General features: G+C 41.8%; 1 protein-coding gene across 8 annotated transcripts; it reads left to right on the top strand.

Annotated features, from left to right (window-relative positions):
• The first annotated feature begins 48,371 nt into the window (after nt 1-48,371).
• On the top strand, nt 48,372-286,314 carry BIRC6 (baculoviral IAP repeat containing 6). Of its 8 annotated transcripts, none has more exons than XM_075862828.1 (74): nt 48,372-48,840; nt 82,820-83,001; nt 83,851-83,988; nt 91,499-91,692; nt 93,783-93,894; nt 93,998-94,080; nt 95,132-95,354; nt 95,445-95,608; nt 96,786-96,844; nt 97,684-99,078; nt 104,342-104,491; nt 104,649-104,874; nt 106,853-107,013; nt 109,272-109,403; nt 109,880-110,011; nt 110,153-110,331; nt 110,436-110,566; nt 111,122-111,283; nt 114,040-114,171; nt 114,893-114,990; nt 115,091-115,238; nt 115,841-115,974; nt 117,151-117,297; nt 119,924-120,111; nt 128,508-128,822; nt 129,192-129,291; nt 129,453-129,667; nt 130,561-130,769; nt 130,873-131,219; nt 131,848-132,067; nt 132,653-132,786; nt 134,019-134,156; nt 134,741-134,868; nt 135,197-135,328; nt 138,301-138,516; nt 139,276-139,459; nt 140,132-140,290; nt 140,752-140,885; nt 141,698-141,851; nt 142,287-142,403; nt 147,807-147,961; nt 153,194-153,320; nt 154,277-154,387; nt 156,789-156,922; nt 162,061-162,188; nt 163,363-163,925; nt 164,491-164,666; nt 164,927-165,023; nt 165,738-165,932; nt 168,590-168,790; nt 168,890-169,169; nt 169,664-169,920; nt 170,011-170,119; nt 172,594-172,815; nt 173,992-174,772; nt 180,293-180,436; nt 182,799-182,928; nt 187,517-187,648; nt 189,218-189,382; nt 189,486-189,659; nt 194,537-194,733; nt 195,600-195,900; nt 196,493-196,710; nt 199,212-199,376; nt 217,396-217,561; nt 243,247-243,457; nt 254,271-254,416; nt 255,384-255,494; nt 258,788-259,005; nt 260,774-260,935; nt 263,782-263,859; nt 270,395-270,583; nt 284,752-284,886; nt 285,468-286,314. In XM_075862828.1, the coding sequence occupies exons 1-74, from the start codon at nt 48,426-48,428 to the stop codon at nt 285,645-285,647; spliced, it is 14,745 nt and encodes a 4,914-aa protein (XP_075718943.1). In that variant the 5' UTR covers nt 48,372-48,425; the 3' UTR covers nt 285,648-286,314. The 8 variants fall into 8 exon arrangements, with proteins under 8 accessions (XP_075718943.1, XP_075718942.1, XP_075718940.1 ...); XM_075862827.1 differs by having other exon boundaries at nt 109,257-109,403; nt 117,151-117,285; XM_075862825.1 differs by having other exon boundaries at nt 109,257-109,403; nt 128,511-128,822.
• Nucleotides 286,315-288,358: the final 2,044 nt, after the last annotated feature.

Here is a 288,358-nt window from a genome sequence, read left to right as displayed (position 1 = left end):
AGGGGATGGGAATTGTGGGTTATGTTTTGAATGCAGAAATTGTGCCATTAGACAGAAGAAAGTAGATCAAATCTTTAAGTCCTGGGGGCAAACAAGTACTTGTGCACAATCAGAGCTCTATGAGAAATGTTGGCTCCTATAGGTGAAAACAACGGAAATGAGTATACTCCTATTTTTTCTGACCACTGACTCTTCTTATTTGTTTTTTTTTTAGCGTTTATTTTATGAAAGGTTAATAATAGAGGAAGAGATATGTAGCATGGGGAGTTCTTTGTAAAAGGGAATATTTTGTTATATAGGAAATATGGAAAATAAATATTATGTTTGATAGGACAAAATATAAATTCACAGATATTCTATAGGCTAAGCATGACGTTGGGGAGGTCGGAATTTCTGGGGGATGGATGAGGTATTGAGTGTGATGTTTTAAATGTAGAAATTGTGTCATTAGTCAGAAAAAAGTAAATCAAATCTTTAAAGGGAATGTGTTGCCAGAAAAACATGTTGTTTTTTTTTAAATTAAACATTTAGTGTGTGGGTGATTAAACATTGTTCAAATTTTTTTTATTTTTTTCACGAGTCAGGAAATATTATAAATTAATTCTAATTTATAATACTACCCATTTTTGGTCACTAGATGGAGCTATTCCCAAAATTGCAGCATTGCAAAATTGGGTAAAAAGCCCTCGCTCTAGTGAGCTCTCAGCATCCCCCCCTCCTTTATCCTGGCTAGTGCCGGGATAAACGAGGGGTTTGAACGGTGTAACCTCCTACACTGTGTGTCGCCATTTTTTGAGCTAACACACAGTGTAGTAGGTTTACATACAGTAGTAAACACACACAAACACGAACATACATTGAAATCTCTTACCTGCTCCTGCCGCCGCGGCTCCCTCCGGCCCGTCCGCTCCGTTTGCTGCCGCTGGTCCAAGTGCACAAATCCGGAAGCCGCGACCGGAAGTAGTAATATTACTGTCCGGCCGCGACTTCCGGTCCACAGGAAAATGGCGCCGGACGGCGCCAATTTCGAATTGGACTGTGTGGGAGCGGCGCATGCGCAGTTCCCACACAGACGCCGTACACTGAAGTCAATGGGACGGGAGCCGTTCGCAGTCCCTATGGGACTGTGGCTGCCGTATTCCATGTCTGTATGTGTCGTTAATCGACACATACAGAAATGGAACAAAAAATGGCAGCCCCCATAGGGAAGAAAAAGTGTAAAAATAAGAAAAAGTAAAACACAAACACACAAATGAATATAAACGTTTTTAATAAAGCACTAACATCTTTAACATATAAAAAAATAATTTGTGATGACACTGTTCCTTTAAGTCCTGGGGGCAATCAAGTACTTGTGCACAATCAGAGCTCTATGGGAAATGGTGGCGCCTATAGGTGAAAACAACGGAATTGAGTATACTCCTATTTTTTCTGACCACTGACTGTTATGTTTTTTTAGAGGGCTTCTTTATGAAAGGTTATTAATAGAGGAAGAGATATGTAGCGTTGGGAGATCATTGTAAGTGCAGATATTTTGCAATATAGGAAACATGGGAATAACTACTATGTTTGATAGGACAAAATATGGACTAACAAATATTATATCAGCTAAATATGATGTTGTAAAGGGTGTAATTTCTGGGGGTGGATGGGGAATGGTGTGTGTTGTTTTGAATGTAGAAATTGTGTCATTAGTCAGAAGAAAGTAGATCATACCTTTATGTCTTTGGGGCAACCAAGTACCTGTGGGCAATCAGAGCTCTATGGAAAATGGTGGCTCCTGTAGGTGAAAGCAACGGATGTGTGTAAATTACTATTTTTTCTGACCACTGACTGTTTTTAATGTTTTTATTTGTACAGGGGGTGTTATGTTTCATAGGACAAATTAGGATGAGACAAATATTCTATAGATTATGTGTAATAATGATGTGGAGGGTGTAATTTCTGGGGGGATGGATTGGGAATAGTGGGTTATGTTAGGAATTTAGAAATTGTGTCATTAGTCAGAAAAAAGTAGATCAAATCTTTAAGTCCTGGGGGCAACCAAGTACTTGTGCACAATCAGAGCTCTATGAGAAATGGTGGCTCCTGTAGGTGAAAGCAACGGATGTGTATAAATTACTATTTTTTCTGACCACTGACTGTTTTTAATGTTTTTATTTGTACAGGGGGTGTTATGTTTCATAGGACAAATTAGGATGAGAAAAATATTCTATAGGTTATGAGTAATGATGTGGAGGGTGTAATTTCTGGGGGGATGGATTGGGAATAGTGGGTTATGTTAGGAATTTAGAAATTGTGTCATTAGTCAGAAAAAAGTAGATCAAATCTTTAAGTCCTGGGGGCAACCAAGTACTTGTGCACAATCAGAGCTCTATGGGAAATGGTGGCTCCTATAGGTGAAAACAACGGAAATGAGTATACTCCTATTTTTTCTGACCACTGACTCTTCTTATTTGTTTTTTTTTTAGAGTTTATTTTATGAAAGGTTAATAATAGAGGAAGAGATATGTAGCATGGGGAGTTCATTGTAAAAGGGAATATTTTGTTATATAGGAAATATGGAAAATAAATATTATGTTTGATAGGACAAAATATAAATTCACAGATATTCTATAGGTTAAGCATGATGTTGGGGATGGCGGAATTTCTGGGGGATGGATGAGGTATTGAGTGTGATGTTTTAAATGTAGAAATTGTGTCATTAGTCAGAAAAAAGTCAATCAAATCTTTAAGTCCTGGGGGCAACCAAGTACTTGTGCACATTCAGAGCTCTATGAGAAATGGTGGCTCCTATAAGTGAAAACAACGGAATTGAGTATACTCCCATTTTTTTTGACCACTGACTGTTATGTTTTTTAGAGGGCTTCCTTATGAAAGGTTATTAATAGAGGAAGAGATATGTAGCATTGGGAGATCATTGTAAGTGCAGATATTTTGCAATATAGGAAACATGGGAATAACTACTATGTTTGATAGGACAAAATATGGACTAACAAATATTATATCAGCTAAATATGATGTTATAAAGGGTGTAATTTCTGGGGGTGGATGGGGAATGGTGTGTGTTGTTTTGAATGTAGAAATTGTGTCATTAGTCAGAAAAAAGTACATCAAATCTTTAAGTCCTGGGGCAACCAAGTACCTGTGGGCAATCAGAGCTCTATGGGAAATGGTGGCTCCTATAAGTGAAAGCAACAGATGTGTGTATCTTCCTACTCTTTCTGACCACTGACTGTCTCTAATGTTTTTATTTGTACAGGGGGTGTTATGTTTCATAGGACAAATTAGGATGAGACAAATATTCTATAGGTTATGAGTAATGATGTGGAGGGTGTAATATCTGGGGGGATGGATTGGGAATAGTGGGCTATGTTAGGAGTATAGAAATTGTGTAATTAGTCAGAAAAAAGTAGATCAAATCTTTAAGTCCTGGGGCAACCAAGTGCTTGTGCACAATCAGAGCTCTATGAGAAATGGTGGCTCCTATAGGTGAAAACAACGGAAATGAGTATACTCCTATTTTTTCTGACCACTGACTCTTCTTATTTGGTTTTTTTTTAGAGTTTATTTTATGAAAGGTTAATAATAGAGGAAGAGATATGTAGCATGGGGAGTTCATTGTAAAAGGGAATATTTTGTTATATAGGAAATATGGAAAATAAATATTATGTTTGATAGGACAAAATATAAATTCACAGATATTCTATAGGTTAAGCATGATGTTGGGGATGGCGGAATTTCTGGGGGATGGATGAGGTATTGAGTGTGATGTTTTAAATGTAGAAATTGTGTCATTAGTCAGAAAAAAGTCAATCAAATCTTTAAGTCCTGGGGGCAACCAAGTACTTGTGCACATTCAGAGCTCTATGAGAAATGGTGGTTCCTATAAGTGAAAACAACGGAATTGAGTATAGTCCTATTTTTTCTGACCACTGACTGTTATGTTTTTTTAGAGGGCTTCCTTATGAAAGGTTATTAATAGAGGAAGAGATATGTAGCGTTGGGAGATCATTGTAAGTGCGGATATTTTGCAATATAGGAAACATGGGAATAACTACTATGTTTGATAGGACAAAATATGGACTAACAAATATTATATCAGCTAAATATGATGTTGTAAAGGGTGTAATTTCTGGGGGTGGATGGGGAATGGTGTGTGTTGTTTTGAATGTAGAAATTGTGTCATTAGTCAGAAAAAAGTAGATCAAATCTTTAAGTCCTGGGGCAACCAAGTACCTGTGGGCAATCAGAGCTCTATGGGAAATGGTGGCTCCTGTAGGTGAAAGCAACGGATGTGTATAAATTACTATTTTTTCTGACCACTGACTGTTTTTAATGTTTTTATTTGTACAGGGGGTGTTATGTTTAATAGGACAAATTAGGATGAGACAAATATTCTATAGGTTATGAGTAATGATGTGGAGGGTGTAATATCTGGGGGGATGGATTGGGAATAGTGGGCTATGTTAGGAGTATAGAAATTGTGTCATTAGTCAGAAAAAAGTAGATCAAATCTTTAAGTCCTGGGGGCAACCAAGTGCTTGTGCACAATCAGAGCTCTATGAGAAATGGTGGCTCCTATAGGTGAAAACAACAGAAATGAGTATACTCCTATTTTTTCTGACCACTGACTCTTCTTATTTGTTTTTTTTTTAGATTTTATTTTATGAAAGGTTAATAATAGAGGAAGAGATATGTAGCATGGGGAGTTCACTGTAAAAGGGAATATTTTGTTATATAGGAAATATGGAAAATAAATATTATGTTTGATAGGACAAAATATAAATTCACAGATATTCTATAGGTTAAGCATGATGTTGGGGAGGGCGGAATTTCTGGGGGATGGATGAGGTATTGAGTGTGATGTTTTAAATGTAGAAATTGTGTCATTAGTCAGAAAAAAGTAGATCAAATCTTTAAGTCCTGGGGGCAATCAAGTACCTGTGGGCAATCAGAGCTCTATGGGAAATGGTGGCTCCTGTAGGTGAAAGCAACGGATGTGTGTAAATTACTATTTTTTCTGACCACTGACTGTTTTTAATGTTTTTATTTGTACAGGGGGTGTTATGTTTCATAGGACAAATTAGGATGAGACAAATATTCTATAGATTATGTGTAATAATGATGTGGAGGGTGTAATTTCTGGGGGGATGGATTGGGAATAGTGGGTTATGTTAGGAATTTAGAAATTGTGTCATTAGTCAGAAAAAAGTAGATCAAATCTTTAAGTCCTGGGGGCAACCAAGTACTTGTGCACAATCAGAGCTCTATGGGAAATGGTGGCTCCTATAGGTGAAAACAACTAAATTGAGCATACTCCTATTTTTTCTGACCACTGACTGGTATATTTTTTTTAGAGGGCTTCTTTATGAAAGGTTATTAATAGAGGAAGAGATATGTAGCGTTGGGAGATCATTGTAAGTGCAGATATTTTGCAATATAGGAAATATGGGAATAACTACTATGTTTGATAGGACAAAATACGGACTAACAAATATTATTCTGGTTAAACATGATGTTGTAAAGGGTGTCATTTCTGGGGGGGGGTGGATGGGGAATGGTGTGTGTTGTTTTGAAAATAGAAATTGTGTCATTAGTCAGAAAAAAGTAGATCAAATCTTTAAGTCCTGGGGGCAATCAAGTACTTGTGCACAATCAGAGCTCTATGGGAAATGGTGGCTCCTATAGGTGAAAACAACGGAATTGAGTATACTCCTATTTTTTCTGACCACTGACTGTTATGTTTTTTTAGAGGGCTTCTTTATGAAAGGTTATTAATAGAGGAAGAGATATGTAGCGTTGGGAGATCATTGTAAGTGCAGATATTTTGCAATATAGGAAACATGGGAATAACTACTATGTTTGATAGGACAAACTATGGACTAACAAATATTATATCAGCTAAACATGATGTTGTAAAGGGTGTAATTTCTGGGGGGTGGATGGGGAATGGTGTGTGTTGTTTTGAACGTAGAAATTGTGTCATTAGTCAGAAAAAAGTAGATCAAATCTTTAAGTCCTGGGGCAACCATGTACCTGTGGGCAATCAGAGCTCTATGGGAAATGGTGGCTCCTTTAGGTAAGCAACAGATGTGTGTATCTTCCTACTTTTTCTGAACACTGACTGTCTTTATTGTTTTTATTTGTACAGGAGGTGTTATGTTTAATAGGACAAATTAGGATGCGACAAATATTCTATAGGTTATGAGTAATGATGTGGAGTGTGTAATTTCTGGGGGGATGGATTGGGAATAGTGGGTTATGTTAGGAATTTAGAAATTGTGTCATTGGTCAGAAAAATGTAGATCAAATCTTTATGTCCTGCGGCAACCAAGTACCTGTGGGCAATCAGAGCTCTATGGGAAATGTTGGCTTCTATAGGTGAAAACGACGGACGTGTGTATCTTCCTATTTTTCTGACCACTGACTGTTTTTAATGTTTTTATTTCGATAGGGGTGTAATGTTTAATAGGACAAATTAAGATGTGACAAATATTCTATAGGTTATGAGTAATGATGTGGAGGGTGTCATTTCTGGTGGAATGAATGGAGAATTGAGTGTGATGTTTTAAATGTAGAAATTGTGTCAGTCAGAAAAAAGTAGATCAAATCTTTAAGTCCTGGGGCAATCAGGTGAAAACGGCAATCGTGTGTATCTTCCTATTTTTTCTGACCACTGACACTCATTAGGTGTTTTTTTTAAATAAAAGGTTATTAATAGAGGAAGAGATAATTAGCATGGGGAGATCATTGTAAATGGGGATATTTTGTATTATAGGAAATATAAGAATACATATTATGATTTATAGGACAAATATAAATTAACAGATATTCTATAGGTTAAAATAATGTTGGTGAGGGTATTGCACATGATTATGGCCCAATTTGGAGGAGCAGAGATTTTGTTGGCTTATCAGGTAAACCTGTGAAAAATAGTGAAGATTTAGCATCCCTATTCAGAGCCCTAAAAGCTACCTAAAAAGGCAGCCATTATAAAAGTCCAGGCGCACACAATGAAACAGTCACCTGAGGTCGTAGGTAACCGAATGGCAGATGAGGTTGCCAGAAAGCTTCAGATTATCTAGATTGTAACATGCCATAATCAAAAGACTGTTTGGGCCTCTATGTGCCTGATCCAGTTGGAGATGGGCGTCAAATTTCACGAAAGGAGAAAATACCACCTGTACCCAAAGGGGAGCTATTCCTAATCTTGGAGATAATTATAATCAAAGTGATCCTTCTATATACAGACAGGAAAGATATCATTGCCCCATGGGTAACAAGACTAGTGAACCATGGTGCCTTTTCAATAATTCCCTAAGGTTTGGGGAACTAGCAGATATGATGAAACATCATATGAGTGGCGCCTTTATGTTTCCAAATGATATCTATATATTCTGTGGTCAAATTGCTTATAAATGGATACCCATAGGAGTAGAAGGAACCTGTACATTAGCTAGACTCCAGCTACCCACATGGTTATGCGAAAATAATGATTTTCCTTACAGTAACATACCAAATCATATGTTGTTAAAGAGGGAAGCCAACCCAAGTAAGGCTAAGTCCCTAGTAAATGTTTCCTGGCAAGAAAAGTTAGGCCTATCACTTACACTAGTAGGCACATAATATTGAAAATCTTGCTGACATATTGCAGAATATGTTTATGATGCTTTAAATATAACTAGCACACTTATAGGTGAAAACGACAGACATGTGTATCTTCCTATTTTTTCTGACCACTGACTGTTTTTAATGTTTTTATTTGTACAGGGGTGTTATGTTTAATAGGACAAATAAGGATGAGACAAATATTCTATAGGTTATGAGTAATGATGTGGAGGGTGTAATTTCTGGGGGGATGGATTGGAAAATGGTAGCTCCTGTAGGTGAAAACGTTGGTCGTATGTATCTTCCTATTTTTTCTGACCACTGACAGTTTGAAAGGTTATTAATAGAGGAAGAGATATGTAGCATGGGGATATCATTGTAAGTGCGTATATTTTTCAATATAGGAAATATGGGAATAAATACTATGTTTGATATCACAAAAGATGGATTAACAAATATTCTATAGGTTAAACATGATTTTGCGGAGGGTGTCATTTCTGGTGGGATAGATGAGGAATTGTATGTGATATTTTGAATGTGGAAATTGTGTCATTAGTCAGAAAAAAGTAGATCAAATCTTTAAGTGTTGGGGGAATCAAGTACCTGTGGGCAATCAGAGCTCTATAGGAAATTGTGGCTCCTATAGGTGAAAACGACGGACGTGTGTATCTTCCTATTTTTTCTGACCACTGACACTTATTAGGTGTTTGTTTTTTTTAGAGTTTTTTTTATAAAAGGTTATTAACAAAGGAAGAGATATGTAGCATGGGGAGATCCTTGTAAATGGTGATATTTTGTAATATAGGAAATATAAAAATACATATGATTGATAGGACAAATATAAATTAACAGATATTCTATAGGTTAAAATGAGTGGTGAGGGCGTTGCACATGATTATGGCCCAATTTGGAGGAGCAGAGATTTTGTTGGTTTATCAGGTAAACCTTTGAAAAACAGTGAAACATTAGCAAACCTATTCAGAGCCTAACAGCTACCTAAAAAGGCAGCCATTATAAAAGTCCAGGCGCACACAATGAAACAGTCACCTGAGGTCGTAGGTAACCGAATGGCAGATGAGGTGGCCAGAAGGCTTCAGACTATCTAGGCTGTAACATGCCATATTCAAAAGAATGTTTGGGCCGGTATGTGCATGATCCAGTTGGAGATGTGCGTTAAATTTCACGAAAGGAGAAAATACCACCTATACCCAAAAGGGAGCTATTCCTAATCTTGGGGATAATTATTATCAAAGTGATCCTTCTATATACCGACAGGAAAGATACCATTGCCCCATGGGTAACAAGACTAGTGAACCATGGTGCCTTTTCCATAATTCCCTAAGGTTTGGGGAACTGGCAGATTTGATGATACATCATATAAGTGGCGTCTATATGCTTCCAAATTATATCTATGTATTCTGTGGTCATATTGCCTATAAATGGATACCTATGGGAGCAAAACGAACATGTACAATTGCTAGACTCCAGCTTCCCACATGGGTATGCGAAAATAATGATTTTCCTTACAGTGACATACCAAATCATATGTGGTTTATGAGGGAAGCCAACCCAAGTAAGGCTAAATCCCTAGTACATGTTTCCTGGCAAGAAAGGTTAGGCCTATCACTCATAATATTGAAAAGCTTGCTGACATATTGCAGAATATGTTTATGATGCTTTAAATATAACTAGCACACTTACCAGTCAGCTTATCTTAGTAACTAATCAGCATGCTTTGGTCCTGGACTATCGGATAACATCCCAAGGCGGTACGTGTCAGATAGTAGGCCCTGCCTGCTGCCATTATATAGAACCCTCTGGACTGTTGCAAGTCAAATGTGATATCAAGGCGAAGAGGGTTAAGGAAGAGTTCAAGAAAGTTAACTCTCAGGGTGACTGGAATTTCATATTGCCCGATTGGCTTAGTTGGCTAACAGCTAACTGGTTTAAGGGAATAGGTGCTTGGTTTTACGGAATATTACATGTAGCTTTGCAGCTATTTATTATAAGAATACCGATTTATCTTATTGTCAAACAAATTTTTATACTGATGACGAAGTCTTGTAATTGTTAGAAAAACCCAACACAGATTAAAGTTCCATGTGTAGAAAAAGGAGTAACATTGGGACATAAAATAACTTCTACATCCTTTCTCCCAGTAGCAGTTCCCATGCCTCGATGGATATGCGTCTACTGTGATGAATGGAACCCCTCTCAAGTTGACATATGTGTCCATTGTGGTGTTGTGAGGAAGGAATCAGATCATTAGGGATAAATTTGTGTGGCCAGGAACACTCCACTCTTAGGTAAATGATTTATAGATGATCTGTGGGAAAGGATCTCAAGGCAAGTTTGATGATCCCACTGTTTATATGGCTACCCGTATAATCCGTGATATACCACAGTTTCGACTATAACTCATGATAGGTAGATTCCCCAACTTAATGGCCACTATACTAGTTTAGGAAGGGATAGGAGGATCCAAGTTTTCACCTTCAGAGAATATCGGGTCCCATAGGGATAGAGTAGTTGGATGCAGTAAATTATTAAAATGATTTGTATAAATTGTTTAAATGATCAAAATAACTGCATTATATTCAATTAGATATGTATGAGATATGTATAAAAAAATGTTTGAACATTTCCATTCCCTTTCCCCATCATTTGAATACATGGAATTAAGATGACGTCATCTAGCAATCAAAACTAATAAATACAGGATGTGTTTGAAAGGATTCTAGGAAGAAAGTCATTACCTTATATAGAAGTATTTTTGAATGCATGCATTTGTATACATGGCATTGGTTAATGTGTGTTAAGTGAAAGCGTGAACCTATAAATAAAGGATCCGTTCACAGCCATTTCAGATTTCTGTACATCAAACCATTGTATGTGAAATCTCTCTCGATCTGTCATTTTTGTGAATTTGAATGAATCCTGGACAAATTCTGTTATCTAGAAAAGGAACTCAAGATTGATGGAGATCACTCTAACACTTCCTATTTCTTCTGACCACTGACTGTCTCTAATGTTTTTATTTGTACAGGGGGTGTTATGTTTAATAGGACAAATTAGGATGTGACAAATATTCTATAGGTTATGAGTAATGATATGGAGGGTGTAATTTCTGGGAGGATGGATTGGGAATTGTGGGCTATGTTTTGAATGTAGAAATTGTGTCATTAGCCAGAAGATAAGTAGATCAAATCTTTAAGTCCTGGGGGCATCCAAGTACCTGTGGGCAATCAGAGCTATATGGAAAATGGTTGCTCCTATAGGTAAAAACGACGGACATGTGTATCTTCCTATTTTTTCTGACCACTGACTGTTATTATGGTTTTTTTTAGAGGTTTTTTTGTTATGAAAGGTTAGTTATTAATAGAGGAAGAGATATGTAGCATGGGGAGATCATTGTAAGTGCGGATATTTCGCAATATAGGAAATATGGGAATAAGTACTATGTTTGATATGACAAAATATGGATTAACAATTATTCTATAGGTTAAACATGATGTTGGGGAGGGCGTCATTTCTGGGGGGATGGATGGGGAATTGTATGTAATGTTTTGAATGTTGAAATTGTGTCATTAGTCAGAAAAAGTAGTTCAAACTGGCGGCAACCAAGTACATATGACAAAATATGGTTTAACAAATATTCTATAGGTTAAACATGATGTTTCGGAGGGTGTCATTTCTGGTGGGATGGATAGGGAATTATATGTGATGTTTTGAATGTAGAAATTGTGTCATTACTCAGAAAAAAGTAGATCAAATCTTTAAGTCCTGGGGGGAACCAAGTACCTGTGGGCAATCAGAGCTCTATGGGAAATGGCGGCTCCTATATGTGAAAACGACGGACGTGAGTATCTTCCTATTTTTTCTGACCACTGACTGTTTTTAATGTTTTTATTTGTACAGGGGTGTTATGTTTAATAGGACAAATTAGGATGAGACAAATATTCTATAGGTTATGAGTAATGATGTGGAGGGTGTAATTTCTGGGGGGATGGATTGGGAATAGTGGGTTATGTTAGGAATTTAGAAATTGTGTCATTAGTCCGAAAAAAGTAGATCAAATTTTTAAGTTCTGGGGCAACCAAGTACCTGTGGGCAATCAGAGCTCTATGGGAAATGGTGGCTCCTGTAGGTGAAAAAGATGGACATGTGTATCTTCCTATTTTTTATGACCACTGATTGTTATTATGGTTTTTTTTTAGTTTGTTTTTTTTATGACAGGAAATTAATAGAGGAAGAGATATGTAGCATGGGGAGTACATTGTAAGTGCGGATATTTAGCAATATAGGAAATGTAGGAATAAATACTATGTTTAATATGACAAAATATTCTATAGGTTGGACATGATGTTGCGGATGGTGTCGTTTCTAGTGGTATGGATGGGGAATTGTATGTGATGTTTTGAGTGTAAAAATTGTGTCATTAGTCAAAAAAAAGTACATCAAATCTTTAAGTCCTGAGGGCAACCAAGTACCTGTGGGTAATCAGAGCTATATGGAAAATGGTGGCTCCTGTAGGTGAAAACGTTGGTCGTTTGTTATCTTCCTATTTTTTCTGACGACTGACTGTTAATACCGTGTTTCCCCGAAAATAAGACAGTGTCTTACTTTCTTTTTATCCCCAAAAGCCCCACTATGTCTTACTTTCGGGGTATGTCTTATATTGTAAAAAAATTGTCGAATTATTATTTTTTTTTTTTTTCACAAACTTTATTTAACTGTTTTACATTTTTTTTTTTAGTCCCACCAGGGGACTTCACTATGCGATGTGTCAATCGCATATATAATGCTTTGGTATACTTAGTATACCGAAGCATTATTGCCTGTCAGTGTAAAACTGACAGGCAACCTATTAGGTCATGCCTCCGGCATCGCCTAACAGGCAGATGCTGAAGGCAGACCTGGGGGTCTTTGTTAGACCCCCGGCTGTCATGGAAACCCGACGGCGACCCGCGATTTGTTTGCGGGGGCGCCGATCGGGTGACAGAGGGAGCTCCCCCCTCTGTCAAACACATTAAATGCCGCTGTCACTATTGACAGCGGCATTTAATGGGTTAAACTGCCGGAATCGGCGCGCGCTTCGATTCCGGCAGTTGCAGCAGGAGCAAGTGCAGGGGACGGCGCGGTGACGTATGGAGAGGGGGGCGGCGCGGAAGTGGGCAGGAGGCGGCAATACCCCCTTGTTTCCCCGAAAGTAAGACATATGTCTTACTTTCGGGGTACGGCTTATATTAGCCGACCCCCCTGAAACCCCCGATACGTCTTACAATCGGGGGTGTCTTACTATCGGGGAAACACGGTAGGTGTTTATTTAGAGTTTTTTTTTTATGAAAGGTTATTAAAGGAGAAAGAGATATGTAGCATGGGGAGATCATTGTAAGTGCGGATATTTTGTAATATAGGAAATATAAGAATACATATTATGTTTGGTAGGACAAAATATAAATTAACAAAAATTCTATAGGTTAAACATGATGTTGGAGAGTTTGTCATTTCAGGGGGGATGGATGGGGAATTGTGGGTTATGTTTTGAAGGTACAAATTTTGTCATTAGTCAGAAAATAAGTAGATCAAATCCTAGGGGCAACCAAGTACCTGTGGGCAATCAGAGTTCTATGGGAAATGGTGGCCCCTATAGGTGAAAACGACAGACGTGTGTATCTCCTTATTTTTTCTGACCACTGACTGTTTTAATGTTTTTATTTGTATAGTGTATTATGTTTAATAGGATAAATTAGGATGTTACAAATATTCTAATGGTTATGAGTAATGATGTGGGGGGCATCATTTCTTGGGGGATGGATGGAGAATTGGGGGTTATGTTTTCAATGTAGAAATTGTCATTAGTCAGAAAAAAGTGGATCAAATCTTTAAGTCCTGGGGCAATCAGAGCTCTATGGGAAATGGTGGCTCCTATAGGTGAAAACAACGGAATTGAGTATCCTCCTATTTTTTTTACCACTGACTCTTAGTTGCTGTTTTTTTAGAGTTTCTTTTATGAAAGGTTATTAATAGAGGAATACATATGTAGCATGGGGAGTTCATTGTAAAGGGAAATATTTTGTAATATAGTAAATATGGAGATAAATATGTTTGATAGGACAAAATATAAATTCACAGATATTCTGTAGGTTAAACATGATGTTGGGGAAGGTGGAATTTCTGAGGGTTGTATGGGGAATTGTGTGATGTTTTGAATGTGGAAATTGTGTCATTAGTCAGAGGAAAAATAGATCAAATCTTTAAGTGCTGGGGGCAAACAAGTACCTGTGGGAAATAAGAGCTATATGGAAAATTGTAGCTCCTATAGGTGAAAACAACAGACGTGTGTATATTTCTATTTTTTCTGACCACTGACTGTTGTTATTTATTTTTCTAGAGGTTTTTTTTATGAAATGTTAATAATAGAGGAAGAGATATGTAGCATGGGGAGATCTTTGTAAATGGGGATATTTAGCAATATAGGAAATATGAGAATAAATATTATGTTTGCATAAATATTATGGAAATTGTGTCATTAGTCAGAAAAAGTAAATTAAATCTTTAAGTCCTGGGGCAACCAAGTACCTGTGGCAATCAGAGCTCTATGTGAAATTGTGGATCCTATAGGTGAAAACGACGGACATGTGTATCTTCCTATTTTTCTGACCACTAACTGTTAATAGTTGTATTTTTGAGAGTTTATTTTATGAAAGGTTATTAATAGAGGAAGAGATATTTACAATATAGGAAATATGGGAATAAATATTATGTTTGATATGACAAAATATGGAATAACAGTGTTATAATGTTGTTGGGGAGGGTGTCATTTTTGGGGGGATGGATGGGAAATTGTGTGTGATGTTTTGAATGTGAAAATTGTGTCATTAGAAAAAAGTCGATCAAATCTTTACGTCCTGCGGGTAACCGAGTACCTGTCGAAAAACAGAGCACTATGGGAAATGGTGACCCCTATAGGTGAAAACGACGGTTGTGTGTATCTGCTTATTTTTTCTGACCACTGACTCTTATTATTATTATTATATATTGTTTTTTATATTTGTGTGTTTTCTTTAATAAGAGATTCTTAATGGATAGTGTCATTTCTGTCAGTGAATGGGGAATTGTGTGTAAGCTTAAAATTTGGGAATTGCATCTTTGGTCAGAAAACATAGGTTAAATTTTTTAAGCCTAGGGGACGAAAAAGTACCTGCAAATATAGTTTTACAATGAAGTGTGCTCCTATAAAGTAAAACAATAGCCTTGTTTTTCTGCTAATGTCCTCTGACAACAGATTGCTATTGTCTTTTATTTAAGTGATGTTGTCCATGTTTTAATCTTGTGGTTGTCTCTAAAAACATCTTATTTTGTTACGCTGTTATGTTTATATGATTATGTATGTTTGAACAATATTTTTCGTATCTCTTTTTTTGCGAGCTCTTCCTACGTATGATAGAAGCTGCCACTTGAATCATCTGTTGTTTCAATGAGAGCTGTCAATTGAATTTGAGAGGAGGATAGCGTGGAACAGATCTAAATTCGGATAGTCAAGCAACTGAATGTACATTCAGAAGTATTCGCCGTGTCAAGTTTGCAACTCTTCATAAATACTTTTAGCCAGAGTCGCTATAAAAATATTCCTCAACATGTGCTGTCTACTGGAATAAAGATGATCATAATTTTAAATCTAGAAATGCATATGGCTTACTCTTGTATAACTGGTTAGTATTGCCTTTATTGGCATTAATTGCTATGGTACAATCTTCATATTTTGTAAGTACAATAAAGAAGAAGAAGTGGGGTTTGGTATTTTTAATCTGGTCTTTTTTTCCGTGGTTCTTTACCTGAAGGTTGCACCAAATTCAGAGATGGGATTTTCTGAAAGGATTATGACTTCCAAGGAATTTCGTTCACTGTGGGCAGTCGTAGCTATCAGTGTGAGGAGAACAAGTGCCTTTGAGAAGGACGCCAAGACGGAGCAATGGAGCACTGTGTACTAAGTGTGGAGGAGACCCTGGATATACTAGTCCTTCTCAATGAATTATAATATAATCAAAAAGTTAATTTATTTCAGTAATTCAATTCAAAAAGTGAAACTCATATATTATATAGATTTATTACACACAGAGTGATCTTTTTCCAGCAATTTTTTTATTTTAATGTTGAAGGTTATGGCTAACAGTTAGGGTATGTTCACACAGCTTATTTTCTGACGTTTTTCGGGCCGTAAATGGCCGAAAAACAGCAGAGAGATCGGAAGCAGAACGCCTCCAAACATCCGCCCATTGATTTCAATGGGAAATACAGCGTTCTGTTCCGACGGGGCGTATTTTTACGCTACTGTTTTTAAAAATGGCCGCGTAAAAAAACGCCCACGAAAAAGAAGTGCTTGTCACTTCTTGAGCCATTTTTAGAGCCATTTTTCACTGACTCTATAGAAAAACAGCTCCAAAAACGTCCGTAAAAAACGCAGCAAAAAACGCGAGTTGCTAAAAAAAGTCTGAAAATCAGGAGCTGTTTTCCCCTGAAAACAGCGCCGTATTTTCAGATGTTTTTTTACTAAACGTGTGCACATACCCTTAATGAAAACCTAAAATGTAATGTCTCAGAAAATTAGAATATTATATAAGCCCAATTTAAAAATGATTTTAATACCGAAATGTTGGCCTACTGAAAAGTATGTACAGTATATGCACTCAATACTTGGTCGGGGCTCCTTTTACATTAATTACTGCATCAATGCAGCGTGACATGGAGGCGATCAGCCTGTGGCACTGCTGAGGTGTTATGGAAGCCCAGATTGCTTTGATAGCGGCCTTCAGCTCGTCTGCATTGTTGGCAGTGTTCCCTAGAAGGTGCTCCTTCCACGATCCGCCCGCTCACTAAACTTTAAAGCCTGCGCACTGTCACGAGCGGCGGGCGGATGCAGTGGCGTCGCTAGTACCGGAGGGGGCTCTGGTGCTAGTGACAGCCACATTCACTTGTATGTGCGACCAACACCAGCAGATGACATAGCTCCCCAAACCTTCAGTGACTGTGGAAACTTAACACTGGACCGGAAGCAACTTGGATTGATGCCTCTCCACTCTTCCTCCAGACTCTGGGGCCTTGAATTCCAAATGAAACGCAAAATTTACTTTCCTCTGATAACAGGACTTTAGACCACGGAGCAACAGTATCTACCAGGAAATTTTAGAGCACTTCATGCTTCCCTCTGCTGACAAGCTTTATGGAGATGCTGATTTCATTTTCCAGCAGGACTTGGCACCTGCACACACTGCCAAAAATACTAATACCTGGTTTAATAACCACAGTTTCACTGTGCTTGATTGGCCAGCAAACTCGCCCGACCTAAACCCATAGAGAATTTATGGGGTATCGTCAAGAGGAAGATGAGAGACACCAGACGCAACAATGCAGACGAGCTGAAGGCCGCTATCAAAGCAACCTGGGCTTCCATTATACCTCAGCAGTGCAACAGGCTGATCGCCTCCATGCCACGCCGCATTGATGCAGTAATTCATGCAAAAGGAGCCCCGACCAAGTATTGAGTGCATATACTGTGCATAGTTTTCAGTAGGCCAACATTTCGGTCTTAAAAATAATTTTTGAAATTGGGCTTATATAATATTCACATTTTCTGAGACACAAAATTTTTGGTTTTTATTAACCAAAACATAATCATCAACATTAAAAGAAAAAAAAATGCTGGAAATAGATCACTCTGTGTGTTATGAATCTATATAATATATGAGTTTCACTTTTTGAATTGAATTACTGAAATAAATTAACTTTTTGATGATATTCTAATTAATTGAGAAGGACTAGTATATGACTAGGATCTAATGCAGGGGCTGTTCCAAGTTGCCCGGATATCCACCTGTGACTAGGACTGGAAGGCCCTTACATACTAGTGGTGTCATTAGCACTGAGCATTGGCCTGATGGCCCGGGTGACTGCCACATTCATTTGTATCTGTGTCCTCAGGAAGCAGATACAAGCCTCATGGGCTGTGGAGCTCCTTTCTGCACGGAACGGGGCTAGGTGGATATACATTTTTTTATTTGTTTTGGGGGCACCCAGGCACTATCTACAGCGGGACTGTGTGGCACTATCTATATAGGGGGGGTGTGGCACTATCTACAAGGGTGGGCTGTTTGGTGCTATCAACAAGGGGGCTGTGGCTGACACTATCTACAAGGCGCTGTGTGGCACTCTCTACAGGGATTTGTGCAGTGGCGTAACTATAGGGGTCGCAGCAGTCGCAATTCCGACCGGGCCCCGAAGCCAGAAGAGCCCGCGGCCCCCCGCACCATATTAATAAAAAGTTACTATAGTAACTGGGGCCCATGTAATATACTAAACGGGCCCCTGTTACTATAGTAACTGACAGTACTTACCCTCCTCGTTCCGATGCGCACCAAAGGTCCTGACGTTACAACGCTGTACGCAGTGCATGACATCACAACGCTATGCGCCGCTCACAACATCCCGACCCTGGATGGAGTCAGGACCTCCGCTGCAGCCGGGGAGGTGGGTAAGTTTAATATCATTGTCTGCTGGAGCTGATAGATCGGAGTCCGACTCCCGGGACCCCCGCCGATCAGCTTTTTTGAAGGGGCCGCAGCGCTCGTACGAGCGCTACTTCCCCTTCATTTCGGTCACTTGCCCACAATGTGAATCCCCGACACGGACCTGTTGGCGATTCACAGTGAGCAAGTAAGGGAAATGAAGGGGAAGTACGAGCGCTGCACCCCGTTCAAAACAGCCAATTGGCGGGGGTCCCGGGAGTCGGACCCCAACCCATCAGCTATTAATGGCCTATCCTGAGGATAGACCATCAATGTTTAAGGACTGGACAACCCCTTTAAGCCTACTATGTGGTAGGCTTAGATACAGGGCCCATGAGACAGGATCACACAGTGTCTGATCCTGTCTGCTGAGCCCTGTATCTAAGCCAACCACATGGTAGGCTTAGATACAGGGCCCATGTGTGATCCTGTCTGATGAGCCCTGTATTTAAGCCTACCACATGGGAGTGGCCCTTCCCATCCTGGTAATGCTAGCCTGCTGCTATGTTGTATCTGGCTGGTTATAAAAAATCGGGGGAGCCCACGTCAGTATTTTAAAAAGAAAAAAATTATTGGAAAGAACGATGTGGGGTTCCCCCATTTTTCATAACCAGCCAGATACAACACAGCTACAGCAGGCTAGCATTACCAGGGTGGGAAGGGCCACTGTTTCTGGCCTTTCCCAGCCTAATAATATTAGCATGCGGCCACCCCAGGGCCTGAACATCCCTACAGATGGTCGGGTACTGGGTCCTACCCGGCACTTTCCTGCACCCCTGTGGCGGTGGGTACCGGGGTAATAATGGGGGTTAGTGTTAGCCTCTTCACCGGCTAACATTAAGCCCCGCCTTAGTCATGGACGATGTCAATCAGCCAGCGGCCATTACTATGGAGGTAGTAATAACGTTTAAAAAACAATACAACGACATAGAAAAAATATTTTATTGAAATAAAAAAAAAACACAACCATTTTATTGAGAATAAAAAAACGCTGTCATCGAAGTAGTCCCAGAATCTGATGTAGTCCAACAACTGAGCCTATAAAAAAATACAAACACACAAAAATAATTAGTAACATATAAAAAAGCAAAACAATTATTATTCTTACCAGTCCCGGTCCAGCGCTGGACCCGCAATGTCAGCGAGCTGGAACCTATATCTAAACACATCATATGTGATACTGTCTGCTGAGCCACTGTATCTAATCCTATCCATAGCTATGGGGTCGTAGATCTATAGATATGCTGTCTCATATATATTCACACTCACATGTATACATACACATATACATACACATATACAAACATGCACACACTTTTTTGGGGGGGACATATGTATAGGGGCTATTTCTCCTGACGTTTTAAGACCTTAGTGACGCCCCTGGCTGCTAGTGCTGCATTGTTGGGTTACTTAGGAGACCCAGTGATGCAGCTGAAAGATGCGGGCCATCGACCAGGAGAACATTGGGGGGGGGGCCCAAGAAGAACTTTTGCATCGGGGGCCCATGAGCCTTTAGCTACGTCCCTGGTTGTGTGGCACTATCTACAAAGGCGGGAGTGTGGCGCTATCTACAAATGGGGAGTTTAGCAATATCTACAAAGTGTGGCACTATCTATAAAGGGGGTTTGTGAAACTACATTTATATTGCTGATGATACAAATTGGCACATGTGATAACCCTGTGGACATGTTATATTCAGGTTTTTGCACTTAATGATTAATCATTAATTGGTTATAGAACATGGTCTCAAACTCGGCCGGGTAAGTGGGCCACATATAGAAAAAATTTGAAGTTGACGGGCCACATTACTTCACAAATTTGATACAAAATTATCTTTAATCAATTAGTTATTTGAACTATAATAACAATACTACATTACTATAATAATAATAATAATAATAATAATAATACCGCTATGTTTAAACTTAACGGAAATTTGCCCGGTTTCTCCACATGCTTATTTTAATATTCCAGTTTTGCCGTTTAAGTGTCCCTAAATGCAGTCCGGCGGCTCAGTTGGCAGACACATGAATGTCAAGATTGGGCAGCCCCTTTTTAGATAGTGCCACAGTTCCCTCTGTAGATAATGTCACAGTGCCCTCTGTAGATAATGCCACCCCCTAAATAATGCCACAGTGCCATCTGTGGATGCCACCCCCCAAGGTAATGCCACAGTGCCCTCTGTAGATAATGCCACAGTGCCCTCTGTAGATACTGCCACACTGCTCTCTGTATATACTGCCACAGTGACCTCTGTAGATAATGCCACACACAATCCTTGTAGATAGTGCCACACACGCCGATAGATAGCTCCATTGGGGCTCCCTCTAGGAGGGGAATCCCCAGTCAGAACGTTGCCGAAGCATTGACGGAGGATTCCTCTGCTGCTGGAGCCCCTGACGTCACTGTCCATAGACAGATAGATAGACTGTCCTCCTGGACTGGATTGTGATGTCTGGGGCAACCCCAGAGCCGGTGTCCCAGAGCAGAGCAGGCTCTGCTCTGGAACTCTGGAGAAGTCACTGACATCAGTGTCCATATATGGACAGTGATATCAGGGGCTTGCCCAGAGCTGGAGTCCCAGAGCAGAGCCACTTCGAGCACTTTGCCTGGGATTCCAGCTCTGTTCCTGACATCACTGTTCATATATGGACAGAGATGTCAGGAGCAACCCCAGAGCTGGAGTTCCGGGTAGAGCACTAGTAGCGCTCTTCCTGGGTCTCCAGCTCTGCTCCTGACATCACTGTCCAAATATGGACAGTTATGTCAGGGCAACCCCAGAGCCGGAGTTCCAGGCAGAGCGCTACTAGCGCTACTCCAGCTCTGCTCTTGACAACACTGTCCATATGTGAACAGCCCAAACAAGAAGGCTGTTTACTGCACTGATGGGAGAATAAATCCACTTTTCTGACGACATCTGTTTGGAGTGCTACCTCTCCTATGAACTTAGATGTGATCGGCAACAGCTTGATCCTGCGTTTTACATGCGTTGGGGGCCCACTGGGTTGTGGCCCACTCAGATATGTTTTGCCCCCCCCCCCTGTGCTAAACCCCTAACTACACCTCTGTGCTGCAGATTTGTTTTTAATTTGCTTCGGAACGTGTGGACTTTAACACGAATTTGGATAGGCAAATCTGTTAGTCTGAATAAGAGGTCTATTGACATCTCCCAGTCATAAAATAGCTAGGCCTAATGCACATGACCATAGTGATTTTGCGGTCCGCAAACCCCGGATCCGTTGTAGTCCATTTATCTTCAAAAAACCTTCAGTAGTGCAACCTTCAAAAAATGCAGGGATGTCATGAACGATGAGCGAGTCCATGCCACAAATACGGATAGTAAAATTACCTGAGTTTTCGCGGCCCATATTTGCAGTCCCCATATCAGTTCTGTGAACATCACGGTCGTGTGCATGGGGCCTGGCCATATAAATGAACAGTCGTGTGCATTATGCTTTAAGCAAAAAATAAATTTGGTTGAAGCACTCTGATATTCTGGTGGTATCCTTTTCAAGGTGACATAAAAAGCAGACAGCTTGTAGTCATGTTTTGGGTTACGATGCCCCCATTTAAAATATATTGTTACTGCTCTAGGCATTTCATTACCATGAATCTGTGAATTTGTGCAGACACACCATATGTTCTACTGTGCAGTTCAACAGGCCCCGTAGGTAAGGGTGCACACTGCCCCCTTAGGGTATGTTCACACGTGCACGTCTGGTACGGCTGAAATTACGGAGCTGTTTTCAGGCGAAAACAGCTCCTGAATTTCAGACGTAATGGCATGTGCAGGCGTTTTTCGCAGCGTCCATTACGGATGTAATTGGAGCGGTTTTTCTATGGAGTCAATGGAAAACGGCTCCAATTATGTCCCAAGAAGTGATATGCACTTCTCTGATGCGGGCGTCTTTTTTACGCGCCGTCTTTTGACAGCGGCGCGTAAATAAAATGACCGTCTGCACAGTACATCGTAAAACCCATTCAAATGAATGGGCAGATGTTTGCCGACGCTTTCAAGCCGTATTTTTGGGCGTAATTCCAGGCGTAAAACGCCTCAATTACGTCCGTAAATAGTGCGTGTGAACATACCCTAAAGGGTATGTTCACACGCAGTGACCAGAAACGTCTGAAAATACGGAGCTGTTTTCAGGCGAAAACAACTCCTGATTTTCAGAAGTTTTTTTAACAACTCACGTTTTTCGCGGAGTTGTTTACGGCGGTTTTTGGAGCTGTTTTTCAATGGAGTCAATGAAAAACGCCTCCAAAAACGTCCCAAGAAGTGTCCTGCACTTCTTTTGATGAGCCGTCATTTTACGCGCTGTATTTTGACAGCAATGCGTAAAATAAAGGCTCGTGGGAACAGAACATCGTAATTCCCATTGAAAGCAATGGGCAGATGTTTGTAGGAGTATTAGGAGCGTTTTTTCAGATGTAATTCGAGGTGTAAAACGCCTGAATTACATCTGAAACCACTGCGTGTGAACATACCCTAAGGCTGATTTCCCATGTAGCGAAACCGATGCAAAAAATCTGTGTGGAAAATTAGCAGCATTTACAGTAGCAACAAAGTGGATGAGATTTTAACAAATTTCATTTGCACGCTCCAGAAAAAATCTGCTGCAAAAATGTTCAGAAATTGACCTGCGGTGTATTTTTTTTTTAATGTCAATATATGCTGCGGAATCATTGCTCTTTTGTTGCGGGTTTTCCCCATTTAATTCATTGAGAGGTAAAACCTACAACAAAAAGCAAATGTTGCGATTTGCAGCAGAAACACTGTGATTCCGCCGCAAGAATCGCAAATATGAAAAAAACTTTTTCGTTTTTAATTAATGAAAAAAGTCCATATATACGCTGCTGGCGTTTTCATAGTGACACGTAGTTTTTTTTCCCAGGTGTTTTCTATACAACCTGATGACGTTACATCCCATGTGACTGCTGCAACCAATCACAGGCTGTAGTGCTTACATGGACTGCAACGTCATCACAGGATGTTGTAATGCACCTAGAACACAGGGACTCATTGCTATGGTAACCCCCGTGGGTAAATATTGGCTTTTTTTTCAAACTCTAAGAATGTGTTCACACACTTAGCAAAAAATGACTGAAAATACGGAACTGTTTTCAAGGAAAAACAGCTCATGATTTTCAGCTGTTTTTTAATTAACTAGCCTTTTTCATGGCATCTTTTACGCCGTTTTTGGAGCTGTTTTTCTATAGCGTCAATGAAAAACGACTCCAAAAACAGGTCAAGAAGTGAAATGCACTTCTTTTTCTCGGGCGTTTTTTTACGCGGCCGTTTTTAAAAACAGTAGCGTAAAAATATGCCCCATCGGAACAGAACGCTGTAGATATCTGCCATACAGCCCCTTGTAGATAACGTCTTACAGCCCCCTGTAGATAACGACTTACAGCCCCAAATCCCCCTGTAGATAACGCCATACAGCCCCCCTGTAGATAACGCCATACAGCCCCCCTGTAGATAATGCCATACAGCCCCCCTGTAGATAACGTCTTACAGCCCCAAATCCCCCTGTAGATAACGCTATACAGCCCCCCTGTAGATAACGCATATACTGCCCCCCTGTAGATAACGCCATACAGACCCCCCTGTAGATAATGCCATACAGCCCCCCTGTAGATAACGTCATACAGCCCCAAATCCCCCCTGTAGATAAGGCCATACAGCCCCCCTGTAGATAACGCCATACAGCCCCCCCTGTAGATAACGCCATACAGACACCCCCCTGTAGACAACACCATACAGACCCCCCTGTAGATAACGCCATACAGACACCCCCCTGTAGATAACACAATAGAGACCCCACCTGTAGATAATGCCATACAGAGTCCCCCCTGTAGATAACGCCATACAGAGTCCCCCTGTAGATAACGCGATACAGACCCCCTTGTAGATAACGCCATACAGACCCCCCTGTAGATAACGCCATACAGACCCCCCTGTAGATAGTGCCATACAGACCCCCCTGTAGATAACGCCATACAGACCCCCTGTAGATAACGCCATACAGACCCCCCTATAGATAACGCCATACAGAGTCCCCCCCAGTAGATAACGCCATACAGACCCCCCTGTAGATAACGCCATACAGACCCCCCTGTAGATAACGCCATATAGCCCCCCCACAAAAAAAAACGGCCTATAGTTTGTCCTACAAAAGACATGCATCCCTTATCCACAGGACAGGGGATACATGTGTGATCGCTGGGACGCCCAGCGATAAGGAGAACGGGGAACCGAAAGTCCCCCGAAGTTCTCCATGACAAACCTCGGACTTCCAGCGTCTGTGCAGTTCAATAAAAATGAAAGGAGCACTGGTCACGCATGCGCATAAGCGCGACCGGTATGCAAGTCATTTATATGGAGCTGCAGACAGACCCCGGAAGTCCGAGGTTTGTCATGGAGAACTTCGGGGGACTTTCGGTCTCCCGTTCTCCTTATCGCTGGGCGTCCCAGCGATCACACATGTATCCCCTGTACTGTGGATAGGGGATGCATGTCTTTTGTAGGAACAACCCCTTCAGTGGCGTCGCATTGTAGCAGCCATAGGACCTGCTAGCGGAGCCTCCGGCCATGGAGGGAGCCCGTGCCGGCAGGTTGCATGCGGGCCCCATGCTCCTCCCTATTCTGGAATTGCGAGAAAAAGCTTAATTCCCTGAAGGGGGTGTGGAAACTCCTGGAGAAACTGCCTTTCCAAAGGTTGATTTGTTGACAGAAATGCATGCTATTGATAACAATTTTCCATTCCAGGTCTTAGCTGGAGAGGAGGATGATCCTCCTGCTGATCAAAAAGTACTTGATCTAGAGGTGTCCCGAGATAATTTTGGAACTGCAAAATTGAGAGACACTGTTCTTATAAATGCTCGGCAAGATATTACAATCATAAATCGTTTGTCACAGGAACCGGATGCTGACTTCACCATTTTGCAACGAACAATGATCTCTTGTATAGAGTTACCAGTAAAATCTTTGAACAGCTTCTGGAACCTAAGGCCCCATGCACACGAACGTGCTTTTGCGACCGCAATTCCCCCGAAAATCCACGGGAGCATTTCGGCCCCATTCATTCCTATGGGGCCATGCACACGACTAAGGTTTTCACGGTCCGTGCATGGCCCTGGAGCCAACACCACAGAAAGAACGGACATGTCTTATTACGGCCGTGTTCTGCGGTCTGGGCTCATTGAAAATAATGTCCGCGGCCATGTGCACAGCCCGCGATTTGCATGCGGCTCGCGGCTGTCACTCCGTGGCCAGCCGACCCGGAAATCACGGCCGTGCACATGGCTACGGTCGTGTGCATGAGGCCTTAGTCGTACAGATGTATGGTATTTGACATGACTCATAATCATGTACTTGGGGAACATTTGGGGACTTACAAAACACAGGAGAGAATTCTCCAGAAGGTTTTTCTGGCCAGGGGTATATAAGGAAGTAAAGAAATCCTGTGAGTCGTGAACCCCATGTCAAATAAGTGCCCCAAAGTCACACTTTTGGAACTCTTTGGTTCCGCTGTCAATTATTGAGGTACCATTTGAGAGGATTGCTCTAGATTTGGTGGGTCCCATTGTCAAGTAAGTCGGAGGACACCAATATATTTTGGTCATGGTGGCTTGTGCAACTTACTATCCTGAAGCCATGCCCTTAAAAAACACCACCTCTAAAAGTATTGCACAGGAATTGTTTTACATATTTTCTCAGACTGGGATCTCTAAAGAAATCCTCACTGACCAGGGCACCTTCTCTAAGGCAGACAACACCTGTAAAGAGGATGGCAGCACTGTGATAAAGAAGGAACGATCATGGATGAAGGAGTTTCCTTACTAGAAACTCCAAATTAAATCAAGGTAAGACTGTATTCACACGAGCACATTACGTCCGTAATGGACGGACGTATTTCGGCCGGAAGCCCCGGACTGGACACACTGCAGGGAGCCGGGCTCCTAGCATCATAGTTATGTACGATGCTAGGAGTCCCTGCCTCTCCGTGGAACTACTGTCCCGTACTGAAAACATGATTACAGTACGGGACAGTTGTCTGGCAGCGAGGCAGGGACTCCTAGCATCGTACATAACTATGATGCTAGGAGCCCGGCTCCCTGCAGTGTGTTCGGTCCGGGACTTCCGGCCGAAATACGTCCGTACATACGTGTGAATCCAGCCTTAGCATTTTGTGGCGTAGTCAAACTCCTCCAATGCATCAAAAGTCCTCTGCCGCATGAAAGGTCCTCTGGCGCATCAAATATGGCACTGAACATGGAAGTATACTCTTGTTTTATGGAATCTTCTTTTATGGGTTCTTAATGTCATAAACAGATGTATTTATGACATCTGCACCTTTGTCATTACTACAGGAGTTTATTATCGATGCATACCATTACTGATTCATTCATTCATTATGAAGTCATCCACAGTGTTCTGAGGAAGCCAACTTATCTAGATACCTTAAAGTAACACTTCAGGCAAGGCTGATACAGTGGGGGAAATTGACTAAACAAAATACAGCAGAATTCTGGCATAATGTGTGCCAAAAAAAAGTGCAATGCATGACGTGCACAAAATGTATTTTAAACTCTTTCTTGCACTTTCATAGACATTTTTGAAAACTGTCTAAAAAAAAGTGATGTGGCTGAAGGAAGTTGTAAAATGCACCAAATATATTAATGGCGCACAAAATATTGGTGTAAAGTATGCCATCCATGAGATGGTTTAAGGAAGAGGAAACTAGCATGCCTAATACGTTTTGACAAATCATCTTATCATTCCGTCTTCACCATTATCATACATTTGGCGCAATTTGTGCAATTTTCACCGTTAAAGTGATGAATTGTACACCACTATTGATAATGATCACCCATCATACTTTGCTAGTTCAGTGCCTGACTTTTCTCTTTTGAATCCCTGTGTCATGCACCGCCTCGTAAGGCCGTGCAATAGCCATAACACATTTGGGCAGATGTACTAAAACTATCTAAGGGTCTGTTCACACAGAGTTTTTTGGAGCTCATTGTGACGCAGAGTCAATAAATGGTTGAAATCGCCCCACATTGATTACAATGGGAGGCAGAGGCGTTTCTTGGGCAGCTTTTGGACGCTTGTGGGAAAAAAAAGTGGAATGTTTTTTCTTGCCAAGGTTGCTGCCTCTGATCTGCCAATAAAATCAATGAGAGGTAGAAAATACCTGCGGCACTTGTTTCTGAGCGTTTTTTGCTGTGTTTTTTGTCCGCAGTCCTTGCATTATATTCAATGGCCGCAGGCAAAATAAGCAGAAACAATGCAGGCAATTCCTGAAGGAATTTTGAGGCAGATTTTTTCTCCCTACAAAAACACTCTGTGTGAACAGAGCCTAAGTTTTAGATAGTGATAAATTTGGCGCATTTTCTGCCTGGTCTAAGTTTACAAAGTGGTACATGCTGTGTGATAAATTTGGTGCATCCTGCTAGACCTGTTAGACATTTTTCTCTTCTTATACCACCTCTTGGTTGGCTTAGTTTACACCTATATTTTGCCCCCAAATTTTTAACACACTGTTTCACATTTTAAGTCATGCACCTTTCTGCTAGACCATGCCCCTTTTCCACTAAGTCATACCCCCTTATAGAGCGTGTTGAAAAATGCTAATAAATGTGGCGCACAGAAATTCATTTTGAATCGTAAATCTGCCCCAGCACATCAGTTCTGCATGGAGTGTTTATTTATCCCATTAGTGACCACTGATATGCCTTTTCACGGCGGTCACTAATGGACCTTAGGCTAGGTAGCCGTCTTGTCATGGCTGGCTATTTTATGACCTGCACGGGTGTCCCGAGCAGGCTGGAGAGGATGCTCGGCTGTCTCATGACAGCCGGGCTCCTGCTCTAATAGTTGCGATCAAAGTTTGCTTTGATTGCGACTGTGTAACTGCGGTCAATAGCGACCACGGCATCGAAAGGATTTACAGGGGGAGGGGGCGCCCTCTGTCACCCATCGGCAGTTCGCAAATGCGACCGCGAGACACCAATGGGTTGCTATGGCTGCCGGGGACCTAACAAAGGCTCCTAGGCCTGCCTGGCTATATGCCTATTAGGTCATGCCAGAGGCATGGCCTAATAGATGCCTGTCAGTTTTACTAAGTATACCAAAGCATTATATAAGTGATCAAAAGATCGCTTAGTGAAGTCCCTAGTGGGACAAAAAAAGAATTAATTAATGTGAAATAAAAATTAATAAAGGTGCACAGAAAAAAAAAACAAAACATTTTTTTACATAAAAAGTGGTTTTATTTATTAAAAAAAAAAAAAATACACATATATGATATAGTTGCGGTAATGACTCACAAAATAAAGTTCCCTTATGTCCTACAGCAGCTCAATAATGGGGTCTTTTTGCCCCTGTGAACTAGTAGGACAGATGGAATTTTTAATTTAATCAAACTAATTAACTAGAGCCCCTCCCTACATAACTAGCGCCTCCTACCATGTGGTTTTTTTCTGTCCTGTGGACTTGGACAAGAGGGGTTTGCACTGCTTGTTTGCATTGCATTACTGTTTTTATTTGTTATGCTAAACTTCCTAAATTCCTGGGAGGTGTTCTAAGGGTGTTTTTACCCTATACAATCTGGGGATTGCTGCTGCAGCCTGCTATTAATGTTTTAACAGTTTTCAAGGTGGAATGGGTCAAAAGAAGAGAATGCCCCATTTTTGTTGAGATCAGGGCCGTCTTTCTTGACAGAGGAAAAAAAAGAATGGTTGGAATCACCAATCTCCTTGGAGGATTTGGAAAAGGCCTTGGCTGCATCTGGAGTTTGGACTCACTCCCATTTGAGATTTATAACAAATATCGGGAAATCTTGTTTCCGGAACTATTAGTTATATATGAGGAAGTATTTGAGGTTGGTCTTTTACCTGAGTACATGAAGTAAGCGATGATAATACTCATTCTAAAAGAGAGAAAGGATCCATTATCTTTGGACGCATATAGACCAATCTCGTTAATGAATACAGATGCTAAGATCTCGGCTACGGTTCTGGCAACAAGGTTAAAAGAAGTAGTGGGTATCTAATCCACAGTGATCAGGTTGTTTTTTTAATGGCTAGATCTACAATAGATAACCTATCCAGACTATACTGGAATATTCAGCTAATGCCGGACAATCCAGGGGAAAAAGTAATATTGTCGCTGGAGGCAGCCAAGGCCTTTGATTCTATTGAGTGGGATTTTATGTGGGATGTGTTGAGGTATATGGGAATAGGTCCAAAATTCTTAAAGTGGATACAATTTTCATATACTGGAACAATGGTAAGGATATCTATGAATGGGACAATATAGGATCCATTTAAGGTTGACAGAGGAACTAGACCTCGCTGTCCCCTATCCCCCTTGCTCTTTGACCTAGTAATTGAGCCATTGGCAAGTTATATAAGAAAAAGCCCAGAAATGGTGGGTTATAGGTATGTAAGGGAGAAAGAGAAAATAGCATTGTTCACGGGCAATGTTTTATTGTTTTTGGGTACACATGATTCCATTGGAATTATCTTTAATTTATTTGATGAATTTGATAGAATTTCAGGTGTGTGTATTAACTGGGGAAAATCTTCTATCTTACCGATTGATGAAAAGGAACATATTCTGTGAGGGCAGTTCAAAAGAATAGCAAAAAAAGATTACTTTGAATATCTGGAGATTAATGTCTCTAGTGATATAAAGGAGTACGAAAAGTTAAATATAGCCCCACACTTGAAATATATAAGAGAGGAGGTTCAGATATGGAAAAAACGGGATATAGGGTTGGCTGCAAAGGTGGCGCTGATTAAATTGATATTATTATACAAAAATGTTATATGTTTTGATGAATAGTCCAATTTGGTTGGCAGAAGCGATATTCAAAACTTTTGATAGTTTGTATTCAGAGTTGGTTTGGAGGGGGAAACGTCCTAGAAACTTTAACAGCTGAGAAAACCGGTCGATAGGGGTGGTTGGCAATTCCAGCAATGAGAGACTATTTGTTAGCTGCGCAAGTTAATAAGATTATTAATACAAAAATTTATAGTGTTTGGGTTAGGGCCCTATGATCTAGATTCCCAATCTGGCAGAATTATAACATGCTTGAAATTATGGAATCTGGAATGGGGAGAAGATACAGGATTGAGTTTCCCTCTTTGTATATGTACACTATGGTGTGGAAAGTAGTAGCTAAGAGACTGGAAGCGGATGGTTGCTATAGTAGCACACCTACAGTATATGGGGGAATACAAATATGGGAGATGATTATTTTATTGATGAGTATACATTTATTTTGTAAGCAGAAGGGAATGTATTAATTAAAACAGTTCCTTAACCCCTTAAAGAGGCTCTGTCACCAGATTTTGCAACCCCTATCTGCTATTGCAGCAGATAGGCGCTGCAATGTAGATTACAGTAATGTTTTCATTTTTAAAAAACGAGCATTTTTGGCCAAGTTATGACCATTTTTGTATTTATGCAAATGAGGCTTGCAAAAGTCCAAGTGGGTGTGTTTAAAAGTAAAATTCCAAGTGGGCGTGTATTATGTGCGTACATCGGGGCGTTTTTAATACTTTTACTAGCTGGGCGTTCTGATGAGAAGTATCATCCACTTCTCTTCAGAACGCCCAGCTTCTGCCTGATCACGCTGTGACGTCACTCACAGGTCCTGCATCGTGTCAGACGAGCGAGGACACATCGGCACCAGAGGCTACAGTTGATTCTGCAGCAGCATCAGCGTTTGCAGGTAAGTAGCTACATCGACTTACCTGCTAACACCGATGCTGCTGCAGAATCAACTGAAGCCTCTGGTGCCGATGTGTCCGACACGATGCAGGACCTGTGAGTGACGAAACAGATCTGCACTGCCAGAAGCTGGGCGTTCTGAAGAGAAGTGGATGATACTTCTCGTCAGAGCGCCCAGCTAGTAAAAGTATTAAAAACGCCCCGATGTACGCACATAATACACGCCCACTTGGACTTTTACTTTTAAACACCCACTTGGACTTTTGCAAGCCTCATTTGCATAACTACAAAAATGGTCATAACTTGGCCAAAAATGCTCGTTTTTTAAAAATAAAAACGTCACTGTAATCTACATTGCAGCGCCTATCTGCTGCAATAGCAGATAGGGGTTGCAAAATCTGGTGACAGAGCCTCTTTAAGGACGCAGCCTAGTTTGGGCCTTAAGGCTCAGAGCCCGTTTTTGAAATCTGACATATTTCACTTTATGTGGTAATAACGTCGGAATGCTTAAACCTATCCAAGCGATTCTGAGACTGTTTTCTCATGACACATTGGGCTTTATGTTAGTGGTAATATTTGGACGATATATTCAGTGTTTAGTGGTGAAAAATTGCAAAATTTAGAGAAAATTTATAAAAAAAAATAATTTTTCAGAATTTAAATGCATCTGCTTGTAAAACAGATGGTTATACCACCCAAAATAGTTACTAGTTCACATTTCCCATATGTCTACTTTAGATTGGCATCGTTTTTTGAACATTTTTTTATTTTCCTTGGACATTACAAGGCTTAGAACATAAACAGCAATTTCTCTGATTTATAAGAAAATTTTAAAAGCCTTTTTTTAAGGTACCTGTTTGTTTCCAAAGTGGCTTTGAGGGTCCTATGTATTAGAAACCCCCATAAAACACCCCATTTTGAAAACTAGACCCTTCAAAGTATTCAAAGGAGCATTTGGAAAGTTTATTTAACCCTCACAGGAATTAAAGCAAAGTGGGGGTGAAATTTGCAAATTTCATTTTTCTTGCTGAATTTCAATTGTATTCATTTTTTTTCTGTAACACACAAGGTTTTACCAGAGAAACACTACTAAATATGTATTGTCCAGATTCTGCAGTTTTTAGAAATGTCCCACATGTGTCTCTAGTGTGCTCGAGGACTAAAACACAAGCCTCAGAAGCAAAGAAGGACCTAGTACATTTTGAGGCCTCTTTTTTATTAGAATATATTTTAAGCAGCATGCCAGGTTTGAAAAGGTGTTGAAGTGCCAAAACAGTAGGAATCCCCCAAAAGTGACCACATTTTGGAAACTACACCCCTCAAGGAATTAATTTATGGTTGTTGTTACCATTTTGACCCCACAGTTTTTACACAGCACGTATTTGAATTGGGTGTGAAATTTTAAAAATGAAATTTTTCCCAATAAGATGTCATTTTTCATCAAAATTTCTAATTTTCACAGAGAAGAAAATTTGTTGCTCAATTTCTCCTGAGTGCAGCAATACCCCGTTTGTGGCGATAAACTGCCGTTTGGGTCCATGGGAGGCCTCAGAAGGGAAGGAACGCTGTGTGTTCTTTGGAGTGCAGATTTTGCTGGATTGGTTTTCGGGTGCCATGTCGCATTTGCAGAGCCCCAGAGGTATCAAAGCAATGGAAACCCACCAGAAGTGACCCCATTTTGGAAACTACACCCCTCAAGGAATTCATTTATTGGTAATGTGATCATTTAGACTCCATAGTTTCTTCACAGAATTTATTTGAATTGGGCTGGGAATTAAAAAAAAAATAATTTCTTCCAATAATATGTAGTTTTAGCTCAAAATTTCTTATTTTCACATGAAATAAAATACTCCATTTTGTTGCCCAATTTGTCCTGAGTGCAGCAATACCCCATTTGTGGTGATAAACTGCCGTTTGGGCCCATGAGAGGGCTCAGAAGAAAAGGAGCGCTGTGTGTTCTTTGGAGTGCAGATTTTGCTGGATTGGTTTTCGGGTGCCATGTCGCATTTGCAGAGCCCCAGAGGTATCAAAGCAATGGATACCCACCAGAAGTGACCCCATTTTGGAAACTACACCCCTCAAGGAATTCATTTATGGTTAATGTGATCATTTAGACCCCATAGTTTCTTCACAGAATGTATTTGAATTGGGCTGGGAATTAATAAAATAAAAAATTCTTCCAATAATATGTCGTTTTAGCTCAAAATGTCTTATTTTCACAAGAAATAAAATACTCCATTTTGTTGCCCAATTTGTCCTGAGTGCAGCAATACCCCATTTGTGATGATAAACTGCCGTTTGGGCCCATGAGAGTGCTCAGAAGGAAAGGAGCGCTATTTGTTCTTTGGAGTGCAGATTTTGCTGGATTGGTTTTCGGGTGCCATGTCGCATTTGCAGAGCCCCAGAGGTATGAAAGCAATGGAAACCCACCAGAAGTGACCTCATTTTGGAAACTACATCTCTCAAGGAATTCATTTATGGGTGTTGTGACCATTTTGACTCCATAGTTTTTTCACAGAACTTATTTGAATTGGGCTTGGAATTAAAACAAAATAAATTTTTTCCAATAATATGTCGTTTTGGCTGAAAATTTATTATTTTCACAGGGAACAAAATACCCCATTTTGTTGGCCAATTTGTCTTGAGTGCAGCAATAGCCCATTTATGGTGATAAACTGCCGTTTGGGCCCATGGGAGGGCTCAGAAGGAAAGGACCACCATTTGGCCTACTGGGGATTTTCTGGTGCGAAGTCATGTATGCAGAAGCCCCTGAGGTACCAGTACAGTTGAAACCCCCGAGAAGTGACCCCATTTTAAAACGACACCCCTTAAGGCATTCATCTAGAGGTGTAGTGAGCATTTTGACCGGAGACATACACCCCATAAACTGTAATGTGGGTTCTCACGGGTACGGCAACACCCTCCATGTCGCTGTTATCAGCTGCCTGGGCACTTAGCAGGGCTCAGAAGGGAAAGATGAGGGGGATAAGCTGTGCAGAGTGCATCAGGGTAAGTAAAACTGGCGTAGATTAAAAATCAAGGGATGTATGATACATTTTAAAACACTCTTTCATACAGAGCCTTAGTTTTTCAGGAAACTTCTCACATTGATATATTGTGTCCTCCCTTATCCCCCTCTTATAACAGACTTTGCACTTCTTTTGACATTTTCCCTTCTTGCCAGTTTGGGGAACTTCTCCTGGAAAGTGTTGCCCTGGTACGATGCGTGTGGCCTCGCTTCCAGATGTACTGGGAGCCCCCACCCCTTCCTGGTCCCTAAAAATGAGTTTCTTGATAACCACCTCTTGAAATTCCAGGAAAGTTCCCCTCTGGCCTGTACATCGATGTAGCATGTACGCATTGTACAATGCCATCGGTATGATGTGCACGGGCAGCTTCTTATACCACACCGCATGGCGCTGTAGGGCTTCAGGACTTGATCTGACAAGTCCACCCCTCCCATGTACCTATTGTAGTCCAGGATGAGGTCTGGTTTGGGAGTCTCTGTACTGGTACCTCATACAGGTACATGGGTACTGGTGTGGCCATGTATTGTTGTCAATACAAGGACATCTCTCTTGTCTTGTACTTGACACACAATATGTTGCTGCTGGATGGTGCCCTGCTCTCACCCCTTCTGAGTGTTTGCCCAAGCAGTGTCTTAGGGAGGCCTCTCAGATTTCTTCTAGCAGTGCCGCATGCCGCAGGACTTCTGGAAGCGAGGCACTTGAAGAGCGGGACGCTGGCATAAAAATTATCCAGGTAGAGGTGGTAACCCTGGTCCAGCAGTGGGTGCACCAAATCCCACACAATTTTTGCATTAACTCCCAGTAAGGGACGGGGCATTCTGGGGGCTGAATACTGCTGTCCTTCCCTTCATATATCCTAAATCTGTAGGTACACCCTGATGCACTCTCACACAGCTTATACATCTTCACGCCATACCTTGCCCTCTTACTCGGCAGGTACTGGCGGAATTGAAGCCTCCCTTTAAAATGTACCAAGGACACATCAATGGAAATACACTTCTCGGGGGTGAATGCTTGGGAAAACCGGGCACTGAAACGGTCTAATAGGGGTCTCCGTTTATACAAACGGTCAAAACTGGGGTCATCTCAAGGTGGGCACGGCTCATTATCAGTATAATGTAAGAAGCGAAGTATTGCCTCATTTTTATTTTTTTTAGGTTCCAGTTCAGTACTGAAGTTGCTTTGAGGGGCCCATATATTAGAAACCACTATGAAGCACCCCATTTTAGAAACTAGACTCCTCAAAGTATTCACAACAGCATTTATAAAGTTTATGAACCCTTTAGGTGTTTCACTGGAATTTAGAGCAAAGTAGAGGTGAAATTGACATATTTTTTTGTCAGAAAATCCTTTTTATACCATTTTTTTTTATAACACAAAAGGTTTTACCAGAGAAACGCAACTCAATACTTATTGCCCAGATTCTGCAGTTTTGAGAAATATCCCACATGTGGCCCTAGTGCGCTAATGGACTGAAGCACTGGCCTCCGAAGCAAAGGACCACCTTGTGGATTATGAGGCCTCCTTTTTGTTAGGCACCATGTCCGGTATGAGGAGGTCTTGTGGTGCCAAAACAGTGGAAACCCGCCAAAAGTGACCCCATTTTGGAAACTAGACACCTTGAGGAATTCATTGTAGTTTTCATGGAGTGCATGCGACTTTTTGATCCGTTTTTATTCTATTTTTAAGTGGCGTGGTGACAAAAAATTTTTTTTTTACTTACTTTGTCCCACTAGGGGACTTGAGGGCAGGAGGCCCTGACCGCTATACTAATACAATGCACTACATGCGTAGTGCAGTGTATTAGAACTGTCAGATACTCACTGACAGCAAGCACAGTGGGTCCTGACTTTGTCAGGACCCACTAGGCTTCCGTCGATGGCATAGCCGGACGCCATTTTTAGGTGTCCGGTTGCCATAGTCACCATCGCCGGCCGCTATCGTGTAGCAGACCGGCGATTGTATTTTAACCCCTAAAAAGCCGCGTTCGGTATTGAATGCGGCTTTTAAGGGGTTAATCAGCGGGACACAGTGATCGGTCCCCGCTGTAGGAGCTGCGGCAGCTGCTGTACGAGACAGCAGCTGTCACAGCTCCTGCATGTGTCAGGAGGACGGCCGAAATGGACGTTACTCCCGCGACGTACTATTCCGTCGCTGAGCGTGAACGTATTGGTTAGCGCAACGGAATAGTACGTCGCTGAGAGCAAAGGGGTTAATGTTATAAAGGTCTTGGTAATAATCCTGTAAAATCTCTGTATTCTTAGTTGGGTCCTGCTCCTCCATGACCTCGGAAGTTTGGATATGAGGAATGGATGTGTGAGATGTGCGGGGTCGAAGGAGACAAACAATTGGTCGGCCACATTTATTAGAATGTTTATAAAAGGAACGTTTATTTTGGTCATGGAACCTCAGATATTTTTGTTCCAATAAAGTTCTATGTTCCTCTCTGGTGTTGTGCAACTCAATTAGTAGTCTGAGTGCATTTGTGGGTTGTTTCCAGAGAACAAATTCTAGGTAATAATGAGGCGATTTAAAATGAACACTCCTTCTTTAAAAGCGAACCCTGATCGATGAGGTCTTAACAGATTACACTTTAACCCCTAGGTGCACCACGACGCAACTGTACGTCCGGGTGGCCAGTGTCTTAGCGCACCAGGACGTACAGTTACTTCGCAGTTCCCGGTGCACACTGTCGGTGACAGTGTGTACCGGGAATGAGGAGGTCAGCTGTTCCTAACAGCTGACACTCCCCAGTCACCAGCATTGGACCTGTAAAAGCGGTCCAATGCCGGCGATCGATGTAATCGGTGGATCTGTACAGATCCACTGATTAAATAATTTCTGCAGATTAAGTGTTAAAAACCATTCCGGGACTTGTAATTAGTCTCGAAATGGTTACTATAGACCCCCCCCCCCGCCTTATGTGACCGGCAATGGACCAATTCAGTGGTCAATTGCCGGTGATTTGCCTTGATTGTTACGTCTGTTCAGACCCACCAATCACAGTGCACTCTCAGCCGCGGGCGGGTAAAAAATACCCCCCCCCCCGAGAGCTAACACTCCCCAGTCACTGGCATTGGACCCGTAAAAGCGGTCCAATGCCGGCGGTCGATGTAATCGATGGATACGTACAGATCCACCGATTACATCGCTTCTGCAAATAAAGAGTTGAAAACTGTTTCTGGACTTGAAATTAGACCGGAAACAGTTACTATGGACCCCCCCTGCCCCATGTGACCGGCAATGGACCAATAGCAGTGGTCCATTGCCAGCGATTGCTGTGATTGGTGGGTCTGTTCAGACGACACCAGAGTGCGTTTTTCACCCAGGGCGAGTGAAAAATACCGGACACAGGCTCTCATCTCTTTGTTGGTCAAGAGAAGTCGGAGAGATCAGAGCCTGTGTCGTGTTGTGTGCCCCACACAAAGTTAAAATCAGGATTAACCCCTAATTTCCCTCTCCCCTGTTCCTAGTGTGTGACCCCACACACCTCCCAGTGTATAAGGGAGATTTTCTTTTTTTTTTTTCCATCCAAAAATAATTTAGTGTTTAGGTAGTTGTCTAGGTCATCTATGTCAATTTGTCGCATCAGTTAGTCAGCGTCAATCCGTAATGTCAGTTGTCAGCGTCAATCCGTAGCATCAGTTGTCAGTTAGCGTCAATCAGTAGCGGCTGTTGTCAGCATCAATGCGTAGCATTAGTTGTCAGTTAGCATCAATCCGTAGCGTCTGTTGTCAGTTAGCGTCAATCCATAGCGTCAGTTGCGTCACTTGTCAGTTAGTGTCAATCTGTCACTGTTAGTCACGTCACTTGTCAGTAAGGGCCTGTTCATATCAGCATTGGCTTTCCGTTCCGGGGTTCCGTCGGAGGTTTCCGTCGGGTGAACCCCGCAGCGGAAAGTCAAACTGAAACCACAGCTTCCATTTCAGTCCCTATTGATATCAATGGTGACGGAAACTTTGCTAATGGTTTCCGTTCGTCACCATTCCGGCAGGTTTCTGTTTTTCCGACAGAATCAATAGCGCAGTCGACTCCGCTATTGTTTCCGTCGTTAAAACGGAAACCTGCCGGAATGGTGACGAACCATTAGCAATGTTTCCGTCACCATTGATATCAATGGTGACGGAAACGGAAGCTGTGGTTTCAGTTTGACATTCCGTTGCGGGGTTCACCCGATGGAAACCTCCGACGGGACCCCGGACTGGAAAGCCAATGCTGATGTAAACAGGCCCTAAGTGTCAATCCGTCACTGTCAGTCTCGTCACTTGTCAGTTAGTCAGCGTTCGTGTCAGTTAGTAAGTGGTACTAAGTGTTATAAAAAAAAAAAAAAAAAAAAAATTGTTTGTTCGAGGTTGGCCAGGTGTTAAAACCGTACAGTGGCATGTGGAAAAGCAAAATTTGGTAAAAAGAAATTGGCAGTGTACCTTGTATAGATGGCACTGTACAATTCATTTTCAATTTTCCGTAAAGATGCCACCTGGGTACCTACTTGGAATACCAAGAAAAAATTATGAAATTGCTATTGCTTGGAGACGAGGTGGGGGAAACATCTGCTGCTTCAAGTAGTTCTTGCTGTATTGTTCCTGGGCAGAACTTTCCAAGTGAAGTGCCTGCAACAACAAAAAAACGGAGGGCACAAAAAAGGTGCCGTGTCTGTGCAAAAAGGGTATTCCTAAGGATACCATATATCAGTGCGACACCTGTCCATCAAAACCTGGACTCTGCATGAAGGACTGCTTCCGCATCTTCCACACCTCCCTGGATTAAAAAATGTATACTTTTGAAACCCCCACCCCTCCCTTTATCATTCTGTTCTTTTACCCATTTTTAAAATTGGACACTCTAAAAAAAGTATAACAAAACTAAAAACCCTCATTATACCCCTAGATGAATATCTAATACTATAACAAATGTGTATGATCTGCACAATTTTTTAGGCCTATGCTTGTGGCTAAAAATCATCCAAGTAAAAATAAGGCCTCAAAATCCTTGTGGTGCTGACAACATATTTAGACCACTTTGGGGGTATTTCTAAAGTCAGAAGAAATACCCCAATAAACATTGAGGTGCTTTACTTCACTTATATGCTGTGTCTGAAAAATCAGCCCAAAAAAATTTGCGCAATTTTAAAAAATGTAACATTTTATTTTTCAAGCCAGAAAAACTATGGGGGTCATAAAAGTGATCACACTCCTACATAAATTCTTTGAGGGGTGCAGTTTCCAAAATGGGGTCACTTCACTTTACTGATACCTCAGGAGCTCTGCAAACGCGACATGGCACCTGAAGACCTTTCCAGAAAAATCTGTGCTACAAATTGCGCTCCTTCTCTTCTGAGCCCTGCCGTAGGTCCAAACAGCAGTTTATTACCACATATAGGGCATTGCCGTAATCGGGAGAAATTGCTTTACAAATGTTGGGGTGCTTTTTCTCCTTTATTCCTTGTAAAAATTTTACAATTCTAGGTTTTTTCAGGAAAAAAGTAGATTTTCATCTTCATAGCCTATTTCCACTAAATTCTGCAAAAAAAACCCTGTAGGGTCAAAATGCTAACTATACCGCTAGAAATATTCCTTGAGGGGTGTAGTTTCCAAAATGTAGTCACTTTTGGGGGATTTCCACTGTTTTCCTTCCTCCAGGGCGTTGCAAACACGACATGGCACCGACAATCATTCCAGCAAAATCTGCACCCAAAAATCCAAATGGTGCTCCTTCATATCTGAGCCCTGCTGTGGGTCTAAACACCAGTTTATTACCACATGTGGGGTATTGCCGTAATCAGGAGAAATTGCTTTTCAAATGTTGGGGTGCTTTTTCTCCATTATTCCTTGTAATAATTCCATGTTTTTTCAGAAAAAAAGGAGATTTTTATCTTCACAGTCTATTTCCACTAAATTCTGTAAAAAACCTTTGGGGTAAAAATGCTAATTATACCGCTAGAAAATTTCCTTGAGGGGTGTAGTTTCCAAAATGGGGTAACTTTTGGGGGATTTCCACTGTTTTCCTTCCTCCAGGGCGTTGCAAACACGACATGGCACCGACAACTATTCCAGCAAAATTAGCGCCCAAAAATCAAAATGGTGATCCTTTGTTTCTGAGCCCTGCTGTGGGTCTAAACAGCAGTAAATTACCACATATGGGGTATTGCCGTAATCAGGAGAAATTGCTTTACAAATGTTGGGGTGCTTTTTCTCCTTTATTCCTTGTAAAAATTCTATGTTTTTTCATAAAAAGTAGATTTTCATCTTCACAGTCTATTTTCACTAAATTCGGCAAAAAACTTGTGGGGTAAAAATGCTAACTATACCGCTAGAAAAATTCCTTGAGGGGTGTAGTTTCCAAGATGGGGTCACTTTTTGGGGATTTCCACTGTGTTCATCCCTCAAGTGGGTTGCAAACACGACATGGCACCGACAACCATTCCAGCAAAATCTGCGCTCAAAAAAACAAATGGTGCTCCTTTGTCTGAGCCCTGCTGTGGGGTACTGCCGTAATTGGGAGAAATTGCTTTACAAATTTTAGGGTGTTTTCTGCCTTTAGTCCTTGTAAAAGTTAAAAAATTCAATGTTTTTTTCTGAAAAAAAGTAGATTTTCATCTTGACAGATTAATTCAATTTAATTTAGTAAAAAAAAATATAATAAGGGGTCAAAATGCTAACTATACCCCTAGATAAATTCCTTGAGGCGTGTAGTTTCCAAAATGGTGTCAGTTTTGGAGGGTTTCCACTGCTTTGGCACCACAAGATCTCTTCAAATCTGACATGGTGCCTAAAATATAATCTAAAAAAAAGGGGACCCCAAAATCCACTAGGTGCTCATTTGCTTCTGAGGCCAGTGCTTCAGTCCATTAGGAGACTGGGGCCACATGTGGGATATTTCTAAAAACTGCAGAATCTGTGCAATAAATATGGAGTTGCGTTTCTCTGGTAAAACCGTCTGTTTTACAGAAAAAATTTATTACAATTGAATTTCGGCCAAAAAAATGAAATTCTAAAATTTCACTTCTACATTGATTTAATTCCTGTGAAACGCCTAAAGGGTTAAGAGACTTTGAGAATGCTGTTTTGAATACTTTGAGGGGTGCAGTTTTTAAAATGGGGTGATTTATGGTGACTTTTTAATATATAAGGCCCTCAAAGTCACTTCAGAACTGAACTGGTCCCTGAAAAAATTGCCTTTTGTAATTTTCTTGAAAATGTGAGAAATTCCTTTTAAAGTTCTAATCGTTGTTATGTCCTAAGAAATTAAAATATGTTCAAAAAAATTATGCAAACATAAAGTAGACATATTGGAAATGTTAACTAGTAATTATTTCGTGTGGTATTACTATCTGTTTTACAAGCAGATACACTTAAATTTTAAAAAATGCAATTTTTTGCAAATTTTCTCTACATTTTGGTGTTTTTCACAAATAAATATTACATGTGTCGACCAAATGTTTTCATTAACATAAAGTACAATATGTCATGAGAAAACAATCTCAGAATCGCTTGGATAGGTATAAGCGTTCCAAAGTTATTACCACATAAAATAACACGTCAGATTTGAAAAAATGGGCTATGCCACAAGGCCAAAACAGGCTGCGTCCTAAAGGGCTTAAAGTTCCTTCCACTGCAAATGTAGAAAAGTTAGAGAAATGTGTCAATAAAAACTCACTGATGGTAGACCGAGTATCTTCAGAACACACCAAGTCTTTTTACAAGTTATGTTTGAGGTGCCACGTCCACAGTACATCTAGATAGAAAATAACAGGGGCGTCATCAGGCCTCAAAGGGAATGTGTCGCTAGAATATATATATTTTTTTTCAGTTAAACAATTAGTATTTGAGTGATTACGCATTGTTTTAATTTTTTCACAAGTCAGGAAATATTATAAATTAGATTCTAATTTATAACATTTTCATGTGCTGGTCACTAGAGGGAGCAGTTCCCAAGATTGCAGCATGGTCACTGTGGTAAAGTAACCTCATTGATTTATGCTGCAAATTTGGGGTGGACACACTCTCCTCTAGTGTCCTCACACAATCCCCCCTCCCTTCTTCTGGCTAGTGCCAGGAGAAGGAGGGGTTTGAAGGTCTTTAAACCTCCTACACTGTGTGTTGCCATTTTCTGAGCGACTGCACAGTGTAGGAGGATTAGATACAGGGCTCAGCAGACAGTATCACACGAACATACACGAACATAATACACACATCATATACACGAACATAAATTACCTGCTCCTGCCGCCTCCGCTGGTCTATGCTCCTTGCGCCTTCGTTTCGTTGAACATATGGCCGAAAGCCGCGGCCGGAAGTTGTCATCTTACTGTCCGGAAGCGGCTTCCGGTCCACATGAAAATGGCGCCGGATTTCGCTCTATGAACGAGCTTCGTTTTGGTCTGTGTGGGAGCGGCGCATGCGCCGTTCCCACACAGACGGCGTACACTTCTGAGAATGGAATGGCTCCCGTTCGCATTCTCTAGTGGGTTGTATGTGCCGTATTCCATCTCTGTTTGTGTCATTAATCGACACATACAGAGATGAAAAAAAAAATGCCAGCCCCAATAGAGAAGTAAAAGTAAGAACACAGTAAAAAGTTTAAAACACTAATAAATGAAATTTTTGTTTAGATTTTATTAAAAGCAATATAATTAAAAAAAAAAAAAAAATCATGACACCTTCCCTTTAATATGGATCCGATAGAGAAGGAAGGATGCTATGTTACATGTCGATGTGGCTGTATTACTAGTGCGCCGAAGAGAAGTAGGAATAATACTTATCTTGATTGTAGAGTATTCTTCAAATATCTATCATGTATAAATCATGGAAGGTTTGTTTGAGAGTAGTTGGGAGGCAGGAATGTGGCACCCAGTTGGTGTGAAGTCTATAGAGGGATCTAGAGTAAGATTAAAGTGCTCCCCCCAACAAAATTTCTTTAAATCTACCCTCAGGATTAATCATAGTGTCCAGTACCTCATGATGAAGAGATTTGTGCATAGCGATCAAAGTGATCTTGGACTTAGAAGCGGAATTAGTGCAGTGGAACCAAGTAGGGAAGTATCTGTCACAATATGTCCGGTTCGGAAGTGGGTTCCCCCGAAAAAGAACAACATGCACCTTTTTTTATGCATTTATTAAAGAATAGAATTACGTTTCTGTGGGATGTTTATCTCCAGCTTGTTCAGCAAACAAAAATGTATAGGAGCCATAAATAGGAATGGGAAAGGAGGGAAAGATAAAAAAAAATGATGAGGGGACTAGCAAGAAGGGAAAGAGTATGGTCGTACATTATGAGATAGTAACATTAGAGGGGGTCACGAGCAGTGCCTTCGTGGATTCAGGGTCTTCTGCTAATATTATGCCTGTGGAATTTGCTATGTCTTTAGCTATGCCATTGATTGATTTGCCTAAACCAGTCCCGGTAGTGGGTATCGACTCCACTCCTCTTGCTAATGGTTATTATACACAGCATACCCCTGTTTTTGAACTCCTTGTTGGCTCCATGCATTTGGAGCAGTGCTCTGTACTGGTGATGCAGGGATTATCGTCCGATTTGGTTTTAGGCCTTCCCTGGTTGCAGTTGCATAGTCCCACGTTTAACTGGAATACTGGGGATCTTACCAAATGGGGTAATGAATGCATGACGTCATGTTTTTCTGTTAATTCTATTTCTCTCCCTGAGGAGGTGAACACTCTACCTGAGTTTGTTCAGGACTTCGCTGATGTTTTCTCTAAAGAGGCCTCCGAAGTGTTACCTCCTTATAGAGAATACGATTGCGCAATCAATTTGGTACCAGGAGCTAAGCTCCCTAAGGGTAGGATATTCAATCTCTCTTGTCCCGAACGTGAAGCCATGAGAGAGTATATCCAGGAATGCCTGGCCAAGGGTTACATTCGCCCCTCTACTTCTCCGGTAGGTGCTGGCTTCTTCTTCGTAGGGAAGAAGGATGGTGGTCTTAGGCCGTGCATCGACTACCGGAACTTGAATAAGGTCACTGTAAGGAACCAGTACCCCCTTCCTTTGATTCCTGATCTCTTCAATCAGGTTCAGGGGGCCCAATGGTTCTCTACGTTTGATCTACGGGGGGGCTTATAACCTTATCCGCATCAAAGAGGGGATGAGTGGAAGACTGCGTTTAACACGCCCGAAGGTCATTTCGAATACCTCGTCATGCCCTTTGGGTTGTGTAATGCTCCCGCGGTCTTCCAGAATTTCATAAATGAGATTTTAAGAAACTATCTGGGGGTATTTCTTGTAGTGTACCTTGATGACATACTTGTGTTTTCCAAGGACTGGTCCTCCCACATTGAGCATGTCAGGAAGGTGCTCCAGGTCCTTCGGGAAAACAAACTGTTTGCTAAGACCGAAAAATGTGTGTTTGGGGTGCAAGAGATACTATTTTTGGGTCAAATCCTCACTCCTCATGAATTCCGCATGGACCCCGCCAAGGTCCAGGCTGTGGCGGAATGGGTCCAACCTGCCTCCCTGAAGGCGTTACAGTGCTTCCTGGGATTCGCTAATTATTACAGGAGATTTATTGCTAACTTCTCGGTTATCGCTAAGCCTCTTACGGATCTCACTCGCAAAGGTGCTGATCTCCTCCACTGGCCTCCTGAGGCTGTCCAGGCTTTTGAGGTCCTTAAGAAGTGCTTTATCTCGGCCCCAGTGCTGGCTCAGCCCAACCAAATGGAGCCATTCATCGTGGAGGTTGACGCCTCCGAGGTGGGAGTGGGTGCTGTCTTGTCCCAGGGTACCAGGTCCCTCACCCATCTCCGTCCCTGTGCCTACTTCTCCAGGAAGTTTTCGCCCACTGAGAGTAACTATGATATTGGCAACCGCGAACTCTTAGCCATTAAATGGGCATTTGAAGAGTGGCGCCACTTCCTGCAGGGGGCTAGGCACCAGGTAACGGTCCTTGCCGACCACAAGAATCTGGTTTTCTTAGAATCTGCCCGGAAGCTAGACCCGAGACAAGCTCGATGGGTGTTATTTTTTACCAGATTCAACTTTTTGGTCACCTATAGGGATGGGTCTAAAAATATTAAGGCTGACGCACTGTCGCGTAGCTTCATGGCCAGCCCTCCTTCAGAGGAGGATCCTGCTTGTGTTTTGCCTCCAGGTATAATCATTTCCTCTATTGATTCTGATTTAGTCTCCGAAATTGCGGCTGATCAAGGTTCAGCTCCCGGGAACCTTCCTGAGAACAAGCTGTTTGTTCTCCTGCAACTCCGGCTAAGGGTACTTATGGAAAATCATGACTCTGCACTATCTGGCCATCCAGGGTACCAAGCACCTCATTGCCAGAAACTACTGGTGGCCTGGGTTGCTTAAAGACGTTAAGGCCTACGTCGCCGCTTGTGAGGTTTGTGCTAGGTCCCAGACTCCCAGGTCCCGACCAGCGGGCTTACTATGTTCTTTGCCCATTCCCCAGAGACCTTGGACCCATATCTCCATGGATTTTATCACCGATTTGCCTCCATCTCAAGGCAAGTCGGTGGTGTGGGTTGTAGTAGAAACCGCTTCAGTAAGATGTGCCACTTTGTGCCCCTCAAGAAACTACCCAATGCTAAGACGTTAGCTACCTTGTTTGTCAAACATATCCTGCGTCTCCATGGGGTTCCTGTCAATATTGTTTCTGACAGAGGGGTACAATTTGTTTCATTGTTTTGGAGAGCCTTCTGTAAAAAGTTGGAGATTGATCTGTCCTTCTCCTGGGCTGTCCATCCTGAAACTAATGGCCAAACGGAGAGGACTAATCAGTCTCTAGAACAATATTTAAGGTGTTTTATCTCTGACTGTCAACATGATTGGGTCTCATTCATTCCCCTCGCCGAATTTTCCCTTAATAACCAGGTCAGTAACTCATCAGGGGTCTCCCCCTTTTTCTGTAATTTTGGGTTTAATCCACGGTTCTCCTCCGTTTCACCTGGTAGTTCCAACAATCCCGAGGTAGATGTCGTTCATCAGGAACTGTGCACAGTCTGGGCCCAGGTTCAGAAGAACCTAGAGGCGTCCCAGAGCATACAAAAGACTCAGGCAGATAGAAGACGTTCTGCTAACCCCTTGTTTGTGGTCGGGGATCTGGTGTGGCTATCTTCTAAAAATTTGCGCCTTAAAGTCCCGTCTAAGAAGTTTGCTCCCCGGTTTATAGGGCCGTACAAGGTCATTGAAGTCCTTAACCCTGTCTCCTTCCGACTGGAGTTGCCCCCGTCTTTTCGAGTGCACGACGTCTTTCATGCCTCCCTCCTTAAACGCTGCTCCCCGTCCTTGGCTCCCTCGAGGAAACCTCCGGTCCCTGTTCTCACCCCTGAGGGGGTAGAATTCGAGGTGACCAAGATTGTGGACAGCACGATGGTCCAAGGCTCCCTCCAGTACCTGGTCCATTGGAGAGGATACGGGCCTGAGGAGAGGACTTGGGTACCCGCCCGGGATGTTCACGCTGGGGTATTGCTCAGGAGGTTCCACCTTCGTTTCCCCAATAAACCAGGTCCACCTAGAAAGGGTCCGGTGGCCCCTCATAAAAGGGGGGGTACTGTAAAGGATTTGCCAGACACAGCTTCTGTGTCAGTCTGCACCTGCTCCTATGTCTGTGAGACTGACTCCATCTTCCACCACTCAGAATGGCAGGCTTAGGAGTGGGAGAGCCTATCACAGCCTGGCCAGACGGAGCTAGTTCCCGCCCACTGTCTATTTATACCTGCCTTTCCTGTTCCTCCTATGCCTGTGATTCTTCTATGGTTGTTTCCTGGCTTGATGCTGCTTCTTGTACTACTCATCCTCTGCTTGTTATTGACCTTGGCTTTCTGACCACTCTCCTGCTCAGCGTTTTGTACCTCGCTCTCTCCTGGTTTGACTCGGCTCGTTCACTACTCTTGTTGCTCACGGTGTCTCCGTGGGCAGCTGCCCCGTTTCCCTAGCTTCTGTGTACCCTTGTCTGTTTTGTCTGTCTTGCACTTACTGAGCGTAGGGACCGTCGCCCAGTTGTACCCCGTCGCTTAGGACGGGTCGTTGCAAGTAGGCAGGGACTGAGTGGCGGGTAGATTAGAGCTCACCTGTCTGTCTTCCCTACCCTGTCATTACAGTCCATACATGGATAGTGATGTCATAGTGCCAGTAGTGCTCTGCCCGAGACTATGGCTCTGGAGTTGCCCCTGACAACACTGTCCATATATGGACAGTGACGTCAGGGGTTTCACCTGAAGCGGAATCCCCAGCCAGAGAATCAGCAATGCTCTGGCTGGGGATTCCACTCCTAGAGGGACCCCAAAAGGCGCTACCTACAGGGAGGGAGGCTGTGTGGTACTACAAGGGAGGGTGGCTGTGTGGCACTACCAGGGAGGGGGCTGTGTGGCACTACCAGGGAGGATGGCTGTGTGGCACTACCTGGGAAGAGGGGGCTGTGTGGCACTACCTGGGAAGAGGAGGCTGTGTGGCACTACCTGGGGGGGCTGTGTGGCACTACAAGGGAGGGGGGCTGTGTGGCACTACCTGGGAGAGGGGCTGTGTGGAACTATCTACAGAAGACACTAAATTTATGGGGGTATAAACAGGGCCTAACGTCTATATGGGGGCACAAAGTGACGTTTTCTGCCAAAATACAGTTGCCGTGAGTTCCCCCGCAAAGGGGCCCACTAAGTCTGTGTCGCCCAAGGGCCCACATAGACCTGGAGCCGTATATATATATATATATATATATATATATATATATATATATATATATAAAAATATATATATATAGATAAATATGAAAATATAAAATAAATCCCACAGCACTACGATGTAGCAAAAAAAGTGGTTTGTTCAGTCAACACACAGCTGCAACGTCCCATAGTAGTACGGAAACTTTGCAGCTGTGTGTTGACTGAATAAACCACTTTTTTTGCTACATCGGAGTGCTTTGGGATTTCTTCTATATTTATCTACAATCCTTGGATTGGGATTACCCGCTTTCACCCATTACCATTGTGGATTCGGACATGGAGTGCAGTTTATTTCTGTTCATGTATGTATATATATATATATATATATATATATATATATATATATATATATATATATATATATATATATATATATATACATGCATACATATATACATACATACATGTATATATATATACATATTTCTTCCAGCTTGAATGCTTGACCTTGCTATCCAAAATACTTATCTGAGGTTTTGTATGTTTAAAACGAAGAAACATCCAAACAGAACTTTTCCCAATTTGACAGGACCGCACAAGGACATAAATAAACGCTCTTTTACACCAATAAAGTGTGGCAGCTGCGGTTGCCAAACTATATTATCCGAGTCACTGTGCTATTTTCTTTTCAATAAAGTTTCTTAGGCAAGCAAAAAAAAAAAAAGGAAGCGCGGCCTTCCTCCTGTGGCCTGTACGTATACGTACGAGCACGGCCGTCAGGCAAGCGCAGGTGCCGTCACTTCCGGTGTCCCCTCCTCCTATCCGTGCGGCTTCCTGGCTGCTGCCCCGGATGGTGTATAGCGGTAGCGGAGCTGCTGCGGCTGCTGCTCTCCTGTCACCTGACGCAGCGGCCGGCGGCCCTCTTCCTTTCCCTCATTTTCATCTAGCTCCTGTGTTGGATTCATCTTCCTCCTGCCCCCGAAGTTCTAGCTCGTCACCCTCTGTTCCTCGTTCTTCCCCCGGCCTCCCCGCCCCGGTGTCCCGCCCGGAGGGGGCCCGGCTGCCGAAGATGGCGGCGGGGGCTGCGGCGGTATCTTTGGAGTGGTTAGTGCTTAGAGATGGATGTCTGCGTTGTGACGAACATGGTGTGAGCAGTTTGTCCTATCATCCGTCGTTGAACGCCATCCTGGCCGTCACTACTCGGGGCAGCATCAAAGTCATCGATGGCACGTCAGGGGCAATTCTCCAGGCGTCGGCCGTACACGGTGAGTACAGCATTGACTGTGGGTTGTTGTGTGTGGAGAGGGGTGTCACTAGTGATTACGCTGCCGTGTACAGGACACAATGACATCATGTGGTGCTCCTCTCGCCTGACGTCACATATGTGTACATAGATTACTATCATTGGCATTATTTGCTGACAATTAGGATTACTTTTTAATCTCTAAAAACAAGTCAATATAAATCCTTGTCAGTGTTTATAAACCGTCAACGTGGATCCCTGTCAGTGATAATAGCGACGGCAACGTGGATCCCTGCCAGTGATAATAGCGAGGTCAACGTGGATCCCTGTCAGTGTTTATAAACCGTCAACGTGGATCCCTGTCAGTGATAATATTGAGGTCAACGTGGATCCCCGTCAGTGGTAATAGGAAGGTTAACGTGGATCCCTGTCAGTGGTAATACCGAGGTCAACGTGGATCCCTGTCAATGGTAATAGCGAGGTCAACGTGGATCCCTGTCAGTGGTAATAGCGAGGTCAAGGTGGATCCCTGTCAGTGGTAATAGCGAGGTCAACGTGGATCCATGTCAGTCATAATAGAGAGGTTAACGTGGATCCATGTCAGTGATAATAGCGAGGTCAACGTGGATCCATGTCAGTCATAATAGAGAGGTTAACGTGGATCCCTGTCAGTGATAATAGCGACGTCAACGTGGATCCCTGCCAGTGATAATAGAGAGGTTAACGTGGATCCCTGCCAGTGATAATAGCGAGGTTAACGTGGATCCCCGTCAGTGATAATAGAGAGGTTAACGTGGATCCCCGTCAGTGATAATAGAGAGGTTAACGTGGATCCCCGTCAGTGATAATAGAGAGGTTAACGTGGATCCCCGTCAGTGATAATAGAGAGGTTAACGTGGATCCCCGTCAGTGGTAATAGCGAGGTTAACGTGGATCCCCGTCAGTGGTAATAGGGAGGTTAACGTGGATCCCTGTCAGCAACTATAAACTGGTTGGAGTGGATGGTTGTCTCCAGTGATAGACAGGTCAATATGGTTCCCTGTCACTTATAAACCGGCAGGAGTGGGTCCCTGTCAGCCTTTCACCGTGATTTCCTGTTTATAGTGTCCAGCAAATTTGTGCGATAAGTAAATGCAGATTTTAGCACGTGACTAATTTTGCTAAACATTCGGGCACTATGCACACGACCGTAGCTTTCACCCATACGTAAATACTGACCGTAAATACGGATCCGCAGTCATCCGTAAATCATCCGCCTATACGGAAAGGTGTGCGTAATGCATCCGTATTTACAGATCCGCAATAAGAAGAAAACCACAAATGATATGCAACATCTGAAAACCTGGCATCACCTAGCAACGCTTCTGTAATTACGGACGGCTACAGCTTCGCATCCATAGCCATCCGTAATTACGGAAGCGCTCATAGACTTCTATGGGGAGTCCGTGCCGTAATTACGGACAAAAAATAAGACATGTTCTATATTTTTTATGGCATGGACACCCATCCGTATAAATATGGAAAGGTGTCGGTAGCCAATAGAAATGAATGGGTCTGTAATTACGGGCGAAAAATAGACGTGTGCATAGGGCCTCACTGTTGATGGCCAAATGCGGTCTTTGACCGCTGCTGCTTGTCTTGATCGCCCGCTACTGTAAAGTCTCAAAACTGACTAATACTTTTGCTATTTTGTTAACCTTTTCAACCTGACGCACATAACAGTAGACCTGGTGAACATGAAAAAAAAAAACTGGGGTTGTTTGAGATTAAGCGTTGCTGACCCTCAATAAGGAGAATAAAGGAGTACTCGGTGGATCATTTGGCTCCCTTCTTATTTTCCTACATGTTATACCGCTGTAATGCATGTCATGTGCCCAATTATTCTATTCATTTAGATCTCGGGATTTGTAGGTGTCCCAAATATTTGTCACACCTATCATACGTTGAAGGCATCCTAGAGATAATCATTTTAACCTTACGTGGATGCAGCAAGGAAAAGAAAAAAAACCAAAACAACAATGTCCGATCCGGCAATTTATAACATGAACTTTATGGTAAAAATGACTCTGCCCTAAAAATAAAAAATCATGGTGGATCGGAATTTAGACAGATTATTGGGTGTCGTTAGTTTACAAAACCATGGATGATAAAAGGGGGAGATTTTGCATCGCAACTGCTGTTGTCCATTGCAATACATGTCGTGACTTACCCTCTTATTGGTATGGTTGTCCAGTGACCACAGGTCCCGCAACATTTTTCAGTAGAATAAAAATACTTCTCTTAGGCCACATGCACACAGAGTATTACATGTCGATTTTCCATGTTGATTTTCCTGTGGCAATTTAAGTAATCTACACGGTCAGGCTTTTTCCGCACCTAAGTTGACCTGAGTTGCAAATTTTAAAATCTAAAACAGTATCTTGTGCTTTCATCTCGGAATTGTATCTGACAAGTTTTATAGAAAAAAAACTCCCCAAAATCCGCACATGTTTCTGTATCAATGTAAAAATGCATCAAACGCAAATGGTATTTCATATGTGGAATTACCTGCGTTTTATCTGCGGTTTTGACTCTGATTATCCACCTCAAATTGCACAACGTGTGCATGTAGCCTTAGGCCTCATGCACACAGCCGTGCCTGTAATCATGGCCGCAATTGCGGGGTCGGCCACTGACAGCCGTCTGACTTTTTGGCCCGTGCTCCCATTCAAAGTATGGGTACACGGACCATAAAAAGCAAAAAATAGGACGTGTCCTATCTTTTGTGGTACGCTTCTACGGGCTGGGCACCTTCCCATAAATAAACGGAAAGGTGTACGTGAACAATATTAGTGAATGCGTCCATAATTGCGGACCGCATTTACGGACGATTTTACGGTCGTGTGCGTTGGACCTTAGAATTTTTAGCCAAGGAGGAGTGTTTCTTTCATAGTAATTTCACTCAATAAGTAGGCATACGTGATGTTAAAAACTTTTTATCCTGTAAAGCATGGTTATAAAGCTCCTATGCCTAACTAGGGAGTGTTGGACGTTGTATGTCTATTTACCATGATGCACAGGGACCTACAGTCCCTGTAGATCTGCCAAAAATGTATTTGGATGCAATTCCCCTTACAATTAAGATTTGCAGACAAGCTATAGTGAAAGATACTTAAAGAGGCTCTGTCACCAGATTTTGCAACCCCTATCTCCTATTGCAGCAGATCAGCGCTGCAATGTAGATAACCGTAACGTTTTTATTTTTAAAAAACGAGCATTTTTGGCCAAGTTATGACCATTTTTGTATTTATGCAAATGAGGCTTGCAAAAGTCCAACTGGGCGTGTATTATGTGCGTACATCGGGGCGTGTTTACTACTTTTACTAGCTGGGCGTTCTGATGAGAAGTATCATCCACTTCTCTCCACAACGCCCAGCTTCTGGCAGTGCAGACACAGCGTGTTCTCGAGAGATCACGCTGTGACGTCACTCACTTCCTGCCCCAGGTCCTGCATCGTGTCGGCTACATCGGCACCAGAGGCTACAGTTGATTCTGCAGCAGCATCGGCGTTTGCAGGTAAGTAGCTACATCGACTTACCTGCAAACGCCGATGCTGCTGCAGAATCAACTGTAGCCTCTGGTGCCGATGTGTCCTCGCTCGTCCGACACGATGCAGGAACTGGGGCAGGAAGTGAGTGAAGAGAAGTGGATGATACTTCTCGTCAGAACGCCCAGCTAGTAAAATAAGTAAACCTGCCCCGATGTACGCACATAATACACGCCCACTTGGACTTTTACTGTAAACACGCCCAGTTGTACTTTTGCAAGCCTCATTTGCATAAATACAAAAATGGTCATAACTTGGCCAAAAATGCTCGTTTTTAAAAAAATAAAAACGTTACTGTAATCTACATTGCAGCGCCTATCTGCTGCAATAGCAGATAGGGGTTGCAAAATCTGGTGACAGAGCCTCTTTAAAAGAGGCTCTGTCACCACTTTTATAAGTGCCCTATCTCCTACATAATGTGATCGGCACTGTAATGTAGATAACATCATTTTATGAGCAATTTTGGATTTGTTAATGACTTTCTTAATGCCCAACCGGGCGTTTTTACAACGCTCACTTGGTGAAAAGTTAAAAGAGGAGTGTATGACGCTGACCAATCAGCGTCATACACTTCTCTCCATTCATGTCCATTTGTACTCCGCACAACGTGATCTCGCGAGATCACGCTGTGCTGTCACATACACCCACATTAACTTTACTGAAGTGTCTTGACAGTGAATAGACATCCCCTCCAGCCAGGACGCGATGTCTATTCACACTCCGGACATTTTGGTACAGTTTGTGTGGGACTTAATCGCTGCACAGCTTGATCTCGCAATTAATGCAGCGATTAAGTCCCACGCAAATTTAGATCATAGAGCTAAATGCCATCGTGGGGGGGCGGAAAACCAGCAAACTCCGCAGGGCTTCCTAGAACGTCCTACAGAGTGGAGTGCTGACCAACCCGGACATTTATAGTCTATAGATGGTCTGCAACCGGTTAATGCACAGTGGCTCATCTACCCTTCACCGCTATAATGGAGCACGCTCGGCTTGGTCGATCGTGCATGCATGTTTCTTCAATGAGGAGAGGGGGGAAGCCGCTTTCACTTCTAATAGTGGCTTATATTCCACAGGAACAAAGGATAATACATATTGATACCCAACATGTCCACTCCTTTCCCCAGACTGTCAAATCCAGCGAGTAGTTTAACCCCTTAATGACCGCCGATAAGCCTTTTCACGTCAGTCACTAACGGGCTTTATTCTGATGCAATAGCCTTTTTCACGGCGCTGCATCAGAATAAAGTAAGCAGAGCAGGGAGCCGTGAAATCTCCCTGCTTTCAGCTGCCAGAGGTAGCTGAGGGCTGGGAGCGTCCCTGCTCTAACGTGTGAGATCGATATTCGTATCGATCTCACCCATTTAACTCCTCAGATGCGGCGCTCAATTGCGGGAGCCGCATCTGAGTGGTTTTGGAGAGAGGGAGGGAGCTCCCTCTCATCCCACCGGCACCCGGCGATAAGATCGCCAAGTGTCTGTGTCTCCGATGGCAGCCGGGGGCCTAATAAAGGCCCCCAGGTCTGCCTGTAGTGAATGCCTGCTAGGTCATGCCGGAGGCATGTCCTAGCAGATGCCTGTCCGTTTTAAACGGACAGGCAGTAATACACTGCAATACAAAAGTATGATCACATATTAAAGTGGGACTAGTAAAAAAAAAATTGAATGAAGTGTATATAAAAAAAAAATTAAAAATAAAATTTAAAACACACTTTTTCCCCTTACAAAAAGCTTTTACTATTAAAAAAAACACAATAAAGAAAAAAAGTTACACATATTTGGTATCGCCGCGTCCGTAACGACTTCGACTATAAAGGTGTTACATTATTTAAGCCGCACGGTGAACGCCGTAAAAAAAATAAACAGTGGAAAAATTGCTGTTTTCTGTTAATCCTGACTTTAAAAAAAAAATGTGATATGTGATCAAAAAGACGAATCTACTCTAAAATTGTATCAATAAAAACAACTATAAGTCGTCACCCCCCCCCCCCCCCCAAAAAAAAGCCCTCATACAACTGTATCGGCGGAACAATAAAAAAGTTATGGCTCTTCAAATATGGAGACACAAAAACAAATACTTTTGAAAAAAAACAATCTGTTGAATAAAGTTATTTACACCACACGGTAAACTACGTAGATTTAGGACGCAAAAAAAGAGTGGCGATATTTCAGGTTTTCTTCTATTCTCCCCCCCCCCAAAAAAAAGTTAATAAAAGTTAATGGATACATTTATATGTACCCCAAAATGGTGCTTTTAAAAAGTACAACTTGTCCCGCAAAAAACAAGACCTTATACAGCTATGTCGACGCAAAAATAAAAAAAGTTATAGCTCTTCGAATGTGATGATGAAAAAACGTAAAAAATTGCTTGGTCATTAGGGCCCAGAATGCAAGCAGGGGGAAGGGGTTAAGGGTATGTGCACACACAAAATAAAAAACTTCTCAAAATACAAAGCTGTTTTCAAGGGAAAACAGCTCCTGATTTTCAGACGTTTTCTAAGCCACTCGCGATTTTCGCTGCCTTTTTGGAGCTGTTTTTCTAATGTCTATGAAAAACAGCTGAAGAAGTGACATGCACTTCTTTTCGGTGGCCGTTTTTTTTTACGCGACCGTTTTGAAAAACTGCCACGTTAAAAAATGGCTCGTCGGAGCAGGACACCGTTTCTCCTATTGAAATCAATGGGCAGATGTTTGGAGGCATTCTGCTTCCGTTTTGTTAGCCATTTTTCGGCCCGAAAAACGGCTGAAAACACTCCGTGTACATACCCTCACTATGTGTGGTAAGTATTTTAGCACCTCTATTATCTGTGTATATGAATCATTGTAGTTATCAATGTTTTGTTCCCATATTTGTATTCTTAGTCATATACTGTGTGCAGAACATATATATTAGGGTGTATTCACACTAGGGTTGTCACGATACCAGACTTATACCGTTACTTCGTGTAGTATTGCGATTCTCGATCCTATTACGATACTTTGCTTATAATAATAAAAAAGTTCTTCCATTTTCTGGTGAGGCACGTCGTGTGATGAATTTTGAACCTCCATGTTCCTCACATTAAAGAGGCTCTGTCACCAGATTTTGCAACCCCTATCTGCTATTGCAGCAGATCGGCGCTGCAATGTAGATTACAGTAACGTTTTTATTTTTAAAAAACGAGCATTTTTGGCCAAGTTATGACCATTTTTGTATTTATGCAAATGAGGCTTGCAAAAGTCCAAGTGGGCGTGTATTATGTGCGTACATCGGGGCGTTTTTAATACTTTTACTAGCTGGGCATTCTGACGAGCAGTATCATCCACTTCTCTTCACAACGCCCAGCTTCTGGCAGTGCAGACACAGCGTGTTCTCGAGAGATCACGCTGTGACGTCACTCACTTCCTGCCCCAGGTCCTGCATCGTGTCGGCACCAGAGGCTACAGTTGATTCTGCAGCAGCATCAGCGTTTGCAGGTAAGTAGCTACATCGACTTACCTGCAAACGCCGATGCTGCTGCAGAATCAACTGTAGCCTCTGGTGCCGATGTGTCCTCGCTCGTCCGACACGATGCAGGACCTGGGGCAGGAAGTGAGTGACGTCACAGCGTGATCTCTCGAGAACACACTGTGTGTCTGCACTGCCAGAAGCTGGGCGTTCTGAAGAGAAGTGGATGATACTGCTCGTCAGAATGCCCAGCCAGTAAAAGTAGTAAAAACGCCCGATGTACGCACATAATACACGCCCAGTTGGACTTTTGGAAGCCTCATTTGCATAAATACAAAAATGGTCATAACTTGGCCAAAAATGCTCGTTTTTTTTAAAATAAAAACGTTACTGTAATCTACATTGCAGCGCCGATCTGCTGCAATAGGAGATAGGGGTTGCAAAATCTGGTGACAGAGCCTCTTTAAGGCTGGATTCACACGAGCATGTTACGTCCGTAATGGACGGAACGTATTTTGGCCGCAAGTCCCGGACCGAACACACTGCAGAGACCCGGGCTCCTAGCATCATAGTTATGTACGATGCTAGGAGTCCCTGCCTCTCCGTGGAACTACTGTCCCGTACTGAAAACGTGATTACAGTACCGGACAGTTGTCCTGCAGCGAGGCAGGGACTTCTAGCGTCGTACATAACTATGATGCTAGGAGCCCGGCTCCCTGCACTGTGTTCGTTCCAGGACTTGCGGCCGAAATACGTTCCGTCCATTACGGACGTAACATGCTTGTGTGAACCCAGCCTAATAGTAATTAACCCCATCATGTTTCTCAGTCATAATGGACAACATTGGGATAATGTGTGAGGTACATAATGGAGTTAATTACAGAGGCACATAGAGATCCAAAATTCATAATACCTCGTGCCTCACGTTGAGACTTTTATTTTAATCTTTATTGTAAAAAAAATTGGGTATTTTTTTTCATTTTTTTATTTTATTTACCATTACTTTTTATTATTTTTTTTTTAAAATGTCAATGTGCTGGCATATGCCAGTACACTAGCCTGTGTACTGTTAGTAAATAGGCAGTTGTTAGGACATACCTAAGTATGCCCTAACAGGAAATTTGGTCAGACAGCCCTGTGGTCCTTCAATGGACCCTGTGCTGTCTGCCCATGTATGTCCCTGGTTTGTGTCACAGGAATTCCTTGTTACTCAATTCAAGGGGCATCCACCTTCTCATTTTCCCCTTGAATGCTGTGGTCAGCTTTGAACGCAGCATTCAAGGGAATAGCAGCGGAGATCAGAGGTTTGCGCCGTTAGTGCGGGGCTGCGTAATAGTCATTGCCCCGCTCCTTACAAGTGTGCCAATGCGATCAGCATGCGGTGATGTGGGCAGGGGTGTTACGCTGTGCGCCCGCCATTGTCTATTTCTTTAGTGCCGGCGCTCAGTAGTGAAGCGCCGACCGCTTCACCTCATGCTGACCGCACACTTGTATTACACAGCCGTAGCGCTGCTCTATCTAAATTCATTTGTTACTAAACTGTGCGGCTGTTACAGTATTGTATCGAAATACATGAATTAACGGTATTGAACTGTTTCGGGGTGCACGGCATCTAAATAGTATCGATATTTCGATGCATCATGCAACCCTAATTCACATGGTGCGATTTTACTACGTTTTTTGCCGAGTGGCTGAAATGCGCATGCAAAAGTAGGGTCACATGTTCATCGACACTATTTACAGCCCCCCTGAGGATGATGCCGCACAGCCTCCCTGTGGATGATGCCGCACAGCCTCCCTGTGGATGATGCCGCACAGCCTCCCTGTGGATGATGCCGCACAGCCTCCCTGTGGATGATGCCGCACAGCCTCCCTGTGGATGATGCCGCACAGCCTCCCTGTGGATGATGCCGCACAGCCTCCCTGTGGATGATGCCGCACAGCCCCCCTGTGGATGATGCCGCACAGCCCCCCTGTGGATGATGCCGCACAGCCCCGACATTTATTATATAAACAGCTGAATGCCTACACACTCACCGATGAAGCGCCGTCTTCGTCACATGTGGTGTCTCGTCTTCAAGGGATCTACGAAGGCTGCGCGATTATGTCATTGCGTCGCCTTCGCAGAACCCGTGAAGACTAGAGACCACAGCTGAAGAAGCCGCTTCTGCCTCGGTGAGTGTGTAGGGCATTCAGCGTCATCGCGTCCCCGATAGCAAGCAGGGGAACCAATAGTTCCCTTGCCTCTTGAATCCCCATGTCACAGATCAGTTTTTAAAGGTTGTTACATGTATTGATGGCACTTAAAAACGTATCCATTGACTTCTATGGGGGCCGTCTGGCCATGAAAACAGGCAAAAATAGGACATGTCCTATTTTTTGACGGCCAATATTTACGGGCCGGAAAAACGGCCGTGTGAATACGCCCATAGAACATCAATGTTCTGAAAACGGCCATGTGATGGCCGTTCAAAAAACTTCCATCTCACGGCCGTTTTTAACTGTCATGTGAATGTATCCTTACAAAGAGCTTCTCTTGCTCTGAAGAATCCGTCCAGTATTATACAGACAACCACTGATATGAACGGGCACTGTGTAATGCTTAATTTCCCCCGTGGTGGCGATGCAGGGAAATTTAGCACTTGTTGCCACATTGTCCCACAAATTGCAGCTGATCGCTGGAGATCCCAGCAGGGGGGTATTTTGTGATCCGCTTATTTTCAAGGGACTCTTCTAACAAGTAGGGACTGTCCAAAGCTGATAAACCCTTCAATGAGGTTCTGTTAACTCTCCTGATATGCCTTTTTTATTACGTATATTAAAATAACACTGCCAAAGCATCCTTTTGTTACATTCCTGTTGTTTTTCTTCCTCTAAATGTATCAATAAATTGACAATTGGGTGTTACCTTTCCACTTGTCAACGAGGCCCTTAAACATTAACACCTTCCCGACATTTGTCATAAGTATACGTCATGGAAAGCTAGTGCTTCCTAAAATTTTTCGTATAATTCTGACTAGGGATGCACGATGCATCGAAACTTCGATAATGTTTCGATATCGTGCACCCTCAAACGGTTCGATACCGTTACTTCATAGGTTTGTAACACATGAATGTATGAGAGCGGGGCTGCGACCGTGTGATACAGCCATTGCCCCGCTCCTGTGTCCTGAGAAGTGCGCGCTCAGTCAGCATGATGTGATGCGGCCGGCGCTGCACTAATTAGCGGCGGCACCGAAGACAAAAATGGCGGGTGCACTGCAAAACACCCCCGTGTTCTGTACTCCGTGCCTGCCACTCATTAGTGCAGCACCAGCCGCATCACCTCATGCTGACCGCGTGCGTACTTGTTACCATCAGCGGGTCAATGGCTGTTTTACACAGCCGCAGCCCCTTTTTAACGGCGGAGATCAGAGAAACGTAATCTCCGCCGCTATTCGCCTGAATGCTGCAATCAAAGCTGACCGAAGGGGGGATGCCCTTTGGATCTGCCCCATACCATATATGGGCAGACAGCCCAGGGTCCATTGAAGGACCCCAGGGCTGTCTTACCATATTTCCTGTTGGTATGGCATACTTCGGTATGTCCTAACAACTGCCTGTGTATTAGTATATAGATATATGCCAGTACATTGTCAAAATTCTTCAGCGACAACATTAAAGTTTAAAAGTAAAGCAGAAACAAAGTAGTTAAATTAAAAAAAAATACTCATACGCATTTTTTACAATAAACATTAAAATAAGTCTCAATACATAAAAAATACACACATTCGGTATTGGCGCGGCCGTAATAATCTGCACAACAAATTTGTTGCGTCATTTATGATGTATATGCTATAAAAAATAAAATAAAAATGTCTTTCTTTCACTTGTTAATGTGAGGCACGAGGTGTGATGAATTTAACATCCGTGTTCCTCTCATTAATCCGTTAGTGACCGCCCCATAGTGTTTTTATGGCGGCCACTAACAGGCTTTAGTCTGACGCAATAGCCTTTTTACGGCTTCATCGGAATAAATAAACAGAGCAGGGCTCCGTTAAATCTCCCTTCTCTCAGCTACCAGATGTAGCTGAGGGCTGGGGGCATCCCTGCTCTAACGAGTGAGATCGATTATCAGTATCGACCGCCGCATCTGAGTTGTTTTGAATAGAGGGAGGGAGCTCCCTCTCTCATCGCACCGGCAATAAGGTCGCTGGGTGTCGTGTCTTTTATGGCAGCCCTGGACCTAATAAAGGGCCCCAAGTCTGCCTCTAGTGTATGGGTCTTACGATGTTCTGTTCCGACGGTCACTTTTTTTTACGCCCCGCTGTCAAAAGGCGGGGCGTAAATAGACGCCCGCGTCAAAGAAGTGCCTGTCACTTCTTCAGACGTAAATGGAGCCGTTTTCCATTGACTCCATGGAAAATCAGCTCCATTTACGTCCGTAATTCACGCAGCAAAAAAGCGCCTCAACATGCCATTACGCCTGATATTACAGAGCTGTTTTCTCCTGAAAACAGCCCCATAATTTCAGCCGTAACGGACGCTGCCGTGTGCACATACCCTAAGGCGTCATTTACACGAGCGTGTGCGTTTTGCGCGCGCAAAAAAACTCAGCGTTTTGCGTGCGCAAAAGGCACTTGACAGCTCTGTGTGTCATCCGTGTATGATGCGCGGTTTTCGCGCAGCCGCCATCATAGAGATGAGGCTAGTCGACGTCAGTCACTGTCTGAAAGAGTTAACTGATCGGCAGTAACTCTTTCAGCACCCTCGACAGTGCATTCCGATCACCATATTGAGTAACCTGTTTAAAAAAAAAAAAGAGGTTCGTACTTACCGAGAACTTCCCGGCCGTTGCCTTGGTGACGCGTCCTTGGTGACGCGCCTCTCGACATCTGGCCCCACCTCCCTGGATGACGCGGCAGTCCATGTGACCGCTGCAGCCTGTGCTTGGCTTGTGATTGGCTGCAGCTGTCACTTTGACTGAATTGTCATCCCGGGAGGTCAGACTGGAGGAAGAAGCCGGGAGTTATCGGTAAGTCAGGACTTTTTTTTTTTTTTACACGTTCACGTATATTGGAATCGGAAGTCACTGTCCAGGGTGCTGAACCAGTTTAACTCTTTCAGCACTTGCACAGTGACGGTCTACTGCCGGGTTCGGTCAAAACGAGTTCCGCCGAACCCGGTAAAGTTCGGTTCGCTCATGTCTAAGACACTCCGTTCAGATGTTTGTAAACAGAAAAGCACGTGGTGCTTTTCTGTTTACATTCAGTTTGACAGCTCTTGCGCGAATCACGCAGTTCGCACGGAAGTGCTTCCGTGCGGCATGCGTGGTTTTCACGCACCCATTGACTTCAATGGGTGCGTGATGCGCGAAAAACGCACGATTATAGAACATGTCGTGAGTTTTACGCAACGCACTCGCGCTGCGCAAAATTCACGCATCGTCTGCACTGCCCCATAGAGTAATATAGGTGCGTACGACACGCTTGTGTAAATGAGGCCTAAATGTGTGGCACATGCAAAATTCATCACACCACGTGCCCCACATCAGAAAATGGAAGAACTTTTTTTAAAAAAATTTTAATTAATGCTGGCAATGTATTATTTGGGTATCGAAAATCGTAATACTAGACAAAGTATCGATATCAAAGTCCAAATTCTAGTATCGTGACAACCCTACTAATGACAAATGACTGGCACAGGGGCAGAAGCTGAGCCCGTGCCATCAGCTGTGGGTATCAGCTGTAATGGCGGGGAGTAAAGTTCGCTCCGATCCCTGCCATTAACCGCTTAAATGCAGCGGTCAAAAGCTACTTCTCAATTTAAGGGGTTTGTAGCCAATTGACACCCCCGCGATGCAATCGCATCGCGGGGGTGCTGATGGCTGCAATAGCAACTGGAGGCCTAACACTTTCCTCCTGGTCTGCCGAAGCCTTCTAGGCCCCTCCCAGAGGCGGGGCATAAAAGGCTTTCCATGAAGACCGGAAGATGACGCGGGCTCAGAAGCTGAGCCCGCGACATTAGCGGCGGGCTTCAGCTGTTTTACAGTTTACTCTAGTTCCTGGTCTGCCAATTACAGAAGCCGATTAGGCCACGCCCGTAGGTGAAGCCTAATGAGCTTGCTGTCAGTGGAGGACTGACTGTTCTAATGCATTGCACTTCATAGCTAGTGGAATGTATTCGAACAGCAATCAGACATTTGGAGCTTCATGCCCCTGGGAGGGCTAAAAAAAAAAAGTTCCAAGTAATAAAATAAAACATTTGCTCTTTTTCCCTTATCAAGTCGTTTTTATTATTGAAAAAACAAAACAAAAACATACATAATTGGTATCACTATGTCTGTAACGGCCTGATCTATAAAAATATCATTTATCCCGTGCAGTGAACGCCGTAAAAATAACCAATGCCAGAATACAGCTCCATCGGCAAAAAAATTTGAAAGTTATGGTTCTTAGAACGTGGCGACAGAAAAAATGCATTCATTTTACAAAAGTAATTTTATTGTGCAAAAGTTGTAAAACATAAAGTGCTCTAAATGTGGTGTCGCTGAAATCACACTGACATGCATAATAAAGGTTACATGTAATTTATAACGCATGGTGAACGCTGTTTGAAAAAAATAAATCCTAAAATATGGCAGAATCGCTGTTTTTTGGTCACATTGCCTCTTTAAAAAAAAAAAATATAGGATAAAAAGTGATCTAAAAGTCGCATGTACCACAAAATGGTACTCTTAAAAGCTGCAGCTCGTCCCGTAAAAAAAACAGCCCTCGTACCACTACGTCTATGAAAATTTTTTTATAAGTTAAGTCTCCAATAAGTCAGGAAAGAAAACACATGCAGTTGTGCAGGCCCGAGGGGAACATTTATTTTGTTTCGAGAGCCGATTTATCAGGGCCCTAAAATTAGTGTACCAGGAATGGGAGGGCCCAAACATATCTGCTGGAAGCGAGGGTGCCCGTATTATGCCAGGACAACAATTTCCCAATAAAATTCCCCAAACTGCAAAGTTGCAGAGTGTGGACCAAAAGGGGGATAAGAAAGGATATTTATCAGTATGACACTGACCTGTGCATAAAGGATTGTGTCACAGCTTAACACACCTCTATGGATTATTTTTTATTTTTTTTACCCCGCTGTTATACCCTGTTATTATGTCCTGATGTACTCTGCCCAGGTTGCCCATATGACCCCACGTTATAAACTGAAATATCAGTAATACTCCAGACAAAACTATTACCAAGAAAAATCAGCGCTCTAAAAGCCAAATGGTGCTCCCTCCCTTCTGAGCCCTACACTGTGCCCAAACCGCAGTTTACTTCCACATATGTCATTGCCAAACCTGGGAGAACCCTTTTAAGGTGGTCTCCAGTGGCATAAGCTGGGCACAATATATTTGCCACTGAAATGGCATATCTAACGGAAAAAATGTAAATTTTTACTTTTTACCATCCGCTGCGCAATCATTTATGGAAAAGACCTGTGGAGTGAAAATGCTCACTACACCCCTTACACCTTGAGGGGTGTAGTTTCCAAAATCGGGTCACTTCTCAGGGGTTTCTTTTATTTCACTTCAGAGCCTCTGCAATTGTGAACCAATACTTTATAAATAGCCAAAATTAGGCCTTAATTTTACATGGTACACTTTCACTCCTGAGCCCTGTCAAATGTCCAGGCAAAAGATTAGGCCAACATGTAGGGTGTTTCTAAAATACGCAGCATAATAGAGAGCTGTCCTTCCATGGTGGCACAAGCTGGGCACCACATATTGTTATATCTATGGAAAAATTTCCATTTTCACTCTACAGCATCGAGTGCGCTCTAATTTCGGGAAAACACATGTGGGGTTAACAGGCTTATTACAACCCTAGGTAAAATATCTTGAGGAGTATAGTTTCCAAAATGAGGTAACTTTTGGGAAGTCTCTACTGTACTGGGCAGTCATTTGCCTATTGGGCACTAAAGATTATCCAAATTAAGGCCTTATTCATATGAATGTACTTCTGGTCATTGTGCTGTCGGTGTTAAGAACGGACAGCACACACTGACCCATACAAGTAAATTAGGCTCTTCACACACCCTTTGTTTTTCACTGAGTGTGTGTGTCCTTTGTCATCAAACTCACCGCCCTATTATTAGTTTCTGCGGACAAGACTCGCCCATCGAAGTCTGTGCGTGAAGAACAACGGACCGCACACGGATGACCATCGTGTTCTGTCAGTTTTTGACTAATCAGTTGCTAAGAATTGCAGAAAAAAATCTTGCAAAGAAGAAAGACGGATGACACGTGGATGCAAAACTGTAATTTTTTCGCGGATGCAGATTGGACACGCTCATGTGAATAAGGCATGAGTAAAACTACAAATAAAAAGGTCTTTAAAATTGTATTGAACTTTTGTGTATTATGATAGTTTTATAAAGAAACTATGTAAAAAAGATATTTAGATAAGATATTTTTTTGCCTTTACATGATTTCAGTAAAAAGACATCGAGGCCCTGAAATTCCTTTTTTATTTGTGTTTTAAAGCCGGTTATATTTGTCATTTTACTAGCAGTTTATTTTTCATAAGTTATTTTTGGCGCTGCCCTGTTATCCTAGGCTGAGTAGGAGGCTACATAGTACTAAACATATTGCATAACACCTATTATAGTCTGTACTGCAATGAAAGAAAAACATTCTTTAAAGTGCTACTGTCTGAGAGTGGTGCCTTAAATATGGGCATCCTCTCAGATACGACAACACTGAGTGGGGGTGTGCCGCTGGGTGTTGGACAGGGCTTGTTGTCTGAAGCATTACCTGTACGTCCCTTTCAGAAAGGCTACAAAAATGGCAATGAAAATCCTGGACATGTTTAAATTCCGGTATATGCATTTTATAGATGGATTTGTTAAAATGAATTGTCTGCTTTTAGGCCTCGTTCAGATCTGCGTTGAAGGTTCCGTTAGGGGCCTCCGTCCCAGATCTGGCTGAAAATACCGGTGATACCGGTATGCCGCGCTATTTTTTTCTGGTAAAATCACCCCGATGGAACCCATTCAAGTCAATGGGTTCAGTCGACCGCCAGTGGTGTCTGTCGAGCAACGGAACCGGCGCTTCTGGTATTTCCGTTCTTCTCCGACAAAGCAGAACGGAAAGCCGAGCGCAGGAGTGAACCTAGTCTTAGCAAATTCGAATGTGTTTTCTATTAGGGAATTGTGAGTTAACCCCTGTTCAGTACCGACCTTTATTAGCCAGAGCAGACAACTGCTACAAAATGTGTCTTTTGCTTTGAAGGAACTATTTAAAAAGATACTGTGTAATGCTTTATTTTCCCCAGTGGTGGCACTGCAGGGATATTAAGCTATTCTTGCTAAGTTTACTCACCGCTGATCACTGCTAGACTGGGGACACTTTTATCATAAAGGAATTGTCAAACTCTCCCACAGTAAGGGAAGAAAAATAGCATGCATGTAACGGTTTGATGGGGATTCTGTGTTTTTATTTTGTAGCGTTCATTGTGGTTGCATTTTACCTTCTCCCACAGGAAATCTCAGTTCAACAACCACGAAATAGTCTATCTACAGAAACATTATACCAACAGGTTATTAGTAAATGTCAATGAGAGCTGAATGTATTAAAAATAACACAATTATTTCTATTTTGATATTGATATATACATAGTTAGTACGGCTGAAAAAAGACACATGTCCATCAAGTTCAACCAAGGGATGGGAAAAGGGAAGGAAAAATTTCTACACATAGGAGCTAGGAAATGATCTAAGCCTTTTTTAAAGCCATCTACTGTCCCTTCTGTGACCAGCTCCTGCGGTAGACTATTCCATAAATTCACAGTTCTCACAGTAAAGAAGGCTTGTCGCCTCTGCAGGTTGAACCTTTTTTTCTCCAGACGGAGGGAGTGCCCCCTTGTTTTTTGAGGGGGTTTTACATGGAACAGGATTTCACCATATTTCTTGTATGTGCCATTAATATATTTATATAAGTTAATCATGTCCCCCCTTAGTCATCTCTTTTCAAGGCTAAATAGGTTTAGTTCTTTTAATCTTTCCTCATAACTTAAATTCTCCATGCCCCTTATTAGCTTCGTTGCTCTTTGTATTTTTTCCAACTCCAGGGCATCCTTTCTATGAACTGGAGCCCAGAACTGGACTGCATATTCTAGATGAGGCCTCACTAATGCTTTGTAAAGTGGCAATATTACATCCCTGTCCCGTGAGTCCATGCCTCTTTTAATACACGACAATATTTTGCTGGCCTTTGAAGCAGCCGATTGACACTGCATGCTGTTATTTAGTTTATGATTTACAAGTACACCCAGATCCTTCTCAACAAGTGACTCCCCCAGTGTAGCTCCCCCTAGGACATATGATGCATGCCGGTTGTTCGTTCCCGGGTGCATAAACTTTACATTTATCTACATTAAACCTCATTTGCCAAGTGGACGCCCCAAACACTTAGTTTGTTTAAATCTGCTTGCAATTCATGAACATCTTCCATAGTCTGAACTATATTACATAGCTTGGTGTCATCTGCAAAATAGAAATAGTGCTATTAATCCCATCCTCTATATCATTAATAAATAAGTTGAATAATAGTGGTCCTAGCACTGAACCCTGGGGTACACCACTTATTACCAGGGACCATTCAGAGTAGGAATCATTGACCACAACTCTCTGGATACGGTCCTTGAGCCAATTCTTAATCCAATTACAAACTATATTTTCTAAACCTATAGTCCTTAATTTACCCATTAGATGTCTATGAGGGACAGTGTCAAATGCCTTTGCAAAGTCCAAAAACACTAAATCCACAGCGGCCCCTCTGTCTAGGCTTCTGCTCATCTCTTCATAAAAACAGATTAGGTTAGTTTGACAATTTCTGTCCTTGGCAAAACCGTGCTGGCTGTCAGTTATAATGCTATTTATTGTCACATAATCCTGTATATAGTCCCTCAATAGCCCCTCAAACATTTTCCCCACGATGGATGTTAAGCTTACCGGTCTATAATTACCTGGGGAAGACCTAGAGCCCTTTTTGAAAATAGGCACCACATTTGCCCTGCGCCAGTCCCTTGGCACTATACCAGTCACTAGAGATTCTCTGAATATTATGAAGAGGGGGACAGAAATAACTGAACTAAGCTCTTTAAGAATTCTAGGGTGTAACCCATCTGTTCCCGGGACCTTGTGCACATTTATTTTATTTAATTTAGCTTGGACCATATCTACATTCATCCAATTCAGTATATCAACTGATATATTAACAGCACTGGCAGCGGCTACATCAGCTGCTCTTTCGTCATTTGTATATACAGAGCTAAAGAACCCATTTAGTAACTCTGCCTTCTCTTGATCCCCTGTGACCAACTCCCCATTACCATTATCTAGGGGTCCTTCATGTTCAGACCTTGGCTGTTTAGCATTTATATACTTGAAGAATTTTTTGGGATTTGTTTTACTATCCTTGGCCACCTGCCTTTCATTTTGTATTTTTGCTAATTTTATTACATTTTTACAGATTTTATTAAGCTCTTTATATTTTACAAAGGCTACAGCTGTACCCTCAGATTTGTATTTTTGAAATGCCCTTTTTTGTCATGTATTTCCCCTTTCACAGAAGGTGTAAGCCATGTGGGATTTAATTTTAGTTGTTTATACTTGTTACCTATAGGAATAAATTTTGCACTATAATTACCCAAAGTAGATTTGAAAATCTCCCATTTATCATTTGTCCCATTATTTGACATTAGTTCTTCCCAGTCCATATCCTGAATTGCAGCCCTCATCCTGGGGAAATTGGCTTTCTTATAATTAAATGTTTTTGCCCTCCCAGCCTGCGTTAGTTTTTTACAGTATAGGTAAAATATAACTGTATTATGATCACTGTTACCGAGGTTTTCACGAACATTGACATTCCCAAGAAGCTCTGCATTATTAGAAATGACCAGATCCAACAGAGCTTCACCTCTAGTCGGGTCTTCCACAAACTGGCCCAGAAAATTTTCCTGCAACAGGTTGAGGAAATGTCTCCCCTTTGCAGTTGAAGCCGAACCATGACCCCAATTAATATCCCGGAAATTAAAATCTCCCATTATCACTACAGTACCCACCTGTGCAGCCCGCTCCATCTGTTTAGTTTATATAGCTGACCTTCCATCTCCTCAGTTATATTGGGGGGTTTATAGATTACACCAAAAGTAATTTTTTTCAGTGTTTACCTCCCTTTCTAGTTCCACCCACAAGGTTTAACCTCCTCACAGTATTCACCCACTATTGTCTCTTTCACACTCGCCTTCATATCATTTCTCACATACAGACATAAACCACCACCTTTCCTATTTGTCCTGTCTTTCCGAAACAGTGTAAAACCCTGTAGATTTACAGCCCAGTCATGTGAAGAGTCCAGCCATGTTTCAGCAACACCAACTATATCTATATTTTCTTCCAGTATCAAGGCCTCCAGCTCCCCCATTTTGCTTGCTAGACTTCTGTCATTTGTGAACATGCACTTTAACTAGCCTTTCAGTTTTTCGCTTTTATTATCAGAAATGTAATTTGACATTATTTGGGCATTTTTATTTACACTGCTGTTTTTGTTCAAAAGGATCTCCTTATCCTGTTGTCTTGTCCTCTCTCCACATTCTGTTTCTTCCCCCACCAATATAGTCTGACCCCTCTCTAACCTGGCTACCCCTTTTTTTTCTACATTGACCTCCCTCCTCAGCCCTAGTTTAAATACTCCGCCACCCCAGCTAGAATTCTCTCCCCCAGCACAGCGGACCCCCTTCCATTTAGGTGCAAATCATCTGCAGAATACAGTCTGTACCCCAATGAAAAGTCAGCTCAGTGCTCTAGGAACCCAAATCCTTCTCCTCTACACCAAGACTTAAGCCATGCATTTAACTCCCTGAGTTCCCGCTGTCTTTCCTGTGATGCGCATGGCACAGGCAGCATTCCTGAGAATACTACTTTGGAGGTCCTTCCCTTCAGCTTGTAGCCTAGTTCTTTAAAATTATTCTTGGGGCTCCTCCACCTACCATTTATTCTGTCGTTGGTACCGACATGGACCACGACAGCTGGATCATCACCAGCCCCTCCCAGCAATTTGTCCACCCGTTCCACCACATGCCGAACCCTGGCACCAGGGAGACCGCAAACAATTCGTTTGAGGTGGTCTTGGCGACAAATTATTCTATCCGTCTTCCTGATTATAGAATCCCCTACGACTATCAATTGCCTTGGCTTACCTGCATTGCCATCCCGCCGACTACTAGCTGGGCTGTTCTCCCGGCTGTTAGGGAGATCAGTATCCACTAGGGCTGCCATTTCTGAGACCAACACCCTCGCATCATCACCCAACTTGGCAGTTTTGCTTGGAATGTCAGAAACCGGATCGGCCTTCCTTTTCTTTGACCCCTTTCTACTGCCCCTAACTACACTAACCCAGCTACTTGCCTGATCCTGCTCACCCATGTCTTCACCCTCCAGTTCTACTCCACTAACTGCATGCTCCGTGAGCAGCATGCTTCGCTCAAGATTGTCTATTGCCCTCAGTGTTGCATTTTGCTCCTCCAGATCTCTAATGCGAGCTTCCAGGTGACCAACATGCTCACATCTGCCACAGAGATATTCACCCTGGAACTCCGGCTCCAGTCGTGTATACATATGGCAAACTGTGCACTGAAGAAAACCTCCAATCTTGCTGGCCATTATCCCAGTTACAAAAAAACAGCGAACAGTTGTTAATGCAAAAACAATAGAAGAGTACTTACTGGGGCTTCAACTCCTCTTTTTAACTCCGGTTTTTGTAACTCCACTTGATATACAAACCATTTGTTTTTCATGCCCACAGAGCAGGCTCTACAGTGTACTGAGGCCTAATTTATACCACCTGGGACCAGCTAACCCCTCCCCCTAGTCAGCTGCTCAGCAGGAAGTAAGCTGCAAAGAAAAAATGGTTTTAAATTGTCACTTTTGCAAACTTTTTAGCAAGCAAGAAATCAATACATATATCACATACAATGGCCCCCCACTTTGTCACACACAACACAGTAAGTCAATCCGGTTTTTGTAACTCCACTTGATATACAAACCACTTGTTTTACAAGCCCACAGAACAGTGGGTCAACCCCTTAAAATCTGCCTCCTGTGCTGAAGGAAGAGGATGGATGAAAAATGTAGTCATTTAAGGTATCGGTAAGAATGGTACTTTGAGATGGCTTCTTGAAAACCTTTATTGGACAATGCGTTTCTGGACCGGACTAGTCCCTTCATCAGGTGTAACAGACCTGATGAAGGGACCAGTCCGGTCCAGAAACGCGTTGTCATTCCAATGTGAATCTTTTCAAGAAGCCATCTCAAAGTACCATTCTTTCCTGCAAGCCTGGCGCCGATACCTTTTTAAATTACTGCATTTTTCATTCATCCTCCCAGGGATCGCAGTGGGTGGCAGAAAACCCCCAAAAAATAACCCAGGGTCAGGATTTTTGAGAAGGGGTGATAAAATCCTTTTAAATGAGACATTTTGAGCGTGAGTCAAACAAGTTCAGCTTAAAGAATTTGCTCCCTATGTCTGCTATTGTAAGATCTCTACGGGAAAGTGGTTATTTATCCTCTAATTGTAACCACCATATTGTGATCCACAGTTGGCTGACATGGAATTGAATATAATCTTCACAGAATAGATGCCTCCTGAGGAGATCTCTAGCTGTATAGCCAACATTATGCCAGTCATGGAGTTTGAGTTGATTTTGTTAGAGAATTTCTCTTTTATGCGCACATGAAAATGTTCGTTCATACTTTTTTGTATAGTGTGTGTGGGTGTGTATATATATATATATATATATATATATATATATATATATATATATATATATTTATTTGATTTTAAAAGTTTTTTTAAAAAAGACAATAAAATCAAAGAACCGAGAGTCGACTTGTACACAGAACTTCAACTCAATAGAACTTCCACTGGGAGCGCATCGCCGACTGTCAATATACGAGACAGTAGTTAACAATTAGACTCTGACCGTTAACAAGAAAGAACAATAACTATATTCCGCGTAATAAAAACAGCTAGCAATAGCACATAAACAATAATGGACAGAGCGTCCAATAAGACAAAACAGGGAAAACAAACAGTAGGAAAGTGAGTGGGAAGAAGGGGGTGGGAAAACTGTAAGCACAATTGGGTAGTAGAAATTTTGCGACCATCATCATTGGGCCAAAATAAGGTAGAACGGATCCAACATATTAGCGGAGGTTGTAAGGTATGCCGTGCAACAAACTTCTTTGCGAGAGTGGATTTCACCTAGAGCGGGAGCCATCGAAGTCATCCATTGGGAAGAAATTAGAAATTTTTTATTTGTTAAAATATGTAGGAGCAGCCTTGGAGGAACTCCACGTAGATGGCGCGGGAGGTACATTAAGCCGAAATGTGAGCATGTCCAAGGTACGGTAACACCTAGGACTTGATATGGCTGTGACTTGATCTCTGCCCAAAAAGGGACAATAAGTGTATCATCCCACAATATATGGGGGATTAGTTGCCTCATCGCTATGGCATAGCCAGTATAGGTTAGAGACCGAAGGTAAAAGTCAACCAACGCATCATGATCTTGTATTGTTTCTCTTTATATGATACACATAGAGAAGTTTTAGCTGCTCAAGACCAGATAGTTTGCCATAACGACGGAGGAAGCTCCCTGCCCAACTAAGCCTCCCATTTAGACATATAGGGATGCTTAATAGGGGCATCCGTAGTAGGGGGAAGATAAAATCCCATAGATTTCTGTGATCAGGTCTTTTGTAGAAGCGCTCCTCTTGCAAAGGCAGTAGGTATAGAGAATTGAGTATCATTGTGAAGGGCAAGTGCATAATGTCGGATATGTAACTAGTGAAAAGAAGCCGTAAGGGGCAAATTATACTTGGTCTGTAGAGTGTGAAAGAAATTTTCCTAGAGCATGGGTCAGCTATATCTGCAAAGGGAAGGGGGATCACTTAAAACAGCCATATCTCGCTGCGGACCACCTAGAACAGTGGTTCTGGTGTCATATGAAAGATGAGATTCTAGGAACGCTGTTCTAGCTGTGACGCAACCGAAGAGCTCACCAGTTGGGAATGGACGCTGTATACTATATAATCACACTTTGTTGCTGGGCAGGGAAGGGGGAGAAGCTGTGTTCTGATTGGACAGCGTCATACAGAAAACATTACATCGGTCAGAGTGAAAAGAGTTACTTCCCATTTGGCTATTTAGCCAAATTAGCCTATTTAGAAAAATGCTCAACTTCAAATTTTTTTTTTTTTTCTAAAACAAATTACACTAGTTATCAGCATCATAGTGTCTATTAGAATAGTTATGATATAGGGAATTAATAAACTGGTGAAAGAGCTTCTTTAAAGGGAAGGTGTCATGAATTTTTTTTTATCATTGCTTTTAATTATGTTATTAACATAAATTTTATTTATTTATATTCTCGTGTTCTACTTTTTACTTTGTTCTTATTTTTACTTCTCTATGGGGGCTGCCATTTTTTTTTTCATCTTTGTATGTGTCGATTAACGACACATACAGAGATGGAATACGGCACATACAACCCCATAGGGAATGCGGACGGGAGCCGTTTCATTCAATGCAGCGTGTGCCGTCTGTGTGGGAACGGCCCATGCGCCGCTCTTACACAGACCAAAACGAAGCTCGTTCGTCGCTGCTGGACAGTAAGATGACTACTTCCGGCCATATGTCCAAGGAAGCGAAGGCGCAAGGAATAGCAGTGGAGGCGGCAGGAGCAGGTAATTTATGTTTATGTGATGTCTGCATTATGTTCGTGTATGTGCGTATTCTACTGTCTGCTGAGCACTGTATCGAATCCTACACTGCAGTCGCTCAGAAAATGGCGGCACACAGTTTAGGAGGTTTGAAGATTCAAACCCCTCTTTCTCCTGGCACTAGCCAGAATAAGGGAGATCGTGTGAGGACACGAGAGAGTGTGTCTACCCCAAATTTGCAGCATAAAGCAATGAGGTTGCTTTACCACATTGACCATGCTGCAATTTTGGGAACTGCTCCCTCTCGTGGCCAGCACATGGAAATGTTATAAATTAGAATCTAATTTATAATATTTCCTGACTTGTGAAAAAATGTAAAACAATGTGTAATCACACGTAATAATTGTTTAACTAAAAAAAATAAAATAAAAATTCTAGCGACACATTCCCTTTAAGGTGGACTGTTTATTACTAGTTGTCCATATGACTTTAGAAAACAATGTGGGGCCTAGCAGGGGCATTGCGAGAGTGGTCGAAGTACTAGTCCAAAGCAATCCACAGCTTCTCGATCATGGTCCATATGTTATAGGCCTATAATAAAGCCAGAGAGGTGGAAAGGTAAGTATCTCCACCGCTATATATTAATGTTACATGTAAGCGACCACCTTGGCCACCATTCCCTGGTTTGGGAATGGCAGGAGTTGAACATGCTGGAGGAAAAGGGAGAACTGGACATAAAGGAGTTAAACAGTGAAAGCATATGTGGGGATAAAGTTTCCAGACTTTAGAATATAAATAAGTTAAGCCATCAATGCCAGGTGATTTGCCCTGGGGCAGTTCTTTAATGGTGTATGTTAAGTGCTTCCAACTCACTAGGCATAAGAGGAAAGTTGACAAAGTGTAAATAATCTTTAAAGAGGCTCTGTCACCACATTATAAGTGCCCTATCTCCTATCCATAAGGAGATCGGCGCTATAATGTAGATGACAGCAGTGCTTTTTATTTAAAAAAATATCTGTTTTCACCGCTTTATTAGCGTTTTTAGATTTATGCGAATGAGTTGCTTAATGCCCAAGTGGGCGTATTTTCACTTTAGACCACGTGGACATTGTACAGGGGAGTGTATGACGCTGACCAATCAGCATCATGCACTCCTCTCCATTCATTTACACAGCGCATAGGGATCCTGTTAGATCCTTATGTGCTGTCTTATTCTTACACATTAACAATACTGAAGTGTTTAGACAGTGAATAGACATTCCATGGGATGTCTATTCACAATCTCTGCACTTCGTTACTCTGTCTATGGTAGTTACAGCAGAGGACGCGTAATCTCGCAAGATTACGCGGTAAATGACAGGTTACAACGAGATCACGCTTCCTCGCCTGTAACTACCATAGAAATAGTAACGAAGTGCAGAGATTGTGAATAGACATTTTTTGGAATGTCTATTCACGGTCTAAACACTTCAGTAGTGTTAATGTGTAAGTATAAGACAGCACATAAGGATCTAACAGGATCCCTATGCGCTGTGTAAATGAACGGAGAGAAGTGTGTGACGCTGATTGGTCAGCGTCATACACTCCTCTGTACAACGCCCACTTGGTCTAAAGTAAAAATACACCCACTATCGTCAGAAAGACTATATACTGCATTACATTGTTATTGCAGTATATCGTGCAACGATCGCTGGTTAAAGTCCCCTTGGGGGACTAATAAAAAAATAATAATAATTTGTAAAATCAAGACGTTTTTTTTTTAATGTACATTTTTTATTTATTTTGAAAAGTTAAAAAAAAAAACTTTTTTCATTTTCCCCCTAGAGCATAGTACAAAAATAAAGAAATAAACATAATTGATATCGCCGCATCTGTAAAAGTCTGAACTAATACAATATATCATTATTTAACCTGCAAGGTGTACGTCGTAAAAAAAAGTGCCAGAATCACTATTTTTGGGTCATCTCATCTCCCAAAAAAATAGAATAAAAAGTGATCAGAACGTCGCATGAACCCGCAAAATATAAGCCCTCATACCACTTAATCGACGGAAAAATAAAAAAAGTTATGGCTCTCAGAATTTGGCAACACAAAATACATTTCATTTTTTACACTTAGTTTTTTACTTGTAAAAGTAGTAAAATTTAGAAAAAACTATGGGAGCAAGTGAAATATAGGAGCTGCACTGTAGCATAAACCAAAAATTGGTGGGTGCTATCCATGACAAAAAGCCTCAAGCAAGCATCCGACCACAATTCAAAGGAAGAGGCAGCACTCCAGTAGTATAGAAACAGCCAAAAATTTGTTCACTCAAGATACAGGCAACGTTTCCACCTTCCCGCTTGACAATGCCTTCAATAGGAATGTGAAACATTGCCTGTATGTTGGGTGAATACATTTTTGGATTTTTCTTTATTACTGGAGTGCTTCCTCTTCCTTTGAATTGTAGAAAAAACTATATATACTTAGTATCACCGTAATCGTATTGACCCGCAGAATAAAGTTAACATGTTGTTTTAATTGCACAGTGAATTCCGTAAAAACGAAGCGCAGCAAACAATGTAGAAATCGCAGTTTTTTTCATTTTCTACCCCACAAATTTTTTTTCCCCCCCGTTTCCTAGTACATTATGTGGCACAATAAATGGTGCTACGAAAAACTACAACTCGTCCCGCAAATATCAAGCCCTCATAGGACTATATCGACGGAAAAGTAAAAAAGTTATGGCTTTTGGAAAGTGGGGAGGAAAAAACGAAAATTAAAATCTGAAAGTTGTTTACGACGGGAAGGGGTTAATAGTATCGTTTGTTATAAACAGTTTCTCCACTTTATAGACCGGTCTTTCAGCTGCCCTCTAACATCAAAACTGCGCCTAAGAGTACGTTTAGAGGGTTTAACCGGTTAAGGACTAGGCTGTTTTACAGCTAAATGACCAGAGCAAATTTCACAATTTTGCTATGCGCTTCTTTAGATGACTATAACTCAGCAGGTGAATAAAGTTCATCTTTGAATTTTACACTCTTTTTAAAGGACAGATAGGGCTTTGTTTTTGTGGCATTTGTCAGTATATATCATTTTTTTTTTTTTTCTCTAAAGTGGGCAAAATTGGAAAAAAATGCAAGAATTTAGCAATTGCGCCAGTTTATGCTAGCATTTTTCACACACGGTATGGACCACGGACAAAATTAATCTCCTTTCACATTCTTCCACTTCTCCCGTGCATGGGGATACCAAATATGTGTGCCTTATTCACTGTGCGGGCATGTGCCAGGGCTTGGCATAAAAGGAGGCTTTTTGGCCTTTTCGGTCCAGGAATCTTGCATTTGATTTTATAGCCGCATACTGTTTTCTGGGGGTCCTAATGCTGCTGAAACATTAGAAACACCCCATAAATGACTTCATTCACACAAGTAGACCCCACAAGGTTTCCTTCAAGGGGTTTATCATATTTTTAGCAAGTCCAGTTTTCTTCTGAAAGTTTCTTGAATAAGATGGAACAAAATAAAATCAGCACTTTTTTAGCAAATGCGTCAGTTTAGGCTAGTATTTTTCACACACGGTATAGACCACGGCCAAAATTCATCTCCTTTCACGTTCTTCCACTGCTCCCGTGCATGGGGATACCAAATATGTGTGCCTTATTCACTGTGCGGGCATGTGCCAGGGCTTGGCATAAAAGGAGGCTTTTTGGCCTTTTCGGTCCAGGAATTCTGCATTTGATTTTATAGCCGCATACTGTTTTCTGGGGAGCCTAATGCTGCTGAAACATTAGAAACACCCCATAAATGACTTCATTCACACAAGTAGACCCCACAAGGTTTCCTTCAAGGGGTTTATCATATTTTTAGCAAGTCCAGTTTTCTTCTGAAAGTTTCTTGAATAAGATGGAACAAAATAAAATTAGCTTTTTTTTTTAACAAATGCGTCAGTTTATGCTAGCTTTTTCACACACAAAATGGACCACGGCCAAAATTCATCGCATTTCACATTCTTCCTCTTCTCCCGTGCATGGGGATACCAAATATGTGTGCTTTATTCATGGGCATGTGCCAGGGCTTGGCATAAAAAGAGGCTTTTTGGCCTTTTCGGTCCAGGAATTCTGCACTTGATTTTATAGCAGCATACTGTTTTCTTGGGGGCGTAATGCTGCTGAAAGATTAGAAACACCCCATAAATGACTTCATTCACACAAGTAGACCCCACAAGGTTTTCTTCAAGGGGTTTATCATATTTTTAGACAGTCCAGTTTTCTTCTGAAAGTTTCTTGAATAAGATGGATCAAAATAAAATTAGCAATTTTTTAGCAAATGCTTCAGCTTATACCAGCATTTTTCACACACAGCATAGACCACGGTCAAAATTAATCTCCGTTCACATTCTGCCACTTCTCCCGTGCACGGGGATACCAAATATGTGGCCTTATTTATCACATAGAGATGTAGGAGGGCGGAGGATAGAAGAAGATTATTTCACATATCGCTTTTTTTCAAAGCTGGTTTTACAAAACTGAACAGAGTTTCTATAACACTTCCAAAATATCTGCTCTTGAAGCAGAAATCCCAAAATATTCATCTAGGGGTATAATGGGAATTTATTTTTTGGGGTTTTCTAAAATAAGAAATTGCAGGTTAATGCAAATGGAGCTCTCCAGCAGATGAACTTTAGAAAACATCAAACATGACATCCACCCCCCACCCATTCCCTCCCTCACCCTTGGAGTAAAATCATGGGAAAAATAAAAACGTAATGTAGGGCAAATATATTTTCAACAAATTAACTAAAATCTAATAATTCAGAACAGTGTGGTATTTTTTAAAACATGGCTCAATGCACAGGCCTGGTTGCGAGGGACATGAGGGACAGAAATATCGGGAATCTTTGCGGTGCCCGTCTTTTCTGCAGACGCGGCACTTTTTCTGGGGGTTGCTTCTGGTTGCTGTTGGGGGAATCCGACTGATGAAGTGTCTTTCAGTCAGTCGCGTGACATCCTCAGACTGGGGGCATTCTCGGGTGTCCTGAACATCAAAAATGAGGCCTTCAATAATTTTCTCCTGGAAATCCAGGTATGTGTCTCTGCCTCTGTTTTTTTTATAGAGCACAAATGAGTTGTGGATGGCCACCTGTAACAAATAAATGGCCACCTTTTTGTACCAGGTTTTAGTTTTGCGTTTTACTAAATAGGGCTGTAAAACCTGGTCGCTTAAATCCACCCCCCCCCATGTACTTGTTATATTCGGACACGCTCACTGGTTTGTGCTTGTCCGATGTTGCCCCCCTTTCCCTCACTGCCACTGTTCCTGCGGTATGAATCGTGCTTAGCACATACACATCTTTGCGATCCCTGAACTTGACCGCCAGCAATTCTTCAGATGCATAAGCACAGGAGTCCCCCTTTACCATGCGCTTCCCCACTAATTGCTGTGGAAAACCAATTCGGTTTTTGCGCATGGTACCACATGCCCCAGTCCTTGCAGCATGCAAATGCCTAAACAGGGGCACACTAGAATAAAAATTATCACAGTACAGGTGGTACCCCTTGTGAAGCAGAGGCTGCATTATCTCCCACACGATCTTACTGCTGGTGGAAAGATCAGGGGGGCATCCAGGAACATTTATTGAGCGGTCCCGCCCTTCATAAATTCTGAAGGCGGTGGTATATCCTGACCCGCTTTCACACAATTTGTAGAGCTTAACGCCATATCTTGCCCTTTTGGAAGGTAGATATTGGCGAAAGCTAAGTCTGCCATGAAAGTTGAGGAGGGATTCGTCCACACTTACATTCTGCTCAGGGGTGTAGAGTTGCAGAAATTAATTATTCAGGGAATTTATTAGCGGTCTTATTTTGAACAACCGATCCCGGTTTGCATCGGTACTTGGGGGGGCCTGTGCGTTGTCATTGAAGTGGAGGAACCTCATTATTGTCTCATAACGAGACCTGGGCATTACTGCAGAATATACTGGGGTGGCTTGGGCGGGTCTTGTTGACCAGTAAGACCTAATGGAGGGCTTTTTGACAATACCCATATTTAGGGTGAGCCCCAAAATTTTTTTTAATTCCTGCAAATTGGTGGGCGTCCAATCTCTGGCATGGGTGGATGAAGGTTTCTGCCTTATATATTGCGTGGCATATAAATTTGTTTCGTGGACAATCTGATTTAGGATGTCGTCCGTTATAAATAAATGGAAGTAATCCATTTGGACAAAATTTGTATTGTCCACGGTTATGCCAGGAGTGGCCGTAAATCCGTGGATTCTAGGCCCAAAAGATGGGGCAGGTGCCCATACAAGAGCCTGGACTGGAGGGACCAGGCTGTCCCGTGCTACAGCGCTACTTGGCCCTGCGCTTTCATGTTCTGCAGTTTCGACTGCATCAGGGACAACGTCCCCTGAAGATGAACCTGAAGTGACGCTGTCATCGTCACTACCTAAAACAGGTTCCATCTCGGACGCCATCTCTGATGCGGTCTCCGACTCAGACCACAGCATGGCGTATGCCTCCTCGGCGCTAAACAACTTCCTCGCCATAACGTAACTAACACTAACACTAACTAAACAAATTTTTTTTTTTTATTTTTTTTTTATAAAACACACAAACTAACTGCTATATATATCTACACTACCGCTAACAAAAAAATAAACCGCTATTGCTATATATATTATATATATGTGGATATATATATAATTATATACTCCCTACCTGCCTATTCTAATAGAATAAAAGATAGAAAGGTAGATAGATAGAAAAAAAGATAGATGGATAGATAGATTGTATAGATAGATAGAAATCTATCTATACAGAGAATGTTTTATGAGTGTAACTGTATTTTTTCACTGTAATCTTCTGGCAGCAATTCTCCCGAGTCTCTTCTTCTCCTCAAACTGAAACAATGTTTGAGGAGAAGAAAAGAGGCAGGAGATTTACTGCCAGAAAAGTTAAAATAAAACAAATGTGGTCGCTGTGATAGGTTTTCACAGCGACCACATGTTCAGGGACCATCAGATTGGTCCCTGATACTCTGCCCAGTGCCCAGAGCTGTTGGTAACAGCGTGGGCACAGGGCTGTGTGCACGCGATCGCGTGCACACTGTTTTATAAGCAGGAATGCATGTGATAGCTGTGATTGGTTGTCACAGCGACCACATGTTCAGGGACCATCAGATTGGTCCCTGATACTCTGCCCAGTGCCCAGAGCTGTTGGTAACAGCGAGGGCACAGGGCTGTGTGCACGCGATCGCGCGTGCACAGTCTCTGAAGTGCGGCCGTATATATACTATACACCGGACTTCAGAGACCCTGACCGCTGGCCGTATAAATACGGCCAGCGGTCGGGAACCTGTTAAAGAGGCTCTGTCACCAGATTATCAAATCCCTATCTCCTATTGCATGTGATCGGCGCTGCAAAGTAGATAACAGTAACATTTATTTTTTTTTTTAAATTGTAAACGATCATTTTTGGCCAAGTTATGAGCAATTTTATATTTATGCAAATGAGCCTTTCTAATGGACAACTGGGCGTGTATTGTGTTTGTAACATGTGGGCGTGTTTACTTGTTTTACTAGCTGGGCGTTGTGAATAGAAGTGTATGATGCTGACATATGATGATGACAAACACTTCTATTCACAACGCCCAGCTAGTAAAACAAGTAAACACGCCCACATGTTACAAACACAATACACGCCCAGTTGTCCATTAGAAAGGCTCATTTGCATAAATATAAAATTGCTCATAACTTGGCCAAAAATGATCGATTTAAAAAAAACAAAAACGTTACTGTTATCTACATCGCAGCGCCGATCACATGCAATAGGAGATAGGGATTTGATAATCTGGTGACAGCCTCTTTAACCCCTTAATGACCGGGCCATTTTGCACGTTAATGACCAAGGATTATTTTTTGTTTTTTCACGGTTGCATTCCAAGAGTCGTAACTTTTTTTTTATTCCGTCGACATAGCCGTATAAGGGCTTGTTTTTTGCGGGACGAGTTGTATTTTGTAATTGTACCATTTTTAGATGCTTATAACATATTGATTAACTTTTATTAACTTTATTTTAGGAGAGAATTGAAAATAAGCAGCTATTCCAGCATTCATTTTCACGTTATAAATTTACGCCGTTTACTATGCAGCGTAAATAACATGTTAACTTTATTGTATGGGTCGGCACGATTACAGGGATACCAAATATGTAAAGGTTTTATATGTTTTTCCTACGTTTGCACAATAAAAAGCCTTTTAGAAAAAAATTACTTGTTTTTGCATCGCCGCATTCCAAGAGCCGTAACGTTTTTATTTTTCCGTCGATGTGGCCGTATGGGGGCTTGATTTTTGCGGGCCAATGTGTAGTTTTAATTAGTACTATTTTGGGGTACATAGGACTTATAGATTAACTTTTATTTTATTTTTTATGGGGGGAATGGGAGAAAAGAGAGAATTTTGACGTTGTTTTTTGCGTTTTCTTTGGACGCCGTTCATCCGGCGGTTTAATTAATATGTTCATTTTATTGGTCAAGTTGTTACGAACGCGGGGATACCATATATGTGTATGTGTGATTTGTTTTGACCGTTTTACTAAATAAAACCACTTTTTGGGCCAAAAAAGTAGTTTTATTTGACTTTGACTGTAATTATTTTTATTTTTTTTTCACAAACTTTATTTAACTGTTTTACATTTTTTTTTTTAGTCCCACCAGGGGACTTCACTATGCGATGTGCCGATCGCATATATAATGCTTTGGTATACTTAGTATACCAAAGCATTATTGCCTGTCAGTGTAAAACTGACAGGCAACCTATTAGGTCATGCCTCCGGCATCGCCTAACAGGCAGATGCTGAAGGCAGACCTGGGGGTCTTTGTTAGACCCCCGGCTGTCATGGAAACCCGACGGCGACCCGCGATTTGTTTGCGGGGGCTCCGATCGGGTGACAGAGGGAGCTCCCTCCTCTGTCAAACACATTAAATGCCGCTGTCACTATTGACAGCGGCATTTAATGGGTTAAACTGCCGGAATCGGCGCGCGCTTCGATTCCGGCAGTTGCAGTAGGAGCCAGGCTGTGTATAACAGCCGTGCTCCTGCCTCTGATCGCGTGGGTACAGTCTCAGTACCCGCGCCATCACAGGACGGATATATCCGTCCTCCTGCGCGAACTAGCAGCTGCAGAGGATGGATATATCCGTCCTTCGGCGTTAAGGAGTTAAGAACGTTTTTTGCTCAAGAGTTTGTTGGTGTGTCGAAAGGGTAGTAAATTGGGCTGCATTGCATTTCAGATGGGAGGCTAGAGAGTTAGTGGCCTCTCATTACCGACTGACGGGCTCCCCAAAATTGTACTACAATAGTTTTTCATATGCAACACATGCTTTTGTATATAACTTACATCCCTCCTAGTACATCAGCATACTTTTCCTTGGTCTGTAATGAAGACCCCTTCTATATCCCCTGCAGTTCAGTTACGGGATCGACATCATTGCCACAATCTAATGTGTAAGGACAGTAACCTGGATCCCGTAGAGATATTAAGGCCCCATGCACACAAATGAGTTTTTGCGGCCACAATTCACCCGCAAATCTGCGTGTCAATTGCGGTCCCATTCATTTCAATGGGCCCATGCACACGACCGTGGTTTCCACGGTCCATGCATTGCGAGGGAGCCTGGACGGCAAAAAGATAGTACATGTCTTATTACGGATGTATTTTGCGGTCCAGGCTCATCGAAACAAATGCACACTGCCATGTGCACGGCCTGTGATTTGCGGGCGGTCCGCTTATGACACTCCGCGGCCGTCCGAGCTGCAAATCACGGGCCGTGCACACCAATACGGTCGTGTGCATGAGCCCTACTGCTGTACCATTTAAAGTACAGGCTCTGATGTCCCGGGATGCCGGCAGGGCAGAGACTCCCACATTCTCATCAGGAGAAAGGCCTCTTGTTGCTTTTCGTTCCATATTCTCTGTTTATCTGTCCTCCCCACCCCCTTTCCCTCCCCCTTTTTTCCAGATAAATTTTTGTATCCACTGCAGTGCCCTGGATACGTTTTGAGTTGGTCTTTAGTAAACACGTCAGCTAATCATATGATATGATAAATCATCCTTTCTTTTCTTTTTTTTTTACTTGAGTTGTCCCTTTTTTAAATTCTGCCGTAGTTTGGTAACCAATTTTTAAATTTCTGACATAAATATTTAAAATTTAAGTTTTTATTAACATATCTGTAATTCTTCCTTTTTTTGGTGTTTTAACAGCAAAGCCTGGTGGTCGGGTAAAGTGTCAGTATTTTCCAACTGTGGATAAAGTTATCTTCGTGGATGACCATGCGGTGGGCTGTCGGAAGGATCTTAATGGCATTTTATTACTAGACACCGCACTTCAGACTCCGGTCTCAAAACCAGATGATGTAGTGCAGCTTGAATTACCAGTTACTGAGGTAAGCAACTTCTGTTTTCCCCAAAATCTTTCCATTGCACATGACGTCACATTGATTTTCCATTAAATGGGTATTCCCAGAATTGACCATTCTCACCTATCCCAAACACACTCTATTCCTCCCCACTTGAATTTGGCATTGGTCCAGCATGTGCGCTCCCGCACCATGTACAATGTACAGTCCTTGGCAGTTTCCGTCAGTTCCATAAACATTAAATAGAGCGGCGGGCTCATTCTTGACTGCTGTTCCTTTCAGTTTTTTAATGCACGGTTTAGGGCAGGTTCACACCTGAGGTGATTTTTTCGTGTGTTCAGCTACAAAAAACAGTCTAGGTCTAGCCCCAGCCTTACAGCCTCAGCCCATAAATGTCTGAGAGGGAAGGGAAATGAGTGAGCAGCTACAGAGACACGCAGACAGACGCTGCTGCATCTAGTGAGTGTATATGTCTCACGCCGGTGCAGGAGTCACAGGAGCACTGCTCATTACTGCTGTATAAACCCTCCATGCTGCTGGTTTTCGGTGTGTGTGCGCGCGCAATACAGGGAAGCAGGGTCTCCTCTTCTCGCTGTGTACAGGGAACATCATAACAACTAGTCTGCCCCCTCTGGAGCGGAGTTCAGGGACAACTAACAATTAGAAATGGAGCCTACAGAGGGGAAAACGGCTAGAAGATGCAATATACAAGTGATATAATGACCAGAACTACTACTATTCCTTATATACACACATGCCCGCTTATTCTGAAAAGTCACCTGAAACGATAGTTGCACTTTAACCACAAACCCTTTTATGTCTACTTCTTTCATAATGTAACATAATGGCGTGGCTCTTTACATGGCTGAATTACAGGTGCAGCAATTGTTATCGGCTTGCCTGGAGAAGATAGATGTGTCTAGCGCAGAAGGCTATGATTTGTTTATTATGCAGCTCAGAGATGGCTTCAAAAATACCTCACACGAGACCGCAGCAAATCATAAGGTTGCAAAGGTAAGAAAACTTGGATTTTGGATTTATGATCTTGGATGGATTGTATAGAAGAAAACCTTAGTAGCTGATGGGCCATGAAGGTCTTTCCTCATTTCAGTAAATTAGCTGAATATTTTCAGTAAACTCGTCATTTTTTACTCCTGCTTGTAGCTTCTTGAATGTGACAAGCAGGCAATGTCTGACATGTTCAATGTAAGGCTTTGTGTTAACCCCTTCAGGACCAAGCTCATTTTGGCCTTCAGGACCAGACCCATTTTTTCAAATCTGACATATTTCACTTTATGTGGTAATAACTCCGGAATGCTTTTACCTATCAAAGCGATTCTGAGATTGTTTTCTCGTGAGACATTGGACTTTATGTTAGTGGAAAAATTTGGTCGATAAATTCAATATTTATCAGTGAAAAACACCAAAATTTTGTGAAAAATTGCAAAAATTTGCATTTTTCTAAATGTAAATGTATCTGCTTGTAAGACAAGCAGTTATACCACACAAAATTGTTGCTAATTAACATCCCCCATATGTCTACTTTATATTTGCATCGTTTTTTGAACGTCCTTTTATTTTTCTATAACATCACAAGGCTTAGAACTTTAGCAGCAATTTCTCACATTTTCAAGAAAATTTCAAAAGGCTATTTTTACAGGGGCCAGTTCAGTTCTGAAGTGGCTTTGATGGCCTTATATATTAGAAACCCCCAATAAGTCACCCCATTTTAAAAACTTCACCCCTCAAAGTATTCAAAACAGCATTTAGAAAGTTTCTTAACTCTTTAAATGTTTCACAGAAATTAAATCAATGTGGAGGTGAAATTTTAAAATTTCATTTTTTTTTTGCAGAAATTCATTTTTATTCTATTTTTTTTGTAACACAGAAGTTTTTACCAGAGAAACGCAACTCAATATCTATTGCCCAGATTCTGCAGTTTTTAGAAATACCCCACATGTGGCCCTAGTGTGGTAATGGACTGAAGCACAGGCCTCAGAAGCAAAGGAGCACCTAGTGGATTTTGGGCCTCCTTTTTATTAGAAAATATTTTAGGCTCCATGTCAGGTTTGAAGGGCTCTTTCGGTGCCAAAACAGTGGAAATCCACCAAAAGTGACCCCATTTGGGAAACTACACCCCTTGAGGAAATTATCTAGGGGTCTAGTGAGCATTTTGACCCCGCAGGTTTTTTGCATTGGAAGTAGGCCGTGAAAATTAAAATCTACATTCTTTCAAAGAAAATGTAGGTTTAACTAATTTTTTCTAATTTCCACAAGGACTAAAGGAGAAAAAGCACCGCAACATTTGTAAAGCAATTTCTCCCGAGTAAAACAATACCCCACATGTGGTAATAAACAGATGTTTGAACACACGGCAGGGCTTAAAAGGAAAAGAGCGCCATTTGGCTTTTGGAGCTCAAATTTAGCAGGAATGGTTTGTGGAGACCACGTCGCATTTGCAAAGCCCCTGAGGGGACAAAACAGTGAAAACGCCAAAAAAATTACTCCATTGAGAAAACTACACCCCTTGAGGAATCCATCTAGGGGTGTAGTGAGCATTTTGACCCCACAGGTGTTTCATAGATTTTATTAGAATTGGGCAGTGAAAATAAAAAAAATCCTTTTTCGTCAATAAGACGTAGCTTTAGCTCAAAATTTTTAATTTTCTCAACAAATAAAGGAAAAAAAGAACCCCAACATTTGTAAAGCAACTTCTCTGATGTACGGCAATACCCCACACGTGGTCATAGACTGCTGTTTAGACACACAGCAGGGCTCAGAAGGGAAGGAGCACCATTTGCTTTTGGTGTACAGATTTTGCTGCATTTGGTTTCTGGTCGCTATGTTGCATTTGCAAAGTCCCTGTTGAACCAAAACAGTCCCCCCCAGAAGTGACCCCATTTTGGAAACACCCTCAAGGTATTCACCTAGGGGGTGTAGTGAGCATGTTAACCCCACAGGTGTTTTGCAGAAATTCGTGTGCACACGATGTGGGAGAGTGAAATTGGGAATTTTTCCTTAGATACGCCAATATGTGGTGCCCGGCTTGTGCCACCCTAACAAGACAGCTCTCAATTTTTATGCGGTGTTTCCCGGTTTTAGAAGCACCCTACGTGTGGCCCTAATCTTTTGCCTGGACATTCGACAGGGCTCAGGAGTGAAAGAGTACCATGTAAAATTGAGGCCTAATTTGGCGACATATAAAGTATTGGTTCACAATTGCAGAGGCTCAGATGTGAAATAAAAGAAACCCCTGAGAAGTGACCCCATTTTGGAAACTACACCCCTCAAGGCATTTATTAAGGGGTGTAGTGAGCATTTTCACCCCACGTGTCTTTTCCATAAATGATTGCGCTGCCGAAGGTACAAATTAAAATTTTGCCCTAGATATGCCAATTCATTGTCAAATATGTCGTGCCCAGCTTGTGCCACTGGGGACACACACCTCAAAAATTGTTAAAAGGGTTCTCCCGGGTATGGCGATGCCATATATGTGGACATAAACAGCTGTTTGGGCATGCTGTAGGGCTCAGATCGGTGGGAGCGCCATTTGGCTTTTGGAGCGTGGAATTTGCTTGGTAATAGTTTTGTTTGGAGTATCACTGTTGTTTCCGTTTATAATGTGGGGCATATGTGAGCTCGGCAGAGTACATCGGGGCATAGTCAGGTGGTATAATAATAAGGTAAAAAATATAATAAAATTATCCATAGGTGTGTGTTACGCTGTGACACAATCCTTTCTGCACAGGCCGGTGTCGCACTGATAACTGGCGTCCTTCCTTATGCCCCTTTTGGTCCACACTCCGCACCTTTGAAGTTTGGGGAATTTTGCCGGGAAAGTGTTGTCCTGGTATAATATGGGCGCCCTCGCTTCCAGCAGATATATTTGGGCTCTCCCCTTCCTGGTTCCCTAATTTTAGTGCCTTTATACATCGCCTTTTGAAACAGAAGAAATGTTCCCCTCGGGCACAACTGCATATTTTTCTTTCCTGAATTATTGGAGCCTTAACTTATTTTATTTTTTCATAGACGTAGTGGTATGAGGGCAGTTTTTTTACGGGACGAGCTGTAGCTTTTATTGGTACCATATTGGGGTACATGCAACTTTTTGATCACTTGTTATCCTTTTTTGGGAGGCAAGGTGACAAAAAAACAGCAATTCTGCCATAGCTTGTTTTTTTATATACAGCGTTCACCGTATGTTATAAACTACATGTTACCTTTATTCTGCGGGTCAGTACGATTCCGGCGATACCAAATTTATAGAACTTTTTTATAACTTTTTGCACAATAAAATAACTTTTGGAAAGAGAATGTATTTCTTCTGCCGCGATGTTGAGAGCCATAACTTTTAAATTTTTTCGTCGATGGAGCGGTGTGAGGGTTTGTTTTTTGCGAGACGAGGTATAGATTTTATAGGTACCGTTTTTGTATACATGCGACTTTTTGATCACTTTTTATTTAAATTTTTGGAAGACGGTGACCAAAAAAACAGTAATTATGGCAGTGTTTTTGAGGTTTTTTTTTACGGCGTTCACTGCGCTGGATAAATAACATAATATTTTTATAGTTTAGGTCGTTACGGTCGCAGCGATACCAAATATGTATGGCTTTATTATTTTTTTCAATAATAAATGACTTGATAAGGGAAAAAGGGCGATTGTGTTTTGTGTTATTACTTGAAACTTTTATTGTATGTTTTACAACTTTTATTTTTACTTTTTTACACTTTTCTTTAGTCCCACTAGGGGACTTGAATGTCCAACTGTTTGTTTGATGTTCTAATACATTGCACTACCTATGTAGTGCAATGTATTGGAACTGTTAGTTGTTCACTGACAGCAAGCCGATCTGGCTCCGCCTCTGGGCGGGGCCTAATCAGCTTACGTAATGGCAGACAGGAGTCCATTGTTAGGGCTCCTGTTGCCATGGTAGCAGTCGCCAGCCTTGCCATCGCGTGGCAAGGCTGCCGATTTGCTACAAACCTCTAGGATGCAGCGATCACAATGGATCGCTGCATCGAAGGGGTTAATGCCAGGAATCAGAGCTAGCTCCGGTTCCTGGCGATAGATCGGGGTGTCCGCTGTAACATACAGCGGACACCCACTGCTAATGACGCCGACTCAGCTTCTGAGCCGGAAGCTGAGCCGGCGCCATCTTGCCGATGGTACCGGAAGCCTCCTGGGCCCCGCCGACGACGGGGCATAGGAGGATTCCGTTACAGGCTCATCGGGAGGTAAGTATTAGCCCTCCGATCGCCTTTGCAGCCACCGGCAACCCAGCGATCACGTTGCTGGGGTGCCGGTGGCTATAAACTCCTCACATGCTGCGATCTCTATTGAACGCAGCATGTGAGGGGTTAATCGGCCGGATCGGAGGCTAGTTCCGGTCCTGGCCGATACCTCAGGGTGACAGCTGTAACATACAGCTGTCACCCGGCGGTGATGTCGCTGGCTCAGCTCCTGAGCCAGCTTCATCTCCATGACGTACATTTACGTGAAAAGGCGGTAAGCCACCAGCTTTAATCACGTAAATGTACGTGATTGGGCGGGAAGGGGTTAAGGTCACACACTGATGTATTTAGCAGGAGCCGTGCCTTCAAACACCGGCAAATATGGCAATAAAGAAACATCGGAGACCATTGACCAATTCAGGCCCAGGTTATTTGGGGTCTTCAGGTCCAGGCAATAGTTTAGCTGTTTTAAGTATACGTTAGTTTAAAGGGGTTGTACTAGAATTAGACTATTATCACCTATGCACATGATGGGTGATAATTGTCTGATCGCTGGGGGCCCCACCGCTGGGACTCTCACCAATTGCAAGAATTCTGCCCAGAGCCTCCTCATTCAGGAGCTTGAATGAAGCTGCGGTCACGCATGTGCACTTACGCTTCCTTCAAGGTCTATGGGGCCTATGGAAGCCGCCTAATGATGTACTCTGCTATTCCATTCCAGTTGGTCCCATTGACTTTAAATGGACCTCATTGTGCCTACTTGAGTACCTCCCCATTCAGACTCGTCCTCACTGTATATGAGGAGGAACGGGTGATTTGGGACCCTGTTCTCGCAATTGCTGGAGCCCCCAGCTATCAGACCGTTATCACTTATCCTGTGGATAGGTGATAATTTTTGTTTCTGGTAAAATCCCTTTAGCGGCTATGACTTTTATTTGTTAGGTTATTGACATGATTTATTTAGTGACCCATAAAGGTTTGTCACTTTATATACATTTTCTCTTTTTTTTATTTTTATTTTTTGAATTTATTTAATTTTTTTGTTAATTTTTTTTCTCTAGTAATTATAAAGTGTTACCCCCTAGTGTTAGACTTTTTAGGCGTGTTTGTTATTCTATACAGATAATTTTGATATAAACATGTTTTTTTTTAGGGTAATTGGGTCAGAATTGGCTTTGTGACAATGACTGTTGGGGGCTGATCTTTTTTTGTGGTTATTTTACGAATATTATTTTTTTTTTACTTTTTTTTTTTCTATATATTGTTATACATTATAATTTTTTTTAGACTATACTCTTCCTCTATAACTTCACAGGGGAAATCAGCCTTGTTATAGTGACTATTGTCACAAGGCTGCATTAGTTATTGTCTAGTAAATTCTCTGGCACCGCTGCCTCTTTGGCCATATAGTCACTTCTTTGTGCTTTTTGAAAGGTGGTGGGGTTTTTTTTTTGGTTTTTTTTGTATTTAAATGTTTTATGTGATTTTATAATTTTTTTTTAGACTTTTATTAAAATCGATGTGATCGATATTATTGTGATCATGACTGTTCAATACACACAGGACCCGCTATTAGCAGAGCCGTCAGGTAACTTTTACTGATGGATTCGGCTAATGGCAAATGATACATCTATGTCTAGAGGATACATAGAAGCTGTATCGGAAAAACTAAAGAACATTTTTAATAAGTTGAATCAAAAAATGTTTATGATCACATAAAACATTGATTAAATAAAAAAATTATTTCAAAGGTGTACATAGCCTTCAAAAGGCACCTGCTGTTTTTATTATTTTACAATTAAAAGTAGAAAAAAATGTTTTCCTTCATCTATATTAAGATTTTTTTTTTTTTCAATATAGACTACATGCATATAATCTAATTTACATCATAGTTGTTTGGCTGCATTCAAGCTTCCGTATTATGACGCTTTGGAGCTGCTATATATTTTGCAACAAAAATGTGATCCTATTCCTCCAGGGAAAAGCTTTTTCAAAAGAAGCGTTTCCACCCTTATCGCATAAACTTATTTTGTCACAAATTTTAAGGCAATTCGCATCTGCAAAAAAGTGTGTTTTTTTTTGTCCGGTTTTCTCCTCTTCAAGAGCTTTTCTGGTTCCACTTTTTTCTTTTTTCCTGCAACTTTAGCAACTGATTTGTGAAAAACAGACAGCACACGGATGTTGTCCGCGTGTTGTCCGTTTGTTCACGCACTCGTAGAATTTTTTATGGGCGAGTCTGGGACGCAAAAACAGCAGAATAAGGCATGCTGTGAGTTTCTCGCGACGGACACACACGAAAAGGCGGAAAAAAACCCTGATGTGTGAATAGCCCCATTGACTTGTACAAGGTCAGTGTGCAGTCTGTTAAAACGGACAGCACATGGAAGAAAAATACATTTGTGTGAATAAGGTCTTAGGCTTTCACAAGGACCTTGTAAGATAAAATTATGAATGAAGAGTTAGGCCCTGTTCACACTTTTTTTTTTTTTCTGGCCACGTGAATAAACGTCCGAAGTTGCCTGCCATTGTTTTCAAAGGGAGGTGGAGGAAAAAATGCTTGCGGGAAATAAAAGCGGTATGCCCTATCTTGAGGCGTTTTCCCCTCAAAAACCCCATTGAAATCAATGGAAGACGGAAAAAACGCTGTGAACGGTTCACGCGTATTTTTTACGCGTTTTAGGTCAAAAACAACTCACGGTTTTTCCCTTTGCCTGTTGAATAAATGTGCTTTTTTTACCTGTCAAAAAACGCGGCAAAAATTGCATGTAGTTCAAAACCACTTCAACAAAACCGGAGCTGATTTTTTCCAGGCAGAATTTTCTGCCTGCAAAAAAAACTCCTGTATGTTCAATATCCTCAGGGTAAGGTCAGACTTTGTTTTGCTACATTTTATTTAGTGCATACATATGTTTACATGTATGAATTAGCTTTTACATGAATCTCATTCACATTTTGCATTTAAAAAACGGGCGTCTTGTAGGACTCGCTCTGGTTTTCTGAGATCATAGCCTTTTGATGTGGCTTTCCATAGACCGTTCTAGGAACATTTTCGAGAACGGTTTAATTGACCAGAAAGCCAACTGGAGCAAAACGTCATCTCTTTACGTGCTGCTTTCCCCATTTTTCCTAATGCGGTTAAGAAGATGAAATTGATGAATAAAATGCCACAAAAAATGGTCCTGCTGCTGTCTCATATATATTTATGTTATCAGGTGTTTCTTGGTGCCACACCGCAAAATCCAGACTTGAAAGGAACTAAATGAACTGAATTTTGATCTAATTTTTTTTCAGTGGGCAACAGTCACATTTCATCTTCCTCATCATGTGTTAAAGTCGGTGACCGGTGCCATTGTGAACGAGCTGAAGAAGATAAATCAAAACATCGCTGCGCTGCCTGTAGCGTCTTCTATAATGGACAGGCTGTCCTACCTATTACCTAGTGCAAGGCCCGAGCTTGGCGTGGGACCTGGACGATCTGTGGATCGGTATGTTGTAGAAATGCCCTCATAATCTCAGAGAGACGTGTTTTACTGTTAATGTTTATTACCGTATATTTACAGTCAAGATCATCTTTTAGATGCCTTTTACATTTTTTAACGGATTATATAGAAAAAGTAATTGACAACGGTCTTAGTGAGCAAATACATATCACATGCAGAGGAAATGCTTACGGACAGCTTTTCACCCCTATTTTTTATTTTTTTGCTAAACTTTGGGTTCTGCGATAATTTGTGTGAAATTTATGTAGTATTTAAATGCTATTGCAGTTTACATTATCTCTACATTAGACATATGGCGAAGGGGGTTCTTGTGAAGTAGGAATAGTACCGAACCCCTTTTAAGGAGGAATAACACTATTAAAGAGGTCAGAGGACTAGTAATAAGTCATTTGCTCGTATTGGGCTGCAGCACAAAGTATAGCACTGTGTAATGATCTATTGTAATGATACTTCGCTGCCAGCTGTCAATCACAGTTCCTGCTGCGTTACCTCATGAAAGTAACAATCATATTTACTATGGCTAACTGTTATTTCTGTGTGTGTGCTTGTAAAACTATTTGTCCTGAATGATAAATATCTGCTCCATTGCTTGGAGCACTTAGGTATGGCTTTAACATTTTCCTGGTCGTTGGTAAATATTAACATTCAAATAAATCAGCCGTTGTCGCTGCGGTCCTTGGGATGAGCGCTCCGTGGAGAACCCCTTAGTGACCAGCCCATTTTAGGCCCTAATGACCAAGCTATTTTATTCGTTTTTCTATAGTCGCATTCAAAGAGCTATAACTTTTTTATTTTTTCGTCTACATAGCTATATGAGGACTTGTTTTTTGCGGGATTAGTTGTACTTTTTAATAGCACCATTTTTGGGTACATATAATTTTTCTATTCACTTTTATTAACTTTTTGGGGGGGGGATTATAAAAAAAACCTGAAATTCCACCATTGATCTATGCGTTTTTAAATTTACGCCGTTCAGTGCGACGTAAATAACACATTATCTTTATTCTATGGGTCGGTACGATTACGGCGATACCACATATGTAGAGGTTTTTTATGTTTTACGACTTTTGCACAATAAAAACACTTTTGAACTAAAATTATTTGCTTTTGCATCGTCGCTTTCCAAGAGCCGTAACTTTTTTTTATTTTTCCATCAATGTAGTGATTTTTTTTTTGATTTTTTTTTTGCGGCACGAGACGTAGTTTTGATTGGTACGGTTTTGGGGTGCATGGCACTTATTGATTCATTTTTATTATGACTTTTTTGGGGGTCAATGGAAAAAAATTGCAATTTCGCCATTGTTTTTTGCGTTTTTTTTTTTTTTACAGTGTTCACCTTTCGGTTTAAATTACATATTAACTTAATGGAGTCATTACGGTCGCGGCGATACCACATATGTGTACTTTTATTTATTTATTTTTTTACACTTTTACTAAATAATACCACTTTTTATGGAAAAATGTTTTTTTGTTTTTTTTTTACTGTAATTTTTATTATTAATCTTTAGTTCACATTTATTATTTATTTCATTAGTCCCACTAGGGGACTTTACTGTGCGATCTTCCGATCGCTGCTATAATGCTTTGGTGTACTTCGTATACCAGAGCATTATTGCCTGTCAGTGTAAATCTGACAGGCAATCTGTTAGGACGTGCCTCCGGCGCGTCCTAACAGGCATATGTCCAGGGCAGACCTATGGGCTTTTATCAAGCCCCCGGCTGCCATGACACCCCATCAGAGACCCGCGATTGCATTTGCGGGCCGCCGATGGGTGACAGAGGGAGCTCACTCCCTCTGTAAACAAAGTTAAATGCCGCGGTCGCTATTGACGGCGGCATTTAACGGGTTAAACGGCCGCGATCGAAGTAAACTTCGATCGCGGGCGTTGGAGCAGGAGCTCAGCTGTCATCAAACAGCAGAGCCCCGGCTCCATCCTGCACTGCAGACCCGTGCAGGACTTAGACTAGGCTCACGTGAAAAGGCGTCAGCCTAGCCTAAGGCCCCTTAGTGACTCACGTGAAAAGGCGTATTGGTGGTCACTAAGGGGTTAAGTATTTGTTTATCTCTCTGCTAGATCCTTGATGTACAGTGAAGCAAACAGACGGGAGACCTTCACTTCTTGGCCTCATGTTGGTTACAGGTGGGCTCAACCTGACCCTATGGCTCAAGCAGGTTTTTACCATCAGGTGAGATACGTCTTATTAACTGGACAATCGCGCTCTATTTAATCCCTGTATGTATGTGTTTTATATATATATTTTTATGTGATTTATTATTATTTTTTTACAGCCAGCTTCCTCAGGAGATGATCGAGCCATGTGTTTCACATGTAGTGTATGTTTAGTTTGCTGGGAACCTACAGACGAACCATGGCAAGTGAAAATGTTCTTTTAAGACCATAGATGTCTTATTACTGTATCAAATGGATTAATAAATATGATCTCCCCTTCCCTTAGTGACCCCTTTTCCCAATTAATATAGTTATAGCGATTTTGGATTTATAGCCTCTTACCGCTTCTGCTGGTTTTTCCCAATTGGCACTGCTGTAAACTTCTATTTACACTACTTCTAGAAAGGGTTGAATGGGAAACCTTATTCTCTGTTCAGTTGCGTGTCATTGGCCTTGTGTTTAATGATGAATTCTGACAATACAACATGCATGGTCCTAGACATACTTTGTCTCTGCGTTTACTGATTTAGATCGGTACGTGATTTGTGTACATGATTTCTTTACCATTTATACTTTGCACATTTAATGATTTGCTCAGAGTTTTTTTTTTTTTTAGTTTTTTATACTAAATTTAAGGAAATTTGGAAATATAAAACATGCTACTATAAACCACAATATCTTGCTGCATTTCATAACGGTCTTTTTTTTTTCTACGTAATCATTCAATGGGTATTCCCACCTTATACGTTTATGGCATATCCGTTGGATATGCCATAAATATCTGGTCACAACTCTCCATCCAATCCCGACCGAAGTGAGGTGGAGCGGGTGTTCTCGATATGGGTGCGGGTCCCAGAGCTTGGACCTGCATTTATCAGACGTTTATGACATATCCCATGGACATGTCATAAATGTCTCTGGTGTGAATAACCCTTTAAGTTGCAATAAACTAAAAATATCAGTAACTTGCTGTCAAATAGCTTGTCCCGGTATTCATATTTTTGCAATGTATAAAATACATTTCTTTTTCTTTTGATCTATTCATAGACTTCATGTCCAGTATTTCTAGCTGCTCCGCAGTGAGAGTTGCCATCACTTTAACAATAGAATAATCTGGTACGAAAGTGAATAGGAAGTTGGACCTACTTAGAGCCCTTAGTGTACATTTTTTGCGAGTGGTTATGTATAAAAGAAAACACATAAGTGATGGTTATTAAAAACATTTTGAAGAATTGTTCTCTTTTCCCCTCAAGGTCTGAACATGAGAGACATTCCCCAAACTGCCCGTTTGTGAAAGGTGAACATACTCAGAATGTACCCCTCTCGGTTACTCTTGCAACATGTCCTGCCCAGTTCCCCTGCACAGATGGCACAGATAGGATATCCTGTTTTGGGGTGGGGAACTGTCCACACTTTCTAGCTGCTGCAACAAAAAGAGGAAAAATTTGTGTGTGGGATGTATCTAAGCTTATGAAGGTATTCACGCTACAATTTCATGCTCTATCCGTAACCACATGCTAACCTGTGTTTAAGGGTGTGTTTATACGTTCCTGTTTTGTTTTTAAGGTGCACTTAAAATTTGAGGTAAATCCATATGACCCTGCCATAGTGCAGCTCTTGGTTCTCACTGGTGACTCAAGCACAGCCACTGTGGAGCCTCGGAGACCAACGCTTGCTTGGTTAGAAGATTCGTCCAGCTGTTCCGATATCCCAAAGTTAGAGGGAGACAGGTACAACTTTAAATATATATATTTATATTTTTTTTTAATCGATTGCATTATCAAAACATTGCAAGAGATACATCAGTACTGACGATTTTTGCATATAAGATCTGACGTATACCCAATGTCATTGGAATCTTAACACATAAATGGTTTGTCTTCGAGGAGGAAAGAAGAATGTAATATATATGGAGAACATATTTGTGATGTATCTATATCTACATTTTAGTTGATACGGCCAAACCTTCACCAATCCTGTAGGTAAAATACTCCTAAACAGTGTCTTTTGAAGTAAATCGAGCACACATCCTATAGTAAATGCTGTTCTAAAAATGCGGTTTCGATACACGATTTTCCCCAAACATAGCACTTTTGTTATATTCGTGGTGCATGTCCTTTTTCAATTTGGCATAATCAATGAAAGAACAGTTTAATTATTAATGTTATGAGGTTAGCAGTTTAAAGGGTAACTAAACTTTCAAAAGAACTTTTGACATGTCATAGTGTCATGTCAGAAGTTTTGATCAGTGGGGGTCCGAGTACTGGGACCCCCATCGATTGCTAAAACAAAGTGGCAGAAGTGCTCGGGTCAGCGCTGGGCCGCTTCGTGTCTGATCGGCTTTCCTCGAAAAACCGAGCAAGCGGTGTACGGACTTATAGACTTTCTAATGAGCCTGAGCAGAGCCGATCCTAAACCAAGCGGCTCCACGCTCACCCGAGCTCTTCTGCTGCTGCTTTTTAGTGATTGGTGGGGGTCTCAGTGCTCAGAACCCCACTGATGAAAACTTTTGACAAGTCACTATGACATGCAGATTTTGACCTGCATGCACGCTGTTTGCTGTGTTTTTTGGCTGCGGCCATTGAGCGCCGCGGGCAAAAAATGCAGAGAAAAACGCTTTCTCTTCCTCCCATTTATGTCAATGATAGGTCAGATACTGAAACGTCCGAAGATAGGGCATGTCGCTTCTTGTTCCCGCAAGCGTTTTTTTACCGCTCACTGGAAACAAACGCCTCCACCTCCCATTCAAATCAATGGAAACCTATTTCTGGCGTGTTTTGGAGCTGTGTGTCAAAAACAGCACCAAAATACTCTGTGTGAACATACCCTTAGCATGAACTTTTGCTTGCTAATTTTCTTATTTTTGTAACTTTTTTTAAATATATATATCATGTTGATCTATTTTAGTGATGACTTGCTGGATGATTCAGATAGTGAAGAGCGATCAAGATCCGACTCTGTAACAGGTAATTAATACAAAATGTCATTTAAAACTGTTTTTTTTTTTTTCCATAAACGACTTCTGATATATATTTACAAGGAGACTAATAAGACCATGTGGTTGAAATAGAAGGTTGACATAGGTTCACAGCTTGTTAGTTGTATCAGTACTCATGTAATTAATGAGCCATGTACTTATGCCAGTTGGATATGATCGGGACGGGTTTTCATCCTCTGAATGTAAAACAGAATGTTTCCATTCACTGACATTAAAGATCTTAACAATGGTGAGGAAGTAAAAATAAAAACAAAGGGCAGATTTTATGAATGGCTTTACATTAAAAAGTTGCAAATTATGGTTCACACCATATCTGAGCAATAATTAGACCTTTTGACGTTCTATGATGCTCTCGTCGCTTTAAAAACAAAGTGGACGGGGCTTAGCAGAAGAGGGGGGACCGTTCGCAGCCCAACAACACTTACTACAATTTATGCCATAAATTGGTGTAAATTATAACGGTAATCTACGTTCGCTCATAGCTGGCGTAGATTTCACTTTGTGGTGCACGGACCGCACAAGATTCGTCAAATTTATTAATGGATGTGTGTTTTTTAATAAATTTGACGCATCTTACTCCAGCTGGCTAAAGTCGACGACTGGTGTATGAATCACCAGTCTTGGTAAATCTGGGTCAAAGTATTTTAAAAATTTGCCTAACTTTTCATTATACAGCAATTACGCTTTATTTCCTTAAAACCGGGAAGCCCTTTTTAAAAAGATTTATTACTTTGGTTTGCATTTCCTGATTCCGCTATTGCGGGCTTACAATTCATTTGTATTCTTATAATTGCTTGTCTTGAACAGGACACGCTTCTCAGAAGGAAACTCTGGAGATGAGCCTGGATATAACCGCTCTAAGTATACTTCAGCAGCCAGAGAAGCTACAGTGGGAGATTGTGGCTAATGTCCTTGAAGATACTGTAAAGGACCTGGAGGAACTCGGAGCAAATCCTTCTTTAGTTGGTTGTAAAAATGAAAAGACCAAGGAAAAACATTTAGAACAGCACAACATTCCCTTTCCCTGCTTACTGACTGGTGGTTTATTGACCTACAAGTCCCCTGTTTCCTCCCCTACTAGTAGCAATTCTCGCAGGTCACTTGATGCTTTAAACAGGACTCCAGGCGAGAGCTCCTCAGAGCAGGGCTCCACGGACTATGAATCCGGCACAATGTCTGATCTTAACTCTCCTTTGGTGAAAAGGACGCTACCCGTTTTGCTACTGTACAGCATTAAGGAGTCCGATGAAAAAGCAGGGAAACTTTTTTCTCATATGAACAATATTATGAGCAAAAGTATACACGATGATGGATTTACTGTCCCACAGATCATTGAGATGGAGCTTGATAACCAGGAGCAGTTGCTTCTACAAGACCCCCCTGTCACCTATATCCAGCAGTTTGCTGAAGCCACAGCCAGTCTGACGTCTCCTGACACAGACAAGTGGACTTCTATGGTCCCTAAACCTGGGACATTATTTCACTGTTTGCGGCTGCCTAAGTTTGCAGAGGAGGAGAACCTTTGTGTAGATTCCATTATTCCTTGTGCTGATGGTGTCCATCTGTTAATAGGTTTACAGAAATATCCTGCAGAGTCCTTGAGTGCAATAAATCAAGTCGAGGCCTTGAATAATTTAAACAAATTAAATTCGGCTCTTTGCAGTAGGAGGAAAGGAGAAGCTGAGCACAGTCTCAGCGGTGTGAATGGAACAAGTATCAATGTTATCCCCTGTGAGTCTTCAGCAGATGTTCACGATCCTTTAATTATTCAACCAGTCCAGAGAAGTGTGAGTGGTGGTTACTTGTTGATTTACAAAATGAATTATAATACCAGAATAGTCACGCTGGAGGAGCAGCCGGTAAAAATCTTGCATATTAAAGACCCTCAGGATGCGATTACCTCACTTATTTTATTACAGCCTGATATTTTAGATAATAGAGAGGACGACTGTGAGGAGTCTTCAGAAGAAGTCCCATTGACTCCTAAAAATCTGGCTGGAAAAGAAAAGAAAACGGAGTTGCTTAGTCTAGGACATTTAGTGGTAACAACTCAAGGTGGATTTGTGAAAATTTTAGATCTTTCAACATTTGAGGTCATGGCTAAAGTGGATCCATCAAAGAAAGAAGGAACAGATGATTTGGACCCATTTGTATCGGTTGTCTACTGTTCCGGCACAGACCGATTGTGTGCCTGTACTAAAGGTAAGAATGGATATTGGACGCCTTATGCCTGTTATTGTGTGGTAATAATTCATGGTTTGAGCCTCCATTCTCATATCAAGCTTTTTAAGGCATCCAGTTGCTTTTATGGTAAACTTGCTGGCACATCCGGGTAATTTTCTGTGTGGTGGATTTTATAGGCTGCATAAACAATGTGAGCTTTTTCTCGTTTGTCGGGCGTTTAAGTCTCTGAACTCCCATTGACATAAATGGTCGGCAGAAAAAGCGTATTTCGCTGCGTTTTTGCCCGGCAGCGCTCAATGGCCGTGGGCGAAAATCGGCATACAGGCAAAGCAAAATCTGCCTCAAAATTCCAAACGGTATTTTGAGGCAGATTTTCTGCATGCAAAAAACTCAGTGTGAACCCCAGCCAGTCAGAAAAACGGCTAGCACCCTGAAGAAAAACACAGAAGTGGGCATGAGGCCTTAGGGTATGTTCACACGACAGCGTCCGTAACGGCTGAAATTACGGGGATGTTTTCAGGAGAAAACATCCCCGTAATTTCAGCCGTAACGGCATGTGCAGGCGCTTGAACGCCGCGTCCATTACGGACGTAATTGGCGCTGCTTTTCATTGGAGTCTATGAATAACGGCTCCAATTACGCCCCAAGAAGTGACAGGTCGTCATTTGACAGCGGCGCGTAAATATACGCCTCGTGTGAACAAACGTCAGCCCTTTGCTTTCAATGGGCAGATGTTTGTCAACGCTTTCAAGCCGCATTTTTCGGACGTAATTCGGGGCAAAAACGCCCAAATTACATCCGTAATTAGTGTGTGCGAACATACCCTTAGAGGAAACTAGTCACTAAAAATTGTTACGACATCTCATTGGTGAAGGCTATGATCTCAGACTTCTGATTTTCTAGATTGTAACATGCCAGAGCCCACTGGGAATCAGTGACAGAACTTTCTAAACATGGTTCATTTAAAGGGAATTTATCATTAGGAAGTGGCAGGAAAAAAAATGTTTAACATGTTTTTCTTTATTACTATATAAAAAAAGAAATCCTAAAATCTAAAAAAAAAATCATTAGCCACTGAAGCATGCATAATAATTTCCTGTTTTCTGCAGCTCACATGTCAGCTTTGCTGGGTAGACTTGGGGCAGTGTTTCCAGGGGGTGTGGGATTTAATAACCATTTTGCTGGGGGCTGCGAAAATCTTTTTCCTATATTCACGTTGCAAAGATAAATTACTTAACCCCTTCAGGATCCAGCCTGTTTTGGCCTTCCGGACACAGCCGATTTTTTTCAAATCGGACATGTGTTATCTTATGTGGTAATAACATCGGAATGCTTTTACCTATCCAAGCAATTCTGAGATTTATTTTCTCGTGACATATTGTACTTTGTTAGTGAAAAAATTTGGTCGATAATTTTGGTATTTATTTCAGAAAACCGGCAAAATGTAGAAAAAAAAATTGCAAAAACTAGCATTTTTCTACATTTAAACGTATCTGCTTGTAAAACAGATAGTAATACCACACAAAATAGTTACTAGTTAACATTTCCAACATGTCTACTTTATGTTTGCATCATTTTTTGAACGTTCTTTCATTTTTCTAGGACGTTACAAGGCTTAGAACTTAAAGGGAATGTGTCGCTAGAAAAAAATTTTTTTTTTTTTTAGTTAAACAATTTGTGTATTTCAAAAGGCCATTTTTTCAGGGACCAGTTCAGTTCTGAAGTGGCTTTGAGGTCCTTATATATTAGAAAATCTCCAGAAGTCACCCTAATTTGAAAACTGCACCCCTCAAAGTATTCGAATCAGCATTCACAAAGTGTTTTAACCCTTTAGGCGTTTCACAGGAATTAAAGCAAAATAGATGTGAAATTGACAAATTTTTTTTTTTTTTTTTGCCGAAATTTGTTTCGAATACATTTTTTTTTTTGTAACACAGAAGGTTTTACCCGAGAAATGCGACTCAATATTTTATTGTCCAAATTCTGCGGTTTTTCTAAATAACAAAAATTCTTTGCGGGCTGATCTAGGAAAAAAATCTGACTCCAGTTTTTGGGGTTATTGTTTTTACAGCTTTCGCCGTGCGGTGAAAACGTTACTTTATTCTGCGTCTCAATACAATTACGATGATACCAAATTTATATATATTTTTTTAATTTTTTTATATTATACTACTTTTACAAAGAAAATTCTAATTGTTAAAATAAAAATTGTTTTGTTTCACCACATTCTGAGAGCCGTAACTTTTTTATTTTTCGGTTGATTAAGCGGTGGGAGGTCTTATTTTTTGCGGGACGAGCTGTAGTTTTTGTTGGTACCATTTTTTGGTACATAAAAAGTGATTCAAAAGTTGTATTACATTTTTTTTGGAGGGCTAAAGTGACAAAAAAAACAGCGATTTTGGCGGTTTAAATTATTTTGAGTTTTTTACGGCGAGTTAAATAATGGCATATTGTCATAGTTCGGCCTTTTACAGACGTAGCGATACCAATTTTGTTTATTTTTTTACATTACTTTAGAAGAAAAATGTGAAAAGGTTTTTTTATTTTAAACTCTCACTACTAATAACTTTAATTCTTCTACACATTTTATTAGTCCCCTTAGGGGACTTGAACCAGCGATCATTGGATCGCGGGTACAATATGCTGCGATACTAATGTATTGCAGTATATTGTTATTTTTATAGGCTTCTGTAACCGCACGATCGCTGTACCTGTCCGTTAGTCCCGGGTGTCAGCTGCAATACACAGCTGACACCCACAGCGTATGGAGCGGGCTCAGCACGTGAGCCCGCTCCATACATCAACCCCCGCACCATGATGATCTATTAAGTCATAGTGCGCAAAGGGGTTAATGCACAGCGGATGGTGTGAATATTGCAATTTTCCACTGATATGCCATTTTAGTGCATAATATCTCGTGCCCAGTTTGTGCCACTGAAGACAAATACCTCATAAAACGTTAAGCGGGTTCTCTCGGGTATGGCGATGCCATATATGTGGCCGCAAACTGCTGTTTGGGCACGCTGCAGGGCTCAGAAGGGAGGGAGGACCATTTTGCTTTTGGAGCGCAGATTTTGCTTGGTAGTTTTTCTGTTTGGGGTTTTTCTGGTATTTCAGTTTATAATGTGAGGGCATATTTAAGCTGTGCGGGGTACATCAGGGCATAATAAGAGGGTATAACAATGCGGTAAATAAATAATAATTCATAGATATGTGGCCGATGTCGCGCTGATAAATGGCGCCCGATCTTATCCGAATTTGGAACACTCTGCACATTTTGTATCGCCATATTCTGAGTGCCAGAACTTCTTTTATTTTTTTCTCTCTTTATTTTAGGGTACATGCGTTTATATTTAATTTTTTTTAATTTTTTTTGGATCACTTTTTATTCAATTTATTTGCAAGCCGGGTGACCAAAAACAAGCAATTCTGACAATGTTTTTTCGTTTATTTTTTGCAGCGTTCACCGTGTTCTATAAATTACAGTTTTACTTTATTTTGCGGGTCGGTACGATTACGGCGATACCATATGTATATAGTTTTTTTTTTTCATGTTTTGCAGCGTTTGCGCAATAAAATCACTTTTCTTATCAAATTAATTTTCTGTCCCGATATTCTGAGAGCCGTAACTTTTTATTTTTTTATCAAAAAAGCTGTGTAAGGGTTTGTTTTTTTGCGTGACGGGTTGTAGTTTTTATCGGTACTATTTTCGGGTACTTGCGACTTTTTGATCACTTTATATTGTCTATTTTGGGAGGGGTGGTGACCAAAAAAAATAGCGTAGTTTTTTATTGATTTTTTTTTTTTTTTGTTGGGGTGTTCATCGTGCGGGAAAAATAACATTATAGTTTGGGTCGTTACGAACGTGGCAATACCAAATACGTGTGCTTTTTTTTAATGTGTTCATTTTTTTTCCTATAATGAAAGTCTTATTATAGGAAAAAAAAGCATTTTTTTTTTTATAGAACTTATAACTTTTATTTTTACACTATTTTTTAAAACATTTTTATTACTTTTTTTTACTTGATCCACTAGGGGACATTTAGACTTGCAGCTTTGATCGCTGCTGGAACACATTACACTACACACGTAGTGTAATGTGTTCTAACTGTCATGGAGACCTTTAAATTCAAGGGAAAAATACTCTTTGAGGCCTCACGCGATAGCGGGCATGGACGGCCGCAGGCCGCATTTTCGTGCCTCACTCCCATACAAAGTATGGGAGCACGGCCTGTAAAAAACTTAGGACATGCTTCATAGTTCCCGGCACGGTTCTACGGCACAGACACCTATCCGTAGTGGTATGGAAAGGTGTCTGTGGCCAATAGAACTGGGCGGGTCCGTAATTGCAGTGTTTTGTTTTTTTTACGGTCGTGTGCATGGGGCCTTACCCACATGGTTTTATTATCCAGGGGTCTAAAAGTTCAGGACAAGGAACTGTAGAGAGAGCCATTGCAGTGGATAGTATCCGTCAGATGTAGGTTGCGAGTGAACCTGTGAGCACATTTGTGTCAAAACTGGTCATTGTCACTGTTGTCTTTTCTGGACTACAGCGTACTGACTGGCAATCTACCTTTAAACCAGGCTCTGTGCAGTCATCTGATGTAGGAGATCAGCCAAGTTGTTATGGGATGTGTTCGATGACTTACTCGTTGACTACTTCCTAGAATAGCCAACAGGATTGTCAGTGCAGCTCTGAACATACCCTTTAATGTCCAGATCCCTGCCGTACTTTAGACCATTCTAAGCCCAGGTTCCCACTTAGAATTCCTTTGCAGAAATTCTGCAACGTTTACGCTGTGCGGACATTCCAAAGCATTTTATAGTAGCAGCAAAGTGAGATTTAGAAAATGTCATGCCCACGCTGCGGAAAAAAAACCTGCAGCGAAACGTTCATAAATGGATATGCTGTGTGGATTATATATAAAATGAAAATAGTGGTGCACAGAACTGGAGAAAATAATGAACATGAAAAAGAACTACTACTGAGCTATGGTGGCATCATCTGGTGACCATCCAGACACACACGTATTTTTCATAAGTTTGGAAAACCCCTTTAATTTCTGCTGGTGAATTTCTTTTTCATTACATGGAGTTCCCCTCCAAATGAACATGAATAGAAGTGACACAAATGTAGATCCCTTTAGAGTAGTATTAGTAAAATAATGATACAAATAGTAATGATGCTATATTTGGCCCCGTCAGGTTCATGCCACAATTGGCAGCTCTACTGTGACTAGTACGTTGAGCGGTGTTCTGAGTTCTTCCCCTTGTCTTTCAGGTGGAGAACTTCATTTTCTTCAAATTGGAGGAACATGTGACGATCTAGATGAAACGGATATCCTTGTTGATGGGTCATTGACAAAGGGGGTAGAGCAGTTAACAGAGGGCATCAAGCCATTATCAAACCCTTCAAGCCCTGGAATCACAGGTAAGTGCGCTGGTATGAAAAGTACCACGTCATAACTTCCATAGTCTCATGGCGTTTGCTGCGCCTGTGGGGGTTGTTTGTTCTGTCTACGGAAATGGATTTCTACTGTAGTTGAAAATGTTTATGTATCTTGTGTATTTTGATCTTTTCCCCTCAGGTGTGGAACTTTTAGTGGAGCAGCCATTCTCCTTGGAAATGTTGACATGCTTAGTTGAACTAACCCGTTTTGAGACACTGATACCAAGATTTTCTGCAACTGTGCCACCGTGCTGGGTGGAAGTTCAGCAGGAGCAACAACAAAGACGCCACCCACAACATTTACACCAGCAGCACCATGGCGATGCTGCCCAGCACACTCGTACTTGGAAACTACAGAATGACAGGTAATCCCCCGCCTCAAATTGAAATAAAAAACGACACAATGTAATTGTGGTCTGTTTTTTTGTTTTGAACTTGGGTTTCAAAGTAAATTGTATCACTTAATATATATATTTTTTCTTTTACTAATTGATATTGATACCATTTTATTTCTACTGTTTTTATTCGCTGATAGAATAATTTTTTTTACAATCTCCTGTGCATGATTATGGGGCAGCCATCTTGCCTATCAACTGTTAACAGCATTTGGAGATCTGCTTTACAGCAGCAACATGAACCTTAGGAGCCTGTAAGGGGAGCGCTGCCCCTGCCTCTCCCCTCTCTTCTCAGCATTGACCAATCACTGCTGAGAGTGGCGTGGCGCTGAGGGGGTTGCAGCACTCACTTCACAAATACACTACACTAGACTATAACTATTAGTCTGCTGTATTCTTTGGTAGCTCCTATTTGCTAAACAGCACAATAATTATTTTGTGCGCTCCTTTAAATGCTGTATCGGACTTCCCCCTAGAAGCAATGCCAATGACACCTTATTTCTTACTGTCTGATTTTTATGGAATCCAACAGAATAAAATCTTTCACGGTTTTCAGGTGTTCCATTTAATGGGTAAGTTAAAAGGAGTTGTCCAGAATTATCAGACGTTCTGACTTTTTTTTTTTTGCCCCCAGAAACTGCACCACACTTGTCTATGGGATGTGTCTGGTAATACAGCACAGCCCCATTTGCTTGAATGGGGATGAGCCTCAGTATAAGAAACGGCCTAAGGCCTGGTTTACACGAGCGTGTGCGTTTTGCGTGCAAATGGCACTTAACAGCTCCGTGTGTCATCAGCGTATTTCATACATGGGGGATATGGGTGTTGGTTCACTTTTAAGAGGTTGTCAACTTTTTTTATTTATAGAATTGGAAATCATACCGATTTCTAATATACGTGTATTTAAAATTCTGCTCACACTTTTTTTTCTAATATCAGTGCAGTTGCCTCATGTCATAAAAAAACAAAACTAAAGTGCGCCGATTAGTCCGTAATAATGCATCCATAGGATAACTGAATAGACTAAATATGGTGGTAGTCATGTGACCCACCACCCACACATCATGTGACCACTGGCATTTAGGTAACTGTCTGGGTTTATATCAGGTAAATAGTAGTTTGAGGAGTGGAACTATTACATGCACAGTGAAGTAGGTTTTTTTTCCCTGCCACCATTATTCCTATTCACTTAAGGCTAAGTTCACACTCGCATTGTCCCCCGTTTAGGTCTCTTCCGTCAGAAGAAGAGATGACCGAAAATCCAAACGGAAAGCATTGCTTCTGTTTGAATTACCAATTCTTTTGTTTCCGTTTGGATTCAGTTTGCCTCCGTTCCACTAGGTTTCTATTTATTTTCCTGTAGACTGCACTTTTGCTTTCGTGAAAAAAACCTAAAACCTAGTAGAACGGAGGCAAACCGAATCCAACTGAAACCAAAGAATTGCCATTGAAATCAATGGTAATTCAAACGGAAGCTCTGCTTTCTGTTTGTATTTTCAGTCATCTCTTCCTCTGAGACAACGCTAGTGTGAACTTGGCATAACACGTGGTTGTGTCCTCTGTTACCCTAACACATGTCTGTTATGTAACCCAATTGCTCATTGAATGTTAGGGGTTAATGTGTGTGTGGGGGAGGGTCACCAGTGACGCCACGTTTAGTCCTTTTCCATTAGCTCATGGATGAATTACACAGGGCTAATCTGTGGGCTATACCATTCTGCTGTGAAGAGAAAGGGGCCTAAAGCACTAGTATAAGAAAGCTATGAGAAGAGAGTTTCTAATACGTGTATATTACAAAACGGCATAATCTCCTATTCTATAAATGAGAAAATAAAGAGGACAACCCCTTTAATTCTAAAACGATGTTGTGATCACTCAATTTCCCTTTGTCTCGTATTGTATTTCATTATCTCTCTTGTATTTTGATGGTTATATTTTTTGCCCTTAGCAACAGTTGGGATGAACACGTCCTTGAACTAGTCTTACCGAAAGCCTGTATGGTGGGCCACGTTGACTTCAAGTTTTTACTGAACTCAAATATCACAAACATTCCACAAATCCAAGTGACGTTGCTCAAAAATAAAGCACCAGGATTAGCTAAAGTTAATGGTAAGATCTCACACTTTCTAATTAACTTGTCCCATAAGAAACCTAACAAACATGTGTACACACGGTCCCAATATGTAGTCCCATTGCTGATTTATAGTAAAGGTGTATGAAGAAAATGTTCAGAAATGTTTGCCATTTACAGAAGCACCAGTGCAGTAGAGTAGGATGGACGGTATAGCGCCTCTGCACTTCTGCCCGCTCCCACTTGGTAAAACCCTGAAAACAATGCAGGAAAGCAAAATTGAAATATCCAGAAGTAATGTGGATTGGGTACATTGTATGTATGTATGTATGTATGTATAGGACTACGTCAATGTTAAACTGAGCTCGTTGTCATTTTTGTCTTCTTATGGAATTACTTCTTTCTATATAGTAAGGTCTAGTAGTTACTGTGGCGATTTGGGTATTTCTATAGTCAGGGCTGATTTACGTCCGTGCAACCCGTGTGATTTTCACGCGTGTCGCATGGACCTATGCAAGTCTATGGGGCAGTGCAGACTGTCCGTGATTTTTGCGCAGCGTGAGTCCGCTGCGTAAAACTCACGACAGGTTCTATATTTCTGCGTTTTTTGCGCATCACACACCCATTGAAGTCAATGGGTGCGTGAAAATCACGCGCACCACACGGAAGCACTTCCGTGGGACGCGCGTTATTCGCGCAGCAGAAGTAAAAAAAATGAATGTAAACAGAAAAGCACCACGTCGAAACGGAGTGTCATTTATGATGGCGGCTGCGTGAAAAGCACGCAGCCGCGCACCATATGAACATGACACACGCTCGTGTAAATCCGCCCTCACACTGTCTAAACCTCTGCCTGTTCTACTTAATGCAGTTTTGGATGGTACAACAGGCATCATGTTGCCTGTAGTATTTCTGTGCATTCTTTTATTGTAATGTGACACAAAAAAAGTAAACCTTTAGCAGTGGCCATACCTAATTTTTTTCTATTAGGAGCTGCACTGCAGTGCTACTCCTGCCTCATAGAGCAGAACTACACAATATGAATAAAGGCCGTTTTGTAGCCATTTATTTATATTTTGTGGTTTACTACCCGCAATACATGGGAGATAGTTGTCTCCGCCAATAGCCAGCTCTCACGACTCCCCCATAAACATGCAAGCTCGTATTGGCTGAGCGTTCATGTTTATTTTGTTAAGGACTGGGAGATTAGTCACTGACACACTGGCAGCACTTACATCCCAGGGCACATGCCAGATCCTTCTACCTGCTGACGTCAATGAAACTGTGGCTGCCCCCATACCGATGAGATTGGTTCTCTAATCCTGACGTTTTATGTTCAGTGACCCTGTTAGGCACTTTTGAGTCTGTTTGGTGGGTGTAATTGTGCCCACTATTAGAACATCATACTGGTTTTTTCTAATTTTGATAGGACTGTCATAGTTACTTCCTCACTTCAAAGGGGTTGACCGGTTGCAGCAGATGTTTTCGTTTGTTGCTTTGGGGACACAGACCATGGGTTTATGCTGTTGCCACTAGGTGGCTTGACACTTTTTTTTTTTTTTTTGTATTATTGAAAGTTATACTATTTTCCAATATACCTTCTGTATTAATTCTTCACGGTTTTCTAGATCTCTGTGGTTATTGAGTAGGAACATTCACTGTTTATGGACAGAATTGAATTCACTAAACGTAGTCATGTGATGGACACACAGGTGCTGGGATTGTTACAGTATGTGTATCACAGCTGTGAAGAAAGTATATTGGAAAACTAACTTAACTATACAAAAAAATTCAATGAACATGCATTAAATTGGTTGTCCGGGCACGGGGTGCTATTTCATAATTATGACCAATCCACTGGATAGGTCTTCAGTTTACGATGGGTGGGCCCCGCACCCATCAGCTGTTTCAGCTGCCTCTGGCACCGTAAGTTATGCAGTGGCCAGTAACTGAGCCAGAAGGCTCCTGTCACAGTAAGCGGCGGTACTGCAGCTCTTTTCCTATTCAAGTGTATACTTCATCTCGGCTATACAGCGTACGGAGCCATCTGCTTCCGACACCGGCCACTGCATAATGCCTGGAGGCAATGGGCTCCTTCCCAGACCAAGCCACTCCCAGTTTTCCTTTAGAAAAGACATAGAGGTGCCATAGATGTGGCAATTTGGTCGTACATGGCTAGTCAGCCAAGCAAAATGCTCAATTTGTATAGAGGACATTCAAATTCCCTTCAAATGTGTGAAACTACCAAAATGTAGTGAACCTGATGTGTCTCCTAATACAGGCTTTACCATTCTAGAGACGCCAGTGGACAGACACATATCCTTTCCTCTGTCCCCAGCCTTCAATGTTGAAGTGCAGAGAAATGGAAGGCCAACTCTGGTGGATCTGAATGAGGACATGCAGAACATGGAAGTGGAAGATTCTCAGTGTAAGTATTTATCTTCGTCTGTAAACCTGATTTTTCCTAAATCATTTTCTGAGATTTGGCTAACCGTTTATTAAGCGGTGCAGATAACCATTTTATAAAGAGGTCAGTTAACATTTGTTTCATTGTCTTTGGACTATTTTGTTGACCCAAAGATTGTAAATATTACACAGTCAATCAACATCTTACCATCCATTACAAGTAATGCAGACTCGTGGTCTTGGCACATGAGTTGCATGTTTGTAGCTACAAATCTTTGAAGTGGGTGCCTTGTGTGGCATCCTGCCAGGTAATTGGTCACTTGCTCTTTTAATGTTAAACGTGACCGTCCGATGTTTTTTGTTTAAAGCGTTTTGAAATATTTTTCCTTATTGGATACTATTTTGTGCACCCTGAAACATTTGACTGGATTATTATATGTAGTTAATTGTATGATTTCTTTATAGCAAATATTATTATTTTTTTTCTTCTTTATTCAGGCCCAAGGTTGTGCCCGTTTTTAGAGGAACACAAAGAAGATATCTTATGTGGTCCAGTGTGGCTGGCGAGTGGTCTTGATCTGTCAGGTCATGCTGGAATGCTGACCTTGACGAGTCCTAAACTTGTAAAAGGTAAGTCTAAAATGACCTCACCCAAGAATACAAAGTATAATAAGGCTCATCAATACTTATTATTGTCACATTTGCCAACCATCGCTCTAATAATTTTGTGGTCAATTTTGAAGTATACTTAAAAGAACTTTTTATTTGTAGGGATGGCCGGGGGCAAGTATCGTTCCTTTTTAATTCACGTGAAGGCTGTGAATGACCGAGGTTCAGAAGACCTTTGCAATGGTGGAACCAGACCTGTTGTTAGGATGCCGTCTTTAAAACCCCAGAGTGTGAAGGGGCACTCTCTAGCTTCATTATTGGCTAAGGTTGTACCAGGCAAGGTATAGAAACTTAACAGATTCATGAATTTACTATTGCTCCTGTTTTTTTCTTTTTTGGTAACTAGAAAATGTCTTTAATAATATTTTTTTTCCTCCTTCTGAAGGACAAATCAACAACAAAAATTGATACTAGCACCTCTTCCCGGAAAATTGATAACCTCCGAGGGTGTGACCTTCTCCAGGAAGTATCTGTCACAATACGTCGCTTCAAGAAAACCTGTATCCCAAAGGAAAGGTTTGTAGTGTTCAGTTTTAACAGGTTTAACATGCGCACAGTGATGGACGCAGGCAGCTGAACAAAGAAACCATAGATGACTTGCAGCTGATTTATAGGGTTTACAGGAATTATAGGGTTTTAGAGTCCCCCTTGAACATGAAGAAGAATAATAAGCTGTTCAGAGAGTGTGACTATAAGGGTTATCCCATCAGGCCTACTAGCACATACAGACTTTATAGAGAGGAAACCCATTAGCCGGAGTGTAAGTGCAAGGAGCGCCTCTCTTTGGACGACCCAGCATAAAGGCATCAGCGTGACTTATACAGCCAGACGCAGGATTGTTTTGGGCTGATCTAGGACACATACATTGTTTTTTTTATTTTTGATTGAAATATGAGTCAGAATAGGAACAAAGACAAGGAGGATATCAAGGGAGGAATTGCTTGGTAACCAGGGAAGTTTTCCCTTGTTTGGGGGATATCTATGTTTAATGTCCTCACAATGCAGAACAGAAATTTGCTGTGATGAATTCGACTTGAAGTGTATTTTCTTTGTTCAATTTTTCTGATTTAGAGTTCAACGGTGCGCCATGTTGCAGTTCCCAGACTTCCATGAGAAGCTTCTGAACACTCTCTGTAAGAAGACAACTGATGGGTTAGCTACGGAGCATGCACAAAGTTTGGTTCTGGATATTCTTTGTTGGCTAGCTGGTGTACATTCGAATGGACCGGGCAGGTAAAGTGACATTTAATTTGACAGGACATTTCTATCCTTCAGGTCTAAGGGAGATGAAAAAGATGACTTTGCATAGTTCATAGGCTCTGAACAAATGTTGAATGGACTAAATAGTGTAGGCTCGTGTAGCATTTACATACACAAAATAATCGACAGACTTCCAAGTGTTGGTCAGACTTTTGACAAACCGTTTCTTGGTGATTAGTAATCCCTATGTGGTCTGTAACTATAAATGTTTATCATTAGATTTGTCTTATCAGCTGCAATGTTGGTAAAAAAAAAAAGTTTTTATTTTTAAAGCTGAACTAATGGTCGCTACTAGACCAGTAATAAATGTTTCTACTGACCTTTATCCTCTTAGGCTACATCCAGACGAGCAGGTCCGCGCGTAAAAAACGTAGCGTATTTCATGGCAATGCAAGAACTTGTCTCTCTTTTTCTCTCTTTCTCTCTTTCTCTCTCTCTCTCTTTTTCTCTCTTTTTCTCTTTCTCTCTTTTTCTCTCTATTTTTCTCTTTCTCTTTTTCGCTCTCTTTCTCTTTTTCGCTCCCTCTTTTTCTCTTTTTCGCTCTTTTTCTCTCGCTCTTTCTCGCTCTCTTTCTCGCTCTCTTTCTCGCTCTCTTTCTCGCTCTCTTTCTCGCTCTCTTTCTCGCTCTCTTTCTCGCTCTCTTTCTCGCTCTCTTTCTCGCTCTCTTTCGCGCTCTCTTTCGCGCTCTCTTTCGCGCTCTCTTTCGCGCTCTCTTTCGCGCTCTCTTTCGCGCTCTCTTTCGCGCTCTCTTTCGCGCTCTCTTTCGCGCTCTCTTTCGCGCTCTCTTTCGCGCTCTCTTTCGCGCTCTCTTTCGCGCTCTCTTTCGCGCTCTCTTTTTCGCGCTCTCTCTTTCGCGCTCTCTCTTTCGCGCTCTCTCTTTCGCGCTCTCTCTTTCGCGCTCTCTTTCGCGCGCTCTCTTTCTTTTTTTCAAAATGGGTTTTCACGCACCCATAGACTTAAATGGGCGACTAGGTGTGCAAAAATGCACCAATAATGGACATGCAGTGAGTTTCACGCAACGGACACCCGCTGCGTGAAAAATCAGGCATGTCTAAATAGCCCCATTAGTATGAATGGGTCCGTGTGCTGTGAGTGATTTCAACGGACAAGGAACATGCTCGTCTGAATGAGTGTGCTGGACACGATCATTGTAGACTGATCAACATCTCAAAATCATTTGAAAATGTATTGTTCCTGCTTGAAAACGTTAGTTGATTGGTGACGGCTGGAATGAGTTCATTATGTATGCTGTATAATCATCAAGTTATTTAACGTTTCGTTTCACTCATACGTGGCTGATCGTAATCGCTTGAACCATAATGGCCTAGTAAGCTCAATGCTTATTTCCAATTGTTGAGAGATATATATATATAATATATTTTATTTTTTTTTTTATTTTTTTTTATCAGAAGGATTTTAATAAAGATTTTCAGACATTGAGAAAATGGAACATCCCCCTCCTCCCTCCCTGATCCCTCCGCTCAAGGGAAGCTGCCATATAGTCTAGTTCACAAACTTTCCTATGTCAAAATGAAGATGTTTCATTGTCTTGAGTCAGTTCTTCATATTCAATCTTTAAATTGCTATAGATTAGGGTTAGGCCTCATTCACACGGCAGGGTTTCCTGGCCGGGTGCCGGCCGTTCATAAATCGGCCGGCACCCGGCTGCATTAGGAATAATAGACCCCTAATGGGGCTATTCACACGACCGATTTTTTTGACGGCCGGGAAAACCGCCCGTCAAAAAATAGGACATGCTCTATTTTCGCCCGGGTACCCGGCCGCCCGGCTCCCATAGAAGTCTATGGGGCCGGGTAATACCCGGCCATCACCGGGATGTGTCCCGAGTGACGGCCGGGTTTTCCGGCTCTTGCGCTCTATCTCCTCCTCCTCACAGCGCAGAGTGCATGTGAGGAGGAGGAGTTGATGCCATTCTGACGAATGGCATCGCTGTACACGGTGGAAGGGAGCGCTGCGCTGGCTCCCTTCTGCTTGTTTTAAAAGCGCCCTGGGCCGGCGACACCTTCGATGGCGCTGCTAGCAGCTGCTGCTGCTGCTGCGGCTGCTACTACTGTAGCGACGCCACTATAGCAGAGCGGGGAGGTATCTCCCCGCTCTGCTATGTGCTAGCCGCACTTTAGCTCCTTGAAGGAGCGGAATCCCCGTGTGTTCAGGGATTCTGCTCCTGGACAGAGCGCTTGATGTCTCTGTCCATATCTGGGCAGTGACATCAGGGGAAACTCCTGAAGCGGAATCCCCGAACACATGGGGATTCCCCTTCAGGAGTTTCCGCTGATGTCACTGTCCGGATCTGCCCGGCCCGGCACGGATGCATAACTTTATGCAAACCGGCCGGGCAGAATGGCCGATTTTACCGGCCGGCACTCGGGCTCGGACGCGACCCGGTCGTGTGAATCCCGCCTTAGGAGTTGAGTCTTTGTATAATTTTATATTTTTGTTTAACCTCTTCAAAACTCTACCTTTATGTGACGGTAAAGAAGAATGCCTTGGTAATACTGTTTGGTGTCGTTTTTTTAATTTTTTAAGCCAAAGCCAAGAATAGATATAACTGAAAGGAGAAGTATAAATCTTTCCTTTATACTTTTCCTTCTTTTTTGTATCCACTCTTGGCTTCGGCTCAGAATACTGCATCAAAACGGCATGTGTGAATCCAGCCCTACAGTTTTAAGGTATGCTTTTCTGTAACCAATTACTTTTTATTTTTCTAGCTTACGGGAAGGAAAAGAGAGCTTGTTGTCTAAAACAAGGAGATGTCTCTCTGATATTGTGCGCACATGTTTTTTTGAAGCCGGGAGAAGTATTGCTCATAAATGTGCCCGCTTCTTAGCTCTCTGCATTAGGTTTGTATATTCATTCATTCATTCCTACAGAAAAAATTTAAACAGGGTTGACTGCGGAATATGTTTCATATGAGTTGTTTTAACAGTGTTCGTTCATATTCTATAAAAGTAGTTGTCTTGTCGGGAGGCTTCAGTGTGAATGGTATCCATTGCTTGTGCCCTCTCCCGTTATTTCCAAGTAATCACCAATGAATTTGCAATACCATGTCTCTTACATTACTGGTAAACCTTTTGCTCCAGGCTGCTTGCTTCATTTCCTGAAGTCCTATAAGCATATTTATTCTGACCTCGGTCTCCTGACTAGGCCTAAATACTTATGTAAGTTGAATGCAGGGGTTTCAGACACTATAGCACAAAACTGTGCTTGAAGTAATCTGAGATAAAAGCAGAGTAGTGTTTGTAAAAACAAACTGAAGTACCCCTTTAAATTTCAATGATGATTGACAGTTATGAGAGGTGGCGATTTTCATACTTTATCAAAATTTAAAAATGTCCCACCATTTTACAACTATAACTTTTTGAATGTGCCATGTATAAATGATATCCTGGATTCAAATGTTCATATTCCAGATCATATAGATAAATAGTATGCGACACAAATGTAAAGGCAACAAAATACTCTGGTTATATTAGTGATGTGAACCTTGTATTATTTTCTAACCTGTTAGGATATATGATTTGAAGGATTGTGTTATATTTGCTTTTTCTCCCCTCTCTGAAGCAATGGAAAATGTGATCCAAATCAACAGGGCTTTGGATATGTTCTTTTGAAAGCTTTGTTGGAAAACATGATTTACCTACCCTCTGCAGCAACTGGAGGTACGTGTGGTATTTCTCGTAGTGTCTAATAGCTGTAGTAAGACTATGCTCCAGGTTTCTATACCTTTTTTTCTTATTTTATTTTTTATTCTTGTTTCAGGAGCTGTCTATTGGTACTTTGTCTTGTTAAATTATGTTAAGGATGAAGACCTGGCAGGCTGTAGCACCGCCAGTGCATCGCTTCTCACCGCTGTGTCCAGACAGCTGCAGGACCGGCTTACACCTATGGAGGCGCTGCTTCAAACTAGGTAATAAACTTTATATACAGTAACTAATAACATTTTCTATCTCAACAGTATTATAGTTTGTAAGCATCACTATGGAGCAGATTTATTAAGATTGGCGTTTCATATGCCAGCTTTAATAACCATTTCACTGGAGTAAGTCGAACGCCTCTTAATAAATGTCTCACCCCTTTCTGCTGGCCACAATTGTGGCGTAATGACCGCGCCCCATCCACCCCCCATTACATGACATAAAAAGTACATATTCCCCTCACTTATCCTCTTTTCTCCCACCGGGTCTCCTCCAGCTCTTTACTTATGCTGCAGGTCAAACATGGTACTGATGCCAGGCAACGTCCATACCTATCTGATGTAAAAATGGCAAAAGATTGCGAATTATGGGCCATTTTGTGACACTTCTTTGCCAGATAACCAGCAAAGAAAGGTTGATAAATCCCCCCCCCCCCCCCCCACCCTGTGCGTGGCTACCATCAGCAAAGTTTACGTCAATTATTCTTTCAGTTGTCCCGGTAATTAGTTAACAAGCCGTAATAAGAATTTATTAAAATATGTGTTTTATGAGACTTGATCAATAGGAATTTCAATTTCATGTATTTCAATTATAGATATGGACTGTATAGTTCTCCTTTTGATCCAGTGCTCTTTGATTTGGAAGTCAGCGGCTCCTCATGTAAAAACATTTACAACAGTAACTCTGGAATACAGTCAGATGAAATTGACCTGTCAGATGTTCTTTTAGGTAAGTAAATCAGTAACAGAATTTTTTTATTTAAATATAAATTTTTGATATTGCAAAGATACTACAGCGTGGAACACCTTTAGTTATTTCTGAGTGCTCTAATTCCAAAGCTCCCATATTAAGTATTCGGATCCTTAGGCCCTGTTCACACTGAGTTTTTTTTGCAGGCAGAAAATTCTGCCTCAAAAAGTTTGTAATTTTGAGGCAGATTTTGATCTGCCTGCATGCCGTTTTTCCCTCATGACCATTGAGCGCCACGGGTAAAAACGCCGCAAAATACACTTTCTCCGCCTCCCATTGATGTCAATGGGAGGTGAGAGACCTAAACGCCTGAAGATAGGGCATGTCGCTGCTTTTTCCCGCGAGCGTTTTTTTTCGCTCGTGGGAGTAAAACTCCTCCACCTTCCATTGAAATCAATGGGAGGCTTTTTTGGTGCTTTTTCCGACGCGGTTTCTGCATCAAAAAAAACCTGTGTGAACAGGGCCTTACTGTATGTAACACTCCTACATTAATATATAGTATTTGGTAGAAATGAATAAACACACGGTCAAAACGATGTCTGCTCAGTGGGACTTGCTGGTCCAGGAATTCGGAAATTAAGAGACATACCAGAGGAAATTTAGGTTCACAAAATAGGAAAGTCGTATAAAAACATGTATGAAAGGGTTATTAGTTCTCAAGATTTGACATCTTAACTCCATATAGTGGTAATTAAGACTATAATCACTTTTAGTTGTTGGAGGCTCCAAATGGTGCCCCCCCCCCCCCCCCAACGTAAATCAGACTTGACGGCAAAAATAGCGTCAAAACTACAGAACCCTTATGGACCACATTATAAGTCCATGGGGTTCATCAGGGACCTCATAGAAACCATCCTACAACAGACCTGGGACCGCATCGTGGCTTCCTTTATGAACTTTGTTATGCTTCATGTATGAAGATGTTTTACCATGAGCATAATAATCACACCATTATTTAATGTGACTATAGTTAAACTGTGAAGATGTTTAATAAGGGAGGTGATGATTACTCTTTAGTTGGTTTTAGAAAGTGGAATACATTTTTGAGACTAAATACTGTAAATATTGGAATAATCATGACTTTAGTGACTTGTTAGGAGCTGACTACATGGTGCTCCGGTTGTTTACCCATGCATTTATCCATTTTCCTCAAAGGCAGCGGAAAGGTGAATAGCAGCACCGCTGCAGAGGGCAGCTTCACTTCTCTGACTGGGCTGCTAGAAGTTGAACCTTTGCACTTCACTTGTGTTTCGACAAGTGATGGAACCAGAATTGAGAGGGATGACGCAAGTACGTTTACTGGTATATACAATTTTTTTTCTTCTTATTCAAACGTTTAATGTCACACCAACATTTTGACAGTATTTTAGCGGTTTACCAAAACCTACTGAATATACAGTTATATCATCAATATGGGCTTAAAGTGCAGACTCTCAGCTTTAATTTGAGGGTATTCACATCCTAATTTGAGGAAGGGTTTAGGAATTACAGCTCTTTAATATGTAGCTGCCTCTTTTTCAAGGGACCAAAGGTAATTGGACAATTAACTCAAAAGCTATTTAATGGGCTGCATGGGCTATTCCCTCGTTAATCCATCAATTGAGCAGGTAAAAGGTCTGGAGTTGATTCCTGGTGTGGCATTTGGAAGCTGTTGCTGTGAACCCACAACATGAGGTCAAAGGAGCTCTCAATGCAAGTGAAACAGACCATCGCTAGGCTGAAAAATAAGAGGAAGAAATCCATCAGAGAGAGAGCACCTGTACCAGAATGATGGGAGGAAGAAAGTATGGAGAAATTTTGGAACGGCTCATGATCCAAAGCATACCACATCCTCTGTAAAACATGGTGGAGGCAGTGCAACGGCATGGGCATGCATGGTAGCCAAAGGCACTGGGTCTCAAGTGTTTATTGATGTGACTGAAGACAGAAGCAGCCGGATGAATTCTGAAGTGTTCAGGGATATACTTTCTGCTCAGATTCAACCAAATGCAGCCACGTTAATTGGACGTCGCAGATGGACAATGACCCAAAACATACTGCGAAAGCAACCCAGGCCGAGTCGATCACCAGATCTCAACTAGATCGAGCTGCATTTCACTTGCTTCAGACAAAACAAGGCGGAAAGACCCACAAACAAGTAATAACTGAAGACAGCTGCAGTAAAGGTCTGGTAAAGCATCAAAAAGAGGAAACCCAGCGTCTGGTGATGTCCATGGGTTCCAGACTTCAGGCAGTCATTGCCTGCAAAGGATTCTCTACAAAGTATTACATTTGTTTTTTTTTTTACATATGGTAATGTTAATTTGTCTAATTACTTTTGAGCCCCTGAAATGAGGAGCCCCTGAAATGTGTGTATATGTAGGGATGCATCGAAACTTCGATACTTTGCATCCCCAAACGGTTCGATACCGTTATTTCATTTATTTTGATACTAAGCTGTGCAGCCGCACAGCTAAGTATAGTAACACATGAATGTATGAGAGCGGGGCTGCAGCTGTATATTAGTCATTGCCCCCAGTCCTGACAAGTGCGCGCTGTCAGGATGATGCAATGCGGCCAGCACTGCACTAATGAGTGGCGACACTGAAGACAGAACATGGCGGGCGCACTACAAAACACCCCCATGTTCTGTCCTCAGTGCCTGAACCACCGCTCATTTAGTGCAGCGCTGCATCTCATGCTGACCACGCGCGCACTTATGTCAGGAGCGGGGCAACGGCCGCAGCCCCACTCTATAACGACGGAGATCAGAGAAACCTCTCATGTCCGCCGTTATTTCCCTTAGGGCTGCGATCAAAGCTGACTGCAGCATTAAGAGGTAAATGAGAAAGGGGGGATGCCCTTTGATTCGCGTCACGGGCAATTCCCGTGACGCGATCGAGAACCAGACCATATATGGGCAGACAGCCCAGGGTCCATTGAAGGACCCCAGGGCTGTCTTACCATATTTCCTGTTAGGACATACCCAAGTATGCCCTAACAACTGCATATGTACGATCAGTACACAGGCTAATGTACTGGCATATATCTGATATATGCCAGTACATTAAAGTTTCAAAATAAAGTAAAAACAAAGTAATATGAAATAATAAAAATGACACCTTTTTTTTTTTTTTTTACAATAAACATTAAAATAAGTTTCAATACATAAAACATGCACATATTCGGTACTGGCGCGGCCGTAATAACCTTCACAACAATTGTTTTGCGTCATTTATGATGTGTACGCTGTGAAAAAAAAAGAAACTTTTCACTTATTAATGTAAGGCACGAGATTTGATGAATTTAACCTCCATGTGCCTCACATTAATAGTAATTAACCCCATCATGTACCTTACACATTAACCCATTACGACTGAGAAACATGATGGGGTTAATTACTATTAATGTGAGGCACATTCAAAATTCATCACACCTCGCGCCTCACATCAGAAAATGGAACAACTTTTTTTTATATTTTTATTACTGTTGGCAAAGTATTGAATTGGTATCGAAATCGCAATACTACACAAAGTATCGGTATCGAAGTCCAAATTCTGGTATCATGACATCCGTGTGTGTATATGTGTATATTATACACCATGCGGAATACGTTGTTTTATACATGGTAACCTACGAGGAGACATTTGCCTCTGAATGCCTATACAGTAGCATATGTCGGAGGTAAACGTTGGGAAAGCCTCGTGATGTGTACCACCAGTGTACACTACAAACTGCAGTGTTAAGCGACCCTCAGCCAGAAAATTCTGAGAAATTGTCCCAGGTAGTTCCATGTATTTTGATCTTGACTACGTATATACTGCACGTAAGTACAAAGCGTGTAGTGAGGAGTATGCAATGTTTCGTGATTTATTTTAAATGTCTGTATTAAGATTTCTGTACAAGGGCAAATTTCTTTACATAGTTGTTTCCTTTCGCCCTATGCCAGTGAGTACGTTTGGCGTAACCCCAGCAGTGGGCGGCTTATCAGCTGGTACAGTGGGAGAAGCATCGACCGCTCTGAGCTCTGCAGCTCAGGTTGCTCTACAGTCACTCTCTCATGCCATGGCCTCAGCCGAACAGCAGCTCCAGGTACTGCAAGAGAAACAACAGCAGCTTCTGAAGCTTCAGCAACAGGTGGGAGGACGTTTCCCCACGTTCACTTTGAACACCACATGCTGAGAACCTTGTTCAAAATGCCATAAAATGGTCATGTGTTTACGTGAAATGTTTTCTGAAGGTTACCATTTCACAAACCTACCAAAAGATTATTCTAAAATCAAGCTCTTAAGAAACGGTGAATGTGAACTTGGTGAGCATGGTGTGTGGGGTTCCTTCATCTCATCTGCTCACTCAGATTTACTAGGGGCCTCTGAAATGATCATCTGTGGCCTGTAAAATGCACACTACCTTAGACACTGGTTTAGACCAACGCTTATAGCACCACTATATACTATCCGTAATCTGTGTGCAGTGTTCATCTCAATCTTTATACCAGATAAGGAAAGCGTGGGATCTGGATGTTATCTTGTACCATTAAAATACCTTTGTGCATTGTAAGATGCCCATATAAGATCTTTTAGGGCTCTTGAGGTTTTCATATTTTGGTTAGCTGTTTGTATTAATATGTTTGCTTCTCTCTTCACTCTGTAAAGTAATTCCGTATAGATATATTTAGTGTCTGGTATCTATTTAAAAGATATAGACAGAGGGGCAGTAAGCGGCTTCCAGACATCTGGCAGCGCTCTTCTCCTGGGGGAACAAAGATTTTTTTCATGTTATTCAGCGAGCCTAATTCTCGTCAGGGGACAGTCGGGCTGTGCCATACACGTCATATAGTTAGCCAGATCCGCCAATATTTATGTCATGTGTATGGCCAACTTTGGGCTCTAGCAATGCTGAAATGTGCTGGCATTGGGAGTGTCTTGGCACCATTACTACATGCACCAGTAATGTTTAACTATAGTAGTTAAGGAGATCGCTTAACTCTGAAGTTGTCTTTAAAGGGGTTGTTCCACTAGTAAATATTAGGCCTTATTGACACGAACGTGTACGTTTTGCGCGCGCAAAAACCGCAGCATTTTGCGCGCGTTGCAGTTCCGTGTGTCATCAGTGAATGGTGCGTGGCTGCGTTATTTTCACGCATATGCCATGCTTATGACACGTGGTTTTGATGATTAGAAAAATAAATGAAGTACTTTTATTTTTTCCTTCATTTCTTTATCTACTGCTGCGCGAATCACGCAAGTGCTTCCGTGTGCCGTGCGCGATTTTCACACACCCATTGACTTCAATCGTGATGCGCGAAAAATGGCCAAGTATAGGACATGTCGTGAGTTTTACGCAGCGGACATACGCTGCGTGAAAATCACGGACTGTCCGAACGGCCAGATTGACTAACATAAGTCCGTGCGACGCGCGTGATTTTCACGGACGTTAAACACGTTCGTGTGAATAAGGCCATATATATATATATATATATATATATATATATATATATATAGATATATATTGTACAGAGCAGCCAATAGAGTGAGTTTGTCTGGGAAGGCGTAAAGTCTCTGCTGTAGCACAGCAGTATAGTTCAGCAGAGTCCTTCTTTTCAGCTTGTAATTTAATAATGGATAATGTTGTCATCTACCAGAAGTTGCAGGAGCCTGATTCTGAGAGCCCCCCCCCAGCAGCACAGATTAGTAGGGGGACACACGGAAGAAAAGGATTGTGAAAATTGCATTTTTATGCTAGAAACACTATTTTAAATCCGCTATTAACAGCCTTTTAGGTCTTTTGGTATGAAAATGATTAGTGGGATAACCCCTTTAACAGACATATTCAGGCAGAGAACAAAACCAGACACGTCGGGTACTATGATATGTACACACCGAATAATGTGGTGTATTGAGGCAGATTTGCTTAAATGGTCATTTCCAAGATGAGAAATGGGGATTTTAAACTTTTGAGCCATTTGGATGTGCACTGTAAGGTCCCTTGCACACGGCCGTAGCCTTGTCACGGCCCGTGATTACAGGTACGGCCGGCCACGGACAGTCACCCGCATTTGCGGGCCGTGCTCCCTCTATAAAGTATAGGAGCATGGTCCGCAAAATAAAAAAATAACACATGTTACGCATTCTACGGCCCGGAGGCCTTCCAGTAAATATACGGGAAGGTGTCCGTTGGCCATATAAATGAATGGATCAGTATTTTGATCCGCAATTACGGTCCGTAATTGCGGATCAAAATTACGGTCGTGTGCATGGGGTCTGAACAATTGAATTAAAGCATAATTTGACAAGTAGCTGCTATATTTTATAGCAGCTTAAAAGGACACAATGTTTAAAATCAGTTTAGTGCTTTACGAAGTGTTACCAGTGCATGAGATATTGGTTTTTTCCCAATTCAATAATTCTCTATTCATTTATTTTGTCTTCTGCTGCTGTAACGACTTTTGGAGGCAGTCCTATTGTGAGATGGATGTGCTACAGTATACGGCTGCTAAAATAAGTGGGGGCAAAAGAGTCCGTATTCTCTACAGAAAGGGGATGGAGAACTGCATACACAGGCTTCTGTGTGTATAAGTTCTTACTTGTATCACTGGTATTAACCTTTAATTCTCAGTCTTTGCAAGCCCCACCACGCTAAAAACAAAAAATTACTCAGTCTGCAAAGCTCAATAGGGAGATGTGGGGAGGTGTCAGCCTATTTAGTGTGCCCTAGTGGTCAGTGTTTGAACTGGGATATTTCAGAATACATTTCAAGTAAATAATAAGTAAACACAACCAAAATAAAATACAACAATGTTCTTCTTAAAATTTTGTTTGCAATTTTTTTAAATTTTTTTTTTTTATGGTAGATTCCCTTTAACATAAATACGATTTTCAGTACCTTCACAACACTTCATTTATATCCTACGTTAGAGGTTAATGCTGGGAGGATCTACTGATGTATACCTCCAACGGTAGGCTGCGACCTAGCCCACTGTATAAGCATGTAGTGTGATATGTCACCCATAGCCTCCCATTGTGAACACAGACTATAGGCCCTTTTACACGGTCAGATGATCCGCTAAACGAATGCTTGTTCCCAAGCAACAGACAAATAAGCAAACGTTTGTCGGCAGCAAATCCCCCCATGTAAACGGGCTGTATTGCCGACGAGATTCAAACTATATGACGACAAACTATCATATTAATGTAATGTAAATGGAACGATAGAGTGCTGATTGACGTGTTAATCGACGCAGGAATTGTGCGCATATGAAAGGGTTTTTACCCTGTCCTTTCACTCTGTTCTGTCATTTGCTTACACTTTTCCTTTTGTTTCTTATCTGAGGCAGTACAAGATCTGACATTGGGTTTAATCTCCTGCCTACTAGTGATAAGCTGACAGCTCACAGTTTTAGGGCCCATTCACAGTAACGTGAATAACAACCATGTGCTACGCATGTAAATCATGCGCAGCACACGGACCCATTGATTTCAATTGGGCCGTTCACCCATGCGTGAGTTTTCACGCAGCGAGAGTCCGCTGCGTGAAACTCGCTGCATGTCCTATATTGGTGCGTTTTCATGCTCTTACACGTTCATTGAAGCGAATGGGTGCATGAAAACCATGCACCGCATATGAATGCACATCCGTGTGCGGTGCGTGATTTGCGCGTCCATGCCATTGAAAAAAAAAAAAGGTGCTTTGCGAGTGGGTGAATAACTTGTGCCACTCACAAAGTACACTGATGCATAACGCAACACACGCGCGTTTTTCACACGTGTGAATCTGATACGCTTGTATGAATGAAGCCTTACTGTAGGCTGTAAAACGCCTTTGTATCTGCAATGTAGTATGTTGTTTACTAGGCCATATTCTTTACTGTAGCATATTTATATCCCTCAACATTCATAATTATTGCAAAACAAATGGAAAACCCCATATCCCCCCCCAAACAAAATTCTTTAAACCCATAATGACCGCCAATACGCCTTTTTACAGAGGTCATTAAGGGTAATTATGTCCAAGCGCTGCCTTTTCGTGGCGCTGTGTCATAAGCTGTCTAAAGGCGATCAGACTCCTACTTTAATGGCTGAGATCGTGGTACCTCCGATCTCAACCGTTTAACCTCTTAGATGCCGCGGTCAATAGGTTTCAGAGGAAAGGGGTACCACTGTCAACCCATCGTCTGCCCCGCGACATAATCGTGGGGTGTGGATTGTTTCTATGGCAGCCGTAGGCCTAATAAAGGCTCCCAGGCCTGCAAACAGTGTATGCCTGTAGGGCCCTGCCTGAGGCAGAGCCTTATGGAATGTCTGAAAGTTTTACACTGACTGGCATATAACAATGCAATAATACACTGCAATACAGAACTATTGCAGTGTATTATAGAAGCGATCAAATGATCGCATAGTGGAGCGAAGAAAGGTAAAAAATAGATCAACAATGTTTTAAATAAATAAAAAAATTAACACACTTTTTCCCCCTGACAAAATGTTTTATGAAAAAAATAATAATTTTAAAGTCACACATAATTGTTATCGCACTGTCCGTAACGACTCAAACTGTAAAACTATCACATTATTTAACCCGCTCGGAGGGAAAAAAATCAAAACAATCCCAGACGTGCTTTTCTAGTTGATTATCATTGGGGGACACAAACCGCGGGTGAGCGGACAAATTGTGGAACAAGTGGCGAGTGCACCTGACGCATTTCTGGCACATCTCGTGTCACGGCACCTTTTTTCCTACTAGTGCTGCTATACGTGGGCCGCCAGACAACCATCCACTAGCCTCCTCTATTCCACATCCCCGATTTTCCATTTTTCTTTATTAGCAGTGGGCTCCCGTTTTCCTGCTCTCTGTAGGGGCTGGACTTGCGCTTCCACTTCTTGCTTGGTACTTGGCCGTTATGTGACCACGGGCAACCAATCACTGTATTCAGAAGTGGTGGCTCCTCTTCTCCTGCTCTTTGCTAAACATAGACTAGTCAGGGATACAGCACACAGGACCTCTTGCAAGGAGCTGTTGGATCTAGTTTCAATCTGTACACTCTGAAAATGGGTAGAATGTGCCATTGGTACCCCGTACTTTTCCTTTTTATCCCTTCTCAGACACTAGGCCAGTAAGCTATGGTATCGGGACGTATACCTAGAACATCCTAGGTACCCAGGCAGCCATTACTCCTTTTTAAGGGTTTAGCCTTGCCTTTTGCAGTATCTTAAGTGGATTCATATTTACTAGTCTACTCCCAGTTGTTACTGAGGAACAAGGTGAACCCCTATACTGCCATATGAGACACCAGAGGCGAATTTTCCCGATCGGTACCTTATGTACCTCACTATGCCTGTTCCACGTGTAGCACAAAAATTCTCATGTGGTCAACGTACTCCTCTGTGCGATGCATGTCTGGGTACCTAGGATGTTCTAGGTATAAGCATCCGTGGATATCCGACCTGTGGCTCAGCCGTCCCCAGAATTGCCCACGCAATAGGCTTATTCCTTTACCAGGGTCGTCGGTGACCACTCTGTCACCTAGTTCATGATGGGTATATTGGTCCGCCTCTCCGACCATCACTTTTCTCCATCCCAGATCTCCCAAACCTTTTTCCACTCACTTAGGCTACATTCAGACAAGCGTGTCCGATTTGCGTGCAGCGTTTTTCCTACATTCATGTCCGTGTGCCATCAGTGTGCTTTGCGCGTGGCATGTGTTTTGCACTTATTTATTTGCAGTTCTCTGCATTTCTTTGTAACTGATGCGTGAAACATGCACAGCACACGGACGAGGAACATGCTCGTCTGAATGAGCCCTTAGAGTTTGAAGAAGTAGTATCCAAGGAGTGGAAACATCCCGACAAGAAATTTGATTAGACCTCTTGTGGATTTTAAGTTTTCTTTTCCAGAGAATATTTCCTCTAAATGGGCAAAGTCCCCTGCTGTGGACCCTCCTGTCTCTAGTCTGACCAAGACCACTATTGTTCCAATGGCGTTCTCTGCCTCTTTCCGTGGTCCCTCTTTCCAGGTGCCTCCTTTAAAGCTACTGGCTCGGCTTTGAGGCCAATTTTCGCTTATACATGGGTCAGTAGAGCCTCTACTGAATGGGTTTGCCAGCTCCATCAAGGCCTGCTCTCTAGGGCACCCACTGAAGAGCTAGTAGACCACTCGCCAGCTTCCTAAGGCAGCAATGTATATGTGGGAAGCCTCTCTGGGTGCAGGTCGCCTTGTGTTTAAGCCACATCTGTTGCATGGCTTAAATTCTGGTCCACTGACGCCGCTTCAAAGCGCTACTTGGCTACTCTTTCCTTCACTGGCTCTCATCTCTTTGGGACCAGCTTGGACAAAATCACCTTGGAAGCCACAGGTCAGAAAAGGACTCGCCTGCCTCAAACTAAGGTTAGTCATTCTCCCACTCCAAGGAAACCAGTAATTTGTTTTCACCACTTTCGCAAATGCCTTGTGTCACGGGCAATTATTCCACCTGGACTCAAAGATTTAATTTTACTTAAGACCTGTTTCTCTTAGTGCCCCTGTACTCATGCTACTAGCCCTGCAGCTGGTAAGACCAATTCCGGCTGAATATGCATCCCCACTCAGATCTTGGATGTAGGACAGACATCTGGCTCCCCCACATCTCGGGCGCCTAGTTGTGAGATGTTGTCTCCTCCGAGTATAAAATCTAATTTGTGCGTTTTCCACCCGACTGGTTCTTCCAGTCTACACCTCCTACATCGACTACCAGGGCAGATGCCTTTTTTTTTTTTGAGGCAATAGATTCGCCATTCAGTCAAGGAGCCATTGCCCAAATTCCCCCAGACCGAAAATTCCTGGGGTTTTACTCCAATCTTTTTCTCGTTCCCAAAAATGAGGACACTGTTCGCCCCATCCTGGACCTCCAACGGTTAAACGCTTTTGTCAATATCTGTCTTTTTCCCCATTATCTCCCTCGGGTGGGTTACCATCTCCTTGGAAGTGTGTAACGTCCTCTCTTTAGGGGACATCAGGGATGCGTACCTACACACCCCCATTTCCCCATCCCACAAGCGAATCATGCACTTTGCAGTTCTCCCTAATCACTACCAGTTTGTGGCGCTCACTTTTGCCCTGTTAACAGCCCTGTGATTCCAGCTATCCTCGTCGCTCAGGAATGGCCGCTTCATTGTTGGTACGTCGATGTGTTGGTCCTGTTGGCTGACATTTCCCACTTATTTTTCTGGCACGATCTGCTCCCTCGGGGGGACTCTATTCCACCAGAATTTACAGTGTCTTTGTTTAACAGAGATGTTGAAATTAAAGTTCTTATCACAGAGGGTGATTCATAGCATGTTGAAGGCTCGGAAACCTTTGTCGGCCTGCATTTATCACCGCACTTGGAAAACATATTTGCAATGGTGCGAGGATCGGCATTTCTCTCCCATGCCTTTTAGGAGGAGTTGGATTGGGTTCTTGCCCTCAGCTCTCTTAAAGGGCAAGTATTCACGTTGTCCATTCTCTTGAACAGACCTCTGGCGTCTAAATCCAATGTCTGAATTTTATTACAGGGGGTTGTCCATTTTGTGCCCCGCTATAGGCCCCAACTGTGTCTTGGGATCTCACCTTCGTGCTCTCTGCGATGCAGTCGGCTACGTTTGAACCTCTTTGAGACATTTAATTGTGCCTTCTCACCAGCAAGGTGGTATTCCTTTTGTGGCTGTGACCTCCATCCAGAGGATTTCTGAGCTGAGGGCCCTGTTTCGACAGCCGCACTATTTAGTTCTCCACCACGTGAGGTCATGGGGAAAGAACCCCCATTCCGGATTACGGTACGTTCCATTAGGGCCGTTGATGCTTCCTTGGCTGTGAAAGGGTGTTGCTGCACATGTTAACCAAGTTCTAGAGGGTACATACTATTGCGTCCGCGGATGCTTCCCTCGATTGCATGGTATTGCAGACATCTGTGGAGTAGTTACTCAAGTCCTTTTTTTTTTTAAACTTCGGTCGTCCCCCACGTGGGCTTCTTTGGAACGTCCAGCGGTGTGTCCCCCAATGAGAATAACTAGAATAGGGGATTGAAATCATTTTCACATGATATATCGGTATATGTTTTAGACCTGTTCTGGTTACCAGCCAGGTTTCGCTCATTTGTCCTTACCTGTGTAAGTGTGTTTGGTTATAATGTATTTTTGCCGTTTTTGCTCATTATTCCCACTGTTAGACAACAAGCAGCTAACAGTCAGTAATATTCTATGTCCAGAAATCCATAAAATTGACCCTCCTATTCGATTCTCAGAGTGCATAACTCTCCAGGCGTGTTATGGCTGCATCAGCAACTGTACCGTTCCGCGTGCACCCTGCGTTTCTCCACATCGGATGCGAGAATGGAATTAGAGTGACACTTTAAAATGTGTTTTGATGTTGTGATGTTATTTGGATGCTAGGTGTGTTTTTTTTCTGTATAAAATATTCAGCATAACCCTTTTGTAAAAAAAAAAAAATGTATAGCCATTTGTTAATTGTATAACATAATTGCGTTTGCTGAATTTTTTAATACAATGATTTATTCTTTCTAGAAGGCAAAACTGGAAGCCAAATTGCATCAGACCACAGCAGCCGCTGCCGCAGCTGCCTCTGCAGTGGGCCCAGTACACAACTCTGTGCCTTCCAACCCTGTGACTGCACCAGGGTTCTTTATCCATCCTTCTGATGTCATCCCTCCCACCCCAAAAACAACTCCACTCTTCATGACCCCACCGCTCACACCACCTAACGAGGCTGTGTCAGCTGCCATCAATGCTGAGCTTGCCCAGCTGTTCCCTGGCACAGTTATCGATTCTCCTCCTGCCATTCTTGCTGGACATGGCAAAAACGCTAGCAAATCTAGAGGGGTAAATAATTTTGTCAGATGTTTTGGTTTAACTTCTTAGTTAACTTATTTTAACTTGGGTAATATAATTCAACTAGCATTCAGATTGCAGTATTTTGCTTCAGTATTTATAAGCCAAAACCAAGAGTCGGTCCAAAACACAATAGAGGAGCAAATCCTTCCATTATACTACCTCCCTGGGTAGGTTCCACTCCTGGTTGGGCTTACAAATCTTGAAGCAAAATACTGCCGTCCGGATGAAGCCTTATACTGTGCTCTGTCTGCCATCAGTGTTATATTTAAAGACTGTGAAAGCATTATCTATATTTTCTCTATTAGTCTGTTGGTGTGATCTGCTTAGAACTGAATTTTTTAACATGTTCTGTTTCAGACTCAACTGGGCTCAGGTCTTGCGCTGGCTATCTCTCACGCTTCTCATTTCCTGCAGCCACCTCCTCATCAGTCAATAATTATTGAAAGAATGCATTCTGGTAAGAGCAGTTTTGTAATGATGATGGCTTTTTTTTTTTTTAGCTTAATTTCACAAACCAGTGTGTCCTGAAGTCATTGGTTTTGTGGCATTTGATTCTGATGAACTTGATGTGTTGTAATGTCATTTGTCATTATTTATGTCTTTGTTTTGTGTCCTCAGGTGCTAGAAGATTTGTGACCTTAGATTTTGGCCGACCTGTACTCCTTACAGATATTCTTATTCCCACCTGTGGTGATTTGGCCTCTTTATCAATTGACATTTGGAGTTTAGGTGAAGAAGTTGATGGTAGAAGATTAGTCGTTGCAACTGACATCAGCACCCATTCACTCATTTTACATGATTTGTTACCTCCACCGGTCTGCAGGTTTATGAAGGTAAAAATAAAGCCTAGATTTACTGCAGTTGATATTTTTGAAGGTATAGTTAGGAGAATGTAGTTCAAAAACATATAGGTAAAATAACAAAATTGGATAAAAGGGGTTTTTCTGGCCCTAAGAATTTGATGGCCTATCCTCAAAATAGGCCACCAATACCTGATCTGTGGGGGTTCGACTCCTGTCACCACTGCTGATCAGCTGTTTTTAAAGGGGTTGCGGCATTCGTACGAGTGCTTCTTCCCAGTCCTCTCAACCTGCTCATACTGTGATTCGCCGAAACACTTGTAGCGGCGATTTACAGCACGAGCAGGTAGGAATGAGGGGGAAGCAGTGCTTATAAGATTACCACGGCCCCTTCAAAACAGCTGATCGGCGGAGGTGCCGGGGGTCAGACCCCCACCTATTAGGTATTGGTGGCCTATTCTGAGGACTGGCCATCAATTTCTTAGAACTAGCACGCTATTTTAATCCACCATAGTATCCGAGGTTTCTTCTGCAAGAACAGTAAACTAATGTGTTCTTTCGCTCAATCAGCATTGTCCGTTTTTCTGGCGATGCTAATTGGATAAATACTCCCATATGTCCTTTTCAGCTGGATGCGAGGCACGATGTATGGCCCCAAATTCTACTAATTGGTCATCACTGTTCAGTCTACCCCCTTCTGGTTCTTCAAACTCTGAGTTGTAACATGTTTTGCACCAAAAGTCTTTTTATGATGGACGTTACCACTTCATCTGTGGAGGTCCTGTTAGTATTGCAATTGGGAAGGTACGGGTCCAGTTTCAGTAAAGAGGTCGAAGATAAACATGTATTAACACTTCCAAGTTGAAATGTTTTAATGTATTGAAATCTACAGATGTACATTTGTTTTATAAGCTTTGTTTTTATAGATTACAGTCATCGGCCGGTATGGAAGTACAAATGCCAGGGCAAAGATCCCGCTAGGCTTTTATTATGGCCATACCTATATTTTACCTTGGGAGAGTGAACTGAAACTAATGCATGACCCACTCAGAGGTGAAAGTGAGTCCGCAAGTCAACCAGAAGTTGATCAGCATCTTACTATGATGGTGGCCCTGCAGGAAGACATCCAGTGCAGGTTAGTTTTTCCATTCCATTCACAGTGCCCTGCTTTTCCATTCTAAGCTGCTCTTTAGGGGTAATACATTTAAAAAAATCCTGCTCTTCTCATTACTAAATAGGTATAATTTGGCCTGCCATCGATTAGAGACTCTGCTACAGAGCATTGATCTCCCTCCACTGAACAGTGCCAACAACGCACAATATTTTCTAAGAAAGCCTGACAAAGCTGTTGAGGAGGACAGCAGAGTTTTTTCTGCTTATCAAGACTGCATACAACTTCAACTCCAGCTTAATCTGGCTCATCATGCCGTTCAGAGGCTTAAGGTTGCCCTAGGCATGAGCAGAAAAACACTGAGAGAACTGTTTGATTCTAGAGAGCTGATTCATACATCTTCAACTGAGCAACTTCGCACCATCATCCGATATCTTCTGGACACTTTGCTTAGCCTTCTTCATTCATCAAATGGTTAGTAGCTCCAACTCTTTAAAACCATGCAATAAGAATGTTGTCCTTACAAGGCAGATTTGTTAGTGTATTGTATATATTATTATTTACCCCCAGTTGTGCACCCCAAACCCCCAGAGCTGACATTGTGCAAATATTAGCTACATAGTCGCAAAATGCTGGAGAGATGCTCTTACACATGGCAACCATATGACACCCGGAGAGTGTCGTGCATGGATCCTGTCCGAATTGAATCCATGCCAAACGATCTCCTCGCATCATACGGTTGCTATGTCACCTGTACAATGTGCAGAATCGTCTCTCCCAAGCCCAATGTTTCTTCGGGCAAGAGTACAACTGGAGGTGCACTTTACCTATATACTAAAAAATTGTATAGAACAAATTTACATTTCAATTAGCATACTCCGAATGTCTGACGCTGGAGTTCTTACAGTCCTAGTTATTGAGGTGTTGGTCCGTACCCTGCTCCATGCCATGACTACAGTTTTGTTATATTTTTATATCCTACCACTTGATGAGGTGTTCGCCGACTCCCTAGTGGTAAACCAACTATAAAGTGGTCTTGCGTAAAGTGTGATTTTGTGGTCCGGGATATAACTTCTGTTAAATCTTTTCCATTTTCCTGAAGGACATTCTGTGCCAGCCGTACTCCAGAACACTTTCCATGCTCAGGCCTGTGAAGAGCTATTCAAGCATTTGTGTATAAGTGGAACCCCAAAAATTCGTTTGCACACTGGCCTTCTTCTGGTGCAGCTTTGTGGGGCCGAGAGGTGGTGGGGTCAGTTTCTTTCGAATGTACTGCAGGAACTTTACAACTCAGAACAGCTTCTGATCTTCCCTCAAGATCGGTATGGTCATATCTACTTATTGCAGTTTTACAGTATATGTATGCACAACAATTATTTTTTTTATTTTGATTTAGTAGTAGGTTTTGTGCATGACTGAAGTACAAGGGTTTGTGTTAGGCCTTGTTCACAGTGCGCTCAAAAAAACCCCGGCGTAAACGTGTAAAAAATGCTACTGTTATTTGTAAAGCGCTTTTCAAACTACAGGTGGTTTTTACACTTTTTTCATCGTATTTGTGTGCGCTTACGGCGTGTTTTGGTTTTTTTTTGTTTTTTTTTTTACCCATAGTTTGGACTTGGGCACTTTTTTGACGCATTTTACGTGACAAAGATTTGACCTGACACTGCTTTTTTTACGCGACGTGTTTTTTTAAACACGCACGCAACAAAATGTCTCGTATGGACTTATGGTGCACTTATGGGAAGCTTAAATCAAGCGGTTTTGGTGCGTTTTTTGGTGTTTTACCCACTTTGTGAACAGGGCCTTATAGTCTTTGAGGAATTTCTGAAGTGTGTTTATAGAAATAGCGGTGTATCTTTAATTGTACTTACTGAGTTTTTCACTTTTTTTTTTTTCCCCTCCCCCAGAGTCTTCATGCTACTTTCTTGTATAGGCCAGAGATCACTTAGTAACAGTGGAGTCCTTGAAAGTTTGCTGAATCTTCTAGACAGCCTCTTATCACCTCTGCAACCACATCTTCCTGTGTATAGACGTGTTGAAGGTAATCCCTATAAAACTGAAGAACTATTGCAGATAACTAAAGTGTGGTGGTTGATAGGGTTAAGGCTAACCTCCAACCTACCAAGCATTCGCACTGGTCTTGGATTCATCACTTTTGGCCTTGTCCATTATAATCTTTGATGCGCTCATTGCTGAAACTGATTTCAGTTCAGAGTCCAACTTTCAGGGCAGTTTAGAAAATGGAAACTGAAGCATTGGAACAAGAGTCCTACAATATTAAAAGGGTTTTTCCCACTAGAGACGTTTGACACATCCACAAGATATGCAAAAAAAAACTTGAGGACGTCATCCGTATGGCAAAGGTGTAAAAGTGTTTTATTAACACATCCCAATAACAAAGTGCTACGTTTCGACTCCGCAGGAGTCTTTATCAAGCATCCACAGGATATGTCATAAATGTCAGGTAGATGCGGGTCCCACCTCTGGGACCTTTCTCAAGAACGGGGCCCCATAAGCCCCGTTTAGCCGCTGTGTGTTGCGGCTAAATGAGGTGCTTTCAGACCATGAAAAACTTTATATGTTCGTGAGCTACGCTGTTTCCATAACTCCAATAGTAGTGAATGGCGGTTACAGAAGCAGCGTTGCATGCGAGCTACGCTATTTCCATAACTATAATGAAGTTCTATGAGAATTAAACAGCGTAGATCCACGAGTTACGATGTTTACGTAACTGACGACCATATAACGTCTTTCATGGTCGGAAAATACCTCATTCAGCCGCAACACACAACCCCGTTTAGGGGGCCCCATTCTGGAGATAGGTGCAGGTCCCGGAGGTGGGACATGTCCTGTGGATATGTCATAAATGTCTCTCGTGGGAAACCCCCTTTAAGTGATTTTAAGTAGACCTAGGATAGACCTACTTCTGTTATGAACGAAGGAAAAATAAATGCTTCCCCTACTAGCTATGTCAAAGACTTCATTGATTTATGTGGCTGAAAGCAGACACATTGGGAAAGCTATATAAGAACTGTCAGGTTGCTGCTTTCATTTTCCAAAGGGCCTCTGTAAAATGAGTGGAATCTGATTGGTTGCCATGGGTAACTACTCCACTTTTCCTTTGCACTAGTTTTGGTATATTTCCTCCATTATGTGCTACTGGTCAAAAAAGGTATTAGAATTTGTTAGCTGCTATTTATTTATAATGTACTCGCGTATTCTAGCTCCTCTAGCTAATTCAATTATGGTGTCTGTTTCTATATGTTTTCATAGGTGTCTTAGACATTCCTATGATAAGCTGGGTGGTAATGCTGGTTTCTCGCTTACTGGATTATGTCGCCACCGTAGAAGATGAAGCTGCAGCTTCAAAAAAGCCTTTGAATGGCAAAGAACGGGAAAGGTTCTTCTCAGGTATTTGTAATTTTTTTTAAAAAAAAGTATTTAAGTGCCAAATAACTTGCATATGACTTTCAGAATACATTTGCAATGAAAACGTGTTGCATTTCGAACCCCACTTTCCTTTTCTGCTTACTGATCAAAAGGAATAAGGATAAAACCTTTATTTTCTGCTTGTTATGAGTAAGATTGCATCTAATTGATATAAATCGTATCCATATTCAGCTTGGAAAAAAGACACCTTAGAGGTGGCCTTATTAACATGTATAAATACTGTGTATGTGTAGTCAATAAATAGAATTGTCACGTTAGTTATTCATTTCAAGAAGAGACATAAATATAGGAAAGGCTTCTTTACAGTTAGAGCAGTCAAGCTATGTAATGCCCTACCCCAAGAGGTAGTAATGGCAGATAGGTTGTCAGGATTGAAAAGAGGCCTAGATGTCTATAATGACAAGTGACATTGTGGGTTATAAATCATTTTAGTAATAAAGGATGTATAATTGATCTGAGAGGTTGAACTTGATGGACAAATTAAAATGTGGCTAATTGAAGGCAGTGGACATTAGCCATTGAATTCCATCTTTTCTTTTTTCCAGGCAATCAGTGGAGTTTCATAAACAATAGTCTACACACGCAAAGTCTAAATCGGTCAACCAAAGGAAACAGCAGCTTGGACAGACTTTACTCCAGGAAGATCAGGAAACAGCTTGTTCACCACAAACAGGTAATCTGTATGGTGTGGAATATACAGTGTGTATTTGTGTAAGACGTTCTACATTTAGTGCAATTTTTATGCCTCATCCTTTGTGGCACTGGAAAAACGTCCAAAACTGCAGCGAGCTGTACTGTGTGCACCTGGCCTTACTAACATTTACTTGCATTTCATATAAGCAGTTTGTTTTCTCACCTGAAGTTTTATGCAAAGGAAAAATAAGCGGACAAAACACCTTGTGTGCACACAATCTAATAGACTTTTTAGACATTTCTTGGGATCACTAGTGTTAGCTGACACAAGTTGTTTGTATCATTTAATAAATTAACTTTCCTTCTAGCAACTTAACCTACTAAAGGCAAAACAGAAGGCTTTAGTAGAGCAAATTGAAAAAGAGAAAATACAGAGCAACAAAGGATCCTCTTACAAGCTGCTGGTGGAACAAGCAAAGCTCAAACAAGCTACTTCTAAGGTGAGAAGGTTTTCAGGTTGCTACTCCCAGCGTGGTACTCTAGGTTGGCAATGTTAAAGAGGCTCTGTCACCAGATTATCAAATCCCTATCTCCTATTGAATGTGATCGGCACTGCAATGTAGATAACAGCAAAGGGTTTTTGTTTTTTTTGTTGTTTTTTTGAAAAACGATCATTTTTGCCCAAGTTATGAGCAATTTTATATTTATGCAAATGAGCTTTTCAATGGACAACTGGGCGTGTTTTCTCGTTTTACCAACTGGGCGTGTATTGTCTTTTTACCAACTGGGCGTTGTGAATAGAAGTGTATGACGCTGACAAATCAGCATCATACACTTCTCATCGTTGCAGAAATACAGTGTGACGTCACCCACAGGTCCTTCAACCTTGGCGTCGGACAGAGAAGATACATGGGCTCCAGGCCTCCGAAAGAGTAATATGCTCGTCTCTAGGGAGTTTGCTATTCTTACCTGCACATGGTGATGCTGCTGCAGATTCAACTGTACCCTCTGACGCCTGGAGCTGATGTGTCTTCTCTCTTCCGACGCCAAGGTTGAAGGACCTGTGGGTGACCTCATCGTTCCCACCCAGCTTCTGTCACTGCAGACACACAGCGTGATGTCACCCACAGGTCCTTCAACCTTGGCGTCAGAAGAGAGAAGACACATCGGCTCCAGGCGTCAGAGGGTACAGTTGAATCTGCAGCAGCATCACCATGTGCAGGTAAGCATAGCAAACTCCCTAGAGAGATGAGCATATCACCTTCTCAGACGGCTGGAGCCCATGTATCTTCTCTGTCCGACGCGAAGATTGAAGGACCTGTGGGTGACGTCACGCTGTGTCTCTGCAGTGAAAGAAGCTGGGTGGGAACGATGAGAAGTGCATGACGCTGATTTGTCAGCGTCATACACTTCTATTCACAACGCCCAGTTGGTAAAAACACAATACACGCCCAGTTGGTAAAAACACAATACACGCCCAGTTGGTAAAAACACAATACACGCCCAGTTGGTAAAAACACAATACACGCCCAGTTGGTAAAAACACAATACACGCCCAGTTGGTAAAAACACAATACACGCCCAGTTGGTAAAAACACAATACACGCCCAGTTGGTAAAAACACAATACACGCCCAGTTGGTAAAAGCACAATACACGCCCAGTTGGTAAAAACACAATACACGCTCAGTTGGTAAAACGAGAAAACACGCCCAGTTGTCCATTGAAAAGCTCATTTGCATAAATATAAAATTGCTCATAACTTGGGCAAAAATGATCGTTTTAAAAAAAACAAAAAAAAACTTTGCTGTTATCTACATTGCAGCGCCGATCACATGCAATAGGAGATAGGGGTTTCAGAATCTGGTGACAGAGCCTCTTTAAGCCTTTCATACTGTTAGGAAATACTTGCACCTTGTAATTTAATGAAGAATTTAAAGCAATTAAAACCATAACTTTAAATTATTTGTTTATAGCAAATACAATATCCTATCAATGTCCAAAAACCTTAACAGTTGCAAAACACAAACCGCAAAATTAGTATGGTAATCGTAAAAGGATTACGTCCGATCTGTCAGAAAGCTCACAGAACATACTCGCTCACTGAAATTTTTTTTGTATATTGAAGCATTTCCCAATAAAAAAAACCTTTTGTAAATAACAGTCAATTGGGGAGATATATCAAAACTGGTGCAAAGGAAAGGTGGAGTAGTTGCCCATGGAAACCAATCGGGCTGCTACTAATTTTCTAAAAGGCATCTGCAAAACGAGAGGTGGCATCTGATTGGTTGCAATAGGCAACAACTTACACTTTTCCTTTGCACCAGTCTTGATATATCTACTCCATTGAGTTGTCCCCATTTCTCATGTTTAAAATTCTATTAAGCCGTTTCTTAGTTATATCTATTTCTTTGAGAATTGATATGGCTGCTAATCCAAACCCTTAGGCCTTATTCACATAACTGTGTGTGATTTCCGTCCGCAAAAAGGGACAGTTTTTTCATCCATATGAATATTCGTGTTGTGTGTGTTTTCTGTTAGTGTTTTTGCGTCCTTATGTCATCCATTTTTCTGCACGTTTTTCTCCTCAGTAAGCACCTCTTGGTTTTGCTTTTATTTTTTTCTGCATTGCTTAGCAACAAATCCGTGAAAAATGGATGTCATCCGTGTGCTGTCCATTTTTTTTTTTACGCACCCAAATATTTCAACGGGCAAGTCTGGTTTGCAAAAAGTGGACCAGAACAGGTCATGTTGGGAGTTTCTACCAATGGTCACATACCTTGTTGAAAAGAAAAGGATGTGTGAAAAGCCCCATTGACTTATATGGATCAGTATGCTGTGCGTTGTTAAAACGGACCGCACACGGACAAGAAATACGCGTCTCTGAATAAGGCCTTAGTCGTTTCCACCCAGCTATCCTGGAATTCTAGATTGCAAATTTGACTACCCGTTAGCCAGGGACACGGGCGTAACTACCGCTGCACTAAAGCAGCCATAGTGGCTGCTTCGGGGGCCCTTGAACTCAACTGGGCCCAGGAGGTAGAAGTTACTTATTGATTATTTTGATCCAGTCAGTCTTTACATGTAGGTTTGGTCGTTTTTTTTTTTTAAATAATAGAACTGCGACTGATTCAGATTCACACTGGACTGGTAGGTGCTCTCCAATGCAAATTTTCCTTGTTACGTTTTCTTTGCACCACTTCAAGTAAACTGAATGATAACCACTTTGGATGCCGTAATGACAACCATATTGGTTGTCGGGCAGTTTATTCAGAAACCGGTCTAACTAAGACACCTTGACAGAGGGCAAATCAATGAATTAGATTTAATGCTCTTTAAAATAGACTATCAAATAATGTCAATATTATCCCAGGAATGCATTGGCTTGTGTTATGAGACTTGGATGAGTCCAATAAAATGAATCCAGTTTTTGAAAGTTTTTAAAAAGGTTTTATTTTGTCTTTTTTCCACAGCACTTTAAAGACTTAATACGCCTGCGCCGCACTGCGGAGTGGCCCCGGTCTGCTCAAGACACAGAAGTATCTGCAACAAAAGAGAGCCCAGAAATTGAGCCTCTGCCTTTCACATTGGCACATGAGCGTTGTATTTCTGTTGTGCAGAAACTAGCTCTTTTCCTCTTATCTATGGATTTCACTTGTCATGCTGATTTGCTCCTGTTTGTCTGCAAGGTACAAGTACTCCTTGATAATACATTCCTCCTAATAATTTTTTTTAATATTGAAAAGCAATTTGATTAATTTTACAATAAGATGTAGCTCAACACAAAGTTACATTCATAAGCGCTACAGTTAAATGGGTTGTCTACTAGTGGACAGCTGATGACCTATCCACCGGATAGGTAATCGGTATATGATTGGTGGAGGTCTGACACCTGGACCCCGCACCGATCAATTGCTCCGGCTGCCTCCGGGCACCGGACCTCGATGGCTCCTCTGCAGAACGGCAGCTTTGCAATTTACGGAGCCAACTGCTTCCGGATCCATACACTGCAACTTTATAATTCGTTACTTTTTGAGGTACAACTGCTCTGTATTCTATATGAAAACTATAAAACATTGACTGAGGATGGACACACAATTTAAAGTTTACTTTCAGAGTAGATGTAGCCAGCAGATTGGACGATACAGTTGCCGTTCCAATGCCAGAAGCTTCTCCTAAACAGGAGCTTTGCAGGAAGAGGATTCCGGGGTCATACAGTTGTCTAATGTATCACTGCGGACAGTTTCCAGAAATACTTTACAATAGGAACCGTTCTGCAGGTTTTGGTTTTAGTAACTCGTTCACAGATAATCCGTAAGATTCATGCTTTTACATGATATAGATGATTGTCTCCAATATAATCCCCCTCCCCTGTTACTGCTAGAGAGGTGAGACCTGTGTCTTCTTTAATATGACCCTTTGTATTTTCTTTTCTTCAACATTCTCAGGTGCTTGCCAGAATAGCAAATTCTACCCGTCCGACTATACATCTGTGTGAGGTTGTGAATGAACAACAGCTGGAAAGACTTCTACTGTTGTTGGTTGGCACAGACTTCAACAGAGGAGACATTTCTTGGGGCGGTGCTTGGGCACAATACTCTTTGACGTGCATGCTTCAGGACATCTTAGCAGGTACAGTAAAATCAATCTCATGGTTTTCTTTTGATTTGTGGTTGGATTTGTGATCCAGCTCTTGTAAGTTCTACTATGTTTATACATAAAACATTCAATAAAGTTTTTCCACTAGTATTCCAGTTGTACTATTGTTCAATCAAAGTTCCAACTTAAAACTAAAATAAGGTGAAAACATTAGACGTTGGTTGATTTATACACTGTAGTTAATTTAAATTAGTCCCTACCCGCTCCATGCTATAAATGTTCCGGTTCTGGTAGGTGAGCATTAACACTCAGCACTGCACGTTTACAGAGTGGTGATCAAGCGAACACAGTTGTTCCAGCCCTGATCACTTGCCACTTTGGCGCATTTTAAGCCGCACCCCGTTTTCGCTACGCCACGTCTTTTTGAAAAACTTTTTTCACCTGTCTAGTTAGGTGCAACAAGTGTCTAAAACAATCTGATGCAAGGCATGTCCGCCAGTTTTTGGGGAGACAATGGTGCCCGAATTCTGCAGCATTTAGCTTTGTAAATCTCCCCAATGTATTTTCAGCCTCCTCAAAGCTCCATTTTTTCATTTTTTTTTTAAAAAGCTTATTCATTGTGTAACGAATAGTTGTGTGAATTCTAAAAATTACGTGGAATTGTACAAATAAAATTGAACATACTAGTGTGACCGTCACTTACAGGGGAGCTGTTGGCACCTATGGCAGCTGATGCCCTGGATGAATCTGCCATGGGAGAGGAGGCAGCTGCTTCAGCCGGTGACTCTGATGATTCTTTGCCGCAGTCCTCTGTCATACCATTGGTAGAAACGGTGGATGAACCTTTAACTCCTGACATCACAGGTAATTGTTAGAGTCCGCTGTAAAGGAGAAGCGGCAGAAATTCTGCTGAAAGTTAGACAGAATTTCGCATGTTTACTAATGTAGTATTGTATATGCATTTTAATACTACTTTGGGGGAGGGGGGACATTGAGGTGAGAACACAGTCATGGCTAAAGAAGTGGTTAGTAATTTTGTTCCAATGCAGCGTTAAATATTTTTAAAAAAAGTGTTTGATTGCATGTTTTTTGTCATGTTTATGAAGAATTATTACATTCTATAGTGTTTAGATCTAAAATGGTACAGGCAAATATTGTGCTCACTGTACAGAATTTATCTTTATTGCTCGATTAATTTTATGCGTTTAAATGGAAAGCCTGGATGTACAGCCTTAAAATTGGCCAGTAATCATCCTAATGGTCCAAGTGTTTAGGTGGCAGGCCTCACTACTAGGCAGTATTAAAGCTGTTTTCATCACCCAAAGGTGCTCCTCCTCTATCAGCTTTGGATAAAGATAAAGAAATTGACCTTGAATTACTGCAAGACCTGATGGAAGTTGATATTGATCCCTTAGATATGGATTTGGAAAAAGATCCTTTGGCAGCCAAAGTCTTCAAGGTAAGCTGAACTTTGTGACTTTCTGCTCTTTAGAATGTATACGTTCCCTTCGGATGAATTGGGATGCAGATTTTATGTAGATGACTGAAGCTGTGTAAACTAGAGAAATAACGTAGAAGTGTTTAACAACGATTTTTTTTATGTATGATTTCACTTACTTGGGAATGGGATGTATACTCTGTATAAATAGTGACGATCCTAGGCAGTGAATCATGAAATCTTGTATTATTGTAACATCTTTATATTCTTTGGGCTTGTTTTTATTTTTTTAGGCATTGTAGAAAAATATCTGTTAATACCTGTGCATAACCAAAAACAGCTCATTGCCTTCATATAAGAGAACCTGATGTTCAGACATTTTATATATATATATATATATATCAATATCTCTATCTCTATATAGATCTATCTAATCTATCTATCTAATCTATCTATCTAATCTATCTATCTAATCTATCTGTAGAAATGATATATACATGGACAAGTATGCTGGTTGTACACGAATACGTCTCCACTGCAGCTCCTGGTATTGGCTTATCTGTCTGGGAGCAGTCAGCTGCCCCCGTTCACATTAGATTTATTCTTCTTTAGGCTGGGGCTAGACCTAGACTTTTTTTTTTGTAGTGACACAATTCACCATAAAGTAGGGAAATGTTTTACATAATCGACCAGGAGAAAGAGCAGTGTTTCAAGTTTGATGTGAGAGATGGTGAAGCTTCACTTAACTCTTGCAGGTGTATCTTGTATAACTTTTGCATATTGTTAATGGTAGTTGTTGAGTCTTTGTTCTTTTTTTTTTTTACCATCAAAAGCCGATCAGCAGCACATGGTATGATTATTGGGGTGCTGATTATGGCACCTACAATTACAATCCTTACATTGGAGGTGTTGGAATTCCTGTAGCAAAGCCAGCAGCCGCTACAGAAAAAAATGGTACCCAAACTGTGACCGTATCCGTGTCTCAAGGTGAGAAATTTGTACTGTGAAATGTGTATTTACATATCTAGTTATATACAATTTACACTTTAATTACAAGGTGCGATCCGATATAAGTGACTTCCAGGGTAAAGGCAGAGTAGCAGTTATATAGGGTTGTCCAATCTCTCCAGCACACTAAATATATCCAGTGTCCACACTGCACTTCGCCAGTTTGCAATACAGAATTATCTAAAAATCCAAGAAGTACAGTCACAGTAAAAATAAGTCACGGCTGGATAGATAGTCCTATGTATGTCTTAAATTCAGTTTTTCACAATTGGCATATTACCAGAAGGATCATATTACGAATGGTAAAATAAGTCATGTGTAATCTCTGCCAAATTTTGATCAACAGGTAAAAAAATATTTACAATATCTCCGTAATATTAGATATATAGATTTTGTTTTTGTCTTTATCTCTAGCACTAGATGCCCGTTTGGAGGTTGGTCTTGAACAGCAAGCAGAATTAATGTTAAAAATGATGTCCACACTTGAGGCAGATTCCATTCTACAAGCGCTGACCAATTCATCACCAACATGTAAGTGCGTAAAAAACTCCGTTCATGGCATATGTACACACCCACAATATAGGACTAGTATAATAAGAAACGGACTACCTTCAGTTTATAAAGTATGCGAAATGAAGAAATATTGTGCTGTGAAATGACCATGTATTTCACTGCTAATGTATAGTGTAACGTCATTAAAGTGAAACATGAGAATTTTATTGCTGTGGTTACAATATTAAACATTCAGTTCTGTACGGAATTCAGATACGTTAGTGATACAATGTTCAATGTGACTGAAGTACACGCAGGACTACCGCCTCTACTAGGGGCCCATTCACACAATCTGCTTTCAACCTAGTGACTGCACCAGCAAGGTAGCAAAAAGTGCTCCGTAGCAGACATGCAGGCTCAGGCTGTGGTCACGTGTTGCTGCAATCGTTGTCTGTAATAAGGCAACACATATCCCCAAAAGTTTTCCCCCACCATAATATCTTTACACTTTTCTGAGTGTGTTACTGATTAATTGTTTAAAAGGGTTATGTGATTAAAGGGTATTAGAAGAGTGACTTTAATTATACATTAATAAACTTTTATTTAATTTCATCACAATTTTCAAGATCGGTTTGCGGTCAGTGAACCTTTGTTGTTTACATTCAGTTTGAAAACCGTCAAGTCGGTCACAGATGCACGGTTCATTTAAGGTGTTTTACCATAATCAATATCCCCTATACACCGGATCCGTCCTTGTGCGCTGCATATGAATGGAGCGGTACTGCGCATTCTTGGCCACTACTCTATTATTATGGGGCTGCCAAGCTCTCAATGGAGCTGTAGCAGTGCATGCGCAGTACCGCTCCATTCATATGGGGCTCGCAGGGACGGCAAGAAAGCATGTTCTTGGGATCGGTGGGGGTCCCAATGGTCGGACCCCCACCGATCAGATGTGTGTAACCTATCCTGTGGATTAGTGATAAATATTATTGTAAAACCCTTAACCCCTTCCCACTTGGGCCACTTTTGACCTTCCTGACAGAGCCTCATTTTTCAAATCTGACGTTTCATTTTATGTGGTAATAACTTCGGAATGCTTTCACCTATCCAAGAGATTCTGAGATTGTTTTCTCATGACACATTGGACTTTATGTTTACTGGGAAAATTAGCTCGATACATTCAGTTTTTAATTGTGGAAAAACACCAAAATGTAACGAAAAAAATTTAATTTTTCTAAATGTAACTATCTGCTTGTAAGACAGGCAGTTATACCACAGAAAATTTGTTGCTAATTAAAATCCCCCATATGTCTACTTTAGATTGGCATCGTTTTTTGGTCATCCTTTTATTTTTCTAGGAAGTTACAAGGCTCAGAACTTAAGCAGCAATTTCTCACAGTTAAGTTGTGAAGTGGCTTTAAGGGCCTTATATATTGGAAACCCCCAATAAGTCACCCCATTTTAAAAACTTCACCCCTCAAAGTATTCAAAACAGCATTTACAAAGTTTCTTAACCCTTTAGATGTTTCACGGGAATTAAAGCAAAATAGAGGTGAAATTTACACATTTCATTTTTTTATTTGCAGAAATACATCTTTAATAAAAAAAATATATTTTTAACACAAAGTTTTACCAGAGAAACGCAACTCAATATTTATTGCTCAAGGTTCTGCAATTTTAGGAAATATCCCACATCTGACCCTAGCGTGCTAATAGACTGAAGCACCGTCCTCAGAAGCAAAGGAGCACCTACAGGATTTTGGGGCCTCCTTTTTATTAGAATATATTTTAGGCACCATGTTAGGTTTGAGGGGCTCTTTCGGTGCCAAAGCAGTGGAAATCCCGCAAAAAGTGACTTAATTAGGGAAACTACACACCTCAATGAAATTATCTAGAGTTATAGTGAGCATTTTGACCGCAAAGGTTTTTTGCAGAAATTATTGGAATTAGGCCGTGAAAATGAAAATCGACATTTTTTTTTTTTTCAAGGAAAATGTAGGTTTAGCTACTCTTCTCATTTCCACAAGGACTAAAAGAGAAATGCAACGCAAAATTTGTAAAGCAATTTCTCCCGAGTAAAACGATACCCCACATGTGGTCATAAACGGCTGTTTGGACACGGCAGGGCTTAGAAGGGAAAGAGCGCCATTTGGCTTTTGGAGCTTAAATTTAGCAGGAATGGTTTGCGAAGGCCATGTCACATTTGCAAAGCCCCTGAGGGGCCAAAACATTGGAAACTCCCAAAAAGTGACTCCATTTAGGAAACTACACCCCTTGAGGAATTAATCTAGGGGTGTAGTGAGCATTTTGACCCCACATGTGTTTCATAGAATTTATTACAATTGGGCAGTGAAAATAAAAACACTCCTTTTTCTTCAATAAGACGTAGCTTTAGCTTCCAAAAAAAATTTTTCTCGACAAAAAAAAGAACCCCAACCTTTTTTAAAGCATTTTCTCCCGAGTATGGCAATACCCCATTTGTGCTCATAAACTGCTATTTGGGCACAAGGTAGGGCTCAGAAGGGAAGGAGCAGCATTTGGCTTTTGGAGTGCAGATTTTGCTGGATTGGTTTCTGCTCACTATGTTGCATTTGCAAAGCCCCTGTGGGACCAAAAAAGTGGAAACCCCCCATAAGTGACCCCATTTTGGAAACTACACCCCTCAAGGTATTCACCTAGGGGTGTAGTGGGCATGTTAACCCCGCATGTATTTTGCAGAAATTAGTGTGCACTCGATGTTGCAGAGGCAAAATGGAATTTTTTTTGCATACATATGCCAATATGTGGTGCCGAGCTTGTGCCACAATAAGACAGCTCTCTATTATGCTGTGTTTCCTGGTTTTAGAAACACCCTACATGTGGCCCTAATCTTTTGCCTGGACATTTGACAGGGCTCAGGAGTGAAAGAGTACCATGCGAAATTAAGGGCCTAGTTTGGTGATTTACAAAGTATTGGTGCCCATTTGCAGGGCTCTGATGTGAAGTAATAAAAGAAACCCCTGACAAGTGACCCCATTTTGGAAACTGCATCCCTCAAGGCATTTATTAAGGGGTGTAGTGAGCATTTTCACCCCACAGGCCTTTTCCATAAATGATTGCACTGCGGGTGGTGCAAAGTAAACATTTTCTTTTTTTCTAGATCTGCCATTTCAGTGGCAAATATATCGTGCCCAGCTTGTGCCACTGAAGACACACATCCCAAACATTGTTAAAATGGTTCTCCCGGGTATGGAGATGCCATATATGTGGAAGTGAACTGCTGTTTGGGCACGCTGCAGGGTTCAGAGGGGAGGGTGCGCCATTTGGCTTTTGGAGCATGGATTTTGCTTGGCAGTAGTTATGCTTGAGTATCGCCGGTTTTTCCCGTTTATAATGTGGGGGCGTATATAAACTGGGCAGAGTACATCAGGGGGCATAGTCAGGTGGTATAATAATTGGGTTAAAAAAAACAGTAAAATAATCCATAGATGTGTGTTACGCTGTGACACAATCCTTTCTGCACAGGCCAGTGTCTCACTGATAAATGTCCTTCCTTATCCCCCTTTTGGTCCACACTCCGCACTTTTGCAGTTTGGGGAATTTTTCTGGGAAAGTATTGTCCTGGTATAATACGGGCACCCTCGCCTCCAGCAGATATGTTTGGGACCGCCCCTTCCTGGTTCCCTAATTTTAGGGCCTTGATAAATCGCCTCTTGAAACAGAAGAAATGTTCCCCTGGCCCTTCACAACTGCATGTTTTTGATTTCCTGGCTTATAGAAGCATTAACTAAATGTATTTTTTCATAGACGTAGTGGTATGGGGGCTGTTTTTTTGCGGGACGAGCTGCAGTTATTATTGGTACCGTTTTGGGGTACATGCGACTTTTTGCTCACTTTTTATCCTATTTTTTGGGAGGTCAGGTGACCAAAAAACTGCAATTCTGGCAACGTTTATTTATTTTTTTTTAAACAACGTTCACCATGCGTTATTAATTACATGTTAACTTTATTCTGCTAGTCAGTACGATTTCTGACAATTCCAAATTTATAGCACTTTATGTTTTACAACTTTTTGCACAATAAGATAATTTTGTAAAAAGAATGTATTTTTTACTGTCGCCAAGTAGTGAGAACCATAACGTTTTAATTTTTTGCGAGACGAGCCATAGTTTTATATAGGTAGCATTTTTGTATACATGCGACTTTTTTATCACTTTTTATTCCAATATTTGTAGGGCAAAGTGGCCAAAAAAACTGACATTCTGCTGTAGTTTTATTTTTATTTTTTTACGCTGTTAATCGCGTGGGAATAAATAACATAATATTTTTATAGTTCAGGCCGTTACGGACGCTGCGATACCAAATATGTATGGTTGATTTATTTTTTTCAACAATAAAGGAAATAAGTGAAAAGGGCGATTGTATTTTATTACTTGAATCTTTTATTGTGTTTAACTTTTTATTCACACTTTTTTTGCACTTTTTTTTTTCTAATACATTGCACTACCTGTGTAGTGCAATCTATTAGATCTGTGCGTCATTCACTGACAGCAAGCCGATTAGGCTTCGCCTCCCGGCGGGGCCTAATCTGCTTTCGTAATGGCAGAACAGGAGGCCAATGTTAGGCTACCTGTCGCCATAGCAGCAGATGGCAGGGCTGTCAATCTGCTAGCAACCTCTAAGATGCAGCGATTGCTTTCGACCGCTGCATCTAAGGGGTTAATGGCAGGAATCAGAGCTGGCTACGGTTCCTGCAGTTACAGGTGGGTATCGGCTGTAACATACAGCTGACATCCACCGCTGAGAGCTGAGCCGGCACCATCTTGCCGTATGCTATGGAAGCCTTTCAAGCTCCGCCTCTAGGTGGGGCCTGGAAGGCTTCCGTGCTAGTCAGACCGGGAGGTCAGTATTAGACCTCCGGTTGCCATTTCAGCCACCGGAACCCCCGGCAATTTCATTGCTGGGGTGCCGATGAGCTGCAAACAACTTAAATGCAGAGATCGCTTTTGACCGCTGAATTTAAGGGGTTAGTGGCGGGGATCGAAGCTAATTTCGGTACCTGCGATTACTGCCGGATGTCAGCTGTAATACACCGCTGACATCCGGCAATGATGGCACCGACTCCGCTTCTGAGCCGGTGCCTTGCTTTTGTCGTATGAATACACCAAAATGCGGCAAGCACTAGCTTTCCATGACGTATCCATACGACAAATGTTGGGAATTAAAACAAGCCTGCAGCTTTGTGGACAGCACATTATCAGGATGGTTTTATAACCTCTGAATGTTAACATTAAAATGTTCCTATTCACTGAGAGAAAGCAGAGCTTTTGAAAATGTATTGAAATGCAGAGTTTACCACGAAGCGAAGTACGTTTCACTATACAATGATTAAGCGTTTTTTACATAAAACTTTATTTAATGGTATTTAACAACTTGTTTCTTTAATTTACTTTTCTTCCACAGTACCACAGCCATCCTGTGGGACAGACGACTCTTTGTTACGAGGGCTTCATGCGTCTAGTCAGGCGAACCAGCTAATTGTTCAGTCATCTTCCATTCCTATGCTGAGTGCCTGCTTCAACAAGCTCTTTTCAATGTTGCAAGTGCATCATGTCCAGGTTAGTCATGCGTAGCGTTTACTTGCAGGTTAAAGACATAAGCCCACATTTACGAAGACTGGTGTTTTTGTTACGCCGTTCTACGTAAAGGAGGTAGTTGGAGTAGTTTGTGAAAATGTGCAACTTTTTGGTGTATATCTACCTATATCTTTGGGGGCCATTGCCGTTGGAAGGCTGACCCTATGTAGGAAATTGGCTACATCCAGGCAGGGCATGCCCCTCAGACGCTGGCTTATTCTGTTTTTATCCTACCATACATAGGAGGCATATACGACTTTCTTCTCAGGTCTGCTGCACTGTTTTATTTTAATTTCTTTTTTTCTTTTCTTCTAGCTGCGGGGTGGTTGTCAGGCTGGACTTCCAGCCTAGTCAATCCCCTGCAGGTCTCGTGAAACCAGGCAGTACTCTGCACTGTGCCTCCTATACTTTTTTTTTTTTCTCAGCTTCCACCAGTGGAATGCCAATACCTCGATTATATGTGATCGGGTACTGAAGAGGTGACCCATCGTACAACCGATGGCAGGATGAGTATATCTGAAGACCCCAGCTCTCCTGCAAGAACCAAAACATTCTTCCACAAATGTAGAGTACCTTTCTATCTGCCTTCCACATAGTCCTCTGGCTCTAGTATCCTTATTTGCTTGAGTGAACCCTTTAAACAGTGAACCCTCCTCCTCACTGTGGTTGTGGCCTTTTGAGTAAGGATTCTGGACACCATGCTGGGCTACTTCACAGCGGTCAGGTTTTAACGTTTCCTGGGCCAATTAGCACTACGGCGATGATGGCGTTTAACCGCCATCAGGGCCTTTTAAATTTAATTCCCATGGACTAGGATGCAGCAGATTTAGCGGTCTTCCCGCCCACCAACAATTATCGGAGCACAGTCGGACAGTCTGGCGCATGGCAGTGATGCTTGTGACTGGTGGCAGCTTTCCCCCTGGATCCTACCACTTCTCTGTGTGGGCTTTTCAGGAGGTGGTCTCTCAGTCAGGGTGGGCTTTCTCATGCTTCTCCCGAAATCCTCTCTCGCAGCGGCATCACTTTCTCAGAAGATATCTTCAATCTCCAGCCTCTAGTCCGGTCATTTAGCAGTACATAGCACCTAGGGTTAAATAGGCTTGCCTAGTGGGATATTTTTAAGGTTTTTTTTTTTTTTTCTACGGTCATTCACTCATTTTTTGCTAGGTGGGGTTTTCTAAGTGGTCACTATGGTTGTATGTGCCCTCTCATCTGGGACATGTCTTAATCCCAGGAAGATCCCAGCATGCAGATGGCCCTGGTAATGTACTATGGCTGCAGCAGCTGTAATAAAAATTTCTCCTGCGGCCGGCCTACCCCATTTTTCACACATTGCTTGCAATCCAAAACCACCCTGGATATTATGTGTGTCCCGCCCACCACCAGGATGTGGCACCCCCTGATGGGTTGAGTTTTTGGAGCTCTTATCGTCCCAAATGGCAGCCCAGATTAACGTGCCTTTAATCTCTAGTCTAGAGGCCATACAGCCTTCTTGGCGTGGTAGTTAACATAAAAAGCTCAGAAGTGTGAAGGAAAATCCCTGGTTAGGACAAGTACTGGAGAGGCCGCTTTCCGGGAGAATTAGTACACCTACTCTGGGAGATCCTTTGGCTCACAATCAGAAACACAACTCACAATTGGTACCTACCATGCAGGCATTGATATGTGCTGACAGGGGACATCTCACATGTTAAGGATTGACCACACAACTTCTCAGTCAATGGCCCCAACATCTTATTTTCCCCAAATCACCGCAAATTTGAGGAAATCCCGTCTAAAGAATGGAAGCATCCTGACAGGAGCTATTTTTTATTTAGTAGAGCCTCCGGTATCTCAGCTGTCTAAAAGTACTACCACTCCTCTGTTAGATGCGGCATCGCTCAATGAACCCTTGACCTTCCCAGGCCAGGTCTGCCTTCGTGGCGGGCAGGTTGTGCAAGGGTTAGGAAGGCCTGCTCCACCACGGAATCTCAGAAGAAGCGCCACAGGAATATTTATGGCAAGCGTCTGGACAATATTATTTCTGAGGCTACTGGCAGCAAGAGTTTAATTTTGCCTTAGAAACGTCCTCGACAACTGCAGCCTTCTCACATTTCAAAGGGTTTTGTTCTTTCTCAAATTTTCTCTGAGGTCAGACAAGAGGTCTAGCCCTCCCCATGGATCCTAGACATCCATCAATTAAGCCTAAGCCCACTTGAGGACTGCACACCAGGTCCCTAAAGAACTCCTTTCCCAAGACCTCTTCAGCCTGAAGGTGTCTCTCTACTCGAGTCCTCTATCCAAGTGGGGGGGGGGGGGTTTGACTACTTTCCTCTCAGGCGATATGACTTACACATGTGGACAATGCCTGGGTCTAAGAGCCACTGGTGTTGACCCTAACCCCCATGACGTTTTTGTGAACTCCAGCCCAGGCTTTTATTTTCCATGCTATTCATTCTCTTCTACTTCAGGATGTAATTGGCCCATTTCCTCAATCGGAATGTCTTCAAGGATTCTGCACAAATTTCTTCAGTCCCCAAAAAGGACAGACCAGTCAAGGCCATTTTTTACATGAATAAATTTAATTGCTTTGTTCTACACCCCCGCATGGAATCTCTATACGGTCAGTGGCTGCATCGCTGAGAGGAGTATTTTCTTGTTTCAGCACAGCACATGGAGTTTCTGGGAATGAATTTCAACACCAGGACATCCAAGATTCACCCTCCCGGTGGACAAGATCAAGTCCATCCAAACTGGAATGGTGGTTCTTCAAGCGAGCCTCTTCTGTCTGTTTCTGCATGCAGGTGCTTGGATAGATGGTATCAATATTCAAGGCCGTTCCCTATGCACAATCGCACACGCGGTCCCTCCAGAGGAGGATTTGCGCGCTACTACAAATTTCAGGACACACTGGATAAGTTGATAATCCTCCCATTTGGGTTTGTCTGGAGTTGCTTTCATGGGAAACCTTGCGAGCCGTTTTTCTTGATTTGGTCCTTCCTTCCTCTCAATGGCTCGTCATGTCGACGCTAGCAGCTTATCTGTTTGTGGAGCGTTATTTGGTTTTCACATGTTTCAGGCCACTTGATCTTCAGGGGAAAGAATCTTTCAGATCAACCTTTTAGAATTGAGAGCCATCGTTCTGGCCCTGTATTATTAAACCCCACTTTTCCAATGTCGCCCGGTGAGAGACCAGACTGACAATTATACATCAATACTTTTAGAATTAGCTTGGTATTTTGCGCTACAACTCTACCTCCTTTCTTAAGGTCTGCTGTTTCACCCCACTTTACCTCAGATTCGTTTAACACGTGGCTGTTGAAGCTGAAGTTTTGAAGTGCCGCAGTCTCTCTCTACCAGTCATACAGACAATGTTATAGGCCATAAAACCTGAATCATACAATACCATACGTAGGGGGCTTATTTCCGTTGGTGTGGACAACGCAGTTTCCAAACCATGGTATGTACTACACCTAGAATCCTGTTCTTCCTGCAATCGGGTGTTGATCAAGGATTTGGCTAATCTTTTCTTAAAGAGGTCCTGTCACCTTTCCTGATATATCTGTTTTAGTAAAATATTGTATTCCCCATAATTTACCTATTCCAGAACATAATTCCATAGAACTCTATGTTGTGTTCTTCCTCTGGTATTCCTTCTAGAAATGTATGAATTAATGGACAACTCGGTCTTACGGACTGGCTATGTCCAATCGGTGCTGACAGAGTGAAGAGTGCGACTGTGTAGGGACAAATCCTTTGACAAGTGGACTGGCAACACCCAGTTGTCAATTTATTCATACATTTCTAGGAGGAATAACAAAGGAATGGCGCAATGCAAAGTTCTAAGAAAATATGTTCCAGAATTGTTTTTAATAAAAGACAGGTCAGGAGAGGTAACAGGTTTTCTTTAAGGGCCAGGCCAGGTTTCTTCTCTTTATCCTTTTCCAGCGTACAGTTGCCTTCCGTTCTCAGCTAAAGACCTTTTTTGCACGGAGTGAGCTCTTCTGTTCCTCCCTTCAGACATCCAATTGAGCCTAGGGATCTTTACTTGGTTTTGGGGCTGAAAAGGTATCTAGCTTCGAGCCCTTGTGTGAAATTTTGCTACATCTCATTTCCTGGAAAGTTTTTTTTTTTTTTTTCCCGTGGCCATTGCTTCCAGCATATGGATTTCGGAACTGGCTGCTCTGTTCTGCGAGTCTCTTTTTCTAGTAATCCGTTGAGATAAAGTAGTGTTCTGCCTTGTCCCTTCTTTTCTCCCAAATGTGGTCTCTGCCTGTCACATCAATGAGGACATTGTCCTCCCTTCCTTGTGCCCCTCCCTTTCTCATCCGAGGCACCGGTCTCTGCACGGTCTCAATGTGGTAAGTGCAAACTGTCTGCAACGTTTAGACCCTCCGTCTCTTTTTTTTTTTGTTCACCCTGAAAGGTCTCGCTAAGGCTTTGTAGCGCCCAAGGCCACCATTGCTAGTTGGATTCAGTCTGTGGTTTTGGAAACCTATCTGTACAAGGGTAAAGTACTTCCCCTTCAGGTTACTGCCCATTCCACGAGAGCTGCCGCATGCATTCTGGGCGGTACAGCATCAAGCTTTAGTCTCTCTGGTATGGAAGGCTGCTACCAGGGCTTCGGTTCACACTTTCACTAAATTCCACCATATTTATTCTATGGGCTTCTCTGATGCCAGTCTTGGTCGGAAAATGCTCAAAGCAGCTGTTATGTAGGTCACATGGCTGATATAATTTTATTTTACCCACCCTTTGGGACTTCTTTATTACATCCCATGGTGCTGTTACCCAATGATATCAACGAGAAAATTGGATTTTTGTACTCGCCGTCAAATCCCTTTCTTGTTTCATTAATTTGGGGACACCGATCCTGCCCTTTTTTGTTTCCAGGCCAAGGACGTTGGTTGTTGGGTTTCTTCTCCCGGGACCGTGATATGTTCTTGGTTTTTGTCTCTTCCTACTGCATCTGTACATACTGATTAAGCCAGTATCTGTGCAAGGCATGACTAGGCAGAACACATTTTTTTTTTTTTTTATAACCTAGTGGCAAAGGCCTATACATGTGTACCCAACTGAATTCCGAGAAAGGGATTTTACGGTCCGTACAAAAAAATTCTCCTGTCCCACTTACTGGCGTAAACTGCTTAGTAAATGTGGGCCATTATGTTTGGCTAGTTCGTTTTTGGAGAACCGTATTGACTCTTACACAATTTGTTTTTTCTTTTACCACAGCTCGAGTCTCTTCTACAGTTATGGCTCACATTGAGCATAAATTCTAGCTCCACTGGGGGCAAAGAAAATGGAAGCGACCTGTTCTTATACCATGCTAATAGAGTGCCGGTTATCTCTGTGAATCAAGGTAATTGTGTTAATAAAATTCAAAAAGAAAGCTGTGAAATCCCTAAAAAGAGTACAATCCCTTTGTTCAGGTATGTCAAAGACTGGGGTGGGGTGGGGGGGCTATTAGCCCTGTACTTGTTCGCAAATCTGTTGGTTTAAAGGCTATGTACACCTTTCAAATAGTTTTTTGTTTTTTTTTAGATAAAAATGTACGGTGTGATTGGTGCAACTTTCTAAATACATTTTATAAAAAATTACTTTTACGATACAGCTGCTTTTGTATCCTATATACTGAGCAGCTGTATCTTGCGCTGAATCCTGTATCCGTCAGATCAGCGGCACTGACAAGTTCAGTGTCAGCGGTTCTCTGACACGCAGGATCCACCTGTAATCCATCACATCGTAGGCTCCGTTCACATCTGGTTCGGGGTTCCGTCAGATCTTTCCGTCAGGGGAACCCATGAACGGAAAACATGGCTTTCCATTTGCATTGCCATTGATTTAAATGGTAATGCTTCCATTCCTAATTGTTTCCGTTTGTCTCTGTTCCGTAAGGTTTCTGTTTTTGTTTTTTTGCTGAATCAATAGTGTAGTCGACTACACTATTGATTCCGCCCAAAAAAACGGAAACCTTACATAACGGAGACAATCAAACTATTCGCAACGTAAGCATTACCATTGAAATAGGCAGTGGGTTCAGGACTGTTGAGTGTTTCGTGCAATAGCAGCCAACTAATCTGCTGCAAACAAAGTCTTTTTATTGCTCTATGGTGGCTGCCATTTCGATAGATATGATGTGTGGGAAAATAACGCATAATGGCAAGACTTTCAAGTTCCTGAGCCGGTCAACCACCTGAGGCTTCCAGATATGTGTTTGCAGTTTCTGCATGTTGCATTTCAACATATTTTGTGTTTTATGCTAAAGGAGAAAAGTCTTCGGTTCATAATCCTAATGCATTTTTGTTTTATTTCTAGCTTCTATAACAAGCTTTTTAACAGTCTTGGCCTGGCATCCAAACACTTTACTCCGGACATGGTGCCTTGTGCTTCATAGCCTCACTCTTATGACAAACATGCAACTGAACTGTAAGTAGTTTTTCCTGGTCTGCGAGAATAGTATGTACTTAAATATATTTTGTCAGTATTTTTCGGTAAAAGTTCCATAATCCAGCATCAGTCGGGCTGATAAATTCGGAGTTATCTTCTGGATTATTGGATGGTCGTAAAGAATATAACACTCGCAAAGGAAGAGAATCTTCTGAATGACGGTCCTAAATAAAATATTAAAGGGGTAGTCTTATGACCAAGACAGAAAATCAAGCCATAAAAATCTGCAAATGCAATACATTTTTCAAATATGAATTGCTCTCAAGTTATCCACCCACCTATTTTTCTTGGCAGCACCCTTGTGTACATTCCCGTTACTTTTAGACATGGTCTCCAGCATTCCCTGATTTGGTAGCCGGCCATGCGCAGTTCACTGGGCCCTGTTCTTTTTAAGATGTTCTCTATCTGAATTATGTGGTGCATACTGAGTATGCTCAATGGTACGTGCTCTGGCCGAGCGACGCTTACATAGATAAATAGTGGTCGGGCCCGGGCATGCGCAGTTTAGCAGAGCGGACTTGACTCTGTAGCCTGCTCTCAAATTGTTTCCTAGTTCATAATAGCTTGACATCTAGTGTCATGCGGTCAATGAATGTAAAAAGCATGAATTTTATCTAGGAAGGTATAACAATCCTTTTAGTGAAATATGATTGAAACTGTAGCAGAGCCTCCGAACACAACCTCTGATGCAAATGTAAACAGAGCCCAAGTATTTATATTTATTGGGTATAGGAAAGATAATGCTGTTCATTTGATTACAAATGAAAACTTTCAAAATTATATAAAAACTTTTGACTGTAACGATGTTCCTTTTATTCAAAACCTTAAATAATTTTGATGTACGCTGAATTTCTACTAGTGCATTTTTACTAATTATTTATATATTTTCATATTTAAGAATGTAATATAATCTTTGTATGGCACCAACGTATTCCACAGTATAGTGTGTGTGTGTGTGTGTGTGTGTGTGTGTGTGTGTGTGTACAATAGGTATGCAATATATTTACAAAGTTACTCCACTTCATACTTAAACTGTAAAATAGTTTTTAAATGTGAATATAATAAGGGTTTCTACAGATTTTAACATTGATGGCCTATACTTAGGATAGATCATCAGTGTTTGATCGGTGGGGGTCTGACCCCCGGTACCACTGCTAAGTACAGTCAAGGGGCTGCGTCACTCATGGAAACTCTGAGCCCCCTTCATTGTTTACGTAGGTACAGTGGCCTGTCTTTATAAGCTGCTGCGCCTGCTGTTGCAGCTTGCTGCTTTCAATTCATAGGCATCTTGATTGTGCTGATCGATGGGTTAAACTTTGATGGCCTAGGACAAGGTTAGGCCACCATTCTTATAGTTCTGGGGAAACCTTTTAAGCTGCTCTGTTAATGGACACTAACTTTCAAACAACTTTGTCCACCTCCTGTTTTCTAGCAAAATCCGTCCCTAGTTAGACAGACTGCAGAAAATGGGGGTGTGTCTCTTCACTACCTGCCAATAGAACTCTAAGGAGGGGGGGTGGGAGGAGGAGGAAGAGAGCAGCAGAGCGAGTCAAACACTGACATGCTGCCCATACAAGTTTATGGAGGGGGGAGCAGGGTGAGATACAAATAGGCGTGCTGCAGCTTCCTGGTAAGTGTGACGCTCTCACCCCAGTGCTGGATTCTCAGCTATACTGCTTATTGCTGCTGTTTAATCTCCTCCAAGCTGCTGCAGTGTGTATGTATGTATATATATTAGCCTGCAGAGGGTAAAACTGCAAAATAATGCCGAATACAAGCCCTATCTAATGGCCAGAAATAGTGTTATTCCTCGTGTACACTCATATGCCAGCTTATTCTGCAAAATCACCTGGAAAGTTAGGTAAGTTTTAACATAAGTATTGGAGGATTGAGTCTCCCGTTACTTATCAATAATTAACACAGGTCCTTTATTAAAGATCAAGTGGTTTTCATTCACCGCTCTTACCCTTTAATTCTGGCTGTTTTGGGACATACATTTTTTTTTTTTTTTTTTTTAAGGCAAGCTATACAAAAGTGAAAGTGGTTTTTGGTTAAGCAGGTTATATATTTGTACTAGCCGCATGTTCTTGTCATTCTTCAACAATCTGTAATCTGTTGTTCTCCCCTTACCATGACCATATGATGATATATACTGGTTTATTACAAGATATTGTTCCAGTTTTGTCACTACCATTTCAATAAAAAAAAATATTTGTTTGATTTCTTGTGTTTAGGGCCAGTTTTCTTCTATGCATCAGTCATTCATCTGTCAATATAATTTGGAGAGACCATATTAAAAACAAATAACAAAATGCATTGTAAATAGTGTGAGAATTCCTGTGAAAGCAATTCAGTTTTAAAATATTCTTTTATTTTATAGCTGGACCCAGCAGTACTATCGGAGCTCAGGAAAACACTGCCCAACTTTTAGTTTCAGATCCAAATCTCCTTCATGTCCTTGTGAAGTTTCTCTCAGGAACAAACCCTCATGGGACCAACCAGCACAGTTCCCAGGTAACGTTACATAATTGTTTTAAGACTTCCCAAGAAACTTTTATAACTTCTTTTAAGCCACAGAGTTAATAAACCGGGAAAGAAATTCACTGGTAACTGCGGTGTTCACGTTGCATCGGTTTTGAGGACAGAAAAGATCAATTAGCCCTTGAGCTGAACCTGTAATCGTCAGCAGAGATCTTCGCTTCGTACATGATGTGGCATTTAGAATGAGGATAGGACCATCTGCTTTCAAACATGGTTTAATTCTTAGTCCCTTAACGACATGTCACGTACTGGTACGCGGCAGCCATTAAGGGGAAGTATGGAGCGGGCTCACGGGCTGAGCTCGCTCCATACACAGCGGGTGACGGCTGTGATACACAGCCGACACCTCACTGCAACGGGCGGAATCAAAGTTCACTTTGATTCCGCCCGTTTAACACCTTAAATTCCATGGTCCATCGCAACCGCGGCATTTAAATTGTTAGAATCAGGGGGGCATGCCTTCAAACACGCCATCGCACCCCCCCCGCAGCGTGGACGGCTGTTATGGCAGCCTGGGGGCCTGATAAAGGCCCCCAGGTCTGCCATCTTTGTACATTAGTATTGCAGTATATCATACAAGCGATCGCTGCTTCAAGTCCCTTAGGGGGACTAATAAGAAAAGTATAAAACTGTTAAAGATTTTTATAATGTTCCAAAAAAAATTAAAATATTAAAAGTTCCAAAAACCCCCCATTTCCTATTTTTTCCCTAAAGCAATGTTAAAAAAAATAAGTTAACATAACTGGTATCGCCGCATCCGTACAAATCCGAACGATCACAATGTAGCTTTATTTAACCCGCTCGGTGAACGATGTGCAAAAAATATATATGTAAAACTGCTGTGTTTTGGTCACCTTAGCTCTCTAAAAAGAAGGAATAAAAAGTGATCGAAAAGTCGCGTGTACCCCAAAATGGTATCGGGGAAAATTAGAGCTAGCCCCGAAAAATTTAAGCCCTCCCACCTCTAAATTGATGGGAAAATAAAAAAAAGTTATGGCTCTCAGAATATGGCAACACAAAACATTTATTTTTATTTTTTAGCAAATAGTTTTACTTTTTTTAAAAGTGGTAAAAGATAACATATAAATTTGGTATTGCCGTAATCGTATTGACCTGTAGAATAAAGTGAATGTCGTTTTTACCGCCTGATGGACACCGTAAAATCAAAACTCCCCCAAAAAATGGTGTAATCGCTGTTTTTTGCCCATTTCACCCCACAAATAATTTTTCCCCAAATTCCCAGTACATTATGCGGTACAATAAATGGTGCCATGAAAAACAAACTTGTCCCGCAAAAAACAAGACCTAATATGGCTATGTCAACGAAGAAATAGAAAAGTTATGGCTTTTGGAAGGTGGGGAGGAAAAATACACAAATGAAAAACTCAAATTGGCCTGGTCTTTATGGGGTTAAAGAGGACCTGTCACTAGGTCATATAAGTTGAGCTGGTTAACTTACCTGAATGGCGCGGTCTCCCAGATTCCAGCGCTAGTCTTTCACTGTTGTGTTGGCTCCCTATAGGCTGATTTGCTGTAGTTAGTTAATGGGGTGGAGCTAGCTTCCCTGCCTCTGATGCTGACAAATCCGCACGTGGCAACTTGAGTGTAGTTCATGCCCTGTTGGCTAACTACACAAATTATCATAGAGGGAGCCAATACAACAGTGGGCCATATCTCTGGAACGGGGGTCTAGAAGAAAAAAAAAAGAAAAACGGCTATTAGGTCAGTAGACCAGTTCAACTTATATTACCTAGTGACAGGTCCTCTTTAAAGAGGCTCTGTCACTACATTATAAGTGCCCTATCTCCTACATAATGGGATCGGCGCCATAATGTAGATTACAGCAGTGTTTTTTTTATTTAGAATAACTATTTTCACCAAGTTATGACCTATTTTAGCTTTATGCTAATGACTTTCTTAATAGACAACTTAAAGTGTTTTTACTTTTGACCAAGTGGGCGTTGTGGAGAGAAGTGTATGACGCTGACCAATCAGCGTCATACACTTCTCTCCATTCATTTACTCTGCACATTGTGATCCTGCGTTGTTTACTATGTGCAGCCACATACACCCACATTAACGTTACTGAAGTGTTTTTACAGTAAATAGACATCGCGTCCAACCAGGACGGGATGTCTATTCACAATCCCGACACTTCGGTAATGTTTGTGTGTGACTTACAGCACAGCAAGCGAGATCTCGCTGTAAATGACAGCGCAGCGTGATCTCGATGTGCTGTGTAAGTCATGGACCGCTCGAGTACGCCAGATCAAGCCACCGATCTCCATTATCTAGATGGAGTAAACATTTGAGTCATGGAGTTGATGAAATGTTGTGATTTTAGGTGCAGGAGCTGATTGCAGCGCATATTCTTTCTAAGGGCCTGTTCACATCACCGTTCATTTCCGTTCCGGGGTTCCGTCGGGTGAAACCGAACGGTGATGTGAACTGGCCCTAATTGGAAAGCCGGGTGATAATATGATTAAAAGTTTCTATACACCCACTGGAAGTCTGTACAGGAGGAAAGATGACCATAACAGGCTGGGATCTTTCTTCCTTCTAGCAGCTTCTCCCTTTCAAGGGCACAGAACCAGATAGTAAAACTTTTCATTCTGCTTCCCAATTTCATTCTGCTTCCCAATTTCATTCTGGTGCTAAGATTCTGTGCTTTAACATGGTACCTAGATCTATATTCTAACCACGGCATGTGTTTAAAGAGACTCTGTCACCACATTATAAGAGGCCTATCTCCTACATAAGGAGATGGGCGCTGTAATGTAGGTGACAGCAGTGCTTTTTATTTAGAAAAACAATCTATTTTTACCACTTTATGAGCGATTTTAGCTTTATGCTAATTAGTTTCTTTATGCCCAAGTGGGTGTGTTTTTACTCTAGACCAAGTGGGCGTTGTACAGAGGAGTGTATGACGCTGACCAATCAGCGTCATACACTTCTCTCCATTCATTTACACAGCAGATAGCGATATAGCTATATCGCCATGTGCAGCCACATAAACACACTAGAACGTTACTGCAGTGTCCTGACTAGAGGTAATGTATATTCATTGTCAGGACACTGCAGTAACGTTATAGTGTGTTTATGTGGCTGCGCATAGCGATATAGCTATATCGCTATCGGCTGTGTAAATGAATGGAGAGAAGTGTATGACTCTGATTGGTCAGCGTCATACACTCCTCTGTACAACACCCACTTGGTCTAAAGTAAAAACACGCCCACTTGGGCATTAAGAAACAAATTAGCATAAAGCTAAAATCGCTCCTAACGTGGTAAATATAAATAGTGTTTTTTATTTAGAAAAACGATCACCTATATTACAGCGCCGATCACATTATGTAGGAGATAGGACACTTATAATGTGGTGTAGGGATGTCACAATATCAGAATTTGGACTTCAATACCGATACTTCGTGTAGTATTGCGATTTCGATACCAATTCGATACTTTGCCAACAGTAATAAAAAAAAAAAAGTTCTTCCATTTTCTTATGTGAGGCGCGAGGTGTGATGATGAATTTAACCTCCACAAGCCTCACATCAATAGTAATTAACCCCATCATGTTTCTCAGTCATAATGGGTTAATATGTAAGGTACATGATGGGGTTAATTACCATTAATGTGAGGCACATGGAGGTTAAATTAATCTCACCTTGTGCCCCACAATAAGTAATAGAAAGCAGTTTTTATTTTATTTTTTTACAGCGTACACATCATAAATGATGCAAAAAAATTGTTGTGCAGGTTATTACGGCCGCGCCAATGCCAAATTTGTGTATATTTTATGTATTGAGACTTAAGTTAATGTTTATTGTAAAAAAGGTGTGTGTATTTTTTTTTAATTTAACATCACTTTATGTTTTTACTTTATTTTTAAACTTTAATATACTGGCATATATCAGATATATGGCAGTACATTAGCCTGTTTACTAATAGTACACAGGCAGTTGTTAGGACATACCTAAGTATGTCCTAACAACAGGAAATATTGTAGGACAGCCCTGAGGTCCTTCAATGGACCCTGGGCTGTCTGCCCATATATGGTATGTCCCTCAATCGCGTCACAGGAATTCCCCGTGACGTGATCCAAGGGGCATACCCCCTTCTCGTTTTCTCCTGAATGCTGCAGTCCGCTGTGATCGCAGCATTCACGGGAATAACGGCAGAGATGAGAGGTTTCTCTGATCTCCGCCAGCGGGGCTGCAGTTGTGTAAAAGTCATTGCCCCGCTCCTGACAGGAAGTGCGCGCGTGGTCAGCATGAGGAGATGCGGCCGGCGCTGCACTAATGAGCGGCGGTGCAGGCACTGAAGACAGAACATGAGGGTGTTTTTTAGTGTGCCCGCCATGTTCTGTCTTCAGTGCCGCCGCTCATTAGTGCAGCGCCGGCCGCATCGCATCATCCTGACCCCGCGCACTTGTCAGGACTCTGGAGCGGGGAAATGACTGTATCACATTGCTGCAGCCCCACTCTCATACATTCATGTGTTACTATACTGAGCTGTGCGGCCGCACAGCTCAGTATCGAAATACATGAAATAACGGTATTGAACCGTTTGGGGATGCAGAGTATCTAAACCGTATCGAAGTTTCGATGCATCGTGCATCCCTAATATGGTGACAGAGTCCTTGGCAGTGGTATTACATACGGCCTTGGAAAGTGTTCTAGCAGATCTGCAGCATGTTACACAGCAAAATGAGCTAAACAGACTGATATACATAGGTGTGTGGGAATATATTCTGCTGACCTTCATTTGAGGTTTTTAATCCTGACAGTGGCATCACTCAGTGATTGACAGGCTTCTTTGCATATATGAGCTGTCAATCAATGAGCCATGCGGACACGTAAACTCAGAATGAACAATAATTAAAATCCATGAATACACTTCAGCAAACTAATCTAACTATTATGTAATAATTGCACAAGACCGCACTAGTCTAATAACCACCAGCAAGTGCATAATTGACTGATTCATTATCCTACAAGAATTCTTAAATAATCTGTATAGTGATGTAAAAATAGATGCATGAAAGTATATTCTTAGTTCAAGATGTTTTGTCTAAATGTGTTTCTAATGCTGTGGTTCTTTATTTCTAGGTTGGGCCCACTGCTACTCAGGCAATGCAGGAGTTCCTGACGCGACTACAAATTCATCTTTCTTCTACCAGCCCTCAGATGTTCAGTGAATTTTTATTAAAGCTTATACACATACTTTCCACAGAGAGGTATGCAATGCAGTCTTTGTGGTGCTGAGTGCATATCCTTTGTAGGAGTCTTTCCTTATAGAAATTTTCTTAGAGGGGTTGTCCAGGCATGGACAACTGATGACGTATCCACAGAATAGGTCATCAGTATATGATTGGTGGGGATCCAACACCCGGACCTTGCACCGATCAGCTGCCTTCAGGCGCCGGATGTCATCCTGGGTATGCAGTTTTCGGAGCCGGAAGTAAATTGCTCCGTACACAGCATAGCGGCCCTGCTACATAACCGCAAATGTGCTTCTATTCACTTGAATAGGAGCAGAGCTGCAGCTCGGCCGCTAGTCTATGACCGGTGATGGCTGATCGGTGCTGGCTCCAGACCCACCGATCATATACTGATGACCTATCTGTATTATATAGATTATAATTTATATTATAGATATAATATACAGATCTACATTTATAGATATTAATGGCATATCACTTTTTAATTTTAAATAAAATTATTTATACTTCTATTTGTTACGAGAACCAAGCAAGTAGTTTGAAGGTTGGTGGGTGGCAGATCAGCTAAATGGATTTGTTTGTATGCTTAACTCCAATGAAAACCTGATACTACAGGTGTGGTTATAGTTCATTGCAACATCTTTCTTCTCCCTATGTTACACTTTGAGGTCCAGAAAGCTGAGATATAGGGAGTTTTGTTTCAGTCCTGTAGAGCTGATTTTAGCAGTCCCTGTGCTTGCGTAACATCAAGGTAACACATTGGACATTGGGGGCTTCACACGGCCCTAATAGGCTACATCCCTTCAGTGCTACTAAACTGAACCCGGATCACCAGCACTGCGGCCTAACAAAATAGCGGCTCTGCATGGCTGAAAAATAAATCTAGGTTTTGGAAAGTGTTCCCTGTGTCACAGGAACATCTATTGCGGCCTTCTATCTCCCCATTTCTCAGCTGCCTGGGCTCCTGAATGTGAGATTTTGGGGGTGGATAACAGCACTGCTATTGGTGTCAAAATGACACAAACGTTGATGGAGCCATCAGTCGCCGTATGGCTCCATCGTGGTTTTATATTTTATATATATATATACTGCATTTATAGAGTTTTTGCCGCATTGGTCTTGAAAAAATAATTTACTTATTTGTTTCATTATTCTAATTAAAATCTGACTTGCTCTTATTCCTTTTTAGAGGTGCTTTTCAGACAGGACAAGGACCCCTGGATGCTCAGGTGAAACTCCTAGAATTCACTCTGGAACAAAATTTTGAGGTGGTCTCCGTCAGCACCATTTCTGCTGTAATAGAATCTGTTACCTTCCTGGTTCATCACTATATTACCTGCTCTGACAAAGTGGTATCTCGCAGTGGATCTGACAGCTCTGTTGGGGCCCGGGCCTGCTTTGGTGGCTTGTTTGCCAATATCATACGACCTGGCGATGCCAAAGCAGTTTGTGGAGAAATGACACGAGATCAGCTGATGTTTGACTTGTTAAAGTTGGTGAACATCCTGGTTCAGCTGCCACTGTCAAGTAACAAAGAGTTTAGTGCCCGTGCACCTGTTGTCAGCAGCACGACAGAGAGTGTTTCTGATGAAGAGAAAGTCTATGGTGGAAAAGATGTCAACAGCAATTCTTCATCTACGCAATGTTCCACTTCATATGTGGCAGATTTGGTGCTAGCCAACCAGCAGATTATGAGCCAAATTCTCTCTGCTCTGGGCCAATGCAACAGCAGTGCAATGGCCATGATTATTGGTAAGTGTTTATAGTCTAGTTAGAGATTAGTGCATCTACTACTCTAGTAAGATTGTATTTGTATTTCCGTGCATAGCTTGGTAACCTTCGTTGGCACATTTGTTTTGCAATTTTATACCATTATTGATTGTAGTAAGTTCCAAGGACAAAGTGGTGAGCAGAAGTGAGATTCTGCAGCGATTTATACTTTACCCTCAAACCCGATTTCTTATGCCACTAAAAAAATAATTAAGGGTAATGCCCTGATTAGTGTGACCTGCCCCATCTGGAACCTCACCCTCAATAAAAGTCCCTACACTCTAAACTGTTTAGGACTATATGTGCCTTTTACAGGTGTAAACAGTGGCACCATGCAGCGACATACCAAGTGTCTAAGGCTGGGTTCACACACAGTTTTTTGCAGGTGGAAAATCAACCTCAAAATTCTGTTTGGACTTTTGAGGCAGATTTTCCTCTGCCTGCACGCCGATTTTCGTGGTGTTTTTCGCTCGCGGCACCTAGTATACAACTTATAATAAAGCAAAACTAAATAAAGATGGGTAATTTCTTTCTTTTTTACTTTTAGGTGCAAGCGGTTTACATTTAACTAAACATGAAAACTTTCATGGAGGTTTGGATGCGATATCAGTTGGTGACGGACTGTTCACCATACTCACCACTCTCAGTAAAAAGGCCACCAGTGTTCAGGTTATGCTGCAGCCGATTTTAACTTACATGGCATGTGGCTATATGGGCAGACAGGTAAATATAACTTTGTTTTTGATTTACCAATAGTTTTTATAACGGGTTATAGCTCCACCTAGCCGTGCATTTGACAGTCTTGTAACTATAGTTCCTTTGAGTTGAAGGTGCTTTGTAACACTTCTATTTTGTTGTGTTAACATTTAATACAGTGCTAACATTGTGTATCTGACGTATTACCAGTGGGTGAAAGTCATGCATTTCTACAGTGTACCAGGGAAAGTAATGAACTGATGATTGTGGTGTTCTGTTTTCTGCAGGGTTCTCTTTCCACTTGCCAACTCTCCGAGCCTTTGCTGTGGTTCATTCTAAGAGTTTTAGATACAAGTGAGGCCTTGAAAGCGTTCCATGATATGGGTATGTGTTTCCGACTGTCTTCTTGTGGCTTTTCCATGCAGTCCCGACTATGCTCCGAACATTTTTCATCTTAATAGCTTTCTGAATATTGACTCACAATCCTAGATTTAGAACCTCAAAGAAGAGTCCAAGAAATGCAAAAAAAGAAAGGCAATCATTTTCCTTAATTTTTTTTTCCCCATAACATTCCCATCAATGGGGTCTGACCTATGGAACCCCCACAATCAGTAAGTGATGGACTTTTCTAGTAATAGGCCATCATTTACTAAAGTGACATAACTTTTTTTTAATGCGCCATACAGAGGTGCCAGTTGCACATGATCGATGTCGGTTTCCAGCCTGTGTGTAAAATGTTTCTATCCACTGATGGCAAGCAACAATATTTAAAAACGGCATAACTTTGCAAACATTTCATAGCTTTTCACTATACAATAAGTAAGCCTTATAAAGATAAAACTGGGAAGCCCCATTAATGTTCTACAGTTTGTGTTTTCAACACCTATCAATGCTTTTTAGCTTTGTCGGGCATTGGATGCAGTCATCAGCTTAGCCTTTTTATAACACCCCCAACCACCATCACAAAACACATCAGGAAGGGAGGGGGAAGCACATCAAAAGTTGCATTCGTGTTATTTTATTGTGTCGAGGCGCGTGTTGTGTTTGTGTCACGTGTAGTTTGTACTTTTACAATATTCTTTTCGGTACACCTTTTAGGAGGTGTTCAACTCATCTGCAATAACATGGTGACAAGCACAAGAGCAATTGTCAACACTGCCAGAAGCATGGTGTCTACAATCATGAAGTTCCTTGACTCTGGCCCCAGCAAAACTTCAGACAGCAGTTTGAAAGCAAGAGTGCTTGCCTCTGAGCCTGATAATGCAGAGGGAATCCACAACTTTGCGCCTCTTGGTATGTCTTTGTGCAACTTCGATATTCCTAGATTTCATACTAAAGGTGTATTTTATATGTTTGTTGTTTTTGTTTAGATTTCTATTTTATTTAAAATGTATTACTATTTTATTACTATTTTAGACTTCAATAGTTAGCAAATACCGAATTGGTGAATAAATTGAAAAGGCCCACTGACAAAGAATGATGCTTTTGTTTGTTTTCAATGTTGCCCAAAAAAATTAAAAATTGATACATTTTTATTGAGGGTATATTCTCACCTGGCGTATCCCATTTATTTGACTGGGGCGTAAAGAAATCCATGTGCAATCTGCAGGAGCAAACCACTTCAGATGTACGAAACAGATTTTCAGCAGCAGGAATTTCTTGCAACAAATCTGCCACGTGTGAATATGCCTTAAGGGTTTGAAAAAAAAAAAATGAGCCAAACACATAGCAATTTGTTTACTATTACGGTACTATTGGGTCAAAGCCGATGTCTAGCTTTGAACACCATTTTACATTGAATTAATCTACATAAAAGTTGTCATTTTGTAAATATATTGCTCTAGTCATATTCTACTGATCCTGAGTAAGGCCAAATGCACACGGCCGTGCCCGTAAACACGGCCCGCGATTTCGAGCACAAGCGGCCACCGCAGACAACCGCCACATTTTTGGCCCTCCCTCCCATACAAAGTATGGGAGCACGGCACATAAAAAGTGAAGACATGTCCTATCATTTGTGGTACACTTCAACGGCCCGGACACCTTCCTGTAAATAAAAGGGAAGGTGTCCAGGGACAATAGAAATGAATGGGTCCGTAGGAGTTCAGGAACATCATGGCCTCTTGAATATATTTCTGAAGCCTAAGGGACACTGCTAGTTCTCTTCCCTCCCTTCCCTCTCTCTGTCATTCCTCTTTCTTTATTCTCCCTTTCTGATCTGTTTACCCACGGACCTCTGTGCATGGCTGCGGGTCCAGGATGCATAGGTGGTCTGTCTTAATAGTAGTATCAGATGTACCTTATTGTTCTTCTTGCACTTAATGTGAACACTTATACTGGCCTGCGAGCCGATGTGTGTACTGCAGATGCTTGCATTGCCGTGTTTTGTTTTGAGAAAATCGAGAAATTTTTTTTTTTTTAAATGAATGGGTCCGCAATTGCGGTCCGCAATTACGGACGATTTTTACAGCCGTGTGCATTGGGCCTGAAAGTAATTTCCAGGGCTACATTTAGGCCTCATTCACACGACAGGTTTTCCCGGCCGGGTGCCGGCCGTTCATAAATCGGCCGGCACCCGGCTGCATTAGGAATAATAGACCCCTAATGGGGCTATTCACACGACCGATTTTTAGACGGCCGGGAAAACCGGCCGTCAAAAAATAGGACATGCTCTATTTTCGGCCGGGTGCCCGGCTCCCATAGAAGTCTATGGGGCCGGGTAATACACGGCCATCACCGGAATGTGTCCCGAGTGATGGCCGGGTTTTCCGTCGCTTGCGCTCTATCTCCTCCTCCTCACAGTGCAGAGTGCATGTGAGGAGGAGGAGTTGATGCCATTCGGACGAATGGCTGTACTCTGTACACTGTGTGGCAGGGCCGGGGTGTACAGCAGGTGGAAGGGAGCGCTGCGCTGGCTCCCTTCCCCTGCTTGTTTTAAAAGCGCCCTGGCCCGGCGACACCTTCCATGGCGCCGCTAGCAGCGGCTGCTACTACTGTAGTGATGCCACTATAGCAGAGCAGGGAGGTATCTCCCCGCTCTGCTATGTGCTAGCCCCACTTTAGCACCTTGAAGGAGCGGAATCCCCGTGTTTTCGGGGATTCCGCTCCTGGACAGAGCGCTTGATGTCTCTGTCCATATCTGGGCAGTGACATCAGGGGAAACTCCTGAAGCGGAATCCCCGAACACATGGGGATTCCCCTTCAGGAGTTGCCGCTGATGTCACTGTCCAGATCTGCCCGGAACGGATGCAAAACTTTATGCAAACCGGCCGGGCAAAATGGCCGATTTTACCGGCCGATACTCGAGCTCGGGCGGGACCCGGTCGTGTGAATCCCGCCTTACAATTTTGCAGGTAATTTCCTTGCAGGCTCAGCATCTACAGAGGTTGCTCTAGTACTGGGAAGTCTAGTCTGCACACCAGGCACTGTTTTTGTTTGGATAAAAACCACGGCTCTATTTACATACCGTTTGAGCCTTCTGTCGGTCGGAGGTATATGTCTGGAGAAGTGATAGATAGATAGATAGATAGATAGATAGATAGATAGATAGATAGATAGATAGATAGATAGATTTATATATACCACCTTTCGGAACACTGTGATGTAAACTTGCACCGAATGTGGTTCACAAATGGTATGTAATCCGAACCTGTCCATCCAACTGTTATGGGAGCTCAACTAAACTGTTAGAGCGGTGTCTGTCAGCAAGCTTGCAGACTGTTTACAATGGCAGTAGAATTGGGAGTGCAGAACTATCATTCATACAGCGGTTCAGGATCAGTAGAAGATAAGTAATGCAATGTTATTAAGTTAATCAACTTTTTATGTAGATTATATTTTTAAATAAACTTTAAAATGGCTTTTGTACCCTTTAAGATTTTTTTTTTTTTTTATACTTCCACAAACTTGTATTATTTGTTTCATTGATCAATCAATGTTTGTCCTTGAAGGTACAATCACATCAAGTAGTCCAACTGCTCAGCCTGCTGAAGTCCTTTTACAAGCCACCCCACCACACAGGAGAGCACGGTCTGCTGCCTGGTCTTACATCTTTCTACCAGAAGAAGCTTGGTGTGACCTCACTATTCATCTGCCAGCAGCTGTTCTTTTAAAGGAGATACATATTCAGCCTCATCTTGCATCCCTTGCCAGTAAGTAGCCACATAATTGGGATTTAATGCCAAATGTTAGAGAAAAAGTAGACCTTTTCACGATTTATAACATGTGCTTTTATTTGTTTTAATTTTTAGCCTGTCCATCTTCAGTTTCCGTGGAAATAAGTGCAGACGGGGTCAACATGCTGCCATTGTCCACACCAGTCATCACTAGTGGACTCACATACATAAAAATTCAGCTTGTAAAAGCAGAGGTGGCATCTGCTGTCTGCCTCCGACTACACCGCCCCCGAGATGCCAGCACTCTTGGACTTTCACAAATTAAATTACTTGGCCTGACTGCTTTTGGAAACACTTCATCAGCAACTGTTAACAACCCATTTCTTCCTTCTGAGGATCAGGTGTCCAAAACCAGGTAACACGGCAGTGAAAGACAGAATTCGGGCTTGTCCACACGTAGCGGATTTACTGCGTATTACAGCAGAATACAGTAGCAGCATATTGGGTGAGATTTAACAAATCACATCCACACGCTGCGTAAAATTACCGAGCAGAAATTGACCTGCGGTGCGTATTTTTTGGACCGCAGCATGTAAATTCCTGCTGCGGAAAGTGGACTGAATTGGTGCGTTTTTCAGAGGAAATATCACCATCTCCCAGCATTGAAAAAAACGCCGCAAAATCCGCACCAATTTCTTCAGTAAAATACGCAGGAAATGGTGCGGTTTTTCCGCAATGAAATGTCTGCTAGTGGACAAGCCCTAACGGTACCGATTTCCTTGATACTTTATATAGGGTATTTATGGGTAAAATCCTAGCTAAATAGTTTTGTTGTGTTTATTAGACACAAAAAGTTACTAAACTGTAAGTAATTGTGGGGTGACTTTGTTTTCTCTCTCTTTGTTTTAGTATTGGCTGGTTAAGGCTTTTACATCATTGCCTCACTCATATTAGTGAACTGGAAGCAATGATGGCAAGTGCTGCAGCACCCACAGCCAATCTGTTACAGACATGTGCTGCCTTACTAATGTCTCCATATTGTGGCATGCATTCCCCCAACATTGAGGCAGTGCTGGTTAAGATTGGACTTCAGTCTACCAGAATAGGACTTCGCCTCATTGACATCCTTCTGCGCAACTGTGCCGCTTCTGGCAGTGATCCTGCAGGTATGTCCCTGCACCCTCCATGATTTACCAATATAAGTTCTAACGTATAAGCAACAATTATTCATCTTTTTTATTTTTATCATTTAACAGATTTGAATAGCCCTCTTCTATTTGGAAGGCTTAATGGTTTGTCATCAGATTCTACAATAGATATCCTCTACCAGTTAGGGACTACTCAAGACCCTGGAACGAAGGATAGGTATGGAACCCTTTTCGATAAAATGTACAAAATATTTATGAATCATAGGTTTTCCTTCACCAAAACTCAGCTTGTTTGTATTTATATGCTATCTAAATGTTTCTAAACTAATGGTTGTCATCAACCTATATATTTGAATACAATTTTAGATTATTTTATTATGGATTCCAATATGGAACATTCTAATATGTATCATTTTGGATCAATGTAAACTCGTTAGCAGAAATCTATGCACATGGTGCAGAAGCTGCCCCATTCAGATGTATGGAAGTGATTTTCAGCTGCAGAGATTTCTGCAACAAATCTGCTGCGTGTGAATATACCTTGAGCGTTTGTTGGAAGACAAATTTGCCAAACACAAAGCAACTTGTACACTTACTTTCTGATACTTTTAGTTGTTCATGTCTAGCTTTAAACCATTCTACAGTTTGTGTTTGTTTGTTTTTGTTTTTTATAAAGATTTAATCTACATAAAAAGTTAAAGGTTATAGACACCTTTGCACTGATTTTTTTTTTCTATTATTGCTTCTAAAATGCCAAATTAAGCAACTTTTTGATTCTCTTCATTGCAAATGTCCTACCATTTTGCTGCAGTAGAGTCTGTGCAGCTCCTGTAGATAACTGAGTGCTATGTCTAACTCAAAACAGTCAGTCCTATTCTCCTGATGGTCTAATCTGCTCATCAGGCAGATCAAAGAGGGTGGTGGGCATAGCTTCCAAATGGTTAGGGAGGGCAGATCACACAGGCTGTCCGTATCACAGTGTAGATAGGGAGGAGAGCAGAGAGGAAATCACACAGGTTAGTGTAGAGAGAAAGCTGTGCTGATAAATGAGAGCTAGTGAAGACCGCAGCATGCCGAACACACAGACCTCATATCCAGAATGCATTACTCAGAAGTAGAACTTCAAAGGAGAAAAGTTTGAAACTAGAGCAGACGGCAAACCGAATATCAGAGGGTCTAAAAATTGATGAAGGAAAGAAGGTTGTGGGCTGAAACTTAGTGCAGCTTTTTTTTTTTTAACTCCAGGTAACCACTACCATGTACAAATTTTATTTTCCATTTTAAAGTTGTCCATAGCCTAAGTCATTTTGTGTAAATCTCTTGCTCTAGTCATCATGTACTGATCCTGAACGTAATATTTTCCAGGGTATTGCGGAAGTCATGGCTCAAAATATATTAGACTGAAATTTAGGCGAGTTTTTCAACTGAAACTCATTCCAGTAGATTTATCCAGATCCTAATCATTGATTATTTCGGAGATAAGTTAGACACAGACATTGCATGTATGCTCAAAAATAGTCCTCTGAGGTTTATTGCCAAAATCAATTACAATAATATTCAAAAGGGGTGTAGGCTTGAGATTAACCAATCAGTGGCAATGTGACAATAACTCTGATTCAGCCAATAACATACAATGAGAATATTTCATATTGAGCCAATCACAGACATACAATTATTTTAATTCTTCATTGGATGCTGACATCAGGTTTGCAGGTGTCTAAAGAATACAATAGCTTGTTCATCTAAGATGGGGGAGTCATACTTGCATAGATATGAGAATATAAGGATACAGAGAAATAGTTGCAGATGTGATAACTTTGTTTGGGCGTTCAGACAGACTGCTATTTGCTAGCTTTGTCAAGGTTATGCAAACAACATTCAAAGATTACATATATTTCTGAAATAGAAGGGGGGGAAGGGTCATTACTGGTGGAATAATATCTGGGCTGCTTTTTTAATTCACAATGTAATTTAATACAGAGAATATAAGCAAATTGACCATCCATCACAAGGGCTTCATTCACACAATTTTGCCGGCTTCAGAGATGAAATTTCCCAGCAATTTGGGGTGATTTTAAGGTTCAGGTTATTTTACAAATACCCATATAATGTTGTGTAAAATTGAAGGGTTTAAATCAATAGCATGAAACCTTCTACAAAAGATGAGAATTCAATTTGTACATTGGGGAGGGTGTTTTTCTGACAAATTTTTATAGGAAGGGACATTGTAGGGTACCCGTACATGTTGCGGATTTTCCGCAGCTATATCCAATTTTAGCCCTTCTACATTGAATAGAGTGAAATCCGCAGTGAACATCCAAAACTGATTTGAAAATCAGTTGCATGCTTTGATTTCCGTGCGGAAAATGAAAGAAGTTTTTAAATCTCATCCACTTGCCTGCAATAGTCATCTGCTTCAGATTTTCCGACCTCAAATCTGGACATATAATCTTCAACTAATCTGCTATGTGTGCAGGGGCATTAGTCTTGCTCTGGCATGTTTTCACTTTTTTTTTTTAATGCCTCTTTGTATTTTAAGTTAAGTCTATTGGTTACTGTGAAGGTTTAAAACGCAAAATATATATGCAACAGCAGTAAAAAAAATTTTTTTTATTTCGAAGCATATATTAATCACATGAAAGGAGTTGGACTAACTGCTGATATGTTGTCTTTTACCTTGGATATCTTTAGAATACAAGCTCTGTTGAAGTGGGTGAGTGATTCTGCGAGAGTGGCGTCATTGAAAAGAAGTGGTCGTAGCACTTTTAATCCCCAAAACAATTCGCCACGAGAGTTTGGTCTTCTGATGCCATCCCCTTCTCATTTGCACTGCGTAGCAGCCATTTTATGGCATAGTTACGAGCTTCCTGTGGAATATGACTTGCCTGGTTTGCTCAACAGAGATCTATTTGAGTAAGTAAATCACTTTCTGATTCTGTTTACAAGTCCTTATCATCCATGTTATCCTAGATCACAAACTGACTACCCCCAAAGTTATACACAAATGGTTTATAAATAACATATAGGAAGATAGTTCAATAAAAGTCTTATTGTATCACAATTTCAGGACATTATTTTCTATCCATATCTTAAATATAAAAAAATGTATAAGGGGGAGTTCAAACAGAGTTAAAATTCCAAACTGAATTTTGAGGCAGATTTTCCACCTGCAAAAAAACTCAGTGTGAACCCAGCCTAACAAAGCCCATTGGGTATTTATGTACCACCCGAGGAGATCCTGAGCAGTTGTCTCATGAAGACAGCCCCTTCTATATGCCCTATTAGGGTGGGTCATAGAGTGGGTTCTCCCAGCATCTCCCTCTGGCAATATGTGTGACTGGCAGCAGTTTTTCCAAGCGAAAACAGCTGATCGGGATATTCTGAAGCCGCAGTGAACTGTTTATTGACAGGCAAGCTTCAGTTTATTGAGACAACTTTTTTTTTTTTTTTTTAGTCCTTCCAAATAGATGGAAGGAATAGAAGCGTTGTTTTTTTTTTTTTTTTTTTAAAGATTATAGTGAGTGTCACAATGATAGGCCTATATCTGCGTCTACTGAGCACCAACAATAGAGCTCCTCTGCTGGTCTATAGTCTTTTTTTGTACCGGCTACTTTTCTGGATTGTGGTTTGTAACGAGTATTGCATTTTTCAACTTATATTTACTATAAAATTTTAGTTTTCTGTGTGTTCAATGTATAAATGTGATAAATGTATGATCGCTTGGACCCCCACTGTTCACTAGAATAGGAGTTCTGACCCCCGTTCCTCCTCACATTGCGAGCACAGTGAGGGGGATTTTGAATGGCTCGATGGAAACTGCCAAGCGCAGTACTCGGTTATCTCTTTCGGCCCCATAGTCTTTAAATGGGAGCGATAGTGCACATGCGCAACCACCACTCCATTCCAAATCCTCCTCACTGTGATCGAGCAGACAGGTGGAACATGAGTCTGGATGCCCATTCTAGTGATCGATAGGGGTCCCAGTGGTAAAGCCCCCCCAGCGACCATACTATGGATAGGTGATAAATGTGCTAGGTGGGAAAAATAATTAGAGAAATATGCTATCTAATACTATTATCTATTTTCCAGGTCCTTGCATAAATGGTCCATGTCTTTACCGTGCAACATGGTCTTAAAGAAGGCTGTTGATGGACTTCTATGCTCAATGTGTCACATCCACCCAAGTTATTTTTCTTTGCTCATGGGCTGGATGGGAATTACCCCTCCTCCAATACAAAGCCAGCACAGACTGTCTATTACAGATGATAGCAAAAAGCAAGATCTTAATGCTGCTCTGACAGATGACTCTAAAAATGCACAAGCACCTCTTGCACTTACAGAGTCTCACCTGGCCACGCTCGCTGCTTCGTCACAGTCCCCAGAAGCCATCAAGCAACTGCTGGACTCTGGTTTACCCTCACTGCTTGTTCGGAGCCTAGTCAATTTTTGCTTCAGTCACATATCTAATTCAGACTTTGCTGCAACCTCTGCAGATGGCACCCAGGAGAGACTACGAAGGCAGCACTCATCTCAGCACTTTAGTAGGATGCTAGTCACGGCAGACTTGGTGGCACCTATTCTCAGGTTTTTGACTGAAGTTGGCAATAGCCATGTTATGAAGGACTGGCTTGGAGGTTCAGAAGTTAACCCTCTTTGGACAGCACTTTTGTTTTTACTATGTCATTCTGGTGCCAGCTCAACAGGTCATGTAAATGGTTCACAGCAGACCAATTCCAGGTGCACTTTACTGAACTCCACTGCAGGAAATGGTCTAACCACTCAACAAAGAACTGCTGTGGAAAATGCCACAGTGGCCTTTTTCTTGCAATGCATATCTTGTCATCCAAATAACCAGCGATTAATGGCACAGGTATTGTAACCGGGTCCATGGGTTTAATTTTTTTTCCCTCTGTGGGAAATCCATTTTAATGAGCTTTTGTTTTCGTGAAAGTCCTTGTTAGAGATTAATGGGTTATTTCCATCAAATACATATAGGGCATATCCACTGGATATGCTATAAATTTCTAATAAAGCTGGGACCCACACCTATGTCAAGAACTGGGGACCCCGTCCCACCTGGTGAGGCAGCCACCGCATCCAGACAAGAAGAAATGGAGAGGCGGCCTTAGATGTGCGTCCCAGCTCACAAACAACAGACATTTATACCATATTCAGTGCATGTGCCATGAATGTCTTAGCTAGGAATAAACCTTTAAACTCAATTAGCATTAATCTTGCAAGTAGCTTGTGCGGTAACTGCAGTGATGTTTAATGTAAAAATGAAAAGGCTCAACCACATAATACATTACTTAGGAAAAAATATGCTCCCTTTTTCACTCATTACATCAGTGTTCTCCAGCATCCATTTTTGCTTCTCATTTTAGCGGCCAGTGGGAGTAAGGCGGAGGCCTTAAAGAAGCACTCTGGTAATTTTTTTTTCTCTTGCAATTATGAGAACTAATCTGCAATATTCTAGCAGCGTCATTTGTTTTTTCCCAGCTCAGTGGCATCTATACATTTTGTACCGTTTCATTACGGACAGCTGTGTCATGTGATCTCAGTCTGACCACCAGAATAGACCATGCTCACATGTGTAGACAGGAGGTCATTTCTTCTGTATGTCTGACTTCCTGTGAACTACAGAATTACATCACCTATGAAATCCCTACTGGCAGCTCGGAGACACCTCCTCTCCCTACCCAGTTCATCCTCCTTGTTCCTCTGTATGTTCCCCTATGCATATAGTGCAGCTGAAGAGATGATTTCTGCCCTATCTAAGGCCTCATGCACACCACCGTGCCCGTAACTACGACCCATAATTACGGGCACGGACAGCCGGCTGTTTTTACGAGCCGTGCTCCCATTATAAAGTATGGGCGCACGGTCCGTAAAATGAAAAAATAGGGCATGTCCTATTTTTTTCGGCAGGTTTCTACGGAACGGACACCCTCCCGTAGACATACGTAAAAGTGTCCGTCGACCATAGAAATTAATGGGCCCGTAATTACGGGCGATTTTACCGTCGTGTGCATGTGGCCTAAGGGAGCAGGAGTGCAGTGATGGTATAGGTCCATACAATTAGCTGCAGGATTCTAAAACTCCCTTGACTCACACTCACTGTCTAGACTACATGTGTGGAGAGTGTTCAGTGTATTTCTATGAAATGCAGCTACTCACTGCTCTCCCCTGTATTCTGTTTGCAAGGTGAAACCTATCACAACCAGTTTGCAGGGAGAGACCGGCTAGACATGGGGTATGTTCACACGGCAGCGTCCGTTACGGCTGAAATTACGGGGCTGTTTTCAGGAGAAAACCGCTCCGTAATTTCAGCCGTCATGGCATGTTGAGGCGCTTTTTCGCTGCGTCAATTACGGACGTAAATGGAGCTGGTTTTCCATGGAGTCAATGGAAAACGCTCCATTTAACGTCTGAAGAAGTGACAGGCACTTCTTTGACGCGGGCGTCTATTTACGCCCCGCCTTTTGACAGCGGGGCGTAAAAAAAAATGACCGTCGGAACATAACATTGTAAGACCCATTCAAATGAATGGGCCGATGTTTGCCGAAGCTATCGAGCCGCATTTTCGGACGTAAATCGAGGCAGAAAACGCCCGAATTATGTCCGTAAATAAGCCGTGTGAACATACCCTTAGACTCTGCCGTGTGAGTTATGTTACAAAAGTTTTGTCACTGATCTAGAGCAGAGCAAGTGCAGTGTGATAAGACTCTACTGCCTCTGTTTCTGCCAAGCCAGAGGCATGATGGGAAATGGAGGCAACATTAGAAGAACCATTTAAGAGGGGAAGAAGGAATATGGATGGCAGACAACCCATAAATGACACATGAACTAACAGGTATAAACAAGGCATATACAACCGTTTCTACAGTCTACTTTAATAATAGCCTATGCTGCACTATATAGGCAAAAAAAAAAGATTTGCTGGAGTGCTTCTTTAATTCTACTACAGCCTACACCGTGAACACAGACGGAGCCTCTGAAGTGACCACTGCTGCGGCCGATCATTCAGAGGGCAGCAGTAATGGTTACCTCACTGTCACTATATAATGAGATATTGTCTGTTGTTTCTTTGATAAAGCTGCATCAGGGGTCGGGATCACTGTAATAACTTAGTCCTGTTACAATTCAATTCAAATTGAGGCCAAATTTGTGTATTAGACGCCTGACATCATTTTAGACTTTTTATGGCTAATTCTTCCAAAAACATAAGTGTCATCAGAAGTTTCAGGGCCCTGCTCAACTCCACCTCTTACATATTTATTAACTTGTGCTCTAGGCCAAGCCAAACAGGCATGTTGAAGTTACGGTGCAGGCATGATGATCTTTCTATAGCCTAAACTTATTCCACAGCACTTTACAATTCAGAGATAACTGACCGTTGAAACAACTTTTCTCGACCATGTCATCGGGGGACACAAATGATGACCTGGAGTACAGGTGGACAATAAGAAAAAAAGTGTTAGCTGCTTCTTCCTTGCTATACCCCTCCTGCAGACACTAAGCTAACCACTTTTATCTTCTTGTTCGTAAGTGGGAGACCGACCACTTGGCAGATCTGTCTACTTTTTAGTTTGTGTATTTTTTTTGCCCTTTCTAGGTTGGAATACAGGGACAACTTCATTACCCTGTTAACACACTACAAGGAGGCAGAATAGCATATCCTAACTTGACTACTCACTGCCACAGGGGCCCTGAGATCTCTTTGTCACTGTGTGCAGGGCACTCTGGCTTAAGTGCTGGTGTGCAAATGCCGCCTCTAAGAGATCCTTATGGGCTTTCCCCTTCTCAGGCCCTCCATTGCTACACAATAGAAGTTTCTTCTATGCCCCACGCCTTCCTTTCAATGGTTCTGCATTTTTCCCTGCTGTTAAGTCTCTTCTATCCCAGGGAGTGATTGTCTCGGTTCCTTTGCAGGAATGGTTCTGTGGATATTTTTTCCAACGTATTTGTCGAAGGAAGGAATGGTGCACACAACCTTAAATATTAAGCAACTCAACCGTTTTGTCAAGATTTGCTGTTTTCGAATTGTCCCGAAGGTGCTCTGATCTGTGATGGCTCTCCTTCACTCTTGCTGTATTGTTGTTATTTCACACCTGGACAACATCATGATCAATGCGCTTTCAGGTCAGCTAATCCAGAAAATCTTTTGGAAAACTCCTTTCCCCGCTTCAGTTGGATCATCAACCGCCCAAACTCTTTCCACTCCCTCTCGCAACATGTGATCTTTCTGAGCATGTGTTTCAACAAGGCTCAGGCCAAAATTCTCTTTCCCCAGGAGAATCTCCTCTCCCTGCAACAAGGCATTTGGTCTCCGTGTCGATCTGTGACTACATGCTAATTTTGGGCCTGATGGTCTGTTCCATCGAGTTGATTTCCTCTGCCCAGTTTCACGCACTGCACCTTCCATGAACCATTCTTGCTCAATGGAACTAATTGGCAGAGTTTTTTGATCGCCTGATTCGGTTTCCTTGTGAGTACGCTTCTCTCCCCACAGGTGACTCTGGGCTGCTGCTTCCTATCCCTTCAGTGGTTGGTCTTAACAATGGATGCCAGTTTCCTCGGGTGGGGAGGGGTCTTCCAAAACCTAACTGTTTAAGGCTTTTGGTTCTTTTTGTAGTCCACCCTCCCAGTCAATATCCTGGAGCTTCGTGCCATCCTCCTCTCCTTCTGACAATTGACCCACCTGTCCAATCATCCGGTCAAGGTTCAAATAGACAAAGCCACAGTAGTCACCTATCTGAACCACCAAGCTACATCGTTAAGTGGGCAAAGACTTACATTCTGGCTCTCTTGGCAGTCTTCAATCCAGGAGTGAACATCTGAATCGCGGACTTCCTCCGCCGTAAACTGTGACCGAGGGGAGAGAACCCTTCATTCAGAAGTCTTAAGGGAATTTTGTTCCAGATGGTCAGCCAGACATGAACCTCATGGCTTTCAGTTTAAATCGCAAGCTTACTCGCTTCGTATCCAGGGCTAGAGATCTTCTAGTGCTCACAGTTTACGCACTGGTCAATTTGTGGCATCAGTTCAAGCTCCCCTACATCTCAGCTCTCCGAATTTTGCCTTAGATCCTCAAGAAACTTAAAGCAGAAGGCGTCTCAATGATACGTCTTGCCCTAGATTGTCCACCATAGCTCACTGAATTTGGTCCACTATTGGCGAGATGTACCAATCTAAATGCTGGGAGCCTTCCTTCCTGGTGCTCATTCCACTAGAGCGGTGGGCTGTACAGGTGTGTAAGACTTCTACCTGGTTTTCCCTACACACTTTCCTCAAGTTTTATAGGGTGCATACCGTTGCGTCCTCAGATGCCTCCATTGCAGGGTTTTGCAGGTGGCGGTGCAATGACCGCGAGTCTTCTTTTTTCTGCCTGCAGAAACTGCTTTTGAACGTTTCAAGGTAATAATCGGTTTACCCCAATGACACAGACGAGAGAACTGGATTTTTGTTACTCACTGTAAAATCCCTTTCTTGTCATTTTTATTGCGGTACGCCACACCTTCCCATTTTTCCCTTTTTAGGTGTTACAACTGTTTTCTTTAGGTGTAGTTTTCTCTTTTGGTTCTCGTACGATTCGCAGTTTTTTGTAATTATAACCATATGTTTTTCTCTGCTTCTATTGCTTATGTACAAACTGGTAAGCTCCGTGTCTACAGAAGGGGTATAGCATGGCAGAAGCGAGCGCTTTTTTTTGCTTGGTGCCCGCCTTCCAGGTCATTATCTGTGTTCTCCAATGGACGTGAGGGGTAACTGCAAATATCCATTTTCTGACAGCAGTATAACTGAATTCACACACAAGCCTAGCAGAGGTGGAAACAAAAAAATCTGTTCTATTTATATTTTTTCTTAACTTTTTTTTTTTTAGTTCGGAGAAGCATAGGTTACTGCACTTTTCAGAACCACAGGATGGTAGACAGATCAAAATGTATAGTCTGGATAGAACCTTAAAATAAAGGGCAAGCAACTAGGTATTAAGTAGAATTACTTCTGTTCTTGAGGTACAGTCTATATGCTGGGAACTAGTGCGTCATTTAGGCTGTTTAGTTTACCCACAACTCTTTGTATTTCTAAAATGTACTTGAAAATAGTTTCTAACATTTTTCTCATTCTTTTGGTTTTAGTAGATACTGACCCATTGTTTTGCTAGCGACTTTTTAGAACCCTTAATTTTTAATGTATTTTATTTTTTAATGTAGTAGCTTTTGTAGACCGTTCTTGAAATCTATCAGGGACTTCCACATGCAAGACTAGGTTGTTTGAGCAGCTTTTGGGCTCCATTCATTACGTTTTGTTTCTCTCTGATAATCGGTAGCTGAAGACCGAGCTGGTCAGTGTTTTATTTCCAGTCAACCCACTCTGCTTGTGTTTTCAGGTACTCTGCGAGCTTTTCCAATCTTCTCCACAGCGTGGGAATCTCCCAGCCTCTGGAAACATCTCTGGCTTCATCCGAAGACTTTTCCTGCAGTTAATGTTAGAAGATGAAAAAGTTACCATGTTCCTTCAGTCTCCCTGCCCTGTAAGTATTTCAGCCAGCAGTTTCTTTACTTTAGGGACTGGGATGTTTCTGATACTTTCTGGGTTGAAGGTTGATTTTTAATGTGATGTGCTTTTGTATACTTATACGTGTTTGGATTCCCCTTACCTGCCTTTGAAACAATTTACTGCCCGAACTATTCTTGCTTTTCTACTACCCTTTCAAAGTTAGATTTTGAATGGGTTTGTCTAGATCAGTGTTTCTTAAAGGGAACCTGTCACCAGCATTTCACCTAGTAAACCAGCAATACCCTGTGGAAGTGGGTGAAAATCATTCCTATATAACCTATAATTGTCTTCTTAGTCGGCTCTGTAGCTTTAGTATTCAGTTTTTTATTGTTCTCACACCGTATGCTAATGAGCGTAAAAGAGTCAAATCTTCGTTTGAAAAGAGTCATATCTTCATTCCTCAAGTCTTTCCGAGTTTACTCCGCCTCCTTACTTTTGATTGACAGCTCCTCTCCTTCCCCCAGCGCACAAAATCCTGCGCTTGTGCATTGATGTCCTCTTCTGGGGTGTGCGCACGAAGGGACACCAGATTATTACGATAAAAGGCGTGAAATGTTTGCAGACCGTTATTTAGGAGAGGGGATAACGGCAATGAACTTTTTATAGCAGTAGCCAGAGAGGGATAAGTAAAGTTCAATAGGTGAAATGCTGATGACCGATTCCCTTTAAACTATGTGGTGGAATTCACCAGTGAGGAAGCGCCCCCTAGTGGTTGGTAAGATGCAGCTGGGGAAGCTCTTTTGACAGAGGTGATCATAAGCCGCTCAGTCCTTTCTCTTGTTTGAAACAATCTCTGGTTTAGCAACATAATTGACTTCTTTTGTACTTAGATTTTAATGTTTTGCTGAGTTCAGGAGACAAATGAAAGGTTAAATTGAGCAATATTTTGTATTTCGGCTTAGACTTAGACTTTTGGCGGTGTGGCTTCTGTTCTGAAAGGATGCCAGAACGCTAATGTGAACATAGGCAATGTTCAGTGGGTATTTTATTTAGGCTACGTATAATAAGCGACACATCGATAACGTCGGTGCATGTTAATGGTTGAATGGGCTCCATGACAAAAAAGTATTGAAATAAGGTTAAAATACAGTAAAAACAGAGTAGAAAATAGGATATTCTTAAAACATTTCAGGGTTGGTCTCTACCATGCACCTATACGCTTACTCTTAACTCTATTTAGATTGAAAGTGTTTCTAATGTAACATGCACCCGCTTATTTAGTACTTTGCTGTCCAGCAGATGGCAACATACACTTAAAAATGTGGTTGTCAGTGAGTGTGACAATGTTTGCTGCACTAGAGGCCGCTAACAATGAATTTGATATCTGTAGTTAAAGAGACTCTGTCACCACATTATAAGTGCCCTATCTGCTATGTAAGGAGATCGGCGCTATAATGTAGGTGACAGTAATGCTTTTTATTTAGAAAAACTATCTATTTTAAACCACTTTATTAGCGATTTTTAGCTTTATGCTAATAAGTTTCTTAATGCCCAAGTGGGCGTGTTTTTTTATTTTCGACCAAGTGGGCGTTGTACAGAGGAGTGTATGACGCTGACCAATCGGTGACCTTGCTGGAAATCTCACAGAAAAGATTCAGAAGTGTCAGGATTCTGAATACACATGACGTCCAGGCTGGAGGTCGTGTATATTCATTATCAGGACACTTGATTAACGTTAATGTTATGTGTTATGTGGCTGCACATCGTGTTCTTGTAAGAACGTGATGCTGCTGTGTAAATGAATGGAGAGGAGTGCATGATGCTGATTGGTCAGCGTCATACACTCCTCTGTACAACGCCCACTTGGTCGAAAGTAAAAACACACCTATTTGGGCATTAAGAAACTTATTAAGATAAACCAAAATCGCTAATAAAAGTGGTAAAAATAGATTGTTTTTATTAAAATAAAAAGCACTGCTGTCACCTATATTATAGCGCCCATCTCCTTATGTAGGAGATAGGCCTCTTATAATGTGGTGACAGAGCCTCTTTAACATCGCCGTGTGCCTCTATACACACACGCACACGAGATCTTTAATAAAGTTTTCAGTTGTGGAGAATACATTTAATTATAGATGCAAAATGGCAGTGTCTGGATAGTAAACTTTTGGGCAGATATCCGATGTCATTTGTCATATATAATGGGTTATCTTCATAATCTCGCTAACAGGCAACAAAACATGACAGAATTATTAGTCTCCCCTTCCTTTTTTTTTTTTTATACCCAACAGCCTTATTTAAGCACCAAATAGTGCTTTAAAACTTTTATCCATTAATTTAGATGTGAATTTCTGGTTGGGGGTTTATGAGTAATGGACCTTCTATTTTCGTTACAGCTGTACAAAGGCAGAATCAATGCTACAAGTCACATCATTCAACATCCCATGTATGGAGCAGGCCACAAGTTCCGCACTCTCCACCTACCTATCTCTACCACACTGGCAGAGCTTCTGGACCGGGTCTCTGGTAATACAAACTAATTTAAAAGAGTTTCTATTATAGTCTTGTTCTCTACACTGCACACAAAGAGGAGAATCCTGCTCTCCTACCTCGATCACACTCACACTCACACACACACACACACACACACACACACACACACACACACACACACACACACACACACACACACACACACACACACACACACACCGCCCCCGTCCTCTCCCAGTCTGTCTCCTCAGCACATTGGGACAGTAAACTATGCCTGGATCCTGCTATGGGTGCCTGCAGGGCAGCCACAAAGAATCTGATTTTAAAGATCCTGCTTGTAAAGGGAGATGTTAGGAATTTGCGAATACACATTTGCTGTGTATATTTCGAATGATACCCTAGTTAATATCCAACTCTGAACACCATTTTTAGTCTTAATAGGTCCATCATTTATGTTCTGATTTATTTTTCATATATCATGAGTTGGAGCACTGGTGTTCTGATACAATGCACCAGGTCCTATGCTTCCCTATGCACATCCCTAGTTGTCTGCAGACATCACTAGGGGGAGTTTGGCCGCTTTCTGTATACAGATTGCCTTCTGCAGCAGACTCCCCCTAGTGGTGGCTAAAGGCAAAATAAATATTATTTAACTATAGCGCTATACAGGGGAAAAGTGATCTCTTGCCTTATAAAGGGATGTGTTATGAAATTAATCGGCCTAGACGGTTGATCCAAAAAATGTAATGCTGTTAAAAGGTCAAAATTCACTTTAGCTTTTGATGCCTCAGATGAGCAACTCTATTAGGGCCTGTTCAGATCTTAATTAGGGTCCTCCGTGACTGATTCGGCTAAAAATACCTGAAGCAATAACGCAGCAATTTGCGCTATTGTTTCCGCTAAAACCATGGACTATTCTAAAGTCAATGGGTTTCGGCGGGCGCCGATTGTGTCCATCATACAATGTAAATGTCGCTTCCAGTATTTTCCTTCTGTTCCTTTGACGGAGCAGAGCAACTACAATACCGACGCAGGTGTGAACGGGGCCTCGTACTGAACAGTGACAATGCTTCTTTTTTTTTTTTTATGTTTCTGTGCTTCCCTATTTCCCTGCTTCATTCAGTCTGCAGTCAGCAGTGAATCCATTTGGTCATTATATTTCCTGTCATTTCAGTCTAAATGAAATGGATGGAAGTCAAGTGTTTTGCATTTTTTATTTTTTTTTTCGTTTTCCAAAATATGGCAATACGTTCAGTAAAAGCGGTATTTGCCCTCCGTGTCATGTCCATGAAAATGTCACCGATAAAACAGGAGCGAAAGTGTATTCAGAAAATCGTGATTATTGGCCCGAAATATATGAATCCTTAAATATTTCCAAAGTCAAGGACCGGATTTTCATAGTCCAGGGCTCCGTGCAGCACGTGTGTGTAGAAGTGATGGATTTAGCATCTGCTACATGCACCCGTATTGCAAGCAATGAGTTTTGCATTGATAAATCTTTCTCCTTTTTAAGACCTTTAAATAACTGAATCTTCTTCACTCTTCTGGCTTTGTCTATTACAGAAAGTGCTGGTTATGTTGGGAGATGCTTCTTGTTTTTTTAATGCTGGATATTTGGATGCTTCTTTATAGACTGTTACCATTGTGCATCTACTGGTGACTATTCATATACATTTGTTATAGTCATTCCTTTTATATGAGATGTTGGATGCCTCTTGATACACGTTTGCGCCTTTTCTCTTTTATCGCGATGTTGTAAATGTAAGTTGATGGCTGGCTTTCATTCAAGGAACGTGTGAGATCGGGTGAACTTGGTGATCTTATGTCCTATCCATGATTTTATCATTTGAATGCTATTGACAACACTGGCTGTTTTTGTTGAACACTTTTTATGTATACGGCTTTGTGTCGTGTCTATCATAGGCGCACACCTTATACCTACAAAATATTGGTTGTGAACCTCATGTAAGAGCTGAGAAAGGGTAACGTTATGTTAAGCTACTGCAACACTGTACAGTCTAAATTGCCTCCAACTCTTTCACTGACGGGAATATTTTCACACTTTTGACATACAGAAATGAATTATAAAATGCAAAAATGAAATTAGACCCCATAGCCATATGTTTTCTGAAAGTAGATACCTGACACTTTGTCAAAATACCACCCAGCACTTTACACTTATGGGCGCCTTCATACAATTTTTCATCAAAGCATAATATTTTGTAAAAAAAATGCATAGAAATTCATGTTTGTGGCTTTGAGCCTGATTCAAGGATTAAGCTAGCCATATAATTCAGATAGCTGTCAGCCAAACGTTTGTTCAGACCCCCCCTATACTCAGCTTGGCTGAGCGTGCATGCGTTCTCAATAGGGAGACGGAGTAAGCCGCTGTCAGACTAAAACAAAAGAATCGGGCATGTTGGAGTCCAACATGTCCCACCCTTCTTTTTTCAGACATTTCCCACAGGGGGACAGTCGGGGTACTTCTTTACACATTAGCTGGTTAAGTTTTGCCAACATACTGCTAATTGGTCAGCATTAAACTTACAACTCCTTCTAAAAATGAAAGTTCAGGTTGTGCAGAGTTCATACATGCCACTTATGCCTTTCTCTACTTGTGCATATGTTCACATAATCACCAGAACTTTACCCTTTCCCTTCGCTAATATGCCTATTTACGTTTGTAAAGGTTTTTTTAAAAAAACGGCACCCGCTCAGAAGCAGAGCGGGTGCCAAAGCCGCCGTATCTCTGCTGTGTTGCACAGATGGGACCCAAAAAAATGTAAAAAAGAGTTTTTCAAAATTCAAATCGCACCCTTTCCCTAGATCACATATAAAAATAAACAAACACATTCGGTATCCCCGCATCCGAAAATGCTCGAACTATAAAAAAATGTATCCAATACGATGAACGTCGTAGCAGGAAAAAAGGCCAAAATGGCCGAATCACTTTTTTGCCACTTACACCCCCACAAAAAATTTAATAAAAAGTGATCGAAATGCCAGATATTCCCCCAAATGGTATTAATAAAAACGACATCTTCCCACGTACAATAGGACGCCTTACACAGATCTGTACACAGAAATATATAAAAAATTCCGCGGGTCACGATATGGCGATGCAAAATGTTTTTCGTTTCTTTCAAGCATTTAATTTTTTTTAAAGGTACAAAAACATAACAAAAACGATATAAATTTGTTATCACCGTGATCGTACTGACCCGTAGCATAAAGGTAATGTGTAATTTTCACCCTACATTGAACACCCTCATGGCTATATCGACGGAAATATAAAAAAGTTATTGTTTTTTGGAAGGTGCGGAGGAAAAACGAAAGTAAAAATCTGAAAAATGCGGCCGGAAGTGTTTAAGACTGCCTGTAGTGATTTGAATTGAGAACCTTTTTATTGTTTTAGAAGATGTGGTGATCACTGAGGTGCATGGCTTGTTACAGTAAGTTATCAGAGCTGTATTTTGTCACGAGCCATGCACCTGTCTGTCTATCCCTAGGATATGCCACCTTGTACAATGGGAATAACCCTTTAATACAGAAATAGTTGTGAGCCAATCAGCACTATTGACTGAGGACTGGGTTAGGCGTGAAGTAGAGTAAGTAATAAAAGGAGCATCAGGAAAATCTCAAACCCACCCCCAATGTTAGTGGAGCCCCTGTCCGTTGGGATGTGGGTGGCAATTACTTGACATTTGTCTATTGTGTTTTGTCTGACCCCATAATATGCAGCTCTTGACTTCATCAGAGGGTTACAGATCACATTCACTGTCTATTGTCTGCCCATGTGCCGTTACTCTCCATTATGGCAAATAGAGATATGGAAATGGCTAAATAGGGCGTTTTGTTTTTCTTTCTTTTAAAATTTCTTTGTGCTTTCGCTGTGTTAAGAGTGCCAGCTACAACATGCAGACAAAGCCACAGCACCTCAGTCTTAGCTACCTCCTCTATATAAAGTAATAACTACAAACCTCCCAAATGCAGTGCCAGGCGCATGTGCCCCCCCCCCCCCCCCCCCGAGTGTAGCCATGTGTCTACTAAATATACTAAATAAAGGCCAGCCACCTGCCTTGTATAGACACAATAAAGTCACATGCCCTCAATTCGTGCCAGCAACATATCTCTCATACGTAAATCAGTATATATATATATATATATATATATATGTGTGTGTGTGTGTTGGTGCTAAATAAACAGACCATTGCCCATCACTGGATTAGATGCTTGTTTATAGTCTTTTCTGTAAAATCCCCTCAACATACACGGATGTCCTGGTAAGCTTGTGTAAACACAAAGCAGCCCGTCTGGGCACACAGAACTGCAGTGTAAAGCACGGTGGGCAGAGCAGCAACCGGGCCCTTTGACACCAGGTGTGTGCTCCAGACTTCCTTTACCTGGGAAGGCAAGCTTGGAGATCTACTATCTACCTGCTCTCTTGTGATTCGGGAAATACCGTGATCCGTATTAAGTTCCTAAGCATCTATCGTGTTTGAGTAAATGGCTACAGAGAAGAGAAGACCTATAAAAGTGGTATTCACTTCATCCCCTTCTATCCTGCCCTCCCGTGATCATGTCCAGAGTGACCTGCTTGTTTTTTTTGTTCTTTTAATAGACACGCCAAGTATTACTGCGAAGTTGATAAGTGAGCAGAAGGATGACAAGGAAAAGAAAAACCACGAGGAGAAGGAGAAGGTTAAAGCGGAGAATGGATTCCAGGATAATTACAGCGTTGTCGTTGCCTCAGGTAAATGTCGATGAAAGCATCTCCTATCTCTAAATGTTTGATAAATCCACACAAATAATTGTGAAGCTCTGACTTAGACTACGCTTCAGTTCTACTTGCCAACTCTACGGACCGTAAAATGTTTCTGCCTGGTCCCTAAATGATTTTTTTCATGGTCCATGTTTGGGAATATGTTGTAAATTGGCAATCCACAAATGCAAATCCCTCCTGAGCCTTAAGGATCGTTCATCTTGACTAGAAGATATGTTCCTTTTTACTTCTGTCTGTAATAGGTAAAGTGATAGCCCATGTGTCCCATTTTTTTACATTGACTTTTTATTTTGTATGCAGATATATAATCGTGACCATTTCTTTTAATTTCCACTCCAATGGCTAAATGTAAGGTTCACAGCCATGTAGACCATTTTGTAAAATATTTGCCTGAAATGCTGCAAGCCCACAAGAAAAGTGAGATGGGACATAATGCAATCCAGAGATATCACATATTGTAAAGTGTTGTAAAAATCACGTCTGAGAAATGCATCAGACTTCGGGTTAGATTTATATAAAATGACCTGAAATTTCTAACCCAATGGGTTCGGAGAAACCGCTTAAACGCTATAAAGTAAATATTTGGCCTCATTTATTAAAACTGTGTAACTGTTCATGCGTATTACGTGCGGTTTTGCTGCACAGATTTGCGTGTGGCAAGTCCGCAGCGAAATACAGTACCAGCGTAGTCAATGAGATTCCAGGAAATCTCATGTACACGCTGCGGTATTTTTCAGGACGGAAATTGATCTGCGGTGCGCTCTTTAGAGTCTGCAGAATGTTCATTTATCTTGCCTTTCCGCTTGTGAATTGTATCTGCCTAGTGCTGTGCAAAATTGCACCAAAACCAACCACATAAAATGCGCCAATAAATCCATCAAAGCGTAAAAACTGCACCAAGAAAAGCATCGAAAAACTCACAATTAGGTGCGTTATTTATCTACAAATTTTCTTCGCATTGCTGCGTATTTTCCGCATCAAAATACGCAATGTGTGCGTGTAGCCGAAGGGTACCCACACACATTGCAGATTTGTCCGCTGTAAATTCTGCAATTTATTATGGGCAGATTTTGGTACGGATTCCCTGCAAATTTGACCTTCTACGTCTACAGTGCGTTTTGCCCTTTTCAAACATCCATAGCAAAAGAGGCATGCTGCGGTTTAGAAAATCCACAACATCCGCTGATTTCCATGTGGAAAATGTTCCGCAGCATGTGGATGACCTTTGTTTTTATATCTAATCCGCATCGCTGGTACTGTACTCCACTGTGGATTTGTCATGCACAAATTTGCACGGAAAATCCACAGCATTTTAGTCGCACGTGCAGGGATAACCAATCGCCGTACAGATTTAATTTGTTCAGATCAGTTTAATAATTAAAAGCTGAGCTCCCTTCTGTGCGTTGCCCTAAGCAGTTTTGATGCATGAGGCCCATAATAGCGTGTTCTCTACATTAAAATTATAAATGTCATCTTTCCCCCAGAAATGGCCTTATTTATTGTCTATACGTATTTCAGTTTTTTTGGTTTACTCCAAAGGTTTGAAATCTCAATCAAAACGGGCGGTCTCATCTACTCCACCTCGCCCACCGTCTAGACGAGGAAGAGTGATGGCTGATAAAGTAGGTGGCGCTTCCTCAGGAGTAGACTCCAGCAAGACCATCAGCATCCCGGTGTTTCATCTTTACCATAAACTGCTGCCAGGTAGAGTGGCGTCACATCGTTTAATGGGATTTTAGCTACTTGGACTAGACAGGTTCATATTGAATTTTTCATTTTAATGTTTTTTATGTATGTATTTATACAGGTCAGCCCTTACCTCCTGAAATGACACTTGCACAACTCCTCACCCTCTTGTATGACAGAAAGCTCCCCCAAGGTTTCCGTTCTGTAGATCTAACCGTTAAACTTGGTTCCAAGGTCATCTCTGATCCAAGCTTGTCAAAAACAGATTCCTTTAAGAGACTTCATACTGAAAAAGGTATGCTTTGAGATGTTTATACACCGCGATTAGCTCACCGTCTGTTATGAAATTAATTACCGCGTTTTGTGTTCTTTTTTTTTTTTAAGTTTGTTTTTTAAAGGGAATGTGTCGCTAGAAAATAATTTTTTTTTTTTTTAGTTAAACAGTTATAAATGATTAAACATTGTTCTAATTTTTTTTATTTTTTCACGAGTCAGGAAATATTATAAATTATATTCTAATTTATAACATTTCCCTGTGCTGGTCACTAGAGGGAGCACTTCCCAAAATTGCAGCATTGGCATGTGGTAAAGCAACCTCATAACTTTATGCTGCAAAATTTGAGAAGACACACTCGCTCTAGCGTCCTCTAACAATACCCCGTCCTTTATCCTGGCTAGTGCCAGGAGAAAGGAGGGGATTGAATGTTCAAACCTCCTACACTGTGTGTTGCCATTTTTTGAGCGAATACACAGTGTAGTAGGCTTACGTACAGTGGTAATCACACACTAAAACACAAACAAACACAGACATAACTTACCTGCTCCTGCTGCCGCCGCTCCCTCCCGTCCGTCTGCTCCCTCCGCTCCTAGTGCTTGCTTCGGAACACATGTCCGGAAGCCGCGATCGGAAGTAGTAATCTTACTGTCCGGCCGTGGCTTCCGGTCCACAAGAAAATGGCGCCGAAGACCTTCCGTTTGGACTGTGTGGGAGCGGCGCTTGCCCCATAGAGAAGAAAAAGTTAGAAAATAAAAAAAAGTAAAAAACAAACACACAAATAAAAAATTTTTTTTTTGAATGAAACACTAAAAGCAAATTGATATAAAAAAAAAAATTTTCTCGACACCTTTCCTTTAAGCTTTAATTCTTAAATCGATTTTTAGGACAGGAAAGATCTTTTTTTTTGGTTTTGTTTTTCGTGGCAATTACATTATCAGAAAATATGAAGACGCTTGCTAACTGAACCATGTCGACACCTGTCAGCAGCTGTATTGTTTTACAGGGGCAGATTTCGTACATGAAGTTTTTTGGTAAACTGCTTTACTTTATTTTAAAGCGGATTTCCGAGAAAAAACATTAACGGCCTATCCTTAGAATAAAGGGACTTTTACACTGGCCAAGTTTAGCTGGTGCAACAATCGTTGATCAGCGGTCATTTGCTCCTTTCACAAGGATCTATTTATGGGGACAAGCGCTCGTTACTCTGATCGCTCATCCCCATACATGTCGATCGTGTCTGCAGCGCGTCTCCCTGTTTACACAGGAAGATGTGCTGCCGACAATGATAATATTTTGCACTTTTAAAACGATACGACCAGCAGATAATCGAGTGTTTGGTCGTTCGTCTGCTGTTCGTTTACACAGGGCAATTATTGAGAGAGAGCGTTGTCTGCCCGTTAATCGCCCTGTGTAAGGCCTCATGTACACGGACTTATTTTTTTCCTCCTGTAAATACTGGTCATTGGTCACACGTATTCCACCAGTATTTACGGACCCGTGCCCGTAAATACGGGTCCGGTGTCACCAGTATTTCACCCGTATTTACGGACCCGTTTTCTCTGCACTAATCGGCAGCCCCTTCTCTCTCTCCGTTCTGAATAGAGAGAAGGGGCAGCCCTTTCAGGCAGAGTTTCCGCAGCGATTGAAAGTAAAAAAAGTTCATACGTAGCCCGGCCGTTGTCTTGGTGACGCGTCCCTCTTTTGACATCCAGTCCGACCTCCCTGGATGACGCGGCAGTCCATGCGACCGCTGCAGCCTGTGATTGGCTGCAGCGGTCACGTGGGATGATACGTCATCCCGGGAGGCCGGACTGGAGGAAGAAGCAGGTAAGTTAACTTTCAATACTATTAACTCCAGCGGTAGTCACTGTCCCGGTGCTGAAAGAGTTACTGCCGATCAGTTAACTCTTTCAGCACCCTGGACAGTGACTATCCCCTGACGTCGCCAAGCAACGCTCCCGTAATTACGGGTGCACACACGTAGCCACCCGTAATTACGGGAGCCCCATAGACTGCTATGGGACTACCCGTGGCGTTATTACGGCCTGAAATAGGACATGTTCTATATTTTTCAACGGCACGGGCACCTTCCCGTAAGCATACGGGGAGGTACCCGTGGCCAATAGAAGTCTATGGGCTCGTAATTACGGGCGTTTTTACGTTCGTGTGCATGGGGCCTTAAAGCCCCTTAACTAATCACTTTTTAATAAACTCTAGTTTAAGTAAATGGGATTGTAAGAGCATGTTCACACAGAGTTTTTTTATGCGGAAACCGCGCCGCAAAACGCGTCAAAAAACATCCGAAAATGCTTCCCATTGATTTCAATGGGAGGTGGAGGCGTCTTTTTCCCGCCAGCGGTAACACCGTCTCGTGGGAGAAAGAAGGGACATGCCCTAGCTTCGGGCGTTTACACCTCTGACCTCCCATTGACATCAATGGGAGGCAGAGAAAGCGTACTTCACTGAGTTTTATGCCCGCGGCGCTCAATGGCCGCGGGCGAAAAACGCCACGCAGGGAGAGGAAAATCTGCCTCACACTTCCAATCAGAATTTCCACCTGCAAAAAACTCAGTGTGAACCCGGCCTAAAAGTGTGGATGGGCAGCAAAAATGTGCAGTAGATGTTGTGTGTTGATGAGAAAGATAATCTATGCTGTTTTAATATTTGCTGCTTCTCTCTAATATTTTGTTACAATATTTACAAGTTTGGGCAGCCTTGTAAAAACTTATCAAGAGAGTCTGGGTCTGAGCCCTGGTAACTGTTAAAGTGGTTTTCTTATAATCATTATTTATCACCTATCCACAGGATAGGTGATAAATATCTGATTGCTGGGGGTCTGACCGCTGGGACCCCCACCGATCACAAGAACGGGCTTACCTTGCCGTTACTGTGAGAAAAAAAAAAAAGGAAGGGGACAGGTTCTCTTTAAAATAAAGCTGACCCTATCACATATCGCTAAGCATACTAGAAGGGGTAGCCCGAGTTGTATTAAATAATCTTCAGTAAGAAGTCATTAGAAAGAATACGTATGTTTACTGATGTCCTCGGAGTTCTAAAAATGGAAAGTTTTTAATTAAAATAGTTGTATCTTCTTTTTTTTTTTGCCTAATTGGGAACAGAGTTAGCTTGGAGGGCTGTGTGTTCACGAGCAACAGATTAAATCCAGTTGTTATGATAGTAACGGGGCACATAATTCTGAAATACATGACAACCAGAGGCTATTGTTTTAGCCATTGTTTTGATGGAAAAAGTGTATGCATATGATGGCAAATTTGTGTAATTTACTATTTCTTTTTTATTCTACGCTATGGCAATAGTTTGGTATCTGCAGCAATAGAGGTCTACAGAAAGACATTTAAAAAAACTGTTTTCTTTAAAGTGATTGTACCATCCCGCTCTACATCAGAGTAACTGCACTTTCAAAAAACTTTGGATATAACAGAGACCCATCCGAAGATTTGATCGGTGGAGCTCCACATGCTGAGACCCTTCCCCCACCCCCCTCTCACTGTGATCGATGCTCCTTATCAGGCTGAAGATGGGCTCACCCATAGAATGTCCTTGAGCCGGTCTGAAGTTTAATGAGGAGCCGCTGATCACAGCTGAAGGTGCGGGGCGCTCATCTCAGCGCCTTTTCATCTTCAATTCAGCGATGATTGGGGTCTCGGCACCCGGACCCCCAATGATCAATACTTATAATATGTCTCTGACATATCAAAAAAAAATAAAAATACTGATACTTTTTAACCAATAATACTTCCTAGTTCTGTTTTAGTTTTTTGCAGTGAGCCCTTATATTTCTCCCAACTTATCCCTGATTTTGATTAGTTAATATAACTCTCTTGAACCGCCTACTAATTCACAGCAAAACTTTAAATATCCACGTAGAAAATGATCTCAGATAATACATGCTGAAGATCTGAAAATATACGGCATAACTAGAATCTGCTGCAGATTTATTTATTTTATTTTTTTACACTGTGGATGGGCTTTGTATAAACTCTGGTCATTTACAGTGTACTGTACTTTGTTGCAGAGTTTTGGTGCGGAATACAAATTCGGCAACAAATAATCCGTGTGTGAATTCACCCTTATACATCAATGAATCGACTACAAGTCCATAAATGACTAATAACATCGAATTTAGATCATTTCATGTTTTATGGTTGTTCCAATGTGACCAGCAACAGTGATTTTTGCCATCTCGATGTACAGGAATTGCATACAAATCTATGTTCTCTATTGGCTACTATTACATGTAGCTTAATTGCTGCGCATTTTCCGTCCATATTTGCAGGTGGAAATTCAGCAGTAGCATACGTACAAGCAAATCACAGGAAATGCTATCAAAATGACTTGGTCACGGAACCGGCTATAATTAATGATACAGGGGCAGGTTAAAACACCAGCTCCCAGCAGGAGGCCCACAAGTCACAATGTTACATGAGTGAGGTCGTACAGGCGCACGTTTACCACTCAGGAGCGCGCTGGCTGCTTAGTATTATAATCGCACACAGATCAGGTTTCCTTCACACAATCTTTTTCTCCGTGTTTGAAAATGCACGTGAAAAACGCCAGGCATTTCATGTGGGCTTTTTTTAAATTTATTTGACATATATATTTTTCATCAGTTCCATCACAGTAATTGCATTACACATGTACCCTTAGGCCGAAAGCACACGTTGCGTATTATGTGCGGCTTTGTCACACGTATTCGTTTGCGGCAAAACCGCAGCATAATACAGTACCGGCAAAGTCTCCGTGATTCCAGGTAATCATGTCATACAAGTAACTTCTGAATGTCGCCAATATGTATGATCTGTTACGGCTTTATTTGTTGCAATCCCATGTAGCCATTTATCAATAATTTGTGTTCTTTTTCCATTTTACAAAAGAACATGGAGATCTGCTTGGTGCCTGCCCAGAAGATGAAGTGTTGAGCCCAGGAGATGACTGCATGGAGTCTGTTTTGGATGAGTCTTTCCTGGAAACCTGTCCAATTCAGTCACCGTTGCAGGTGTTCGCAGGAATGGGTGGACTGGCCCTCATTGCTGAGCGGCTTCCCATGCTTTATCCGGATGTCATTCAGCAGGTAAGACACCGCTCTGGAATAATAGCACTATTAAATTAGAAGAGACTTCGTAGCGCAATCTGGATGTTTTTACAACCCATCGGCTTGACTAGAACTTTGTGTAATTTTGTTAATCAACCTTAGTCTCGGTTTACCTAATGTTGCACGTTGGCTGTAAACACTGCTAAAATCTCCCGACATATGTGACGAACATATAGCCCCAACATTTGCAACCATGTTAGTAGTTGCATACATCACCCGTTAAGTATCACTTTAAGAAATATAGCTCCTCACAATGTAATGTCCCGTTTATTGTTAAACGTAGTCGACTTTTTAAATCAGTGCGAAAAAAGGTTTGCTGACGCATAATGCCTAAATGTATTCCAGAGGAGCTGGGCCCATGATAAACTGGATACTTTCTGCAAACTTTGTGTGAACATACCCTAAGACGTCCACGGGGATAGTGTTACTGGTTGAATGTGTGCATATAATTGTGCTTATTGTAGCTATATATATATATATATATATATGTGTGTATATGTATGTAGGTAGAGATAAGCAGCACTCTGCAACAGATTCCAACACGTTAATGGGTGCAAGCAGGTAATCCAGATCCGTGGATTATAAGACATAAACGAAAGAAATCCCCCAGCACTCCGATGGTTCCAAAAAGTATGGGATTTATTCAGTCAACAGCTGCAATGTTTCCGTCCCGCTATAGGACCTTGCTAGAAGAAGGTCCTATAGCAGGACGGAAACGTTGTGAATTTGCGTCTGGTGATCAAAATACAAACTTATTGTGTTTAAGATTTTCTGTAAGTTTGAAGAGTGGATTTAGCCATGCAGTAACCGTATAATAAGCATACATTTAACATTTATTTCTGAAGGTCAGTGCTCCTGTGGTAACCTCAACAACACAAGAAAAACCAAAGGATAGTGATCAGTTTGAATGGGTCACCATTGAACAATCAGGGGAGCTGGTTTATGAAGCCCCAGAAACCATCGCTGCAGAGCCCCCTCCCATCAAATCTGCCGTGCAGACTATGTCTCCCATCCCTGCTCACTCTCTCGCTGCATTTGGACTCTTTCTCCGTCTCCCAGGGTATGCTGAAGTACTTCTTAAGGAGAGGAAGCACGCACAATGTCTACTCCGTCTGGTACTGGGTGTTACAGATGATGGAGAAGGAAGTAAGTAGCAATGCTTAGATCAGTGACCTGTCTTGTTGGTTGTTAATAAGCGTTCAACGCAAATTAATAAATACCTGAACAATTCTCGACGATAATATATGCACAATGGGGTGTCGATGGTTTTAAAATGACACCTTGCCTTTTGATGACCTGCTTTCATTTGAGGTTATTATACCCAGTGGCAAAATCTATTTAAAATAGTTCTATTTCATAATTTTTTTTAACATGGCATTTCTTGAGCACCGCTTATGAACAATTGTGTGCAGCTCCTCTTAAGTTCGGCTTTCAGGGTTTTTAAATTGAACAACCCTGCGCTTTTATGTTCTTAGTCACTGCGGTTTTATGATATGTTGAGAGGAGGAGAATTCTATTTTTACTAGTTTTGCTCTAAAGTAATTTTCTTTCTGTTCTGGGGAGGAGGGACAGATTTTGCATAGAAGATATTTTTTAGTCTAATCCCGGCCATGTCATGTAGTCTTCAGAGGCAAATCCTGCGAATATTGGCTAATAGACAATGATTCCATTGATGTCCAATAACCGGCATGATTCATTTGAAGATGATGTTTCTTATTATATTGTTTTTCCCCTTTAGGTCACATCTTACAGTCCCCATCTGCAAACGTCCTACCAACTCTTCCTTTTCATGTTTTACGTACCTTATTCAGCACAATGCCCCTCACCACAGATGATGGCGTGCTTTTGAGACGTATGGCACTAGAAATAGGAGCTATTCATCTCATCCTTGCCTGCTTGTCGGCTCTGAGTCACCATGCGCCCAGGATACCCAATTCTAGTTCCAATACAACTGAGGTAGGTGTATTAAAAACGTGTATCTTTGAAGCTACAAAAGCGGACTTATTTACAGCTATAAACTTATTTTGTCCCTAGAATAGTTTTTATAGATCACACATGTGAAGACCGGATCATTGTTTATGCTCTTGAGGACGTATACTTGGTTCATGTATTTGCATATTTTGCAAAGAATGGGGAAAGGATCTCATTAGAGGATTTAAAACTTTACAAGTCCGGTTGACTACACTTCAGCTTGTCATTAAATATGACCCTTTTTGTGCTGTGTAACTTTATCTCTTGCTGAGGGCGGCACAGAAAGGCTTTTTGTTGGCCATCGGTTATTCCTGTGTGCATTAGTTGGACTACGAGTACAACCTTTCTCAAACTTAAAACTAGATATGTGTAGAATTTAAGTTGTATTAAAAGGGTTGTCCCAATAAGACCATCCCTTTTTAAAAACAATCCTGCTTTTATACCCCCTGGTGATAAACTGTTAACGCTGGGGGAAGCTATGGCCAGCCACCTGGGAATGTGTGGACAGTGGTTCTTGTTGTGAGACAACAACTTTAAACGGTAACTAAACTTTAAAAAAAAACGTTTGACGTGGCATAGTGTCAGGACAGAAGTTTTTATCGGTGGGTGTCCGAGCACTGACACCCCCACCGATCGCTAAAACGAAGCAGCAGAAGCGCTCGGGGGAGTTCTGTGCCGCTGATCGGCTTTCTTCTGAGGGGTGTACGGACTTAATAGGAAGTCAATGAGTCCGTACACCGCTCAGCTTTCCTCACAAACGAAGCAGCGCTTCTTCTGCTTTGTTTCAGCAATTGGTGGGAGTCTCCGTGCTCGGACATTCATCCATCAAAACTTCTGACATGATGAGGTTTTTTAAAAGTTTAGTTACCCTTTATTTCTAGCATGTTTAACATAAGCTTTAATCAAGCGTTGATTAACATTCCAAAAGATTGTATATTAAGAAATAAAAAGAGCAACATTTTTGTATGTAAAGTAACAAAACAAAAACTGTAGCGAGTGATTGACGCCTGACTACAGGTCCTTTTATGCCTCAGTACTATGTTGGGAGGTCATTATTCAATCGAACAGTAACATTCATGTTATACAATGCTAGTGACTTTGGGCACCAGTCATATAACAAGTTGCATGCCACATGTTTGTACACATAGACAGCAGCAATAGCCGGGCGTTCATAATAGGATAAAAAAAAGAAAACTTAAAAAATGACCACTTCCACCCTCTGATCATGGGTTTGACAGCAGACATCAAGTTTGTTAGCATCTACTAATGCCAACCCAGGGCAATTATACTGCATATATTGAACATTTAGTACATTTTATTTTCTTTGATTGGCGTCCATTAAGCGTTATTTACTCGGATCTTGAGAATTGAACTGAAGTTCTGCAGCATCCCCCTGTTCATTTTGATGTGTTCTGTAGGTTTTGTCATAATTATCATCACTGGCACTTACAGATGGATGACTAGTGTTATGGTTTATTAAACGTGGTTTATTATATCCTCATTGTTTTTTCCATTAATAAATTAGGTTATTTCCCTTTAACAAATCTATAATGTACTTAACGGCACTATAATGTACTACTTCCGTTTATAAGTGTTAAATTGACTATGACCTGCACAGAATATTTTACTTTCAGCAAAGCGTTCTCGCACTAGCAAGGTACTTTGTCTGAAGCAGAATAGGTTATACACAGTTGATTCAAACTTGGCTCATACGCTCATTGTTTGGCAGCCATTCCCGATTTGATAGAGCTAGCTTAACCTCCTGGTTTTATGAAGCGGACCAAAAAGAAGAATCCGCACGAGTAGCAGCCAAGTTTCAGGATGTGCGCACTGTAAACGTATAAATGGTTCTAATTAAGCGACTACAATCTTATTAATGTTTGTAAGTAAAGTCTAATGAAGACCTGTAGACCTGCAGTGATGGACAAAGTAATGGAACATTTAAGAGAGAAGCGGATCAGCAGTCTTGTTAAAATAAGACTATGCACAGCAACCCCATCTGTGTCTTGCCGTTCCCATGCTAGTTTATGCTATTTGCTCTTGTAAACGCTTCTTTCTATATGAGTGATGCTGTTTAAAATGTGTTAGGCCTCATGCACTCGGCCGCGGGCTGCATTTTCAGGCCCTGCTCCCACACATTTGTAGCAGTGGAGCACAGTATTACAGCTTTCTCCAATTCACTTGTCGGATCCCCATTGATCGTATATTGATATTTCAGTTTTAGCAAATTAGGGTTATTCTTTGTATAATGAAAAGTTTTACAATTTTCAAAGCAATTCCTCATGGTCTTCAAGAGGTCTGCTTACAGTCATTCAGTAGGCACCTTCATTGTTTTCTTCTAGTCGCAAAGTATCTGTCCTAGTCATGTGCTGGACACGTATTCTGGACTGATCACAGTTAACATAGCTTTGTCCTGTTTTTTTTTTATTTTTCATCTTGTTGCCCTAACATGTCATAAGTTCTACTAATCCCAACTTTTCTTTAAGCCACAGGTTTCCAGCACTCACAGCAGTGGCACTTGTGAAGAACAACAACTTTATTGGGCTAAGGGTACTGGATTTGGCACCGGATCTACTGCTTCAGGCTGGGATGTTGAGCAGGCCCTTACAAAACAGAGACTGGAAGAGGAGCATGTAACCTGCTTGTTACTGGTAAATATCACGTTTGGGTTTTTAGGGAGTGCGCAAAATATATCTGATTCTGTGATGAACATAGATACAGAAAGTTTGGTAAAAGCTCATCTTGAAATCTGTAACGGAGTTGAAAAAAAACTACAATTTCATTTTCAGATCGGCAGCTTAATGCAATAGTAGTTCTCAATGTTGAATTCACATGGCGAAATGCAAATGGTACTAAAAACTAATGGCACCGATACTTTTTGTGGAAGAAGGTGTATACACTGGCGCAATATCAAGAAATCCGGATGAATACCTATTTGGGGAACTTCCCGTTACACCTGTATCATGTTCATTTCCGAAAATCCAAAAATAATGTCTGTTCGTCCCCCCTCCTTAGTCATAGTAGCAGCAATTTGGCACTGAGGGAAAGATAGTGGACATGGGCCACCTTTGGTTGAATTCCTATTAAAAATAACTTTTTTTTTTTTTTTTTTTTTTTTTTTTTAAACTTTTGACAGCAAGTTTTTTTTCTACAGACACGAGGAAGGGGGTTTTATAAAGACTGGGGCACACCTAATAAATTTGGCACATTTTGCTTTACTTTAGTCAGGAAGGCCAATCTACGCCTTTCTCTGATTCAAAATTTGCCACTTTTCTATGCCAGTTTTTTCAACTGATAAATGCTCTCGTTTCGCGTAGCTGAGGGCCTTGTCAAACAATTGTCAAGCAATATTTTTATTCAGTACGAATAAAGCTCCCAATGTCAGATGGTACAGCCCTTATATAGACAATCTCCTTCTGTATTAGGGAGGTTCAGAATAAACACAAGAATTTGTCACTTATACGAATAACATTGACGTGAATTTTAAATGTGTCCTTTACAAATGGAATTTCTTAAATGTGACCTTAACAGGGTCAGAATAATAAGATTGCTCTCTACTGAAATCCTACCTTCTGTCCTAGAATGGCACCCTCTACACTTAGTCATAAATGTTGCTGTTGGAGAATTAATTGGGATTAAAAGAAATTGGTTAGAACAACAAACATATTTACAAGAGGCATCTAATGTTTTCCATGAGGTTAACCCCTTAATGACCGGGCCATTTTGCACGTTAATGACCAAGGATTATTTTTTGTTTTTTCACGGTCGCATTCCAAGAGTCGTAACTTTTTTTTTATTCCGTCGACATAGCCATATAAGGGCTTGTTTTTTGCGGGACGAGTTGTATTTTGTAATTGTACCATTTTTAGATGCTTACAATATATTGATTAACTTTTATTAACTTTATTTTAGGAGAGAATTGAAAATAAGCAGCTATTCCAGCATTAATTTTCACGTTCTAAATTTACGCCGTGTACTATGCAGCGTAAATAACATGTTCACTTTATTCTATGGGTCGGCACTATTACGGGGATACCAAATATGTATAGGTTTTATGTTTTTTCTACGTTTGCACAATAAAAACCCTTTTAGAAAAAAATTACTTGTTTTTGCATCGCCGCGTTCCAAGAGCCGTCATTTTTTTATTTTTCCGTCGATGTGGCCGTATGTGGGCTTGATTTTTGCGGGCCAATGTGTAGTTTTCATTAGTACTATTTTGGAGTACATAGGACTTATAGATTAACTTTTATTTTATTTTTTATGGGGGGAATGGGAGAAAAGAGAGAATTTTGCCGTTGTTTTTTGCGTTTTTTTTGGACGCCGTTCATCCGGCGGTTTAATTAATGTGTTAATTTTATTGGTCAAGTTGTTACGATCGCGGGGATACCATATATATGTATGTGTGATTTGTTTTGACACTTTTACTGAATAAAACCACTTTTTGGGCAAAAAAAGTAGTTTTATTTGATTTTGACTGTAATTATTATTTTTTTTTCTACAAACTTTATTTAACTGATTGACATTTTTTTTTTTTAAGTCCCATCAGGGGACTTCACTATGCGATGTGCCGATCGCATATATAATGCTTTGGTATACTTAGTATACCAAAGCATTATTGCCTGTCAGTGTAAAACTGACAGGCAATCTGTTAGGTCATGCCTCCGGCATCTCCTAACAGGCAGATGCTGAAGGCAGACTTGGGGGTCTTTGTTAGACCCCCGGCTGTCATGGAAACCCGACGGCGACCCGCGATTTTCTTGCGGGGGCGCCGATCGGGTGACAGAGGGAGCTCCCTCCCTCTGTCAAACACATTAGATGCCGCTGTCACTATTGACAGCGGCATTTAATGGGTTAAACTGCCGGAATCGAAGCGCGCTTCGATTCCGGCAGTTGCAGCAGGAGCCAGGCTGAGTATAACAGCCGTGCTTCTGCCGCTGATCGCGTGGGTACAGTCTCAGTACCCGCGCCATCACAGGACGGATATATCCGCCGTCCTGCGCGAACTAGCAGCTGCTGAGGACGGATATATCCGTCCTTCGGCGTTAAGGAGTTAACAACTAGACCCTAAACAAATATTGTATCTTACATAGGATGTGATAGGCTTTTGAGTGACCGAAAAATATATAAGCAGCGATGACACCGTTTACACTGATACCATTAAAAAACATATACCAATTTTGTATCCAGACGAGTGCCTTCGTAAGATCTTAACCCCTTAACGACCGGCGTATAGTGTTTTTACGTCGGTCGTTTAGGGTAGTTCTTCTGAAGTATCGGCTTTTCACGTCGGCACTTCAGAAGAACTTTTCTGCCATCGTGCCGGGATCTCCTGAAGACTGGGCTGTTAGTAACAGCCTCGGGCTTCAGGGCAACGATCGCAGTGGTCTCTGATCAGTTTTAACCCCTCAGATGCGGCCCTCAATAGCAAGTGCCGCATCTGAGTGGTTTGGGAGGGAGCCGCATCGGAGCGGTTTTCCCGGTCATCGGGTAATCTGCTTCTGAAGCCAAGGCTGTTGGCAACAGCCTTGCTTTCAGAGTTATGATCGGAGATCAATAACAGTGGTCTCCGTTCATGTGATCACTGTGAGAACCATTCACAGTGATCAGAAAATGAAAAACGAAGTGTTTCTCCTACCTGTCTCTCCTCATGCTCCCTGTATGAGAAGAGACAGAGAATTTTACTGTGACACCAAAGACAAAAAAATCTAATATATAAACTTTATTTAAACTTCAAATGTATACCTAGGCTAGGGTTATCCTTAGGGCACGTTCACACGTGGCAGAGTTTTTCCGCTGCAAATGTTGGTGCAGATTCGGGGAAATTACGCAACGAATCTGCACCAACATTTGCATATTTGACAGGTAATTCAGACGTTGCAGAAAAGACAGCGGACATGCCACAGATTTCAGTTTTTGCATTGCAAAGGCTGAAATCCACAGTGAAATTCCGCTTCTTCTCCGCCCCAGACAGTGCATGCTGCGGACAGAAAATTCTGCACTGCAGCCTATGGTCCGCAGCGGAGTTTTCCGCAACGTCTGAACTAACTTGCCTAAAAATGTATTGAAACAAATGTAAAAAACGGCCGCTGGAGAATTCCACTGTGGACTGTCCGCAGCGGAATTCCACAGCAATTCCGCCACGTGTGAACGTGCCCTTAGGGTTATTCTAGGCTCTAGCCTAGGTTTAGTCTAGGTTTAGCCTAGGGTTTTTGTGTAGCGTACGTGTGTGATGTCTGTATTTTATTTGTGTAAAAAATTTTTTTTATAGTCTACGTGTTATTTTGCCGACCGTTTTTTGTGGAGCGTGCTTTTGTGACGGCCGTGTATTTTTGTCTGTGAAAGAAAAATTTAAGAAAAAATAATAAAATTTGTCTGCGTCTGGTTACAGTCTTTGTCGTACTTGTGTGTAATTAGAATGGCCCATAAGAGGTTCACGGTGGAGGAGGCATACGCCATGTTGATTTGTGGATTTAGTGTTTTTGGACTTTGCAAAGGCATTTGACACTGTCCCCCATAGACGCCTAATGGGTAGATTAAGGACTATAGGTTTAGAAAATATAGTTTGTAATTGGATTGAGAATTGGCTCAAGGACCGTATCCAGAGAGTTGTGGTCAATGATTCCTACTCTGAATGGTCCCCGGTAATAAGTGGTGTACCCCAGGGTTCAGTGCTGGGACCACTATTATTCAACTTATTTATTAATGATATAGAAGATGGGATTAATAGCACTATTTCTATTTTTGCAGATGACACCAAGCTATGTAATATAGTTCAGTCTATGGAAGATGTTCATGAATTGCAGGCAGATTTAAACAAACTAAGTGTTTGGGCGTCCACTTGGCAGATGAAGTTTAATGTAGATAAATGTAAAGTTATGCATCTGGGTACCAACAACCTGCATGCATCATATGTCCTAGGGGGAGCTACACTGGGGGAGTCACTTGTTGAGAAGGATCTGGGTGTACTTGTAAATCATAAACTCAATAACAGCATGCAGTGTCAATCAGCTGCTTCAAAGGCCAGCAGGATATTGTCGTGTATTAAAAGAGGCATGGACTCGCGGGACAGGGATGTAATATTACCACTTTACAAAGCATTAGTGAGGCCTCATCTAGAATATGCAGTTCAGTTCTGGGCTCCAGTTCATAGAAAGGATGCCCTGGAGTTGGAAAAAATACAAAGAAGAGCAACGAAGCTAATAAGGGGCATGGAGAATCTAAGTTATGAGGAAAGCTTAAAAGAACTAATCCTATTTAGCCTTGAAAAAAGACGACTAAGGGGGGACATGATTAACTTATATAAATATATTAATGGCACATACAAAAAATATGGTGAAATCCTGTTCCTTGTAAAACCCCCTCAAAAAACAAGGGGGCACTCCCTCCGTCTGGAGAAAAAAAGGTTCAAGCTGCAGAGGCGACAAGGCTTCTTTACCGTGAGAACTGTGAATCTATGGATTAGCCTACCGCAGGAGCTGGTCACAGCAGGGACAGTAGATGGCTTTAAAAAAGGGTTAGATAATTTCCTAGAACAAAAAAATATTAGCTCCTGTGTGTAGAAATTTTTCCTTCCCTTTTCCCGTCCCTTGGTTGAACTTAATGGACATGTGTCTTTTTTCAGCCGTACTAACTATGTAACTATGTTAATTTCTGACTGATGAAAGCGATACAGAAACCGCGTCCGAGGTAGAAATGTTGTCTACCCGTGATGGTGACGACAGTGATACGCTTTCTGCAATTCAAGTGTCGCTGCAGAGTCCACAAGCACAGGACATGTCGCAGAAGTACCACAAAACACGGCCCACTCTATTCCCCCAGAATATATTGAGTGGGTACCCACAGAGTCATTTTCCCCTAATATCCAAGAATTTATTGCCACACCAGGGATAAATATTAATGTGGAAAATTTTACAGCCCTCGATTTTTTTTCAAAAATATTCATTACAGATGAACTATTGGAGCTTTTTGTCAACCAAACCAATCTGTATGCTCGCCAATTCTTTGCTGAAAAGCCAACGTCTTCCTATGCGGTGGCACTCCCCAAATACTGGCGAACTTAAACATTTTTGAGGCTCATGCTCAACATGGGGTTAGTGAAAAAGCCCTCAATCCGGTCATATTGGGCAACAAGCCCTACACATGCCACACCTGTTTTTCCAGCCGTTATGACCAGAAGCAGATATGAGGTGCTAATGCGCTTCCTTCATTTTAACGACAATCACCAGGCCCGACCCCTCGTAGTGATCCAGGCTGTGACCGCCTGTATAAAATAAGGCCCCTGATAAAAATTTTGGAGGAGTCATTTATGCCAATGTACAACCCCGAAAAAACCTAGCGGTGGATGAATCGCTGATGAGTTACAAAGGCAGGCTCTCATTCCGCCAGTACATCCCCTCAAAGAGAGCAGAATATGGGGTTAAAATCTACAAGCTCCGTGAGATCGGTACAGGCTACACATCTGCCTTTAGAATCTATGAAGGCAAAGATCGTGGTATTACCCACATTATTAACTCATTTACTTTCACACGGTTTTTGTAGGGAGAACCAAAAGGGAGGGTTGCTTATTGGATAATGTTTCACTGTAAAAATGCAGCAATACTGTATTTTCTGGAAAAACCTATTTTTTTATTTCTTTCCACCTATTAAAAATACTCACTATACACCTAGATGAATATTAGCAGGACATTTATACTTGTCAAAATGACCTGCAGTACCACGGCAAATATAGCGTGGTTCCCTAAAATCAGCGTAAAAAGGCCTCCAAAAGCCAAAATGGACTCCTTCTATGATGTGCCCCATAACGGGTCCATATAATAGATTAGACACACATATTTGGTATCACCGTACACGGGAGAAATCGCAGAATGTGGAAAGGTGTCACTTTTACCAGTATGTCATATGGTGTTTCGAAACAGCTTAAGAAAAGTGACACTTTTGTACAAAAAAAAAAAATGCAATTTAAATTTTTTTGGCCCAAGTTTGGACAAATTCTGTAAAAAGTGTGAAGGGTTAAAACGGAAATTGAACCGCTAGAAATAGACTTTAGAGTGTCTAGTTTGTAGAACACAATGTTTTTTTTACCATTACATTTACATTACTACCATGGTGTAAAAAACTAAATGAAGACATTTTAGTGCGCAATTGAAAAAAGGGGCACTTGTGTTTTATACTATATTTGTGGTCAAAAAAAATAAACTACACCTCCAAGTCAGGTGTCCTTATGATCAGGATAAATGATAGAATATATTTCAATACATTTGTATGATACAATTACTTTTATTTTCAAACGGTTACATTTTAACCCCTTAGTGACCAGCCCATTTTAGGCCCTAATGACCAAGCTATTTTATTCGTTTTTCTATAGTCGCATTCAAAGAGCTATAACTTTTTTTTATTTTTTCGTCTACATAGCTGTATGAGGACTTGTTTTTTGCGGGATTAGTTGTACTTTTTAATAGCACCATTTTAGGGTACATATAATTTTTTTAGTTTCAATAATTTTTATTGGCGTTTTGCAAACAAATATACATACATATAACTGTGCTCTTTTTGAATAAATTTCGATTTTTATACATATGTGTAAACACTGTATTTGGAGCACCTGATTATCAATATAGAAATAACTAGAACATTAAACAGAACATGTTGAACACCACTCAGTTTACATTCACTTGTGGAATGGCTATGCATATTGTTTTACATTAAATAGGTACGTTTCTCTTCAGGTATACGTACAGTAAGGGCTATTTTCCCACAACCTCCACCTCTTAGTAAATGTGTCAGATGAGAAATTTCCATATGCAATAATTCTCTCGTATGCGTAGGACATATTAATCAGTGTCACTAATTCTGGGAGAAGAGGGCTTGTAGTGGTCTTCCAATAACGAGTTAAGACCATTTTAGCCATAACTAATATTTTACTTATCAGGATCCGATTTTGTGAGGGGATCTCATCCATCTGAAGCAATAATAAAGCTTTTTGTGGTAGCATAGGAACTCGAAATCCCAGTAACTCCCTCAAAAGGGCAAAAACCGCCTTCCAGTATTCCCCAATGACCGGGCATTCCCATAGTATATGGATCAACGTTCCTTTAGAAGCGCATTTTCGCCAGCATTGGGCGGTATTTTGAGGAAACATCTGTTGGAGTCGATCTGGTGTATAATACCACCTTAGGACGGTTTTAATCGCATCCTCTGCGTGTGAGGTGCATGATAAGGATGTATGCATTAGTTTCAAGGCCTTGAGCCGCTCCTGTTCTGTCAAATTGTTCCTTAAATCTCTCTCCCACATTCTTATGGGATAGGATTTAACAAATTTGGCTTGAGTGTCAATTAAATCATAAATATATTTAAGGCCTTTCAGGCCTCTATTTAACCATCCAAATAATTTAAGGTTGCATAGAGAGTCCAAGTTACCATGTTTAACCAGAAAATGTCGAATTTGGAAGTACTTATACAAATCTCGTGCATGAACTAAGTATTTAGATCTCAGATATGAAAAGTCTACCATCTTATTGTTCTCTAGAAGGTGAGATATATCTGTTATACCACTTCTTCTCCATGTAGTAACATTAAGATCTGGAATGACCAATTCCAAGAACTCTATGGGTATGGATGATTTTGGCAGAGGGAGAGAATTTTTGGAACAGGTATGCAAGTATTTCCAACACCTTAGAGTGACTAAAGTAAGCGGGGAGAGGTCTGATTGGCAGGTCAAATTCCAGTAATGGAGGAATAAAAGTGCCTTTAGCGAGGCTGGGGAAATATAGGAGGCTTCGATATTAACCCAAGGCTTCATATTGTCTGCTTTCCACCAAGAGGAAATTTGGGCTACCACTGTTGCTATGTAGTATCCATGTATATTCGGTATGCCCATCCCTCCCAACTTCCTATCCCTGTTAAGTATATGAGAGGCAGTCCTGGGCTTCTTATTTGCCCATATAAATTGTGATAATAATTTCTGGGTTTGCTGGAAAAATGACTTGGGGAGGTGTATGGGTAGGGTGCGAAACAAGTATAAAAGTTTCGGCAGTAAGAGCATTTTGAAGGAAGCTATTCTACCAATCCAGGATATTTCACATTTTTGTAATCTATTTACTTCATTTTTTATGTCGTTAAGGAGCGGTGTGTAGTTATGCATATATAGAGATGCATGTTTAGGGGTTAAGTGAAGTCCCAAATATGAGATTTCGACCTTCCTCCAGTCCAATAAATATTTGTTTTGTAGAAAGTGTATCGTGGACGGGGGTAAACATAGAGGGAGTGCTTGTGATTTTTGGGTGTTGAGCTTATAGAGTGAGATATTCCCAAATAACTGTATGCATTCTAGAACCGCTGCCAGGGAAGTCTCCGGTTGTGATAAAGACAGAAGGATGTCGTCAGCGAATAATGAAATAGTATGAGTTAACGAGCCTACTTGTATGCCACAAATTTGATCATTTCTTCTAAGCATCTGGGCCAGGGGTTCTATAGCTAGTATGAATATAAGAGGAGATAGGGGACAGCCCTGTCTCGTGCCGTTAGTGATGTTGAAGTCCCCCGATAGAACTCCGTTTGTAAAAACTTTTGCAGTCGGCTTGGAGTACAAAGCTTGAACTGCTGTAAGAATTTCCCCTTGAAAACCCATATTTTCCAGAACTGTAAATGCATAAGACCAGTGAATACAGTCAAATGCCTTCTCGGCATCTAATGCTAGCATTACAGAAGGTATTTTATGTTTCTCAATATGGTGTAGTAGACCTACCACCCGTCTAGTGTTATCAGACGCTTGCCGTCCTTTGACAAATCCTACCTGGTCTTCTTGGATCAGGGAAGGAAGTAGAGGGGCTAACCTGTTTGCCAAAATTTTTGCATAGATTTGATATCTGTGTTCAACAGAGATATGGGTCTGAAATTTTGTGGGACATCCGGAGACTTCCCTGGTTTGGGTATTGTCACAACCAAGGCCATCTGATTCTCCCGAGGGAACGACCCCGATGACATAGCCTTCTGAAAAAATTTATTAAGAAAAGGAGTTAGAATATCCTGAAACGTTTTGTAGTATTCGTTAGTGAGACCATCCGGTCCAGGAGATTTACCAGATGGTGATCCACGAATAATACCTTGTATCTCATTCCCCGAAATTGGAGCATTCAGGATAGAAATTTGATCCAATGACAGTCGAGGAAGTGAAATATGTTTTAAAAATTCCTCAATGTCTATTGGAGACGGGCGGGCCGTAAATGGGTCTTCCTTCAAGTTATATAGGGACGAGTAATACGTTTTAAATTGATCTGCGATTTCTTTAGGGTGTTTGATTTTGTTTTTAGTGTGGGGATCGATCAGGAATGGGATTCTAGATTTCCTAGTTTGGGCTTTGAGTCTAGCGGCCAGCAGTTTACCTGCCTTGTTATTTTGCGAGTAGTATCTGGCTTTCGTTTTTCTCAGAGATTTTTCATAGTCTGCTAGTAAACATAGTCGTAACTCCTGTCTAATTCGCAAAATCTGTTCTGCATAGCTCTGAGACGGCGCTGCTTTATTCAAGACCTCTATCTTGTGTATTTCCTCAGTCAATGAGTAAATTTTTGCTAGTCTTTGTTTCTTAACTATATGTCCAAGTCGAATCAAGGAGCCATGTATAAACGCTTTGTGAGCATTCCAAAGAGTATCTACTGTAATGTCGGGGGTATCATTATTTTGGAAATATTCCTTAAGATCTCGTTCAAGTTCTCTCTTGTGTTTACTATGGGATAAAAGAAAGTGGTTACAGCGCCACAAATACGTCTGGTTAATGTTGTGTCTTTCATCAAGTTTCATCGTCAAGGTCGCATGGTCAGACCAAGTAATATCTTGAATCTGCGTGTCTTTTGACAAGAGTAGTACCTCTCTGTCTACAATGAACATGTCTATACGAGAGTAGCTGTTATGAGGTTGTGAATAAAAGGAGAAGTCCGTCTCAGAGCCATGTTGTAGTCGCCATACATCATATAATTCTCTTTTCCAACACATATCTGACAGAGAGGTCTCGGTTAGTCTAGTTTTAGATGTAGAATCAATTGAGGCATCCATCACTGTTAAAATCCCCACATATAAGTAGTTTCCCCTCTTTGTATTTATCAATAAGTCTAAAGATTTTATGGAAAAACCTAGTTTGGTGTCTATTAGGAGCATACAGGTTCACTACTGTATATTTAACATTATTCAGTATACATATGAGCAAAATATATCGACCATCTGGGTCTATATGTGTGTGGAGCATCTGAAAGGCTACAGTATTTTTAACTGCTATCATAACACCTCTTGATTTGGTGGAGTAATGTGCCTGATATATATCGGGAAATAAACGATGTTTTATACGTTCAGCATCTTTTTCCAAGAGATGTGTCTCTTGTATGCATAGAACGTCGCATCCCCTAGATTTGGCCTCCCTCCACATGTGAGCCCTTTTTTGAGGGCTATTCAGACCATTCACATTTAGGGAAGCAATTGAGATAACCATTATTCAGATTGTAAATATGCTAGTGTCTGGCCCATTCCCTGGCCACATGTATTTAGAAGAAATCCCCCTCTACTTTTGTCTGATTTGAGTTCTCCAGAATAATGTATAGCACATCCCATGTAACGCAATTTTGTAGGCCCTGAATAAAGTCTAAATTGCGAAGAGTAGGTGTTCAAGGAAAAAAAACCAAAACAAATTAAAAGCATTCATAAACAATAACTTAAAACCAGTTTGCAGGAAGGGACAAATTCCATTTTTGTCCCGTGGAGTCGGGGTAGAACAGTCCATCCGAAACTGAACCTTGGGGACCGCATTCCGGCATCAAAAATGGCTGATGAGATCCGTGAGAACAAGAGAGAGTTCAGGAGACTAGCGTTTTTCTCTTTATTACGACCATTCAGACATCTCTTCCAGCAGTCAGCGGGTCGGTCTACCTCGGCGATGATCTACCGTGCGCCAGTCTTCTCTGATGCGTTGTGGAGAGCCCATATATGATGGCTTAGGAGGAGAAACCACGATGTGCCATTTCTTCAAAAGGGTAGTTCCATCCGTTACTGACTTGATGATGTGCGATGAATTGTTATACGAGACCATGAGGCGAACTGGAAATCCCCACCGATATAAAATATTATTTTCTCTTAAAGCCACAGTGATCGGATGTAGTTGTCGTCGTAATTGCAGGGTCCCCGCAGATAAGTCAGAGTATACTGCAACTCCTTTGAACTTCGCCGGTATAGACGCTTCATTTCTAGAGGCATTTAGGAATTTTTCCTTGATATGAAAAAAATGCCCTCTGGCTAGCACATCTCTTGGTATGGAGTCTGCCAAGTGTTTAGGTTTGGGTATTCTGTGTATGCGGTCTATGATGAGATCCTGTGGGCTACAGGCGGGAAGCAAAGCTTGAATAAAGTCCTGTGCGTATTGATTAAGGTCTTTTGGTACAATATCCTCTGAAATCCCCCTGAATTTGAGGTTATTTCGTCTAGACCTATCTTCCAGATCTGCTATCTTTGCTTTAACTTGGGATATATCATTTTCCATCTCGTAATGTGCATCAATAAGAGTATTATGGGATGAGGTGATTTCACTCATTTTCGTTTCTACATGTTGCACTCTATGTTCCATTTGTGCCACAGAAGTCGCCAGAGGGTGAATGAGCTCAGCCATGCCTGTATGTAGTGAATGGTGTAAAGCCTGCAGCATGGTCTTTAACATAGATTCTGTTACAGGGTTGGATGATGAGGGCAGATGGTCAAGGACTGGGGTAATAGTTGGAACGTCTCCTACCGTGTCCTGTATTCCTCTTAGCTCCTGAGCTTCCGCCTGTATTAATAGGGTGTTTCTGGAGGCCGGGGAAGATGGCGCCGACAGAACCGGCCCACGTGGCGATGTGGCGCTATATGGGGATCTGCGTTCTCTCTGAGAGGCCGTCTCTCTGTCTGCTGTTCCCCGATTCGCCTCAGCTGAAGGTGAACTAACCTCCGGTGCCGGTACAGATCTGCTGCGTCTCGGCATGTGCTCTTCATCTTCTCCCCTCGTGTAGCGATTAGGCGGTTCAGAGGTAAGTGAGCTAGCCTGTGAGTCAGAGGCCATCTCCTCTCTTTCTCCCTCCGATCGGAGAGGGTAGTAGAAATCTGTTAATTTGACCGGTTTAGCTACCGGTTTTCTTTTCCTTGGCATCTCCTCTCTCTAAGTCTGTTTCAGATGTGTTTTCTCTCTCGTTCTCCGGTGTTAAATTGCTAATTAGCTATGCTTTATGCCGGAGCTGGATTCTCAAGCGGCCATCAGGTTCAGCTGCCAAACCACGCCCCACATATAATTTTTTTATTAACTTTTTTTGGGGGGATTATAAGAAAAAACTGAAATTCCACCATTGTTCTATGCGTTTTTAAATTGACGCCGTTCACTATGCGAAGTAAATAACATGTTATCTTTATTCTATGAGTCGGTACGATTACGGCGATACCACATATGTAGAGGTTTTTTATGTTTTACGACTTTTGCACAATAAAAACACTTTTGAACTAAAATTATTTGTTTTTGCATCGTCGCTTTCCAAGAGCCGTAACTTTTTTATTTTTCCATCAATGTAGTGATTTTTTTTGGGCTTGTTTTCTGCGGGACGAGACGTAGTTTTGATTGGTACTGTTTTGGGGTGCATGGGACTTGATTAATTTTTATTATTACTTTTTTGGGGGGCAATGGAAAAAAATTGCAATTTCGCCATTGTTTTTTGCGTTTTTTTTTTTTACGATGTTCACCTTGCAGTTTAAATTACATATTAACTTTATTAATGGAGTCATTACGGTCGTGGCGGTACCATATATGTGTACTTTTTATTTATTTTTTACACTTTTACTAAATAAAACCACTTTTTATGGAAAAAAATGGTTTTATTTATTTTTTTACTGTCATTTTTATTATTAATCTTTATTTCACATTTATTATTTCTTTTATTAGTCCCACTGGGGGACTTTACTGTACGATCTTCTGATCGCTGCTATAATGCTCTGGTATACTTCGTATACCAGAGCATTATTGCCTGTCAGTGCAAATCTGACAGGCAATCTGTTAGGACGTGCCTCCGGCGCGTCCTAACAGGCATATGTCCAGGGCAGACCTGGGGGCTTTTATCAAGCCCCCGCCTGCCATGACACCCCATCGGAGACCCGCGATTGCATTCGCGGGCCGCCGATGGGTGACAGAGGGAGCTCACTCCCTCTGTAAACAAAGTTAAATGCCGCGGTCGCTGTTGGCGGCATTTAACGGGTTAAACGGCCGCGATCGAAGTAAACTTCGATCGCGGGCGTTGGAGCAGGAGCTCAGCTGTCATCAGACAGCAGAGCCCCGACTCCTGCCTGCACGGGAGACCCGTGCAGGACTTATACTAGGCTGACGTGAAAAGGCGTCAGCCTAGCCTAAGGCCCCTTAGTGACGAACGTTAAAAGGCGTATTGGTGGTCACTAAGGGGTTAAATGATGAAAAATCTAAATTTTTCTTTTTTTTCTCTTTCCACGGCTGTAACAAAAATGTTACCTATACATTTATACCACAAAAAGGAAGCACTACATGTCCCAAGTAAACAGTGCACAATTCACACCGATACATAAAACACATACAGAGTTATACTGCATTACATCTGTGAATAGCAAAACTGCGAAAATTGCTCTGGTCACTAAGGTTTAAGGGGTTAACATCAGGTGTTAAAAATGTGTACAAAAAAAGCTCCAACAATATAAGATCTATATTATCTCCTAGTCGGTTTATTAGCCAAAATCCCTATTCCACAGCGACGGAGCACCCGTATGCCATACAGTGGGATATGTTAGGTCCTTTTCTTGGAGGTATAAGACGGAAGGCCTAAATGTCATTTGATTGGGGCCTTAATATGAATAAGGACTTTGTCTGAAATGTGCAAGCAAACCCTATCTTCTGCCATGTGGTGTAGCTGTGGATTTTAGCATGGATGAATAAAAAGAAAATTCTGTTGGTTACCGGTGCTGGATTCACTGCTGTCTTGTATTATTGTGGTATGATAGATATATTGTAGTCTTGAGACTGAAGATGGTTTAGGGGTGGTGGGGCAAACTTGGTTTACAAGTGCATTGTAAAATGGAGATCGTGGTATAACACTTGTGTACTGGAGGAAAAGATGTATGCATTAGTGTGTAGTAAGTATTCAGTATACGCTTCAGATGGATAAAGCAGAATATGCAGCAAACCTTTGATCTTGTAATAACTAAATCATTATTCAGTTTATAAAGGCCATTGGAAGGAGCTAAATGGGAGGTTTTTGCTAGGATGTGACTTCAATGTAGAAGTCTCGCTACCTAGAAACTGTGTTTTTGTTGTATTTTTTACTTTCCTCATACGTTTCCATATTTTCTACATACTGAAATAACCTAATTTTTTGGAAACATCATTTTTACATATTTTTTGGGGATACACGTTTTCCTCAAACCCCAAAGTTTTGTGTTTAGTTCTTTTAGATGTGTTGTCGCGTGAATAATTCTAGTAAGGCCTCATGCACACGACCGTAGCCGTGTGCACGGCCGTGATCTTCGGGTCGGCCGGCTGCGGACTGTCAGCCGCAGGCCGCCCGCAATCGCGGGACATGCACATGGCCGCCGCCATTGATTTCAATGAGCCCGGACCGCAGAACCGGGCCGTAATAGGACATGCCCGTTCTTTCTGCGGTCCGGGCTCCCGGGCCGTGCAAGGACCGCAAAAACTACGGTCGTGTGCATGGCCCCATAGAAAAGAATGGGGCCGCAATTCTCCCGTGGATTTTCCGGGGAATTGCGGCCGCAAAAACACGGTCGTGAGGAGGACTGTTGGGGAAGTTTGCTACATTTCTAAAACATACATTGAAAGTGTTGAATTTATCATTGTTGAACTACAGTGTGTAGTAACATTCATGGATCTCGCATTTGGGCGCTGCAAAGGAAAGCCGTGATCTGTGAAGAAGCAGATTCAATAAACTTCCTGCTTGACAAATTCTTTTAATCTTTTTAAAATGCAGTATGAAGGATTTGGAAAAGGATTGCAAGATTGGATTGCTTTCATACAGATCCATATAATTGAGTTAAAGAGATTAATCTCATGGTGTAGCCATTTCTCTAGACTTGTAATGTGCTTTCTAAGCTTTCTGCCATATATGTTAATCTCAGCCTATTCGTTTTGCTAAGAAATCCGTTTGTAAGCCTAAACTTGAGAAATTTTATTGAGGTTTTTTTTCAGCGCCTTCGCTTAGAGTGTAGGGGGTTTGCAAGTTTTCCTTTTGTGTAAAATGCTTGTTCATGTGTGAAAGGCATGTTTGTTTATATTCATTTTCTACAGCCTCCGTCACCCTAAGGTTATGTTCACACTGAGTATTTTGGGGGAGGAATATCTGCCTCAAAATTCCGTTTGGAACTTTGAGGCAGATATTCCTCTCCCTGCACGCCGATTTTCGCGCCGTTTTTCGCCCGCGGCCATTGAGCGCCGCGGGCATAAAACAGCGCGAAATACGCTTTCTCTGCCTCCCATTGAAGTCAATGGGAGGTCAGAGGCGGAGGCGCCCGAAGATAGGGCATGTCGCTTCTTTTTCCCGCGAGGCAGTTTTACTGCTCGCGGGAAAAAGACGCCGACGCCTCCCATTGAAATCAATGGGAGGCGTTCTCGGGCCGTTTTTGCCGAGTTTTGCGACGCGGTTTCCGCGTCAAAAAACTCGGCAAAATACTCTGTGTGAACATAGCATTAGATTGTTATGGCACTCTGTTCCGTAAGCTTTCAGTTTGTTTTTTTTGGGGCGGAATCAATGACGTACTCTGGTAGAGTGGTACCTGTAGCGCGAGGCGGGGTGAGGAACCTGTAGCGCGAGGCGGGGTGAGGAACCTGTAGCGCGAGGCGGGGTGCGGTACCTGTAGCGCGAGGCGGGGTGCGGTACCTGTAGCGCGAGGCGGGGTGCGGTACCTGTAGCGCGAGGCGGGGTGCGGTACCTGTAGCGCGAGGCGGGGTGCGGTACCTGTAGCGCGAGGCGGGGTGCGGTACCTGTAGCGCGAGGCGGGGTGCGGTACCTGTAGCGCGAGGCGGGGTGCGGTACCTGTAGCGCGAGGCGGGGTGCCGTACCTGTGCTACAGAGACGCTACTAGACATCCAATAAGCACATGCACTTCAGTAATACAGTCCCTAATGGTTGGCATTTTGCCATTAAAATATTTACACTACTTGGTTTTGTATTCCAGCCAGTTGCATATGCCACAGATCACCACGGTCTGCAGCATTGTAAGACCCTGTTCATATCTTGATATTACTCCCAAGATATACGATAGACCAGTCTTTAGGACTCCATTAGCCCGACGCTGGCCAAAGGAGTGTCGTGAGTTTTCCCGGGCTTATACGTAAAACCTAACCATCCTACTGTTTTGATACTGTCCGCTTCACTCATAAACTCTGTCCAGCAGTCACTTTCTGGAATTATCTTCCTTGTTCCTACCTTCAAAAAGTTTGAACAGTCCCTCAGAATTCGCCTCTTCATTACGGCCTATCAGTCTTCCTCCCTGCTGGGATTTTTCTTCAGCAAGTAACAAACACCAGCCGCGTCTAGCCACTACCTTCTCCCTCCCCTATTGTTTGCTAATGTCCCCTACTACTTAGAATGTATGCTCCATTAGCCAGGACTTTCTTCTCATATATAGTATTTCTGGACTTGCGTTGCTAGATTTTCTATGATCTCTCCACTATTTAATGTACAGCTCTGCATAGTATTTTGGGGTGTTATAAATTACATGAGGGTATGTGTCGGTCTTCAAGGGTGAATGAATAGATTGTGTTCGAGATCTGTACTAATTATTCTGTAAATTGACACCTGTGTAAATTGCTCTATTTTGCAAACTTATACATTTCCTACAGGTGATGTCAGAGGGTTTTCACAGGTTCTCCTTTTGCTTTCAGAAATTAAAGGGGTTGTGTAGTTTAGGGAAAACCCTGTTAGAGGAATCTATGTTAATGGGGGGGGGAATCCGTCTTGACCTGAGTGGGGCGTAGTTACAAAGCAGTTCTCTTGTCCTGTTGTGCATTACACAGACAACCCATGTAATGCTTAATTTCCCCTGTGGTGGTGCTGCAGGGAAATAGAACGCTTTTTTCCAGGTTTCCCCATAGATCACTGCTAATTGCTGGGGGTCCCAGCAGGGATCCACTTTGTGTTCAGTTTATTGTCAAGTTACCTTTTTTCAAAGCGGAGAACCCCTTTTTAATGACCCTACTTAGTAATAGATGGGCACTATTTGAGCCTTGTCCAAGAGAGTTTTGGCTTGTTAGCAGTGGGTCGCTATATGCAATTGTTCATGGATGAATATGACATTATAGCTGAAATAATGTGGAGACTAGAGAAGAGCGCTTCGCCCATGTATATATTTTTTTGTTATGGAGAATTATTTGCCGCCTATAAGTCAATGAAGAGTGAAATGCTGAAAAATAGATTTGTATTTGTTCCTCCATTCTCTTATATTCATCTAAAGTGGGGACACTCAACAGTGTGTCTATTTTGTGCTAAAAATTTATTTATTTGACATTTGATTTATGTATTTTTTTTATTCCAGCCGATTTTTAATAACTTTTTTTGTGTTTTTTGTTTTTTTAAATTAATGAGTCGTAAATTTCTAAAGCATATGTGCTGAAAATCTGAATATTACTGTTTCTCTTTACAGGTTCTTGCTAGCTATATAAATCCATCTGGGTGTTCAGTAAATGGAGAAGTGCCAGCCCATGAGAGTCGAGGGCAAAACAGTAATGCTCTTCCATCTGTGTTGTTGGAACTACTAAGTCAATCCTGTCTTATACCGGCTATGTCATCATACTTGCGGAATGACTCAGGTACTGTTCCTTAACCATTTTCCTTAGGGATGTGTTAATCGAAACCTTAATGATGCACTTTTCATATCAGCAGCCTTATGGTATATCACATTAATCCCGCTAACCGATTAGATGTACATATCAATATAATTTTACTACACTGCTCAGTTGTTCACATTGTTGTACTGTAGGGGTGTGTTCAGATGTGGCTTTATACAGTAGTTGTGCTTTTATATGTTGTTAGTTTGACTTTGTGAGCTCTTTTTATCGGTTACGCCAGAGGAATCTTAAATACACGTATTTGATATTGCTGTAATCGTACCGATCCATTTAAAAAAAGGGAACCTGTTAATTTTGCTGTACAGTGGACGGTGTAATTAACCCCTTAATGACCAGCCTATTTTGGACCTTAATGACCAGGCCATTTTTTAAGTTTTTCCATCGTCTCATTCCAAGAGCTATAACGTTTTTATTTTTGCGTCGACATAGCTGTATAAGGTCTTGTTTTTTGCGGGACAAGTTGTATTTTTTAATCGCACCATTTTGGGGGACATATTATTTATTGATTAACTTTTATTTGGGGGGAAATAGAAAAAAACCTGAAATTTCGCCACTCTTTTTCGCGTCTTAAATCTACGCCGTTTACCGTGTGATATAAATAACACTAACTTTATTCAGCGGGTTGTTGCGTTTTCAACGATACCAAATTTGTATCGTTTTTTATATGTTTTACTACTTTTACACAGTAAAAACGCTTTTTTTTCAAAATTATTTGTTTTTGTGTCTCCATATTTGAAGAGCCGTAACGTTTTTATTTTTTTGCCGATGCGGTTGTATGAGGGTTTTTTTTTTTTGCGGGAAGACTTTTAGTTTTTATTGGTACCATTTTGGAGTAGATGCGACTTTTTGATCACTTTTTATCACATTTTTTTAAAGTCAGTATTCACAGAAAACAGCAATTTTTCCATAGTTTTTTATTACATTTTTTACGGCGTTCACCGTGCGGGTTAAATAATGTAATAGATTTATAGTCGGGGTCGTTACGGACACGGCGATACCAAATATGTGTAACTTTTAGACTTTATTTTGTGCTTTTAATAGTAAAGCATTTTGTGAGGGGAAAAGCTGGGTTTTTCATTTTTTTTTTCACATTTTTTTTAAAATTAACTTTATTAAACTTTTTTTTCACTTTTTTACTAGTCCCACTAGGGGACTATAATATGCGATTCTGCGATCGCATTTATAATACACTGCAATACTTTCAGATGCGGGGCTCGCTATTGCGCACCGCATCTGAGGGGTTAAACGGGTGAGATCGATACTAATATCGATCTCACCCGGCAGAGCAGGGACGCTCCCAGCCCTCAGCTGCCTCTAGCAGCTCCCTGCTCTGTAAACTTATTCCGATGCCGCAACGTAAAAAGTCTATGGCATCGGAATAAGGCCCGTTAGTGACCGACGTAGAAACACGATGGGCCGGTCACTAACGGGTTAAAGAAAAGTGGTGAAATTGCAAGGTATTTGTGTTTCCCTCCCCCTTGAAAGAAATTTCATTGAGTTATATGTACCCCAAATCTTTTTGGATCTTCCAAATCCAGTGCTGATACATAATTTAACATTTTGCAATTTCTTATGTCTATTCAACACCATCAATAATTGAATGTGGTGGGTTGTGCCATTAATCCATTATAGATCCCTTCCTGTTAAAATGATCTGTCATTTCTTAGGCCTCATTCACACGGCAGGGTTTCCCGGCCGGGTGCCGGCCGTTCATAAATTGGCCGGCACCCGGCTGCATTAGGAATGATAGACCCCTAATGGGGCTATTCACACGACCGATTTTTTGACGGCCGGAAAATCCGGCCGTCAAAAATAGGACATGCTCTATCTTTGCCCGGGCACCCGGCCGCCCGGCTCCCATACAAGTCTATGGGGCCGGGTATTACACGGCCATCACCGGAATGTGTTCCGAGTGATGACCGGGTTTCCCGGCGCTTGCGCTCTATCTCCGCCTCCTCACAGCGCAGAGTGCATGTGAGGAGGAGGAGTTGATCCCATTCTGACGAATGGCATCGCTGTACACTGTGTTGCAGGGCCGGGGTGTACAGCAGGTGGAGGGAGCGCTGCGCTGGCTCTCTTCCCCTGCTTGTTAAAAGCACCCTGGCTCGGCGACACCTTCGATGGCGCCGCTAGTAGTAGTAGCAGCAGCTGCTGCTGCTGCGGCTGCTACTACTCTAGCGACGCCACTATAGCAGAGCAGGGAGGTATCTCCCCGCTCTGCTATGTGCTAGCCGCACTTTAGCTCCTTGAAGGAGCGGAATCCCCGTGTTTTCGGGGATTCCGCTCCTGGACAGAGCGCTTGATGTCTCTGTCCATATCTGGGCAGTGACATCAGGGGAAACTCCTGAAGCGGAATCCCCGAACACATGGGGATTCCCCTTCAGGAGCTGCCGCTGATGTCACTGTCCGGATCTGCCCGGCCCGGCACGGATGCATAACTTTATGCAAACCGGCCGGGCAAAATGGCCGATTTTACCGGCCGACAATCGGGCTCGGGAACGACCCGGTCGTGTGAATCCCGCCTTAGTGTGAAATCGCATCTACCTCCTCCACGTTATATAGCCTATCATCAGTGGCTGAACATCCTCATATTAAAAAGTCTTCACCTCCCTGTAAACTGCTGATGGGCCCCCATTACCAGACCATATATTGTTCAGCATGCGTTCTAAATCTCCCATTTCCCCTTACCTCAGAGCTGCTAACAGAAACACTAACCGGGGTTGACTTAAGATGTTTATTTTATTAAGATCATAAACAATACATTTCAACTTTATTCAGCAGTTTTCATAGATTTAGTTTCCTTTTGTTAAAGGGGAAATAACATAAAAAAATAATATTTTTTTCTTTTCACTTTTGACAACAGCCTTTTCCTTGGTGGTTCGTATAAAAAAAAACATCACTCCTTCGTTCCATTACATTAGTCAGAGGTTAGTTTTGATCTGATACATTGAGAGGGCAGTAGCGGTCACTGTTGATATGGACATCAATGGTACAATATACCTTCCTAAGAAAAATAAATTGGCAGAAGTAATTTGTGCTAATTACCCCTCCGTTCTTCTTCTCACTCCCATCATGCCTCAGGATGCTTCACACTCATCAGAGACCCCCGGAGTTTGTTCTCATTCTCTCCAGCGGTTTAGTAAGGTTTGTGTCAATGGGAAGGGAAATGACAACTTTCCCTGTGTGCATTTCTGCCTCAGAAAACTGGTTGTCAGTGCTATACCAGCACTAGATAATATAATACTGCCCCTATGGAGAAGACTATTGACCTTCACAAGGAGACGAGTTTTTATCTCAGACTGGACCTGCTCTTTTTTTGTTTAATGTAAGTTAGACAGACTAAAGTCTGTTCTCGCATTACGGCCTCATGCCCACTTCAGTTATTTTCTTCAGGCTGCTATCCGTTTTTTAATGGATCGCACACGGTCACATTCATTTCTATATGGCCGTGCACACTTCTGTTGTTTTAACGGTTCCGTGCGTCCGTTCCGTCAAAAGTAGAGCATGTCCTACTTCTGTCCATTCAGTGTTCGTCTCGCCCATTGAAGCCTATGGGTCTGTCAAAACAACGGACAGCACTCGGAAGGCGCCCGTTTGCCATCCGTTTTTCACGGAACCGTTGTCAAGCAACGGCAGGGCGTGCCAAAGTTCCCTGCATTCAACACACAAGATGGATTTTAATGGACCGTTTAATACAGAAGCACGTCTGTTTAAAACGGAACATTGGAACGGATGCGGAGGGACAAAGGAAACGACACGGATGTCACAACGAACACACGGATCCGTTTTAAACACACGTGAAAACGGTGAAGGATGTGTGCACGAGGCCTGTCTCTGAATATAGATATTGTAGTGTAAATGCTGCTTTATACAAGTGGGAAGCCTTGTGACATCACTTTTTCAGTAAACTGCCTTTTAAATATGGAACCGGACACTGTTCTTGTCCAGTATGTAGCCCTTTGGGGCCTCAAGAATATTTAAGTATATTTCTCTCTCTACGTTAGATTTGTTGCAATGCTTATGACTTTTTGTTATATGTAATGGACACTTCTGTAACTGCATTCACCTGGCATCGGACCAGATAAATCTGGGTACTGCCACACTATGCGAATAAATAGTATCCCTACACTTGCCCAGGAGTGTGAGAACCCACATTATACAGTATATAGTGGTTATATAAATGTTCCAACATCATTTCACTGTATGGCTGCAGTATCCCAATGCTGTAGACTCACTAGACGATGGTTACTGTCCATGGAGTTTTGGGGAAATGTAAACAATCAGATTATAAATCTGCCATGGACTAGTTTCTCCACCACAACCACCACCATCCTTAAACGAATGCACGTTTCGTTTCCATCCTTGAAAGTGCCATCTCAGTGGCTCATGAGCTTGCAGCAGGTGTGCCAGCTCATGGACCTAACCTATATGGTGGTCTGACCTGTTTTAATGATGGCAGAAGGTATGCAAGTGTGAACATCCACTTAGATCAGTATGTGAAGAATGCAGAACATTGAAAGCACACACGATCACGAATTTGATGTTCCCATCTGTGAATGTCTCAATCTTTCTGGTGGGTATTGAGAAGAGTTATCTCTGATCATGTAAAGATTATTTTGCATGCATGGCACATGTGAATGAGGCCTGTAGATGTTATGACGTGCGCTACCATCTGGTATCATGGTTTTATTAAAGCAGTGGATTTTAAAAGGACGAGTTGGGAAGAGCCAAGTTTTTTTATGTATGTTTCTAAAAGACTCCTACTTCACATTCCTGTATAAACCCGATCACAAGTGATCGGTTGACGTACATATGGTCAGGCAGAAATTTCTTCTTTTCAAGTCTCCTAAAACAAATTAGCACGCCATGGGTTAAATCCTTTTAAGAATTTGTCATGATTTCATCAAATATGTAATCTGTCTGTGGGGTATTATTCCAATCATTTGGAAAACTTGATACGTAACATTACTTCATCTTTCTAGGCTTTAAACATTATTGCTTCTATGCGAGGTGTATGCTTGGGCACTTAGTGTTGATTTGAAAATATTTACTGTTTTTAATTTGATCAAAAAATTTAATTTACAAATCCACGTTTTCTTATAAAAGTCAAAGCAATGTATATAGAGGTTTAGATATGGAATATTGGATAGATTGAAGGATGATTAGACCTGAGGGGTACAAGTAGCGCTTTCTTATGGGTTGATAAATCATCTAAGCTCTTGCTCGGCTCTCATGTCTGCTCTAATGCTGATATTGATGTAGTGTACATCCCTGGCTTTTTGTATTCAAAAATAAAAGCATTTTATCCTATGTCTGGATATTCCCATAAAGTTTTTTTTGCGTAGCTGCTACATTTTCTTTTACCTACGGTTAATAAGTGCCCATAATGGAGGGCTTTTCACCTCTGTATTAGGTTGACTATCTTGGCCTGCACATTTAGTCTAAAAGTCGTAAAGAGATTTCCATAAAAAGAACCTGAATTCTTTGACCTGGTCTAAATTTTAACCATTGTCGTCTAATAATAATAATTGAATACATGGCTTTTCTTATGGAGTGCACTATATTGAATATTGGCTCACATAACCAAAGCATTTAAAGGCCGGTGACTTGACTGCTCAGCCAGCAGAACATCTTCACTAGTGGATGTGAGGTCCAGAGGTGAACGATGTAAAGCACCAGCTTCGCTGAACAAGAAATAACATTTATAAGTTATGGCATGACAATATGGCACACATATACGTTGACAAAATAGTTACACCTAGAACAAACTGGCAAGCTTGCTCTGTGCCTTTAAGATACATCACCTGTTAGCGATTTCCATCAATGGTCCATGTTAGTAAAACCGGTGCTTTGTTATAATTGGTTCTTGAGTATAATTTCAATAACTATTACTTTGTGTCAGAGCTATATGTGACACTTAACATGGGTGAGCATTTGTTAGATGAATGAATGGTTTGGGGTTTAATACAAACTTTGACAAATTTATACATGTGCGACAAATCTAGCCTCTGGGTGTTCTTAGTTTCTGGTTTCCATGTCATACATAGTTCTGTTTTTTACATGATCTTCTTTAGCAAGCCTATGACCTCACAGATTCAAGCATTTTCAATAGCAATACCAACATATGCTGTATTCCTCATGAATATTCCCATGTAATCACTCTTAATGGCTTACATGACTTGATGGTCTAGACCTCTTACATTTTGTCTGCCACATTGGTTATAAAGCAAAGTGGTTCTAACATGAGAAGTTTTAGTAAGGTGCTTTAGAAAATAATAGATTTGGGGAGAAAATGAATTGCAACAAAAAAGGAATCCAGCCATGGTTGTGCCTGAATGGAAGCATATATTAGAAAAGTTTACATGGAGTTTAAGAAAACTTTGAAAGTTTTTCCCTGTTGAGTGGGTGAGATGCCATAAGATGGACACAACTGTACAAATATTTCCTGTATCTTGAGTATTATGGCAGTAACACAGCACTCATGGACTCTTTGAAAGTTGATGCACAGTTGCACCTCTGTACAGGAGTGGTTTTGGCTCATCTTGGTTTCGTACTCCTATCTACATTGGCAAATGCGCTCCATGGCCCGTGGTCCACCTAGGCACTTAGCACTGGAATGTATTGGATGGTCTGAGGAGTCTCTCCTTTGAATCTTCTTAACCCCTTCCATTTTTTATGAAATCCCTAAGGAGAATCCCTCCCTGGTTCAGCACCTGGCGTAGAGAGACAGAGACCATCAGAGGGTGGTGTAGACGTACACAAACACGATGACAAAGAGATTGAGCACCGTTCCTATAATTCCCAGCATGGCTAAGATGGACTCCTCTTTCTCTTCTTTCTCCTCTTGCTTCTTCACTTCTGCTGCTGCTGCCGTGATAGCAGACGTGACCATGTTTTCCAGAAATGTCTTCAGCAATCCTCCAAAGTCTATCTAGAAGAAAAGAGATGGAAGCGAAAATAGATAAATTTTACGTTCTGTAATGTATCTACTATACAGCACGGTGCCATGATTTGCATTCATGCAGGTGTTCTAGAAGTTTGAGTAGAAAAGTTACTCCGATATAAATGGACAAAACCCATAGTCCGATTTAAGACTTCTGCCTAGTCACAGACCCTCTCGGGCGTGGTCACCAAGAATAAAAATCCTATAAAGGGAAATTTATAAGTAAACTCAAATTGATGTTGAAAAGTTTTGAAGCCGGTAAGCTAAGGGTTAATAAGGGCACAACAGTCAAACACACAAGCAGCCTATAGTTTGAACTATAGAAAGTATGTGCAGCCAGTCATCCATCGTGTATTTGTATTTAATGTATAGTCAGATCCCTTGTAGTGGACGCGGCTATTGACATACTGATAAATTGAGTGCTCTATAATCCATTTGTACACTCGGAATTGAATTGCCAATTAACCCTATTCGATGCTGGAGAGCTTAGGATTGTTCAGGTGGGGGGTCCTACACCGAGGAGGAACACGACCACATAATATCGGTATGTTACAAGTGTTGATCTAACTACCATTAATCATATCTTACTACGCATTCCCATCCCCCACCGCCACCCCCCCCCCCCCCCCCCCCCAGTCAGTTTAAATTGCTAGAGAAAATGTCACATTAGGCTTGTGAAACCTATAATGTTTGATCATGACCTATTTTGGACTTGCTATTGGTTTAGTATAGTCACATACAACATGCACGATTTTGTACATGCGAATTCTTCTTTGTCTAACATGTAGCTGGTAAAGGCACTAAAACTTCACTAATAAGCAACACAAATGTAATAGATTATTTTACAATGTGATGATGCCTCAATTTCATTCACCGGATTTTTTTTCTTTTTTTGTGGAAACCTTCTGACAGCATCCATGTAGCAATTCAGATTATCTCATGCAGCAACATATGTAGCCATTGTTATATTAGAAGTCTCCATTTCATACAGCCTCTTCAGTGGGGGAGGGTAATTGTTAAAAAAAAAGAAGCTATTTTAGACGGTTTACGGTGTGCACCTGACCATGCCGTTTCATTATCAGCATCCGTTGTGTCTTTCATGATGAATAATTAAAATTGGCTAGCATTAATAAAGATTCCTAGTGGGAGGTGTAGGCTGTGTGCAATTCTTTGTCTCCATTGCTGAGGGTACTGTAGTTCAGCGTGCTAAACAGAAGCCGGAGCGCTTGCTTTCCATTGACTATTAGTGGAGGGAATCCTTTTGTTCTCAGCATGCAAACATTTAAAATGAGAATGGCTCCTTACCCTACTCTGCATCAGGAGTACAGTGGCATCAGGCATGCTTCTGTGTCCTCAACACAATGGAAAGCCAAGGTTTTATCCTCCAGCAGAGCCGTAGCACACATGTATACATGTACTGTCCCTCTCCTTTCCCGTTCTTAATGAATGGCAAAGAGCAACAAAATTCACGGCTGCTCAGTCTATCATTAATCCAATGAATCCAGGCGACTTGAAAAAGATGCTACTCTCAATATTGATCCACAGCGTGAGAACAGCGGCTTGTCCTCAGTTCAAATCCAAGTTGTGTTTTCCCCTCTTCAGTAGGCAGTCCCCACTGGTTAATGATGGATTTGTTTCTTTCAGTATTTAGATATTTTGGTCTTTCATTGACTTGGTGGAATTCCATTCCAGGATTTTCTCTTTATAATAAGACTGTAAGTTATTTAATCCTCTCGTTTCTTATTCATTGTAACATGGTTTTAAGTCCAACAGGGTTTGCCACTGAGCTCCATCACAGGCTTTGCTGGAGATTTGCGTACTGTAGGCTGTGGATGGAGTTCTGGGCACCAGGCACGCTTCACACCTAAGCAGGCATCAGTGGCAGATAATTCCAAGGCATCATCCTGGACGTGGCATAAGTCAGCAGCCAGCCCCAGTAGAGACGAGTGGCCGTGCACTGGGTTGCATTACAGTAGTGAGCTGTGACATTGACTAAACACGCACCTGGCACTAGCAGAAAAAAGGAGCTACAAACTGCCCTCCCAGACAGCGAGTTGCATAACAATGCGCAGCAGCACCATTGACAGGCCAGGCACATTTGAAATCTGCAACCATTCCAGCAAGTAGCTTGTGCATACAGCAGGGGAGGGAGGGAGAATTAACCCCAGTCCTGTGAGCTCCAAGGGAAAGCTGCGTGACAAATGGTGACATTAGGGCACTGGAGCTGAAAGAGCTGCTTCTACCTTTTTTTTTTTTTTATCTTTTTTTTTTATTTGCATTTTTTTTGTTGTTGCTTTTTCCATGCTTTGTTTCGACAGGCATATTGTTTAAAGGAAGGCACCGCCTCTGTATAGTCACTCCTTACAAGCTCGCCACCCAAATCAGATGGGTCACAGTGCGTCATCAAGCTGTAACCAATGCTGATGACTGGAGGGTAATGTCCCTCGAGCATCTGTTTACGGAAAGCAATTATTTGAACTAACCTTCTGAAAATTAGAAAGTGTTTGTGTTCTCTTATGTATGTGTGAGCTTATGTCGGGGAAATGTATCCGATATTGATGAAATCATTGCGGGTTTTTTCTTTAGCAACGTGGAAATTCTTTCCAGTTGGATATTATTAAAAGCCTCATAGAAGCATTTAATGTTTGAGGATCTAGAGCAATACTGCTGACCTACAATGGAAAGGTCATAGAAATGTAAAGATTTGCTTTTTAATTCTGAATGTATTCCTCTAAATAACTTAAAAGAATGGTTTAATACACAAAATAATAGACAATACACAAAAACATATTAATGGTCCGTGTTAAAATTGTTATACAACTTTTTACTCTAATATATAAAGAGCTGAAAAACCTTTTAAATAAATAACATTTCAGTTAATACATGTGAATTTTTGTATGGTGTCCGGTGGAACGTGTGTGTATAGATATAAAATGATTATATATTTTATTTTTTGTTCTTTTGGATGTGTCATACATGTACATTACACGTGATTTATGCACATTACTTACATAATATAGACATGTAATTTAGAATGCATTGCACAAATCTGTATTATACACAAGGTTGTGAGCCGGGGACGGTTATTTTTCTGTCTCCAGGGTACTGGCCATTGACTGATATTGAATTTACTGCCGCACATTCTGTGTGTTTTTTTTTTACTTCAGGGTTTAACCACACTAATGGCATGCAATCCTAATTGGCTGAATAAAAGTGCTCTTGACATAGTGTAGACAAATTACTATTGTGATCACAACACTGCAATTCCAATTACACAGCAGTGCCGCAGTTACTCTTTGGGCAGCCAGTCAGCAGCAGCTTAAATGTTTGTATCTCTTTCTGTCCCAATCCAATAGGCCATAATATGATTGGCGGTGGTCTGACCTCTGGACCATTGCTGCTCCTGATCTTTTGATCCCTGTGCATTTGCTGTGCAGAGCTGCAACACAAGTGAAAAACGGTGAAGTAGTCTTAGAACTTAGCTAGCGCTGTGGCTTATTTATTCTGAGGAACAGTGGCGGTTCCACTGTCAGACCCCCCAATTTTACAGGAATATTTGGCATATCTCACATCAGATGGTGGGAATACTCCTTAAAGCTCGCCATAGAATATTTTCATTATCAGAAGTCACTCTGGAAGGACAATCGTACATTATTTTACTATGATAAACTGGATACTGTCATGGGAACTTGCATTGGTCCATTTGTAAAAATGTTTTACTGTTTCTTCTGTAATTGCTATGATTCACTACTAGCCAAGAAAAAAAAAAATTATTGGTCATAACCCATTGCTTTGGCGTTCTAGATATATGGATAAAAATGAAACTAACAAAATCTGTGTCAGGGGAGAGAAGTGTGTGTGTGTATTTTATTTATATATATTACAGTGAAGTCACATCATTATGACCACCTCCTACTTTCAGCGCTGGTAGTGCGTAGCCCATGAAGGAAGTGATGTGGCGTGAGCTGGCTTGGTGGGTATGTGTGTTGTGCGATAGGCTGTCTGAACACACATCAATCATTGTTGCCATGGGTAAAAGTAGCGATTTTATCAGAGTTGCAAAAAGGGATGATTATTGGCTTTCGTGCCAAGGGTGGCAGTATTTCTCAAATAGTGCCGTTTGAACTGTGTGTGCTACTCTGGTGAAAGTGTATCGTGAGTGGACAAATGGCACCATTGGGAATAATCGACGTGGAAACTGAGGAGTACCACGTGCCATTGATGTGAGAAGTGAACGTCTGCTACGAAGGGGGCGAGAGGGCTGAACAACACACTAGAGTAGAGCAGCACACCGCCAAAATCAACCAGGGTACTACCAGATGTGTGTCTAAAACAACAGTTCAGCTAACCCTACTGTGTATAGGGCTCTGAAGCAGACGGATGGTCACTGCTCCTATGCTAACAAAGGTGCATCGGGGAAAAAGGCTTCAATTTGCACGGCAGTATTTGACTTTGACCACAGATGATTGGCAAAATGTTGCCTTCTCTGATGAGTGACGTGTTCTGCTTCATCGAATGGATGGACGTTGGCGTGTCAGACGAGAAACATCAGAGAACAAACACCCTGCAACCATTGCTGGAAGAATACAAGCTGGTGGTGGTAGTATTATGGTCTGGGGAATTTTTTCATGGCATTCCCTGAGCCCACTCAGGCATGTGGATGGCAGTCTGAACCGATTTTGGTTTGAATCCATCGTTGCAGTTCACGTCCACCCACACATGCTAGGTCAAGAATTGTACTCTACACACCTGGATTGTGTTCAAAATAATCTTTTTATTTATTTATATCTCAGGATAAATGAGCGCCCATAAGAGCGGTTAGCCGCCATATACAATTTATAGCAGCGCTACTACCTACGTTACTACCTACGTTATACACCCGCAGATCGAGTCCCCAGCACGGCTCAGTTCCCGACGAAGGTCTCACGACCGAAACGTTGACGTTGCACATATAGCCTCTAGCATTTATCCTGAGATATGAATAAATAAATAAGATTATTTTGAACACAATCCAGGTGTGCAGAGTACAATTCTTGACCTATATCTGTGTTCGGAGCCTATCTCGAGCACCCGAAGATACCGGTGCTATCTGAACACAACCATAGATACACCCACACATGCTGTTTGTCTTCCCTGGGCAAATGGAATCCTCCAGCAAGACAATGAGACATGTCCCACGGCTAGAAATGTCTGACAGTGGTTGGAAGAGCATGACCAAGACTTCCAAGTACTTCCCTGGCCCCCTAATTTGCGAGACTTGAACCCAATTGAGCATCTGTGTGACCACCTCGATAGTCTTGTTCGCTACATGGATCCTCCCCCACACACCCTCCAGCAAATGTGGGACGCACTGCAGTCAGCAGGGCTCCAGATACCTGAAACTTCCTACCAGCACCTTATTGAGTCACTCCCAGCCCGTCTAGCTGCTGTCCGTGCTGCACACGGTAGTTACTCTGGATATTAGCTGGTGGTCTTAAAGTGTAGCTAAACGGTCGACAAACTTCTGACCTAGTCATAGTGACATGTCAGAAGTTTGGATTGGTGGGGGTCCGAGCACGTAGACCCCCACCAATTGCTAGAACGAAGCAGCTGAAGTGCTCGTGTGAGTGCTCAGCTGCTTCGTGTGGGTTCGGCTATTTCCGGAAATAAATGTATCGGTGTACGGACTCAATAGAATGTCTGAGCCCGTTCTCCGATACATCGGCTTTCCGGAGAAAGCCAAATAGAAAGGAAGCAGCTGAGCGCTAACCCGAGCACTTCAGCTGCTTCGTTCTAGCAATTGGTGGGGGTCTCAGTACTCGGACCCCCACCAATCCAAACTTCTGGCATGTCAGAAGTTTGTCGAACGTTTAGCTACACTTTAATAATGTGACTCGACTGTGTGTATGTATGCCTAGGTACTCAACCTGTAGTTCGTGTACCCTAGGGTTACACCCCCCCCCCCCCCCCATTCTTATGGGGTTTTCACACAGTGGTTATGCTGTGATTTTAACATGCAGGACAGTGTACGATCGTAGACTTGGGGTACTTTGATGTAATTTGAGTATAGGGTGCTTGGCTTAGTTGGAACTAACTAATCTGCTGTAGAGTAGGGAGGAGGATATGCTTTCAATGATGCTGGGTATGACATATAATACTCAGAAGTTAAGTAAAAGCCTGATTTCAAAAGCAAAAGAAAATTCCGAAAAATGTAGTTCACCTAAAAGTTTTGATGCGTTCGAGGAAATCTCCCACAGTGAAAATCATCAAAGCAGTATGGATGCTATGTAGTTCTGCATTCATGCTATATATTCAGAGAACTGTTTTTGAACGTGCGCTCTGCCTGCGTGTTATTCCATTGCATTACAGGTTGATTGATTGTCGAATGCAGAACGCTTGTTAGAGATCAGTTGCTTTTCTGGCTGTTCATCAAAATGGCAGTTGCGACCTCCTTGGAGAGCAAAACTGCTAAAATGAAGTTGCTTTTCTTAAGCTTGCTGGCTGAAGTGATTCATAAACTTGTGATCCTTGGCCATATCTTACCAGCAGGATCTGAAATGTAATGTGGTGTAGATGGCAGATAGCTTGCTCTGTTATTAACCCTTGCTACTCTATATAGAAATGCCTTATAATTATTTGTTTCCCTACTATGCCAGTGAGAGTTACCGTATACTCCATTCCTATAAAAATCCAAATAATAAGGCTTGTACTCGTGAATGTTTGTTATTACTAGACAGCTGCAGTTTGTCATCCAGAGCTGCTAATCTTGTTTGTAGTCCAGAGACCGGAAATGTAAGCCACTTTGTAAACTATGGATCGGGCAGCACTATGGCCTAGTAATTGGCACTTTTACCTTTTTGCGCTCTGGTTCGGAGTTTGTGTTCTTGCCCAGTCACAGCCTGCAAACACAGACCAGACATACTTTCTTTTTCCTACAAAGCTTTTCTTTGTCAATTTTGAGCAGTTTATTCCCTTATGCCTGTTGTAGATATCGAGGCAGAATCGGCTTATTTATCGGGACCATGTGCATGCACACGTTGCGTGCAATGCAGAATGGCTGAAATCCCTAAACTTCAAACCACTTTGAGTTAGTCTTAAAACTCACTATTCGTTTCACTCTCCACAGGCTACAATCGTAGGGTTTACTATAGTTTGAGGAAAGTGTACGTGGAAATATGTGATCCTATAAGCCCCCCTTTCCTTTGAAACACTCGTGCAAAATCCTCGCTTCAATGGCCCGCATAACCTAACACGCATGTGTATATTGAACAATAGAAGTTCAAATAAGCACCTGTTTTTTCAAATACCCGTCCTCTAATAACTAATCATCTAATACTTAAAGGGGTAAAGCTGATGCTCTGTCAACCCCTTGCAGTCATGCGCTTGATCACACGCCAACACGAATGGCACAGGAAGAAAGCCCTCAGTGACGTGCGGCCGTGTAGGCGCATCATAAATATTAGGGAAACGACAGAACTTCCAGTGACACTTCAGCGGGTTTAAACTGAAGATTCAATACAGTATTAAAAATGAAAGTACATTAGTAAGTGACTATTTTTGACGTAAAAATATAAATCCCAAGCAATTTTTGGTCCGCGGATAACCCCTGTAATCCGCATGGCAATTAACGGTAACCCACAACGTGTACGGGGCACCCTTACATCCAAATTTAAATTAAAGAGCGGCTATCACTTTTGAACAGAGAGGCTGTTTTGATGTGTTTTTAATGCACAGACCAGATCTAATATTTTTTGATTTGTTTCATATATGACTTTAGTTATACTTAACCTGTTCATGTGGTGATTTTCATTGCTTTACTGTTGGGTACTATTGTTCTCATATTCAGTTCAATTATGTCAGCATTGTGTGAAGCCTAAAACATGTAACCTGTCTTGGTGGATTTTAATATATGATGTACTAACAGACGAAGTTTTGCCTCAGATTTGTCGATTTTGCTGCCGCTTTGCAGACGACTTCTGCAGCAGAGTTTTTCTGCTACATGTGAACTTGGCTACAAAGTGAAGGTTTCTTGAAGTGGAGCTGCCCCGGTGAGTAGCTGATCTTAAGGCATTCGTAGATCACCAGGGCTTCAGAAACCAGTCCCGCTGGAGTTGCGGCCAGCCAAACGTTTCCCCTGCAGGAGATGTATTAGTACATGGTGGCTGTGCAAATGAATGGCTGCCCATGTGATACAGGGATAGGCTGTTCCCCCTGAGCAGAAACCGCTGATAAAGTTTTCCATTTAGGCTTATAAGGAGGAGAGCCTCTTCTATGACTTAATTTGCCCTAGTAGGATATGGAAAGGTGTTGTCTTACCAAGTACACTGGAAGTATAATGCATTTTTTTTATTTATAAAATCAATTCTTTCTGGTCTAAATTCTCTGATGCTGGATGGCACAAACTGTATGTAGCAGCCTTATGGAGTGGTCCTTATAAAGATGCTTGGATGGCATAAATGGTGCATGTGTGCTGCCGACAGCTCATGCAAGGCAGCCGCAAATATTCAATTTCCTCATTGCGCTGGAATCCCTCTACCAGAATCATCCAGAATCCTTTCTGCCTGAAATCGGAGAGATTCCAGGGAGCTGTCCGACAGATTTTTTTCTTTTTATCGCTTATCCACTGGTACTTCAGATGTTTCCAGTATATCCAAGTAGCATTCTCCCATCTCCTAAGAAGCTGGTATTGACACTGCTCAGAAATGGTATCTACTACTGATACTTTTTTGTGTTCCCAGACATATTATTTTGCAGGTTGCTTTGATATTTATGGATACAATATGTTTTCATTGGTTGATATATATTATCATTCCTTTAAACCGTAGTAAAATACTAACTGTCTAGTTGGGTTGGTGGTCGTGGGGTCATTTCAGAAGCATTACTGATTTACACTCTTGTAAAATGAATTAGTTGAATCTTCTCTTTGACCTTACATGCATGTTACTTTCATTGACCACATTTTATTAGTATTCTTGCTAAATAATCAAGTTTATGTGGAATCAATCCTAAGGAAACTTACTTTTGATGTTTCTTTGGGGCAGGGTAGTAAATGTTATTTACAGCTTCTTTCTAGGAGCCTAATAAACTCACATCTTCCTCATTGATCTCTTTAATTACCTTAACCAAGTATGGACTTCAGCGAAACATATTGCCTACGTGCTGTATACAGTAAATATGCTGAAATTAAGAGGATTTCTTGTCCGCAATATCAGAATTTATCGCCTGGAAAGGTGAAAATGTGGTCATCACTGTATGTTAGTCATCAGCCATGTGGGAGTTTAGCATTATTCAGTACCGTAGATGAACATATTCATTTTACAGTACTCTGTTGTATTTTATTAAATGCAAAGGCAAAATACTGCATCATAATTCTGTAATTTTACAAAAAAGCCATTGCTAGAACCTATGAAGGCAACATCAAAAATTCAATCTGCTTCATCCAAATGGAATTTCTAAAATGGGATGTTTGTATAGTGTTTTATGGTCATGTAGGGAGATTCAAGATAGGACTTGGTTTAAACCTGGCCAAAGCCGTCAATAGGCGCTTAAATGGAGGATAGTCCGGGATTATATTATTTTAGTTCATACTCTTTATTAAATCTGTCCCTGCAGAGTCCCAAGGCGCTGAGCTGTGTTGCACGTAAATATTATAGCGATTAGTCTATGCATGGGCTCCCCTTCCGTCCCAGTCCATGCAATGTACAGAACACATTTGCATTGCCCAGAAAGGCTTTCCCTGCGGCAGCCGCATCCCATATTGACCCATAAGAATACGACCGCCATGTTTCTTTGCAACATATGCGTGTTCTGTACATTGCCCAGAATGGGAAGGAGGGTGGCAATGTTACAGACTGAGCACAACGGAAATATTTGTATGTAGTGATGCCCTGGGGGATGTAGCAAGGAGGGGAGCATTTGTGTTTTAAACACAATTTAAAAGCCCTCTTATTAATAAATAAAATACGATTCTGCACAACCAATTTAATGGGTTACTCAAAAGGATCTTTGTGACTGAGAATTAAGACTGCCAATTCTCTCTCTTTAATTTTGTGGAGGCGAAAGATGACAACTGGCAAAGCATTTCAGGGGAAATTATCGTCAAAGTCAGGAAAAATCTAAACCGTTCTGTTCATGAAAGAGGATGTATAAATTCGTTAAAAAAATAAAGTTGTTTGCCGTTCTCCCCCAGAAACAATACAATACAATTCTTCCCCATTGGCTGTGTCTGGTATGACAGCTCAGCCCTATTCAAGAGAATGCTGCATACCGCACCAGAGGGGTTCTCTTTCTGGGAGGGGGGCACAGACCCTTTTTTATGATCTCCTACAACCCCTTTACATTTCCTAATATCTTTTGGATAGGCATCACAATATAAATAACAGGTTATGATCTATTCTGTGTTTGTAAGGGGTTGGCCTTTTAAAGTCATAGATGAAAGCCAGATACTGGTCTCGTCTCAGGAGTGTTTGTAAACTGGATGTTGGACTATATTGTATAGTCTAAAGAAGTACAAATTAGCCGCTCATCAGGATCTATCAAGGAGAAGCTTCACAGGATCAGCCGGCAGACTACTTAATATTCTGCCAGCCACATTCCAGATATCACAGTGCTTCATGTTAATTCAATAGGCGTGCTGCAGAAGCGCCTCTAGTTGTAATGAATCTTGTGGTATGAAATTGAGAGAGCTTCTACAGCTTAAGTTTAGGTGGGGGTTTTTTTCCGCTTTTCTCCGAAGGAGAACCCTAGCGATGATAGATGATAAATGTGTGTCTCGTACTGCTCATCTACCTGAAAGATCTCATATATTCAATGTTGTGGTGGAAAAATGTATTGAAGAGAATGGTCTCTCCCCACCACCTTTTCTTACGTCACTACTACCCAAGAATCGTTCCCTCTGGTTACATCCACCAGAACTTAATTTGACGCTTTCCCTTTAAAATGTATAGATTATACTTTTGCAATTAAAACATCACTAACTCACGTATCTAGTCATTTGTGTGTGTGCACGTACTTTCTGGATTTCTGACTTTCTAATTGAGATACTTTCTGAACGTGGCAAATGGTGTGAATTGTTTAATTTCCTTTGTGACATGATTTATCATTTTGGCGCTAATCATAGCCGACACTCCTAACCATTCGTTGCAGTTGTAAAATCTTTGTGCTATATATTACTTATTTCTGTTCATTTAAATCTATTTGGATCTGTCACAATGATTCATCTTATTGTCCTTGCAGTCTATCAGTGTAGAACTTTGAAAAGGCTGATACTTTGCTGTGCATAGAATAACAAAAATAAATGTCTATAAACTCCTACAGAATGGTGGTCACGCTCCAACCTGTCGGGAGTTAGGCTAAAAGAATCTATTGTGCGTACTTTATCAAGTAGAAGTCTCTTGTCTGATGGCAAAATGAAGTCAAAGTTCCGTCAGGTGCTGGAAATTTGACCAGAATTTCCATGCAGAGAACCCCCCCCCCCCCCCCCCCCCCCCCCCCCCTCCCCCGGTAAGACTTTCTACCTTGTTTCTCCACCTCCAACCAACCAATTTTATAAAACCACAATATTTGCTTTTTATTTTATGGCATTGGAATGATAACAAATTTGAACTTCGGAAATAAAATGACAAAAGTGGTGGTAGGGCTGGGCAATTCATCAAAATTCAGCACAATTCGACGACGTCCTCTTGTGAATTTCGGTTTTATCAATTCTTTTCTCCCGGTTTAAACTGTATCTGCATCTTCAGGACGCAGATACAGTCGAATCCAATGGTCGAGCAGAGGACCCTAAGGAAAGGGGTTAGGTGAGTAAGTAAATTATTTTTATTAGGCACTATTGGGGGCAGCTTTGGGGGCCTTATACAGCGAGGGGACAGTTATGGGGGAATTATACTGTGTGAGGGCAGCTATAGGGGCATTATACTGTATGGAAATCCGTTATGGGGGCATTATACTGTCGGGAGGGCAGTTATGGGGGTATTATACATTGTGGAGGACAGTTATGGAGGGCATTATACTATGTGGGGAGCACTATGGGGGCACTATACTGTGTGGGGCAGTGCAGGCGCTATATTATATACAGTAGTTTATGGCAGGCTCGGGGGATAAATATAAATTCAATGACGTAGCATGCCAAATGGGTTGTGGACTAAATAAACGTCCAGTAATCGATGTTACATGTTCAATTAATTGTGATTTTGGTTAGAATTACCTAGCCGTAAGTAGTAGCCAAATCATCACTACATATCCAAATGTAGGTTTGAAATTCATGTGAAATTTGCCGTTCTTCATTCCAATAGATTGATATCTAAGGGTCTTTTCACCGTTAGGAGCCTCCGTCACAGATCCGGCTGAAAGTGCCGGAAACAATAGCGCAGCATGCAGGTCAATTGGTTGCATCAGCCACCAGTGATGTCTGTCGTACAACAGACCAGCCGCTTCCCTTTTTTTTTTCGTTCTGCTTCTCTACCGGAACAATGGAAATACCAATGCAGGTGTGAACCTGCCCTTAGACTGGAAGGGCTTTTGCCAAATGGGAAATATATGGGTACTTTGCAGAGCTGCTTTTCAGAATAGATAGGTTAGTTTATAAATAGTGAGGGCAAGTGATGCATAGCATTTTGATAACTGGTCATAATGCTAAACAAAATGCCCCATTAAGTGAGGTTAATGCCCTCTCAAATGCATTTAAAGGCGGACTACTCCCAGAGAAAGCTGGTAGACAGGCTCTTTTCATATCTGCGTCACGGTTTCATTTTAGAACGAAAACCACAGCAACGTGCCACCTCCCTGGTACGACTGATATCACTGGGGCCGGACAGACCCTATTGACTTCTGACGGGTTCCGTCATGTGTATGCAGCGATATTTTTCTCTGTCAAATCTTACGGAGTCTGCGGTGGAGCGTCCTACTTCTTTGGCTCTTACTTTATCCTATTTGTTAGTGATGTTACTCTGGGGACATAGGATTTATGTGTAGTCTTTTGATATTCAAGGTGGTGTGTATGTTTCTTTCCTTTAGGTAAGGTTTTCTTTTATTTTGGCTATGATGAATTGTGTTTTTGTTCGCACTCCTATATTTCTAAAACCTTAGAAGTTGGCAAACCCTATGCCACTAGACGTTAACTGAGCCCCTGGGAGCCACAATCTTGGATGTTTTAGACACACATCGGCAAATGCCTGTGACGAAGAGTCGTGACTTATGAGTTTAAAATGCAGCAGAGCATAAAACGCGTAGAAGTGACATGATGGCCAGAAGCGCACACAACCACATTCATATGTTTGGAAAGGTACCGTGATGAGGGCTGGGAAAGCCTGCAGTGCTGAATTATTTAGCAACGGTAGGCGGAAAAGCTGAGCCCTTCAGGAAATGTACTACCTGAGCTATTTTATGTGTCTATAGCAACTGTGCCGAGTTTAAAGCTTTTAATTAGAAATGAGGCGGCTTTGTATTGTACTGTGCGGTTAGCCTGTGGTTTCACAGTGTACTGTAGCTGCTATACCTTTGTGTGACCCTGCTGTGCCGCCTTATTACACAACCCGAAATCTTAATGAGTTCTGATACCAGTGTATGCCAGCCAGGAAGAAAAGACTGGTTTGTCTGGGAATTCTTATTATTTATAAATGGTTCTATAGGTGAAAAACAAGCAGTGACTTTTACCCAGTAGCGCTACTGCTGGTATTAATGCATGATGTGTTGCTGTGAGCAATCTCCTTTGTATGGCCTCAATGTAACCGGATTGTCGTCCTCATCCAATTAAGCTGCATTCAAAATGTTAAACGATTTGGAAAATGGAGTTATCGCTGCTCAATATTACCCATTTAACAGCCCATTAGGTTTAGCTTCTTTTTTTTTTTCTTTTTTTTCAACTTCCAACCCAAAACGTTTAACCAGAGGAAGAGGGACTTAAAGGGTTAGAAGCAAAGTAGCGCCATTTTATTTGTAAATTGTAGCTCAACACCTATGAGGAAACTAATTGTTCTATGATATTAAGCCAATGATTAGCTCATTTATACTCTCTAAGATCTAAAACCTAGTAAAAAAGAGAGGCGTATACTGCCCAACCATTATCTGAAACCACTTTGATCAACTATCTGATGTGTATGGTCTGCTTTAGGAATCTCTATGATGTTTTGGATTTAATAGGGCTAAAATATTCATTAATACCAGTTAACCTGTTAGTGACCGGCCCATAGTGTTTTCATGGCAGTCATTAGTGAGCTTTATTCAGATGCAATAGTCTTTTTACGGCGCTTCATCGGAATAAGTAAACCGAGCAGGGAGCTGTCAAATCTCCCTGCTTTCAGCTACCAGAGGTAGCTGGGGGCGTCACTGCTCGACCGGGTGAGATCGATATTCGTATCGATCTCACCCGTTGAACTCCTCAGATGCGGTGCTCAATAGCGAGCGCCGCATCTGAGTTGTTTTGGAAAGCGGGAGGGAGCTCCCTCTCACCCCACCAGCACCCGGCGATAAGATCGCCGAGTGCCTGTGTCTCCGATGGCAGTCGGGGGCCTAATAAAGGCCCCCAGGTCTGCCTGTAGTGTATGCCTGCTAGGTCATGCCGGTCTGTTTTACACGGACAGGCATAACACACTGCAATACAGAAGTATTGCAGTGTATTATAAATGCGATCGGATAATCGCATAGTGAAGTCCCCTAGTGGGACTAGTAAAAAGGTTTAAAAAAAAGTTTAATAAAAAGTGAAAAAAAAATTATGAAAAACCCACTTTTCCCCCTTATAAACTGCTTTATTATTTAAAAGCAAAATAAAGTAAAAAATTTCCACATATTTGGTATCGCCGCGTCCGTAACGAGCCCGACTATAAATCTATTACATTATTTAACCCGCACGGTGAACATCGTAAAAAAAATAAAATAAAAACAATGGAAAAATTGCTGTTTTCTGTGAATACTGCCTTAAAAATTTTTTGATAAAAAGTGATCAAAAAGTCGCATCTACTCCAAAATGGTACCGATAAAAACTACAAGTCGTCCCGCAAAAAAAAGCCCTCCTACAATTGCATCGGCAAAAAAAGTTATGGCTCTTCAAATAAAATCATTTTGAAAAAAAAGTGTAAAAGTAGTAAAACATACAAAATGTATACAAATTTAGTATCGTTGCAATCGTAACAACCCGCTGAATAAAGTTATTGTGTTATTTATACCACACGGTAAACGGCGTAAATTTATTTATTTATTTTTTAAAGTGTGGCGAAATTACTGGTTTTCTTTCTATTCTCCCCCCCCAAAAAAAAAGTTAATAAAAGTTAATCAATAAATTCTATGTACCCCAAAATGGTGCTATTAAAAATTACAACTTGTCCCGCAAAAACCAAGACCTTATACAGCTATGTCGACGCAGATATAAAAAAGTTATAGCTCTTGGAATGCGACGATGGAAAAACGTAAAAAATGGCTTGGTCATTAAGGTCTAAAATAGGCTGGTCATTAAGGGGTTAATGAGGGTAAGGTGAAAGAACTCTACATTTTTGCATAAGTAATTTTCTGACCCTTACCTTATGTTGCTGTGAGAACAAGCTTCTACTGGCAAAATCAATTAGTATTAGCGATCAGGAATAAAATATGAAGAGGGAATATCCAATATAAGGCGTTCTTTGCACATGACTGATGGGTTCTTTTTTGCTGTAAAATTTATAGGTCTCACTTCTTTGCTCTGATTTCAACAGAGAAATGTTAGGAGAAAGGCAATATTCTGAATAGTTATTTTGATATGCAATATCATGACTGGGTTCCTTACTTTGAATGTGTGCTTATGCCCCCATCATTGATGGTAAATTAATTCCCAGAATTTCCGCTTTTTCTATGTTCCTAATTGCTTGGAAAGCTTTATCTTCCTTCTTTTACTTTGTTGCATTGACCCCCAACTGTCGTAAATTCATCGGAAAAAAAAAAGTATGTGGGGAAGCTGGGAAGTCAGCTCAGAAAGAGGCCCTATGATTTCTGTGAATCTCTCTTTCTGACCGGGCGAGCTATGTTAATACTGAAGCACTGTTTGAGTTCTGCACCAGGATCTCTATGTAAGGAAAATACTATGGGGAAACTTATGAAAGGCTCTACACCACTTATACAAAGTAGAAAAGTTGCAATTTATGGAGCATGCCATATTTGCGCTATAATTTGCCACTTTTAACATATTTCGCCACTTTTCAAAGTGGAATGAAAAGTGGGCGGAGTGGAGCCTCCTGCGGACTGAAAGATTTACCATTACTTAAGCCAGAATTTGTGCAAATCTACGCCTGCGCATAGCCAGTGTGCACCCCTTAAACTTTTGTGCCTTAGAATATGAGCCAAATTTATTAAGACTGACATACGAAACGCCAGTTTCAGTAAATTTTTCCCTTACACTCACTACTAGTCGTCTGCTTTGCCTCTATGGAAGATATGCCACTGTAGCAAAGGGATAGATTATTATTTAAGGAAAAACAAATGGCTAGATAGGTTTTAAGGTTTCATTTTGATTCCTTTTATTATTCTGTTGGATATGTAATACATGTGTGTGTTTGTATCAATAATATATATATACATTTTTATTTTTTTCGATTACTTGGTATCCAATGTTAATGGTAAATATACATGACACAGAGAACCAATTCAAGAGCCTTTGACGCCAATATAACAATATAAAAATTATTTATTTTATTAAACAGACACCATAAAGTTAAAATAGACAAACAGATATGACTCTAGTATAACTGGCGGAGACCGCACCCACAGATTGTTACCGACTGTAGTCAATGGGCAAATACGTGAATATATTTGTACCAACCACCTTCAAGAATAAGTAATCAAGGACAGTGCATTACATAAAGTTAGCTGGTCAGATTCAAAAAACTTACCCATAATGGCAACAAAAAGTGGAAGAAGTGTCTGCTCCGCCGGGGCTGATACGGCGGAGCAGACACTTCTTCCACTTTTTGTTGCCATTATGGGTAAGTTTTTTGAATCTGACCAGCTAACTTTATGTAATGCACTGTCCTTGATCACTTATTCTTGAAGGTGGTTGGTACAAATATATTCACGTATTTGCCCATTGACTACAGTCGGTAACAATCTGTGGGTGCGGTCTCCGCCAGTTATACTAGAGTCATATCTGTTTGTCTATTTTAACTTTATGGTGTCTGTTTAATAAAATAAATAATTTTTATATTGTTGGCGTCAAAGGCTCTTGAATTGGTTCTCTGTGTCATATTGATTAGTATATGGAGCCGCCTAGATGATATGGGGGGACAGTGGTGCTTTAAACAGTCTCCAGCCACTATTACAATTTCGTTTGGAGTCTATATATTGATGGTAAATATACATGTAACATTTTCTGCAACCATGGTATTGCATTTGATTTTTTTTCTTCGTATATTGGTATGAGACTCTGGATAACACTTCACAGGGCGACTAAATATCCTTTACAGTTCCATGACCGCAGCCTATGTTGGTGGTATTGATTTACCGGTGTAGCATTTCATGGCACGTAATAAAATCCTGCATTGTGCTGCACGTACCACTGTATTCACTTGGAATTTGTGGCGCTTGAGGCAATGGGAAAATGCGGCTTGCACAGGGTCATAGCTTGCTGGAGAATTCAACTGCTAACAATTACCAAGCCCTAGTCTCTAAAATCATTATTGATGGCAACATGATACTAATGCAATGACTGTTATTGGGAACAGAGCATAGCAGGGGTTACGCTTGGTATAGATGCGGTTAAAGTAAGAATTACTTACCTATACACCTCGTAAGGATTGTGTTGTGGTCGTTTTAGTCAAAGTACATTCTAACAAAGACTGCTCGGTATTGAAGTGACATTACAAATGTTTGTATTATTGTGTCATTATCCAATGTTAATATTGTCTTCGTTGTTGCATGTCAAATCTGATGAAGGATTTTGATAGTGGGACGGTCGTCTATTTTCTTGAAGACTAATTCTTTAACAGGCCAGTGAAAATAAAGCGGGGAATTTTATCAAATGATCTGCACCATTTTACTGGCGTAGAAAAGTCGCAATAATGCACAAACATTTTGTGACTTTTTAGCTTTGACGTCGCTTACGCCACTTAACAGAAAAGTGGACGTTGCCATCGCGATCGACCAATTTTACGATAATTTTCACCAGAAACTGGCGTGAAGTATTTCACAAATCTACGCCAGCTCGTAGCTTGCGTACATTTCATTTTAATTCAAATGCACAGCACGAGATGCAACAAATTTATTAAGAGGCGTGTGGCGTCTCATAGATCTGTTGCAGCTTACTCCAGCAAGTTTCAGACGAAGACTGGCATATGAAACCTGCTCCGATGTCCGTCATATCTCCATGTGTTGTATGCACTCTGTACCCTGTTATCGTCCATTGATGGACTGACTTTTAATGTTTTTCAATGGATGATCAATACTTTTTACCATATACTTACATACAGAGAATAGCTCTTTTACATAAGATTTTACTTTTTATAAGCTTTATATGTTAGGGCTTCTTCTCCTAAATCACTGCATCTTACATATTCCACTATATAAACTCATGTTGCCGCTGTGCCTGCTAAACTGCATCCCTAAATGCAGATCGATCGTGCAAAATAGGTGGCACATATACCCCTTCAATATATGAGCGCTTAAAAAACAAAAACCCGAAAGATGTCAAGTCCACTTTGTTTCTTTGTTGATCATTTAGTGGACAACAATTGCTAAAATGTATCTTCATTATATTTTGTCTTTATAGTGTTGGACATGGCTCGACATGTGCCCTTGTATCGGGCCTTGCTGGAGTTGCTCCGAGGGATCGCTTCATGTGTAGCCCTGGTACCTCTGCTACTTCCTCTCTCTGGCATTAATGGAGACGAAGAGGAGGAACTATCAGAGTCCCAGGCATCTGTGGGGACTTTGCTGGCAAAAATGAAAACCTGTGTAGACACCTATACGAACAGGTTAAGGTAAGGCTTGGTTTTGACATTACAAGCAAAACTGTACTTAAAATAATTTTCCTGCACTTCATAAAGCTAGATGCTTACTGTACATGACACGTAAGAGAGAAATAGGGAATATACTGTGGGGGGGGGGGGGGAAGGAATTAATGGGATTTAAGGACTTATTTATATTAAAACACCCCTTTGTCCTCATGACCTGCCCTTCTGAACATGGAGCCTTCAGCAAAATGACATGTTGGAGTCTCCTCAGTGACTGGTTAATTTTTGATCTGGGGATGTACTTCAGTTTGGGTACTCCGCAGCATCGATATGGGGATAAAAACCGGTGAACGTTTTGAAATGTAGAGAATTTCAAGCCGCAGTTAATATTTTGTTTGCTATGTAATTGCCAGATCCACTAATGTACTCACAGGGTTACATAACACGTCTGGTGACCATTCTAGTGTATATTTCACTGATGTATGGGGTTTGACATACAGTTGCAGACGTTGGTAAATTTATCCGTCATATATATTAAATGCGGGTGTGAGCCTAAGGACTATTTCTTATCCAAGAGAGGCAAGACATCACATCCAAAAATAAAAATACATTTTACTTACCCATGCAACAATCCAGCCCCACAGAGCCTTTCTCAGGCATAGTGTTAATGCAAACAGTGACCAGTATATAAGGACTCCTTAACCGTAATCAAATACAATTAATGGGAGAGTACAAAAAATACATAAATCTTAAAGACCAGTGATCATATAATACATCAAGAACATCCAGTAGATGGGTATCGAAGTGTTCCAAAAAATATATTGCAATATACATGTGACCACTAAGAATCTTTAAGGATAATATAAACTATCAAACAGTTGTGCATATTAATTTGAAAACTTCATTAAGACATATGCATACCAAAGGAGACTTACCCCTCGTGAAACCCAACGTCCACCCATTACCACTACGCATGGCTACTAATTATAGGCCAACCGGCACAAGCGAAGCCGGTGGCCAAATCACCAACTGTGCATGCATCAGGCCACAGTAACAATGACATGTCAGGTGCATTCTCAGTATGAAGAAAAAGACGCCATCTTGGAGATGGGCATTTGCGATAATATCTCGAAAGAGCGATATACAAATATATTGACTTGTACATAATAGTAGAATAACAAATAAAAATGTAAATATTTTCCTGGTATTATGAAGGGAAAATCCCTATTAACAGTAGTCTATATTATGTGGAGTTTAACAATGGCTCTTACATTTGGAAAATGAAGCATCGTTCTTTGTGACCTAAAAGATGGTGAAGGATCAACAATTAGCCCATAAGGCCAACTAAAGGGTTTAGTTTCGGCCAGGATCCACAAACTGTGGTATCCAATTATATATACACCAGGGGTGAAAATAACGCCCTCCCACCCATACCATATTTCTCAATCCGCATATATAATACGAAGCAGGCAACAGTGCCCATTCATATAAATGTGACCGCTGTATAATGCAGGAGAGGTCCTCCAGAGTGAGAAACGCTTTTTGTAACCACTCTCTACTTTGGCCAAGAGATAAAGATCCTGTAAAAGGAACCCTCCTCTATTAACTCAGAATTGCCTAAAATGGTATATGGAAATGGGTTTTCTAAACTAGTCAACCCATTTAAGATTCCGATACTTATTTTATGATACTGGTTGGTTTGTTTGTTTTTTTGTTTTGTTTTTTTTTTTTTTTAAATATGTTAATCTGTGAAACTTACGTAAAAAATTGTCATCTATTTTTGACTGCTTTTTCATATCCTGTAATTATTTATTAGGGCATTATGTCCAAATCTAAAATATATTGCATGTTTATTGTAACGTTAATTATGCTGTTAGGGAAAATACTGTTTGGCAAATAGTAGACACCGCCAAACAAATAGGTATGCCAGTCAGGAATCCAATGCGTGTGTATATAGGTTGCAAAAATTCATTTTTCTATAAATAGATGTACATTTCACGTAGCTGCGTGGAGGAGGCATGCATGTCAGTGTTTGCCACAAGCTTAATTAACAGTTTCAATTATAAGCCTCTTCTTAGCCCTTCGCTTCTGCTTGATGTATTGCAATTGAAGTACTGCTTTGTTTTTACAATGACTGGTGGTGCATGTAACCATTTATTTATTTTTTCTTAATACATGAAAAAACAGACATGTTGCCATAGGGGATTTAATTTATTTGTTTTTGTATTCCCATCCATGACACCAATGCATTAAAGTGTAAGTCATTAAAAAAAATAATCCAGAAATCAAAAGAAAAAACTAATCTATGAAGCTTTGTAATATATTTTTTTGAGAGAAATATGCCTCTTTCTCCACTTATCACTCTTTCCCCCTCCCCTTTCTTCCTGCACTGATCACTCACCCTCAATTCACTGCTAAAATCCATATCCAATGGGGCAGAGATGAACACTGCTCACTTGATGGATCAGGTTAGCTGCTGCCCATAGAAGTCTATAGAGAGGGGAGGGGGCAGCAGAAGGAGAAAGCTGCTTCAGGGAGACAGACTCTTCTGGTAAATGGTTTACTAGAATCCACCACTCGGGTGAAACCGTAAAACACTTACTAGAAGCAATATGGAGGAGCTTATACAGCAGTAATGAGCAGTGCATCTGTGAATCCAGCACTGGGGTGAGATAAAATATTAGACACTGCAGCAATATCTGTCGCTCTCTCTCCAGCAGCTCCCTCCTCAGACAAGTCTGATAAGTAGAGTGAGAGAGACATTTTTCTCCAATAAGATATATGTTACAAAGTTTCTTTATATTCACTTGTACTATGGATATATGGGGGGAAAATTGAAACAACGGTTGCACTTTAAACAATCGGTGATGGTTATGGCCAGTCTAATAGGTCAGTATTCATAGATGTTAATAGAAAACAACCTAGAAAAGTTAAGGTCCAGTAGAAAACTTTTTGGAGCATTGGTTACATGGTTCCTCTGACTCTTCCAACCCTGTCAATTACGGCCTAGCTAACGTGCCATTTTTTGCTGTTGTGTTTTGTTCTTTTTAATGTTTGCTAAAGGGTTTTTTTTCAGGACGGCAACCCCTTTCCATGTGCTCTAGAAGGCATAAAAGGGGTTCCCCCACTTAAGACCCCTCTTAGTCAAAGCTGAAGACGCTATGGTGGACCTGGCCCAACCATGTGTTAGGGGCCGTTCACATATGTCCGGCGTCCACTTCAGTTTACCTCCGGCGTGCTGAAGAAAAGCCGGAGGCAAACTGATGCTAGAATGGATCCCATAGCTTTCTATGGGATCTGTTCTGGCACAGAGGACATAAGTTGTGGCGCCGGATCCAAAAACATTACCTACAGCGTTTATGGGTCCGGCGCCGTATCCTATCTTGGTACAGTGTAGCTGTATGAACACCGGGTGCTGCCGCATGCACCTTCCAGCAGCACCCGGCGGGAAGGTGGATGTGGGCTGAAAGCGGAATCCCCGGTCATAGCATTGCCGGGGATTCCGCTCCAAGCGGAGCCCCTGACTACCTACTAACCGTCAAAGTATGTCCGGCTGTCAACAGTTGAACTAATACTGAAGCAGGGAACCATCAGGTCCCTACTTCAGAATTCGTTCACAACGGAGGAGCAGTGGTAGCTCCTCCACTCGCCGAGGATTCCCCGGGCACAGCACTACTTTAAGTGCTGTGCTCGGGGAAGCCCTGGAGAGTGATATCAATGGCTACTGATTAAGCGGAATCCCTGTTGCCGATCTGGCCGGAGATTCCGCTCCTAGAGGGAAAACCCCTGAGGTCACTCTCCATATATGGACATTAATGTCAGGGACTCCTCCTGGAGGGAACCCCTGGGCACAGCATCAGCAATGCTGTGGCCAGGGATTCCTCTGCTAGAGGGAGCTCCAGTGGCGCTATCTACAGTACAGGGGAAGGGGGCTGCTATAAACAAAGGGGGCGGTGCGATCTACAGGGGGACGCTGTGTGGCGCCATCTACAGTGGGAACTGTGTGCTGCTATCTACGGGGGGGCTGTGTGACAAATCTACAGGGGGTACTATAGCATTATCAACGGGGGATGTGGCACTAAAGGGGAAACGGGTAGTGCTATGTACAGTGGGGTTGGCGCTGTGTGGTGCCATGTACAGGGGGGCTGTGTGACATCTACAGGGGGTACTGTGGCATTATATACAGAGGGCACGGTTTTATTATCTACACATAAAATTCATCTGTTTTAAAAAATGTGTCAAAAACAGAAAACACGGAACAGATGCAAAAACAGACATAGATGCCCGTTTTTAATGGCCGACACCCGAACCCTGTAGTGTGAATAGAAACCACAGCATTCCCTGCGTTGATGACCTGATCTGAGTGGACAGCAGCTGCCTTCTGGGCAGAGAAGGAGAGCCCTGATGTGGTACACCAGTATCTAATCTATCATGTATTCAATCTATCAAAAGCTATGCACCATGGGAGAGTGGACCATCTTCGTTCACAATAGTATGCAAGAGCTCCATTCTTCCCTTGAGACGCCTGTGTAGGATTGCTTCACACTTTTTTTTGTTTAGCTTTGATCTTTTCCCATTTTCCTATGGGAAATTTTGGAGGGGCAAATGGAAGCTCAAATGCTAGTGTGAACAAGCTGTAGAATGATCGCCATGGGTGTACATACTTGAGCTAGAGAGAGAAAAAAAACCAGTAGGCACATTCAGTATGGTGTATGTTTTGTCATTTTATCTGAGTATTAATAGGTACACCTGAGGCGTAAGCGTGCCCTAGAAAGTAGTTACAAAGTGGGAGTCAAAAAGTAAAGTAGCGTTTTGAAAGGATTGTAATCTGAAGGCAAGTTGGGATACAGCTGCAGTGGGAACGCAGATGAAATAAATAGAGCTTCTCTGGGGCTGCTGTGTGCTGTACCACAGCCCATTGTAAAGGTTTGAAGATAATTTATTTTCTTCTTTAGTGAGACCGTTTCTCACAGGGCCAAGTGAGGGAGGGATGTTATTTTTTGTTAAGTGTTTTTATTTATTTTTTTTATTTTATTTTATTTTTTTTTTTGTTTTGAATTCCCAAGGCAAAATCTAATTCTTGTCTGATCTCAAGAGACAGATGTAAGCTCCTTTCTGCTGTACCAGCTATCTGCTTACAAAGAAAGGGGCTGAAAAAAGTGCTTGCTGGCATGGAAATTCTGCGGAACATATTTGTAAAGGAAAGTGCTGTGCAAAGAGAAAGTGGCATGTTAGCCAATTAATTCATTTAGTTTAATCCCTAATCATATTTGTCTTTTTTTTTTTCACTATAAAAAAAAAAAAAGTCTCTCTTGCCAAATTGTTCCCTTGTCACGGCCGTGTGTTTTCTCTAACCGCCTCGTGATGACTGATGCCAAATTGGACAGCAAAATGTCAGGCTACAGATTTTGCTTTTATGGCCTGTGTGCTGCAGATTTCCATGGCATAAACCCTTCGTAAAGACTGAATAGTGCAATTAAAATGCACATGACTCTGTAATATTGATCAGCCAGAGAAGCAGCTTGTGTATTGCTGACATTACTATTGTTTGCTTCCAACTACGTTGCCTGTGAAAACTTCGCTTGTGCACTAGTTGTCCTGACAGCTGTTAGTTCCTGTGATTTCTAAGAAAATGCTTCAAAAGCTTCGTATATCAGCAAACGGATAATGTGCTGAATGCAGGGAAACCAGGAAAGCTGATTGTGAAGGAATAAGGTAATGTAATTTATTGTTGGAAGCGTGGAAACGGCCGTACACCTCGACTGTGTCTTTGCTCATCCCCCTGGGTTCAACACCTAACCATACAGCGAGTGAATTTCTTTGGTAATGCGATCTGAACATATAATGTTGATGTTATTTGTGACTTCTTAGGCCTTATTCACACGACAGTGAAAAACGGCCATGTGATGGCCATCCTTTTAACGGCTTTCACATGGCCGTTTTCAGAACAATGATATTCTATGGGTGCATTCACACGGCCGTTTTTTTAACGGCCCGTGAATAATGGCCGTCAAAAAATAGGACATGTCCTATTTTTGGCCGTTTTAACGGCCTGACGGCCCCCATAGAAGTCAATGGATCCGTTTTTAACGGCTGTCAATACATGTAACAACCGTTAAAAACGGATCTGTTACATGGGCACTGGCAAGGGAACTACTAGTTCCCTTGCTGGCTATCGTTGGCATACTCACGTTTGCGGTGCTTCTTCACGTGTGGTCACTCGTCTTCATGGGTTTGAAGGCGCCTTGATGACGTCATCGCCCCGTCGCGCTGCCTTGCCAGATCCCGTGCAGACGAGTGACCACAAGTGAAGAAGAGGAGAGACGGCGCTGCTCTCGTGAGTATGTGGCACAATCTACAGGGAGGCTGGTGTGGCATCTACAGGGAGGCTGGTGTGGCATCTACAGGCAGGCTGGTGTGGCATCTACAGGGAGGCTGGTGTGGCATCTACAGGGAGGCTGGTGTGGCATCTACAGGGAGGCTGGTGTGGCATCTACAGGCAGGCTGGTGTGGCATCTACAGGGAGGCTGGTGTGGCATCTACAGGGAGGCTGGTGTGGCATCTACAGGGAGGCTGGTGTGGCATCTACAGGGAGGCTGGTATGGCATCTACAGGGAGGCTGGTGTGGCATCATCTACAGGGAGGCTGGTGTGGCATCATCTACAGGGAGGCTGGTGTGGCATCATCTACAGGGAGGCAGGTGTGGCATCATCTACAGGGAGGCAGGTGTAGCATCATCTACAGGGAGGCAGGTGTGGCATCATATACAGGGAGGCGTGTGGCATATACAAGAAGGCTGTGTGGCATCATATACAGGGAGGTGTGTGGCATCTACAGGGAGGCTGGTGTGGCATCAAATACAGGGAGGTGTGTGGCATCATATACAGGGAGGTGTGTGGCATCATATACAGGGAGGTGTGCGGCATCATATACAGGGAGGTGTGCGGCATCATATACAGGGAGGTGTGCGGCATCATATACAGGGAGGTGTGCGGCATCATATACAGGGAGGTGTGCGGCATCATATACAGGGAGGTGTGCGGCATCATATACAGGGAGGTGTGTGGCATCATATACAGGGAGGTGTGTGGCATCATATACAGGGAGGTGTGTGGCTTCATATACATGGAGGTGTGTGGCATCATATACAGGGAGGTGTGCGGCATCATATACAGGGAGGTGTGTGGCATCACATACAGGGAGGTGTGCGGCATCATATACAGGGAGGTGTGTGGCATCACATACAGGGAGGTGTGTGGCATCACATACAGGGAGGTGTGTGGCATCACATACAGGGAGGTGTGTGGCATCATATACAGGGAGGTGTGTGGCATCATATACAGGGAGGCTGTGTGGCATCATATACAGGGAGGTGTGTGGCATCATATACAGGGAGGTGTGTGGCATCATATACAGGGAGATGTGTGGCATCATATACAGGGAGGTGTGTGGCATCATATACAGGGAGGTGTGTGGCATCATATACAGGGAGGTGTGTGGCATCATATACAGGGAGGTGTGTGGCATCATATACAGGGAGGTGTGTGGCATCATATACAGGGAGGTGTGTGGCATCATATACAGGGAGGTGTGTGGCATGATATACAGGAGGTGTGTGGCATCATCTACAGGGAGGATGTAAATATTGTCTAGGTGAACATGTGACCTTCCTTTGGTTGTTTTCAGGGGGCTGGGACAAAAAAAAGCCTGACCAATGAAATTCATCAGTTTTTTTAACGGCCATGAAAAACTGATGCAAAATGGATGTCAAACGGCCATTAAAAACGGACAGATGGACTTGAAACGGATGAAAATTTAGAGACACACTGATGCAAAATGGCCATGAAAAACTGACAGTTGATCAGTTTTAAATGGACATTTTTTTTCACTGTCGTGTGAATAAGGCCTTACTCTACCCCAAAGATTTCGAGATTTCATAACTCTGCGTTTCCTAAAGCAGCAGTTTTAATGTTTCAGCATTTCGCAAACTTAGTATTTCTCTAGTAATTTAATCGCAGGAAAAGATGTAACAATGTCATAATCCCCGAGCACACGAATATAGGTTGATCTGTTGCATCTCTCTTAGGTCATATCCGTGCATGATATGTAATGGGGATCTGTTTTCAGATTTCGTATAGTTATTGACAATCAGGTCTTTTACAAGGATCACTAATGGAACTTGTCCATGAGAGTGGTTTTCCATCTAAATTTAGTTTTATAAAACTAAGGTAGTGCCGCAGTAGTTAAAGAGGCTCTGTCACCAGATTTTGCAACCCCTATCTGCTATTGCAGCAGATCGGCGCTGCAATGTAGATTACAGTAACGTTTTTATTTTTAAAAAACTAGCATTTTTGGCCAAGTTATGGCCATTTTTGTATTTATGCAAATGAGGCTTGCAAAAGTACAACTGGGCGTGTTGAAAAGTAAAAGTACAACTGGGCGTGTATTATGTGCGTACATCGGGGCGTGTTTACTACTTTTACTAGCTGGGCGTTCTGATGAGAAGTATCATCCACTTCTCTTCAGAACGCCCAGCTTCTGGCAGTGCAGCACTGTGACGTCACTCACAGGTCCTGCATCGTGTCAGACGAGCCGGCACCAGAGGCTTCAGTTGATTCTGCAGCAGCATCAGCGTTTGCAGGTAAGTAGCTACATCGATTTACCTGCAAACGCCGATGCTGCTGCAGAATCATCTGTAGCCTCTGGTGCCGGCTCGTCTGACACGATGCAGGACCTGGGGAAGTGACGTCACAGCGTAATCTCTCGAGAACACGGCTGTGTCTGCACTGCCAGAAGCTGGGCGTTCTGAAGATAAGTGGATGATACTTCTCATCAGAACGCCCAGCTAGTAAAAGTAGTAAAAACGCCCCGATGTACGCACATAATACACGCCCAGTTGTGCTTTTACTGTAAACACACCCAGTTGTACTTTTGCAAGCCTCATTTGCATAAATACAAAAATGTTCATAACTTGGCCAAAAATGCTCGTTTTTTAAAAATAAAAACGTTACTGTAATCTACATTGCAACGCCTATCTGCTGCAATAGCAGATAGGGGTTGCAAAATCTGGTGACAGAGCCTCTTTAATGGAGAAAGCTGTAATTGAAGTCCCGAGAAGCCTCCTTGCCGGATTCCTACCCCTCGTTTAATAGCCATTTCTCAGTAAGACGTGCGTAATCCGAGATCGACTTGCTTCTAGTTTTCTGCTGCCTGGTGAACCCCATTAATAAGGCTTTGTTCACACTGGCATCATGAGTTCGGTTTTTATTTATTTTTAATAAAGGATCCGTGGCAAAAATGATGGATCAGCTTTGTAATGCATTATGGATTTACATCATGACTAAGCAGGCTGAGCTATTCGACTTGATAATGACCCTGTTGTAATCTCAACACGTTTCTGCACCAGAGAACTAGGAATTTTGACTAGATGTGCGGTCACTGATCTTCCAAGTTACAATTCTGGATTCCTGTGGCTACTTTCCTGGCTAATGTTTGCACCCCCCTCCACAAGAGTACGGTTTGTTATATTTATTGCCCATCAGGGGCCACAGAACAGCACAACACAAGTGTGAACAAAGGCTATGATTGTTGGGTAAGCTGTTCCTAGCAACCTGGCTGCCTGATGTGGGTCTTCTGTTCAACTTGTTAGGCCTCGTTCACACAGAGTTTTTTTGCAGGAGGAAAATTCTGCCTCAAAATTCCGTTTGGGATTTCGAGGCAGATTTTGTCCTTCCTGCACGTAGTTTGCCGCGTTTTTCGCTCGCGCCCATTGAGTGCTACGGGCAAAAAGCTCAGCGAAATACGCTTTCTCTGCCACCCATTGATGTCAATGGGAGGTCAGAGGCATAAATGCGCGAAGATAGGGCGTGTCTCGCGGGAGAAAACCGCCCCCGCTTCTCATTGAAATCAATGGGAGGCATTTTTGGCCGGTTTTTGACGAGTTTTGCAGAGCGGTTTCCGCTTCAAAAAGCTCGTCCAAATACTCTGTGTGAACAGGCCCTTAGAAGAAAAGCTTGACAGCATTCAAGCTAACCCATTTCTCCATCTCAGAATAATTTATTAAAGAGTTTGTTTGTTCAAGACAACCCTTTTCCATTTGCCCTATTTAGGTCATATGGATTTTATAGAGGTGGGACCCCCAGTCAGGACCCCCTCTATTAGCCAAAGTAGTGTGGCGGAGTATATGGATGGCCACCGCTTCCCCCGACAATACAATAGTTGGGGTGTCTTCAGTCTGAAAAGGGGTTGTCTGCATAAGACAACCCCTTTAATTAGGTTTTTCTTAAAATACGTTTAGGTGGAGAAAGCTTTTTTTTTTTTTTTTTTTTTACAGAAAAACTGCCATCATGAGCAGCTCTATTGAATGAATGCACCTTAGCAATGTCCGTGCAGGTACAACCACGGAAATGCCAGCAGAGGGTCGGCATATGTAGCAGGTTATTTCTATGCCCTCTGATCAGCTCTTTGAGAGGCTGCTATTGGGCACAATTGTACTAATTCAGCATTATTCAGAATCTTTATTAAATCTTAAAGGGGACATACCCTTTTACAGGACCACTTATTGATCATACCAAATACTGTGACAAAGGCTCCTGTGCCAGTGGCTTTTTGAGATTATTTTTAAAATGATCAGATCATGTCATTAATAAAAAAAAGGACACTAAGTTATAGCATGTGCAAAATTTAGATTGTGATTAATACGTTTTCAAGAGTGAGGTGGGAAATATAGCTCGAGGTTAAAGATTTTGTGCTGCACGCCTGTTCCAAGATAAATGTTGCCATTCTTTACTGCAGCTAGAATGTCATTTTTTTGTTTTATACCTTGCCCAAAAATTCATAGGTCCAAGAAAGATAAGGCCAAAGCTGGAGTGAAACCAGATGCATCAGATCCTGAGCCAGAAGGACTAACTCTGTTGGTGCCAGACATTCAGAGAACAGCAGAGATAGTGTATGCCGCCACCACCAGCCTCCGTCAAGCTAATCAAGGTGAGACCAGTCACAGGACCGGCACGGGGACTTTTAAAGTATTTTTTAATGTTTGATTCAAAGTATTTAGGATTAGTCATCTTCTTTGTTTAGTAGTAAATCTACTTTTCATGAGGGAAGCGCTCCTCCCACATCCTCCTGCCCTTCAGGCCGGTGATAAACAGGCAGCTGTGTATACATGTATACAGCACAGCCTGTCAGTCACGGCAGAGAGGGGTGAATGGATGGAGCGCTCCCCTCATGAATACAGCAGACTCATAACAATAAGTCCCGTGTATTCTTTCAGTGCGTCTTTTAGCCAAACAACACAACATTTAATTGTGCCATTTTGGCTACTAGGGGCGCGGAACAGTAGCTCTAACATGCTGCCCTATGTAAGGTGACAGATCCACTTTAAAGACGATCAGTCTGCTTTCCTGACATGTCTGTTTTAGTAAAAACTAGTATTCCCTATAAATATAAAAATTCTGGAGCAACTTTTCTTTGTATGCTGCGTTCTATCCCTCCTCTGTTGTTCCTCCTACAAATTTATGAATAAATTTACAACTGGACGCTACCACCTGTGTGGTATGCCTACACAATCTGACACAGGCAAATGAGCGTTCACAGTCTTGGCCTGTGTAGAGACAGACCCCTTTGACAAGAGGAATGGTAACATCCAGTTGTCGATTTATGAAAATCAGATGGCATAAGAAAAGATGCTCCAGCATTGTTGTTTTATGGGCAGGTCCTCTTTATAATAACAAAGATCTATTTAAAGCCAAAAGAGGAGAATTTGCCCATGGCAACCAGTTAGGTTGCTGCTTCCTTAGGGGCTCTGAAAAATGTGTGAATATGAATGCAATGGGCATCTGTTTAACATTTTCTTTATATCGGCTTTAATAAATGCCCCCTTTATATATAGTCATGTGTCTCAATAGTTGTATAACGTTTTAATGTGATCCATTTCGTTTTTCATATCCTCCAGAAAAGAAGATGGCTGAATTCTCCAGTAAGGTCTCTGTGAAATCGAAGCCTTTTTTAGTCTTACGGTCCTTGGAAGAGAAATATGTTGCGATTATGAAAAAACTCCAGTTTGGTAAGAAAACAAGCTTTTTGTTTTTTTTCACTGTACGGTTTTTACTTCTATACGTATGTAAATAGGTCAGCTTTCTACTTGACCTGAAATCAGTACTTTATGATCTGCATTGTAATCTATTCTCCCTGCAGTGCAGTAATGTGCCTCCTATTATATTACATATGAATGTTACTGGAACAATGGATTATCTGTATAAATTGCCATAATTGGTCATATTAAAGGGAATGTGTCGCTAGAAAAATATATATATATATATATTTTTTTTTAGTTAAACTGTTAGTATATAAATGATCACACATTGTTTTAATTTTTTTAATTTTTTCACAAGTGAGGAAATATTATAAATTAAATTTTAATTTATAACATTTCCATGTGCTTGTCACTAGAGGGAGCAATTCCCAAAATTGCAGCATTGGCATGTGGTAAAGCAACCGCATTGCTTTATGCTGCAAAATTGGAGAAGACAAACTCGCTCTAGCGTCCTCAAACAATCCCCCCTCCTTTATCCTGGCTAGTGCCAGGAGAAAGGAGGGGATTGAATGTTCAAACCTCCTACACTGTGTACCGCCATTTTTTGAGCGAATGCACAGTGTAGGAGGATTAGATACAGTGGTAAATACACAGTATAACACGAACATACACAAACATAACTTACCTGCTCCTGCCGCTGCCTCCGCTCCTAGTCCTTGCTTCTGAACATATGGGCGGAAGCCGCGTCTGGAAGTAGTCATCTTACTGTCCGGCCCCAGCTTCTGGTCCACATCAAAATGGCTCCGGATGTCGCTCGGCCGAAGACCTTCCTTTTGGACTGTGTGTGCTATAGTGAATGGAACGGCTCCCGTTTGCATTCACTATGGGGATGTATGTGCCGTATTCCATCTCTGTATGTGTCGTTAATCGACATATACAGAGATTTAAAAAAAAAATGGCAGCCCCCATAGAGAAGTAAAAAGTAGAACACAAAAACACAAATAAAATTTATTTTAATAACTTACTAACAGCAAAAACATATAAAAACATTTTTTTTCCGTGACACCTTCCCTTAAATGGCATATGTGTAGGTCTACAGCCAGTTAAGGTGGATGTCAGGTCTCTACTTGATCTATCTGGGGGCAGCATAGGATACAGGGGAGATGCTGAGCTTGGTGATATATAGTTTTCAATAATTTGATTGTGTAAAAAGCGGTTTGTATGGTGTCAGGACTCCTAAAAGCAGCATGAGATATATCATTGACAGCGCCAGACTGGGGTGCCTTGGGCCCATCAGAGGAGAGAATTCTGAGGGCCCACCCTCCATCTATATAGAACATGTATATGTCCACTTTTCATTTCATCATAGTCGTGTTATCATTGTACACACAGGATATATCATCTTGTGAATCATCCCATAAGAAATCGAGCCTAGTGGCAAGTGATTGGCTCCAAAGTCACCTCCAAATGTGGTGGTCTTCTGCTGAACATCTAAGACCCATTGTCTGGGCCCACTGGAGGATCCTCTGGTTCTCTGCTGGGCCAGTCCGACCCTGATTAGTGGCATAGAATATACTGCTACTTTGCAGTGTGAGTACAGAATTTCTATATGATGCTGCTTCAGCCTGTCTCCTGCTTGTCAGTTTTTCCACAGGAGACAGTGAGTAGCTCTTAAAAAAAAAAAAATACACTAGACTCTCTGCATACAGCACACACAGATAGTATAGACAATGACTATGAGTCAGGGGAGTTTTATAGCTCTGCAGTTAATCATTGTATGGACTCACCTATTATAGCACTGCACTCCTGGTCCCTTAGATAGGGCAGAAATCATCTCTTCAGCTGCACTATATGCATAGGGGAACATACAGAGGAACAAGGAGGATGAACTGGGTAAGGAGAGGAGGTGTCTCCGAGCTGCCAGGAGGGATTTCATAGGTGATGTAATTCTGTAGTTCACAGGAAGTCAGACACACAAGAGAAATGACCTCCTGTCTACACATGAGAGCATGGTCTATTCTGGTGGTCAGACTGAGATCACATGACACAGCTGTCCTTAATGAAACGGTACAAAATGTATAGATGCCACTGAGCTGGGAAAAAACAAATGACGCTGCTAGAATATTGCTGGTGAGCTAGCATATGTGCAAAAAAGAGAATTCACTGTAGTGCTTATTTAAAGCAATACCTCATTATCTTCTGGTTGTATTTTGATGTTTTTGAAGTTCAATGTTCTGGCTATAAAACCATTAGACCAATTGCTGCCACCTCTGGCCTTTCCATTTCATGTTCTCTTTGTATAATATAAAGTAGTCATACAATTCAGATATGGGCTGTTAATCCCCTTTTCTATAACTTATTAAAACCTTAATATGATTTAAACCCTTTTCTTTTTAACTGTTTTCCACCATCTTTTAAGAACTATCTCCCTAGAGATTCTCCAACAATGGGAATGTATGGGCTGACCCAGTTCTCCGGAGATTCTCTAACAAAGGGATCACACTGCATGACCCAATTACATGCCGTCTTGTTAGCTCTGTTGTAAGACTGAACATGAATTCAGTAGCAGACGTTTTCAGTATTCCCGCTAATAGACAAAATGAGGTCAAATAATTGTCTGGCTGTTTAGGCGACTTTGGTCACTACACTAATCATTGCCCATTTGCATGAATTAAATCCGGTTACAAACCACGTGTATAGGACAACTATATGAAGAGGAAGAAAGCTTGGTCACGTAGCTGTCCCTAATACAGATTTTGTCTAAGATAACTTGGTATGGATGTACAATATGACATATTTGGGGCATTGGCTATTCAGTTTAAAGAACAATGAAAATAAAACCGCTGCCCCTCCTGAGCACCCCAACCTGTACTTCACCCTCAACTCCATGTCCATCATAATACAATTCCGTAGCTGGTGCAGACCCTATTGTAGTAGAGAAGTGCAAAGTCTTCACGTCAATCAATGAGTGACTGACAGGAAGCTCCCTAACCTGTTCAAAAAGATGTTCTGCAGCAGATGGATGCATATTTTATAAAGCCTGTTGTAGGTTAATAATAATAGAAGGCACCAAGAAGTGTTGTGTCTTGGCCCTCTGACTTTTAACTTACAGAAGGGGCTACATTATCCCATATATTTTCTGCAAAACAAGTGTTTTCACAGCAAAAATGTGACAAATTTTACCTAAAGAATCTGAATATCGTAACAACACCCAGGGAAGCGCTGGACCGCAACTATGCTGTGTAGGTGAAGTAAGAGAGTACCAATACCTGCCAATGTGTTCAAGGCTTTTCAACGGTTTGTCATTGTATCTGTGTTTTCAGATACCTTTGAGATGGTGTCTGAAGATGACGACGGAAAGCTGATGTTTAAAGTGAATTACCACTACATGTCTCAGGTGAAAAACGCAAGTGATGCAAACAGTGCAGCGCGAGCCCGACGCCTTGCCCAGGAGGCAGTGACACTTTCTACGTCATTACCACTGTCGTCCTCATCCAGCGTCTTTGTCCGTTGTGATGAAGAACGGCTAGACATTATGAAGGTAATGTATTCTCTGTAAATATATTTAAACAAAAATACTGTAATTTAAGGGTCTGGTCACACTGCATTTTATGCGCTGATTTTGATGCGGAAACAGTGTCGGAATCCGCAGCAAAAAAAAGTCTGAATCCCCCCCCCCCATTAATTTCTTTTCTCGCCGCAGTTTCCGCCTCTGACCTTTCATTGAAATCAATAGGAGGCAGGAAAAACCTGCGGCACTTGTTCTTGAGCGTTTTCACTGCGGTCCTTCCATTAGCTTCAAGTGCCACGAGCGAAAAGCTCTTAGAAAAACGCAGAAAAATACATGCAGGCAGTTCATAATCTGCCTCAAAGTTCCTGAAGGAATTCTGAGACAGATTTTTTTCTGCCTACAAAAGACTGAGTGTGAACAGGGCCTACATGTTGTATTCCAATGGGTCATAAAATGTTGAATCTCAGTGTAGAGTAAGTTACGATCCTACCTTTTAATCGTATTGGAATTTGGGGCTGCACTGTTTGAAATTAGATTAGGTTGCCTGTCTATTATGTTTTTGTATCAATATGGATATATATATATATATATATATATATATATATATAATATATATAGTCAAATCCTCCAAAATACGAGACAGCACACCTTGATAGTGAAAAAGTGGATTTATTCACCACATGCAACGCTTCAGCCCTACTCCATGGGGCCTTTCTCAAGCACTTGTTCTCTGGGGACACGTGTCCAAACGGGAATATTGCACCCTGACCGTACGTGTTTGGAAAACGGTGCTGCTTGTTTATCCCTCTTTTATATATAGGTCTCTGTCATTTCACTAGTTGTGTTAACAATGCGGAATCCACAGCAGCTTACATAGAAAACAGTAAACTGATGCATTGCAACACTTGACGTAATTTACCTATTCAGGACCAGGCACCGTTAAGCCATTTTTAGCACACGTTAATCGGCTATAACGTGATTTTTGCGGTTTTTTTCCGTGATCAATGCAGGTTTCTTTTTATACATATATTTGTTTTTTTTAGCATTTTTAGGATTCTAGTTTGAATAAAATATCTAACAATCCTTTTTTACTTCTTAGCTCATTTTTATCTGGTAATCTAGTGTTACCCTAAAATAGACTCTTTATTTGTGACTGTCATTGTCTACTGTAAATTTTGGTCTATTACATGTCTATTTGAGGGTAATTTGGTAATTTTATTTGTCATTTTTAAGTTTTGGTTTCTTTGTTTGGTAGTAAATCTTTTTGTTTTTTATTAATGTCCCTGAAAGGTCAGAAAAGACCTTTTGTGTACTTTATTATTTACAAAAAAAAATTAAACTTTTCTTTTCCACTGTAACAGTTACAGGGGAAATCAGCCCTGTAATAGTAACTATTGTCACTGTTAGGGCTGTTCTAAGTCTTGAGCGCAGTGTAACCGAGTACAGGGGAGACGTTAGCGGTGAAAACCGCTTCTATTTTCTCACCAGGGTCCTTTGCTATCTCTGAATGCTGGGCACCTGACATTCAGCTGCCCAATTTCTTGGGCATGAAGCTTAAATCTGGGACGTGTGTGTATATATACAGTGGGCCGTCATCAACCGGTAAAGGGGTTGTCTAGTCTTTTGTAAAGCCGAGAACTAGTACTTATATGATAGATTTCCTCACCATTTTCACTATAGAGAATTTTGCATAACTTTTCTTTAGGCTGTGATTAAGATCAATTTGCATAACTTTCTGGACAACCCAATAACTAACAGCAATGATTTGTTCATTACATGTGGCATTTTCATTCCACAGGTTTTGATAACTGGTCCAGCAGACACCCCATATGCCAATGGATGTTTTGAGTTTGATGTCTACTTTCCACAAGATTACCCGAATTCACCTCCACTTGTAAATTTGGAGACGACAGGCGGACACAGTGTTCGGTTTAATCCAAACCTTTACAACGATGGAAAGGTACAGACTTCTCTTCATTTTTGTTATGTCTCTCCAAAATGTCAGGATGTATTATAAGACCACACACCCAGTTTATGGAGGGATGTCTAAAAGCTATATGATGTACTGCAATGTTACCAATAAACTCAGAGATGGTGTTCAGTGGAGCTGCATAGTCATGAAACAGAAGGGGTGTATTGTCTTTTTCATGTTCTCCAATGCCTCCTTAAAAGGGTTCACTACATACTGAATTGGCTCACCATTAGGGGACCTGCCTATAAAAGTAGGAAATGGTGTCTAGCATTGTGGTAGTTCTATCCTTCGGGAACTAATACATATACCCAGTCTACACTGAATCCTCTCACTAGGCACAAAGTTATTTATCTACAGTATGCGTGAGTGAAATTCTCTTATTCTCCCATATATCCTATGTTAAATGCTGTAGACACCTTTGAACATATTTTGTTTTATTGCATGTACTTTTAGAAACCAAACAGATTTGCAATTGCTTTTATTTAAAAATGTTCTACCGTTTGGCTTCTTCAGCTTGCATGTATTAAAATAAAATGCAAGAGGCAAAGCTGTTCTGTGCTCATTCCGTCAGCAAGCTGCAGAAGCCAAATCGGTTTTATTTCTAAAAGTACAAGCAACAAAAAAATGTTTAGAGGTGTCCATAGCCTTTAAAGGCTATAGACACCTTTGACATAGTTTTGTTTTGGGTTTTTGTTTTTTCTTTAAATTGTGCATCAGTGTGATTGGTGCAACTTCCGAAATACATTTTATTCAAAATTATTCTTACTTTTTGACATACCGCTGCTTTGTATTCTGTATGCAGAGCAGCTGTATCGTTCGCTAAGACCTGAATGACGCCGGTGCGCGGGACTGACAGGTTTAGTGACAGCAGGTCCTGATTGTCTCTGACACAAAGGATCCACCTGTAATCGATCACATCTAAGTTGACCTGCCAGATACAGGTTTGAGTGCAAGATGCAGCCGCTCTGTACACAGGATACAAAGCAGCTGTATCTCAAAAAGTTAAAATTATTTTTAATAAAATATATTTAGGAAGTTGCAACAATCACACTGATGGACAATTCTATCAAAGTAAAAAAGACTGTCAAAGGTGTATATAGCCTTTCAATGAAATAGTTGACTTTTCATCAAGAATTAAATGGACTACTGCCTTCTTTACAATGAGACATCATTTCGCTAATCATACAATTACCATCTTCATTGTAAAGCTTATAAAGTTGTAACTGAAATCTGTGTGATCCTGTGTTATAAGAACAAAGTATGACTGCACCGTATGACACCATGGCACTGTATGCGTTACAATTACTTTTCATTAGGACATTCAACTGTTTCCGTGCTTTTGGCTTATCTTTATGTTGGGTAGAAGAGTAGAGGCGCTATTATTAGATAATAAAACCATAACACTGTGACATTCTTCATTAGGGTCATTGCACTGCAGACAGTAGAATGAATCTGCTATGTTATATAACAAGATTTTCTTCTCCTGACAGAAATGGTTCCTCTGCACACCACCATTCCCCTGCCCCTATTCACACACGCACGGGTTTCCTAATGATGTGTAGCTTTGTATTTTCCACATATTTTCTTCATTTAACAAGATTGAGTTGTCCAAATATAGCACCTGCAGCCCGCTTGCTGACTATACGCTTTCTGTTAAACCTTTTGACTGCAAATGCAATGTAATGCTAAATTTAGAAATGCCTCAACTATACCGAGCCGAGCTACAGGGAGTAGCGGCACCGTAGAGGTGTCTCCAGAACAGCAGGCCTTCAAGTCTTTAACAAACCAATTAAAAAATAGAGCTGACAATGCGTTTAATGTTCAGGTGACCGCTATCCAGGGATAAATTTCTTGGAAATCTTGCTGCAATTGCAGTTTATTGTATCAACTCTCTGTCAGCTCTAGTAGGCTAGGGAAGCCGTAATGGAAAAGGTGTGCAGCTGCTAAAATAAGACGACCAGGAGAGAGTGTGAAGAGTTGCGGGTACTTAACTTTACCTTGTTTTTCTTTTTCTTTTTTGTAATGTTAAAAGCTAAAGCTCAACTTAAAAACTATTTGAATAAAAAAAACATTAATGGCCACTCATCTAGCAGTTCACTTCAGTGTGCCAATCACATTTTAGGCTCTGTTCACACAACATTTTTGGCCTATATCCGATATGTAAATCTGTATTGCACGAGAATACATCAAAGAAAAAAGGGGAGTGGGACACTGAAGTATATGTATTGTGTAGGTCACAAATCTATTGACAACCCTTAGGTTATGTTCACGCCTAGTGTTTTCCTATATTTGGATCAATACATTGGGTAATGCTCCTGACGTATACACTAAACGTGCCCATATGGTTTAATGGGGCTGACACATGCCAATTAAGTATCCATTTGGCAAGCCTTTTGCCAGTATATCTTGCTATACCAATTTGAACTGAATTGAACATTGTGCTTTTCAATACAAGGGAATCTCATACTTGTTTTTTTAACAATGCAATTCAATTGGCAACTTTGTTGCATAAGTCAGGGCTATGCTTTCAGCGTGTTTAAAATGTAAACTATTAAGACCTATTGGTGTGTGTTTATAAAAAGGGTCAACCGGGTTCCCACGGGCAAAATGGGCGCAATTTGTTGTACTTTCAAATGGAGAAAAATATAACAAAGATTTATGACAGGTACTGGAGCTCATGTAATGTATGCATTTGGCGTAAATTCGGCCACACAGAAAACGGTCATTGTGTAAAATCGGTACAGTCCTGTCATACAATAATATTGTCTTCTTCATTACAGTAAATACATATCCAATATGTTTATTCATGTTTAAATGTACTTTTTCTTCTTAAGGTTTGTTTGAGCATACTGAACACTTGGCATGGGAGACCAGAGGAGAAATGGAATCCACAGACATCAAGTTTTTTGCAGGTATTTATATTTAAAATTATAATTTGCGCAATTCTCCTGTTTTTCATAATCTTCTACTTAAAGCCAAGGGGAGATTCATCAACACAATTCCGCCAGTTTTACTTTGTGTTTTGTATTGAAAAACAAGTTGGGTGTGTGTCCTTAATTCTTACTCTGTCGGCTCTGATTGGACAGTGTCATACTGTGTAGGGACACACCCCCAACTGGTAACACCCAGTTGTCCATTTATTCATTATTTTGAAGGAGGAGTAACGGAGGAATGAAACCATTCAGAGTTCTAAGAAAACATTTTTCAGTATTGTTTCATGGGGAATACAAGTATTTACTTAAAAAAAAAAAAAAAAGACCTGTTGGGAAAGATAACAGGTCTTCTTTAAACACAAAAGCTGTATTTATGAAGTCCCTCTTAACACAAACTAAAGTGGTTGTTTGTCAGGAGAAAAGGGTGGCCTCTTCAAAGGGTTAATAGCCTATCCTTAGAGCATAAATGTATGATCGGTGGGGGCCAAACTCCAGAACTCCCACTTATCAGATTCAATATTTTATCCAAGCACAGCAGCTCGTAAGAATAGCTTGCCATTGCAGGGGAAAGGTGTGGTCTGCTAAAGCTATCTCCATTAAGAACAGCTGATCAATGGGGGGATCTAAAGCCGGACCTTCCTATTCAATATAAAGAGGAGTTGTCACGGGACAACCATTCTAAGGAGCTGCATGTAATCCTAGGCATACTTCACACTGCTTTTGGGAGGTCTGTTCTCCCATCCATGATTTTTTTCGTCATATTAAAGAGGCTCTGTCACCACATTATAAGTGCCCTATCTTCTACATAATGTGATCGGCGCTGTAATGTAGATCACAGATGTGGTTTTTATTTAGAAAAACAAGAAATTTTGACCTATTTTAGATTTACGCTAATGAATTTCTTAATAGACAACTGGGCGTGTTTTTACTTTTTGACCAATTGGGCGCTGTAGAGAGAAGTGTATGACGCTGACCAATCAGCGCCATACACTTCTCTCCATTCCTGTACTCCGCACATAGTGATCTTGCAGGATCACGATGTGCTGTCACTCACACATTAACGTTACTGAAGTGCCTTGAGAGTGAATAGACATTGCCTCCAGCCAGGACGATCTCGATGTGCTGTGCTGTAAGTCCCACACAAACGTTAGCAAAATGTCGGGATTGTGAATAGACATCACCTCCTGGCTGGAAGCGATTTCTATTCGCTCTCAAGTCACTTCAGAAAAGTTAATGTGTGAGTAAGTGACAGCACATCGTGATCTCGCAAGATCACTATGTGCTGAGTACATGAATGGAGAGAAGTGTATGATGCTGATTGGTCAGCGTCATACACTTCTCTTTACAACGCCAACTTGGTCAAAAAGTAAAAACACTCCAAGTTGTTTATTAAGAAAGTCATTAGCATAAATCTAAAATAGGTCAAAATTGATCGTTTTTCTAAATAAAATCCACTGCTGTAATCTACATTACAGCGCCGATCACATTATGTAGGAGGTGGGGCACTTATAATCTAGTGACAGAGGCTCTTTAAGAATGCATCCCAGCAGAAGGGAAGTATTCCCTTGGGAAATGTTCATCTTTCCCTTGTGCTAGGATCTGTTGCTGTTTTTGATGATAAAGCAATGAACGCACAATAAATTAAGCCCATCATTACATTGTGGGTGAAATAAAAAATCAGTTTGGACGGTTTTGTTTTTTCCTTTTTAAAGGGGTTTTCCAGGATGTAAAAATAAAGTATGTATACTATGTTGAAAGCAAAAATATTGTAATATACTTTCCTTGTTGAATATATGCCCTTCTCGCACTTCCAATCCCGGTGGTTCTTGTTTAAAAACTATATGTAATGACGTGACGTCCGTGTGAAGTCACATCATGTGACTGCAGCAGCCAATCTAGGCTCGACGCTGTGACATTTCGTCTAAGTTGACTTCACGCAGTGGGGTTTAGTCATGTATCGTCGCCTTATTATGTAGTTTGTAAACAAGAAGATTTCGGGTAGGAACATTGCAGAATCAGTAAGCTAAGTGTATTAACTTTTTTTTTTTAGCATATTAAATGATTTTTACATATATAGTAAACCTCTATTTTACTTTGGGTTCTAAAAGAATAACACACAATGCATTTCCCTATGTAAACACAATTTTTGTTCTTTAATTGCTCTATGCACATGGTAAGTGAAAGCCAGCAGGGCATCGACCAAGTATAAATCTGATGAATGATAATGTGTAAAGCCCCACACATTCATTGCTTTACACTGAAAAACAAATTGGGCCCGAATGAGTAATTTGTCAGTGATTGCTATTCCCTCATTTTAATAGCACTTTAGTATGTATATCATATTGGAACATACAGCTGTCTATCCAGAAATCTGCTCATAATGATGACTTCTACTCCCCCCAAGCCGTCTGGAAGAAGAGCTTAAGACTTCAGCTGTCTTGCTCCAAATTTGGAATAATTTGTTATACCAGGGTATGAATTATTCCCATACTTTTCACATGCCAACTGCGTAGGTAATCCATATTTCTGACTGCATCGCTGACTAGTGATGGTGCTGACCGTTATTGTTAAAGAAACACAAAACCTAGAAATGAATAGGTTAAAAATATAGAAGGAAAACGGATGCCTGTTTATCTGTCTACAAGTCTCGTTGGGCCACTCCTGTAGAATGTGCTTCAGATCATCATTGGACGTGGATCATAGGGTTAATCAAATATTCAGTTCCTCAGTCCAGCGTATGAAGATGTTTTTAGATCCTCTCCTATCTCTTAGAAGTGTTTCAAGAGAAAATGAGGTTTGAATGTGCCTTTCTTTATCAAATATTTTGACACCAACCAACAAGTAACACATTTCTGGGCTTTATTGATTATTTTACAATACAAAAATCTAATATTCGTGATATTGAGGGGGGGGGTGTGTTTTTCTTTTTATTACTATATATTCAATGGTCCTAAATAATGTCTTATCCCATATATCTGATCTACAATTGGGTCTGATGACGAGATAGTTAGAACGCAGCCAATTGAAGATGTCACTGACAATATCATATTCTATTTTTATTAAGAAACAAACGTTCCTGTATTTGAATTCACTCCATTAGGAGCAAGTGTAAAACAAATCATACATAATTTTGCTTTCAGCCCTAGAAATGTAAAAAAAATTAATTACCCCTCCTACAATCTATGTAAGCCTCTTCAATATATGTGAAATATGGAATTTGTTATCATTAAAAGTGCACATATTTACCATAAGAAAAAAATAGCACATGTAGCTTTAACAAACCACAACCCAATTCCAGGACTTGGCTCCATAGTTCTGGCTGGTGAAAACCTATTTAACCGCTTCCCGTCTTAGCACTGACTATTAACCTCCTAATAGACTGTACCTTTTTCCATAAGGACTTGAACAACTGTCTTCCTGTTCCTCCTCTCACCGCCTTCTAGTATTCCCCCTTCTCTCCATCTTTTTAATTCCGATATTACCCTTGTCCAGTAGCAGCGAGTCAATAGACAGGCATGTGATCACCATGATTAACCCCTTCAATGCTAGACATGGTGCTGACAAATGAAGGAGGCTTCCTTTTGTCACTTGCCCGCCAGCCCCAGCATTGGGGTTCCCAGCACTTCCGGTTTTATATGGACAGCCTTGTGCTCAACAAAGGCCTCTAGGGCTTTCCTGAAATAATGCATGTTTGGACATAATACTACTGACTGTCTGGTCTAATGTAATATCCAGTTTAACTATAACTGACCCTACTCCCATGAGGTCAACAATTTGTATTGCCGCAAAACAATTAACAATACTTGCCTTTCTCTAGATATATCAGAACAAGGTCCTGACACATAATTTGATTTCATAAATATAGTCATCCTACATAAAAAAAACAAATAATTTACTCACCAACTAGTCCAGGACATGCCGCGCTCACACATCGGAGCCCAGGCCGGGCTTCGGTCCCTGTGTGCGTTCCAGGGTATCCACGTGACCTGGAACGCAAGCACAACACACATGTTAGACCGGACATGATTCTTGTCTCTGCTATGTCAACGGAAATCCTATGTTGGAATACAACGACAATAATTGCTGTCCTCTAGATATCTGACAACAAGGTCCCAGTATTCGGATTAATTCCATGGGTATTGTCATCCTATATGCAAAATGAAATAACTTACCCATCAATTAGCCCAGGATGTGCCGCGCCCACACATCGGAGATCGGGCCGTGCTTTAGTTCCTGTTTGCGTTCCAGGGGATCCACGTGACCTGGAACGCAATCAAAACACACATGTTAGACCGGATATAAAATCCAGTAACACATGTCAGTTAGTCAATACAAGCCATGAATAAGGACGCAGGAGGCGTCTGAAACGCGTAGGCTCTACATATCATTGAAACCTCTCCCTGCACGCCAGGATATCATCCCTTTGATCCTGTTTTAACAAGACTCAATAAAACTTGGAAAAAGTTTCCGTTTTACCAACACCAGCGCTGGATCCATTTCCTCTTCTCTTCTACATGTTTGGACATACTTTAGGTATGCCCTAACTTATGCCTGTGCATATTATATGCACAGGCAGTAGTAATAGGTCATATAGAATTATGACATTGCATTATGCTTTTTTTTAAATATAATATAAATATTTGACACTAGCTTATATGCACCTTTTGGCCTTTCCATTTCATGTTTCATTTATTTATACATTTTATTCACACGAGCGTGTCAGTTTTGCGCCTGTAAAAAACGAAGCGTTTTTCTTGAGTTGCAGTTCCGTGTGGCATCAGTGTGTGTGTTCCGTGTGACATCAGTGATTGTCCGTGTTGGTTCACGTTTCTTATTTTTTTCTATGGTGCGTGGAACACGGAAGATATCAGTGTGCTGTTCGTGATTTTCACGCACCCATTGACATCAAGGGGGCGTGAGCCATAAAAACGCAGCAAAATAGGACATGCAGTGAGTTTTACGCAACGGACACTCTCTGTGTGAAAACTCACGCATGTCTGAATAGCCCCATTGAGTTGCATAGGTCCGTGAGCTGTCACAGAGGAAAACACTGACTGCTAGTGTTGTATACATATTCCAGGAATAATTTTTTAAACCACAAATAAACCTACTGCCGCATACATATTGGTAAGGCTTCGTTCACGTCTGCATTGGGGTCCAGTTCTGACATTCCGTCGGATCTTTGGGTCAGAACAGGACCCTGAACAGACACAAACGGAAACAAGAGGTTTTCGTTTCCATCACCATTAATTTCAATGGTGACGGAGCCGGTGCCCATGGTTTCCGTTTGCGTCTGTTGTGCACCGGACCCGCCGTTTTGTCGGAAGCAATAGCGTAGTTTTAAAGAGGATCCCCTACAAAGATATATTGGAACAGTTCTTGTATTTTATTGGTAATGTTTTTAATCTGTGAATATAAATGTATTATATGACCATTGATTATAATAATAATGATCTTTATATAGCGTCCACATATTCCGCAGCACTTTACAATTCAGAGGGGACATTACATAGTTACTACAGTAATAGTTCAAACAAGAGAAGTGCGGACCCTGCTCGCAAGAGCCTACAATTTAGGAAATTGGGGTGACACAAAATGTAAAAAGTGCTTGTCCAAATGGTCCAGCCATTTTTATAAACATAGGGTAGTGCATGAGCCACTCACCAGCGTGCAAGGAGTGTGGGGGATACAGCTGAATGAAGGGATCAGCGCCTGAGGACTAATGTAATAGGGGGGTGGGAGGTTTCACGGAAAAGGAGTCCGATTAGGAAATGTAATAGGCCTGCCTAAAAAGATATATTTTCAGGGTACTCTTAAATCTGTTGATGTTAGAATTAATCTTTCTGGGGTAGCGCGTTCCAGAGGACTGATGCAGCACGAGAAAAGTCTAAAGGATGGGAGTGGGAGGTTTGCATTACAGAGGATATTAGTCTTAGATCGTTGCTAGAACGTGAGGACGGGTAGGGTGGCAGACAGAGATGGAGGATATGATGGCTACTGTGTACAGTATTTAGCGCAGGGTATTTTTACATATTTACTGGTTATGTTAGGTGACCTAGAGGGTGGCGCTATACCGGGCTGCTCTATATTAAATTCACAACAGCGCAAGGTATATTATCCAGTTTAATCACGGGGAGGTATTTACCACCCTTCCAGCCAGAGATAAAGCAGACGAAGACCTGCCACTTTCCCCAAACCTATTGCTTTACTAGGTAAGCGGAGTATGAGAGGTCGGAGGTAAGATGAATGCTTCCAAGAAAATAGAGAATACAGAAGAATTATTTTATTCTTTTAATTACAAAGAAATGTATTCATTCAAAATGGAAAAAAGTTACGTTTGTATCTCTCTTCCCCCCCCCCCTCTCTCTCTCGCTCCCTCTCTCTTTCCATTTTTACCATTCTCTCAATATTGTACCTCTCATTTGACCCCTTCCTTCTCCGTCTTAAAACTGTCTTCCATCATGTATATATCTGTAATTATTGTAGTAAAAGTTAATGTTTCTTTGTTATGCAGGTATTGGTGTCTGTCCAGTCCCTTATCCTTGTATCTGAACCATACTTTAATGAGCCAGGATATGAGCGATCAAGAGGCACACCAAGTGGCACGCAGAGCTCCAGAGAATATGATGGGAATATCAGACAGGCTACAGTCAAGTGGGCCATGCTAGAACAAGTTAGGAATCCTTCACCGTGTTTTAAAGAGGTAAGTTTCAATGGTTCATGTACTTGATTTATTGTTGTAGTCTGTGGAGGTTTTTTATTGTCATTGCACAAACGTTTTTGCGCTTTTAAATCATGCTGGTTTCTACACATGAGGCTGAACGTGGTACTAGGAAAGGGAGAGGTGAACTGTGGCATGATTCTTATGGAAAGGAGTGGAGTGGTAACCGTTCAGGCTGAACAATTACCCCACCTCTCCTTTAGCCATTGAAAAACGGTCTTTGGCTGAGAGGAGACAAGCAGCCGATGGTTTGGTGTGTAGGGGAGTAGAGAAGTGGGAGGGGGGATTTGTATTGTTTTTTTGGTTTTTTTACTCCGCTAAAAAAAAAAAATTTGTGTGATCCCTGCCGTGTGCTCTGCCATGTTCTTGAGGCCTTATTGAGGAAAGAGCTGTATTCAACAAAGCCAATGTCATGCTATGAGTAGAGATGGGACTCATTTTAAAGTTTACACTCAAGCCCAAGCCCTGAGCATCCAAAAACATTCACATTACATATACACGACCAAACATGTATGTTAGTTCAATAGGAATGAAGACAATATTCAGCTCAGTTGCTCCTTTTTGCCCTTCAAAACAATTGGATCTTATTGGTAAAATCTGTCTACTGCCTCGTGAATGATTTGCTTTTGCTTTCCTCTGGATCGACACTGCAGTCTAATAGGTAGAACATGACGTACCTGCTACATATGTCACCACGTCACTGTGTGTTTTTGGTGGGGGTTTGGTGTGGCATTTAGATGGGTCCTCGGCTTGATGCATTGTACACATACTTTAAAAATATGTTGACATTTTAGCCTGGGTTTTTGATTCCTGCTTATGGACCCATAAAATGGGGATTGCGGTAATGTGCTCTGAAAATAGACTTTTGAAGGTATTAAATGACCTTTAGGGTTAACGCAATCAAGACTGAATTAGCAGAACCATTCATACCGAACTCCATATGGCCCCAAGGCTCTCCAACACATCGGACTCCCAAGAGTCGTTTCATGGTGGTGGAAGCAGCAAGAAAACATTTGAAGCCAGTAGCACTTAGCGGATAATGAGGTGTGAATGTGCTGAAAAGATTACAAAGTAGTGTCTTGTAATGGCGCTCTGTGTTTGTGGTTGTCAGCATGTAAATGGGGAGTGCGGAGGCCAGCTCAGTCAAGTCACTTTGTTTTGTTGCCATCTGTACTGCTGGTTGTCTTAATAACTTGTACAAGTGCGGCTGACACCCGGCCTCTCCCGTAGAAAGGTGGAGGAGTGAGATAAATCCAGATGGATATAGCCTGGTGGTGAGGCAATTGCTCACTGTGAGCAGATAATGACTTTTACAAAGTGCTTGTCTCTCCAGCTGCCTGCCTCTGTGAACTGGATTTGATGGGAATACATTTTGCTGAATGCAGAACCACAGGCTTCACGAGTCGGACATTAAATTACACTACATTTCCCACAGGAAATATACTTTGACTGTTGGATAACAATTTTATTTCACAAATAAATTTGTCAAGTTTTCAAATTCATATATTCTGAATACAGGGACTTAACTATTTTTTTTTATTAAATGCAGTCACGTTTTATAGTTTTGTGAGGGTTTTTTTTTTAGTTGATATCTTTATGTGCAGCTGTGCACTCAAAGACAATGATCTTAATGACGGTCAGGTTGAATTCACACTGTGTATGCAGTGTGCGCTTGGCGTATGTGCCGCAAAAGCTTGCATCACATCATATTCATAGCCCCGTTCACCCGATGAATGCCAAGAGTGTCCTTTTTGCCTCTTTCGTATAACCTGTGCCTATACAGTAGAATAAAGAAGGTAGGCAGCACTCAGGAGGTGGAAATAAATTATCAATGGTTTATTCCAGTGCGCACCATAGGAGTCAAAGGAGCTATGAGGTGTGCTGTTCCCATCTCTGCTTTCTATGCCCATACAGTGGCATCCGGAGCTATACGTTGTGATCTACTCCCAGCGTATACTTCTGTCTATATAGTGCCGATACAGGCTTATACTTTTTTTATAGTAATGCATTAGCTTGGAATTGTTTAATGTGTAGATTCACTCTAAAATCTGATAAATAACTGTAAAAATAAATTAATAATAACGTTAAAGAGGCTCTGTCACCAGATTTTGCAGCCGATAGGCGCTGCAATGTAGATTACAGTAACGTTTTTTATTTTTTAAAAACGAGCATTTTTGGCTAAGTTATGACCATTTTTGTAATTATGCAAATGAGGCTTGCAAAAGTCCAAGTGGGTGTGTTTAAAAGTAAAAGTCCAAGTGGGCGTGTATTATGTGCGTACATCGGAGCGTTTTTACTTCTTTTACTAGCTGGGCGCTCTGATGAGAAGTATCATCCACTTCTCTTCAGAACGCCCAGCTTCTGGCAGTGCAGATCTGTGACGTCACTCACAGGTCCTGCATCGTGTCTGACACATCGGCACTAGAGGCTTCAGTTGATTCTGCAGCAGCCTCGGCGTTAGCAGGTAAGTCAATGTAGCTACTTACCTGCAAACGCTGATGCTGCTGCAGAATCAACTGTAGCCTCAGGTGCCGATGTGTCCTCGCTCGTCTGACACGATGCAGGACCTGTGAGTGACGTCACAGCAGTGATCAGGCAGAAGCTGGGCGTTCTGAAGAGAAGTGGATGATACTTCTCATCAGAGCGCCCAGCTAGTAAAAGTAGTAAACACGCCCCGATGTAGGCACATAATACACGCCCACTTGGACTTTTACTTTTAAACACACCCACTTGGACTTTTGCAAGCCTCATTTGCATAATTACAAAAATGGTCATAACTTGGCCAAAAATGCTCGTTTTTTAAAAATAAAAACGTTACTGTAATCTACATTGCAGCGCCTATCTGCTGCAATAGCAGATAGGGGTTGCAAAATCTGGTGACAGAGCCTCTTTAAAGGGGTTTTCCACTTTCTGACAACTGATGACCTATCCACTGGATAGGCCATCAGTATGTGGTCGCTGCGAGTCCGACCCCCGCACCGATCTGCCACTCCGGCTGCCTTGGGGCGCCGGACGATGTTACCGGAAGCAGATGGCTCCGGTCAAAGAATAGCGGCCGAGCTGCAGTATTGCAGATCTGCTCCTATTCAAGTGAATAAGAGCAGAGCGGCAGTTCTGCCGAATGGCCGCCATGCAGTGGTCGGAGCCGTCTGCTTCTGGCTCCAAATTCTTCATCCCGTTCCAAACATCCGGTGCATGTAAGCAGCAGGAGTTGCGGATCTGTGCGGGGTCCGCATGTCGGACACGCACCGATCGTATACTGATGACCTAACCGGTGGATAGGTCATCAGTTTTCAGAAAGTGGACAACCCCTTTAATTGCTTTTCAGTAGTCTAGACCATCTGTTCACATTTCTGGGCATCTACTCTCTGCTCTACAATGCATCAAAACAAGCTCTTATAGGCTGTTCTCCAGGCTACATAGGCAGAATAATGTCATGGTAGCCAGTCCAAAATTCAGAGCCTGAATATTGCCATAGGAGGCGGTCCAGACTACCAAGCCAGTATGCTGTCCCAGTAGGCAGTCCAAAATACACAGCCTGAATAATACCATAGGAGGAGGGCCAGACTTTCTAACCAGTATGCTGTCCTAGTAGGCAGTCCAAAATACACAGCCTGAATGCTGCCATAGGAGGCGGTCCAGACTACCTATCCAATATGCTGTCATAGTAGGCAGTCCAAAATACACAGCCTGAATGCTGCCATAGGAGGCGGTCCAGACTACCTGTCCAATATGCTGTCATAGTAGGCAGTCCAAAATACACAGCCTGAATACTGCCATAGGAGTCGCTCCAGACTACCAAGCCAGTATGCTGTCATAGCAGGCAGTCCAAAACAATCAGCCTGAATACTGTCAAAGAATTCGGTCCAGACTACCAAGCTAGTTTTCTGTCATGGGTGTCCCCTGAAATACATTTAGACCTCTGTAATAGGAGGCATTCCTGGCCACACAACCTGACTGGTGTGCAATAACCAGCTAATGAAAATATAAAATTTTCCCTATTTTTTGGCAATCGCCATTTATAAAAGTTTATCTTTTTAAGGGGGACAATTCATGACAAATCCAAGAACACCAGACAGAATCCCTGTTTCATGCACTGCCCCCTCAAACCCTGCACTGCGCCTGTATATGTAACTGGTATTGGCCTACTGTTTTGGATGTATAGGAAATACGTGTGCATGGTACTTCTGCTCCCTGCGCCCCCTCTCTTATCTGAACGTTTTACAGCCTGCTACACAATATGCTTTTGTTCCTAACTCATATGTAAATGTAGTAGGGAACATAAGACAGGCATGACCGAGCTTCTGCACTGTATGTAGTTTTTCTTTTTGCGATTCACATTAAGATAACCGGTCCATGTTTTTATTTATGCGCTCTGCCTATAGTAAATGTTCGTAATTATGCCATGACCAAAGTTAGTTTGACACTAGCAATAAATTCTCCTGGGCAATTTCACATGTCTAATTGAGTGTAAGGGTACGTGAGTGTCAGAACTCCCGTGGTTCATATCTTCCCTGAGGTATAATTGATAACTACTTGCCCCTCTTCCTAGAAAGTGCTCAACCAAGTAAATTGAAATATGAAATATTGCAAACGCGTTTTAAAAAAAAAAATATTCAACTTAGACTTAGTCTGACTAGCAGAAAAAATATAGCAACTTTCTCATGTCATGTTGCCTATCAAAGGGGGAGATTTATAATCCAGATAAACGTTGGTTAATTGAAGTAATTTCTGTTGAACTTATTAATGCCTTACATATTTCTCCATAATGGAGAGAGAATAACTTATCACTAGCATAACAATTCGCAGAAAACAAAGTGAACTCGATACATAATTACATCCCAATCACTGCCAATAAAATAGAATGAAGAGAAGCCATAGCAAATAATACGACGTATATCTGGAGACGGGTCAGCATAAAAAAAAAATGTTATATGAAAGGTTTCGAATTTTACAGCCGCAGCTTTTTAGTGGATGGGGTTGTCCAGTTTAGAAAACACATTACCATATATTCTGAGGTAATAAAGGGTGTTTCTATGGTCAGCATTCTCATCTCTTGGCCAGTCAGGGGCCGGCCTTCAGATAGACGGCGCTGCATGCAAAATTATCTTTTGGTGCCTCACCCCATCATAAAATAATGCCCCATAAAAAAGTATAGTGCCCCCACACAGTATAATGCCCATTTAGTTCCCTTCATACAGTATAATAATATTTAGTAATATATTATAACCCCTCCTGTAGGTGCGCCACGCAGCCCCCCTCCTGTAGGGGCGCCACGCAGCCCCCCTCCTGTAGGTGCGCCACGCAGCCCCCCTCCTGTAGGTGCGCCACGCAGCCCCCCTCCTGTAGGTGCGCCACGCAGCCCCCCTCCTGTAGGTGCGCCACGCAGCCCCCCTCCCGTAGGTGCGCCACGCAGCGACCCCTCCCGTAGGTGCGCCACGCAGCGACCCCTCCCGTAGGTGCGCCACGCAGCGACCCCTCCCGTAGGTGCGCCACGCAGCGACCCCTCCCGTAGGTGCGCCACGCAGCGACCCCTCCCGTAGGTGCGCCACGCAGCGACCCCTCCCGTAGGTGCGCCACGCAGCGACCCCTCCCGTAGGTGCGCCACGCAGCGACCCCTCCCGTAGGTGCGCCACGCAGCGACCCCTCCCGTAGGTGCGCCACGCAGCGACCCCTCCCGTAGGTGCGCCACGCAGCGACCCCTCCCGTAGGTGCGCCACGCAGCGACCCCTCCCGTAGGTGCGCCACGCAGCGACCCCTCCCGTAGGTGCGCCACGCAGCGACCCCTCCCGTAGGTGCGCCACGCAGCGACCCCTCCCGTAGGTGCGCCACGCAGCGACCCCTCCCGTAGGTGCGCCACGCAGCGACCCCTCCCGTAGGTGCGCCACGCAGCGACCCCTCCCGTAGGTGCGCCACGCAGCGACCCCTCCCGTAGGTGCGCCACGCAGCGACCCCTCCCGTAGGTGCGCCACGCAGCGACCCCTCCCGTAGGTGCGCCACGCAGCGACCCCTCCCGTAGGTGCGCCACGCAGCGACCCCTCCCGTAGGTGCGCCACGCAGCGACCCCTCCCGTAGGTGCGCCACGCAGCGACCCCTCCCGTAGGTGCGCCACGCAGCGACCCCTCCCGTAGGTGCGCCACGCAGCGACCCCTCCCGTAGGTGCGCCACGCAGCGACCCCTCCCGTAGGTGCGCCACGCAGCGACCCCTCCCGTAGGTGCGCCACGCAGCGACCCCTCCCGTAGGTGCGCCACGCAGCGACCCCTCCCGTAGGTGCGCCACGCAGCGACCCCTCCCGTAGGTGCGCCACGCAGCGACCCCTCCCGTAGGTGCGCCACGCAGCGACCCCTCCCGTAGGTGCGCCACGCAGCGACCCCTCCCGTAGGTGCGCCACGCAGCGACCCCTCCCGTAGGTGCGCCACGCAGCGACCCCTCCCGTAGGTGCGCCACGCAGCGACCCCTCCCGTAGGTGCGCCACGCAGCGACCCCTCCCGTAGGTGCGCCACGCAGCGACCCCTCCCGTAGGTGCGCCACGCAGCGACCCCTCCCGTAGGTGCGCCACGCAGCGACCCCTCCCGTAGGTGCGCCACGCAGCGACCCCTCCCGTAGGTGCGCCACGCAGCGACCCCTCCCGTAGGTGCGCCACGCAGCGACCCCTCCCGTAGGTGCGCCACGCAGCGACCCCTCCCGTAGGTGCGCCACGCAGCGACCCCTCCCGTAGGTGCGCCACGCAGCGACCCCTCCCGTAGGTGCGCCACGCAGCGACCCCTCCCGTAGGTGCGCCACGCAGCGACCCCTCCCGTAGGTGCGCCACGCAGCGACCCCTCCCGTAGGTGCGCCACGCAGCCCCCCCCTCCCGTAGGTGCGCCGGGCAGCCCCCCCCCTCCCGTAGGTGCGCCGGGCAGCGCCCCCCCTCCCGTAGGTGCGCCGGGCAGGCCCCCCCTCCCGTAGGTGCGCCGGGCAGGCCCCCCCCTCCCGTAGGTGCGCCGGGCAGGCCCCCCCTCCCGTAGGTGCGCCGGGCAGGCCCCCCCTCCCGTAGGTGCGCCGGGCAGGCCCCCCCTCCCGTAGGTGCGCCGGGCAGGCCCCCCCTCCCGTAGGTGCGCCGGGCAGGCCCCCCCTCCCGTAGGTGCGCCGGGCAGGCCCCCCCTCCCGTAGGTGCGCCGGGCAGGCCCCCCCTCCCGTAGGTGCGCCGGGCAGGCCCCCCCTCCCGTAGGTGCGCCGGGCAGGCCCCCCCTCCCGTAGGTGCGCCGGGCAGGCCCCCCCTCCCGTAGGTGCGCCGGGCAGACCCCCCCTCCCGTAGATGGCGCCACTGTAGCTCATTGAAAGAGTGGAATTCCCCTGTGGCCAGGTATTTCGCTCCTGGACGGAGCGCTTGACCTCTTTCCAACGCTGTGACTGGGGATTCCACTCCAGTAGAAGCCCCGGACGTCTGTCCATTTATGCACCGTGATGTCAGGGGCTTCATCTGGAGCTGAATCACCAGCTACCGCGCCGGCAACGCTGTGGCCGGGGATTCAGCTTAAGAAGTTGCCCCTGATGTCACTGTCCATATAGGGGGATTCTGCTCCTTCAGGCAGCTACAGTGGCGCTATCTACAGGAAGGGGGACGGTGCTATCTACGGAGGCTGCAAAAAATCTCACATGCATTTCGCGCAGTGAGGAGGAAAGCAAGCATGGCTGTGGTTCAGAGAAGTGTCGCGGCACCCCCTGCTATTGAATATGGTGTCGCTACCGCTGTAGCAGCCACCGCGCTTCTAGCGGTGCCGACAGCCATGGGTGGGGTGGCACTGGCGCCCTCATGCCTAGTGTCGCTAGTACTAGCCACTTTGGCTGCTACAGTGGTAGTGATGCCACTGAGAAGCGCCCCCCAGGTGGAAAGGCAGCTGCTGGGCCCGGGCTTCTGAAACACAAGCAGGGGAAGGCACCCCCTTCCACCTGCTGGAGTGATGCGCCCTGATGGCACAGGTCGCACACTCCTAAGGCTGGCCCTGGCCAGAGTTCATTGTCATACACTGAAAACACATTATGAATGAATACTGTGTGATGCTTAATTTCCCTGCAGGGATATTGAACACTGAGGGTCGTTGTACACGGGTGGATTTTTCTGCCTGGTAAATTAGCGACAACACAGCATATCGAACGGTGCTCATTTTCTCCATTTAAACAGAGCAATAATTGAAATGTATGGGGGGAAAACAATCCTAAATATGATCGTATGTCCCCATACATTTGCACATTTTCACAGGGAAAGGTACTTCTGACTACTGATCTTTTTTGGGGCCGCATAACAGTTTACACAGGACAATGATCAGAAACTAGTGTTTATATGTGCGCATGTTGAGCTGATCATTGACCTGTGTAAAAAGGCCTTTTCTTGCCAGGTTTCCCCACAGTTTACATCTGAGCGCTGAGTGTCCCAGCATGGGAACACTGTAATCTGCTTATTGCCAAATGTCCCTACAAGTAGGGATTGTTCATTAAAGAGGCTCTGTCACCAGATTTTGCAACCCCTATCTGCTATTGCAGCAGATAGGTGCTGCAATGTAGATTACAGTAACGTTTTTATTTTTAAAAAACGAGCATTTTTGGCCAAGTTATGGCCATTTTTGTATTTATGCAAATGAGGCTTGCAAAAGTCCAAGTGGGCGTGTTTAAAGTAAAAGTCCAAGTGGGCGTGTATTATGTGCGTACATCGGGGCGTTTTTACTACTTTTACTAGCTGGGCGTTCTGACGAGAAGTATCATCCACTTCTCTTCAGAACGCCCAGCTTCTGGCAGTGCACAGACACACAGCGTGTTCTCGAGAGATCACGCTGTGACGTCACTCACAGGTCCTGCATCGTGTCGGCCACATCGGCACCAGAGGCTACAGTTGATTCTGCAGCAGCATCAGCGTTTGCAGGTAAGTCGCTTTACGGGAAGGTACCCATGGCCAATCGAAGTCTATGGGCCCGTAATTACGGGCGTTTTTAAGTTCGTGTGCATGGGGCCTAAATGTCCTGTTTTTTGTGGGATTTTTCCCTGGCGGACTGGGGGGGGGGCTTAAGTGTCCCACCTATGGGCATGCAAATTTTGGCAAGTATGCCTTTAACCACTTGATGAACAAGCCTGTGTAACCTAAATGACCAATTTTTTCATCAATGTAGCTGTGTGAGGGCTTGTTTTTTTTCGTGGGGCGAGTTGTATTTTTTTATTTGCACCATTACGGAGTACATATAATTTATCGATTTTTAGCTTTTATTTATTTATTTTTTTAATGCAAAAAACAGCAATTCAGACCTTTTTTTTATAGGGGGGGTTTTCAGTTGTTTGGTATAACTAATGCATTATGTTTTATTCAACGGGTCGATTGCGGCAGTTCCTAATATGTCACTCTTTTAGGTAAACCATTTTTTTTTTTAATTTGTGAAAGATGTTTTATTTCTAATAATTTAACTTAATTTTTATTAAACATTTTTTTTCGTTACACTAGGAGACTTTAGGCAGCAATCCGTTGATTGTTTGTTTTATGCTTTGGAATACATTGTATTCTAAAGCATTATTTCCTTTCAGTGTGTGTTTCTGGCATGGCCTAATAGGCATAGACCAATGACAGACCTGGGGACCTTTGTTAGGCCCCCTCCCTCTGTTCTGTCAAACACCTTAGATGCTGCAGTCGCTATTCACCGCGGCATCTAAATGATTAAACTGGCGGGATCAAAGTCATCTCCAACCCTGGCACTTGCGGTAGGCTATATATAACATCCCAATGATTGATATGTTTTCCTTTTCAGAGCAGGAACTAGCACATGATCGTGACCGATATATAGGTCATTGGTAGTTAAGGTGTGGACAATCCCTTTTGTTTGTTAGGTCCCTCAATGTGAAGCTGGACATGTGCTGGATCCTCCAGAGAGAGATGCTTTTTCTAGCTAATAAAGGATCTAAATAAGGGAGCCCACTCTATTGATTTAGTACATAGTAAGAAAGTATTTGAGAGTTGGTTTTCTAAGCCAGACATCCCTCTTCATAAAAAACTGAACAGCATTCCGAAAATTTGTTTAGTGTCTCCTAGTGGACAATTCAGTGCAGTACAGTATCATGGAGTAGCATCCCCTCTGTATTTGCATTAATAAGCTATTACAGGGTGTTTACTATAGAACATGGCCTTATCTCTTTCAGCATCATCTAGAAAAATCAACACTAATTTTCTCTCTGCAAACAGAGATCTTGAAAATACAGGAAGCCATAGCGCAAAGACCTAAACCTGAAGGAGCCCATTAGCCAATGGATTCTGTTGGGCGCCGATGGTATCAGTTGTACAACGGAACGGGCACTTCTGGTATTTTCGTTGATTTGCTCCTCTGACAGAGCAGAACAACGGAATTAACGAAGCAGATGTAAACGAGGCATTAGAAAGTTGCAGAACTTTTCATTATAGAGGGATTAATCTTTATTTACAGAAAACTCTTAAGTCCTGTCCAAAAGGGAATTGTTAAACATTAATCCGGCCATACAAATAAGATTATAATTGCCATTCAATCGTCTCTGCGATCGTTCGTACGATGATCCCACCAGTAGCTGAAGAGGCTTAACTGGCCAACTAAACTGGGGCTTGCGCAAAGTGGCAAATGATCGTCAGAACTTTCCAACCTGGCGATTACAGTTTCGCAGACAGGTCGTGTTCATTTCAGCCATCTTTTATCTTGTGTATGGACAGCCTTTGGGTGCTCCACCTGTGGTGAACGTTGTATAAGGGGAAATGTCGACCGCACAATAAATCGAAACTAAACTTATGTGCAATTTCAGTTGCCTAAACACTAAGTCCGAAATGCCTGGTTACATTTCAGCTACACATAGTTTTAGAATTTTATGCGAATGATTATTCGTGATGGCCAACTACCTACACTGTATCTGTCTACTTTTTATTTAACCAATTTAGTATAGTATTTTTTAAAAAAAATATTTGCTTTTGGTCTGTGAATGTAAGCGGTAGACCATGTGGCTGCTATGGGGCCTTACCTTTGCTTCTGGGTTAGCGAGAACCTATATGAGACTCTCCCCTCCAGAGGAACTACTGTATTAGAAAATAAGGGGGTAGGAAATTGGCCCAAATGTCTTGGAAAGGGACTGTCGAGTTGGATACAAGGATCAGACCCTACTCCTAGCACATAATGAATCATGAACCAAGTTCTCCCTGTAATAAACCAGAGAAAGAGAGTCCGTATATATCCACATGTAAAAAACTTTTTATTACATAACTTTATTAATAATAAATACACAGAATTACAAAGAAGAGAATCTAAAAATGAGTCCTTGACTAAGTCACAAATATCAATATTAAACAAAATATTACATTACATCAAAGTATACAGTTTATGTTGATAATCGAAATTGCTCCTATACAGGGTACATCTATGAAAAATAATAAGATGCAAATGCAATAAGTACAGCAAACCAGACCGTTAGACCATTTGCCTAAGGCAACTAGTGTTCCTAAAAAAGTAGCAAGTGTCCCTATTGATCCACTAAATGCACTTACCCATAATTAAAGGAGAATCGTGTGACCCAGAGTATGGAAGGCTCCCTGTGCCTGTATAGTTCTCCCCACCCCCTTAGTTCAAAAACACATGGTTAAATTGACTTCTTATGAATTTAGCCCGATTTGTTCCCGAGTCCTTGTTCCCGAGATAGGAAAATTAGATTTCTAGTCCCATAGGAAAATCCCAGAGTCGGAAGCATGCGATTTCTATGTGTGTACAGCTATACTACATGAAATCACGTGTCTTTTTCCATAAATACAACACCATCACTTACTCATGATTGACATTTCTGATGTGATCTATATTCTATCAGCAGATATGGAGTTGTTCGCTTACTATATGTAGCCAGGAGATACTTGGCAGTACATCTCAAGGGTACACATGCGCCGCATTGATGCTCAATACTAATGCAGCCGTCAATTTAGGCCATGGTGACCTGTGAATGCTTTTTACTTCAGAGTGCAGCAGCGTAATGTCTTTCTCCACAGACTAGATGCGGCTCAGCTTACAGATATTTACTTCTTCTCTTCGTCCTGCTTCCCGCAATCACATAACCCTTCTATTTTACTTCTCTTGTCAGGTCTGACTTTGAAAAGGGCACACATTTATTCCAAGGATCTAAAAATACGTAGTCTCGCCACTGATTTATGTCCAGAATAATTATAAGGGTCACTACTCAGCATTACGTTCAGACATGCTTTTCTGTTTTATTAGTACATACAGCCAAGGAGAGAACATGTCTAGTTTTTTTTCTCCTCGGATATTTACAGGTCTGTCAGACCAGTGACAAGGTGCACTTGAAACAGGAGTCGCTAGAGATGACCTCTGCTGTACTTTAAGAAAGATCACTCCAAAAACTTGTGAACTGATAGGATGTTAGAAACCATCCTTTAGTCTGGTATCTTGGCATTCTAGAATCAGTCACACCAATTCTCAGTTTTCCCCATACTTAGGCCAAATTGTGCTGCAACCGTTACTTGTGTTTTCCTAACCCTAAATACAAAGAGAAAAACCATTTCTGCTGATATATTCTGTACCTATAGGCTGCTGTAATTCTGCATTCTATGCAAAATCACAATAAAATGTAAAATGATTAAGCTTTCTAATGCTTCCATTACCTAGAATGTCAACCTCATACGCTTTGCTGTGAGATTAAAGTTTCCAGAAACAGTGCCACTTTGTCCATGGGCTGTGTGTGGTATTGCAGGTCAGCCCCATTTACTTGCATAGGCCTAAGCTACAATACTAGACACAGCCCATGGACAAGATTGACGCTGTTTCTGGGGTAATAAAAGCAGGCTCTTTTTTTTTTCTCGTTTTGGACAATCCCTACCTGTGTGAAAGGTCCCCAAACACTCTGCTCATTGGTTGTTATCATCTAGGCAAGAGACCACCAAGTGCTCATTTCCACACAATGGGCCATCCATGTAAAAAATGGTTGCGCTGGGTCCTCCACAGGTAGACAATGGGTCCCACATAACCTACTCTTGTAAGGGTATATGGAGGTAATGTAAAGTAGAGCCCCTTTAATAACAACATTTTATTGTAAAGACTTGTGCAAACCTCAGGCATCACTTTGAAGAGGTTCATCTGATTTTACAACAACGTGAAGAATATGGCAGTAAAAGATGGAGACAAGTGTCACATTTGCATGTTGCTGACGGTCTGAGGATTAGGATATATACTGGTTGCTTTGGATACATCCCCATTGAAAAGACTGTAGCTGGTAGACTGCATCCAGTGTGTGGGATAAGGGTGACAGTACAAAGTAAATTCCCATATCCTCTACAGCGGTAGTCCTACAGATTCAAGAAGAAGATGGCAAAACCAGCAAGGACGCCATATGTAGCATTATGAGATCTCTTAAGCCATTGGCAACAGTGTAGCGGATTGTTTGCCGTTCTCTAGATAACTGGATATTTAGCTTGGACTTTACAGTCTAGTCATGTGCAGGTTGTGTATCGGAGCAGAGGTTGCAGTGTTTTTCAATGTTCCAGGTTAATGGGATGATTCTTGTGGCATCGTCTTCAGCTTTCCTGTCAGAGACGCATTCCACTGGCATAGACTTTCATTTTTATCTCGTCCTTTATACCGCCTCGTAAAATGAAGCCGCATGTCATTAATTATACCGCCATTTGTGTAATTGTTTTCATTTCGTACCGTCAGTCTGTGTCAAGGGTGAAGATTTGAGAATCTGTTATTTTTCTGTAAACAAGTATCCCACAGTTTTAATTGATACTCCGATGGCAAAATGAGACACTAAGGTTGTGGTTGCGACTGCTCAGACTATTCACGTTTTATTGTGGGCTCTTAAAGTGGAAACGAATATTGATAGGAAGGTTATTCTAGATATAAATGAAGGAGCATTCGCTCTGCTTAGGAATTAGCATTTTTTTTGTTAGTACTTGTAGTAATATTGGCATTTATCGAGCACATAAATGTAATATAACAGGGTTCAACCTTTTTTTATGTATTCTGTAGTTTATGCCTGGGTTCCATTAGGTCACTGGGTTGCTTAGGCTTTGACCATAACTAATCTGACGTGTATCTCACTAATAATGTTGGATTTATTTACCGTTTTCTCAAGGTTTGATCAGATAGAACGATTAATATTTTCTTCCACATTCTAGGTGGTTCATAAACACTTTTACTTGAAGCGAGCAGAGATCATGGCCCAGTGTGAGGACTGGATAGTAGATATTCAGCAGTTCAGCAGTGACAAACGTGTCGGCAGGACGATGTCCCACCATGCCGCAGCATTAAAGGTAAGTTGTTTGAATTGTCCATAAAGTGCTCATAGCCCAAACCGTACCTATAGCGGATAACCCTCTAAACATATTGAATACCGATCAGAATGAACTAAATGATGCTTGTTAAAGGGATTTTACAGGATTAGAGAAACCATGGATGCTCTCTTGTAAAAACAGTGCCACACCTGTCCGCAGGTTGTGTGTGGTATTGCCACTCAGCCCCATTCACTTCAAAGGAGCTGTGTGGCTGCAAAACCAAACACAACCTATGGGCAGTTGTGGTGCTGTTTTATGGACGAAAGGAGCCATGTTTTTTTAATCCTGTACAACCCCTTAAAGTTGTGCAACCAAATGCTAAACATTTCTAGACTTCTAGTTATTCAAGTGAACCTACATGTGGGATTGTGTAAGTCATTCGGAGAATTTCCTCTTGCATGATCAGCACGTCCCATTACCTGTTGATGTCAGGGGGTCCCCGGGGCTCCTTGGAGTAGGTTTTGTGCACACAGCAACTTCCATGCAGCACTGTGGCTCTGGAGAGAACAATTTATTACAACGACATGCTGACCATACTTTTCCTTGTGCTTTCTGTGCAGCGACATACGGCTCAGCTCCGAGAAGAGCTCTTAAAGCTCCAGTGCCCCGAAGGCTTGGACCCAGACGCTGATGAGTCTACAGAAAAATGCCTTGCCACAGCAAGCTGCGAGGAGGCTTCATTGCACGACCAGGTCAAACCCAGCAGCAGTAAAGACAACCCTGGTGACTTCAAATTCTGATCTGCATTGGCATGGACTTTTACACACACAGGCTTTGAAGCACAGCCAAATATGTCCATAATTGTATGTAAGAAGCTAATTATGTAATAGTTGATGAAGCTAAAACTATTCTATGCCCTTAAGGTTATACAGATGAATTCAAGATGATCTTTTACCTGTAAAAGAGTGTAAACTTCTTTTTTTTTTTTGTGCTTTTATTTTTCAATTGTGAGAACCACTGATTGGTATGTTTAGCAAAATGTAAACAAGAAAATGGTGAAATCACTGAAATAAGGGAAATGTTCCTTACGAAAGAATGTTTACTGAATGTTTTGTTTTTTTGTTATTTTTTACACCGATAGATTGAGGGCGTTGTAACAAAGAATATATATTGGTCATTCTTATTACTATAACTATTTAAAGACTGCAAATTTTCACAGAATTTGATAGGTTTTGGCCATACCTTCATTCTCATTTTTTGATTTCTACAGAAAACTCCTGCAATTCTTCAATAAACTTTAAACAGACATGCTCCCTAATAAATGAATTACTGGTACATTTTTCTTTTTTAAAGAATAAATCTACTATGGCAGAGCCCCTAGAACTGGAGTCTTGCTCTTGTTAGACTGAATTTTTCAGTCTGTTTTATTTGATGCACATGAAATAAATGGACATGGTTTTACCTTCAGTTCCTGCTCCATTCTAGATTCATCCATTTCTTCGTTTCTGTTGGGTTGTGTCACCAAATGCACGTGACTTATAGATGGTTTTGTGTCTGTACGTTTCACTAATTAAATATTACATATTTGCATTCCCCAGGGATGTAAAATTACACATGCAAGTTCATGAATGACTAAGTTATTCTTAATTTTATTCGTTTCTTCGGACTTGATGTGGAGTAATGTTCAAAATGATCGCCATATCCAGTAATCCCTATTAAGTTATCATTATTAGTGGTGATACAGCAACCTAAAATATGATCTATTGTAAGTCGCATTAACACTTCCTGTAAAAAACAAGTATAGGACTAAGCTGAAAAAACACAAATTGTCGTAGTATATATCTAGGATTTATTTTTATCCATATATCTATATTTCTCCTGAGGACATATACTTCTTCCATCTGTTCTGTTAGTTTATCCATGGTTCACGGTAACCTGTCGGTTACTTACTGTTTTGTTAATGCATCATTTCTATTGACCTCTTTAACATTGCTTCAGAGCAATTTCATTCATTCATATTCACCCTACAGCAAATGTGCAAGGAGAAATCTTGTATTAATTCAAACGGTTGGTTTATAGAATAGACTGATGTCTCATAAGCGAGATCCTTCTTGAATTTTTATGAGAAGTATCCTGATCTGTAGATTTTACTCTTCCTTACTAAATTAGTTCTTTAATGGAAAACAATAGAAAAAAATATTTTTAAGCAAATCATCAGATTAATTTTTTTTGCATGTTTTATTGAAAAATGTTCAACAATACAAAAAAAAAAGACGGAAAAGTACCAAAGTACAACATATTACAGGTTTATAAAATATTACAAAGGGAATCAGAGAGACACTATTAATATGAAATTAACAACATAGACCCCTTCTAAGATGATAAATTGGGGTCAGAAACACAGCCGAATCTCAAGCCCTACAAGCTGGCAACCATGGCAATCTTAATGGCCACATTGTAATATAGCTGTATTAGAGCCTTCACAAAATTTAAAGAAAGAAAAAAATCTGATTTAATTTTAAGTTACTTTTTTCTTTTATGCACGTACAATGTAACGTTATCTCTACATATCTGACCATTTATAGCAAGTGTTTTATGTAAGACCAGGACATGTATTCCATCAAAATATATGCTGTTAAATGGAAATTCACAACCACAGTATCCACCTAGGCTCCTGCACCCATTATGAGGTGCCGCTTCATGTAGCTGTACTGTTCAGGTCATTGAGCACGTTCTTGGGGTATGTCTATCTCTGTCCTTTACTAATTTCTTAGGTTACATACTATATTAATATATAATCTACATGAGTCATTTATCAAAAGCTGCATGAACATGTCTTATTACTATAAAATGTATCCATGTAGGAGCAAAGTTGGAATGCTCTTTGAAGCATCCAAATTGGACTATTTGGGATTTCATACGACCTTTAAAGTGTAGCTAAGTGTTTGACAAACTTCTAAGTCTAGTTTGCTCTGGCAATTTGAAGTTGGTGTTTTGTTCTCCAAATTAACACACCCTATCATAGGAAACTGGTCAAAATAGAATTCTTCTGTGGAATGTGGTTGCTTTGTTGCCTGACATTTGGATAAATGGGTTAGCGCAGGCCTGGGCTGCACCCTTTTTATAGCATGACAATTGTCCGTAGGAATATATTGAAACTTTAATCCAATTGGCCCTCGACAAGTGTATGTGTGTGTATATATATATATATACATGTGTGTGTGTATATAGTATATTATATATATATATATATATATATATACATGTGTGTGTGTATATAGTATATTATATATATATATATATATATAAAATCCCACAGCGCTCCGTGTTAGTGAAAAAAATGGTGGTTTATTAAGCCAGCACAAGCTGCAACGTTTCCGTCCTGCTGTAGGACCTTTATCAAGCATAGTGATACAAGCAATGTGTGAACCATATATAGTGAGTGTCTCATTAACATAATGAGTAAACATTAAGACAGTATATATAACAAAACCATACTGATATACATTCA

Source organism: Rhinoderma darwinii, chromosome 4 (assembly GCF_050947455.1).
Source record: "Rhinoderma darwinii isolate aRhiDar2 chromosome 4, aRhiDar2.hap1, whole genome shotgun sequence".
NCBI classification, from domain to species: Eukaryota; Metazoa; Chordata; class Amphibia; order Anura; family Rhinodermatidae; genus Rhinoderma; species Rhinoderma darwinii.
Note: the sequence above shows the minus strand (reverse complement) of the source record. Positions and strands in the feature narration are given on the sequence as shown.

What these genes read in the sequence shown, in the direction of transcription:
- BIRC6 (XM_075862824.1), top strand. Translation starts at nt 48,426, where the DNA reads ATGGTGTATAGCGGTAGCGGAGCTGCTGCGGCTGCTGCTCTCCTGTCA. An exon ending in CCTTCTTCATTCATCAAATG is followed by an intron (nt 131,220 to 131,847) that starts GTTAGTAGCTCC and finishes ATTTTCCTGAAG; the next exon opens with GACATTCTGTGCCAGCCGTA. An exon ending in GAAAGCGTTCCATGATATGG is followed by an intron (nt 165,024 to 165,737) that starts GTATGTGTTTCC and finishes TACACCTTTTAG; the next exon opens with GAGGTGTTCAACTCATCTGC.